The 244,998-nt window shown below is 40.6% G+C and overlaps 2 protein-coding genes across 2 annotated transcripts; both read right to left on the bottom strand.

Annotated features, from left to right (window-relative positions):
• Positions 1 to 3,031: 3,031 nt before the first annotated feature.
• Positions 3,032 to 225,981, bottom strand: LOC116041127 (seizure protein 6-like). The gene is made up of 4 exons (XM_031286987.2): positions 225,544 to 225,981; positions 122,204 to 122,740; positions 110,948 to 111,081; positions 3,032 to 3,295 (listed from the first exon to the last, which is right to left on the bottom strand). Exons 1-4 carry the CDS (start codon positions 225,617 to 225,619, stop codon positions 3,032 to 3,034), a joined length of 1,011 nt encoding a protein of 336 aa, XP_031142847.2. The 5' UTR covers positions 225,620 to 225,981.
• Positions 225,982 to 232,723: 6,742 nt separating this feature from the next.
• On the bottom strand, positions 232,724 to 244,969 carry LOC116041126 (serine/threonine-protein kinase pim-1-like). Its single transcript, XM_031286985.1, has 6 exons — positions 244,788 to 244,969; positions 235,926 to 236,074; positions 235,425 to 235,552; positions 235,244 to 235,291; positions 234,011 to 234,223; positions 232,724 to 232,897 (listed from the first exon to the last, which is right to left on the bottom strand). Exons 1-6 carry the CDS (start codon positions 244,967 to 244,969, stop codon positions 232,724 to 232,726), a joined length of 894 nt encoding a protein of 297 aa, XP_031142845.1.
• Positions 244,970 to 244,998: the final 29 nt, after the last annotated feature.

Genomic DNA, 244,998 nt, shown 5'->3' with positions numbered 1-244,998 from the left:
GACGTTTTTTTAACATTGAAGTGAATGAGAGCATGCTTCAAATCCTTCAAATCTTCTTCCGCTCCCAAAATTTTCAGCTCCTTCATACTTTCACCTACAGACGCCAAACAAACTTTAAAATGTTCACAAAATATTCAGGTATTAAACTATTGCTTTTCAGTTTGATATCTTTTATAGTTTTTGTGAAAAAGCTGTTTAAGTTTAGTGATCATTTCAGGATTTTTCTGCGTTTCTATGGAGTGTGTATTGCGTGTCCTAGAGTGGATGATGTCATCGTTAGAGTGCAGAAGCTTAGGAATAAAATCTTTGTCCCCTCTCTATAAATTGCTCTCACGCCCACAATATCTACTTGTCATACACAATTTATACATCAAAACCTAGGTATTTTTGTCTAGTTTCAGACAGTGTGCTCACTTTTGCAATATGCCTTATACTGTTGGCTCGATGAGCTTCCAAATGACGACAGTTCCACATTTTCCTCCATCCACTGCCATATTAAAAGTCTTCCACATTTCCCAGCGAAACGCAGAGCGAACCACTTTTTTAAATCGCTGATATGCCCACATTTTTAAGTTTATCAACATAAATTTTACATGAATACGTTCACAAAGGTCTTGTGGTGCTCACGATTACATCATTTCACCGATAGAACTTATCGTTTTAGCAGTCTGAGGCTTTATTTGAGAGCTTGCTCTGTGTCTTTGAACAGCTCCAGTGTGGCCAGCTGACAGTTTCAGCAGGTGACACGGTCGTTAACCTGATTAAAGATCAAAGAGATCTCATCACAGACTTCAAAGGGTGTTTTCACTGGTCATACGTTACCATGACAACCCTTTCACAGACAGTTGACTTGAATACTACAGGCAGTAATATGAACATTAGTCTATATCTTTAGTGTTCCACTTCTGTCTGTCTCTGTCCGTCTGTCTGTCTGTCTGTTTGTTTCTCTGTCTGTCTCTCTCTTTCTCTCTTTCTGTCTATCTATTCAGACACACACACAGACACACAAACAGACACACACACACACACGCACAAACACACACACACACACACACACAAGCACACACACACACAAGCACACACACACACACACTCACAAAAAAACACACACAGACACACACACACACACACACACACACACACACACAAACACACAAACAGACAAACAGACAAACAGACAGACACACACACACACAAACACGCACACAAAAAAAAACACAAAAACACACACACATACGCAGACACACACACAGAGACACACACACAAACACACACACACACAGACACACACACACACACACACACACACACAGACACACACACACACACAGACACAAACACACACACACAGACACACGCACACAGACACATACACACACACACACAGATACACACCAACACACATACGCAGACACACACACACACACAGACACACACACACAAAAACACACACACACACACACACAAAAACACAGACACACACACACAAACAAACACACACACAGACACACACACGCACACAGACACACACACACGCACACACAAACGCAGACACACACACACACACAAACACACACAGACACACACACACACACACAGACACACACACACACACACCAAAACACATACGCAGACACACAAACAAACACACACACAGACACACGCACACAGACACACACACAGACACACGCCCACAGACACACACAGACACACACACACGTGCACACACACACGTGCACACACACACGTGCACACACACACACACACCAAAACACATACGCAGACACACAAGCAAACACACACACAGACACACGCACACAGACACACACACAGACACACGCCCACAGACACACACAGACACACACACACACACACGTGCACACACACACGTGCACACACACACATATACACACACACACAGCCACACATATATACACACACTGAGGTACATCAATCAATGTGTCCCTGAAGTAAACACTTAACCCATACTTGCTCCAAAGGTGTGTTACCACTGACATATATGCTATTGAAAGTTGATTCCTTTTCTCTTTTTTCCTCTCGTTTTATCTTTCCTCTCTTTTTCCTCTCTCTCTCTCTTTCTGCTTGTTTGTTCTATGCAACGGATATGGCTGATAATAAGTCTTCTTAGTCAATTCATTGAAACGTCCACTTTTGACAGTATTACAGTTTAGCTTCCAGCTTTTCTAAAATGTATTTTAGCTCTTCACTTGGTTAATGCAGTTTAGCTTCCAACTCTAACAATTTTCCTGATTTTTTAGCGTGTAGTGCATTTGAGCTTTAAGATTTTTCGTACTATTTGTTTCATATTTCTGCATTTGTGAGTGATTATCGGTTAGAAAATGAACTCAGACCTCACAATGTTCTACGTGTTTTGTCATTATTCAACTTTTGAAGCCAACAGTTCAGTTTAGCATAAGCTTTTAACTTTTTAATGAAATTCATACGTATTAAAACGATTTCCACTTTTTCAACTATTCTCACTACTTCAACTTCTTCTTAATGATTTAAGCTATTCAACCAGTTTAGCTTTAGCAATTCAGCTATTCAGCATTCCCACGCATTTTCCGCAGGAAATGCATTTTCTAGTTACATTTATTATCTTTGTAAAGCACTTTGGTAACCTTGTTGTTTGTTTAAATTGTGCTATGTAAATAAAGTGGATTGGATTGGATTATGTCTCTCTCTTTCTCATGGGCGGGCCAAATTCTCTGGGTGGGCAAAACAGAAAAAGGGGAGGTAACCTTCCTCCTTATGACCTCATAAGAGGCAGATTCCAGATTGGCCCATCTGAGCTTTCATTTTCTCAAAGGCAGAGCAGGATACCCAGAGCTTGGTTTACATCTATCGCCATTTCTAGCCACTGGGGGACCATAGGCAGGCTAGGGGAAGTCACATTAATGTTAAAAAAAAGTGAAATTTTCATGCCATGAGACCTGGGACCTTTAAAGTCACAAAAATGTCAAGCAGCAAAAAAACATTAAATCATTTAAATGTCAGGTTGGTTGTCTTCTCAAACTTCTAGTTTCATACTTGTGTCTATTTCGACAGCATGCAGGTGGGATTTGTTCTGTGAGACACTCTTACCTTGGTATCTGAGCAGGACTGATCCACCCTGAGACCTCCGGCTGTGGAAGCGGATGGAGATCTGATTGCTGTGGCTGCGTACAACCAATCCCCTCATCAGGATGGACTCATTGGCCAGCATGGTGTTCTCCATGTGGCCCACATCTTCAAACACCACCTTGTCTCCCTCAGATAGATTCACATTCATCACCTGACAGAAAGCAGAGTAAGAATTAGACCATTTATGCGTCATATAAAAACAAAACAACAAAAGATCCAGATTCTGGGATCTCGAGTCTCTCAGGACCTGAAGCAGGAGACCAACATTGACTCAATCATCAAAAAATTACTAGCAGCTGATGACCTGTTCTGCACAGAAATCACAGAGGAGCAGATTTACCAGCCTGTCCACTCCACTCGGCATCAGCCAACCTGCTTTCTGCCCCCTCACAGCGAGGGAAAACTAATCACTACACATCTTCCGCCGCAGGCTAAAAACATCTCTTCCGACTGCACCTTGGATAAATAAAAAATGTACAGCTGCACTTTCATATGGCTCTTTGTAGTTTGGCTTATTTGAAGCTAATGTACTTGCACTTCTTGTTGTCCGGAGTTTGTACTTTCAAGGTTGAAAGCACTTAATTGGAAGTCGCTTTGGATAAAAGCATCAGCTAAATGACATGTAATGTAATGTAATTTACTATGGAAATGCCATTGCTGTTTTCATTGAGTTTGAACAATCTGCATTCATTGATCACCTGATTTACTAACACAGCATCTCATTACACAGTCAGCTCCTGGACTCGTCTATATCAACAAACTTTAATTTACGGGATTGTGCCGGTGCTGCCAGAGGTTCCGCCAGATGTCCCTCATTTTCGGCCGGATGTCCATCACCTTCCTCTTTCTTTGTGTTGGCGTTCTAAACTCCGGTGGATTTATGAGAACTATGGTTAACTGCTCCTCAGATCTCTGCAGGGTAAATCCAGACAGCTAGCTAGATTATCTGTCCAATCTGAGTTTTCTGTTGCACGACTAAAACAACTTTTCAATGTACACATGTTCCAACACAACAAGTTCCTTCCTGCGGTTATTTTGCAGAGGCACGGTTGTTTAATATGGCTCGGGAAAAAGGGAAGTTTGATACAAGCATTGGACCAAACCACTGTGAGGCAAGGGAGAACCGGCCCATCTCAACTCGACTCAGCTGGTCGAGTCTCCAGAGGCTGGTTTTAGAACGTAAGGGATGTCACCTGTTTCAACAGCCAATACACAAGTCAGCTGGTAAAGTCAGCTATAAACTATAGAAATAAAATGATCCATAATCCATTTTATTTTTATGTTACAAACAGCTAGCTAGTCGAAATGGCAGTTTTAGATGGAGCATCAACGAGCGCCCGAAAGCACGGTAATGTTATATGGTCAAGAGAGATAGAGTAGCAGCATATATCCAGCTACAAAAACCCTAAAAGCCACAAGTTAGACGGAAGTACAAAGAGGCGTTGTTATGGAGATGATACACCGTCTCGTCTCGTCTCATTGGTGTGAACGGGCAGGTTTCAGAACGCTGCAGACCAGCTCGTTGCAAGAAGTTGCAAGTTTCAAGGTAAAGAATGGACCTTCATGTTATTGCTAATTATTCCATATTTATTTTGGCATTCTTTACACTCATAGATGTGTGTTTTGTGTTTGTTTGTTTGCATTGTTTACTGTTTGTAACCCTGTTTATTTTCTTTCCTATTTGTACATAGTTATGTTGGTTTATCTTTGTTGAAGCTGTACTTCTGTATTAATCTCTTTGTACATTGTTCTAGACACTGTGTGTAAATTGATTGAGAGTGAGTGAAAACTAGAGTTTAATTTTTTGCATGCTTTAACAAATATGATGAAAAATGTATGTATTTAATTCTGATTACAGAGCACCAAGTGTGACCATATCCGAAAGTAATGCTGTTAACTAACCATATACAATGCCAAACACAGAGCCTCTGTCTGCCTGCTGCAGCAACACATATAAATGCCACTATTTACATATGTATTTGCCGCCATAGCCATTCCATCAGAATTACACTCAGCAACAGCAGTTCAACACATTATTCTGGCAATTTCAAAAGTGGCATAAAGGCTCTGCACAGTTTATCCATTGAGTGGCAGCCATTATTGTTGCCACACCGTGTACATCAGACTCAGAGTTTTCCAATTTTAGATGAGATAATCAAATGCTCCTATTATATAAAATGACTTCAGAGTGCAGAAGCGCCAGCGTGCATGGATTAAATTGACATCTGAAGCATTTTGCACTTATAATTTGTGAGGAAGGGGTTATTACTTGCACAGTTCAAGGGCTTGTTTGCACTTAAACTTGCACGAATTACCTAGTGAAAAAAAAACATCTGCACTCTGGTGAAGTGAAGAAGGTTGACCTGAGATACTCGGTAGGTAAGCTTGACCTCGGTGGTTCAAGCAATGTCTGTGAAGAGAAGTGCAGCCGGTGACAAACATTTTTATCATTAACAACATATCAGCATGTATCATAAGAAACAGCATTGGAAGTCTGCTCGGGCATAAATCAAAAGAAGAAAAAGAACAACGTAGAGCTCAGTGATTACACTGCAGATAGGCCTGATAATTGTCAGCTTGTCTCCTTCGTTGACAGCACGTCTGGTGAGAATTGCCGCTTTCATCAGCCTTTATCACAGCGGGTATATCTTTATTCAGGCGTTAAAAGGAAGGGGGAGTCTTGTCTTCACATGGCCCTCCATTAGATCATATCCTATCTCACCTAGCTGGGGGGAGAAATCCACAGCTCTCCTGAGGGAGTCTGTAGTGGTGTGTATCCACCGACAGAACACAAAAGTGTCAGTTAACAGTATATTTATATTACTGTATATGAACATCCAAACCAGACGGCAGACTATTGTTAGGGGTGCAACAATTGTGATTGTATAGGCTAAATATAAGAAAAATTGAAATAGTCTTGATGCAATTGCGTGTTAAAGCTATAGTGTATAGTTTCTGTCACCCCATGAAGAAATTTAAGTAATGACAACAAGCCTTACGTGATCACGCACGCACCACGTGTGTGGGGGGATATTGCAGTGTTCAGGAGTCTGTGAGTCTTGTTATCCGTGCTTTCACACTCCTGTAGGGCCTTCCTGAGGGAAGGGGTGTGAAGAGACGGTGTTGTGGGTGTATGTTATGTTGTCTTTAATGATGTTGTGGGACCCTGGTGATGTACATGTCGTGTAGTGATGGGAAGGCTGCTCCACAGATGAGTTGTGCAGTTTTTATAACACGGAGAGCTTTCCTGTCCCGACCATGGAGGATCTTCCAATCCCTTAAAGGGTAATTTATTAATTTTTTCAACCTGGACCCTATTTTTACATGCACTGGTGTCTAAGTGACTCATAATTGGTCCAGTATTGAGCGAGACCGCTGTAACCGGCAGCCATGAACTGGGTTGCAATATAACCCTACAGGACAAATGTGCATCGTCTATTTCCGTTCGCTAAAAGTGCTGTTTTTGCCGCTGACAGGCTCAGATTATTATTCTAAGTGTCTGACAACATTATGCAAAGGATCCCTAAGGAGATAGACCTTTTGGTTTAAGAGTAAAATATTTTATTTAACTAGAAACCGCTCCAAAAATCACCATCACCAAACCCACCAGACTCCATTTAAATAATCAGTACTTTTAGCGTGTATAGAGCCAGCATACTTCCACATGGAAATGGGTGAATTCAGGGTTTATTCCAACCAAACCAGAGTGGTGATTGGTGGAACAGTGGAAAGATGAAACAAGACGGGCTGAGTAGAGTCTGGTGGGTTTGGCAATGGTGATTTCGGGGATGTTTTGTTAAAAAAAAAAAAAAAAAAGGTCTCTCTGTAGGGATCCTTTCCATAATGTTGTCAGACACTTAGAATATTAATCTGAGCCTGTCAGTTGCAACACAGCACTTTTAGCGGACACAAATAGAAGGTGCGCAATTGACCAACAATGTTACATTGTAGCCAACTGCAACTGTCCGCTTAATACTGGACCAATTTTAAAGATTGTTGTTCCCATCAGTCACTTAGACACAAAAACATGGGAAAATAGGGTCCAGGTTGAAAAAGACCACTGTGCAGCACGTCATCAGCAACTGATGTTGCTTAAAGCTTTATTGTGTAACTTTTTTTAATTAATGGATGTCCGTTACATTCAAGCCATTGCCAAATGAGTTGCTACAGAGCTAATTAAGACTATCAGCTCCACACAACTCTCTGTATTTCTCAGTTTGGCAATGTTAAGAAAATGGACTGTATTTAGCTATTAAAATAGTGTCGCCGGTGACTTTCCCACGCAGAAAATCGAGCTAAGATAATGACCTCTTCTAAAAGAGTCCATCATGGTTTTTTTAAATAATTTCTCCTAGGAGCTTCAGCTCGTCCGCCCTCGCATCACCCAATTACCCACCTGCTACCCATTCCCTCTGATTAAATCTAGCACCATATATACTGGCATATTCCTTTACCTGGTGCCAGATTGTCTTTTACATTACACTAAGCTCTCCAGCATTCTATACCCGATTCCTGATCCTGCCTGTCTGAACCTCGGCCTGTTTCGTAACTCTGATGCCCTGCCAGTTATTTTGCCATCTGATCTTCTGTAATTTAGAAATAAACTGACTTCAAGAGTCGTGCTTGTCGGTTCTTACCTGATCTGTGTCAGGGATTGTTTGTATTCAAGTTTTGTGTGAAAGAGGGAGCTGATTCTGAAGGTGTATATTTTACCAGTCAATGTACAAATCTTTGTCAGCTTTGGTTAGCAACTGATTGTGGAAACAAGCTTCTTTCGCAGGATTTCATGAACTCAGACAACGAAGACGTTCAGTCCCAATATGGCCCTATAGTGTACACTTTTTAATCTGAAAAGCGCACACAAAGTAAGCAGGCGAGTGTGTGAGCTGCAGACGCTTGTCTATGTGTATGCAATGTTGAAATCAAGTATATGCATTCTGGGTCATAGGGAGAGGAGCTGAGACATCTACGGGACGTTCTAAGTAAGTTTATTTATATAGCACCTTCAAGAGTTACAAAGGCACAATAAAAGATGAAAGTGCAAATAAAAGACAGGAGCCACAGATATGAAATGCAGACATCAAGCTGAAAACATGAAAAGAATGATTCAAAACTGCAGCCAGAATCCTGAAAAAAAACTATGAAAATATGATCACATAACACCCGTTCTAGCCTCTCGTCACTGGTTCCCAGTGCAAGCTAGAGCTGATTTTAAGCTTCTTTTAACATATAAGGCCCTGCATGGACTCACACCACCTTATTTATCTGAACTTATTACACCATATACACCGGCATGCTCTCTCCGCTCCCTTGATGCTGGTCTCTGGTCATTCCTCTAGTAAACCAAAAATCAGTTGGTTATAGACCAGGGGTCTTCAACGTTTTTTAGGCCAGGGACCCCTTAGCTCAAAAAGAGACCGAGTAGGGACCCCCTACTGCATATATTGTAAACAACTGAGTTGCATATTAAACTGGGCCAAATGGATGAAAAAAAATGGTTTAAACGTTAAACAGTCATGTGGAAGGCACAGTGAATCTTTAAAGCAACACTAGATAACTTTTCACGCTTCAGTCTCCCTACAGCAGTAGTGTCAAACTCAACTTCACTAAAGGTCACACTGGAAAATGAGAATCATATCCAGGGCCAGACATGTACAGTAAATTGACATGCTTTTATTTCAGAGAAAAAGTCAAATATCTTTGACTGTATTTTTGCATTGATCATATAGTAAAGCCCTAACAAAGTCAGCAAGAAACTTCATCGTAGAGTTTAGCCCATCAAATAAAATTACATTTTTAGAAGCAGCTACCACACAGCCGACTTACAACAACCTGTTTCACAGCCTAAATATGAAAACTCTGCTTCTGGGGGAATTTCTGAGTCTCAAAGTCAGCAAATCTGTCAACTTGTGCTCTGAGTGTTGCGTATTTGCAGTTTGAAAACAGTTTCCCGTCTTTTTGGTTTGTAGCACAACTAGGCGAGCCAAAATGTATTGTGAACCAAAACTGATATGAGGGCCGGATCAAAATCTGCGAGGGGCCGAATTTTGCCCGCGGGCCTTGAGTTTGACACGTGTGCCCTACAGGTTGTCTCATTCGAACTACAGCTCGCACTACCCAATCTGGCAAACTTGTGTAATGTAATGGACAATTCCGCTTCCAACCTGTAGGGGGACCAAAGCAGGAAAAGTTCTCTAGTGTTGGTTTTAAGCCTAACTGTAGGGCTACCATAGCGGCTACCTTACCTATGGTAAGCTTATCTTCAATGTGTAATTTTGTTTTGCACAAATAGGCCAATTTATCTTTGCTATTACGTAATATGTTAGATACCCCCTGTTGAACATCTCTGCTATAAAGCATTGCCCACTGTGCCCCTCATCTGTAGAATGGCCCCCCACTACACGTTACAGAAGCTCACTCGGTTACCTATATCGGGATAGAAGATTTTGGCCATATGGCCCAGTCCTACTCCCAACGTGATCACAAGAATCTTGAACTGGATTCTCAATTTGATAGGAAACCATTGTGAAGAAATCCAAATTGGTGTTACATTTTACAAAATTGACCTTTTGGAGGACTTGGTCAGAAGCTTGGCTGAAGTCTTGCTAAGGCAGGTGAGAAGGAAATTGCAGTAGTCAAGAATGGAGGAAATAAAAGCGTGAATAATCATCTGCATATCAGCTAGGGAAACAATCATAGCTTTAAGTTAACTTTTTTGATCACCAGCCAACATGGCTAGTAGATCTTTTAAAGTTAGCAGCCAATCAGATTTTCCACTAGCCAATTTTTTACTCCAGGAAAATAAAACAAATGAGTGCTGCTGAATACATTTAAGCATCCATGTTTTATTTAAAAATATCTGTTTGGGTTGATGGCTGGCAGATATACATTAAAATATAAACATTTACTTTACTCTCAAAATTTTTTTTTTGTTAATCCTAACTTTATCATTTCATTTCAGCTACTTTGGTTTGTTTCGCGCAGTTCTGTTAGTTTCCAAGCCAAACACACACACAAAACCACCCAAATCTCTTACCTGAAAACAGACCAATCTGTAAACACTGACTTGTTGGATCATTTCTGCAGCTTGTAGTGTCACGGCTGGTGCGAAGGCAGGCAAGGTAGGACCCAAATGCAGTTTAAAGAGTTTTATTTTAAAGATGAGCAAAAACTTACTGGAGCAATAATCCAATACATCAGGGAAATCCACGACAGGGAATGCAGAAACAAAACAGAACGCACAGCAAAGAAGACGAGACGATCCGACAAGGGAAAACAGAGAGGCTAAATACACAAGGTAATGAGGGAACGAGAGGCAGGTGACACAACAGGTGGAACAAATCCAAAAAGGCGGGAAACAAACAAAGACAGGAAGAAAGCTAGACAAGACAAGGGAGACAAGACAGACTACAAAATAAAACAGGAAACCAAGCAAAACAGAGAAACAAGACTACACAATAAAACAGAACAAAATACCAAAACCCTGACATGTAGTTGAAAAACAGACGCTTCATTCATCACAGGCCAAATTGGCTAGTAACTTTACAATGTTATACCATCCAAAGTTCATTTTTATCGGCATTTGGCACGTTGGCGGGTGTAAATTTAAAGCCCTGGACGCAATGGCAGCCCACAAAACTACACCGTAAAGTTAACATGAAAATTGACAAAGCAGACAGATGAAAGGATCCAGGGAGTGTCATGTTGAAGATCATGTCGTTGCAGTTTCACGTCGCTATGGCAATCAGCTTAGGATCCCGCCTACACGGATGTGATGCTATCCGCAGTGCAAAACGAAACAGAGAGAAGTACTGGTACCAAAAGTGAGTTAAGTTGAGCCAACCATGCAATGGAAATGAAGCATAGGTAATCTCCATGACAACTGAGCAAACCGCAACCACTGATGAAGACCAGAAGATGCAGTTGAAAGCTCTGCAGAAAAAATCTAGCAAGTGAACCTTAAAATAAGATTATTTTGTCAAACTAATTGTCATATTATTCACATGTACGCTAGTCATCCTTATTTTACAAATTGGCACTGTGTTAGAAAGTTTTCCTTTTGCTTTTAAATGTAAAATGAGGGAAGAATTCATGACTGTCATCACTTGAACCCACTCATACTGCTTATATAATATATGACACGTACAGTCCATTATTCAATTACAGTGCACTCATTTAAAAGTGAAACTTTACTTGCAACCCACGTACAGTAAGAGTCCATCCAGCCTGAGCGCAACATGAATGACTCATAGTGTACGAGCTCAGCGGCCTCTGCAGCGTGCTTGTGAATAACAAGTCATAATGTGCCGTTAATGAACTCATGGACACAGCATCAGGATAATAGTGCGCTGAACAAAGGGCATCGCCAAGTAATCACATTATGCCTTTAGCTCAGGGATAATAAAACACTTGAGGGAACATTGGGAGACGTAATCCAATTTGCCTTGGCACCAGTCCAGCTTCTTCTGTATAACTGTACCTCACATAACATGATCATTAGGGGTGAACACACGTCTGGAAAGAGGTATTACTCTGATAATATAATGGATCACAATACACTTTCAAATTTCTGAACCATTGGCTGCAGTAAATTGAGATATGTCAACAAGTTCCCAAGTAAAACCTTTTGAAAGCTCCAGCAGGGGTTGTTGATGTCGTTTTTGTTGTACTGCAGTTGAGCTGAGATCACAGCGTGATTAGTGAACTGATTGTGGTTGACATGTCTGTCTATACTAAACAGTCCTGCACTCTTCTTCTAATAATTGTCAATTCCACTTTCTGCAGTCCATTAGCTTCACCCTCTTATAAACGCAGTAGCAATAGCACAAAAGCTGCGAAACACACATAAACTGTTAATTTGGTGTTTTAGATGCTGTGCCATATATTCTCAAGAAGAAGAAGAAGCGTAAAACAAGACTAAGTATACAGCCCCGCCAGCAGCTCTGTGATGCTGTACTTACTGACCTAGTCTCGCATTGCCAGACCTTCCTCCACAGCGCTGCGGAGGAAGGTCTGGCTATTCCACACAGCATTCCGGGATTATTGGTCTTATTATTATTACTTTTTTTGGGGGTGGCGGGGGGACTCTTTAGGGACCCCAGTATGCAGGAATACTCAAATTCATCATTTTAGAATAGGTGAAAATTACACGTTTACTGCATAAGATTGCCATTAAGTGGGCATGTCTGTAAAGGGCCATGCCAGTTTATCCCTCACACAAATTTAGCCTAACTTTGGAGAGTTATTTAGCCCCCGTCCTAAAAAGCTAGGATGGCTAATTGACTCCATATGTCATTAAGTTTCATATGAGGGCGGGTCCTTGAGCGGCGCTTCAGAGCCTCTGGCCTCACTGTCCACAATCAAATTTACCGGGAGCAACAACAAAAATATGCACAGTCCCTCAAAGAGGCAAGGTCACAGTTTTACTCCGATGCCATCAGAAACAGCCCAGGAAATTCCAAGCAGCTTTTCTCCACTGTAAACCACCTTCTCAAACCACAACCCCCCCCCCCCCCCTCCCCACTTACTGCCACAGAAGAGCAGTGCAATAAATTCATGGATTTCTTCACATCAAAAACTGCACATTTTCGCTCTGCCCTTTCTGCCCTTTTACCGATACCGTTAATTTCTTATTGGCAATTTTTGTCAGTAAAAATATTATTACATTTAAGACAAATCACAATACAAATACAGACCATTTATACAAAACGTATTATTGTCCTGTCTTAAAAAATGCCATTATCAGACCACTGCTCAAAAAACCCACTCTTGTTCCGGAAGTCCTATCCAACTATAGGCCTATCTCCAATCTCCCTTTCATATCAAAAGTACTTGAGAAAGCAGTTGCCACCCACCTTCAGGACCACCTCAAACAAAATAACCTCTTTGAAAAATTCCAGTCAGGTTTCCGCTCTGCCCACAGCACAGAGACTGCCCTTGTCAGAGTCACAAATGACCTCCTCATATCATCCGATGCTGGCTCTCCCTCCCTCCTCATCCTCCTGGACCTTTCTGCTGCATTTGATACCATTCCACCTCACCACTGGACTCAATGACACTGCCCTCAGTTGGTTCAAATCATACCTCACAAACCGGACAGAATACATCTCCCTGGGCCACTCCAAATCAAATCCACACACAGTTACCTGCGGTGTCCCCCAGGGGTCAGTCCTTGGCCCCATCCTCTTCATCCTCTACCTCACCCCCCTTGGCCAAATCATCAACTGTCACAAAATTTCATTCCACTGCTACGCCGATGACACACAGCTCTATGTAAATGCCACAGCTGAAACCCCACCCTCACAGTCATCCCCATCAAAACTCACCACCTGTCTGGAGGAGATAAAGGTATGGATGGAGCACAACTTACTTCAACTCAACAGCTCCAAAACTGAAGCCATCCTGGTTGGCACTCCTCACCAGACCAAATCATCACTCATAACCAGCATCACCTTTTCTGGCTCCAACATCCCCCTCTCATCAACAGTCACAAATCTTGGTATAAAAATGGACTCCCAACTCACTTTTGAAGCCCATATAAATCACCTATGTAAGACCTCTTTCTACCACCTCCGTAACATCTCAAAACTCCGCCCCATTCTCTCCCTCTCAGATGCTGAAAAGCTGGTTCATGCCTTTGTCTCCTCCAGACTGGACTACTGTAACGCACTTCTCATTGGGATTCCTAGAAAGAGTCTGCAGAGGCTGCAGTACATCAAAAACCCTGCAGCTAGGATCCTGATGAGAGTGCGGAAACATGAGCACATTACCCCCATTCTCCACCCACTCCACTGGCTTCCCGTCTCCACCAGGATTGAGTACAAGGTTTCCCTTCTCACACATCAATGCATCCATGGACATGCCCCCCCTACCTCAAAGAACTTATCAACCCACAAAACACAACACGCTCCCTCCGCTCCACTCAAACCTCCTCCACTTACCCAGAACCAGACTCAGGACAATGGGAGATAGGGCCTTCTGTGCTGCTGCCCCACGTCTGTGGAATGCCCTCCCTGACACCTTGAAGGCACCTCAATCCACTGACTGCTTTAAAAAAGGCCTTAAGACATTTCTTTTTAGCAAAGCTTTTGGTCCCCTTTAGAATTTTAGAATTTTTTCTTTTTTGTTTCTTTTCTTTGTTGTATTTTAAACTGCTTGTCTTTTGTGTTTCTAACCTGTAGCACTTTGAGATCTTTGATGAAAAGTGCATTATAAATTAAATGTATTATTATTATTATTATTATTATTATGATATCAGTATCTCCACTTTTTGAAAACCAGCCTGCTCTTAAAGACAGTGATGTGGGCCGGGAGCTGTGAAATACATCAGCAAAGACTCTTGCGTGCAATGTGCGGTTGATATGGTGCAGAAATTCAGGTAGGGGTCTTGTAAAAGAAAAATGTGGATCATTGGGTGTTGTTAGTTCTTACAATAAAATAAACAAACTAAATGACACAGAAATATGTTGGCTAGGGTGTGTGTGTGGTGTGGGAATGAGGCCTTTAAGGAGCTGGGATGACATAAGGGATTTTGTGCCATTCTCCAGTGACAGAAGTGTTTTTCTGAGGACTTTTATGAGGAATTGTGGAATTACTAGTAAGTACCATTAGATTAACTAAAAGTACATTACCCAGGCAATACAGATTATGGCTTTGGCTAACGCTTTACATAACTCTAATTAAAGGCTTGTAACTGTCTTGCTTCTTGTAGTTCAATACTAGTACTAGCACAATATTTACTGCTGGTGATTTGTACATGCATGCAAGTCTAGTATGCAGTTCACTATTTGATGCAAGATTAAATGCAACCTCAAAAATGTGCTGAAGGCCATCTTTTACAGTCTCAATGTATTTTTATTGTCAAATTTGACAAAATGGAAAATTCTATTAACAAAATTATTATTGTTATTATTATTATTATTAATAATTATTGTTATAATTATTAATGAAAGACAGAGAAATCGCCACAGACTATGCTAACTGGCATTTCATTGAACACAATGTTGATCACCTTCATCAGTCGGACACGGAGGGGCACAGTTAGGGGGAGACTGGGGTGCTGCTGACTCATCTGTTGTTAAGACTGCTAAAAGGGGCAGGGACAGTGATTTAATATGAATATCTTGCTAAACGTTTCCATGCACTGATTAAATGGTGATTAAATGTAGGCTAACACTAGTCTGTAGTTAGCTAGCTTATTTCACTATGGACATTAACAACAGGTTAATACCACTCACAGACTATAGGCTACCCACCTTTCTTGGTGAAAAACTGGGTTAAAAAACGGCAAGTTCATGAGTTCGCCACTTGTAAGAGACACAAGAGAGAAGCTCATGAACGAGCATGTTGCTACTGGTTGCTAAGACAACACAAACAAATTGTTGCTAGTGCGCGTTCCCGCCGAACACTGTATCCAGTTCTCTTAATACATCCATGAAGTTGATGAGCGGCAAACGGCGAGAGTTTGAAAGGAGAGACTGTCCTGCTCTAAATGAACGGAGACTGCTGAAAACCGCTTCTGCTGTTATAGACGTTAGCTTAGCTGTAGCCACACGGTCGGCAGCGATACAGAGACTCTAGCGTCACTTGACCCTTTAATGCCTGAGAGACTTGTCTGCTTACCATAATGATTTCAAATGTGTTTCAACTGTTGTAAATATTTGTTAACTAAACAATGGGGAGGTAGTGTTTGGTAACTGTTAAAAGTGCATACTGCTTCGGGGTTTGTAGCAAACATGGTGAGATAAAGGGCTAATATGAGCTAATTTAAAATGCTTTTGATGTTATGTATGGTGTTGGTTTAATTTGTTTAATTACTACTTTTATATATGGGTAAAAAGTACTATAAAAATGGTTAAAAATATGATAAAAATGTGTATATTCGTTTCTTTGTGTTAAAGGTTTTTCACCTGCTACTGCTACTGGTAGAAAAGACAAAACTGTTAAGCAGCTTAAGGACCTACAAAAAATCCAAAATGCCTTCTTTGGCTGAAGCAATAACTCAAATTGTACTACTGAAGTGTGCCAAAATAAAAGAAGGAAAAAAGGAAAGGAAGTGTTTGGTCATTGAGTGAAATCCAGTTTTTTATTCCGGGGTGGATGCATCAAATCCTTTTCAAGTGGGGAATCTGCACAAAAATCAGAAGAGACTTGACAGTAGTTCTGGTGCATCTACTGACTGCAACTAAACACCGTCACTGAGTGCGCTAAGGCAGGACCAAACCATTTCATGCAGCTACAGGGGGGTGGTCGGTCAATATGGATGTTTACTTTTTGGTCAATGGGGATATTTAACTTTTACTGCCAAAAACAAGTAAAAACAAAGAGATCATCAATTTTATTATTATATTTGAAATATATATACTGAATGATGATGGCTTAATAATTTTATATTAGTTTTTACATACTTTTTGGGGCCCCTGTCAGTCATGGGCCCTTGGAATTGTCCTAACTTCCCCCCCTATATGGCGCAGCAGATGAAAAACACATCAAGCTTATTTCCCTTCAAAATTGGAAAATGTCCAGCAGTGCCATCAGCTCAGAACTGGCCGAAACCGGTGGGACCCAGGTACACCCATCTACTGTCCGGAGAAGTCGGGCCAGAAGTGGTCTTCATGGAAGAGTTGCAGCCAAAAAGCCATACCTCCGACATAGAAACAAGGCCAAGCAATGGCACGAAAACATAGGAACTGGGGTGCAGAAAAATGGCAGCAAGTGCTCTGGACTGATGAGTCTCAGAAAATTTGAAATATTTGGCCGAAGGGCTGTAGAGCGGTACAATAATGAGTGTCCGCAGGCAACAGTGAAGCATAGTGGAGGTTCCTTGCAAGTTTGGGGCTGCATTTCTGCAAATTGAGTTGGAGATTTGGTCAGGATTAATGGTGTCCTCAATGGTGAGAAATACAGGCAGATACTTATCCATCATGCAATACCATCAGGGAGGCGTATGATTGGCCCCAAATGTATTCTGCAGCAGGACAACGACCCCAAATATACAGCCAAGGGACTATATTCAGTGTAAAGAAGAACAAGAAGTCCTGGAAGTGATGGCACGGGCCCCACAGAGCCCAGATCTCAGCATCATCGAGTCTGTCTGGGATAACATGAAGAGACAGAAGGATTTGAGGAAGCCTACATCCATAGAAGATCTGTGGTTAGTTCTCCAAGATGTTTGGAATAACCTACCAGCCGAGTTCCTTCAAAAACTTTGTGCAAGTGCAACTATAAGAATTGATGCTGTCTTGAAGGCAAAGGGTGGTCACACCACATATTGATTTGATTTAGATTTCTCTTCTGTCCATTCACTGCATTTTGTTAATTGATGAAAATGGTACAGTATTTCACAATTGCTAAAACACTAAACCCCATTCTCTGAACCCAATGCTCAGTGGCCTAAACCCACTTGTCGAATCAGTCACTTTGTAGGCAAAACCGTAAACAAGGTCAGGTAGTTAAGACCAGAGATGGCAAAAGTACTCACTTCCCGTACTCAAGTAGAAGTACAGATACTTGTGTTAAAAAATACTCTGGTAAAAGTAGAAGTACTGATTTAACTTATTTACTCAAGTAAAAGTAACAAAGTATAGGCTTGGAAATTTACTTAAAGTATAAAAGTAAAAGTAGCCTTGCGAATGACAACCATTTTTTACGCAAAGCTACCTGGACCACAAATGTTACTAGAGGTCAAGCTGAGAAACTTCAGTGGACATAGAAAAAAGGCTCTTTATATGCCATTGTCTACATTTTAAATGGATGTCTGCCAATATGCCTAAAACATCACATATATGATTATTGTGACAGAGACTGGGACTCCAGGTTAATACGATTCTGACTAAATAGCAAGATATGAATTCAGTTGTGATTCTGTGAGAATTCACAGATCCAGTTTCTCTTTTTTAATCTCCCCCTTAACATTTAAAGGAATCTACATGTATGTGTGTGTGCTCAAATATGGCTTCTGGAAAGAAAATAAAGAAGTAAATTAAGAAGTTCCCCATACTTTAAGAGTTGCGCAGCACATTGGCCAGGAGTCATTCTTGATGCCTACTATCTCAAACATCTCTCTCAGATAAGGCCAAGGATGTCTTGCTGCTTGTCTGCCAATTTCTTCATTTTCAATCATGTCGCCATCCATACTACTATGTGCTAACGTTACCACCATCAAGCCGCAATGATTTGCCGAATGAATGCAGAATGCCGCCGAATCTGTCGAGTCGTCTTGTAGTGGTGTGTCAAGTGCAACGTACAGTATATTCCCATCCAATTAGATTGAATGTGGTATTGATGACGCGGAAATACGGTAACTCCAGTGAAATTATTTGAAACTTGTTAGTGAGGACTAAATTTGGACTGTATTTAAAGCTGATTCTGGTTTCCAACTTCGCCCCAGGTGTGTCTGTTAAAACACGGACGGAGACAACTTCTCTCTTTTGATGCTTTATTAAGATCAAGCAACGCAACCTAGGTAACAGGTGAACAGAAACAACAAAATCACTAGCTAACTTACTTTAAATTTGCAAGAACTATAGACCAATACAACAACAGGCTTAAATGAACTGACAACGTAAGTTATACGACTTACAGTTCTTAAGGATGCACACACACGATCTCAACTGATTATCCTCCGGACAGCTAGTCTCTTTTTCTTTTTGCTCCGTGTGTCGTTATGTGAGGTGCGTGTCCGTGCTATTCTCCGACATGACGACCTCATGTACAAAACTAAAGTAACGAGCCAATTTTGTAAAATGTAAGGAGTAGAAAGTACCGATATTCATGTTAAAATGTAAGGAGTAAAAGTTAAAGTTAAACACAACTACAACACAGCTGTCATCGTTTACACACAACAACTCAAAATTGTTCACACTTGTTTCTAATGATGTGATCAAATCAGTTGTCTAGAATATAAGCCAGTTCAGAGTACACAGGTGGCCCAGGTATGTTGAATGTTGATACCACAATGGATGGAAACAATGTGAGAGGCAGAGGAGGAAGAGGAGGAAGAGTTCGTGTAAGAGGTGGTGAACGAGGAGGAAGAGTACAAGGACAACGAAGAGCAAGACCAAGAATAGTAATTTCAGATCAAATTCGGGCAACTGTGATAGACCATGTTCTTGTTCATGGAATGACAATGAGGGAAGCAGGACAAAGAGTACAACCCAATTTGACCAGATTCTCTGTTGCCACCATAATCAGGACATTCAGAGAAGAGAACAGGTAAATGTAATGTTTTTCTAATTTGTGCGACTGAAAGTTTACTGTATACATTTGATATAGTACATCAGTTTGTCAATAGAAAGGGGACTGGGGAAAAAAGAAAAAAAGATTTACAATACATTTTACATATGAATGTGATGTCCATTACTACTGTTTCTGTATGTATACATTTGTAAGAGTATTTTCCCTTTTGTAGAATTGCAAAAGTCTTGACTACCAAATGAGGGTGGAAGGACTCCTTTGTTATCCCAACAGCAAGAGGCTCTCATTGTTGATATGGTCCGTCAAAACAATGCCATCCGACCATGGAAATACAGCAAAGAGTTGTAGAAGACAATGTAAACTTTGAAGGAATCAACAGTGTCAGCCTTTCTACCATTGCCCGTGTCCTCCATCGCAACAGGGTACGCATGAAGCAAGTGTACAGAGTACCCTTTGAGTGCAATTCAGAAAGGGTCAAAGATCTACGATATCAGTATTTGCAAGGAAGTGTACACTTTCAGCACCGATGCTTACAGTACAAGTTTCTAGCCTACAGTTATTGTCCTATACTGTTACTGTAACTGCACTATATTGTAGTGTATGTAAATCAGGAGTGCATATACATACACTTTTGCAGAAGTATGTCTTTCTGTAACACTTACTAAACTATTTATTTATCTCTTTCATATATAGAGGGTGTTTGAAATGGATTCCATGGAAAGGCCCCATGAATATATTTTTGTAGATGAAGCAGGGTTCAATCTGGCGAAGAGGAGAAGGAGAGGCTGGAACATAATTGGCCAACGTGCAACGTGTGTAATACGCTTTTCATTTAGAGTTGTCTTTGTTCTTTGGGCTTACTTTATTTTCATGCTGAAAATACAGAAATTCAATACTGTATTACTTGCAGTACTTGCAGTATGCAATATATTTGCTGTACTGAGTTGTGAATTATTTACTTTTATTTATGGCAAAATTATTTTGTATATGCAATAAACATTTTTTCTCTGTAACTACATGCCCTGGACGCTGTGTTCTCAATTTTTTTATGTAGTGTCTAATGAATGCTGATGAGTGTTTATATATTGACTGGCTGTGTTTATGTTTTGAAAGCAATGTTTGATTTTGCCAGAAGAGTCAGGGGTTTTGTGAATGTACTTTAAAAACTGGGTTTTGTGTTTAAAGTTTTGAGAACATGGGTGAAGGTTTCAAGAAATGTGTCTTAGCAATTGTGAAATACTGTAACACTTCCATTTTTGAAAGCATTCTTAGTTTACAGCATTTTTTCATACCTGCCTAAAACGTTTGCACAGTACTGTATATATATATTATGTAAAGGCAAAATTTACCATCTCTATAAGCAGTGCAATGGACAGTTCCTGAAAACCAAATGAGTTAAGCTGTGTATATTTAGAGTGCAATCACTTTCTCCACATCCTCTATACTGAACCGAGGACTTCCAATATGGCTGCCACAGGGTGTGTTACACTACCAAAAAACCTTCTATTGAAATATAGTCCTCTTTATTCCATCATGTAACGAACATATTTACATACAGAATAACTAAATCCTTATAAATACTCTTATATCATGCAGCGACGCAGCAGAGAATAGAGCACAATGTGTGCTGTGGTGTAAAGAGAAAAGCCTCTCTGACATCCGTTTACTTTATAAAAAAGCAACAAAAGACAGCTGAATAATTCAACTAGCACTCCCTCATTAAATACAAGCTGACAACTTTGGGGGACAGCATGGAGGATGAGAGCAAAACAGGGACAGATGGAACCCTGGGATATGGTGTTGACTAATGGATCAAAGTCTATCTATATGTGTGTGTGTGTGTGTGTGTGTGTGTGTGTGTGTGTGTGTGTGTGTGTGTGTGTGTGTGTGTGGAGATGAGTGAAAACAAACTACATCAACACAAAGAGAGAGATGGAGAGAAATGAGTGGGAGCCCCACTGTAATGCAAAATCATAGGCGCACGTTACACTGTTGTATTATATATTCTCCCGTTCTCCTCTGAGACTCTTTGTTGAACTTGCTTTTTTGTGTGTGACGCATGCAGAAAGTCAGGCCCAGCAGGGAATAAGAGGACTTTATACCTCTAATTGCTCTCCTCCTTGAAAACATCACACTTCCTCCATCTATCCATCCATCCATCCATCCACAATTACAGCTCTATAATCTGCTGAACCTGCCTCTTAGCTGCATCAAGCTATGTTTTATGTATTCAAGTAATATCACTGTCCCTATCATGAGATGGAAATACTATAAAGTCCCTGTGCGTTCCTATAAGGAGACGTAGTATGTGTCTGACTGTGTGTGTCTGCTAATTAACTGCGGTAATTAAGAGGGAGGTGAGTAAATGATGGAGTCGAGGGAACATCTGTTTCAGCAGGAGAAGTGGGTCACAGTAGCGAGAGAACAAAGACAGAGTGAGGCGTCCCACACCCGTCAGTAAAGGCCACTGATGATCAAAATCCAGTTATTTTTTTCTCCTCACTAAAGTGTGATTTATGGTTCTGCAGAGGCTCCACGCAGAGCTTTTTCCGTAGCCTACGTAAGTGGCCTGAAGTTTATATTTGTGCGTTGGTGTGTGCGTCAATCTCTTTAAGAGAATAGCAGGGCCGGCGTGTGTGTGTGTGTGTGTGTGTGTGTGTGTGTGTGTGTGGTAGAACGAGTAAGAGAGTGACGGCGATTAGTTTGGGAGTGAGTAGCGACTCTAGAGTCATAGTGAGAGAAACAAAGTGTCTCCCCTGTTCTTCTGACCAACTCCAACACTGATTTTCAAAATTCAATAATATACTAACACAATACACTATGTCCACCAAAACAATGCAAACATGTCTCAAAATCAAATAATTCTTCCAAAACATTAACACATGTTCTCTTCCAACAGGAACATTTAGTCAATCACTGCACAATGTCATACAAAACACTAACATCAGATGGAATTACAGAAACTGCATTATTTTATGTGTCAGGTCTGCCCTTATACAATAGACAATAGTGATTGTATTGATCATAGATTGTGTTTTGCACTGAAGTTTCTCTTGTAGCCTCTCTACATTTTTGTTTTGTTTAGTAAATGCATGCATATTTTTTTTCAAGATAAGGCTTTTCCACCTTTATTTGACAGGACAGCTAGTTGAGAAAGGGGAGAGAGAGAGAGGGGGAAGACATGCAGGAAATTGTCACAAGTCGGATTTGAACCCTGGACCTCTGCGTCGAGGCATAAACCTCCAAGTATATGTGCGCCTCCTCTACCCACTGAGCCAACCCGGCCACCATTTTGTTTCTTTTGCTGCAGAGATACAATACAAAAAATAAATGACCCATCTCAGAGTATGAAAAAAAGGAGACAGAGACAGAATTGTCCTGGTACTCCTCTTCCTCTCCCTCGTGAAGGCATTTTTCTTATTTTCTGTGTTCATCTACAGTATATTGTTCAAATAGGTCCTCTTTTACTGTACTACCATATGATCATGGGATTGAAAGAACCTCAACACCTGAGTGTGTTTCCTAGAAGGGAATCAGCTGTGACTGATCTATTTGTATAACTTCAATCAGCTGTTTCTCAATAAATGCATGTATAAAATGCAGGGGATATATTTGTGTTTAAATTTACAATACGATCAGCTGTTCACTTTGACTTTAGCCTATAAGTTAGGTTTAGAACATAATGTTATCTGTTCTGACATACAGTGTGAAAGCATTTGTAAATTTGTCAATAATAATCCATTGTTTTGGTCTTGGTGGAGCTTGTGTGTAAAAGAAGTTCATGTTACGGGCAGCTCTCTCCCTGTCCTGTCTGGGGTGTTTTTTCCCGGTGTGTCTGTTTGTGTTTGTGTCTTGTCTGTGTTTGTTTCTGTGTGGAGTGCTGGAGGCGTGATCCGAGATCTAGGTCAAGGGGCGCGGCTGCTTCAACTCTGCTCAGCCGATCTCCGCAGCTGCAGCTCATCATCCACAATCACCAGCAATACTTAACCCGGGCTGATCTTCCTGTTGGCGCCAGTTCGTTAACTTCAACCCCTGTGGTAACTTGGTCCTAGCTCGTAGTATTCTAGTTTGCCTTTTGTGATTCCTGCTGTAACTTACCCTGTGTCTCCCTCCTAGTCTTCGCTCAGCCCTGCTGCAAATCTCCACGGCGTCAGCGTGCGCCTAATCTCACCCGGCAGCTTTCCGTCTTCACTTCAGGAACCCACCAGTGATTCTCGCCTCAGCCTGTCTTCTCTCGTGTCCCGAAACTGCTGGACCCCTCCACGTTGGCTCGCCTCCGCCTGGGACCAGTCAGGAGCTTCCCGGCTTTGAACCCTTCGTTTGTGTGTCTCTGAGTACCCGTAACTTCATTAAACCTTATTTAACTGCTCGACTGTATCTGTGTGTTACCTCTGCGTTCTGGGCCGAAACTAACACTTAACAGTTCAAGCATTTTAAATTTGTGTTAACTGTATGCATTTTGTGTCAAAGCAACAAGAAATGTGTTAATTGTATAGCCTTCACAGACAGATGTGCTAACTGTGTTAAGAGTTTAGGAAAGTTGTTAAAAGTATTGAAAAACGTGTCATAGCGATTGTGAAAAACTGTAATCCACCACTAAAAATAGTTCCTAACAATTGCACTATTTGCTCCGGTTACAGCGACTAGCTGTTTTAAGAATGACTAAGCCTTTTATAAATGAAACTATGTATTTGTCTCTCCAGTATGGACTAATGGGCCTGGGGCTGAGTGCCAGAGATGGGCCCGGTGTTGCACCGAAAGCTGTGACCCATCAGGATCTGTGACCGCAGAGGGCGCTGCTGCACATCGTCTGCCCGTGCGTGGTAGACAACGGAGGGCGAAGAAGAGCGTCTACGTAAACAGCGTAAACATTAATACATTATATCGACGGGTGCAAGCTGTATGATTATTCGTGGGTTGTTATTGCTTCCTAAGGAGAAAGAGTAAACCGCTGGTGACCATAATAACCACCTCAGTAGTAACATATGTTTATCAGAAAGTAAATAAAATATATTAAAGTACATTTTCTCTGAAATGTTTCTATTTCTTTTTGACTGTATGTACGAGTTACATTTGTAATAACCTACCTAAAAATAATCATATTCTACTGTAAAGAAAAGAGAACTAAATAGTTAATGGACCAGCACATTGGTAAGTTGTCAGAATGTGTGGCCTCACTGTAACTGCTTAATGAATGAGTCAAACTTCAAAATATTGTTTGGGCTAGTTATGCCATCTCTTCACACTAATATGGACACATATTTTCTTATTTTGAGTCATCACAGAGTGAGTATCTCAGAGGTCACCATATATGACAATGATCAGCCGTCAGAATGTGTGGCCTCACTGTAACTGCTTAATGAATGAGTCAAACTTCAAAATATTGTTTGGGCTAGTTATGCCATCTCTTCACACTAATATGGACACATATTTTCTTATTTTGAGTCATCACAGAGTGAGTATCTCAGAGGTCACCATATATGACAATGATCAGCCGTCAGAATGTGTGGCCTCACTGTAACTGCTTAATGAATGAGTCAAACTTCAAAATATTGTTTGGGCTAGTCATGCCATCTCTTCACACTAATATGGACACATATTTTCTTATTTTGAGTCATCACAGAGTGAGTATCTCAGAGGTCACCATATATGACAATGATCAGCCGTCAGAATGTGTGGCCTCACTGTAACTGCTTAATGAATGAGTCAAACTTCAAATATTGTTTGGGCTAGTTATGCCATCTCTTCACACTAATATGGACACATATTTTCTTATTTTGAGTCATCACAGAGTGAGTATCTCAGAGGTCACCATATATGACAATGATCAGCCGTCAGAATGTGTGGCCTCACTGTAACTGCTTAATGAATGAGTCAAACTTCAAAATATTGTTTGGGGTAGTCATGCCATCTCTTCACACTAATATGGACACATATTTTTTTATTTTGAGTCATCACAGAGTCAGTACCACTACTACTGAGAGTGTAACAGCTTTCATCACTCCTGTGAACAGGTGGTTTTCAGCAGGGCAGGTCACATATTTTGATAGGCCTACTGTCAAATTACGTTACCCCAGGTCTATCGTGATTTTGCCAGGGGAAAAGCATTTGGAATGTTCAGGTGTGGTCACATGGTCTGACGACATTTGACAGCGATACGAATAGAGAATACAGAATTGTGTAGCATCCATCCACAGGTATCCATCGACTAATAAAAATAAAATAAAAAATGGATGCAACTGAAATTGAGCAGCTGAAGGTTTTCTTGCTTCATGGGCAGTTCCCAGAGGGAGCTGACAAGCACCAACGTTTTTCATTAAAAAGAAAAGCGTCCAATTTCTCCGTGATGGGTAAGTAGCCTATCGTTAATTAGTAGGCTAGGCTATGGCCTAACAGTTACCGTGAGATAATTGTGTTTACAAGTAAACCTCGGTGAAATAAGTGCATATCACGTACATGTAGTTCTAAATATAACTGCAGCATTATTTTACGTGCTCAAATTTAGAAATTGTAAAATCATTAACTCCAGGTTCATGCTGGAAACCGTTCTTTTTCCATGCAGTAGCCTATATGAACTTGATCACGCATCCAAAACCACCAGGATGTCAGGCTTAATGAATAGGCCTAGCCTATATCTTCTGTGCATGCATGTACAGATGCACAATTTTCACAAAAGTTGCATACATAAGCATAAATGATTAAGTATGTCACCGTTTTTGAAAATATTAACTATTTAAATAGCGGTCAGTTACACTGACTTACTCCCTTAAATTCTCTTTATTAATCTAGTTCTTCTAAAAAACATTGCTCTCCAGAATTCCTTTGCAAAATATCATTTAATATCAAAGGTATCTCGTCATCTTATGACTGATGGATTAACTGCCGCCTCTCATTACTATATCTAGTACATTCTTCAATAACATGTTCTATGGTTTCCTGTGTTAAATACACTACACATACCATCAGCATGTTTTTACAACTATCTTGTGCTATTATTCCATGCCACTTGTTGCAGGACAGTAGACAAGTTGTTGCTCCAACTTCCTCGCCCCAATTATTATGTTCCACCTGCTTTAAGCATCTATGAGTATGACCAATTACATATGATATTCCACAGAAAACCAGCTTTATTACATCAGGAGGAAGGGCACACTGTTGGAAACTGCCAGCAAAGTTGTGAGCACAGCAGAGGAGGCAGATCAAATCTTTCGTGAATTTCACTGTGGAGACATCAGTGGGCATCCAGGCCAGTTGAAAACAAGAGATGCCATATCGCAGCGTTTCTACTGGCCTGGCATGTCAGCAGACATAGAAAAATGGGTAGGCTCCTGCACTGTAAAGAAGACATAGATGGATGGTCCAGTTTGAGGACATTGTTAACTGAATAAATTGAGGACATTGTCATTGTCATTAACTGAATAAATTGGCTTAATACATTAACATCTGTATTCCCTAAATAAATGTTTGCAGGTGTCACAGTGCACAGAGTGCCAATCAAAGAGGAAATCTATCAAACTCCAACCAGAGTTCACCCAAATAACGGTATCAACTCCAGAATTTCATTTAAAACAGAGTAGTTATAATAGCTGAAAACTATTTTGTTTATTATGTGAACATTATCTATTATTATCTATTAACAGACAAAGGCTCCATTTGAATTGGTGGGGATGGACCTAATCGGGAAGTTGTCAAAAACGGACAATGGCAATCAATACATCTGCGTGATGATTGATTACAGAACCAGATGGGCGCAGGCATACCCCATGAATCAAAAAAATGCCGTGGAGGTCACAAACTGCCTCCTTAAGTTTGTGTATCAGTTTGAGGTTCCCAAAAGAATACTGACAGACAATGGCAGGGAGTTTGTCAATAATGTAAGTAAAGTGTTTTCTGATGTAAATGTAAATGTACAATGGTTTGCTGTGGCAAGAGTTACATGGATGCTTGCATGTCTTCTGTAGATCAACACAGAGGTATGCAACAAGCTGGGGATCAAGAGGAGCCTGTGCGCCCCCTACCACCCGCAGACGAACGGACTGGTGGAAAAATTTAATGACACCATTCAGAAGTAAAATATTATTACCATATAAAAGTAAAATATGATGCGATAGCTACTTATGTCATGACGCCTTGGCATCAAAGTGGGGGGGGTGGCTTGAGGGGAAGAGGAAGCACTGGCATTAGACTTTGGGCTCCCCAACCTGTCACAAACACACACACACACACACACAGATAATTGATTTTCAGTTTTGTTCTATAGTTCTGTTCAACATCGTTAACATAGCAGTGTAACAGTAACAATTACACTATCACTTTTTCAGTGCTCTTGGGAAACTTGTCAAAGACAAGCCCAATAACTGGGATAAATATTTGGATCCTGTTATGTTTGGCTTGCGGACCAAGAAACAGCTGACAACGCAGTTTTCCCCCTTCCACCTGATGTTTGGAAGGGAGGCACGTTATCCGTCTCAGGTCCCTGAGCGTTTTCAGGTGAAATAACATTTACAGACTTGGTCAAATGTCCACTGAAACATAATATATACATTTAACAGCTGTGACATATAGATTACATCTTTACTTACATGTCTCCACAGATGCAGCACTCCATGGAGAACGATTTCCTGGCTGAAGAGGTGGCCATTGACATCCAGCGCCACGAAGAGATCATGAGGATTGTGGAAGAGAACACTAACAAGAAGCAGGACAGAATCAGGGGAAGGACAAGACAGAAGGGTCTTGTGTTACCAGTTGGGGCCCTGGTATGGCGAAGAAATGTGAGGAGCCAGCAGAGGAAAGGGGGGAAACTCGACCCCGAGTACTTGGGACCTTTTACAGTGGCCAAGGTCGACGGGAAAAGTGTGGACCTGATCGACACCAATGGCCGCACTTTCCCCAAGGTCAGCATCGACCACTTGAAAATGTACGTGGAGGAGGTCCCAAGAGTGCCACAAAGGCTAAAAAGGGCACCACCCCCTGTTAGCACCTCGACCCCTGTTACCTCCCCACCCCCTGTTGGCTCCTCGAACCCTGTCACCTCCCCAGCCCCCACGGATGAGGATGTGGATGAGGGAGAGGATAATGATGCGGATGACGCCTCCCCAACCCTACCCCCTTTTAGCACCTTGACCCCTCTTATCCCCCCAACCCCACCCCCTGTTGGCTCCTCAAACCTTGTCACCTCCCCAGCCCCCACGGATGAGGAGGATGAGGAGGATGAGGAGGAGGATGAGGAGGATGATAAGGATGAGGAGGAGGATGAGGAGGATGAGAAGGATGAGGAGGATGAGAAGGATGATAAGGATGAGGAGGATGAGGAGGATGAGAAGGATGATAAGGATGAGGAGGATGAGGAGGATGATAAGGATGAGGAGGATGAGAAGGATGAGAAGGATGAGGAGGATGAGAAGGATGAGGAGGATGAGAAGGATGAGGAGGATGAGAAGGATGAGAAGGATGAGAAGGATGAGAAGGATGAGAAGGATGACGCCTCCCCCCAGTGCAACCAAACCTCAAACCCTGGGTTCCATGAGCAGTGTAGGTGGACAAAATAAAACTGTAATCATGTTAGCCTATTGAATTTTGTGAAACTCCTTAAACATATCAGCATATTGAAATAGAAATAAATGCCATGTACTTACAAGTAATTGATATCCAAATGTCATGTCATCAAAAGGCATAACAGATGCCTGGGGAGGGAATAAATCCCATGTCCTGCTGTCCCGCATGGGCCCATATAAATTGTTTTATTGGGACATCGCAAGAACTGCCCCGGGGCAAGAGTTGGAGAGTGAGGTAAGCTGTGTTACTGGTTGCACTTTAAGGGAAATCTGAAATGTACTTGTATAGTCATATTGAAATAAAGTAATTAATTTATACTTACATAATTCATACATCACATGACTTACAATTATTTCCCAACCCTGTACTTACACTTCAGGTGATCAACGCACTGATGTCCAAGATGGTAGCAGAGAAAAACAAGGTGGGGGGGAAGGCCCTATTCATCGATTCATTTGAAATGACTAGGATCTGGGAAGGAAAGGGGTCAAGATTGAAGGTAGGCAGAGTTGAGGTTAGTTCTGTAAAAAGAGTCCAACTTTGATGATGTCATGTAAGTGATTCTGTAAATGCTCCTGGTCTTTTGTAGTGTGATCCCACCCAACACGACCTAATTATGGGTGCTGTCCATGAGCCAGGCCACTGGATATTAACTGTAAGTGCAAGTACTTGGTCTTGTGCATGCACACACACAGAGAAATACACAATGGTCCAATGGGGGCCACCTCAGAATTGCAGGGCAAACCCAAACATATTTTTCAGTTGTTTTATTCAGACAAAATATGTTGAAGACAATGTAAGCATGTGACTGTCTGATTCTTTAGGTGATCTTTCCCAAGGAAAGACGCAGTATTGTGGTGGACCCCCTGGGCAACGATGAACACAAGGTCCAACAATGTTTGCAGTCTACAAGGTAAGTCATAAAAACCATGGTAAAAAACTTTCCCTTAAAAACAAATATTTGAGAATGTATTCTCATATGTCATGGTGTTGGTGTACCAACAGGGCATTCATCCGGAAGAAAGGGTGCAATGTGTCGAGGTGGACAGCCGGCACTGTTCCACACACCCTGCAGGGGGATGGCAACTCCTGCGGAGCCTTCGTCCTGAAAGTAAGTTTGTTGTTTCTGTGTAGGCTGTGTGGTTCCAAACAATGCAAAAGTGTTGAACGTATGTCCAGTTGACCAAACAGCTAATTAAGTTTTTGTCACATTAGTATGCTGAGAAGATACTGAACGATGAGCCACTGATATTCTCCAATAGAAGAGCAGCAGTGGCTGGCTACAGGAAGGAGGTGGCCAGGGCACTTTTGAGGAAGTCTGGTAATGTAGCTTATATTCTGGTCTATAATCATGATGCATGTATTCCTACAAATATTGACAAGTGTTATTGTATTTGTATTGTATTGACACAATTGTTGACAAGTCTTATTGTTGGCACTGATGACCAGATGACCTTCGTGAGCTGTGCCACCATTGTGGAGAACACAACTGTTTCTCTGAAGATGGAGAGATAACCAAATGGGTAAAGGATGCCATTATGATACTTCAATTATAGCGTCTATTTTACTATGTATTTCAAGTATTTACTCTCAAATGGTTGCTATGTTGTCTTCACCTTTGTTGTTACAGGTCCAATGTGACACATGTGACCGGTGGTTCCATATGACATGTGTTAAACACCATGGAAGCCCCGGCAGAAAAGCATTCAGTTGTGTTGCATGTACAAGTGTGTAAATTACATGTAGTTCTGTCTTGAAATGGTTTTATGTGTGTATGAGTCAGTTTCTGCAGATTCACAGTGGGGTAACATAAGTAGGCCTATCAAAATATGTGACCTGCCCTGCTGAAAACCACCTGTTCACAGGAGTGATGAAAGCTGTTACACTCTCAGTAGTAGTGGTACTGACTCTGTGATGACTCAAAATAAGAAAATATGTGTCCATATTAGTGTGAAGAGATGGCATAACTAGCCCAAACAATATTTTGAAGTTTGACTCATTCATTAAGCAGTTACAGTGAGGCCACACATTCTGACGGCTGATCATTGTCATATATGGTGACCTCTGAGATACTCACTCTGTGATGACTCAAAATAAGAAAATATGTGTCCATATTAGTGTGAAGAGATGGCATAACTAGCCCAAACAATATTTTGAAGTTTGACTCATTCATTAAGCAGTTACAGTGAGGCCACACATTCTGACGGCTGATCATTGTCATATATGGTGACCTCTGAGATACTCACTCTGTGATGACTCAAAATAAGAAAATATGTGTCCATATTAGTGTGAAGAGATGGCATAACTAGCCCAAACAATATTTTGAAGTTTGACTCATTCATTAAGCAGTTACAGTGAGGCCACACATTCTGACGGCTGATCATTGTCATATATGGTGACCTCTGAGATACTCACTCTGTGATGACTCAAAATAAGAAAATATGTGTCCATATTAGTGTGAAGAGATGGCATAACTAGCCCAAACAATATTTTGAAGTTTGACTCATTCATTAAGCAGTTACAGTGAGGCCACACATTCTGACAACTTACCAATGTGCTGGTCCATTAACTATTTAGTTCTCTTTTCTTTACAGTAGAATATGATTATTTTTAGGTAGGTTATTACAAATGTAACTCGTACATACAGTCAAAAAGAAATAGAAACATTTCAGAGAAAATGTACTTTAATATATTTTATTTACTTTCTGATAAACATATGTTACTACTGAGGTGGTTATTATGGTCACCAGCGGTTTACTCTTTCTCCTTAGGAAGCAATAACAACCCACGAATAATCATACAGCTTGCACCCGTCGATATAATGTATTAATGTTTACGCTGTTTACGTAGACGCTCTTCTTCGCCCTCCGTTGTCTACCACGCACGGGCAGACGATGTGCAGCAGCGCCCTCTGCGGTCACAGATCCTGATGGGTCACAGCTTTCGGTGCAACACCGGCGCCACAAGGGGTCTAAAGGGGGCTCAGTTGTACTTTTTAGATTATCTCATAACAATCCGACAATCCGCCGACATTCTGTCTTTGAGTGTGTAGCAGGCTCTCAGGTACATTTATTTGTCAGGTGAAATCATATATTGTTGTTTTATTGGCTGTGGATACTGGCATTGGTCTTCCTCAGGTCAAGTTAAAGAAGTGAACATACACCTGCATTTATTCGTGATGAAATGGCAAGTCATCATCTTCTGATTAAACATACGCCAGACAGTATTCCCAGTCTGTATCTCTGTGTGATCACGACATATTACATTCATATTATACTCTATTAAGTACACCAATAAGTAAAGATCTGTCTCCTATATTACATTTTAATTTGGGAAATAAATCAGCAAATCATGTGCATGTACATAATAGGCAGTATCGCTTATGTCAAAAAGTTAATATGTCAACATGTTACACACTGTAAGAAAACAATCCGTAGAAAAACGGTTAACGTCCTGGCAGAAAATTACCTGTACCTTTTCCGTTAAGTTTACGGACATTTCTGTTAATCTAAAAACCGGAAAATTCTGTACATTTACGGTACATCCTCTGTACCTTTAATGGACATTTCTAAATTCAAAATACAGAAAAACACCTGTGAAAAATGATAACCGAGAATTCCTTCATGTTAACACAGTATTAACACAGCCCGTATTTCTACGGACTTTTCTAAAAGTGTCCTTACACTTTAATAATTCCAGTATAGATATCCCAGTTTCCATCACAGACAGCCACAGCTCAGGTGTCAGGTCTCTCCAATCACATGAAGACAAAAAGATTAGAGAAGTGGATGAATCAGTCTCTTATCTTTCTGAACATGTCTCATATCAGATGACTCATTTAAGCTAATAGGAGATAATGTTGTGGTCTTTCATCATGTTAAATACAGGTGTGGTCACTTCTTCATTCTGGTTCAAACCTTATATCAGTCATGTCCACATGTAATAATGTTAATAATAATAATAATAATAATAATAATGTCTTTTTTTGTGCATAATTTGGTTTCTACTTTTCCGTCTCTTCATCAGGCTACACCAGTGAGCATGACGGGTTAAATGCAAACCACTTGTATATTAACATTACGACAGTATTAGGTTAGTAGTTTCGAAGCATGATATGTATGTCATTAACCTTATTAGCATTGACACAACAGACAGATCAGAGTCAGCACGGTTCTCTGATGCACTGACTTCAGACCAGCGATAACAACTGGAGCGCTGTTAATCTGTCTGCAAATATTAGCTTTTAGCGCTATTTGAAAGCAAATAACATCAACGTTATTCCTGCTGGAGCTTCGGTGAATACAATGGTATCATAATGGATATAACTGCTAGTAAAAAAAACTTTAAAAAAGACCAGATTCGGCAGTGTACAAACTCAGCGAGGATATCGCACGGCAAGCCGAGGTCGGTAGAAAGCTGCAGGGGAGGCTAGATGCTACATTGGCTAACATCAGAGCAGTGAAACACAATGTGGGTGACCTCCAGAAGGAGCTACTTAACCTCCGCCAGAAATTCGCTGAGATGGAGGACAGATCACGGAGGTCTAATCTCCGACTTGTCGGCCTGCCAGTGTCAGCAGAGGGTGAAAATTCCATCCGATTTTTGCAAGATAACTTGCCTGTGTGGATCCCCTCCCCTCAGGGAGAAGATTGAAATTCAACATGCTCATCGTATATTCACCACCCAGGACAGGACCAGCCGTCCGCGGACACTCATCTTCTGGCTACTTTATTACCAGGACAGGGAGAAACTTCTCAACGGAGCCAGAGCCCTTTTGTCCGCGCCTACACACCAGAGATCCAGCAAGGGGCGGACATCGACATCCAGGTTGCTGTTTTTTTCCCCGACTACAGCAACTATACCGCGCAGAGGAGGAAAGCCTTCAATGCGGTGAAAAAACAGCTTATCAACAGAGGTCTGTGGCCGTTCCTGAGATATCCAGCAACCCTGAAGGTTAGACACAACAGCTCTCTGAACTTTTTCGAAAGTGTGGCGGATGCGGAGACATTTATGGCCATGCTTGACCGGAGCCCTCGCTCAGCATCCAGTGAAGCCGGTGTTATGTCCCTACTGATTTCCACACTAACTGGTTTCCTATATTGTGTTTACCTAACAGCAGCAGCTGTTGCTGCCTCTCTCGACAGATTCGTCACACAATAACAAACACATTACTGGCGATTTTGAAATCTCTTCCCAGATCTACTGCGGTGAATATGGTATAAGTGAGCACTACATCACAGCCACATACAAAAAAGAAATTTAAGAAAATATAATGATTGCAAGATTGTGTCGAGGTAGTTTCGATCTCACAAGGGCAAAAACATATATCACCTGTTAACAGCAGCTCTACTGTAGTATATGACCATTCTATAACTTTCTATAAACTTTGCTTAAAGGTTTGTTATAAGGGAGTCCTATGAACTTTACTCTACATTTACTGAGAACATCTGGAAATTGTTAACATGAGTAGGGGTCCCCCCAAGACAGAGGATACTTTTTTTGGAGTTGTGCCAGATAACAGGCATCGATTGGTCAGTTATCCATCCAATGGTATACTTACAAAATTACGTCCTATGTTGATACAATGCATAGGATATATACGTTGTTCACACAAAGAAAAGTTAGAACGATTTTTGGAAGAATTTGCGTTGGTCGTTCTCCAAGCTCTCAGGAGTTTGTAAAATTGATGCTGAATCTTTGTTTGTAATAAACCTTTTTATAATCAAGAACAGTGTCGGCGGATTCCTCTTCATACAGCATCACAGCATTACTATTTAAGACACCACACTACGCTGTAAGCTACGAAGCTCATGGGTTTTCTGCTTTCCTTTTTTGTCATGTATTAATTAACTACGTCAGCACCCAGGTAGCATGTTGTCTTGAGTTGATCTGAAACAACTGGTTACCTGGGTTTAGTTTAGAAAATACCCAAACGTATTTCACGTTTCTTTCCTCGTGGCTACGGCTATATTGACCACTGTAGCCTACATTACAGCCCCCTAGGACACTACACAGGTATATGGTAAAAAAAGTTTTTTAAATAGTGGCAATCTAACTCAGATAAAACTGCAAACATACATACAAGCCGAGCGAGCCACTGAGCCAGGAAAAGTCGAATACAAGTGGTAATATTCTACCCACAAGTTCTGAAGGCATGGACGTAATGATTTACAGTAAAACTTAATTTTGTGTAGACTATATTGAATAGTAAAACATACCTCTGTGTTTGCAAAACGTGCTAGCAATACAGTGTTATTTGAACTTGTGTGTCTATCGAATGATTCTATCCAAAGCGATGTTCTAATCATAGACTGTTAATATTTACAGTCTATGGTTCTTATCAAACTCCAACACAGCATAACGTTATTTAAATTATTTAAGGAACATTGAGCTCAGGCAATATGTTTCTCTCTGGGTTCAATAAGTGCGCCCCTCGTGGACACCAAAAACACTGCCTAAGCCCAGGGTAACAAATTGTTTTAGCTTTTCATGTGGCTCAGTGTTAGCTTGTCCGAGTTATATCGTCACTGTTTAACAGTATTTATAGTCATATGTGTAATGTTGTAGGGGCTGTAATGAAGTGGCAATATAGCCGTAGTCGCGAGAAAAGAATCATAATAAATACGATTGTGTATTTTCTAAGAGTAACGGTTTTATACAGCCTATGGGAGTAACCAGTTGTTTCAGATAAAACCAAAACAAACTGTTACCAGGATGCTGACGTAGTTAAGTAATGCCTACTGGAAACAAAAGCCAACAGCATTCGACTAGCTCGTAGTGTAGAGCTGCGGACATGAAGATTATGTGTTTTTGCTTTCGACAGTTCGAAACCAGCTCGACGCAAACTTGCAATTATTGTATTTTCTTAAATTTATTTTTTGTATGTGGCTGTGATGTAGTGCTCATTTATACAATCATATTCACAGCAATAGATATGAGATGTGACCTGAAAATCGCCAGTAATATGTTTGTGATTGTGTGATGAATCTGGCGAGAGAGGCAGAAACAACTGCTGCTTTTATTTAAACACAATATACGGAAACCAGTTAGTGTGGAAACCAGTAGGGACATAACACCAGCACCCCCCGCGTCTCTTTACCCACCATACCGGATGGGGAGGGACCCAAATAGCGGATTACTTAAGCATACTACCTCTTAATACTGATTAAGTCATTTTAAGTATTCAATTCAGACGAATGCAGACTGATTCTGAGGAGATAACCTGATTAGAGCCCAATTTTGCTGTACAAATGGATGGTTATTAGGTTAATGTTTCTGATACCCATACAGACTCGGAGAGGAGACGTGTATCACTGTTGAAAGCCACAGTTAGTTAATAAGAAAGCTTTTTTTATTTTATTTTATTTTCTTCTCCATCCTAGGACACCATTTATCATCTCTTGCGGATGGAATGTTTTGTTGTAATTGTTCTGTGTTTGTTGCCAAAGCCTTGCCATTTATGTAGAGACTGTTATACGTTTTTTTCTGATTTGCATGCTTTATATTTGAGGAGCGCCATTTTGTGTAGACCTACATAACATATACTCCAGTTGATAAAATGGCACAAACTTTAATATGAATAACTCCATTAATGTGATGTGGTGGAATGGATGGGAACTAAACTCTCCAGTAAAACGCACCAAATGCCTAGAGTTCCTTAAACGTAAAGAGAGCTCCATTGCCCTGATCCAAGAAACACATTTGAAAACAACTGATATTCATAGGTTTCAGAATAGATTTTGTAAGTGTGTTGCTCGCTCTTCTGCGACAAATAGGACAAAGGGAGTGGCTATTTTATTCAGTAGGAAGTTAGGGGTGAAGGTGGAAAAATTGGGCAGTGATGACATTGGTAGACTGACTTACGTCTGTTTTAAAATTAACAATACAAAAATTTGTCTTCGATATATGGCCCAAACATCCATGATCCAAATTTCTTAAGCACAATTTCTAATACTCTCTTAGACTTTAACAGAGGTGTGTGACACAAATTTAGACAAATATGTAAATGTAAGTTCAAGCCAGGACTCCCCTCGTGGGATCAACACCTTTATTTCTGAGCTTAATATTATCGATCCATGGCGCTTAAGGAACCCTTTAGTTAAGAACAATTGCTTGTCATTTCTCAGCCAGACACAAGACATACTCGAGAATTGATTACATGTTCATTTCTGCTTCCCTGAATCACTGTATCGATTCCACTGATATCCTTCCTATTGTAATATCAGATCACATATAACTTTAAGTTCCTACCGACCCACAGTAAAGATACACACAGGTGGCGTTTCAATACAACATTATTCCAGAATGCAGAATTTTTTAAAAAACTGAGAAATAATCTTAAAGTATTTTAAGAAATTAATTCAGAGACAGCATCCTCACCCCAAATACTTTGGGAAACACCTAAGTGCTTTATAAGGGGAGAGGCCTTGTCATTTTCCTCCCATTTGAAGGCGACCAGGAGGCGCAGGGTTATGCAAGATGAGATACGAACTTTGGAATCTGACCTAAAACGGCTCTCTCGACCCTAAAATTTGAACTGAATAATTTGCTCAAGGCTAAAGTTGAGTTTATAATTCATCGTACGAGACTCACATATTATGATCAGAGCGAAAGATCAAGCAAGCTTTTGGCTGCCATATTAAAACAAAATGAATCCTTTTCCACTATCAGTGCAATCCAAACATCATCTGGACCTATGACCCAGGTGAAATAAATAATACATTTTATTCTCGTCTCTATACAGTGGACCCTGCTCCTGACTTGGCTGCCCTTAAATTGTATCTGTCAGAACTTAAATTACCATCACTGACTGACAATGATGCAGAGTCCCTTGAAACACCATTTACTCTTTTAGAACTTAAAGAGGCATTGAGCTCGATGCAAAAAGGGAAATCGCCTGGCCTTGACGGGCTGCCTCCAGAGTTGTTTTTGGAACTGTGGGATATCGTTGGGCCATTGCTCTTAAATTCTCTTAACTATGCTTTATACACTGGTTCCTTCCATCGTGACCAAAATACATCTCTCATATCAGTCCTGCTTAAGAAAGATAAACCACCTTTGAGATGCGGTAGTTACAGGCCCTTATCACTTATCACAACAGAACTAAAGCTGTTTGCCAAAGTGTTAGTCAGAAGACTGGAGCCATTTATAGGTAAATTAATTAATTGTGACCAGACCTTTTTTTTAAAGGGGAGACTCGCCTTTTCCATATATTACATGTATCAGAATTGGATACACACCCCGCAGCTATATTCAGCTTGGATGCGCTAAAAGCCTTCGATCGAGTGAGCTGGATATATCTGTGGCAGGTTTTGGAGAATTTCGGATTTGGCAAAAAAAATTATATCAATGATCAAAACACTATACACCAACCCTTGTGCAGTCGTACAAACAAATAATATTCTGTCTAAAACATTCCCTCTGCAGCGTGGAACTCGGCAAGGCTGCCCACTGTCCCCGCTCCTTTTCGCTCTGTCACTCGAACCGCTAGCCCAGACAATTAGATTAGACCCACACATCTCACCCATCAGTGTACACAACATAAAATTTCGCTTTACGCAGTTCAGTCTATTTTCTGGTTATAAAATGAATTGGGATAAATCCCTCCTCATTCCTTTAAATGCCCTGCTAAACACCTCATTTTACCAGTCATTCAACATATTCAATGGCATAACTCTGCATTTACATATATAGGCATAATTGTAACCAATTTCTCAGATATATCACATGCAAATTACAATAAACTTAAAACGGAGATTGAATCGGACATTCAGAGATGGTCTGATCTCAAGATGTCACTGCAAGGCAAAATTGCGATACTGAAAATGAATGTACTCGGCCAACTCAATTTCCTGTTCTCCGTGATCCCTATGCCTCCTATGCCTCCACCACCTAAGTACTTTGATGAACTACATTCCCTGACCACTAAATTCATATGGAATGATAAAAGAGCTCGTATTCGCTTATGCACGTTACAGCGACCAAAACACTCTGGAGGATTGGCAGTCCCTGACTTTAAATTATACTACTGGTCATTTCAAATAAAGCAATTGACAATCTGGTGCAATGAGAATGTTGTCATACCCTGGCGTCAGATAGAGAAAGAGATGGTAAAACCACATAGGATGACAGACATACTATTTTGTGGGTTGAAACCTAGATCTGTGTGTGGAAAGTTTGGGCCAATCATAGGCAACTCCTTGAAAATTTGGTTTGCTGTCCAGAAACATATGGGATGTAACGTAAAGCTTTGCGACCGCTCTCCTGTTTGGTATAACTACAATTTATTACAGCATTCTGGTCCCTATTTTAATGACAGTTGGGCTTCTGGAGGAATTCACATTCTCCAAGATCTATATGACAGAAATGGTTTGATTTCACTCCAAGAGCTTAAAGAACGTTATTCTCTCCCTGGGTTTCTTTGGTTCATGTCTTTCCAGTTGAGCTCTGCAATCTGTGCCCATGGAGTTCCATGGGATTCACCTTTACCCTCTCATCCGCTGGACACTTGGATTTCCTCTCGAACACCCTCTACTGAATTAGTGTCCATTATCTACAATGACCTGCTCTCTAAAAATGTTAAATCTTTGGGAGTGATCAGTTCTTGGAACCATGAACTTGAGGGTCAGGGTTATTATCTGGACTGGGACAATATTTGGACCAACATACCCATCTCATCAAAGAATCCAGCACATCAACTTATTCATTATAAGTTTGTGCATACATTTTATGCCACACCATACAGAATCTTTACAATGAAACTGACAGATGATCCCAACTGTACAAAATGTGATCAGAACATTGTTGGCACATACCTTCATGTTTTTTGGGAATGTCCCTCTGTGTCTGGCCTCTGGTCCAAGGTGCATAGGTGCCTTGAAAATATCTTAAGATTTCCCATTCCTGTGCACCCCCCCTACTTCTATTCAATGATGACTCAGTTCTTAGTGGCAATACCAGATTGGCACAGAGGAAAGTTATATTTATAGAAGACCATAATACACTCATGGTTTTCTCCAGACATCCTGTTGGCAAAAGTATGGCTAAATCATTTTAGAGACATTGCTCTTTCAGAAATGTCATTGGCTGTCATACATAAAGCGCGAGCATCTACTGTGCAGGCCTGGGACGCTCTTATCAGTTCTCTTTCTGACATAACATTGCTTGCTCGCATTTAAGGTGTTACTGTGAATTATGTTGACTGCAGGACTCTCTGTCATCTAATGCAACGAGTTCCCAATGGTGGGTCTGGAAAATGTCCGTACCCCCCTTTTTTCTTTTTTTCTTTTTTTTGCCTACTTTATCTTTGTAGGAAGTTCATCTCCTGTCCTCTATTTCTCCTCTTTCTATTTAATTTGTTAATGTTCGTAATGTAATGTTCAAATTATTCAATAAAAAGTTTGTCACAAAAAAAAAAAAAGATTCTTTCAGGAGATATTATGGCTTAAACAGAAGCATGACTTCAGGGTGTCCTCTTTTCTGTCTCCAGTAACTTACAAGGTGGTAAGTTTGTGTGTATAGTCTTGCATTGCCAGACTTCCCTCCACAGCGCTGCGGAGGAAGGTCTGGCTAGTCCACACAGCATTCTAGCGAAGGGAGAAAAACGTACTTTGGTTTATTGGCATTTCTTTAATCCGGTCACAATCGTCATGGGCTCTAAGCGCCAGACAGAGCCACGGTGCCGCTGATCCCAAAGGATCGCGTGACCTTTATCAAATAACCTTTATTGTGAAATATTCCCATTTCCAACAACAACAAAACGCTATAATCAAATAAAACACAATTTAAATAAAGGAAGTAATCAGAGGTGCTAAGAGACCAGCAGAACCACTTTTCTCATCACAATGATTTGATCCGAAACATGATATTTATTCAGATATACAGTAAGAAATGGACCATTTTCACTTTACCTCTCTGGCTATATAAAAAAAAGAAGGCCTTCTATCAACTAGCAAGTAGCTTACATTAGTGGACTGTACGCTACTTATCAATAATGAATAAACTCTACTGTTGCATATTAAGTGAACTGGAATTCTTTCATCATTTCCCCAAGAGTGATTGATGCAATAGATTGCACAAATGTTCCCATTTTAAAGCATGGAAATCTCCCCACAGCCTCAGTGTGAGACATGCCAGCGTTTCAGTGAGAAGATCTGTGCAGCAGTCTGCCTTAATGAGCAGACACAGATAAAACTATTAATGTAGCCATGCATTTACAGTCTGCAGTTATCGTTCACTAATCCACTTTAACCACGATAGCAACACAGTTATCTTTAATTGTAGTGCTTGTATTATTTTAATTTGTTTGTCACAAGAACACACATTTTAACAGCTTAATCCATGACTTCCCATATTTAGCTTTATCATATTAACTGTACTCAATATAGCAGGCTATAGTATTGAATTACTTTTAAAGCCCTGAAGACATACTTTCTTCCTACATCAATACACTTTTTTTCTATTATTTATGTTTTTTATTCTTTAAACAGGTTCTTCTGATCATTAACCTGTGGATTACCAGAGTGCATAGATAGCTCCCGTTGTGAAGTAGGTTAGGCAGGATGCCACCATATGGTCTTCTGAAGGCAACTACAACAAAAATACCCTCACAATGCTGAACCTGATTCATGAGAGACGCCAGTGGTCCTTATTGGGATACACTGTATTTCTTTATCAAGTCAGTTATTCAGCAAGACGGCAGTATGAGCTGGCAGAAAGAGCCTCGGCGGTATGTGCAAAGCTTGCGCTAGACCACTGAAAAGGCAGAGTTGATTAAAAATGATGAGAGGTGTGGGTTGTTTCTCGCCATCACAACCATCGTGAGCCTCATCAGCAGTGACGGTTCTAGAACATTTCAAATGGAGGGGCCAGGCTGGGGCCACATGCCATTTTAGGGGTACCAAATATATTAAGCACTAGTGTTGCATACCACCAACCCTCCATAGGTTTGGTTCTACAAAAGACTAACGATACACATATAACAACACAAGAATACTCATTCAGTGGTAACCTTCATTTAATTTATCACTGCAGATGAATAATATACCCTCTTTGGTGATAGTTAAAATCTAAAAAAATATGGTGGGGTTAAAAATGTATTGAAATATTTGCCACAGTTAGGGGGTCCAGAGTTGGGGGGTGAGGCTTATTTTACGAGGGCACTGGCCCCTTGACCCCCCCCCAGAACCGAATCCTGCTCATCACAGCTTAACAAAACCTAAACTTCTAAAACGAAACTTTAAACTAATATTTATCTCCAGCTGCAGACACATATGAGGTCATACACGCGCAAAATGTGTCCACTACTGTACACTGTCTTATCTCTGTCTGATTAAAATTCATGCCTAACTCATTACTCTGTCATGCTACTGTCAGTATGTGGGTGGGAAACGCAATCAACAAGAACTAAATCAATTATCATTTCATGGTAATCTGGCAGTGGTTGTTGAGACATCGTTGTCTGGGCAATACTGTTGGACTGGAAGACAATAGAATGAGTAATCACTAGGCCCGGCTGCTAGTGAGGCAAAAAATACAGACAGGTGACAGCACCTGCATCGCTTGAGTCATGTGCTGCATGCTTCCCATCCACGCTAATAATCTGCAAAATACTGAGATGGGTGAAGCGTCTGCCCGGAGTCCCCTCCAACAAAACTGAACACTGTACTGTATGCCCAGATTCGTTTTCAATATAGCGGAAACTGAATGTTATGTTAAACGGAATCACTTTGTGATTTAGGTTGACAAGATGGCTGGAGTGTTGCATACAAACAGTGTGGCTTTTATCTGATATATAATTTGTTCCCCTCTCCCCCTCCAAAATGTCAATTCACCTTTTTGCTCCAAAACAGATGAAAGGACAAGTAAAGTCATCACATCATAAAAAAACATCATGAGCCCTATTTTACTTGCATGAGTGCAAAGAAGTATGTTTGGGCATCTCGAAGTGCATGCTATTTTGCTTCATGTATGTGCAGCAGTGCAAAGTGCAAAAAGGCTGGGTGAAGTGGAACATACAGTAGATAAGAGGTGTTCATAAATACAATATCAACCAGTCACTTCACTAGTCTCATCACTCCGAAACAGCTGAGCCAATCACAGTGAAGCATGGCAACAATAGTTCAAGGAACGAAGACATGCCTTCTCCAGGAAATTACGTTGATGTCTGGATTGTGCAGAGCAGCAAAATGTGAACATACAGCACTATAGTTGCAGGGCTGCACATCAACAACATAAATGCAAATTTAAGGAAGCAGCAGCAGAATACTGAGTTATAACCAACCAATGTGTGTAAAGATGTGTAGTTAGCAAAAATAAAATCGCCATGCCCGAAAGCCCTGCTGTTTTCTTAATCCCGCTCCCGCCTGCAGTGTGTGTGTCTGCTCCTGCCGCAAACCTGTATATTTTTTTTTATATTTTCCTCCCATCAGTTTTAGTAACATTTTATGTTTGCTAAAACTGCGCAGTAGTGTGTAGTGTGGCAGCACAAGAGACAGCGAGACTAAGCATCGAAAACAAAAACCCACAAACGATAATAAATTCAGATGAAGTTCTGTGAGAAGTTGATGAGGGAAAAGCTGCTAAAATCAGGAAGACACCATAGTAACTGTTCAAAAAGCCGTGTTGTGTCCAAGTTGTGTTTGTGAAGAGAATGTCACTCTCGCCGGACTGCTTTTCCTTTCTGTCCTTTTCACGTTAATGAGAAAAAGGCTCAGAGCCGGACTGTGCAGCCAGGGAACAGTTCATGACCGGGTTTAATCTTCTTTTCAATTTTATGTGTTGACTCCATCCTTCTGGTTATCGCTGGCTAAATCCTGGGACCCGCAGTTTATTTTCTGACCGCTTGCTCCCAATGTTCTCTTTGTGCATCCATGGCTCCCATCCGCAGGAAAGTTAAAACCGAAGATTCTCTATATATATATATAAAGCACATCACACGCATGTACATGAAAAGGTACACACTTCCTGTCTCCTAAGTGGGCGCGGCCTCGTTTGTAAATGTAGTGAACGTCATGTGGATGGATGAAAAGTTATATTTGCATAATGTATTTATTTTTTATTTTGCTAATACTAGATATTTACACAGCTAAAAGCCAAATGTAGCATTATGAAAATGTGTTATCTGTGGTGTTATAAAGGACATTCAATATACCTTCTAAAAAAAAACAGCTATAGGTTTGACTTTGATGATTATGTCCATAAGTGGGCAAACATACAACGGGATACAAAACTACTTTAATAGGTATATTTATTTTAACATAAACATGTAATTTAAAAGATCATACCTATACATTACAAAATAAAGTCAATAACAAAAACTTAAAGACTGTAGAATTCTCGCTCTCTCTTTCTCTCCACCATGGTTGGTGCTAGAATTGTAGCAAGCAAGCTAGAATTGTAGCAAGGAAGCTAGCCGACCGCTTCATGAGTAAAATGTAACAACTTAATGTTTTATCCACATACTCACTGTCACATCGTAGGAAAGCACATTGCTATTGCCATATGAGGGACAACTTTGTTTGGCTCACTTTCTGTAACCGGTGCAGCATAAAAGCACGGTGGAATTAGCGAGCTAGCAAGTAAGCTGGAAGTCTATATCCACAACGTTCCACTTGCGGGATTGCTCTGGTGCCGCCGGCAATTCTGCTGGATTTCACTCTTTTTGGCCAGATTTCTGTTACCTTCCTCTTTCTTTGTGTTCTAATTTTACACTCTGGTGGATTTATGAGGACTATGGTTTAAAGAATTACCCTGCTCCTCAGATCTCTGCAGGGTAAATCCAGACAGCTAGCTAGACTATCTGTCCAATCTGAGTTTTCTGTTGAATGACTAAAACAACCTTTGAACGTACACATGTTCCACCAAAACAAGTTTATTCCCGAGGCTATTTTGCAGAGGCACCGTTGCTCCTTCCAGTACTTAGCGGCGCCCAAGTCGATTATGATTGGTGAAATGCCAATAAACCAGAGCACATTTTTTCTCCGATGCTAGAATGCTGTGTGGACTAGCCAGACCTCCCTCCACAGCGTTGTGGATGAAGGTCTGGCAAAGTGAGACTAGTTAGCTGGTAACAGCGGGCTGTGAACATGGCTTTCTCTTTGTTAAAGAATGAAAGAAAAACTGCAGAAAAATATCGGGCCTGCGTTCACAGCCCTGTCCTTGAGTCGCCCTGCAGTCTCAAGCTGCTATCACACAAGAACCACGGCTATAAACACAAAGGAGAGAGGCTCGAGATTAGGCTGGCTGTTTGAAATGAAATTGAACATTGTGCCACAGCAACCAGACAAGACGAGTTCTATCTCTCTGTTTTATTCCTTTTTTCCCTCAGGACAGCCAGGTAATCATTGTTTCATGGACAGCAGGAATGCAGATGGGCTGAAGGTCATCGGAACAGAGGAGCTCAGGGTACAGACTGCCTTCACAAAGACAAGAGTAACCTTGCATAGTTGCACAAATAATGAAGGAGATCTTGAAAAAAAAAAAACTGTAACTGCAATGAAAAATGAATAAAAACATTTAAAAAAAAATAAAAAATAACAGTTGGACACTACGACCTGTAACTGCATTTTCTACTGCTACAGTATTGCCGCTATTTCAAGGACGGGAATTATTACTAATTTACTATTAATACATGGGTATGATACTGTAATAATAATATTTTGTTGATATGGATGTTATGTTTGTCCAATTTGAATAAACTAGAGAAATGTTGGAATGGACACAGTACTTTATTATGGCTATAATCCTTAAAAGAATACTCCTCCGATTTAGCATTGCACTCATGTTTCACTGACGATTGGAAAATTAGCTTATGCTAGCAGTGGTTAGCCTGCAGCCTCTAGCCTGCAGCAGAGATGCTCAGCGGGCTACAGAGGTCTGGTAAGCTCACTTCTTTCTAACTCCACACATCCACTTTTTTACTTTTCAATCTTGTAGCCTTCAGCTCAGAGTCTGTTCAGAGTCTTCTAGTGTAAGGTAGGCATAAGAGCGTCTCCACAAAATCCTCTGTTGAGTGTCTGATGGTTATTTATTTGTGCTTTAGAATGTACCCACTGTGAAAAAACTAACAAAATACCGTTTTATTTCTTTCATTTACGCCATGTTGGCATTCTTTCTCTCTTCGCTCGCCCAAGCTCGCAGCATCTAACTGCAGTCTTCAGTTCAACTACAGTCTGCAGAAAGCCTACGTATCTACACTAGCTCTGCTGGTATACAGCTGAACTGGAGTATGTGACAATGTTAGCTGGCCACTGAATATGATGTGTAAGAACAAGGTTCGATAATAAGAAAATAAAGATATGATGAAAGTTTAAAGGTCCAATATGTAATATATTTACTGTACAATGCTAAAGCCAGTATTTTCTCCTTTAAAATTTCCATTCCGTGAATGAATGTCTGTTTGCACATGTTGCCAGACATGAAACGCAAACACGAAAAAACAACGTGCTGGCTGCAGCCATGGTAGCAGCAACCAAACGAATTGGATTAACAGATTCATTCTACCCGACCAAAAAAAAACTCGCCATCTTCTAACAAAGTAGTTTTTGTGCCTAAACTTAACCAAACTGGGACCATTTCAAAAAGACATGTTTAAAATCGCGACCTTTACGACATTCTCTAGCTTAGATATGATGTATGGTAGCATGGGCGATTTTAGACCCTTTTTAGGGGGGCTTAAGCCCCCCAAAATATAACAATAATAAAAACATTCATCAATTTTGGTGCTTCAAGTGAGAGTTTGTGAACGTGTCTGTTGATGACAGAGGACAAACAATTACACGTTCAAAGGGCTTAAAACAGGTTTAATATCCTGTGTCTCTATCTGTATCACATTCTCATTAGGGGCTAAGCCCCCCTAAAGGTCTGATCCTAGAATCGCCCCTGGTAGTATGGTTTGGAGGACTTGTTGACCTGGGAAAAGGGAAATGGACTGTAGAGCATTGGCTTATAACTGAAAGGGTGCATGTTGAAATTGGTTGGGTAAAATATAGAAGGCTATTCCCTACTGTGTGCCTGAGAGCAAGGCACTGAAATAGAGCTGTGTGGATGTAGTGACGATCCTGTTTGACTGCAGGGATGGAAAACCTTTCATATACATTTACATATGTGTATTGAACTACATCCAGTTCAACATACTCTACTTACCAGCAGGATAAAATCCTCATTTTCCTAAGAAACAGATCATCCACTCACTTTATGGGTCTGCACTTATCTTGTTTTAAAATTCACCTCACCTATTGCAGTTTCATTATCACCACAATCCCTACACGCCTGTCAGAAAATTGGTTTTATGCAACACGCCTGAATGAGAGGAATGAAAAAGAAATGATGAGCAAGTAAGGTGAAGGTGTAAATGAAAAATATTTTAGGCCCACTGCAGTATACTGTATGTATGAACCAAAACAGAATGGAGTTTACATTCACAGGCCAGTTTGTCATTGGAAATGGTGCTGAAGAAAATAAATTACATAGAGGGTAAATAAAATATGTGTTTTTCTCCAGGGAACTGCATGTAGAAATTGGCCTCTAGGATATCACTCTGAAGCAAAATTGAGAAACATGGTGATGGTATGATAATACCTAGGACTGTTCTAGGAACCATACTGGGAATGCTAAGATCATACTGTAAGTACAAAGAATAATCACGGTAAACCAAGCACTGATCATGTCTCTGGTGGATTTAACATCATCAGGCAGAGAGAGACAGATTACATTTCACCAGACGAGTCTTCCATATCAGGATCACATATTAACATTACAGGGTAACACTTAAAGTGCCCATATTATGAAAAAAATCACTTTTTCTGGGATTTGGGGTGTTCTTTTGTGTCTCTGGTGCTTCCACACACATACAAACTTTGGAAAAAATCCATCCATGCTGTTTAGAGTGAGATACAGTTTCTGAATGTGTCCTGCCTTCAGTCTCCGGGTGAGCTGTTCAAAATCGGCACGGCTTGTGACGTCACACTTAGCTCGTAGTGTTAGCATGCTAACGCTAGCATGCTACCTCGTTCTCAATAGCAAAGCACTGCTACAACACACACAAGTTCACCATAATCTACAAAAGAACTACTTACATGTGCGCCCTCATTTAGAAGTCTCCCAGTTAATCCTGCCTTGTAACTGACCGAAATTGTAGAAACAGCCTTTCTTTTACTGTCTATGGAGCTAGCTAGCTGACATGATCTACATCTGAGCTACTGCGCATGTGCAAGTGCAATCAAAGATAGTACAGAAGAAGAAGAAGAAAAGAGGTCTCACTCTGTAGCTAAAACAGAGACCAGGTGAAAAGAGGATCTGCAGCAGTGAGAGAAAGCACTGCAGTACAACAAAAATATGATGTTTTTTGAAAATTAAACCATGTAAACCTATTCTGGTACAACCTTAAAATACAATTATGAACCTGAAAATAAGCATAATATGGCTGCTTTAACAATACAGTAATTAATACAAACGTGTACTAGCTACCAGTGGATGAATAAGGAAGAAATCAGGGACCAGCTGATGATTAGTAAGTACTATGAGCAACTCTGACTCAAGACCTAAATAATAGATAAAGATAATGTTAAGTTACATGACAAAAGACTTTGAGATGCTATGTTAATAAAACTGTATGTAAGAATTAGATAGGTATCTGTGATATCTTTACATATGGAGAACATCCTTTATTGATTGTTCCTGATTAACTATAAAGTAAACAAAATTTAAAAAAATGAATGAATATTTCATCATGTGTAATGTGAAAATGGTCGCTCATAGTAGCAAACCAACATAGAGTGATGCATGCATGATGAAGTGCAGCTCCCCACATCTCTGAGGAGGGTTCAGCAAGAACAGGACATGAACCCCGGTCTCCTGGGTGAAAGTCCTGTGTTGTTTGACCCATCCACCACCCCAACTTGTGTCCTTATACAGATTTTCGTTTTTTCATACTACTTGCAACCGTTGACCCTTTCAATACTAGGTTATCTTACAGCGCCGTGGTCGAGCTGCTGCTCCACCCAGTGCGATCTATACAGACGCTAAAGGGGGATTTTGGAATCGGTATCTGACGCTGAGAGACACTGACCAAGCGTCAGTATTTAATGAGTTGTGAGTGAGAACGGGTTGTTTTGATTCAGTCTGACTTCTCTCAGTGTTTACAACGACAGCAGCCAGCTTTCATATAAAGCCACTGTACACTACTGCAGAAGTACCACAAGAGTTTGTGTTCTAATGTTTTTAGTAAGTAGGTTTGGTAGGATGATGCTTTATTTTAAAACTGTAGCGGAAGGGAAACATGAAGTACTAAGCAGTTCAATCAGAGTCCATCACCAATCAGGAACAAGTCAGTAAGAAAGTGGTAGATTGACAGATATTTAGGAATATATCATTTCTGTTTCACCAATATAGCAACATGATCTACTATATAGTCCTAGATTCATCCTAGACTTATTTGGGCACTACTTATTAGGGATGTAACTCTGACATAAACAGATGCGCTCTGAACAGATGTGGATGACATCCAAATTTGTGCAGTTTTTCTTTCATTTTTTTTTTCTTCATTTTTTCTTCTATAAGTTGCCCTGTCACATCTTTTTGCCTCAGAGTCACAACTTAAATGGAACACATAGACATCATACACATACCACTGGTGTCAACATAAAGGTGAGCAGTAAGAGAATCCAGTTCTAGTTCTGTGACAGTATGTAAAGTCGATTTACTCCAAATCCATTAAGATCTTAATTAATTACAAAACAGTGTTTGAGCTTTTACAGAAAAACTTTCATTTGTTATGCTGTTTTCCCCTTCTCCTCAGTGTTTCTGTGAGGTTACCAGAGCTGCCATATATTTCTCTCTGTCAATAAGATGTTAACACAAGAGCAGTTTGAATCGATTGAACAACTCGGAGCAGAGCGGAGCCTGCAGGTAGTTCGACTAAACCTCCAGTCCTGACTTCTGACTGCTGCTAGCTTTGCAGCTATCCCTTGAACTCTGATTTTCTTTTGTTCCAATAGAATCACATTTCCTCATGCCATTAATGATCATTCTGTCACCAGACAAACGATTTGTATGCTTTATGCATAAAGGATCCTCTCTCTTAAGCAAGGCTGAGGAGGAGGCTGGGGTTTACAAAAAGCCCAGTGAAGAGTCAAGGGCAAGAAGAAGAAGACACCGTACAAAGGTGTGCGTACTCTGCCAGCTGTACATGTTTATATGCATGTGTGTGCGATTAAGCTTGTGTGTGTCTGTGTCTGTGTGTGTGTGTGTGTGTGTGTGTGTGTGTGTGTGTGTATGTATGTGTTTATATGTGTATGTGTGTGTCTTTCGAGTGGTGAATCAAAGGCCTTATGTGCAGGGCTGCACAGAGCTGATAGCTGACCCATCAAGCGTGACCCACCGAAAGCAGAATAAAAAACACCCACATCAGTAAAAGCCCCGGCGGAGAGAATTTCTAAAGTGCAGCGCTGCACTGTGCACATCTAAAAGGCCTACCTCAGCCACAAACACACGCCTTAAATCCTCAGCCAACAATGGACGTGCTAGAGACTGGGGAGAGCAGACCTGTGTCCTTCACTCGGCAATCTCCAGCCTTTCATGCTTCCTGTCAGCAACACACTTGTACGCTATGTTGTCAGGAGTAAAGGCCAAGGTCCCCACTATCTGTGAAGTTTAAAGCACAGTCAAGTTCAGAGTCCACAAAGTAATTCAAAATAATCATCTTTTTATATATTTTATTATTACTATTAGGAAATGCATTTAACATTTGACAGTGCATCTATAAGCAGGGCTCTCAAGTATCACGCATTCACCGTGAGACACACGCATTTCAACCAGTTCACACGCCACACCTTGTGTTTCTTGCGCTGATTAAAGCACAAACGTACTGAAAGTGATAATTGACGCACTTCATTTGATGTTTCTCTTGCGCACTGCAGGAATCAGATTAGAATTGCCAACATCACAAAACCAGCAGTATTAATAAAAGGTCGCTCTTTAGGCAAAGGTAATATACTAACCCTATAAGTGGTTGCATTAGACTTTCTCCCTTGACGGACAGAGTCGTAAAACTTACGTCATAGGCTATGTGCTCACCGCTGCTGCAGAATTATGAGCATGATTCACACTATCATTAATATCCTCTGTATTCAATGTATAAAAATAAACAAATAGGAGACTGTAGAGCAGAGTTTCTTCCCTTCTGCAGTCAGCCTCACCAACAAAGTCCCGGACCCCCACTGACTGAGAGGCCAAGGTACAGTAGGCTACATGTTAAATATGAAAACCAACAGTGGTGATGTTAGCTGAATTTTCTTAACATTGTATGTTATATTATTAATAAAAGACATGTTGCATGGAATTGTTATGATTTAGTGACATAGATGCTCAGGCTCAAGTCCTGCAATCCTACTGAAAGTGTTCAGTATACTTTGAGCACTGCTGTTCAATGGACTTGTTTGGGGCCGAAATGTTTTTTTAAATTTTTTTGATAAATTTGTATTTTATCTACATTAAACAATTTATTTTTTACGTGGATAATTTTGTCTGTAATTTATCAGATTTACCAATTGTTATAATTTCTATTGCTAGTCAGTTAGGCACAATAGTAAAGTTTAACTGCTAGCAAAACACTTGAATGAGAAGTTGGAAGTAGGGGTGCTGGGGGTGCTGATAAGGTCTAATGATTCTTATTACAAACGTTCTGACCAGTCAGGAATAGGCGTGTTTTGAAATATAAATAGCTATTTACAGACTGTGTGGGCTAAAACACACAATAAGCCTAATTCTCCTTTACAAGAATTCACATTTACAATCAGGGAGGCAAACTCATAAAAATATACAATAATTAAAATCAGTGTATATGATGAAATAGTGGCATTAAAATGTGCCAGAAGCCACCAAATTGGGCTTTAATGGCCCAAAAAATTCTTGGATGTCCAAGTCTTTGATAATGTTTAAAAGTAGCTGTGTTTCTCCTTCTTATCGGGTCTGCAGCCTTGCAAACTGTTGGTTGGTTGGTTTACGTACAGCAACCATAGCAAAGCAAACACAGACACCTGATGTAAATTCCAGATATGCCCTCAAATACTGAGCAATTTCTACTCCTGCATCATCACTGACAGTTTCCTGATGGGGAACATCACTGCCGGGTACGGAGGAACACCAAACAAAGAGCTGATCATTAGCCGTAAACAAGCAAGAGGCCGCAAACTGGGGGTAAACTGCGGTAAAAACCCTGATTGAGATGCATATTCCGAATGCGCTGTATATACATTTTATATAGGCTCAGTCTGCCACTTTTTAAAAAAAAGTATTCCAGTGCTGGTTCCATGGTATCAAAATTTTGGATAGTCATGGAAACAATTGGTCATGTGACAAGGGCTGGGAAGATTGGCAGAACAGGCAGCCAAGTGACATTTCTGTGATCCAATGTAAATCACAGCACTCATATTTCAGGGGGGGGCCAGTGCCACCCCGTGCCCCCCATCTAGCCCCACCCCTGACTAAGAGCAACTACAGGTGGAGGCACAGGGATTACTTCCTTATGGTGGTGCTCATTTAGCTCTGCCTGACTGCACAGTGGTCTCCACTTGCATTCGTCAAATCTGGAGGCAACGTTGTTTCCTGCCAACTGTAGTAAACACCTGCAATGTGATGAGGAAACCATGAATCGGAAGGACAGTAAACAAGTGTGAAAGAGGTGCAGCGGGGGTTATTTCATTTATTTTATTTATAAAGGACAAGACACATTAATCAATATTTCTGTAAATGTGCCAGTCCTGTAGTCCTTGTAGCCAGATGTTTTGAGACCAAAGTCTCCCAAAGTTGATGTTCGATCACCAAACTTGGGTTAAGAGTAAAACAATCGAACCTGATGTGAAAGCAGCCATGTCTCATGAAATGGATATGTTGCTTTAAATAAACGAGTAAAGAAATGTACAATTGTAAAATAATTTTTGTCATTGCAACTACACTGAAATCTTGCCGCAGCCGCGTGAGCCGCAACCTAATGCATTAGCTGGTGTAAAGCTTGCTACCAGTCATTCCAGAAATGTCCCTTCATAACAGAAGTGAATAAAATACAGCAGTGTTTTTACGCATCTAGCTTTTGACCCACTTGCTTTTTCTGTAGAGTAGTGAATTCAGAGCATGTTTTTCACACCATCACCCAGATTGGCGGTGGCACGAACAATCACAGCCAGATGATACAGGAGTCATCCCCTGCTGGCCCGGAGTGATGTTAAGTGAGGCTTCACTTGGAAATCCTATAATTGAACCTCTCTCAGGTCTTTGCTGTTTTTTCTGGACTACGTTGCAGCCAAACAGATGAGAAAAAACAGGGAGGAGATTGTCACTGATCTCTCTTCTCCCCACACAGGTTCAGACTTAATTGATATTTAATTCTTTGGCAATTTAAATCCATAATTCAAAGGCAACAAAAAGTGAATTCTCAAATTAACAGCAACAGAATGGAAAAACAGACTTCAGTGGTCCAAAGAAAAAACTACTGTTGGAGAGAGAAGAGAATAGTGTGTCAGACAAAAAGCATGTGTGAAGAAAAATGTAAATTCTCTGAATATGAAATGCCATCTGATAATTAAAGCTTCTAAGTATATAATCTCTACGTGATTATAGCATTGTTCATATAATTCCGATGGCATACGTTATGCTTTCAACCCTTCATTGTCAGATCCATTTAAACACTGCTGTCTGAATAAAATACCGACACAGCTCTAATTACAGACCAGATGTACTAATAAAATTATATTCACCATCTTTTCTGAATTCAATTCAATTCAATTTTATTTATAGTATCAAATCATAACAAGAGTTATCCCGAGACACTTTACAGATAGAGTAGGTCTAGACCAAACTGTAGTTTACGAAGCCCCAACTATTACAGTGGTTGCCTCAAGAGCAAGCATTAGCAGTAGCTAATGCGACAGTGTCAAGGAAAAACTCCCTTTTTTGTTAGGAAGAAACCTCCGACAGACCCAGACTCTTGGTAGGCGGTGTCTGACGGCACCAGTTGGGGGAGTGGTGAATGGTGGCAATAATAGTCATAATAAAGATAGTGAAACAGTGATCACAATGGTAGTCGTAGTAGTTCATGTCATAGTAGGGTACAGCAGGGCGTTACGGGGTGTAGTGTGGCACAGCAGCCTGGGTGGACGCGGTTGGACGCGGCAGGACGCAGTCGGACACTGCGGGGAATCGCAGAGCGTAGCAGGGTGTAGTAAGTCCATAGCGTCAGCTGCACCTAGGACCCCGGTGTAGGTGCCACCCAATTCCAAGGCGATGTTCTGGGTGAAGAAGAAGCATAGGGACTCATAGAAAACTCCCCAGAGCTAGGTTAGTAACAGGCATTTCTGGGACTAAGATGCACACAAAAGGAGACAAGGGAAAAGAGAGAAGAGGGAGTGGCTCATTGTGTCCTTGGAAGGAGCTTCCCACAGCAGTCTAGAGTTATAATAGCATAACTAAGAGAGGCAGGCTAAAGAGAGGGGCCCTGGACCGGGCTCGTACTCTCCCCTGCCGGAACAGGCTTGTACTTCCTGCCTCCCTCTACTCTACTCTACTATGCTGCAACTCCTCACTCCCTAACTATAAGCTTTATCAAAGATGATGGTTTTCAGTTTATTCTTAAATGTGGCGACGGTGTCAGCCCCCTGAACCCAAGTTGGGAGCTGGTTCCACAGGAGAGGAGCCTGGTAGCTGAAGGCTCTGGCTCCCATTCTACTTTTAGAGACTCTAGGAACCACAAGTAGCTCTGAGTTCTGGGAGCGCAGTGCTCTAGTGGGACAATAAGGTACTAAGAGCTCTTCTATGTATGATGGTGCTTGACCATTTAGTGCTTTGTAGGTCAGGAGAAGGATTTTAAATTCAATCCTGGATTTTACAGGAAGCCAATGCAGAGAAGCTAATACAGGAGAAATGTGATCTCTTTTGTTAGTTCTTGTCAGAACACGTGCTGCAGCATTCTGGATCAGCTGGAGGGTCTTGAGGGACTTATTTGAGCAGCCTGATAGTAAAGAATTACAGTAGTCCAGCCGGGAAGTAACGAATGCATGGACTAGTTTTTCAGCATCGTTTTGCGAGAGGATGTTCCTGATTTTGGCAATGTTACGAAGATGGAAAACGGCTGTTCTTGAGGTTTGTTTTAAGTGGGCGTTAAAGGATAGATCCTGGTCAAAAATGATTCCTAGATTTCTGACAGTAGTGCTGGAGGCCAGGGCAATACCATCTAGGGTAGCTATATCTTTAGATAATGAAGTTCGGTGGTGCTTGGGTCCCAGCACAATAACTTCCGTTTTGTTTGAGTTTAACATCAGAAAATTGTGGGTCATCCGGATTTTATATCTTTAATGCACGCTTGAAGTTTAGCTAACTGACCGCTTTCGTCTGGCTTAATTGACAGATATAATTGGGTGTCGTCTGCGTAACAGTGAAAGTTAATTGAGTGTTTCCTAATAATATTGCCTAGAGGAAGCATATATAAAGAGAATAGAATTCTCTCAAGCACTGAGCCTTGAGGAACGCCATGGCTAACTTTAGCGTATTTGGATGGTTTATCGTTAATATTAACAAATTGGGATCGCTCAGAAAAATAGGACTTAAACCAGCTTAGTGCGATTCCTTTAATGCCAACTAAATGTTCCAGTCTCTGTAAGAGGATGGTATGGTCAATAGTGTCGAATGCAGCACTAAGATCTAATAAGACAAGTATGGAGACAAGTCCTTTGTCAGCAGCAGTTAGAAGGTCGTTAGTGATTTTCACCAGTGCCGTCTCTGTGCTATGATGCATTCTAAATCCTGACTGAAAGTCTTCAAATAGACTATTTCTATGCAGAAAGTCACACAATTGATTAGCGACTACCTTCTCAAGGATTTTGGAGAGAAACGGGAGGTTAGATATAGGTCTATAGTTGGCTAAGACCTCAGGGTCGAGGGTGGGTTTTTTCAGAATAGGTTTTATCACAGCTACTTTAAAAGACTGCGGTACGTGACCCGTTAATAAGGACATATTGATCGTATCTAGTAATGTGGTATTGACTACGGGTAGTGCTTCTTTAAGTAGCCTCGTTGGAATGGGGTCTAAGAGACAGGTAGTTGGCTTAGCTGAAGAGACCCTTAACATTAATTGTTGGAGGTCTAAAGGATAAAAGCCGTCTAAATAAGTATCAGGTCTTATCGTTCTCTCTAGCCCTCCTGCACCCAATGGTGAGTTGTTAGAAGCTGTGGGCAGAAGGTGATGAATTTTTTCTCTAATTGTTATAATTTTATCATTAAAAAAGGTCATGAAGTCATCACTGCTCAGAGCTATAGGAATAGATGGCTCAACAGAGCTATGACTCTTTGTCAGCCTGGCTACAGTGCTGAAAAGAAACCTTGGGTTGTTCTTATTTTCTTCTATTAGTATTTAGTAGTCTGATCTGGCATTTCTGAGGGCCCTCCTATAATTTTTTAGACTATCTTGCCAATCTACACGAGATTCTTCCAGTTTGGTGGAACGCCATTTACTTTCAAGTTTTCGTGAGATTTGTTTTAATTTGCGAGTTTGGGAGTTATACCAAGGTGCTAGTTTCCTTTCCTTCATCATCTTCTTTTTTTTGACAGGAGCAACCAAGTCTAAAGTAGTCCGTAGGCAGGCCGTAGCAGCGTCTACAAAGTTATCAAGTTGGGAGGGACTAAAGTTAACATAACGGTCCTCTGTTATATTAAGGCATGACATTGAGTTAAGTGCTGTTGGAATAGCTTCCTTAAATTTAGCTATAGCACTGTCAGATAAGCATCTAGTGTAGAAACTTTTATTTAATTTCGTATAGTCTAGTAGTAGGAATTCGAAAGTTATTAAAAAATGGTCTGATAATAAAGGATTCTGCGGAAATACTATTAAATCGTCAATTTTGATGCCATATTCTAGCACAAGGTCGAGGGTGTGGTTAAAACAGTGCGTGGCCTTATGCACCCTCTGACTGAAACCAATAGAATCTAGCAGTGAATTGAAAGCAGTACTAAGGCTATTGCTGTCAACGTCCACATGGATATTAAAATCACCTACAATAAGTACTTTGTCTGATTGAAGGACTACGCATGATAAAAACTCTGAGAATTCAGATAAAAACTCAGAATATGGACCTGGTGCTCGGTAAACAACAACGAATATAATTGGCTGTACTGTTTTCCATGTTGGGTGTTGAAGATTAAGAACAAGGCTTTCAAACGAGTTATAATTTAGTTTAGGTTTAGGATTAATTAACAGGCTCGAGTCAAATATGGCTGCAACTCCCCCTCCTCGGCCTGAGCCTCGTGGAATTTGGGTATTATTATGACTGGGAGGAGTGGCTTCGTTTAAACTAACATATTCGTCATGGCCCAGCCAGGTTTCGGTGAGGCAGAATAAATCAGTGTGGTTATCTGATATCAATTCGTTTACCAATAATGCTTTCGATGACAGAGATCTAATATTTAATAGTCCACATTTGATTTTCCTATTCTGTTCTATCGTTGCAGTGGTTGTTTTAATTCCAATTAGGTTGTTTAGTATAGCACCTCTTTTGTTAGTGTTTTGTTTAATCGGTCTCAGTCGGGGGACAGACACGGTGGTTATGGGATTATGAATGGGTGATTGCTCTGAAGGGAGCACAGAGGGGCATGTAGCGCTGTATCTCTGATTATTGACTTTGGGAGAGTGTGTCTGGTCAGTGTGCTTGTGGGAGTGTTTACGGGATGTAAACAGTCAATCAGAGGTCTGGGTATGCAGGGCGTGGTGCAAATTTCCACGTAGCATCTGGCTTCCGCGTGTATTGGGATGAATCCCATCCCTGCTGAACAGGGAGCCACGTTCCCAAAACAGATTGAAGTTGTCAATAAAACCTATCTTGTGAATGCTGCATGTGAGCTGGAGCCAGGTGTTAAGGGAGAGTAGTCTACTAAAGAGGCATGATCCGCGACCTAGAGATGGAAGTGGGCCCGAAATAAAAAACGACTTCCCAGTGCTTTTTAAAGCCTCAATGAGAGTGGTAAAGCCTCGCCTTGTGCGCTCACACTCCTGAATCCGAGTGGACATGTCGTTATGTCCACAATGGACCACGATGCGTTTGATAGAGGTCGGAAATGAGGGTATCAGGTCCATAACTTTAGCCAGGATGTCTGCAACTTTGGCTCCGGGAAAACAGTGTGTGACAGCATTATGAAACCGTAGGTCTCTAGTGATGGAATCCCCAATAATTACTGTGGTTAGGGGGAAGAGCGGACGAGGAGTGGGGGGGTGTGGATAGCCGGTGACGGGAGCAAAACAGTCAGTGTCGGTTTCAAATGGGCAGGGAAAAGAAGAGGAAGATTGCTTACCGTTCGGTTGTGGGGATTGTTTTTGAGGAACGTTGTCATTTGGCCGATCCAGGCAGTGTAGGCCACCGGACCGTCTTGACTACCGCATTCCTCAGAAGCTTTCGCCGCGCGGTAGCAATCGTCTTCCGTGACGACGGCTGGTCAGTCTGCTTTGAAGCGGGGCGAGCCCGGTGAGCCGCATTGGCCGCCACCGGCTCCGACTCCGACAAGGCATTGAAGCGGTTGGAGAGGCTGAGGGCAGGAGGCGATGGAGCCCTACCCGAGGCTCTCTTTCGGCCGCAAACCACCTCAGTCCAGGGTGGCTTGATAACCGGTGTCGAGCAGGACGATGGGCGTGGGCAGGCAGCTGGGTCCCATGGCGCGGTATCCTGGAAGGCCGCCGAGAGAGATGAGATCCGGAGCAACTGATTATGAGCCACGTCCAAGCAGGCGGTTAACAAAGCATCTTTGGTTTTTAAGTCCTCGGAAAGCCGACGAACATCTTCCTGAGGTCAGCAATTTCTTTGTTTGTATTATTAAACAACGAGGAAATCCTGAGGGGGAGTGGGGACTCGCCAGGTGTAGAGGTTGCCATGAAGCTAGCGTATAGCTAGCTTCATGGCTAGCGTGAATCTGTCCAACCATCTCCTGTTATTATTAATAGTGTAAGTAATGTTCTAGAAGGACGCAGATCTGTCCAGCTGCCTTCCTGTCAGCTTCTTGAACAATGTATGTTAAATTGATGCTATTTTAGTTATTTGTACAATTGTACAGTTGTTGTATTTCTTTGGACAAGATGATAATATACGACCACACGACACTAATGAAGATAGGAAAATCAACTCCCCACCGTGTGAACTCTCCTCCTGCTGATTCTGTGGACCAATGGAGATTTTAAAATGTGAACCTCTAAAAAAACGTCGAGCAAAAAGTGGAAAAAGTAGGAAAGATGCACTTCAGCTATGATCCCTACTACATGGACAAGCAGGACCATCTCTTTGTCCATCTCTGCATCGTAAGAGGCATCAAGGCAAGCGTGGAGAGATTAAACACCAGCTGAGATCCTGACCACACAAAAGGTCTCTGCCAAGCATCTTGCTAGCCAATGTTCCGGCATTGGATAATAGACTGGATGATCCCCGTGCCAGTATCAGTTTCCAACAGGATATCAGGAACTGTAATGTCCCTTCTTTGACTGAAACGTGGTCTAATCCTGGAATACCAGACAGCCCCATCCAACCAGGTGACTCTTTTTCTGGATAACGAAGAGTCTGGGAAGAAAAACGGAGGAGGAATGTGCTTTATGGTCTAATATGACTGCAGGAATATTACAATAATATCCCGTTCCTCCTCACCTGAGCTGGAGTTACAGTCAGTGAAATGCAGGCCACACTTTCTACCAAGGGAATGTACATTGGCCACTGTCACAACGGTTTACTTCCCACCACAGGGGAGTACAGACTCTGCCCTGTTGGACCCAAAACTACAATTAAATCATTCCACAACCAGAACCCACGGATTACCAAAACCATCCGGGAGGCCATAAACACAAGCACTGCTGCCTACAAATTAGGACTGCAGTCAAGAAAGCATGGACAATTATAAGCAGGAACCTATAATGAAAGAAGAGCAGGAAAGGAGGCAAAAGGGACTACCAGTCAAACTACAATTTCAGGAGGGCAACCCAAGAAGCATTTAGCAAGGTCTACTAACTGTCAAGTGCTGATGCAAAGTAGGACCTGACCCGCTGGTGTCAGGACAACGACCTACTCCTGAATGACAGTAAGACTAAAGAGACAATAGTGAACTTTGGAAGAAACAGAGAAGGAACTATGTGCCCTTTATTTTCAACAGGTCCTCAGTGGAGAGGGTGGACAGCTTCCTTGGTGTCCACATCACCGATGGTCTGACCTGGACGCTGCATACTGACTCTGTGGTGAGAAAGGCAAGGGAGAGACTGTTTCACCTCAGACACCTGATGTAAATTCCAGATATGCCCTCAAATACTGAGCAATTTCTACTCCTGCATCATCACTGACAGTTTCCTGATGGGGAACATCACTGCCGGGTACGGAGGAACACCAAACATTTAGAGAGTTCAGTTCAGTTCAGTTCAGTTTTATTTATATAGCATAGTTTAAAAACATCCATAGTTGACCAAAGTGCTTAACAAGCTCAAAAAACTCAAAATGATAATATACACAAACAATACACAATACAATATAACCAACAGCAGAAAAAAAAGGACAAGGTGTCAAGGCTCAACTTGAATTGAAAGCCAACGAATAGTAGTGGGTCTTAAGCAAGGACTTGAATGTTTCAACGGTCCGAGCTGTAAACTAGGTAAACGAGGTAAACTATTCCAGAGGTTTGGAGCAGCCACTGCAAAGGCTCGGTGCTCGAGCTCCGGAGCACCCTCGGTATCGGTGCCTATGCTCAACCCAACAGTGTTAAAAACATCTTTGAGTAAGCGTGCAGGGATACTGCAGCAGGCAGTTTGCAGGACGAAGCTGCTATGTCAGAGAGAAGGTGGAATGAAACTGGCTTAAACTGCTGGAAGACAGCTGGGCATAAAGGAGGAACAGAGGGGTCACTGGCAGTGATGGGAATAACGGCGTTACTTTTTTCAGTAGTGAGTAATCTAATTGATTACTCTTCCCATCTTAATAACGGCGTTACCATTACTGCCAAAAAATGTAGCGCGTTACTATAATTGAAGCTGTTTTTTTCATCAGACTAACTAGATCTCTGAGCCGAGAGGCAAAGACTTTTTTTTTACTGTTCTTCCTTGGTTAGTGGGCAGTGCACGAGACAAGCGCATAAATGCTGACGATTAGCTGAGGTTGAGTAAAATTTCATGGTAAGCCAATCAGCGTTTTTTTTTTCATTTTGCCCAGTTGTGGCCTATTGAGGGGCAATAAATATCAAAAGTTCCAAAACATCTATTGTGTTATTTGTATCGATCCACTATATAAACATAATATCTACATACATGGTATTTGATTTGAGGCTAGTCTCACTTTGTCCCACAGCAACATTAAAATAGTTTAGATTTGTGTACATTTTTTCTGTTAATAATGTATTGTATTAAGTGTCCATTTCATTATAATATTCAGATTTATCATAAATAATTGAACATGCACATGTATTTTAAGTTCCATTAAAGAGAGGTGGAGGTTGGGTCACTTTGGAGCATTTAAAAATTGACTTGAAAGTAATGCAATAGTTACTTTCTGAAGTAACTAGTTACTTTATAATTTGTAACTGAGTAATGAATTTACTTACTTTTTGGAAGAAGTAACTAGTAACTTTAACTTTAACTAATTAGTTTTTAAAAGTAACTTGCCCAACACTGGTCACTGGTAAAAGTAGTGGATGAAAACTCAGACCAGCAATTTTATCAATTAAGTGTTAAGTGAAGTTTTCGCACAACAATGTGGATGGCACAGCACAGTCAGTTTCACAACGGTTGATAATAGAGTTAAACACTTTAAAAAGAACCTGAGGCCTCTGGGTGTTACTGGCAACCAGGTGAGATAAACAATGAGTTTTAGCAGATTTAACTGCTCCCTGGAATTTATGAAATGTGTCCTGTAAAATTTGAAATGACACTTTATCTTTACTTTACTTTTATAATTTATCGTTTTTCCACTTTCTCTCAGCTTTTCTGCAGGCACGTCTGAGAGAGTGGGTAGTATCATTCAGCCACGGTTCTGAAGGTTTTAGTGTGTTTCTTCCTCAGTGGAGCAACAGAGTCCAATATCTCAGTACAAGTACAGTCAAAGGGGTTGGTGAGTTCCTCAACATTAAGATTACAATCTTCGAGATTGTACAACACTGAGCCTTTAAGAGCAGCAGAAAGCTGTGAGGCAGTTAAAGGGTTAATTGCACGCACACTGTGTGTGGGAGCAACAGTAGAAACGTCCGAGCAGGGGACAACCGTAGTAAATAAGAAAGGCAGATGATCTGAAATACATGTGTCGCATATTTCACTAATGGCAACACCTAAACCATATGACAGCACGAGGTCCAAAGTATGTCCTTTTTCGTGTGTCGGGCCAGTGACAGACTGCGTGAGATTAAAAGAGTCAATAAGATTAAGAACATCCTTAGACATAGGTCTGGATTCGCAGCACACATGTATTTTAAAATCACCAACGATTAAAAAGCGATCATGTTTTAACGCAATCCCAGCCACAAAGTCTGCAATGTCCTGGATAAAATCCTTATTAAACTTTGGAGGTCGATACACCACCGCACATACACGGTCATTGGAAAATTTGTCTCAAACAGCTGCAGCTCCAAGCTGGAGCTGCTGTCAAACGGAATCTCCCGACAATGAAAAGCACACTTAAACACAGCAGCTAGCTCTCCACCTTTACCGAGTTAAGCGAAGAGTTTGATCCTCACTGGCTGAAGGCGCCGCACGATCTAGCGGGCGCAGGTTAGAAAAATCCGAGAAGTATGGAGTGTGTCTACTGTCAATTTACTGTATATATCTTGGAAGTAAAGCAGCAACACTATCAAAATATGCAGTAAAAAATTGCTGATATAAATATTTCATCTCACAACAAGTAACAAAATAGTGTCTCAGCTGCTTTTCTACCCTGACCAAAATACACTTATAAGGAAAGCAAAGAACTCTTTAATTCCAGAGAAACACTGATGGGACAGGTTTATAATTAAATAACTATTTCATCATTATTGATACATTTATACATCTAGTTGCTGTTAAGATTTTGAATATTAGGCTGGGAGTCCATGTTTTTAGCAAAACAGGTAATTTCCTGAGCTTATTTCTTGAGCTGGTAAAGCTTATCTTATTAAGCCTGTTCTCATGAACCACTTGTACATACAGCAATGAAAAGTAAGCACTGTAATTCGTATGTATTACACACATTTTTTGCTGTATGCACCATATTGGCTGCTTCTGTATAAGACCACTGTGGAGCACGTAGGTAGGATGTCGGGGTGGATCATATTGGTGGGTCCTTAAACACTGCACCTTCAAGCCATGGAGCGACATTTGCCTCTACGGGAAAACACAAGACTTTCACCCAGGAAATGCGTGTTCTCTCCCTGGGAGTGTTTTAATCAAAACCAAGATCTTTTTCCTAAACATATTTAATTGTTTTAGCATCTAAACTTAAAGCTTTAGTGCGTAACTTTTTTATAATAATGAACATCCATTCAAGCCATTGCCAAATGAGTTGCTACAAAGCTAATTAAGACAATCAGCTCCACACAACTCTCTCTGTATTTCTCAGTATGGCTATGTTCAGAAGATTGTAGCGTCCGGTGACTTTCACGCGCAGAAACTCAAGTGAAGATAATTACCTCTTCTGAAGAGTCCTTCATGTTATATCATGTGGACGGGCCGACAGTTTTGTTGTCATTGTAGCAATAAAGAAAAAAATCAACTACAATCTTCTGTAGCGCGCGCGCGCACACACACACACACACACACACAGATTTTCTGAAGAGTCCTTCATGTTGTATCATGTGGATGGGCCGAAAGTTTTGTTGTCATTACTTAGAATTCCTCATGGACCGCCTTCTCGCTGTGCTCTGTACCCAGCTCCCACTAACGTTTTGTTGGCTAAACTCAACTACCAAGTGCCGCTGATAGGCCGATAGCTTACAGAGCTCTGTAAACGGCGTCACCTGACCACGTAGCCTTGTGCATACATTTTCGTAAGACTACCAATAAAATTAAAGAAGTACACGTAAAGATTTTACACAATATATATCCTACAAATCTATATCTTTCTGGGTCAATTGAGGGAGTTTTCATGTCCATGAGATTTATCTCGCAAACATGCTTATTAAAATAAAATTTTAAAAGTCTTCAGTGTTCTTCATGATCTTGTCTTTACAAATTCCATAGTTAATTATTATGGAAATAATCATTTATTTATAAAAATTTACTAGATATCCCTAAAATGTCAACTAAATAACCGTCCGAAATGAATTACAACCACAATCTCATTACCTAAAAAAACATTTTAAAAACTTATTCAAAAACAGTTTTAATTATATTATTTACATTAAGTTGAGAACAATGAAAACAGAAAACAGAACAATGTGTCTTTTTGGGCAATATGTCACATTTTCAATAGAAATTGACAAATTGAATATGTGTCCGAGAAGTCGCTGTCATCTAAGTTACCCATAGCAAATACACCCCTCAAGGAAGAGTGTGTTTTCCAAATCACATGACCTGCTCCACATGATGTCATTTCCTCCTGAAGAGAAAACTAGCAAGACTCCAAGGTATGTTCTCCGTCCACATTTTCAGTTATTTCACCTAAAGTAGTGCTTGGGGCAAATGTGTACTTATCATATGTCAACAATGTTACTACAATGAATTCATAAATAACTTTGAATTTCAATTTTACTCAGTTGTACATATAATATTTAGAAGAACCTCTCCGTAAAATGCCATGTGGTGTCTGGTGCTAGGCAACCATTTTGATTTTATCCCTAAAAACAGCAAAAATGTCAACTAGGTTACCAGTCACCTAAGTTACTCTGCAAAGGTAACTTAGTTGACCAAGAGTAACATAGTTGACATTCATGACATGTTCTTATAGTTTTCAGGAGTTCATTTAATATTCTAATTGTACAGTAACTATAAAATACTTTGCAATAAATATTATAAAAGTAAACTTGTTTTCAGGCAAATGCCACGATTATCTGCTGCAGAAAAGCAGCGCTGTTACCGTGCACGGCGAGATGCTGTTCCTGCAAAAAGGGAGGCATACTTGGCAAAAGGCCGGCAGAAATGGAGAGAAAAGAGGGAGCAAGGTGCATACTATAAGCCCATATCTGAACAGAGTGAGAGGGAAAAACGTGCAAAGAGAAAGGCCTGGAGAAGAGCCCAGGAACAGAGCAGACGCAGAAAGAAACAGGCTTCTGCTATTGTTACCCCACCACTGAGTCCTGACAGCGAGGAACAACCAGTTCCACAACCAGGAAGGTTAAAAGGTTATGTAGAAATAACCTCAAATAGAACTATGTAGGCAGGCTATGTAGAAAGTACCTTAAACAGAACAATGTCTCATGAAAAAGTACTTGTTAGATTATAATGTTAGATTAAAATGCAAAATTACATGGTGGCATGGTGACAATTAATTTCAAATGCTTTAAGTGACACCTGCAATGTTAAAAAATAATTTAAAAATGTCTTCATGTAATTTCAGACAGAGAATACAAGGAAGAAGGACTAGAAGAAGACGGTACCATAAAATATACATTGAGAATCGCAAACTCAAGGAAAAGCTTAAAGCTCAAACAAAAACATCAGACAAATACCGTAAGCGCTATGAACGGCTACTGTGCAGTGTCGAATCTCCTAGGAAAAGAACAAAAAGGATGCTCGGAACAAGTCCAGTCAGTAATGATGTGCGGAGAAAAAGCAAAAATTGCATTTGTTTTAAATATTTAAGACTTTAGAACTAAAGTCTTAAATATTTAAAACAAATGCAATTTTTGCAATGATGAACCAGAATCTGTAACACATACATTTTTCCATTGTATGCATTCAATTACTTTTTGGACTCGAATTATGCATTATATATTGTGTAAAACCAATCACCATATCAATATTGAATGAGAGAATATCTTTTTTTATTTTGAACATGAGAATTTGAACATTGAATTCATTGTCAACTTATTGGTTTTATCTGGCAAATTTTACTTACATAAATGAATGAATTTGAATTCAAGGAATATATTAAATCTCTTATAGACACAAAAAAGGTAATACAAATCTTTCATATTGTACGGTAAACTTTCTGAAGAATAATATATGTTAATTTTGTCTCATTGTAATTTTATATTGTTTAATCATCCCCCTCTACGTGTTTTTTTGTTATTAACACTTTTTATTTATTTAAAAGCATATTATTTTTGTCTCTGGAGCATTATTTTGAGTGTGTCTGAAATGTTATATATTCGAATGCATTTCTTTTTGCAATAAAGTTATGTAAAAAAAAAAAATACATTTTTGTACGATTTTGTACAAACCCATTCATGAGAATGAGTTGCTTAATTGAAGCCACGACACAAAAGAGAGAACCGTGAGAGGTTAGATGTGTAAAGATTGTGTGTGTAGGAGAGTGAGAGAGAGAAAGATGAACCTGCCACTACAATAGACTTGTTCCAGAGCAGTGGCAGAGGAGTGCAGAGGTTGTGTTATTGAATGCTGCTGTTTATAGAGCTGTTTGACAGCTTTTCATTAAGCTGCTCACTGTCTGAGTGTAAACACTGGAGTCATGAGGGAGAGGCCCAGGCAGCGTTTCTACAGATGAAAGGGGAGATTGGCCTATGGATCGTGGGAGTTTGAACAGATACAGTATTCTGCTGCAATGGAAACCACCAAGGCTCTCTGAAAGCAACTGGTGATGTAATACATTCAGGATAATGTAATACTGTGGCCGGTCAAAATTAGGTCACACTAAGTAGTGTATGGAGTTATTATTGTTGTATAAATTCAGCCATCTTGTTGGGCCAAACTGTTCCCACCTTTTTTTTTAAAGGAACTTTAAAATGCAGATTGTAAATTGTGAGGCAGAGTCTCATATAACAGCTGGGGGCATGGAAGGTACAAACACATAAAGGCATGGTTGGTAAATGTGATATCAGGAAATGTCCGATAATGTCTCTATAAGCTGAGAAATAAGCCCTGGTTCTCTCCGTAGTTGTGTTTGGGAATTGAAGGTATAGTGCAGTGCCAGTTGAAAACATGCCTGTTTGGAACAGGCTGATTTCTTGGCCTGTGGGTTTGCTGCTCAGCTTTCAGAACCGCTCATCCAAACAACATCACACTCAACACTGCGCTTCTCTGGGTCCTGAGCAACACACCTGCCATGTTGTGTCACACACCCAAGTGGCAGCTACTCGCGGTCAGAAACACCATTGAAATACACTCTGGTCCAGTGGAAAAAAAACACCAAGAGTAGGGCATTTACCATTAGGCACTGCCTGGGGCCCCCAACTAAAATTGCCCCAAACAGCTATACATTTAGTATGATAACTTAACTTACAGAAGCTCCTGAAACACTTAAAATATACTGTATTTCAACCTAACCTATATACTACTGACTTACTGTGTACTTCTACTTCAGGAAAACATGCTACTATATTTGCCTGACAGAGAAATGTTACTGGTTATGTTGCAGATTCAGATTTTACTCACAAAATATCGCAATTAAAATATGATGCATTGTTATTTATTAACCTATCCAGCATATTAGAGTTGAAAGCTCCACTTGGAACAGACGTTGGAGTAAGAACACTGTGCTGTGCCTCTCTTGGACTCTTCCCTTTAAGTTAACATTTAAATACAGGACTTGTACTGGGCTGTATTAATCATATTACTATTAGCCTAACAGTTAATAGTTTAACTTCAGGAAAAAAGTTTAAGCTCTTCTAAGGTGGCCCTTCAGCTGCCAGTCCCGCGCTGTGGCAGGAAGCCATACTGGTTGCCATGGTCGCGGCTGCAGCCTCTCCCCGTCCCTGACAAAGGCAATGGACTGCCTCGCTGGTTGTTGTATTATTGTTAAATACAGATCATTTATGTCACACCAGGTGTGAAAGAGTCTTAAACTGCATAATTCACTCTCACCGCTATTACAGTGTCTTGCCATGTACTCAATGTAGCAATAAAGAAAATAATCAACTACAATCTTCTGTAGCGCGCACACACACACACACACACACACACACACACACACACACACACAGACAAAAGCTTCATTGGAAAAGGAAGTGTAGCTATTCATACAGTGGGCCTGTGTGGGGCCCGTTTCCTCTGGTCATTGAGATCTTGACAGGCTGCTGCTATCTAATCAACCCTTCCACCATTTTAATCCTGCGGCCCAATCTATTGCCTTCTCCAATTTCCTCTTCTCTGAAAGGCAATCACAGAGTGTAGGGCATTTTAATAGCTATTTGGCAGAATGCACTTGAAGGCACCATGCTCAGTACAAGGATCTTTCATTAGATTGTCATCTTTGAGTGATGTGAAGCACTCTGGATGGCACAAACGTAGGGGCAGGGGAAGGGGGGCAGTGGAGTGGAGGGTAGAGCGGTGACCTTGCTTGCATGATATCTCTGCAGATGGATAACTGAAACAACTCAATCTATCTGCCTAACTCATACTGACTCTACAACTCTAACAAGAATGTCCTTTGTGATGAATTTTGGCTCTCATTCACGATTAGTAATCAGTCCAAAGTCCAAATGTTGCTGCTGACATATTCTCAGAGATATTCAGGTTCAGGTTCAGGTTACTTTATTTGTACCTAGGTACATTTGTTGTGCAGTTAAAAGGTGCAGGGCATCCATGACACCACAGACAACATGTAGTACATACAATAGTGTTGGGAATTGGTATGGCACAGTTTCAATTATTGGCAAATTATCAAAGATGTTTTATCAATATTAATAAAGTTATGAATATGTGTATTCATAACTTTACCAAATTGACAATCAAAACGGGGCACCACCCTGGAATCAGGGACCAATAACTGAGCTGTTAAAAAGTCTCATAGGTGGCATTCCCTTTAAAATACAGATCTTAATTAATTTGATTAATTTATCTGGTATCTTTGAAAGGCACAGAAGAAGGGTGAAATTCGAGCATTGACCCGTTTAACCCAGCTGTTATTACAACAAATACACAAATAATCACAAACAACTGCTATTTAAAGTATAACAGAATGTTTTTAACTTCCAAATTATTAATTGTCAATCAATAGTTATTCAATCAATAAACCTATATACTTGTTACAAACTACAACAAAAGCAAAAGTGTGTGTGTGTGTGTGTGTGTGTTAGGGATGCACCATATTGGATTTTGGCCGATATTCGCAATGCTGATATTTTCAAACTCATTTTGGCCGATACCGTACACACACATTTTTTCCCCTGATATATATACACTTTCATTTTACTGAAGAAAAACCTTATACCTTATAACCTTTACCTTATTACACTCATGTATTGTAGATAAGGCAATACACAAGACAAACAACATTTGATTCTACCATAAATGTATCATTTTACAAATGTAGACAGACATTCACCCCTGACAAATTGTTACATTATTTCACTTGGAGGAGAATAAATGATATGCCAGTGCCACATTTTATTTTTAAGTTCAGACTTCACACTTCATTCCTTAGGAGTAAAATAAATAAAAATACATTTTCAAATAAAAAATGTACATCATCTCCTACTTGAACAGGTCTGCCAAATGCCTCACATCAGAGGCAACGCTAAACAGCCGTTCACTGTCAGCATGTAGCACAACATACACTCGTTCTTTCTATTTTCCATTTCACAAACATGTTATCAAATGCATATGCAATTGCAGCTGCTGTGTGAGAACCGGAGCATTCCTGTGAGTGTAGGAAAGCTTTTTTAAGGGTGAAGTCTTCGTCTATCCACTGGGCAGTGAGGGTCAATATGCTAACAGGACTCACGCTTGATGTCCAAATGTCCGTGGTAAAGCTAATGTGACTAGCGCCGGCGTGGAGCTTTTCAATGTGACTCGCGACAACACTCTGGAGTTAAGGTAAGGCCACATCAGAAAAGTAGCACCGGTACATAATTAGCCTTCTGAAGCCCATTCTTCCACCATGCTAAAAGGCTGGTTATCAAGAGCAATACATTCAATGATTTTGTTGCTGCTCTTTTACCTTTGGGTGGTCGCTGCTGTATTTTCTAGCTTTGTCAAAGGACTGAAGTAGAGGCTGCAGCAAAATAGGTTTAAATGTCAAATGTTGCTGTCGTGACTATTGAAACACTTGTTTCAATCGTCCCGCTATACAGTTACGCGTGTACCGCTGTTAATGCGGTCACATTGTGACAATGAAATAATAAATGCTTGCAATGAATAACAAGTAGTTTTTAATGAATAAGTGTTTATCACATAAATCAACAGAGAATGTCAAGAAAGAGAGTCAGAACCATGACCAGAGGGCAGGGGCCGCCTGCTACTTATGACAGGGCTTATGCTGAGGTGATGAAGGAAGCCAGCATTAGAGAGGCAGCAGAGAGGCATGGCGTCTAGAAATGTAAAGAGGAGAGCAGAGGTAGAGCCAGGGAGAATGATGGTCACCCCTCCAGGGTAACAGACCCCTAATAATCAGGTATTCACACCCGATCAGGAGGGAAAGCTGCAGGCCTACCTGAAAAGGGTGGCTGCAATTTACTTCAGCCTGAGCCCCAGAGAGGTTAGTGGCAACATGGGTCTTCACACAGGCTACAAGCATTTGAAAATAAATGAATAAATACATAGGCTACAGGACAAGTTCATAAAGTTAATGAAAACATTTTCTGAACCCTTCAGGTACGAAAGTTAGCTTTTGAAATTGTAGTGAGGTAGTTTGACCCATCCACCACCCTGACCAACCTCCCTACGCAGATTTTCTGCTTTTCGTACTACTCCTTACCATTGTCGTGCTGTGATCACGAAATATGCTTCCCATTTAAATACATCAAATTAAAATTCGTAATCACCACACGAAAAAAACGACATAATTGTGTCCTGTTCACGAATCAATAGATTCAATAACGTAACCATTTCACAAACTGCCATGAGACTGGGCTGCTATTTCGCACAAGCGCTTGCGCACGCTCCCTGCAGCAACGGTGTTGCAATGGAAGACAAAGAAAAAAGGTGTGTCAGAAAGTTTTATAGGTTTTATATACCCCATGCTGCTTTCAGGGTCCCGGCAGCCAATGGGAATTCAGACCTTATGCCATTTTGAGAGCTTCTCCCTGTAGTAGTTTGGTGCACAGGCTTTCAGAATTACGTGTAGGCCTCGATCTCTTTGTCTGTGGCCACATATTCCTTTGTCTCTCAGAGGTCAGTTTAATCTGAGGCCTTATTGTTTAAAATCAGGTTTAAAACTACTGCTGGTCCCAACAATAACCTACATTTATACTGTAGCTGTGTCCTGGTATGGTGTGTAGTTATTTTTTATTTTTTTTGTCAGTTGACTAAACCAAAAACTACACAACCGGACATGTTTCAGCAGGAATTTGATCCGAAATTGGGGAGAAATTAACAACATCAGTTGCCAGGATTACATGTTTCCCCCGACGTTAGCATGTAGCTACATGCAGCAGTTTGTGTAATGTAAACACTGCAGTAGCGTCCCTGCCTGGAGCAGATGAACACATAGAAAATCAGCTAGAAAAACTGTTGAAACCAGAGCGTTCAGAACAGTGTGAAATCTGAGGTTTGGCTCACATACGTTTACCTCATTATTTGAAACTTTGGCCACATTTAATATGAACATCCCACATTGTAACATTATAGATCTGACAGAAAATACAAAAATACTATTAGTTTTTCTTTAACGTCATGGAAAATGGTGGTCGTAGATAAATAGTAATCAAATGTCATTGCTGACTTTGAGGCGTGACAGAAACCCAGGATGCTGATGAAGGCAAAACACTTCACATGCCCAATACCCCACCCCCCCTTACTTTAAACTGCACTGTATGAAGGTCACACCGATCTTTGCCACTGAACATAGCAATTTAATGTATATCTCAAATACAGAATAACCACATATCAATGTAGTTTCTAGAAGCCTGGGTAGAGATTGTTGTAGTATTGGTGGGGAAAAAAAATACAAAAACGGGTAAGCCACTAATAGCTTTCAATGACTTAACAGCTTTCCTTTACGCAACTGGATGCTCTGCTGTACACACATAGCAACAGAATGAATGAGGCAATAAAGTGTGCCCTTTACTGTACTGCAAACAAGTTTAGCCCGTGGCTACAGTCTTGTGAATTTGTGCTCAGCTATTTTTTCAAAGTGTACAGATGCAATTAACTCCAAGGAAAGGAAATAAGGAAACCCAAGTCGACCTCTCCTTCTCCGACAGTGCACAATGTAATGAACAAGCCAAAGGGTAGAGATATATTTATGGTAATGAAGTCCATGCATAATGTAGCATTGGCGTGCAGCTTAGGTTGAATTAATTATCCTCTGCTTCAGGTATCCTTCCTAAGTGTCTCATTTTTCTCTTGTTCCTCAGCTCCTCTGTCATTTAGGATGTATGGGATTATTAGTCTAGGTGACAACACGATAAACCTACAGGCCTCAGCATGCAAAAAATGGTTAGGTGGTTTTACAACAACAGCATGCAAGCTCAACCACTCATAATACACTTTGAAGGCTCATTATTACAAGCTACCAACTAAGCAGAAACACTTAACCTGTGAGAAACCTGCACACATCGCAAATGAACAGGAAAATAAGTAAAAGTGATGTAGCAGCTGCTGCGCCCACAGGATGTGAATGTTACCTATTCTTACTAGAAACTGTCTCAGCATTGACAAATGCTTCGAAATCAATCTCTGCCATCAGTCCAGACAGGGACTGAAGATAGAACTGTGCTTTATTGAACTGAGGTGGAGTCTGGCTCAGCTAAAGCAGTTGAGGGTATTGATCCATCAGTCGATACCGTGCACTATCCGTGGACAAACCTTTGCTGACTGTTGTTTGTATCTGTTTCCAGCTCTCTTCAGGGAGATTGCTATTTGGCCTTGGCTCTCATCTTTCTATGGTCAGATGGGATTCGTGCTCGGGCTGCACACACCAGGGAGGCACTCATTAAACAAAAAGACTGTCAAAGTAATCACAGCACGCAGTGACACAGCTCAAAGCAGTATCAATAGTTAGGCCAATTTACTTATAAGCACATTTAACAACCGCACACGTTGACCAAATGGCTGTACAGAGAAGATACTAAAATATCTCAAATAAATTCAAATAATGGTAAAAACACATTAAAAACACAAATACGGTATAAAAAAAGCACTCTACGTGAACTGAATTGCCATTTTGTTTTGTTTTATTCATTCAGCTAGCCTAACTCTGTTCAGAGGGAACAACATCCATCTATCAGCACCTCTAAAGCTTACTAATGAACATGTTAGTGAGCCAGGATTATGTACCATACTACGGTGTTTTTATATTGGCTGGGACCAGTTGCCAGGCAACCAGCAGAGACTCCACTTTCTGGTCCCGACCAAGAAATAGTTCAGTACATAACGAGGCACAGGGGCCTGCCCCATTAACGCCATGTATCCTTCACCCCAAAGTAAAAAACATTATAGGTATTTAGTAGGCTACTGTTTAACGTGTTGCTGTAATTTATTATCTCGCAGCAGCATTTCCTCTTCTCCCTCTGTCGGGGCTGAGCTTCTCCACACAGAAAGCAATATTTTTATCTGCTCCGTTGTTGTTGGGTGGGTTTAAAATGAAAGAAACTTAAACTTAAACTTAAACTTAAGTATTAAAGCCAGTGTTGTAGTCAAGCCCACCTTAACCGAGACTAAATAATTACCAAGACCAGAGTGTATCGAGACCAAGACAAGACCAAGACTTTGAGGGGTTGAAACCAAGACAAGACCAGACCAAACAACTGAAACATACAGTATATACACAACTGGCTAATATGTATAGCTAATATTCGCTAAATCCCTTTGGGTGAGGGGTGAAGAGATTTCTGGAGTGTTTTGGTACAGAGGAAGATAACATTGATAACATTTCCTTACCTTTTTTATGCTTCCTTACTTAGTGCAGATAAAAATGTAGGTAGTCCCAGCTATGTCGGTTAGCGTTACATTGCAGAATTTACACACAACTGTGTGTTTTCTTTTAGATGTTGTTTTGCAAATAAACTCTTAAAAAATATAATAAATAAAATGTTATAACCGACGATTTGGCAGACATCTCCCAGACAGCCAGAGCTTCTTCTCCTGTCACCTACATTCACTTTGGGAGTGTGTGTTAAGGGGGGCGGGGAACATGGGTTAAAAGTAACACATTTCAAACCAGCCTGGTTTCACAGAATTCCGTGAAATCATCACGAACTGTTAACAGCGCATTACGTGGTGGTGGGACGGAATGTGAAAATTCTGTGTGGCCACCACGAAAAACAATGCCAAAGTAAAGTCAATGAGAAGATGACGTAGCATTAAGAGCGACAACGGTAGCGAGTAGTATGAAAGCCCGAAAATCTGCGTAAGGAGGTTGGTTGGGGTGGTGGATGGGTCAAACAACACAGGACTTTCACCCAGGAGACCGGGGATCGTGTCCCGCGTGTCAGGATTCCTAAATCCAACCGTCCTGTTGTTCTTTTCCTAAACTCAACCCGTCCTCTGTATACGGCCGTCCCGTTCTTCTTTTCCTAAACGCAAACCGTTGTTGTCCCGCCCACCCACGACCTTTTCCTTAACTTAAGGGGTCGTGTTCATTTCACGGAATTATTCCGTGGGCCCATTACAGACTTTTAAGGGACCGTGTTCATTTCACGGAATTCTTCCATGGGTCCATCACGGAATTTTCGGCGATTCCATGACACTGCCACAGATTTTGAGTTAAGGGGCCGTGTTCATTTCACGGAATTCTGTGAGATCAGGTTGTTCAAACTAGAAATGAGTCAAGTTATTGGTTGCATTTGAAGCAGGAAGTTTTACATCCAATCACAGTAATGATGTTAACACATAAATCAGACGTAGACAGGTAATTTACTGATATCCCTGCAGTTGGTGGTCTTGACCGGTTTTGAAATAAAATCCAGAGTCCTCTTCATCCGAGACAGAGTAAAAATGTGGTCGATTCCGAGACGAAACCAAGTCATTCAAAAAGAGGTCTTGAGACCAAGACCGATCTCGAGTACTACAACACTGATAAAAGTTTTGTATTACTATGGCTTTAGCTTTGGATAAAAACACAAAACAGTGCACATTATAGCTCACAGTCAGAATTAACACTCATATTAACACTAATTGTTCAAAGCGGTCTAAAACCGGTAACTTCAATCTCCAATAACTCACAGCAAGAAAACAAATTAGCAAATTATTTCCTAAAATGTCAAACTGTTCCTGTGCTTAGCCAACCTATGCACTTGGTTACAGAGACTCAAAGAAAAAAAACATCCATCAAACAAGAAACCCTAAACTATCTCACAGGTTCTATCACTCTTAATATGGGGAGAAGATATGAAGAAGGAAAGAGTGCAGACAAGACCCAAAATATTAAGAGGTCCTCAACCATGAATCCTTCAAACCAAGTGGAGCAGCAGTAAAACATATGAAATATGAGCTGAGTGCCACTTGAGGAGTCCTTCAAAAGACAGAATGCTGCTTGGCTAAAACTGCACCTCCCCTCTAACGGACAAGTGAGACAAGTGACTCTGAGACATGTGACTATGGTTGGGTACTGAGACCCGGTGCTAAAACGGCACCGGTGCCTTAACGACAGGTATGTACTGGACTGAATAGCAATGCGAATTTCGGTGTTTCATTTCGGTGCCGCTGAAATGCCTGCGCTGCTCTCTGATGCTCCGAAATGAAGGTTAAGAGGCAACAGAAGCATCGCTGGATGTGATGCTAGATAACATTACACTTGGCAGCAGGTAATGTTAGCCTACCGTTAGCTAGTAGCTGGATTAAACACGGTTAAAATGCTAAACACACAGTAAAAGGTGTGAAGTGTGACTGTATTTTACTGTAAAGGATTCAAACAGACTTCCCGCCGTTGTCAGAAAAAGAACACAGACGGTATTACTTGAAAGTTGCATTTTTAATAAATCATCTAATTCTGACCATAGGGCCTTAGCAATAAACAAGCCATTCTTTAAAGCCGCCGACTGTAATTTTGTGCTCCTTTAATTAAAAAAAATAAAATAAAAACACATACACACATATATATATATATATATATATATATATATATATATACATATATATATATATATATATATACATACATACATATATATATATACATACATACATATATATATATATATATATATATATATATATATACACACATATATATATACATATATACATATATATATATAGTGTACAGTATTAAGTGTACAGCTTGTATAAGAGTGTAAATGTGCTGTCCCCTCAAAATAACTCAACACACAGCCATTAATGTCTAAACCGCTGGCAACAAAAGTGAGTACACCCCTATGTTAAATTCCCATAGAGGCAGGCAGATTTTTATTTTTAAAGGCCAGTTATTTCATGGATCCATGATACTATGATTCCTGATAAAGTTCCCTTGGCCTTTGGAATTAAAATAGCCCCACATCATCACATACCCTTCACCATACTTAGAGATTGGCGTGGTTTTATGTCGGTTAGCCTCATAGCTGGTTTGATTTGCATTGAGAGATGATTTTATGGAAAGTACCCCATGCCAATCTCTAGGTCTCTAGGTCTCTCTAGGTCACTTAACTTTAAATTTAGATTCAACTTACATCATGGAAAAGTTGAACGCTGCGACCGTTGCTCCTCTTCTTCAGTTGTCAGATGCTCCTGTTTCAAACCGCCTTGTGCAACGCAGTATTAACAGTATTAAACTTTATATGCATAATGCACAGTCAGAACGCAACTTGCCTGTAATTTAACAATATGTTACCATGGAAAAATGCTGTCAGCTAGTGTAATTATTTTGGACCCACAATGCATTGCGATATACAGTTAAACTTTGTAAAATATCAGAACAAGAAGTAACTGTAAAATTTTACTGTAGAAACTACAGCAATTTGTCACAGTGCATACACGCCCCCATCCAGGAACCGGCTGGTAGCGATGTAGTTTTTCATACTATCGTCATGGCTGAGATGGCAAAAAAGAAGCAGTAAGCTAGGAAAGCATTTTCAGAGGAACAGAGAAAGAGGAAACGGCAGACTGACCAAGCAAGTTTTTACACAGTGTTGCCAAATCTATATTCCGAAGCTGTAGGGGGAGCTCTATAGAGAAACCTGCGAGGAAAAAGCGAGAAAACAGTGAAGAAATTGCCAAAACTGCATAGCCCCATGGATGTATTAAAAGAACTGGATACAGTGTTCGGCGGGAAGCCCTGTACATTCCAATGAGAGTGCTCAAAAGCACATAAAGCAGTCATGGAGCTCGGCGCTTCCGCGTTGACTGGCCCATGACGTCACTGTCGGTACACGATCCGTTCTGCCTGCACGATCCGTTCTGCACATGCGCAAAATGTTCGCGCATGCGCGGTTGTACGAGGATTTACGACACTGCACGATCTGTTCCACGCTTCCGGTCGACAGGCAAGCTAACGTTAGTTTAGCTAACAGCTAATTCGGCTAACGGCTAGCTGAGACAGCATGTAATAACTTTAAAAGACCCTCAAAATAAAACTTGAAAATAAACGTTGACATATATAACAAACACCTAACATATATAACAGCTGTTACGTCAGTTCTACTTTACTTGTGCTCATTTAAAATACAATCACTCAATACTTGTCTTTATTGTTATTACTGTGAAGTCTTAATTTAGCTGTAGCTGCTTTTCCCATTACGTTTGAGTTAACGTTATTTTAGACTGAATCTAGCTGTCAGCTAGCGGTTAGCCGAATTAGCTGTTAGCTAAACTAACGTTAGCTTCCCGGTGGAGGCTAGCCATAGGCTAGCGTGGAACAGATCGTGCAGGTCGTATGGATACGTAAAACAGTATTATCTTGCGCATGTGCAGAACGGATCGTGCAGGCAGAACGGATCGTGTACCGACAGTCACGATGGACATGCGCACCAGCAACAGTTTGTTTGTGTTGTCGTAGCAACCGGTAGCAACATGCTCATTCATGAGCTTCTCTCTCGTGTCTCTTACAAGTGGCGAACTCATGAACTCGCCGTTTTCATTGTCTAAAATATTTACTAACGTTAAACATTATGTTTTCGTTGTTCCTGATCGTTTACATGCGTATCTAAATAAACGATGGATGTATTTAGACAACCAAGGAGATTTAATCATTATGTCGTACTACTAGCTACTAGCTAGCGCTAGCTACTAAGGTTAGCCTGCAGTTTCGTGAACAGAGCTCATCCATAGCTTCATCCCTCATCCACGTTACAAGCTTTACAGCATACAGCCCTCGGATGTATCATAAGAGAGAACCAAGGCGATGTAATCACTATGTCTGTAGTAACGTTATGTAGGCATATAGCTATGTATAGTATTACTGTTCTCTTAATACATCCATGCTAGCTACCGCTAATAGCTACTAGCCGATAGCCCCGCCAGTTTGGGAAACGCTTCATACATGACGTTACATCCACGTTACAGGCTTTACAGCATACATACATCCCTCGGGTGTATCATAAGATAACACCATGGACGTATTAATAGAACACATGGTGAATTACAACCATTAGCTATATCCATTATTACAGCTACAGGACCTCGAGAGAACAGGCACGTGAGCGGGCTGGCGCAGTCCCACGGGTCTGCTCGTGTCCATTATGCACGTTCGTCATACCTAGTTTAATAACTCTGGATTCGGCTACTAGTGAATGTTAAAATTGTTAAAAACGTGACGTTTTAAACAAGGACCCTTTATGTGTTTGGGCTGGTAGGTTGATGTACCCCCAAAAAAATTATCCACTGAAATATAGAAGTTTCTTTCCTAATGCAAAGTCTAAGTCTTTCTGGGCCATGGGGTGCAGTACCACCGTTATCCGCTAAGCCCATGGTGGCTTTAAGAAATGGCGCTCTTCCTGGGGCTTGCATAGAACCCCTTTAACTACCAAACAAATACAACCCGCTGGATTCATGGCATTGCCATAGCTACCACTTCTGCTAGTGTCTGCTGACTAAACAAAATATGGCAGAGTTGATGTTAGCTCATGTTAACCTGTAGATAAGCAAACTGTGGCTAAAGCTATAAAGCCAGCCAGTTGGGAGCAAACAATAACAAACAGACAAGGTAAAACTGACCTTTTGAAAACAGCAAAGCTAACGTTAATACTCACTCGTCCATAATGACGAGAGCCCTCATCAGTTTTCAATCCTTTGAAATCATAGAGACTTCTGCAGTGCTGAAACGCCTCACCGATGTTAACAAGGCTCTTTCTCTTTTCCCGGTCATACAACTTTTTTTTAATTTGTATTCTTCAGTTCCTCTTTTCCTGTTTCGCTGCCAACTCTTTTTGTTGATAATTCCTGGCCAGATGCAGCCTCAGCCCGCCCCCATCACTTGCTTGCATGAATGAGCAACTGGCGCCATCTGTTGCTGATTGGCTGGAATACTGTTGTTTGGCTCGTGCGCTCCTTTCTGTTTCTTTTCAATTTACACAGCCAGGTATATATAGGAACATACATGCAGCGCACACAGACAATAGAGAGAACGGTGACCATAAGGAGATATTCGCTGAATTTGACTAGTGTAGAGTATTGGATTAACATTGCTTACTGCACCTTTAATAGAAGGAGGACCCTGAAACGGGCCACAACTTTGGACACCTGGTACAAGTCAGGTGTATACTTTTTGGACTTAATATGAGCAACACAGGGCTAACTGATTAATGTTGGCTTTTTTACAATCTGATCATCTGACTGCTTGTCTCTCTTACCTCATTGAACTTTGTTGTTGTTGTTGTTGCCATGTTTATGTACATGTAAGTACAGTATGATAACCAATATAAACCATGGTCAAAACAACAAAAGTAAGACCCAGACTGTAAGATACCAATTATCCCTCAATACCCTCAGAAGTGACGCCAAAGGACAAGGGAAGCTAGAATACGTACTATGAATATGAAAAGTCAGTGAGTTAAGGAATTTTAGACCTAAGCAATCTGGTAATCTGGAAAATGTAGTCAGAGCTATGACTGTGCTCCTGAAAAGGCTCCTTTAATAGCTCATACTCATTATCATATTGCTAATTATTAATAGGCTGCTATTCTGTAGCAACAACTTCCCCTGTAGGATTCTGACTGAACACTTCATCCTTATAATAAGAGATTGTGTATCTGGACATGCAGGCAAGTTTTCATTAATCTCAAAGTGGGAAGGAACACCTGAAAGTGTTTGAAATGGTGTTCTCTCCCAGTCCCAGTGCATACCCTCAGGTATCAGATGTAATGCAGGCTCTATTTTGCCATGAGGTCTTATTATGTCCTAAGATAAGAATTGCGACCCCAGAGCTGCTTCACGTTTCTGGGGAGCGTGGCCAGATGAGGGAAAGGAGATTGAACAAAGCTCGGCCCGGGGCTGCCTCGCCGGTGTGATGAACTCTCTTTTCTCCTTTGCCACCAGCACTTTTCACATATTCTGTGTGCAGCCTCAATCCAGATTCATACACTGAGAGTTCAGCACTTCAGACCCTCAGGACCTGCACAGTGAGAAGCTACTAAGGTATATGAAATATGATTTATTGGAATAAGAAATTACTTTCTTACTGATAAATGCAGTTCACCAGACAGCCTGGTTAGATCTGCAGTCTATCACAGGACTGACATAGACAGAAACACATTCATTCCTTTGGACAGTCAGGAAGGAGGAATCCAAACAAATGACAGATCAAGAATGGAACCTTCATCCTCTGTGATCATTGCTAAACAATGAATCAACAGGATTCCCCACTGTTATAAAAAGTTATCTCTAAAAAAACATGATCTTTTTTGATCATATTTTACAGTAGACAATCATGGCATGCACCACAATGGCTGCTAGAAAGTCTCTTAATATTTAATACTATTTAAAGAGGATACAAAGACCTTATTTCCACAAGACGTTAGGGTCTTGGTAATAACTTCTTTGAGACTCTCCTTGTCGGTTGTTTGTTCAAATGTCAATGTCAATGTCAATTTATTTATATACATGTAGTACGTTTAAAAACAACTGGGTTGACCAAAGTGCTTTACAAGGTAAAAACAACAATAATACAACAATTGAATACAGAGTACATCACAAAGGAAAATGAACACAAACAAATTATAAACGAATAAAAGGTAATGATATCATTCCTTAACTGGAAGGAAAGGTCAAAGAAAAAATTTGTTTTTAACAGTGATTTTAAGTGTTCGAGAGTGGGTTCTTCTAATATGAAATAGTAAACTGTACAGCAAAGGCTCAATCACCTCAGGTTATGAGTCTGGTTTTTGGCACATCCAGGAGGAGCAGATTGGCTGATCTCAACACTCTTGCTGGAGTATGAGCATGAAGGAGCTTGTTCAGGTAAGGCAGCGCCAATCCTTGGATAGATTTAAAAGTTAACAGTAAGCCTTTTTCCTGTCAGGAGGCGTGTCGTTTGTTCAAGACTTGTTTGGACAGTTGCTTTCTTTTACCCATGGCCACCAACTTTTCCTAAAAATAACCAAGTAGTTTTATTTGTCTAAACTCATCCAAACCTTAAAGGGATACTTCACCGATTAGCATTAAGCTTTGTATCAGTAGAAACCCGGTAGTATTTTCGAATGACCGTGCTTCCCTCCCTCCCCCAGAGACTGGATTTCTCTGTATTGTGGGTCTGGAAAAAAAGCCTCTGATGACGCAAAAATCATCATTTAGCGTCATCGGAGGCATTTTTGCCCAGAGTCTGTGGACTATAGCAGGCTAGTTCCGCATGTTTTCAACCCGCCCATAGGGGGTTGGACTGTCTTTACCCGAAAGCCAGCCGAAGCAAGCCGAATGTCAGCCATCTTAAAGCTTCGCTAAACAGGCTCTGACTTTCAGCAGCAAACTTTTACAACAATTATGTGCATTCAAACTACCGCACATGTGTACCACCGGGTTACATTGGTACAGATCGGAGAATATGCAGGAAATTTTATTACAGACGGAATACTCGACACACCGGAGACCAGCACCTCAGCCTGCGGTGTCACTCGATGCCGCTAGCCGGTAAGGGGACATCCTCAGCGGTGAAACAAGGGCAGGAGTACAAGCTAGCTAGGTGGAAAGCTAACGCTTAGACAGCCACCTGTCCCATCAATCCTGCTTGTAAGTGTCCGCTCATTAGACAACAAACTGGACTACATCCAACTTCAACGAAACTCCCAACGTGAGTTCAGAGACTGCTATGTTTTTGTTGTTGTGGAAACATGGCTGAACAACAGTGTACCGGACTATCCAACTACTAGGCCTGCTGCTCTGTCGCCGGGTAAGACTAGTGGAGGTGGGCTGTGTTAAGACAGACTGGTGCAGAAATGGGGTGCTTGTATCCAACTAACTGCTAACTGCTGGGGTCCGTTTCAGAAAGCAGGTTTAGTGAAAACTCTGAGTTTGTTAACTGTGAGATGAGGGAAACTCTGGGTTTTCTGTTTCAGAAAGGGAGGTTAATAAAACCTGAGAGAGAGGGGTAACTCCAGCCCGTTTCAGAAAGAAAGGTAACTTAACCTCAGAGTCAGTTACTATGGTAACTGAGCCTGTGAACCTAACCTGGTCGGGAGCAAGTTTTCTTCAAGAGACCTTGAGTTTCTCTCAGTCTCCTCCCTCTGACACAGCCCGCTTTCATTTCCTCATTCATTCATTCAGTCTGTATCAGGCGCATTTTAGTGCAGTTTGTTATCTGCATGAATAAAAAAAACAGTGTTGGTTTATTAACCATGTTAGGCAGACTAAACGGTTTTGTTCCGAACATGACATTTCGTATCGACGATCCAATTGTCTATCAGTCACGTAGCCTAGATAACCTTATCTGTCCTCATATCACTAACGTCACCCATCGTGGACATGCTCTACATCCCAGCACATTCTTTGTGTCGCATTATGTTTTTTGCAAATGGCAGTTTTCTTTACAACATTGTTGATGCGGAGCATTTTAGTAAAGCCACTGTATAGTAAAGCCACTGTATAGCAAAGCGCCGTCAGAAGAATGTAACTCGCTCTGAAACGTGTTTTAAACCATTAGAGCTCCATGAAAACAAACCAGTAAGAGACATTAAAAAGTGATTGTAAATCATAATTCTGTTAATGATGGTGCTGCAACCTCAGAATGGTAGTAGTAGTTTACTTTTTCGCCCGCAGGATTGCACCTAAATGAAATTATAGGTGTAGCCTATTACCATTCCAGTTTTCACCAGTAATATTTTAGGTTATCTGTGATTAAATATGAAATGAATACACTATATTAGAGCAGCAAAATTCTGCTATTTTACAGCAGCCACTGTGTTGCTTTTTTTTTTTTAAACTAAATACATGTTCAAACCTTCAAACCCGCTGTTTGTGCGCATGAGTATTTCCGCCGACCTGTTTGTTTGTGGTTGTTACCATGGTGAATCGTAGTATCATGGCTCCATTCATGCTGCCTTTTTATTGTGGTGGTGCATGTGCTTAACTCTGAGTGAACCTACTCTGAGTTGATTGAACCAATTCAAATCAGCTGTTCTGGAACCGAAAACTCAGAGATTCCCATCTCAGGGTAAATCAACTCAGACATCAGGATTAGACTCAGTTTGTTAAACCTCCGTCCTGAAACAGACCCCTGGTGTAGTTTGTGACTGTTAAATGCCGACCATTCTACATTCCACGCAAATTTACGGCTGTGTTTATACTTGGTGTTTACAGCCCACCAAGCGCTAATGCTAGTATGCGTTAGCTGAACTTTACGGAGCATATGTGTGTGCACTAAATGTAGCCTGTTTCGTATGTCGTTTTTATATAATGTTGTTTTTATATATTTTAAATGTGTAACACCACTTGAACCACGGTGAAACGTTTCGTGTATATGGTTGAAATGACAATAAAACACAGTTGAGTTGAGTTGAATGCCTCACTGTCTGTCAAGTCCACTCCCAAGCCACGCCTACCGTTTAAGCAGTGAAGCAAGTGCATTCTGGGATTTGGTGTCTTTCATCCACATGAGCCAAAAACACATTTTCTGGCTTTTCTCGGCCTAGAAGGCACCAAGATTTTTCACATTTCTACTACAAAAGTGACCCAATTTAAAGATATATTCACCTTTCCAACAGTGAAATATCCCTTTAACCATAGTTATGTTTATGCAGGGGCATTGACATATGACCTTATGTTTGCTTGATTTACAAGCATCTTTGCCTATCATGCTGCTGTAATGCTTACCGCTTGCTCGTCCTTCCTCAGCTCCATTCAGACTTCTTCCTCATTGACAGAATGTAGGTTTTCTGGTTCTCGTAACAGCCAACTACAATAATGACCAGTAAAGCTAAATCCACACTTAAACTTAAAAATCCACCTACTTTCTTTTGAAAATCTATATGTACAGTTATATACAGTTTATGAGATGATGAGCACAACATATTTTGCTTATTTAAAATGGTAAAGGCAGAACATTTGGTGCAACCTCTAGTGCAATAACCAAAAATGAAAAGAATGGGGTGGAAAACCAACTCAGCAACCGAGATGTGACACACTGTTTTATGCAAAAGAAATGGAAAGACAGGAGGACTTTTAAGTCTGATATTTTAAACATTGGAATCACCGAAATAAAAAGTATTTCAATTTCTGAATTTAAAACCAACCATCAGCAACATATACTGATCTGTTTGTAGGGAGAGTATGAAATAGAACAGACAATTTTAGTTTTTATTAGTAACCTTGGACTTCAGACCAGTGATTCACTGTCATCTCTGCTGTCTGTAATTCTGAGACCATCCTTCCTCGAAAGATGACCCCATAGGTTGTTTGTACATGCAGCAATTACAACCCATGTTTAAGCTTATTGTTAGGCGACTACCTCTAGTGGCCACAGTAATTATGATGGGAGCCAAACGGGAAGTTATGTAACGTGGTAAAACCACAAACTGAACCACATGTATAATACTGTCATGTATACGTATATATGTAACGCATAGAAGTGAAGTAGCATAACAATTGTAGTGATTTTAATTCTTACCTAAACGACAACCTTTTCTAAACTTAAAGTAGTTTTTGTGCCTAAACCTAACAGAACTTTCACAACATTAATGACTAGGTCTGTGTTTAAAAAATCTATTTTCCGATTTAAATCAATTTTCATTTGAATGATCAAGAATCGATTAATAAAATCCAAGAATTGATCTTTGTCTGTATCATATGAAACCAGAAGACCTAAGGAATCCATTGGTACCAACTATGTCATGCTAGCTTGTGTGTTCAAGTTAAATATAAAGTACATTAATGTAACTGCTTTGTGGTCAGTTCTTAATGTAAACATTGATACTTTTAAGAATGCAGCGGGTTAGAGGGAACCTTGTACAATTGTAGAATATCTTTCATATCCAAGCTAAATTGGTATTGTATCTGAAATGTTCCTTACCTAATCAATATTGAATTGAAAATAAAAGTGAATCAGGAATAAAATCGATTCGGGACCTTGTGAATTGATTCGATTAGGAAAATCATTGAAAATTCCCAGCCCATTAACGATGTGCTAACTAACTAACCTAATTTACGAAGTGCTCCTATGGGTCGGGTAGGAACAAACAACCTGTATGGTCGTATGGTTTGGAGGACTTGTTGGTAATTCCACAATTCACCTAAATGGGAGATATCAATGCTTTACTGTACTGCCCCTGCTGCAGGTTTTGGGGTCTTACCTCTTATCAAAGTCCTGCATCAGGGTAAAATCTGGTTTATCTTGTACACAAAGACAATCAAATTAGGTAGCTGTGATTCTACAGGGCTAATAAAGACCTCTGTAGTAGATTAATGAGCGTGCTTTCTTGATAAGACAAATTAGAAGTCACCTCTTAGTGTAAGAAAAGCTCTGATTGACCTCCCAGGTCCACCTGACATCTTTGATGCTTGGCCAACATTATTTGAATTGCACATCTGTTTATCCAGGGAGGGAGGCTTTTCAATTTAGTTAAGAGAAGCTGATAAGACATTTTAGCCGAGAGACATTTAAAGAGGTCTGTAAACAAACAAAAGGAGAGGACAGATAATCCATGAGCAATTAATTAACCATGGCAGCTCAGCCACATCCGGACACTGGAGTCACTTTTAATAATGAGTAAATAGAAGATGAGAGTGAAATGCATTTATTTTATCTCAGGTGTCTGCTTATCAACCCCTCTTCTTCTTTGCTTTCCTTTCCTTTTCTTTCCTGCTCCTAACACTCTTCCCTTCTTTTGCTATCCTTTTCTTTCTCCTCATCTTATATTTTGCTTTACTTTGATTTCCTCCTGTTTATCCAATGGCTTTTTTTTCCCCACTGTCCTATTTCTTTTTTCTACACTTCCCTTTTCTTTCTTTCTTTCTTTCTTTCTTTCTTTTTCTTCATTTGCATTATTCTCCTTTTACCCCTTCCCTACTTATTTTCTATTATCCAAGGGTATCATTTCAACCTGGGAAGAGGGTCTGGGCTCTGTGGCCTGCTAATCAGATCCAGTGACCATTTTGTTTCACTTTATTCATTTAGGCTGACACTTGGTAATTTTAGTCCATTTCTTGTGTTGGTTTGCCCAAATCAATTAGTAGTAAGTGATTTATCCATGCAGCTGACTTCCCAACACAGAAGTTGCTCAACTCTCACCAGAAAGAACTCTGATATTGGACGATTACACAAAACCCAAGATTACATTCAATGACATTCTTTACATCCAATGAAAACTAAAAAAAAAAACACAATGTCTGCACATGATAATTTCATGGTCACATTGGTGCTATCTATTGGATGTAGAGTATCAAGAAGGCTGTTCGTATGTATTATAAGCCACAGTCATGGCTACACACAAATTACAGAGTGTAGTCTAGACCTACTCTATCTTTAAAGTGTTTCGAGATAACTCTTGTTATTATTTGATACTATAAATAAAATTGAATTGAATTGAATTATTCAATTGAATATAAGATGAAAAGGATTTGCAAATCATTTTATTCTGTTTTTATTTACGTTTTACACAACGTCCCAACTTTATTGGAATTGGTGTTTGTACTTACAGTTGTGTTCAAAATAATAGCCGTCCAACATCACTAACCTCATAAATAAAAATTTTTGGTAGAAGTGATATTTCTACATGGCAAATAATTTACTAGTAAGTGTTGTAGAGACATAGAAAACCAACAGACCCAACAGTCATGACATGCATGTGTTAGGCCTGCTGCTGCTGCTAGATAGCTCTCTGTCTCTGCTCTCCCCCTTCCCTCTGTCTGTCATTAATTGCAGGAGTGAAGCCTGGTGTGCGGGAGTCAGGGTTCCAGTTGCAGCTCATTCACCACAATCACCTCAGCTTTAAATACCCCAACTTTCCACTCATCGTCAGATCATAGTCAAGACGACCACCTCTTGGAACCTGACTCCTGCTGCCACTTCACTCCTGCTATCCACCATTCCTGCCATCCTCCATTCCGGCCATTCCCATTCCTCCTCTCCACATTGGATCTCAGGATTATTGGACACGGATCTTGGATATTACGGTACCTCTCCCGCTCTGTACCCTGGATCTGAAATCATTGGACTTGGACTTTGCTTTTCCACTTGCTTTTTGATCTTGGACATTTTGCAGTAATCCTGTTAAACTTCCATTTGGCTCTGTGTTATTGTCTGCACTTGGGTTCAACCTTAGTTTCACTCATAACAGTATGATCTGGCCAATCAAGGTATATTACTCGGTCAACATGATTCTCTGTTCAAAGCCATTTCTGATAACAGTCAGATGTTGCTCCACCAGGTGCAACTACTCACCAATCAAATGTCTGTCCTCTCCACCCAAGTTAATGCCACACCCCCCGTTCAAGAAATACAAACCGCTCCTCCCCTATGAAGGTAAATGTGGTGCAAAAAGGGAGAGCTTGTAGAATACAATGTGAGAACTTGCAGAACAAAAAAATCTGAACTTGTATGTTAAAATTTGCACTTGTAAAAATTTAATTTGCACTTGTAAAAATAAAATTTGCACTTGTAAAAAATATTCACACACATGTGATCTGAATTTGAAGTCATACAAAGAAAAAAAACATGAGAGCTTGTAAAAAAAAATCTGAACTTGTAAGTTGAAATTTGCACTTGTAGAAAATGTTCACACACCTGTATTCTGAATGTGAAGTTACAGAAAAATTTTTCACAAATGTGTAGATTGATATTTACATGAACACAATGACAGCTGCAAACTTATAATGCAACATTTACTTGTATACTTTTTTTTTTTTTTTTTTTTTACTCTGGTTCATTTTCCATCACAACCACAACTCAGTGATTACAACCTCTCGAATCTGTCACTGCAACTTCACATATGTGCTCTCTCGCATCACAAAGTGGCCAATCTGCGCACCTCGACTTTCACAACACTCTTTGACGATACATTTGGTGCAAAACTAATTTGTACCTGTGGACTTAGGCTGTGGAGCTCTGAGCTAACAGAACGGGAAAAGCCTTCTTATATACAGTCTATGGGAAAAGCAGGGTTTCTATCGCCAGATGAGGGACAACTCTGTCTAGCTTATTTATGTAGCATGGAAACTTGGTGGAATAGCATGCTAACGTTAGCTAGCTAACTAGCAGCCAGCCCGCTTCTAAATAAATACCTTTTAATTATCTAAACACTTTTTAACAGTCAAACTAAAACACTGGCGGTGAGCTCCAGGGCCTGCAGCCGCAGACGGACCGTCATCAGTGGGGATCGACCAGCGTAGCAACACTGCTTTTGCCAGAAAGCTTCGCTGCCGACCTCGACCTGCAGTCGGAGCTCCAGCGGGACACGGAGAGCCCCACATCCGGTAGCAGCGGCCCATCCCCCGGCCATGACCAGAGCTTGCTTTGCTGATGTTGTGCATCCCTGCTAAGAATTGCACCCGCTTGGGCAGAAACAATAATTTCTGCAGAATTCATTGCTGCCGAAAATTGCATCTAGGTAGCAAGGAAATGCTACTACAGAGTCTGATAAAACATTGATGTCTCTAAACCTTCTAAAATCCTAATCATTATTGATGAACATGACAAAGAGATTTACTATTGCCTAGTTTTTAAACAGTACTTTGCCTTATAAAATCATTATTTTCCCTAGTGGATGCAATTCTCGGCAGGGATGCGAAACTTGGCACCTGTTACCCACTGATGACGGTCCGTCTGCGGCTGCAGGCCGTGGAGCTCACCGCCAGTGTTTTAGTTTGACTGTTAAAAATGTTTAGACAATTAAAAGGTATTTATTTAGAAGCGGGCTGGCTGCTAGTTAGCTAGCTAACGCTAGCATGCTATTTCACCAAGTTTCCATGCTACATAAATAAGCCAGACAGAGTTGTCCCTCATCTGGCGATAGAAACCCTGCTTTTCCCATAGACTGTATATAAGAAGGCTTTTCCCGTTCTGTTAGCTCAGAGCTCCACAGCCTAAGTCCACAGGTACAAATTAGTTTTGCACCAAATGTATCGTCAAGAGTGTTGTGAAAGTCGAGGTGCGCAGATTGGCCACTTTGTGATGCGAGAGAGCACATATGTGAAGTTGCAGTGACAGATTCGAGAGGTTGTAATCACTGAGTTGTGGTTGTGATGGAAAATGAACCAGAGTAAAAAAAAAAAAGTATACGAGTAAATGTTGCATTATAAGTTTGCAGCTGTCATTGTGTTCATGTAAATATCAATCTACACATTTGTGAATATTTTTTCTGTAACTTCACATTCAGAATACAGGTGTGTGAATATTTTTTACAAGTGCAAATTTTATTTTTACAAGTGCAAATAAAATTTTTACAAGTGCAAATTTTAACATACAAGTTCAGATTTTTTGTTCTGCAAGTTCTCACATTGTATTCTACAAGCTCTCCCTTTTTGCACCATATTTACCTTCATACTCCCCCCCCCTTCCGCCTGTTATTTCCGCTTCACCTTCTCATATCAGAGAGCCTTTTGTTCCTGCTCCCGAGCGTTATAATGGTGATATGGGTGCCTGTGGGGATTTTTTGTTACAATGTTCATTAGTGTTTGAGCAACAGCACCTCTCCTATGCTACGGATAGATCCCGCATTGCTTACCTCATCAACTCTACTATCGGTTCTGCCCGATCGTGGGCATCAGCTGTCTGGGAGAGTCAATCAGCCGTGTGCAACTCTTACGCTGCCTTCACCTCAGAGATGAGAAAGGTGTTTGACCACCCTGTACGAGGCAAAGAAGCTACTAAACGTTTGTTTTCTCTTCGGCAGGGATCTCGCAGTGTGGCAGAGATGGCAGTAGAGTTTCGGACTTTGGCAGCAGTGAGCGGTTGGAATGACGAGGCATTGCAAGGAATGTTCATAAATGCTTTATCAGAGACTCTGAAAGATGAACTGGTGTCACATGAGGATTCTGACACATTGGATAAACTGATATCACTCGCTATCAGAGTGGATAACCGGCTTCGGGAACGCCGCCGTGAGAGGAGTGTCAGTACTAGTGCACCTGTCTGTCATCAAGCAACTTTTCCCCGCCACTTCACGACGGAGATGGCCAAGACTTCTCCAGTGACCGCGAGGAGCGCGGAACCCGAGGCCATGGAGGTGGGACGTGCACGATTGTCCGCTGAGGAGCGTGCACGCCGCATGCAGGCTAGATTTTGTCTGTATTGTGGGGAGGCTGGACATTTTGTCTCCTCCTGTCCTGTTCGCTTGGGAAAAGGTCCGGCTCATCATTGATGGGAGAAGCCTTGGTGAGCCGAGCAGCTAGTTCTTCTCCTTCTCCTCGCATTCTGCTTCAGGCATCCCTTCAGTACCAGTCCCGAAGTTTTTCTGTTGGTGCGCTCATTGACTCTGGGGCTGACGAGAGTTTTTTGGACCAGGATTTAGCCCAACAATTGGGCATTGAGACTGTGCCTCTTGACTGTCCGCTGCAGGCTAAAGATCTGAATGGACAATTAATGACGCGTGTTACTCATCAGACTGTCCCTGTTTGTCTCCGTGTGTCTGGAAATCATCAGGAGAGGATTAGTTTACATATCATTGACTGCCCTCAGACACCCTTGGTTCTTGGCATTCCCTGGTTAATTAAACACAAGCCACACATTGACTGGATTACGGGTAAAATTGTTTCCTGGTGCATGTTTTGTCACACTAACTGTCTGTATTCTGCTCAAACCCCTGCCAATACTATACCTCAAACCCCACCGGAGCCCGTGGATCTCTCTGCTCTTCCTGAAGTATATCATGACCTGGCATCTGTCTTCTGCAAGCACAAAGCTACGGCTCTTCCTCCTCACCGGCCGTACGATTGCGCCATTGACCTCCAGCCTGGAGCCCCTCATCCCAACAGTCGCCTGTACAATCTCTCCCGCCCGGAGACGGAGGCTATGGAGAATTACATTCGGGACTCTCTGGCAGCTGGTATCATCCGTCCATCTTCGTTATCGGTAGGGGCAGGATTCTTTTTTGTTGGCAAAAAGGATAAAACCCTCAGACCCTGCATTGATTATCGTGGCCTAAACAACATCACTATCAAGAACAAGTACTCACTGCCATTAATCAGCTCTGCTTTTCCCCCCTCTACACGGCACCTCAATATTCACCAAACTGGACCTAAGAAATGCGTACCATCTGGTACGCATCCGAGAGGGTGATGAATGGAAGACCGCCTTTAACACACCCTTGGGCCATTTCGAGTATCTGGTGATGCCCTTTGGATTATCTAACGCCCCTGCAGTGTTCCAGGCACTAGTGAATGATGTCCTTCGTGACATGCTTAATCGTTTTGTTTTTGTATACCTGGATGACATCCTGATATACTCAAGTTCTTTGGAGGATCATGAGCTACATGTGCGCCAGGTTTTGCAACGTTTACTGGAGAATAAACTGTTTGTGAAAATGGAAAAATGTGAGTTTCATGTATCTAACACCTCTTTTCTGGGTTACATAATAGCTCGGGGGGAGTTATGGATGGACCCAGCTAAAATCTCTGCTGTTACGGACTGGCCAGCTCCTTCAACCCGTAAACAACTGCAGCGATTCCTGGGGTTCGCTAACTTTTATAGAAGGTTCATCAAGGACTACAGCAGCATTGCTGCGCCCCTCACCGCTCTTACCTCCACGTCTGTGTCCTTCACCTGGACTGAAGGAGCTGAATCAGCATTTAAAGAGCTGAAACATCGCTTTGCTTCCGCCCCCATTCTGGTGCAGCCCGACCCTACTCGCCAGTTTATCGTGGAGGTGGACGCATCTAACACTGGGGTAGGTGCGGTGCTACTGATAATAAGATGCATCCTTGTGCTTTTCTCTCACGGAAACTTTCTCAGGCGGAGAGAAACTACGACGTTGGAAATAGGGAACTGCTCGCTGTTAAGCTGGCCCTTGAGGAGTGGCGACATTGGTTGGAGGGGGCGGAACATCCCTTTATCATTTGGACAGATCATAAGAACCTTGCATACATCCAGTCGGCGAAGCAGCTGAATTCCCGTCAAACTAGGTGGGCTCTATTTTTTGGAAGATTCAATTTCTCCCTGTCTTATCGTCCTGGGTCACGCAACATTAAGCCTGATGCCCTGTCTTGTGTTCATTCTGCTCTAGAGACTGGTTGTAATCCTGAACCCATATTGCCCTCCACCTGCCATGTTGCAGCCATTACCTGTGACATTGAAAGGGTAGTTAGACAGGCCCAAAACCATCAAGCTGACCCAGCTAACGGTCCTACTAACTGTTTGTTTGTTCCTGAGTCTGTTCGCTCACAGGTTCTGCAGTGGGCTCACTCTTCTCCCCTTACCTGTCATCCTGGAGTGTCACGAACATTGGATTTTTTGCGCCCGGCGGTTCTGGTGGCCCAGGATGGAAGTGGACACACGTGCTTTCATCACTGCTTGTTCGGTATGTGCACGTAATAAGAACTCTACCCAGCCCAGCACTGGTCAGCTCGGACCCCTGCCAATACCCAGCCGCCCTTGGTCCCACATCGCATTGGATTTTGTCACTGGACTTCCCTCCCCTCTGGGAAATCAGTCATTCTTACGGTTATTGATCGTTTTTCCAAGTACCATTTTTTGGCTCTACCCAAACTTCCCACTGCCAGAGAAACCGCTGACATCCTGATGGAACATGTTTTCCGCTCTCATAGTCTGCCTATTGATATTGTCTCTGACAGGGGTCCCCAGTTTGTCTCCCAGGTTTGGAAAGCCTTCTGTACGGCTTTGGGCATCACTACCAGCTTGTCCTCTGGATATCATCCCCAGACTAATGGTCAGGCCGAGAGAGCGAACCAGGAGATGGAGACCGCTGTGTAACTGGTGCCAACCCTTTGTCGTGGAGCAGCATGCTTCCCGGGGTAGAATATGCCCATAACACTTTGACTAACACTTCCTCTGGTTTGTCCCCCTTTCAGTGTGCTCTTGGCTATCAACCTCCCCTGTTCCCTTCCCAGGAAAGGGAACTGGCGGTACCCTCCGTGCAGTCTCACATGCGCCGCTGTTTCAAGGTCTGGAGGAAGGCTAGGATACTGCTGTCCCGAGCATCTTCTTACATGCAGAGGCAAGCCAACCGTCACCGTTCTCAGGCTCCCGTTTATGCGCCTGGACAAGAGGTATGGCTTAAATCACGTGATCTTCCGTTGAAAGTGGAATCGAAGAAGATGGCACCACGTTTTATCGGACCGTTTAAGATTCTGTCTGTTATTAACCCCTGCGCTGTGAGACTCCAGCTTCCTGCCTCTCTACGTGTTCATCCCACTTTTCATGTTTCCCAGATTAAGCCTGTGTCTGTTAGTCCTCTGTGCCCGCCCTCTCTTCCCCCTCCTCCGCCCAGGATCGTGGGTGGGGGTCCTGTCTACACTGTTCGGCGGCTGCTGGACGTTCGCCGTCGGGGCCGTGGGTTACAGTACCTCGTGGATTGGGAGGGTTGCGGTCCTGAGGAGCGCTCCTGGGTCCCCCGGAGCTTCATCGTGGATCCTACACTGGTCCATGACTTTCATCGTCTGCATCCTGATAAACCCTGTTGGCCGCCAGGTGGCGTCCGTAGAGGGGGGGTACTGTTAGGCCTGCTGCTGCTGCTAGATAGCTCTCTGTCTCTGCTCTCCCCCTTCCCTCTGTCTGTCATTAATTGCAGGAGTGAAGCCTGGTGTGCGGGAGTCAGGGTTCCAGCTGCAGCTCATTCACCACAATCACCTCAGCTTTAAATACCCCAACTTTCCACTCATCGTCAGATCATAGTCAAGACGACCACCTCTTGGAACCTGACTCCTGCTGCCACTTCACTCCTGCTATCCACCATTCCTGCCATCCTCCATTCCGGCCATTCCCATTCCTCCTCTCCACATTGGATCTCAGGATTATTGGACACGGATCTTGGATATTACGGTACCTCTCCCGCTCTGTACCCTGGATCTGAAATCATTGGACTTGGACTTTGCTTTTCCGGTTGCTTTTTGATCTTGGACATTTTGCAGTAAACCTGTTAAACTTCCATTTGGCTCTGTGTTATTGTCTGCACTTGGGTTCAACCTTAGTTTCACTCATAACAGCATGCTGCTCATTCTGTGTAATTGAATCTGTAATTGAAAGGGGCATGTTCAAAATAATAGCAGTGTTGTGTTCAATTAGTGAGGTGATTGATTCTGTGAAGAAACAGGTGTCAATTATGGCCCATATTTAAGGAAGGAAGGAAGCAAATGTTGTGCATACTGGTTATAGTGCATTTCACACTGAAATACTCAGCAAAATGGGTCGTTCCAGACATTGCTCTGAGGAACAGCGGACTCTGATTAAAAAGTTGATTGGAGAGGGGAAAACATATAAAGAAGTTATAGGCTGCTCAGCCAAATTGATTTCAAATGCCTTGAAATGGCATCCAAAGCATGAACGACGTGCCAAAATGGCAAAGACTCAACCAATGATCAGCTCCAGAAAAACCGAAGAAGACTTAAAGTTACCTGTGAGTACTGTTACGATCAGAAGAAGGCTATGTGAAGCAAAGCTATCAGTTAGAAGCCCCCACAAAGTCCCATTGCTGAAAAAAAGACATGTACTGAATAGGTTGAAATTTGCCAAAGGACACATTGACTGGCCAAAGGAGAAATGGCGCAACATTCTGTGGACCAATGAGAGCAAAATTGTTCTTTTTGGGTCTATGGGCCGCAGACAGTTTGTCTGACGACCCCCATGCACTGAATTCAAGCCACAGTACACTGGGAAGACAGTAAAGCATGGTGGTGCAAAAATCATGTTATGGGGATGTTTCTCATACTGTGGTGTTGGGCCTATTTATCACATACCAGGGATCATGGATCAGTTTCAATACATCAAAATAATTGAAGATGTCATGTTGCCTTATGCTGAAGAGGAAATGCCTTTGAAATGGGTCTTTCAACAAGACAATGACCCAAAACACACCAGTAAGCGAGCAAAGTCTTGGTTCCAGATGAACAAGATTGATGTTATGGAGTGGCCAGCCCAATCCCCAGACCTCAATCCCATAGAAAACTTGTTGGGTGACATCAAAAATGCTGTTTCTGAGGCAAAACCCAGTAATGCAGAGGAATGTAGTTCAATCGTCCTGGGCTGGAAAACCTGTTCACAGGTGCCAGAAGTTGGTCGACTCCATGCAACACAGATGTGAAGCAGTTCTCAAAAATAATGGTTATGCAACTAAATATTAGTGCTGTGATTCAAAGTAAAGCAAACCCTTGAGACATTTTTCAGTTTATACAGTAAATGTTTGAGTTTGTAAAGAAAAATGCAAATACTGCTATTTTTTTGAACAGCCTAATATTCCTTTTTCTTCACTTTGTGTAAAGGTATAACACAAACTTGATCAATTTTGGTCATGTTTTGATTTGGAATTGAATGTGCAGTGTTCCCAATGCATTGGTATTATGGAATTAAAAGCTATTTTAAGGATTTTGAGCATTATTCACTTTTTTAAATCACACTGCTATTATTCTGAACACAACTGTAGGTGTCACGTAGGTTCTGTATTGTCTTTCACTTCTGATGATTGGAGCTCATTGGCCTGTTTGCAGCCTGACATGAAGTTTTCAAGACACAAGGGCAATTTGTTAAAAACTTTCAAGTTATAGTAGCTACAGTGGATGAGATGGGTGACCCCATGACTGTTCCTTTTGTGGTGTTCAGACACATCTCTAGTTGTTGGATGATCTAATCCAATAAACTTCTCTACTTACTTAGTGGGGATGCTGGTAAACGCAGGAATCAAAAGATACTAGTCCCTGTGAGGAGAGCACTGTCGAGTCCTTAATCTTCATGACAAAATATTCACATAGTTTCCTTTTTTCCTTTTTTTGTTGACTGAAGAATTTTCCCATTCCTGAAAGTAAACCTCCTGGAGGACGGAGATCCAACATGTGGACTGAGGCATTGACAGCCAGGAGACAAAGAAAAGGTCCCAGGATGGACAATGGACAGGGAATCCTGAGTTTAAAGAAACAGGGTGAGACTGGATACACAGATTAGCAAACTGGTATTGAGCCAGTGAATGGGATTGGTATGTTTACTATCCAGGGAGATGGACAATAAAAGGTTTTATTTTAATTTTTGTAAGCCAATAAGTGAAAACATTTGAAGCCATTTTTCAGACAGTGGTGTGTGTAATTACACTGGCTTATCAGACACAAAGTAAATCATGTATTTCTTCCTAAGCTGGGAAACTGAAACTGTGTGTACTTGGTATAAAACACTAGATGACTCATATGGTACCATACCCCAAAAACAGAGGTACTGTACAGACCAAAACAAAACTTTGGTGAACCGTTGGACTGTTCAATTATGCAACATAAAAGTGTTCATCATCATCATACCATGTTTTCCTCAAAGGAGCAAATCATTAGAATTAAAGACGTAATTTGAGAGAGAGAGACAGACAGAGAGAGAGAGGCACACAGCTGTGCCTTGGAGTATCAAGTAGGGGAGTTTCTTTCACTTCCTTTTGCTTTCTGGTTCTTTGAAATATTTTTCCTTCCATTCATTTCTTTACTTTCCTGTCCTTTTCTCTCCACATCAGCAAAAAGAAGCAGCTGGCAGACATTGACCATGATTTGCAACCACATATTCATTTTTTATCCTAAATATATTAACCCAGGCATCTGGAAGGTCAGTGGCGTAATGGCCATTGTATATTTTATGAGCAGCAGGAAGCAAAGCTCTTGGAGTTAATCATGTGGTGGAGGGGGTTTTCAGGTAGAGACAAGGGCACTACTTAAATCATCACAGAAGCCTCCCCAAAAAGGTCAGATGCTTCAAAATGACACTGAATGCCCTAGAGTGGATTGAGTGGCTGTAATCATTTGGAGCGTCTGCCATTGTCTACGGGCCAAACACATTTGTGGAGGAGACATTGGACATCTACAGTGCATTCCCATGGCCGCTGTATGCTACTGTAGTATGAGCCATTCCACGGTATGTCACATTCTGAGGAAAATAGGTTAAAATATTTTTTCCTTCACCCCTGTATTACTTAATGTAGCCATTAAGTGATGAGAATACAGATGGATCTGTGTTTCTACAGGAGATTGCTGACTCAAAGTGCTGTATGCTAACACTGTGGGGGTGCACTGTGGTGAGCCATAGCTGGCCACACACAGTGACAACATTAAGACATTAACACATATTGCAGCAGTTCTAAAGCTACTAAATAGTAATTCATTTTAAACAAGACAACAATAAACATGTTGTCTCCATCCAGTTCTCCTGCTATGGCTAAACCATGGCAACGTTCTAAGTGACAAGAAGCAATTTAGTAAACAATGCAGAATTTAGGTACTGTGAACCTAAATTTTGTAAAACAATCATCAACAGTGTCTAGAATATTGTGTGTGTGATTAGTGGAAGAATCAGAAAATTGACAAATGAGCAGAGGAACACTGATATGCACACATGTTGTGAATTATCACCTTTTTTCTGGTTTGCTATGCTGAGAAAAATTCTCATCAATTCAATGAGCTTCACCTGGAGGGCACGGGAGTTTCACACTTTTGCTCCCAGTTTTCCCCACACTGTGGTGCCTCGACCAACTAGGAGTAGCTAGATCAGTACAAGGACAACCCGTTCTAACTCCCAACTCGTAAAATACTCGTGATTCTCAGCGTCGGATACCGACACAAAAATCCTTTAGCATCTGTATGGAACTCAAAGGCATAGCAGCAGCTCAAATGCGGCGCTGTAAGATGACGTAGTATTAATAACGACAATGGTACAGATTAGTATGAAAGACCGAAAACCCACGTAAGGAGGTTGGTTGGGGTGGTGGATGGGTCAAACAACACAGGACTTTCACCCTGGAGACCGGGGTTCGTTTCCTGTTCTTGTCCCGCGTGTTACTGAAATGTACATTTATTTAACCCCACCCACAATCTTATCCTAAACCTAACTGTCCCGTTCTTGTGCTGCATGTCAGTTAAACGTACGTCCTGACCCAGAGCGTCAAAAGGTAACGCCAAGGGTCCAGAGTAAGCACGTCTAAATATGACTTTTTTGAGACTTTTTGCATCAATAACAAACGGCAAAGGCACCTGACCAAGCATCGCTTTTTGACGCAATGAGAGGAAGGAAGCTTCCTAAATGGAACTCAGCCAATCATGTTGATTAGAATGTACCTCCCACCTGCAGGTTCTGCTACTGGGAATCAAACCCCATTTCTTTGTAACTGATGGTAACTTTATTATTTTAGCATTACACGGTTGCCCTTTGGCCCATTTCCTTCCTGAGTGATCGCCTCTGAAGTGCAAATAGAATTTACACACATCTAAGAATTTACATGTGAATTTTCATACATGTACGTGGACATTTACATGTCTAATTACTGTACGAAAGTGACTTTGATGAGAGGAGAGCAGTAAGAACGCTTGGGCGACGCTTATGTGACAGTATGACTTTACATTAAAGAGTTTTTACTGCATAATTTGGATATGTTGAATCATGCCATTTTATTGTGAAGAATTGTAAAGTATGGTCCCAAATGTGTTCCGCATTGATGTTAATTTGGTCGACTTGTTATTACGGTTAATAGCGGTGAGTTTGTACAGCAGGGAGAAAGGGGTGTCCGAGTATGGCCAAGAGTAGCTTCCTGTCGCCGACTCTTGTAAAGACAAAGATAAGTAAATAGTTAAAGTTTTACACCATTAAATTAACTGAAAACATTACCAGATCATTTCTATTCGTATTTAAACTGATATTTTGATAGAACGTTAGCCAAAAAGTGTCAGATTGTGGACACAGTCCCATTGGTACACAAATTAGTACTACGTAGCTTGCAGAGATAGAGGGTAAGTTTTGGTGAAAAACAACTTCAAAGAATGACATTAAGTATAACAGAATCTAATAGGAGCCCCAGGTTCTCCAAAACTGGCCCTGTGACAGGGAAGAAGAAGAACAGAGAGCACAGACAGACAGGAAAGTCGTGGACACTTAGCCTAAATATCAATGGAGTCCTCTACTGTGGCAGATAGTGTCCAGTGGGAAATTATACAGCATGGTTATTGGCCACTTAACCGCCATGAAGGACAATGGTCTTCCTTTTCAATTATACTGAATTAAATAAACACATACTCACGCTCTCTCTCTCTCTCTCTCTCTCTCTCTCTCTCTCTCTCTCTCTCTCTCTCTCTCTCAAAATTCAATTCAAGGAGGCTTTATTAGCATGGCCATATTGACACAGGGAAACATTTAACACATTTACATACAGTTGTACAGTAGGATGCAGACAATAAAACATTAACATTTGTGCAAAAGCAACAATAAGAACAAAAGTGATGGATATTAGCAACAACATAAAAACAAGAATATTATAGTTGTGTGTGTGCGCGTGTACGTGCGCATGTGTGTGTGTGTGTGTGTGTGTGTCTCTGTGTGCGCATGTGCCTGTGTGTCTTTGTGTGTGTGTGTGTGTGTGTGTGTGTGTGTGTGTGTGTGTGTGTGTGGGGGGGGGGGGGGTCACTCACTGTTCCTCAAAGTGTGGCAGGTGAATACATATTCTGCTGCTAGACTGCAGCTCTTTGTGTGTTCTCCCAACAGGATTGGCATTTTATTTATGTTGGTTATTTCGTCAAATGTTGGGTGTTTGTGTATGAATTTGGGGAAAAAAAATTTGTTTGGACTGGCTGCAGTTCTGTGCATTCTGTCAGGAAGTGCAGCTCTGTCTCGACTTTGTCTCTCTTGCACAGCTGGCAGAAACGCTCCTCTTTGGGGAGCCATGATTGTTTGTAGCGGCCTGTCTTGATGGCCAGGTTGTGCTCACTGAGTCTGTACTTAGTCAATGTAGTTCTTAGTTTAATATCAGTAACTGTGGTCAGGTAGTCTGCCACAATGTACTCTCTCTTTATGGCCAGATAGCACTGCATTTTGCTTTGTGCTTTTGTTCAAGTGTTTGGTTAACTCTAATAGGTTTGTTCCCAGACTGGTCCTGAGGCAGACCAGGGTCAGGAAGTGAACTGAGCGTCAGGACCAGCTGAGTGAGGGGACTCTCCTCTTTGCTCAGCTCTTGGTATTGCAGGGCTTTCTGCTGATAGGAGTGGGGGTCACTGTTTTTTAGATGTAGCCAATATATGATTGCACGTTTTAAAATTTTGATTAATAATGGGAATTGGCCTAATTCAGCTCTGCAGGCGTTGTTGGTGGTTTTTCTGTGCACCTGCAAGATGCTTTTACAGAACTCTAGATGCAGGATTTTTTTTTGTTGAAATGGGCCGAATTCTTGTAGGAAATAGGACCTCACACCTCACTACCATAGAGGAGAATTGGTTCTATTACAGATTCAAATAATTTGAGCCAGATTCTAATTAGAATTTGAATGTAGATTTGACCTTTTTTGCATAGAATGCCCAGGTTCTGCTGTAAGCCCTGTTCTGTAGGGGACAACAGAAACAGGTCATTTGCGTAGAGCAGGAACTTGATCTCAGAGTTGTGTAGAGTGACACCAGGTGCTGCTGATTTCTCTAGGATGGTTGCCAGTTGGTTAATATAGATGTTGAATAGAGTGGGACTTTAACAGCAGCCCTGTCTCACTCCACACTTCTGACAGAAGAATGCTGTTCTTTTGTTGCCAATTTTAATACTGCACTTATTTATCCGGTGGATGGTGTCAGGATGGAAGTCTCTTCGTGGGAGGATGGTAGAGATTATGATCTTTGATGAGGGGAAGGTCTATGTAACCCTCTGCTACCCTCTCCTGCTGTAGTCTCAAGTCATTTGTACCTGAGTGAATGATAATGTGGCTAGGCTGATCCAGGATGGGCTCAGTGAGCAGCTGGAGGGCATTGTCAGTCCTTGGGCATTGGATTTTGGTTACTTTGTGTCCGGGGAAAAGCTGGTCCTCATTCACAAATTTCCCATTGGAATCTATAAGGATAATGATCTTAGCATCACTGGTTTTCTTTTGCCCTCCAGATATCCTAGGCTTGTTAGTAGTGGCCTCTCTGTATGGGTTGGTGGTGGAGGATTGGGCATTACTGCAGGTTGTTGTGATGGTCTGGTGTTAGTTAGGGTGGAGGTGGATGGCTTTGGTTCAGGTGGAGGGGCGCTGTTGATGGTGATGGAGGGTTGTGGTTGGTGTTGGCAGGCTCTCAGACTGTGGGGCTGCTCCTTGAGGCTGAGGATGGTTTGCTCTCTCAGGTGCAGCTCCTCTCTTACAGCAGTGCGTTCTCTGCCCATGGCCCGTCTGAATTGCTGCAGCTTCTGTCCTGCTGCAGTTCCTGGACCTCTCATCTTAGCTCCTGTATGGAGGCCTTCATCTCATTCCTCACCTGGCTGAACTGGTCCCTTAGCTGCTGTGTGGATTCAGTGGATGTCTGTTTGGAGAGGAGTAGCTCCTTCAGTTCCACCAGCTCTCTCTTATCTGGCACATTCTGCTATCCAGGTGACTGCTGTGCCCTGAACGGTCTCCTAAAGGCTGTTCCTCTTCTAGCTCTTCGCCTGGTGGCTGCTCTGTGGGGTTGATGTTGCTCTTCTCCTCACTGCTGATCTTGTCTTGTCTCTGTTTCTAAGTCTCTGCCAGAGCTTTGATGGTGTTGAAGTCCTCTTGGACAGAGCTGAAACTGGCCTCATTGCCTTGAAACATGATGGTCCCATTGTGGTAGACACTGACAGGGAGAGGTGGGCTGGCCTTGGCCTTGTCTTCAGCTTCGATGACTATCTGTCTCCCACTGCATATGCCTCTCTTCTTATAGTGATCACAGTGGGCACAGATAGCTTTATGCCAAGCATCGGTATTGTCTGTGTACAGTAATAGGTTACTTCTTCCTCCTGTGTGGCATACATCTGTAGTCAAAGCCTCTGGGTTTTTTTAATAAGTTTTTTGTGTTTATAGGCTTTCTTTGCCTATGCACTTTTAACTTCGGTAGCCAATCACAAGGAGGCAGGGCTCTCCCCCTGGAAATCACAACATTGTTTCATTGTTTTCAGTTCTTCTTTCAAATTTGAAATTAAACTAGTGTGTGTATGAAGGAAGCTTATCTAACTACTCTACTACAGCTTCTCTTGAGTGGGAGGAGACGGTGCTAGCCTTTGGTGTTTTTTTTCTTTATTTTGGAGCCTTTTTGTCCTTAGCTTAGCGTAGCATATCCTTCTTGCTCCTCTTCTCTGTCCTTAGCTGTCGTGTTAGCAGAGTTAGCTCATTTTTGTCTTCACTTGTCTTGCCTTATAAAATCTTTTCCTTGATGATTTTCTTCCCAAAAGTCTTCTTCTCGCAGTTTTGCTCCTTTTAAGGTTTGTTTTTCTGAAAATTTAGTAGGTTTATCTCAGTTTAAAACTATTTCTTTGTCATTTCCGTAGGAGCTTCAATGAAACATGTCTGCTCTCTCTCTCTCTCTCTCTCTCTCTCTCTCTCTCTCTCTCTCTCTCTCCTCATGTGGCTTTACTGATGGCTCAATGCTCTGGCACGACTGTGTCTATAAACATCCATGCAATGGATATTGTTATATTATGTGAATTAATATAAAATTGCATTGTCTTGTTAAACTGGTTTAAGCCATTCATGTTACATCATAGCCCGACCTACATCATTTTTTGTTATTGAGTGCAGCATACATACAGATTTTTTAGATTTAGTACCATAGACAGGGCACATTAATCTGAGCAATTCTCACAATTTTGCAGTTGTTACTTTCAGTCACATGTCTTGCTTTGTTTTTAAGCTGCTTTGTATAATAAATAATGACCTTAAATAAGTTACCAGATACAATATATAACACTGTATTTAGGCAACTCAAGGCACCAGAGAGCAGAGAAATACTTCCCCTCAAGACTGCGTCCTTTTCCCTCTGCTCTTCTCCTTGTACACCAACAGCTACACCTCCTGAAGTTCGCGAAATACACTTCACTCATTGGACTCACCTCTGGTGGGGATGAGTCTGCCTACAGGTGGGAGATTGTAGCCGATCCCTCTCACCCCAGGCACACACTGTTTGAACCCCTCTCCTAAGGCAGGAGGCTGCAATCCATCAGGACCAAAATCTCATGCCATAAAGTTTCTTCCCCTCTGCAGTTAGCCTCACCAACAAGGTCCCAGACTAGAGCTGTAATCAGGCCTTAAAAGTTCGGCCCGAAAAGGCCCGAGCCCGACAGAATTCGACCCAAGCCCGACATTTTGATTGACAGCTTTTTAAAAGCCCGAACCCGTTTACAGCCCGACTGTACAAAAGGCCATCTATCAGCAGTGATTAGAGTGTCGGAGAATAGTGCGGACCCGAGCTTCATACCGCGAGCGAGCACACACACCACTCGGCGGAAAAGGGAGAGAAAGAAAAAAGAGACTGCGTCGCACGCACACAGCTCTTTTGTCTTTCGTCAAGAATGAGTCATTTATAAATTTTCTAACATAATTTATTCATGACTAACGTAGGCTTTAGGCCACTTGGAAGTTGGAACAAAGAAATAAAATAAGTCCTCCAGAGGCTTGGAAGTTGGAACAAAGAAATAAAATAAGTCCTCCAGAGGCCAACCTCCTCAGCATCCATTTTCGCACTAATCGAAACGCATCACCTGAGCGCTCATTTACCATGCAACCCGGAGAGTCAGAAAAAGTATTGTGTAATAATAACTCAACAAAAACATCATACAATTTTAGAAATATGTATTCACAAGGTATTCAACAATAACACCAGTACATAATATGTAGCCTACATATGGTCATAAATATGTAAACAGTCAACACAAGACGCCACAGGAAGTGCAAAATGTGTAAGTGACGTGTTCCAGGAAAAAAACCTAAATAGCCAACAGACTAAAGAAGACATGAACAGGTGTTTTGAACTTTGGTTTGAGTAAAGTGGCGAACTTTTTGAAGTCAATCGACTCACACAGTTGTGTAGACATCCCAGTATCAATCCACATATTAACCCACGCTTCCTCCCGCTTTTGGTGTTCCTGCGTATTTACTAACCAGCCGCTATCACCGCCGGGTCACCGGTGAAAGCCCTCCTGTACTGTTCTCTGTCCTGCTGTTGTCTCTGTCATGCTGCCTGGCCCTGTACCCATACATCCATGCACTGTCCTGGGGTTAGCTTCTGTTTCAGGGAAAGGGGGCTTTGCTTTCTCCTTTACCTTGTTAAGGTAAACTAGGTTAGTCTCCTAGCTTGTGTGCGCTTCTCATATGTACTTTAAAATTCGTGGGATTTTTCCCTGTAATAAATTGTCCACATATTTTACCACCTTCCACTGCAAGGCACTTGCTTTTATCTGACACAGTCATAATCAAATAGGACTCCGCTGCTTTCTTCCGACTTTCGGTACTGCCATGATGCCAGCCGAAGGACATGGACATGTTGTGTTATATTTCACATGGAATGTCGGAATTTCTGGGTTTCCAGTCGGAAACTATACATGTCTACGGGAAATGTCATGGTCGGAAAGATATAACGTTGTTTGCTCTATGAAAGACATCGACAAAGACGAAAACTAAGGACATTTACTCGATAATTTTATTTTAGGTAATTTTGCAAACAGACATTACAGTTTTAGTTTAGTTATCGATTTTTTGTAATGCCTCGTTTTTATTTTTATTTCAGTTAACGACAATGTTTTTTCCCACCTAGTTTTCGTTATTTCGTTCGTTTTCGTTACCAATTATAACCTTGACCCAGACTGAATGTGAATGTGAACTAAACTGAATGTGCATCTACGCACGGCATCATTCCTTATCATCTGGACTTCATTGCTGTCGCTAGCATTCTACTGGCTCTGATGCTACAGTGCTGAACATCCAAACCTTTCAAAATCCATAGAGATAAAACCTGTCTCTGATTTCACGCAAAAGACAAACGGATGAGTTTTGCCTTGGGACACAATAGCCAGTGTCAAAGATGAGCCCTTCAATTTATGTACAATTTGAATTCACAAGGGTATTAGGAACTGATTGACGTATAGCTTCATGAAATGTGATCTTCTGACAGAAAAATAATAATCTAAACATGAGGTAAATGTCCCTATTGACCTCAAAATTCAAAGCCTTTTTATCTTGTCATACAATTGAGGAAACATAAGCTGGTATTTCTGAATTGGTTGGACTATGAAAGCATGTTTAATGTTTCAGGATATCTATGACGTATTTCTGGTGAAATCCTCTTATAAAATCCAAACATATGGTAGAAGGGAGAGGAGCATAATGGAACTGTATTTTTCAAATAAACAGTTAATTGCTCTCCTGTCAGAGCAGCTGCTATGTAAGCTGTATGTTGGCCCAGAGACGGCTGGAGAACTATTGTTGATGAAAAATTGAAATGCTTATTGAAACCATCCATCTGACATTAGGCCAACACCATGCTCAGTGTTTTAACAGTTTAAACAAGGACATTGATTTGAACACAAATGGACAATGTCGAAATGGGTGCAGAGCCATTACATGCACAGGGACGACACAGTGTCTGTATAAATAAAAACTAAGCCTGGCATAGGTCAAACACACATTATTGATTATGGTGTCAGCATGTCACCCTGCAAATACATTTAAACATGTCCAGAGTTAGTATTGTCAGTCATGGAGATCACACTTTCTCACACAGAGATGGCTGGAGAACTATTGTTGGTGAAAAATGGAAATGCTAATCAATCTGGCAGTAGGCCAATGCTATATATATATATATATATATATATATATATATATATATATATATAAGGGCTGTCAAACGCTGATTTTTTTTAATCACGATTAATCGCTGAATTTCTATAGTTAATCGCGATTAATCGCATGTTTTATCACATGATTAAAATTCTGTTATTTTGCATTTCAGAACTGTTTCTAAGTACATATTAACAATGGAAAGCAATTCTTACATATTACCAGTGTATCTTGATTGGGAATCAAATGATTGCAAAGAAAGTTACTTTATGAACTGGATTTTAAGATTTGTATTTGTTTATTATTTATTTATTTACTGTAAACAAAAAAAAATGTGTGAATCTAGAGTCAATATAGTGTGCAGTAACTCCTAAATAATTTTGATTATTTACTGACATCAGCGATCACCTTGCATCACTTTGCAGCAGTTCCAGTTTGGCTGCTTTCTCCATGTCGTACAGGCTGTGTATGCGTGAAACTACTGTCCCCCTCAATGGCAATGTATAAGACGGGTCAGAACATGCCAACCGTAGTCTTTAAGACCCGAGTCTTCTACGATGCTGACAGGTCTGCAGTTAGTTGCCACCCATTTTGCAAGAGCGGTAGTAATTTTTTTGGATTTGGTTTCATCCACAGGTCGGCAAGTAGCACTCTCCAAAATAGTGCTTTGCCTGAGCCTGCTAGCATCAACCTGAGTCACGTTAACTGTACTACTATGCTTAGCTCGTAGGTAGTAGCTCAAGCTTGACGTGCTTTGGTGATATTTTAATTCGGCTTTACACAATGTGCATATGGCTTTCGACCCATCCGGGAGTTTTGGAAAATAAAAAGCGCCATTCAGAATTTCGTTGCTGCTGTCTTTCTCCATCATGCAGCCTGCAGCAGCAGGATGTGTTGTGGAATGAGGAATGAGGAATGTATGAGGAAGTATGGCAAAGTGCGGCAAAGGGTCAAAATAGTAGCCTGCTAGGCACAACGCGAAGCTGAGTGAAGTGAAAATAAAGTAATAAATGGTGGCATGTGATTAATGCAATTAAAAAGAAATGAACGCGTTATGCTCGGCCCTTAATCGCATTGCGATTAACGCGTTAATGCTGAATCGCGATTGATCGTTGAATTTCTATAGTTAATCGCGATTAATCGCATGTTTTATCACATGATTAAAATTCTGTTATTTTGTATTTCAGAACTGTTTTTAAGTACATATTCAATCAATCAAACTTTATTTATATAGCACTTTACAGCAACCAGCAGGTATCCAAAGTGCTTAACATCGAAACCAAGAATAAAAACACATATACAAAATAAAGAAAGAACATGTAAAATCAGAAATAGTTACAGAGAAACAGAAGAATGAAATCGTCACACCACTGCTACGTATTAAAAGCCTGACTAAACAGATGCGTTTTAAGTTTGGACCTAAAAAGAGCTACATCTGTAATAGTGCGGATATCAGGGGGTAACTTGTTCCAGAGTCTCGGAGCAGCAACTGCAAAAGCCTGGTCACCCCACCGTTTATATCTAGACCTTGGCACTTCTAAAAGTCGCTGGTTTGAAGACCGCAATGACCGGTTGTGCTCCCGCAAAGTTAAAATTTCGGACAAATACTCCGGGGCCAGACCATTTAAGGCCTTGAAAGCAAACAATAAAATCTTAAAATTGATTCTGAAACGCACAGGGAGCCAATGAAGGGTGTAGAGAACAGGAGTGATATGTGCACGTCTAGATGTGTTTGTTAAAAAGCGAGCAGCTGCATTTTGCACAAGTTGAAGACGTGCGATGGAGGTCTGATTCAGACCAACGTAAAGAGCATTACAATAATCCAACCTAGAACTAATAAAGGCATGAATTGCCTTTTCTAGATCGTGCCTGTTGAGGAAAGGCTTAACTTTAGCCAGGAGACGAAGCTGGAAAAAACTCATTCTAACAACATCACTGATCTGCTTGTCAAATTTCATGCTGCAATCAAAAGTAACCCCCAAATTTTTGACAGCTGACCTAGTGTAGGATGCTAGAGCTCCCAAACTCAATGCTGGACCATTTTGTGTGCCTGAAGTACTGAAAATAATACACTCCGTTTTATCTTCATTCAAATTAAGAAAGTTTTCTGAAAGCCACAGCTTAATATCAGTGATGCAACTAAGCAGGGAGTTTAGTGCGACACTGTCATTTGCTTTAATAGGCAAATAGATTTGCAAATCATCTGCGTAACAATGAAATGACAGTTTATGCTTTCCTATAATAGCCCCTAAAGGCAGCATATATAAAGAGAACAGAATGGGGCCAAGAATTGAGCCCTGGGGAACCCCACAAGAGAGAGGAGCAGCTGACGAGAAGAGGTCACCAATCATGATAGAAAAGCTCCTATTAGCCAAAAAGGAGCTAAACCATTTAAGTGCCGTGCCTCTGATGCCTACACAATGCTCAAGGCGAGAGAGGAGGACTGCATGGTCCACAGTGTCAAAAGCTGCTGTGAGGTCCAAGAGCACTAAAACAGTAGGATTCCCGGCATCTACAGACAAGGCAATGTCATTATGTACTCTCAACAGTGCAGACTCAGTACTGTGGCGTGATCTGAAACCAGATTGAAATTTTTCAAACACAGAGTTCTGCTGTAGAAAGGCTTGTAACTGTATGAAAACAACTTTTTCCAAAACCTTAGAAAGAAAAGGCAGATGAGAGACTGGTCTAAAATTTGACAACACTGTGGGGTCAAGATTAGGCTTCTTAAGTAGGGGCCTGACCACAGCATGTTTGAAGGCAGCTGGGACAGAACCTAAACTAAGACAAGAATTAAAAAAAGTAAGAAGACTCGACCCAATGGTGCTATTAAAAACCTCCTTCACCATTCTGGCGGGAACAATGTCTAGGGGACCATTAGTGGGTTTCATTTGTTGTACAACCTCACTAAGTAACGTCAGTGAAAGTGGTTTAAATTCCTCAAACACAGCTAAGTGTGCAGGAGAAGCAATGGATGGTACAATGGAAAGCAATTCTTACCAGTGTATCTTGATTGGGAATCAAATGAATGCAAAGAAAATGACTTTATGAACTTGATTTTAAGATTTGTATTTGTTTATTATATATTTAATCTAGTCACACATTTGAATCTAGAGTCAATGTTAGGGTTGGGTATTGTTTGGTTTGGATACCGGTGCTAAAGCAGTACTTTTAAAATGGTACTGGTGCCTTAACGGTGCCTGAACCGATACTTAGTAAAAAGTAAAAAAAAAAAGAAGGGTACTAAACAGTTGGCGACATTAAAGAATGGCTTGTTTATTGCTAAGGCCATATTGTCAAAATTAAATGTTTAATAATAATGTAATAACTATAACAATAACTTATTTCACTAGTAAATAGCTGTTGAATGACAAAAACAACCACCAGATGGGAAAAAGGCATTTAACAACAACTTTGAATGCACCACGAGGCTGTAAATTACCAGTTTCATTGAACGCACCGTCTGTGTTTTTCCGACAACAGCAGCTGCAGATTGTTACATCCCGGTGTTGGAATCCTCTACAGTGAAATACAGACAAACTTTACACCGTTTAGCGTTAGCTGTCAACATTGTAACCGTGTTTAATTCAGCTACTAGCTAGCAGTAGGCATAACGTCGAGCATAGTGTTAACTAGTGTCACGTGCAGAAATGTTTCTGTTGCCTGTAACGTCTGTTTCAGAGCATCAGAGAGAAGTGCAGACATAGCAGTGGCACCAGAATGAGGCACCAAAATCCGCGTTGCTAAAAAAAATTACGCATTATGCTCGGCCCTTAAAGTGCCCATATTATGAAAAAAATCACTTTTTCTGGGATTTGGGGTGTTATTTTGTGTCTCTGGTGCTTCCACACACATACAAACTTTGAAAAAAATCCATCCATGCTGTTTAGAGTGAGATACGGTTTCTGAATGTGTCCTGCCTTCAGTCTCCGGGTGAGCTGTTCAAAATCGGCACGGCTTGTGACGTCACAAGCCGAAACGAGCAGGCTAACCGCAACCATTAGCTCGTAGCGTTGGCATGCTGACGCTATGGCTAACGCTAGCATGCTAACGCTAGCATGCTAACGCTAGCATGCTACCTCGTTCTCAATAGCAAAGCACTGCTACAACACACACAAGTTCACCATACTCTACAAAATAACTACTTACATGTGCGCCCTCATTTAGAAGTCTCCCAGCTAATCCTGCCTTGTAACTGACCGAAGTTGTAGAAACAGCCTTTCTTTTACTGTCTATGGAGCTAGCTAGCTGACATGATCTACATCTGAGCTACTGGGCATGTGCAGTGCAATCAAAGATAGTACAAAAGAAGAAGAAGAAAAGAGGTCTCACTCTGTAGCTAAAACAGAGACCAGCTGAAAAGAGGATCTGCAGCATTGAGAGAGAGCACTGCAGTACAACACAAATATGGTGTTTTTTGAAAATTAAACCATGTAAACCTATTCTGGTACAACCTTAAAATACAATTATGAACCTGAAAATGAGCATAATATGGCTGCTTTAATCGCATCGCGATTAATGCGTTAATGCTGACAGCCCTAATATATATATATATATATATATATATATAGCTGAAAGTATGTTAGTAAAAATGTACTCTGAGTAAACCTTACTGTTACATCTTTTAAAGGAAAAGGAAGGGGTGGAGGGAGGGTAATAAAACATTGGATATGATGATGATGTTATATGATAGACCCATTAAATTGAATAACACATTTAGGCTACAAAATAAAGTCCATTAATGTGTCAACGTATACACATCAGACTACAGAGACTACAGGGATCAGCTACTATTTTCTCCTATCCTAGCAGTGGACCTTACACCACAGCGCTGTGGAGGAAGGTCTGGCAATGCTAGACTAGACTTGACTTGAGGCCTCCCATACCTCTAGCCTATGAGGTGTCCTATGAAAACCACAAGTTTTCTTTGAATATCATACAAATCTGACAGTCTCGTTTTTAGCATTGATAGCATGAATTTCACAAATTATATCACACCTGCGTATATGTAGCTGGCTGAATGGATGGATGTTGCTCTTACCTGGACCTCTACTCCATAGCCCATATAGACAGTGATGATGTAGCTACAGTCCATGGTGGAATGAAGAGCAGAGCTGGACTGTGGTGGAGCCTCTATGTATCCTTCTGGCCCAGTCAGGTTCAGATGGCAGGGAACTGCAGGGACAAACAGCACAGCAGCATGGAAATGATTCTGATGGACACACACGGACACCAATTGTCCAGCTTGTATTTACGTTCATAAAAGTGCATGTTTTGCCGCTGACAGACTCAGATTTATATTCTAAGTGTCTGACAACATTATGGAAAGGATTTCTAACGAGGTCGACCTTTCTGTTAAAGAGTAAGATCCTTTTTTGAAAATAAAAAGTCTGCAAAATTGCGTTCGCTAAACCCACCAGACTCCATGTAAATAAACAGTAATTTTAGCATTGTAAAATATGGGCATTGTAGAATATCTCTGAGCTCTGAGGCTTGTTCTGGCTGTCTTGAGCCTGTGCGTGTAGGGTGCGCAACTATTTCATTCCAATTTCGGGTCTGTCAGTCACAGTGAAAACCGGGGACATTTCCGGGGACTGTCCCCGGAAAGCGGGGACGTCTGGTCACCCTATTTTAAACCCCTCCAGAAATGGCCCATCCCAAATGGTCCAAAAACTCTTATCTGTTAACTTCTTTAAACCATGATCTTTCCATAAGCTTAACCAGATCATTTTAGTTGTTGTAATGTTGTAATGTTCAAAATCTGACGAAAATCTTTTAAACCGACCTTTGTCAATCTGAAATGAAGACAGATTCAGCAACTGCATGGCCTATTTCTCGCTTAAAATGTTTTCAGAAACACGTTTCGGTGAACTATTTTAGTACAATATGAGATCGTATTCTGAACAAGCCGCCATGACAGTCTGTGAATTTCTGGAGAAAAAAGAACCACGTGACGCGTTTGTCCAATCAGCTGCCGGTTTTCATTTTCTGGGAAATAATCAGACTGTTAATGGAAACAATACAGAGCAGCGTCACCTGCTGGTATAGAGATGTATTACGTTCCGCGCACGCGCATAGCGTACGCTCAAGTCGGCGTCGCCTCAGTGTGTTCTGAAGCATTTTTTGGACCTCGGGACCCGACTGATCAGTCCGACTGGCTTTTCTGCCGACGGTCGGCCCGTCTGGTTGGTGTGTCAGGGCCCTTAGTGTTGCATTTAACACTATTGACCATACCATCCTGTTACAGAGACTGCAACATTTAGCTGGCATTAAAGGAATCACACTAAGCTGGTTTAAGTCCTATTTATCTGATCAGTCTCAATTTGTTAATGTTTAAGAGGAATCCTCCAGGCACGCTAAAGTTAGCCATGGTGTTCCACAAGGCTCAGTGCTTTGACCAATTCTATTCACCTTATATATGCTTCCTCTAGGCACTATTATTAGGAAACACTCAATTAACTTTCACTGTTATGCGGATGACACTCAATTATACCTATCAATCAAGCCAGATGAAACCAGTCAGTTAGTTAAACTTAAAGCCTGCATTAAAAACATAAAATCGTGGATGACCTACAATTTTCTGATGTGAACTCAGACAAAACCGAGGTTATTGTTCTGGGCCCTAAACACCTCCGAACCTCATTATCTAAAGATATAGCTACTGTAAGAATAATATATTGTGTAAAAGTAGAATGTCCTGTAACCTGGGATTGCCTCGCTCTCTCCTCTTGTTTGGCATGTGTAAGATAAGACGTGTTCAAATTTACTGGCGCAAAAGTGCTCCTGATAAACATTTGATAAACATTTGGAACAGAATGCACCTAATGAAATATCTTAAAGTAACAGATTAATCTTTGAGTCAGGAAAGGGGGGGAAGCGAGAGCAATTCCAGGGCTAGCGCGCATTTCGCTATCTTCTCGGGAGACAGAACGTCCAAGCTGTGTCCAACTGATGAACGGCAACAGTAACTATGACGGAATGATGAACCTGAAGAAGGATAAAAGAGTAGACCAGAGAGAGTTCTGGGTCAGAGCTGAAAAGACTGTTTGGCAGCAGGAGGAGACAGTCGTGAAGGGTTCTGAACCATATAGATGTATATATATATATATATATATATATATGATTGTATCACTTGCAATATAATTTTTACTAAAGATTTGTTATAACTTAAACTGAGCGAATCCTGAGTATTATGGTCTACCAGTCAACGAACACAGAGGTAGCTTAAGAAGTGACCAAGTGGAGTCAGAAAACGCTGACCTTTTGAGCCTGAGCAGAGTTCGGTCATATTTTTTTCTTCATGGTGACCCCGATGTCTGGTCAAGACCAGAACCCGAACCAGAATTTTTTTTGGCGGACTTCACACACCGGACTCTTCTCTCCATATCCAAAACGGTGCACCGAACTTAAAGGTAAGAGAATGCCTGTTTTTGTCTTTTATAAGACCAAAATTCTCACATTCGGACCTCAAACCTAAATTGCTTTTGGATCTGTGAGGGTAAGACATCTTGGTTTTAATTTAAATTGGACATAAATTCATGCAATTGATATTGCAAGGATAAATAGGCCTACACCTCTACAATCCGTGATCGTGTTTGAAAAGAGGGGATTTTGAGACTGCCGTGATCGTGCAGCCGGACACTGTGAACATGTGTTCCGTTAACAGATTATCGTGAATGTATAATCTGAGAAAAAAAAATTGATTCTCGTTATCGTGACCGTATGACATCAGAATTACCGTGATCATGTTATCTGAAAAGAATTGATATTCCAGAGCCGTGATCATGCTGTCTGAACAAGCGCTTTTGTGTACATTATAGTCTGAATTCGAGCGGTACCAAAAATTTTTAAATTAGAATTAGATATTGCATGCTATGTGAACTGACTGCATTGCTGAATGCTGAATGGTTCCAGTAGGAAGCTGGGATCTGAATGCTGAATGGTTCCAGTAGGAAGCTGGGATTCGAGATATGGTGTAAGGGCAACTTCTTTTGGAGAATTTGTGAAAAAAATTTATAAATAAATAAAAATATTCCTTCACAACTACCTGACCTTTATCAGAAAAAAGTGCAAAGGTAATCACACATGGGGCTCTACTCATAGCAATCCTGTCTCGAAACCCAAGTGGAAAAATGTTTATGTGTTGGCAGTGTTGATATGTGTGTGGCAGTGTGTGTTGTTTCATGTGTGATAGTGTTTTGTTTTATATGTGGCGATTGTGAGGATTAAGGAGTTTGGGTTGTCTTTTTTTGGTTTTTGTACTAGTGCTGTATTCTAGATTGTGGCCATTGCACAGATTAAGGAATTAAGATAAAAGGAGCTTGCTACTCCTAGGAGACACGTTGATAATATAACTAAAGAGAAAGCTTATAAGTGATATAAAGATAATATCATATATAATAATCTACATATTTGGTGGGGCAAAATACTATGTGTTAGATCTATAAAAGATAATAATATAATATACTTGGTATATTAAAGGGGGTAAACGATTGTTGTAAAAGGGAAAGACACAGAGCAGACGGCGGAGAGAGGAGTGCATCGAACGGCAGTCAGAGCGTGACTGGATCGGGTTACAAGGAGGCTTTTCCAGCGGGGAGGAGTCTGCCGCAGACCTGCTGTCTCTGAGCTGTTCAGCACACGAACATTAAAAAAAAAACTTGAATTGACTCAAATGCCTCGGAGGAAAAAGTTGAGAAAAAAACAAGAGGTTGCCTTCCAGGCCAGCTTCCTCTGGAGACAGTGAGAAAAATGTTAAATCCTCCTAACCTGAAGTGCAGTAGTGCAGACTTAAATTTAACAACAGTTACTTTCACTCAGAAGTCAAATTGACCATTGACCTACTTCTTGCCTTTATCTGAGCGATATTCACTTGATAGTTTTCCTATTAATGGGTTAAGACATGCCTTGAATATCAAGCAACTTGGTATAGATAAATTACATTTTATGAATTCTGTAACATTTTCATTGAATTTCTGTGACAGCTTCAACCAAGATTAGTAGCAACTATGTTAATTCAGTTGGTGTGTCAGGAAATGTTTAAAGTACATTTGACTGTTCTACTTTTGAGCACCAATAACATAGGCAACTTTTGAATTGAATTGGGGAATTACTGGAATTGTTGGGTCTTTGTAAATTATAGAGTGTGGTCTAGACCTACTCTATCTGTAAAGTGTCTTGAGATAACTCTTGTTATGAATTGATACTATGAATAAAATTGAATTGAATTGAAACATGCTTTTATGACTCAGTGCTGCCCAGATAATTTATTGGGAAGTGATCTCATATAAAAATTTTAATTGGATTGATGAAAAGTTGATACAAACATAACTTAGAACAATTGTGTGTTATCAATGGAAATAGCCTGACATAAACATCAGTAAACTATTTTTGGATGAAGCCTGTAAAATGCACCCTTTACCTTTAACATGATAGAAGGACGCTGTGTGTGATAATGTAAAAGCAGACAGCTCGTAATCAAAGATATATTTTGATTTTTTTTTTTGGTTAATTTAACCCTGAACACCAGAGATTGTTTACAGTGTATAATTAATCTGTTCATGTCTTACAGCCACAGTTAGGCCCCGTTCAAATTGAACAATCAAAAATGATGCCACAGGTTTGCAATATGTCCTTAGTCTGTTTAAGCTATGCCTTCTCTAAACCTCACACCTAAAATGAAAAAAAAATACAAGTCATTGAGTTTACTGTTTCCTTCAGTAAATACTTGCCACCTGTTGCTTAAACCTTTTCCAGGTAATTACACACGTTTCACGAGAGGAGGACAGGGAAAAAGTGTGCACGACTGAGCTTGTTTTGGTGTGGACATCACTACCAACATAGGTAACTACTTAGCCTCATGGTTTGTTAATCAAAGCGCCAGTAGAGCTGATGTTGACTGTGTGGAGGCAGTTCGAGAACCTATCTTCCATACTCCACAAACAGCACCCAAACATGTCCCATACTGAGCAAGAAGGGGCACTCCTGGTAGCACTGTTGATGACAGAGTGTTCATGGGTCATAGAACCCGATGTACCCAGAGGCTAGTTACCAGACGGGTTCAAAGCACGCAGTCAGATTGGCGGGTGGGTTTGAGTCATTCTTTTCTGGTGGACAACAGTAAACAAAATTTGAATTGTATTACAACAGCTTTTTGCCAATTACACACGTGATGCGGAGAAGGGCATAGCTGAGCCAGCTGAGACCGACTTCTCTGATGGAAGAATTAGCAGAAAATTTAAATGTTTAATATTGATATTGATGCTTAAATTATGTACATTATGACCCTAACCGTTTGGATGCATGGAATGTTTGAAAGATGGAAAGACATGATTATGATAATATTGGTCTCCATTGCTGTGTTTGTTAGCATCCTCGTCTGTTGTGGCTGCTGTACATCCCCTGTCTCAGAACTCTAATCAATAGACTAATAACTACGGCCTTATCAAAAGAGGGTGCTCCCCCAGCCTATCAGATGTTAGAAGTCAGTATAGCCCTAAGCAAGACATAGGTTTGAAGTATGAGTTTACAGTTTTAATAAAAGTAGATGTTTGTTTTGAAGTTTTTGCTGTCACACGATGTTTAGAGATTTCCACAAAATAAATGTAACCATTGGTATAGTCATAGAGATCAATGTAAATGTGCAGCTTACACTAGTGGCTAGAATCTATATAAGAAACACACACCACACCACTCCATCATTTTTATAACCATTATAGTTTATTCTTCACTACTCTGGATGGCATTGAACTGGCCTCCAACACTACTGTCAGAAATCTAGGAGTTATTTTTGATCAGGATATATCCTTTAACGCCCACTTAAAACAAACCTCAAGAACAGCCTTTTTTCACCTGCATAACATTGCCAAAATTAGGCACATCCTGTCTCAAAACGATGCTGAAAAACTAGGCCATGCATTTGTTACTTCCAGGCTGGACTATTGTAATTCCTTACTATCAGGTTGCTCAAATAAGTCCCTTAAGACTCTCCAGCTGATCCAGAATGATGCACCTTATTGTCCCACTAGAGCACTGCACTCCCAAAATGCAGATTTACTTGGGAGTCTCTAAAAGTTAAATGGGAGCCAGAGCCTTTAGCTATCAGGCTCCTCTCCTGTGGAACCAGCACCCAGTCTGGGTCTGGGGGAGGGTGTGTAGCCACAGTCATGGCGTGCCCCCTCCCTATCTCTACTTCTCTTCATAGAAAGCTTATATTTAGGGAGTGAGGAGTTGCAGTGTTCGCCTAGACCGGCGGGGGAGGGTGTGTAGCCACAGTCACGGCGTTCCCCCTCCCTATCTCTGTTTCTCTGCGGCTCTCCGCTGTTATAGTTTTAGATTGCCGAGGGACTTACTTTGACACACTGAGCTCCTCTCTCCTCTCTCTTTTCATCTGTGTGCAAATGCTTGTTACTAACCTAGCTCTGGGGAGCTTGTTCCCGGAGCCCTTATGTTTTCTTGCCCCGCAGTTTTCCCTGGATTAGGGTGGCACCTAAATCATGGTATGCCCTGCAGTGCCCTGCTACGCCTTGAACTACTACAACAACTACTATTTCTAGTCATAGTTCCATTATCTTTATTGTGACTATAATTGCCACTGTTCATCATACCCCCAACCAGCACCAGCAGACAACCGTCCACCAAGAACCTGGGTCTGTCCGATGTTTCTCCCTAAAAGGAAGTTTTCCTCACCACTCAAGGTTTCTGCCTAAAAGGGAGTTTTTCCTCGCCACCGTCGCACTAAATGCTTGCTCTTGTGGTAATTACTGGAATTGTAAAGTGTCTCGAGATAACTCTGTTATGATTTGATACTATAAATAAAATTGAATTGAATTGAATATTGTACTGTAAGTGTTCTCATTATGAGACCTTACCTTCTTAACTTTATTTATTTTTCTCAAGAATGTGGCCACACAGTACATATGCTATTTACAACTGGCTGAGATTTGATAACAATGCAAGCCAGACCATCTGAAGATGTGGTCCAGCTAGTCAATCCCATTCTTTCTGTCTGCTGTGAATTCTGCGTGTATTAACAAGAGTTTTTCCTGATCCAGATCAGATATCCAGATTCAGATCACAGGTCTAAAAGGGATATCAGTCTTGTTAAGGAAAAGCCAGGATGAACAAACATGTACTGTAACTCTATTGAACTACTGTACAAGTACAGACAATGTTATAAACACACTATCTGACATTGTCTGAAGGTTTTCTGCCTCTCCAGCTGGCTTTCTAAGCAGCTCAGCCCTGTGATGGGACAGCGGAGGACAAAATATTTCCTAGTGGCCTTCGGGGGTTTCTGCTCTACCACCTCCATCCCTCCCTCTCTCTGAGCTAAAAAGTAAACTTTTGCTGAAGTGCTTCCTTATGAAGAAGAACATCACTCTGTATCCCCTCGGCCCTGAGTGTCCACTCCAGCATTATTTTGCACTACAGTGCTGTCCTTCACCCTGTGTTACAGTGGGCTTTGTGTATAGTCCTGCTGTCTGTGCTTTGACCGGCCATCACCCAGCACACAGATCTGGGGCCCGTTTCAGGAAGGAGGTTTAACAAACTCTGAGTCTAACCCTGATCTCTGAGTTGATATACCCCGAGATGGGAAACTCTGAGTTTTCGGTTACAGAACAGCTGATTCGAGTTGGTTCAATCAACTCAGAGTAGGTTCACTCAGAGTTAAGCGCGTGCACCACCACTATAAAAAGGCAGCATAAATGGAGTCATGATACTATGATTCACCATGGTAACAACCACAAACAAACTGGTCGGCGGAAATATGCGCACATACAGCGAGTTTGAACATGTATTTTGTTAAAAAAGAGAGAATTTGCGTGAGAGAAAATTGCTGCTAGAGTAAATTCTAGAATAAGTTCCAATATAGTGTATTAATATCTTATTTAATTATAAGTATAATATTACTGGTGAAATGGTATTGAACCTATAATCTATTTCATTTAGGTGCAATCTTGCGGGTGAAAAAGTACTAGGCCTATTAATCCCATTCTGAGGCTGCAGCACCATCAACAGAATTCTTATTCATAATCTTTTATTTCAAAGGGTTTACATCATTCACCTGCAATACTGTGGAACTCATTTTTAATGGCTCTTACTGGTTTGTGTCCAGAAAACACTACAACAAACGTTTAAAACACGTTTCAGAGCGAGTCACACTCTTCTGACGGCACTTTGCTACAGTGGCTTTACTAATATGCTCCTCATCACTAATGTTGTAAAGAAAACTGCTGTTTGCAAAAAAACATAATGCGACACAAACAACCTGCTGGGATGTAGAGCATGTCCATGATGGGTGACGTTAGTGATATGAGGACAGATAAGGTTATGTAGGCTACATAACTGATGCACTGGGAAGAAAATCGATACCGCTCAAATAGGAAGTTATCTGGAAATAAAAATGCATCTATAGTCGCCTCAATATCATCTACTGATGTATGTTTAACTCCCTGCAAAGTAATAAAGCTTCTTCATCAATGGGATCGTCAACAAAAGGAAATGCCATGTTTTGAGAAAAAAAAAGTTTTATAGTCTGCCTAACATGGTTAATAAACCAACACTGTTTTTTATTTATGCAGATAACAAACTGTGCTAAAATGCGCCTGATACAGACTGAATGAATGAATGAGGAAATGAAAGAGTGCTGTGTCAGAGGGAGGAGACCGAGAGAAACTCGAGATATAGTGAAGAAAACCTGTTCCCGACCAGGTTAGGTTCACAGGCTCAGTTTACCATAGTAACTGACTCTGAGGTTAAGTTACATCTCTTTCTGAAATGGGCTAGAGTTACCCCTCTCTCTCAGGTTTGATTAACCTCCCTTTCTGAAACAGAGTTTCCCTCATCTCAGGGTTAACAAACTCAGAGTTTTCACTAAACCTGTTTTCTGAAATGGGGCCCAGCTGATTAATCAAGCTGCTCCAGTGACGGTTCTAGACCATTTCAAATAGAGGGGCCAGGTTGGGGCCACATGCCATTTTAGGGTTACCAAATATATTAAGCACAAGTGTTGCATGCCACCAACCATAGGTTGGGTTCTACAAAAGACTAACGATACACATATAACAATAAACACAAGAATACTCATTCAGAGTTAACCTACGTTTTATTTATCACTGCAGATGAATAATATCCCCTCTTTGGGGATAAATATGGGGTTAAAATGTAAAAGGATTACATAAGATTATTACATGTGTATGTGTACAAATTCACGAATATTTTTCGTTTTGTTTTGATGTAAGTACTTGGCATATGTGTGTGGTGGAATTTCCAGTTTATGAACTCATGCTATGTAAGTTGAGACAGTGGTACCCAGGTGTCATTCAGGTCAGTGTCCAACATAACCTCATAACCTTTCCAGGCAGAGGAGTACTTCAAATTTCAGTCTCAGTATATGATGGGAGACATAGCAGCTGTATGATAAGACTGTGCTGCTCACCCTGCCAAGGCCATAGAGAAAGTAAACACATAACGGATTTTGTCTGAGCTGAGATATCCATCTGTATATTCTACGCGCCGGTCACTGCTCTCTCTCTCTCTCTCTCTCTCTCTCTCTCTCTCTCTCTCTCTCTCTCTCATAAAAAGAGACAGGATGAGTGGGGAAAACTGTGGTAATTGTCTAAGCCTATGTGGCTGTGTGTGTGTGTGTATGTGTGTGCGTGCGTGCGTCTCTCTCTCTCTCTGTCCATCCGTCGGTCTCTCTCTCCATGTGCCTGATCGCATGTCTCGCTGTGAGAAGTCAAGACAGCCAAAATCATAAACCTGGCTGTTTAATTTTGAAATGTGTTTATTTTGGTAAAATATCCGGCTGCACTGTGGTCTCACTGTATTTGATTACCTGCATGGCCGGACTTGATGTGGATAACAGATTGGATAACATGGATGCCGAAATGGGTCTGGCCTTTCTCCCAGAGTTTGACCATTAAGAATGTTTATGCACCAATTTCTGCCTTTTTTTACATCAGTTTATAGTGGAAATGTCTATATGTAAAGGAAAACACAAGTGACAATTCTAAATATAAAAACAAAATGAAATATAATGCAGTAAGGCTCTCAGACATTCTGTATTAATTTCAAATGTTTATTCTCCTGTGGATCAACTTTATGGTAGTATCTGATTCAGACCATCTGATGGACACGGAGCCCCGTTTGGGACTGGTCTCTGGATAATACAAAGTTTAGAGAAGTGGCTGTACACTGCTCTTCATCGAAGGTGGAAAACTACAGACGAAATACACGGAGCATGGACCTGCGGATACATGTCTGCGGCAGCATGCCCACAGCAGAGCGTTCATAATAATCAACTGAAGCTGCTACGCTGACCACGGAAGCCACACGCACCTGTGCACGCATCACGCTGCTCATCTCTATTTTTACGGAGACAAAAGACACAGAGCCCCTGGTCAGAGTAAAGACGACTCACAGCAGTACAAACTTTACAAGTCAAAACTGAGCACACTGAGCAGCTCTCGCTGGCAGTACGATTCTTTGTTTTTGTTTTTCATTTGACAGGGACAATGCACAGCTCCTTAGCAGTACCAGAGTTAGCTATAAGCTAATTTTCATCTGTAGTCCCTTGGCAGGAAACAGAGAATAACATCTTTGTCAGAAAGGAAACAAAAGTGGAGTACAAAAACGCTAACACAACAGTAAAGGACAACAATCAAATGTCACAGTATTAAAACTTGCCCACAACAATAACAACAACAAAAACCACAACACAAAAACACCACTCCGACAACAAGAACCACAACATGAAGACAACACTACAACAACAATACAATTTAACAACATTAAAACGCCAAAACAATAGTACCAACAATAAGATCACAACATTAAGACACCACTACAACAGGACTTCACAACATTAAGATTAGTTGTGAACAAGTTTGCTCAAATATTGGTCGGGACAATTCAGTGCTCCTAAAAATACATGCAAACCCACGCCCCATAATCAGTTGTAATTTTTTGTCTCACAAGAAAAAGGCAAATTTATTCACATACAACTGACGAAATCTTTCTCTTGTGTAGCATTAAGGGGCTATAACTAGCGTATCGTTGTGCAACCCTGTGCTGTAGAATGACAATGATGAACCGTGAACTTAATAAAGACATTCTTCATATTACAATTAAAATCACCTGGCTTACTTCCCAGGCCACATGCACACCCATACTGCATGCACACAACAACACTTTATTAAATAGAGAACATGTTCCCCTATCGTTGTTTTCCAATCATCCTAAGAAATGTGATTCTTATGTATGTGGTGTATTTAAAAAGGCATACTAATGTTACCTGGACTGTGCATGGTGGTGGTGATGGTGGTGGTGGTAGGCTCCTCTCCATTCTGCTCCAGCCCAGGCTGACTAGGCCTCTCTACATCTCCCTCCCTGGCAGCAGCAGCAGCAGCAGAAGAGGGGACGGCGGCAGCATCTTCTGGATCTTTTAAACCCACACTGGTGACTGGAGCAGGGGTGTTGGAGTGAGAAGTGGCTGCAGATGCGTGCTTTAAAAGGGTTGCCTGCATGTCAGCGCTTCCAGCACTCTCATCTGAAGCCCTTTTCTCACCTTGATCCAGGCGAGTCCCGGATGGCAGGGGGGGGGAGCTGGGCTGAAAGCTGGATAACCCACTGTCTTCAAAGTAGTTTGGCTGACCGTGAGGGCGCTGGGGGGGATTCCTGTAGAGTGGGTGGTGGTTGGGAAAATTGACAGGCGGGGCAGTGGTGACAATGGGGGGCCTCCTGCCCGTGTCCTGGGTGGTGGGGTACAGGCTGGCCCCGCTCTCCGCAGGGCCCCCTGGGGTCAGAGATAGAACGTCCTCAGAGGCAGACGCTGCGGAGAATGAAAGAGAATAACAGATGTGGTTGGATGGATGTTGATTCATACTAAAGAGTCATTAAGATTCTGGTTCACCATTACAAAAGCTGCATTTGTTGTCAATGTTTGAAAATGTATTGAAATGTAAATTTGTTGGATATATATAATATATAATAATCTTGTTCGTAATACAAAACGTTGAATGCAATAACTAGATCCTCTGTTAGTCGGTGTCTGTAAAGATGTCTGAAAAGGCTTTCCCTCTTGGAGATATTTTCCTTGTATCATAAAGTGCATTCCGTATATGTTTGTTATTGCATTTTGGGTTCATTGTTATTATTGCAGGATAAGCCCAGTTGTTTCAATTTCAGCAGCATAATAGAAATGGCAGTAATAGTGAGCCAATCAAGAGCAGTATGTATAGCAAATGTCATACACAAAGCAGGCATTCAGACCACTGCCACAGACTCAATAATGGCTTGGCCGTGCAGGTGCAGAGACGTCTGGCTTCACTTTCCCTGTCTTTTCTCTGCTTTGGCTCCAAACCTCTCCATCCACAGCCATTTAACACACTGTCAATCCCATTTTGGTTAATGATGGGTCATGATGCTACATCAAGCAACCAGCCTGTGTCATAACACATCTCTGCAACAAAGGCCAAGAAGCCTTCAATCCAAAACACAGAAAGTGCCAAAGCAGCCTCATTGTAGCAATATTTAACAGATTAACATGGTAACATGCCACCTTTTTACTTAAAAGTCAAAACAGTATTTATTTTCCTGAATTTCTTTTCTTCTGGACTGGGGTAATAATTCAAATTTGTACTTTTTATTGGAGAAAATGGCCATAAAATAATCTTTCTCATCTTTGTGTCAAAATAAAAATTTCATAAATTCAGATGTAGGATTTTTGTTGTGTGTTATATGAATATAAAATTCAATTTTTTATTTTTTTTTATTTTCTATTACAGGCTGAGTTAGGTCTTTTCCCCCCCTATAACAGGAACATTTTTCCAACCTGGCGTTTGCTTGTTGTATAAAAATATTATATAATAATGCATTGAGCTTTATTGTGTTTTTATCATTGGTGCTTTTTAACAAGTAGAACTGTTGCAGACAGTGCAGAGTTATACATGTCTGAAGGCACCAGGGCACAGCGTCTGAACCTCCCGCCCCCCACACTTTTCCAATGTCAGAATTTGGTTGCATTCAACAATTACTGTAACTTTCCGAAACCAATAATCACACATTCATGCCTACTTGACGCAGTGATTGGTTAGGTGTGTGGAGGTGAGACAGTCAGCAGGGTTTGAACTTCTCTTTCAAGCTCTCTTCATGTGTTCTCTTTATTTTACTTTCTGTGAACAACTAGGTGCAACACCATGAATGCCTTCTAGAAGACGAAAGTATGTGTCGTTATCCCTATATGTTCAATTTAGCGTGTCTCACTGCTCTGTATGACGGCGGGTCCTTTTGTCCCGCCTTTGAGTGTGGCCATTCAGAACAGCTACACCTGTCTTTAGATGTGGTCGAAGAACACGTCACACAAACTAGTTTGTTTCAAACTCTGGCCTCCAACTTACTAAGTGGGCTCCAGCGCCACTTATCTTTCTTACCCTCTGTACATTTTGTTTGCACATATCCTGTTGCATTCTAAATAGCGCAGATACAAAGCACACAACAGACTTACACTGCATGAAAAGATACACATCTCAGCTCCAGTAGATTTTGCTTTGAGCTTCATTCCTAGAAAACTGGTCCCAGGTGGTCTGTGTTTCACAAAGTGTTTGATTAAACACAAAATGATTAAGGAATATGCTACATGTGAGCATAATACCTGCTGAAATAATAAAAATAGTAAGTCTCAGGCCCACCTTAAACACAGTGCTTTAAAATTGTGTAATAATGCAAAAGCCACCTTAAGGCCCCTCAGTTTTTGTGCTTTAGTGTCCATGTTACCAACAAGTACTTGGAAGCGTTTGCAGCACTGGGAAGAAGATGAATGAAACAACTATAGTGCATTATGCAATATTGTTAAAACCTGATGTGGTGGAATTGCACATTATGTCGCACTGTGCAGAAATCCATTATTTTAGTAATTTAGTGTGGGAATCAGCAGACTAAATGCTGTCAACTGCAAAACTGGAAGGACTGAGCAGTCATTTCTATTGGAGTTCATTAGATTTCGCTGCTGTGTAGTGTTTATTTTAACCACATTATGAGTATATAGTTATATAAATGAATATTTCCTGCCCCAAAACCCTGTTTCTCTCCTCAAAAGAAGATATTCATACTGTGTCACTGATGTATCTTAGTCTTGACATGTACGTTTTATTTCACAGAACTGCAGTGATTTTGACAGCAGAAAGTATAACTTCATAGCCAGAGAATAAATCTGAAATTCAGTCACCCTCTTTATCTCTCCCCGTTCACTGCTCTGCTTCACTGTACTTTACTCTGACATCAAGGCACAGAGAACCTGTCTCGGGCTTCTGGATGGAGACAGGAACATTCACTCACACAGCTCTGCACTCCCCAAAGCAAAGTCGCTCCATCTTTCAAAGCTGGATTTTAGTCATATCTCCTAGTTCCAACACTTCTTTAAGTGGAGCAGTGCATTAGTGCTGTTACACCACTGTGAGTCAATTGGCAGACTGAAAACGTCTTGTAAAAAGCCAAACCATATAACCCAAACAATTCTCGTAAATGGCTCACATCAGAGGCTTTGGCTTCCGTCCTCGTAATAAGACTTAATATTCATTCCTGAGGAGATTTGATGAGCAGCTATAATTCTCCCAGTGTAATGATCAGCACTCCCCTCCCAAGTGCACCTGTGAGATCTAATCTGAGACCCCTTCAGGAGGCTATCATCCACTGAGGGAAGTCTTATGTTTCTTTGACAATGCTTCATTTTCACCATAATAGCTCACACTCTCTGCCAGCTAATAGCTATCTGCTTCAAACAATCAGGGTTTATCGTAGCTGACTTCCCACCCAGCACCTCGCTTCTCAAACACACTCGGCTCTTTGCACAGTATCAGACACATTGGCAGGGAAATGTACAAGAACTACAATGAATGAGACAGAATCCCATAGTGACTGACTGGAGGTCTGCCTTTACCTGCTGCCACAAGGTGGAAGATATTGTAATCTCTGGGTGAGCAGTGTGTTTTGTCAGTTCCTTTGGCTCAAAGTAAATCAGAAAAATTGAATGAAACATGACAGATGCTGTGGAGGAGGAGACAGCTTTGGAAATGTCCACGGTCAAGGGTGTCTGTTTGCTTTTAAAAATGATGGTAAATAATAAAGTCAGGGGTTCTCCAACCAGCCAAAAAATGTGAATGCTATTTTTTGCATTAAAGGGTAACTACTGTTTTTTTTCAACCCTATTTTCCTATGTTTTTGTGTCTAAGTGACTGATATGAACAACAATCTTTGACACTGGTCCAGTATTAAGAAAGATCGCTGCAGTCAGCAGCGGTGAAACACAATGTAAACTTACAATGTAAGTTAATAGGGCAATTGTCCAGCATGTATTTACCTTCACAAAAGTGCTCATTTTGCCACTGACAGGCTCAGATTAATATTCTGTCTGACAACATTATCGAAAGGATTTCTAAGGAGGTCGACCTTTCTGTTAAAGAGTAAGATCCTTTTTTTTTAAACATAAAAACATCCGCGAAATTGCGTTCGCTATACCTTCCAGACTCAATGTAAATAAACAGTAATTTTAGTAAAATACACTTCATTCAAAATCGACAGAAACAAAATAAAACTATAAAAAGTTATAACCGTTATAACTGGGGGGGGGGTGGTTGTCCTCCCCTAGAAAATGTTGAGCGTCAAACACTTTCCTGCATTCTGATGATTTTTTTATGCAACAATTAGTGCCTTTTCTGCATTCATTTATAGTGCAAGTGTCGTTAATTATTATTATTAATTATTTTCCTGTATTGTTTAAAACTTTCTACATAAGCAAATCATCACACATGTTTTGGGATGTTTTTTTTAGGAATCATAAAAGCCAATTTAAAAATGACATACATGACATTTAAAATCACATCTTTATTTTTCACTTCCTATTGTGTTCTTTAACCAGTTCTTGTTTTGAGCCCCCTGAAAGGTTATTTTTTTCACCTCTATCAGCTAAATACTAAATAACACCAAACATTCTTTAGTTCCAGCCCCTCAAATAAGAGGGTTTGATACTTTTCTTTGCAATATATTACTGTGAACTGAATATCTCTGGGATTTTAAGATGTCACCTAGGGCTTTGAAAAGTAGTGACACATTTTTCTGACAGTGAATAGACTAACAAATCATTGAAATAATTGCCAGATTAATTCATAATGAAAATAGTTGTTAGTTACAGCCCTAATATTTAGATCCAAAAACTTAGAGTGTAGTATACACAGTTTATGACTGAAATATTCAAAAAGGGATTCACGGTATGAAGGTTATTTGCTGCCTTAGTTTAGACGGATGTTCAGTTTTAGTGTCTTTTCAGAAGAATATTCAATACATACAATCCAATACATGATACAATGATCCAATACATGATCCAAATGAATGAAACATAGACTTTTAGCCCATTAAATATTTCCATGTACAGAAACTGTGTAGGTTAGAGCTTTACTGTGACTAGTGTCACTAGGTGTGATCATTTAGCTGTGGAGTGTTTAATGATGGGAAGTCATGTCTTTTTTGTAGCCTGCACACACAATGCCATCATAATGCTGTTCGACATACGACAGTGAAAGACTTTCACAATATGTATTACTCCAACAAGGGTCTGATACATGTACTCCATTATTGTTTAAATACATAATTGAATTATGTGGAGTGTATGGTGGAAGTAGCATGACGGGGATGAGGCCTCGCTGGATGGTTTGACCAAGCGTGGCACTTCAATTTAATTCTTGATGCTTTACGCTCTGATCCTTATGTTCACTTTGCACTTACAGTTTTTCTCAATTGCTAAAACACTAAAACCCATTGGTTGAACAAAGTTATCAGTTACCTGAACTCATTTAGCTAATTGTGCAGTCTGTTGTCAATACATTAAACCATTTCACATGGTAAAACACAATTTGCAGATCTCACTGCAAAGAAATTAAAAAAAATTGCAAAGAGCAAAGCATAGTAATTTCTGATCAATTTTGAGCTACTATGATAGAACATGTTTTCGTTCATCTAAAGACAATGACGGAAAAATATGAAATTTGTTTTGAGATGAAAAATACTCCCTGAGAACTATATGTTTTGAACAATGTGTTTTCTACTTTTTGGTGTATTGTTTACTGACTGCTTGATAGTGTATATCATTTTGATCACTTTGTTTATGATTTGAGAGCAGTGTTTGATTTTGAACACAGGTAAAACTGTTTTGAGGCAAAAGTTTCATTTTGCGAGAGGAGTCAGAGGTTTTGTAAATAGTGCTTGAAGATGAGGTTTTGTGTTTAATGTTTTCAGAAAATGGAGCAATTTTCAAAAATTGTGTTTTAGCAATTGAGAAAAAATAAAAATAAAATCAGAAAATACTAAATACTATTTTCATATGTCAAGTATTTAATCCACACAGGAGTGTACAAAACTAGGCTTTATATGTGGTTATTTCATATAGACTATTTATTTATTTAATTACCAGAAAACATGCTCTCTCTCTCTCTCTATGAACATTAACACAGTATTAGGATGATTTATATTACAGTTTTTCTCAAATGCTAAAACACAAAAGCCAATCCTCTAAACCAAATGACCAGTTGTCTAAACACATTTACTAAATCTAGCCATCATTTTCCAATATCATAAACACATTTCACATGAAGACACAATTCACAAAACACAATCCTCCGTTCTCATAAATCTTAACACATTTTTCTTTGCTAAAACACAAGTTGCAAAAGAACTCTTCTCATATTCTCAAATGAAAGCTCATGTGATGCAAAATGCTTGCCACAGTCAGCAATATTTGAACACAATGAACACACCTGAGGCCTGTACTACGAATCAAGATCAACATGTCCTGGATTTCTTTCAGTGATCCGGCTTCACCTAACCTAACAACCGTGGTCCCGCATAACCTGTATCACGACGCTGGTTATCAACTAGTTCAGTCAACCCAGGTTTTTCCAATCTAGAGACGTGCGCGTTCACATAAAAGAGGCGGTGTTTGCGCACCACGACCAATCGCAAACATCTACCAGAGCTGCATCTTTTAAACAAGAAGAACAAACTATAATTCTACATAAATATGAAGAACACAGACACGGTTTAACAGGCAAAACGCAGGAAAGAAAGCTGGCAAAAAAGTTGACGCTGTTATGCGTAAATCACAACGCTTAGCTTATCAATATCCAGTGGTGTAGTCTACGTGATAGTAAGCTCCAGAATTTCCATATACTCACTTAAAAATGCCCAATGACACGTAACAACATACTTTCCATTATATGTTTGATATATTTTGAATTGTCATCTGTGCTTTTTTCTTCACATAGGCTCAATGGAGGTATTTCACCATAAATTGGTGCATAAAAGTGTATCGGAATGCAGGAAATTAAGTCGTTGATGCTTAAAACTTGCCTGGGGGAGGACACCCAGACCCCCTACTATGATATGCCCCCCTCCTCCCCCAAAGGCAAATTCTGGCCAATATACAGTACAGTACACCCACTACAATACATTAGACTACACTGTAAAAAAAAAAAGTTATTTCACTGGAATTCACTGTATAATTTTACGGATTTTTTCCGTTTTTTCTACATTAAGTGTTAATGCCAGAGAAATACAGAAAAATACTTTTATTTAAAAAAAACCCATTAATTTAAGGTTTTAGTCTGTAAATTGATATAATGAGATAATATAGTTGTTTAACAGGATAATTCCATTGCTTAACGGTCTTGAAAGTTAAATTACATTGAATTTTATGTAAAAAGACAAAAAAAAACCCATAATTTTACGGTGTGTAAAATTGAGGCCTCTTTCTGGTTTTTTACTGTTAAACCTTAAATTTAATGTAAAGAAACGTTAAAAAACAATCGTGAAAAAACGGTAAAAAGTCTGGCAGCAAAAGTTGCCAAACACTTACCGTGAAATGACAGTAAAAAACCTTATGTTATTCTACAAAGAATTTATTTTTAAAATACAGATATCTACTGTACATTTTCTGTATTTTCACAGTCCAACTACTGTAGAATTAAAAAGAATTGTAATCGAAAAACATATTTAGAATGTTAAACAAATGTATAAATCTGTACAAACACTGAAAAATATTGCAAAATACCTTAAAATTACATAATTTAAATGAAAACTGCTGTTTTCATACGGTTTTCTTTGGTAAATTCACAAGATTATTCAATCCATCCACAAGAACTCCCTGTTAAAGTACAGATTCCTGGATGTAAAACACATAAAAATTATGTAAAATGACTTTCAAATACCCTCCTTTAGGCGTTTATTTTATGATTATCCAATCTATTTACGGTAAATTCCTGTTTAACACTGTGTTTTTACTGTACAAAAAAGAGAAGATAATGGGATAATACCTTCCAGAAACATTGTAATAATAGTCATTACTTTATATAAACAATATTTGAGAGTATTTACAAGCAACTCTCCAATATATCTACATACTTTTACCATTAATGTATGTTGTTTACTTTAAATAAACATTCATTTATAGTTATTTACATGTCAAATTAATGTAAAATTACCCTATTTGACAGCCCATTAATAGTATCTTAAAAGCTTTAGGCATTTATTTTACATGATTATCCAATCAATTTACAGTAAATTCCTGTTTAATACTGGTTTTCTACTGTACAAAAAACAATATGTGATAATAACTTGCAGAACCATTATTTTATAGTCATTACTTTATATAAACGTTACAATCAACTCTTCATTATGTCTACAGGCTTTTCCCCATAAATGTATAAGGGTTTACTTTATATAAACAATATTGTATAGTGTTAAAAAGAAACTAATATACTGTACTTTAATCATTAATATATCAGGTTTACTTCATACAAACAATACTTTATAGTGATTAAAAGCAACTATTCAATATATCTACAGACTTATCCCATTAATGTACTGTGTGTTTACTTTGTAAAAATATTTGACAATATTTACAATTAACTATCCAATATATGCATCAGAGACTCTTCATAGGGTAAATATTGGTATAATGTATAGGGGTCCATTTTAGCTTATTCAATGTGGTCTCATACTGTGTGTTAGTGTTTTAATCGCTGTCAAACTTCATCCTGGCCAGTGTCTCTTAATGCAAGTCTACTAAATTCTAGCAATAGAGTAGGACTTGTATTTAGCTTTGCAGTTATTTGAAGAGGGGTTAACAGAGGTAGTGAGACAGGTAGGACCAGCCATACCCGTTTAATGCATTGAATGAGGCTGACATGAACCCTCACTGCATGGCCTCAACAACTCCACAGCAAAAATCCACAAGCAATTGTTCTCAATTATAGTTGGATCAATGTAATTATATTAGAAACTACACTACTGTAGTATTTTGCAAGCATATTTATGGTAATACAAACAGTAAAACAACTTGGCAGCACACAAGCTTAAAAAGCTATAGGACTACTGCACCAAATCACCACTGGTGACAAAGATGCTGTATTTAGATCTGTCTTTGTAAAAATAAACATTCTTTCACCTAAATATTTGTGGAAACAAAGCCATAGCTTCAGTTATGGGAATGCATAAGAGACAAGAGTCAACCTAAACTACAGGCCTTGGATGTACATGATGTCTATTTTAGTCCAAGTCTGTGATATGCTCATCACTATATAATCATGTTTTGGTCTGGCAAATTAGTTGACAAAAGAATCGTGCAGCCACAGTTCACATCACATAGGCCCACAACCCTATAGGCCTACAGGATGACGATACAGTACACAGAGAGCCAGGCAGCCTACAGCCTGGGTAAGCCTACATCTTCACCATCCTAATATTTTAGGGGCCATCTGATGTTCTTGCCTCATTTCACTTCCGTGGAGGCCATGGGCCTATTTCAGATTCATGGCCCAACATATTTTTCCATTGACTGCTTACTTTGCTGTTATGTCTGCGGTGATGTCTCATACTGTGTCCACTCTGGCTTTTGATGTTTGTTCCTGTCTATGTCATGCAAACAGCTCAGAGCATGAGCTTCCCCCTTATGTGGGGTAGAATGAATATTCATGCATGTCCGGTACCTTAAATGCCTCACCAAGACCTCGGTGATCTGACCACCCCTGCCTCTGAAATTACAATACAATTTCCACTGACTTGCAATGGTTACACAGGCATAGATGCACATATTGGGCAATGTGTGTTTCATTAAGGTGTAACATTAATAAGTTAAATGGATTGCCTGTGCCACAGCTATGCTACACTTTTATAAGGGGTGGAAAATCAATATTAATGCACACCAGTACCTCAAATACAGTATGTACCTGCTTGCCTAACTTGCACACCACCTAACCTAACTTGTTCCGCTAGTTCCAACCCTCATACAGTTTAATTCAACCCTGCGTTGATAGGAAAGTGTGTCCCCTCCTATGAAAGTCATGCCTACCGACAAACAGTATGGACATCTGCAACATTATGCTTATTTGAGAAATTATCTGTGATTTCATTTCAAAACTGAAGGAGTAGGCTTTTCATAAAAGGCTGTTAATCCACTTTAAAAACGTTGGAGTCTTCCAATACAAACTCCAAACTGTTTTAGGCAAGGCTCAGTGAATGTTATGAAAATAAGCAATTCAGAAATTTGGGGACGTTTTTACTGTTTTTCCCAATTCCCCACAGTCAGAAACTAATATGCATGCGGGACAGACCTCTTTTTAATGTATTTGGTGTACTTCAAATAGAATATGTAGCATACATGTTCTTTTCCTTATGAAGTTGAAATTTTGTTAAAACAATTTTTCTTAATATTAAGACCCAAAGTGAGTCACAGTGTTCAACAAAATGCAAGGTCATTGTGCAGTCTACTGCTCCCTCAAATCATGTTGCCTCTCCCCACTTTCTACAGGTCAAAGGGAACAAAGAGTTTTTCATGGGCTGAGGTAATATACGGTGAATAAAGACAGGGAGGACACAGTATGAATAAAGCTTTACATTGGTGTGCAATATATTTTTTTTCAATTTAGCAATACATGCAATGTGTGAAAGACTGGGAAGGGATGCTAGGGCTCAACAGTTCAACCAAGGCTTCTAGCATCAACGTGAACATTGATAATCAGGGCGTGAAGCGATGTAAGACCTTAAAATGGTTGAAAAAACAGAAATGTAAACAGAAATGGTCTCTTTAGTCTAGGGTATGTGCTTCAGGAAAGTGCGCGCAGATTCAAATAATTGAATGTTGCACAATCATTGGATGAATCATGCCGGGCAGAGACGATCTTGACCAATGATATTGTTTGACTTCATGGGGGGCTGTGCTAACGTCAAACTCATCTCGACGCAGAGACAGTGTGGATAATAATGTAACGCAGGAGTCAGGACTTCTCCACGATGATTCAAATTCAGCTTTCACTTAAGGTAAAGTAATACTTTTCTTTTTATGTACATGCAGTTTCCTCACGAGATATCAACTGGACACGAGTTAAGATAACACTTGCATACGTTTCACAATTTTAAAATGTCAGCAGGGATAACGTTAGCATTTGCCGTTTATGTGCCTTATCAAAGTGTGTCTGGCGTTCGCTAACGTTACATTAAGACCGTCCTTATGTAATGTTAGCCCTGAATGTGAACCATGCACCAATCGTAATTTTAGCTAGCTAGCTAAATATATAACAGTTAACTAGACAGTTAGACAGTTTAGCAGGTCAGCTTGATTTGCTGGGTACTAGCTAATACTAGTAATTAAAGAAACGTTATAACGCTCCGTTGCTCCTAACGCTAGTAGTTAACATTACTGTTAACTAACCGGTAACCCGCCGTTTAACGTTACCACCTAGCTAGGTTATGCCTCAAGTTTACATAAGCTATCTCAGCTGACTAACTTTACGTTGGTTCTACTTTATGAACGGTGAACCACACGTTGTAACAACAAGAAGTTACAACTTGACATTAAACGGAGCGTCTGCTTTGTGGACCACAACATCTTAATTTGAACGTGATCGTTATTTTCACTCATGATTCAGTGTGTCCAACTTAACATTACCATTCTGTCTTTCCAGAGAGAATATTTCCATTCCCGCTTTCCACATAAAAATAAATGGACAGGGAATTGAACAAACTCAGAAATAAGATATAGGCTACCTGCTCTATTTATAACTGTTTCTTCCTCCAGACAATTGCACTCAGTCTGTAATTAAATATGTATTTTAAGTTTAATTTTTGCTGTAAATCAAAATAAATAAATACCTGGTGGTCAATGCTGGCAAGCCTCCACAAATAAATCTATGTATACTACTGTTACAGTAATGTTCAAATCTCACCCTAATTCTTTAATCCTTGTTTAGGCAAGATGGAAGAAAGAATACCAAGATAAGAAGATCAAGAAGATAAAGAAAGCTAAAGTAAATAGATGTTCACCCTACTGTATTACACGTTATCATCTGTACCTTACCACATCTTTCTCACCCATGTTATGGCTCTCATTCTGTGTTCAGTTTGACAAGGATCAACAGACCAGACAGCTCTCGTGCATCAGATGGCTGAGAAAAGGATAGCCCAGAGCAATAGGGAGCCCAGCAGAGGCTAAGAAGGAGGCAGCAAAGGAGTTCACAAACACACGTACAGCTAATGGAGGTACCGAATGACAGGTCCATTTCAGAAAGCAGGTTTAGTGAAAACTCTGAGTTTGTTAACCCTGAGATGAGGGTAATTCTGGGTTTTCCGTTTCAGAAAGAGAGTAACCTAACCTCGGACTCTGTGAACCTAACCTAGTCGGGAACAGGTTTTCTTCTTTCAGTCTCCTCCCTCTGACACAGCTCTCTTTCATTTCATCATTCATAATTGCAGTCTGTATCAGGCGCATTTTAGCGCAGTTTGTTATCGGCATGAATACAAAAACAGGGTTGGTTTATTAACCATGTTAGGCAGATTATAAAACTTTTTTTTTTCTCAAAACATGCAATGTCCTTTTGTCGACGATCCCGGTGATGTAGAAGCTGTATTACTTCGCAGGGAGTTAAACATACGTCAGGAGATGATATTGAGGCCCCGACGCATTTTAATTTTCAGATAAATACCTATTTGAGCGGTACCGTTTTTTTCTTCCCAGTCTATCAGTTATGTAGCTTACATAACCTTATCATCCTCATATCACTAACGTCACCCATCGTGGACATGCTCTACATCCCAGCACATTATTTGTGTCACATTACATTTTTTTGCAAACAACAGTTTTCTTTACAACATTGGTGATGCGGAGCATATTGGTAAAGCTACTGTAGCAAAGCGCCGTCAGAAGAGTGTGACTCACTCTGAAACGTTTTTTTAAACGTTTGTGTAGTGTTCCCTGGACACAAACCAGTAAGAGCCATTAAAAAAGAGTTCCACAGTATTGCAGGTGAATGATGTAAACCCTTTGAAATATAAGATTATGAATTATAGTTCTGTTGATGATGGTGCTGCAGCCTCAGAATGGGATTAGTAGGCCTAGGACTTTTATAGATTATAGGTTCAATACCATTTCACCAGTAATATTATACTTATGATTAAATATGATATTAATACACTATATTGGAACTAACGCATTTACTCTAGCAGCAATTTTCTCCCACGCAAATTCTCTCTTTTAAAGCAGCCGCTGTGTTGCTTTTTTAACTAAATACATGTTCAAACTCGCTGTATGTGCAGTATTTCTGCCCACCAGTTTGTTTGTGGTTGTTACCATGGTGAATCGTAGTATCATGGCTCCATTCATGCTGCCTGAAACTGAAAACTCAGAGTTTCCATCTCAGGGTAAATCAACTCAGATATCAGGGTTACACTCAGAGTTTGTTAAACCTCCTTCCTGAAATGGGCCCCTGCATTGTTAACGGTTGCTTTACCTGGTCTGTGCTTGTAAATAAAACGAACCGGATTTGGATTTGTAACATTGTTACACCCCTTTTTGTTGGTACAGCCTTACTTGAGTCTAAACACAGTGACTTGGGACTTGTTCAAGACGGTGAAGGTTAAGATTTGTGACTTGCACATGTGTGACTTAAGACCGTTACACACTGGGGGCGTGACGAATAAGTGACGCCAATATGCAAAATAATCGCCTGTGAATATTTCACATCAAAACTATTCACACCGGCAGCAATGCAAATTTGTGACAGTTTTCAATATAAGGTTTGGATATACACGCCAGCTCATCTACAATGTCAGTAGGACAGATGCTGAAGAGAGCGAGAAAGTGACGGAAGATGTGGTGTGAGCGGACGAGAAAGAGAGAGCAGTCGGAGCAGAGGAGAGTTAACGTTTAGTGGTGAAGATATGAAGTGATTGTACAGCAGCTAGATTCTGCAGTTTGACAACAAATAAATGCAGCAACTCCTCAAAAGCACCAAAAGGTGTCCTGTCTGGTTTCCAGGCTGCTGAGTGGAGGGACGGGGGCTAGCTTCGGATACGTCCCAGGAAAAGCTGTAACACTAAGCTACTGTAAGCTATTTATTGAGTTTCCTCTAACTCTAATTGAGTATACAGTTAATACTCAATTGAATTCCCTCTGCAAAACAGTGTAGCATATGTCTCGGGCTTATTGTGAAAGGTAAAAACGGAAAGAATGTTTCTGGCATACGCTGCCATTGTAAAGGTTGAAAGGAGTAATAAAGTTTGCTGACGTACAGTCTGTAGTTGGGACAGCAGCCTCCGTGTTGTTGTTTGGTGATCCTCATAAGTAAACACTACTTGTGACAAAAACAACAGTTCGAAAAAATATATTGACATGCAAAATAATCGTCCCTGGTGTGCAATGGTCTTTAATCTCACCTCTGATATTTTTGATTAAGAGCTACTCTCTGGCGAAGCCACAAACCAGAAATGTAAGACTCAAACTATGATGTAATCAGGTTACTAAGCTGCTTCATAGACAATGAATGTGAAACTAATTTTGTAGAATAAAAAAAACCCAAATGAGGTTTATTCTATGTTAGCATTTTATTTCTGAAACAGAAACTCTACCCGTTACCTCTGAACATCCCCCTGGGTGATCTCAGTGTCATCTTTGAAATATTTCTCAATTCATTGTTTTTGGAAAAGCTCCAGACATTATATCAGATGACATCACAAATTTGAGTCTTTAGATTTTGGAGAGAGTTGTTCATGTTCACTGACATTTTTAACACGCATGTATGAATTCCCAAATTGCCCATAGTTCCCCTTTTTCTATAATTCAATGTACCAGACAGTTTTTGCTCCCATAAGTTTATTCATATGTGAACTTTAAGGATAGCACTGTTTAAATAGTGCATTTCTTTGTAAAGCATGCAGTAAATGGTCATTCTATAATACTTTCTGGTTATGATACATCTTAAAATCTCATACATCTCAAATAGGGATCTTCAGTGAATGGATTGGACAATGCTGTAAAATGTCAGCAGAAAAAATTATATATTTATTGCGTGTAAAAGTAGTTGATGCAATTGCACTTTTACATAGCCCTTTTGGTTTTTGTACATTCAAAACCCCATTTACTAATGAGGAAGTTGTGAACATATATTGGTTAGTAATTACTGTCAAATAATGTTTATGAAGTAAATCCCATGCACTTATAAGAAAAGTCTGTAGATATATTGTTGTTGCTTGTTATTACTGTCAAATAATGTTTATATAAAGTAAACCCCCTACTTCAATGAGGAAAAGTCTGTAGATATACCAGATAGTTGCTTTTAAGTTACTATAAAACAATGTTTATATAAAGTAACCTCATATATTAATAGTAAAGGTATGTAGATATATTGGAGAGTTGCTTCTAAATTACTATAAAACTATGTTTATATAAAGTAAACCCCGTACAATAATGGTAAAAGTATATATGTATATATATATATATATATTGGATAGTTGTTTGTAATTACTATAAAGAACAGTTTATATAAAGTAAGCCCCCATACAATAATGAGGTACAGTCTGTAGATATATTGGATAGTTGCTTGTTATTACGGGCAAATAATGTTTATATAAAGTGAACACCCATACAATAATGGTAAAACTATGTGTATATATTGGATATTTGCTTGTATATATAAAGTAAACCTCGTATATTAATGGTAAAGGTATGTAAATATATTGGAGAGTTGCCTTTTATAACTATAAATGAATGTTTATTTAAAGTAAACAAAATACATTAATGGTAAAAGTATGTAGATATATTGGAGAGTTGCTTGTAAATACTCTCAAATATTGTTTATATAAAGTAATGACTATTATTACAATGTTTCTGGAAGGTATTATCCCATTATCTTCTCTTTTTTGTACAGTAAAAACACAGTGTTAAACAGGAATTTACCGTAAATAGATTGGATAATCATAAAATAAATGCCTAAAGGAGGGTATTTGAAAGTCATTTTACATAATTTTTATGTGTTTTACATCCAGGAATCTGTACTTTAACAGGGAGTTCTTGTGGATGGATTGAATAATCTTGTGAATTTACCAAAGAAAACCGTATGAAAACAGCAGTTTTCATTTAAATTATGTAATTTTAAGGTATTTCTGCAATATTTCTTAGTTTTGATAAAGATTTATACAGTTGTTTAACATTCTAGAAATGTTTTATAACAAGAATTTGTTTTAATTCTACAATAGTTATACTGTAAAAGTACAGAAAATATTTACAGGAAATTTCTGTATTTAAAAAAAGAATTTTTCTGTAAAATAATGTAAGGTTTTTTACTGTAATTTGACGGTAAGTGTTTGGCAACTTTGCTGCCAGACTTTTTACCGTTTTTTTAAGATTTTTTTTTTTACAGTGTAGCACGGACCGCTGATTAGCTTACAACGCTAGTATTCGGGGCACACGGAAAGTAAAAACAAATCGCTATTTATACCACTAAAAAGGCTCAAAATATCACCAAACTTCAACGGTAGCATAATGTGGTCTCTCTCTCTGATAAACAGGGCTGTACTTGAAACTTTTTTCCATGTCCCGAAAATAAATTGGAGACGGCGACCCAGACCGGAGGGACCAGATGGACAGTTATCCACTGAGTAAGTACACTAGACAAGTTATGCAGAGTGCGATTATTTCAGATATATTGAGCAAATTGCTTTTGATTTTAGTTTGCATCGCCAGCTGTAAGTCATGACTGGTTTTCAAGACCGCGGCGGCATGTAAACATGAACACGAGTGTCTTTAATGTATCTTTTCAATAAACTGTCTGTACACTTACAAAGTTCTCAATGCTTCGGTTAACATTTAGGGACCCTCATTATGCTACCGTTGAAGTGTGGTGATATTTTGAGCCTTTTTAGTGGTATAAATAGTGATTTGTTTTTACTTTCCCTGTCCCCCAAATACTAGCATTGTAAGCTAACCAGCGGTCCACGCTAGCGTCTTTCAAGCTAAAAACACATTTGATTAGCATGAAAACATGTCCCAGAGAGCGACAGAGTGGGTACACATCTGTTAATAACTCCTAGGTTCGTTTTGCGCCGGAATTGTCTTTTAAGCTATTATCAATGAAACGCAAAACTTGCTGCACATGTGTCACATTACAAGCCTCCCAGGAAAAGACAGTTTTGCCTTTTGAGCAACTGTGAGGCTGGAAATGTGAAACATCTGTGCATCACATGTTGAGCTTCATTGATAAACCAAAAACAATGGCAAAGAGCTGACTGCAATTAATCCCCCTGGCAACAAAAACTAAGAAAATTTTAAATGTTTCCATCCCTTGTTTTTACCAACATATTATTTAGTTTGAATTGAGCAATTTCTCTGGAAATCACACATTAAAGGGGACTTTTGGATATGTTTTAACCATGACCCTATTTCCCCTTTGAATGTTTGTCTATGTGACTAATGTGAGCAAGAATATTGGAAATGTATTGAGCGAGAACACTGTACGCACGTAACCCTATAGGACAAATGTTCACCGTCAATGTACATCCACTTTAAGTGCTGTTTGGCTGCTAACAGGCTCAGATTGTTATTACAAATGTCTGACTACATGATGGGAAGATGGTGAAGTCTCGTTCTGAAATCTTGCGAGGGGACTTGTTGCTGGGAGACAGCGGTGTGGAGGGCCAGTAAAAGACAGTTCGTTGTTTTAGAGTACACAAAGCATAGCTTTGTCTTGTCTGAAAGATTTATTAATTGCACATTTCTGAATCGTGCCAATGAAATGTCGCGCAGCTTTCATAGACGTTGCCTTTGGATATGGACAGGCTTAAGTTGAGGCTACTATGCTACAGCTACAAATGGATCCTAACACCCCGGTCCACACTGTGCCTTGCAGATCATTGGGTCTGCAGTGACCGTTTTGACCGTAGATGATTACTGCCAGCCAAAGAGGAGAAGAAATCCTATAGCAAAGCACATTTTCCTAAAGAATGCTGTTCCAAGAGTAGAGAGCTGCAGACAGACCAGAGGAAATGTTATTGTGTTGACCTGGCATCAGTAAGTTACACACAAAGCATGACAGGATAACGGCAACTTCTCCATCTTCCCATCATGTATTCAGACACTAATAATAACAATATGATATTGTCAGTGGCAAAAACAACACTTTTAGTGGACTTACATTGATGGTGAAAAATTTTCCTATAGAGTTACATTGCAGCCCAGTTCACGGCTGCCGGTTATTATTAAAATAGCGATTTGTTTTTACTTTCCCTGTGCCCCGAATACTAGCATTGTAAGCTAACCAGCGGTCCGCGCTAGCGTCTTTCAAGCTAAAAACACATTCGCTCAACACTGGACCAATTTCAAAAGATTCTTGTTCACATTAGTCACTTTAAAAAAAACAACTATTTTATTCTTACTTCATCACATACAATTGACAGTACAATGTAGTTAAATCCAATTAACCCATGCTGAGTATTAGGAGCAGTGGACAGCTATACAGTACAGCATCCGGGGAACAAGGTTCAGTGTCTTGCTCAGGGACGCTTTGACAGGAGCCTGGGATTAATCTGCCAATCTTGTGGTTGAGGGGTGACCACTCTACCTCCGAGCCACAGCCACCACAACCAGTCACAAGTGCTTGGGAAAATAGGGTCTGGGTTGAAAAATATCGAAATTCCCCTTTTTAGTCAGATCTTCTTTGGACCACCAAAGAAAAAGAAAAAAATTTGAATGCTATTCTTTTCTTTTTTTCTTTCTACATCTATCAATGTAGCAGGTAAAGGTTATAATGATACTGGTTATCAGGCTTTCCAAATAAATGGTAGTCTAATATGTTTTTGTTTTTTTTTAAATGCTAAGTTCTTTGTACTATGATTAATGTAATACATCAATGTCAATTATAATCTGATTTGTTTTTCATTAATCTCATACTCATAACCAGGGTGTGATTTTCCGGCTCCGGGACGCCGGCTACCAGCGGCAGTTGTTTAGCTGCCAATAGGTGACTGTGAGCCGGCTACAGGCACCACCAGATGACGGTCCATTCAGGGGCCATGGTAGTTGAGCTAAGCCAGAAAAATAGTGTCATGTGGCGAAGACAGGTTTAGGCACCAAAACGACTCCTTAAGTTTAGGAAAAAGATCATGGTTAAAGCACTCCTGAGGAACAAATGAGCGTTTCCTGGGTGAAGTATTCTTTTTTCGCCACGAAGTGGACTCTACTCTCCGGCTTGAAAGCTCTGTGTTTTGTGTTGACACCACATTGTGCTATTTTTTGAGATAATTTTCCATTGAATATTGAAGTTCATAAATAAGTGTTTTGGCATGCATGGCCGAGAAGCACTATATCCATTGTATTGGAAGGGGGATTGAATTCTTGCATGTTTTGTTTTGTTGTGCATGATCAAAAAACTTTACCCCCCCTCTGCTTTTTTCACAAATTGCACCCTGCTCATAACTATATAACAGCATTAACAGCAAATATCAGAAAACAGGGAAGTCTCTGCGAAATAGGATTAAATATATGGACAAATTTAATCTTAGCTCAGCTATCTTTTTCAGGAGATTTCAACCACATATCTTCATCAGTGGATGGTACTGTTGAGCACTATTGAATCAGCTGAATCTTGAGCCAATATATAGTATAAAATGACTGTCTCCAAGGTCATTAGTTCATTTTTACACTCAATAAAATGTGCTCATAAAACAGGGAAAATTCTGAATAAAGGGCCTGCCTATGGTATAGCCTGTTTCAATTAAACACCTGGTTCTCTCTGCAGTTGAAGCAAATGAGATAGAATTGAATCGAGCAAGAATATAAGAATAATTTTCCATGTGGTTTATGTATAAACACAGCACGTATTCAGTTTGTATATGAGGAAGAATTGATAGCAAGGCATACAAACCGGAGTCTTAATCTAGTGTTGCCTGTAGCAAAATGTTACCCACTTTAAAATATCCCCCATCGTATTGATTCTGCTCAAAACAGCCACAGCCAGGGACACTTATTCATGCATTCTTAATAATAGCAGGTACAGGCAACCAGCGTTATATATCCAAACACAAAGCGCCCAGCCTTCCTCATACAAACTCAACAACAGAAACATTACAGGCGTCAAATCCAACAGTGACAAAGTTGGCTTTGGAAAAAGCTGCTGAATCTCTTTTATCTTAAACATCTGCAGCAAATAAATTTATGACAAATGTATTCTTTTAGTTACGCAGCATGATGTTTGTCCTTGCTTAAAAAGTAAAAGCAGAACAAAACATCACATTTGATGGTGCGTTTTTATATGATTTATCTTTATAATATTAAGTCCTTCTTTGCATAAAAATATATATGAAAAGCCAGAAGAAGTAATCTACTTTTCCTGCTAATGTAACCAAAGCTTCTGTAGTCCTGCTGCCTCTACTACTGCTGCTACTGCCATACATGCTATTATAACAGCTACTACTCAGTACTATTGAGTAATATTGCCGGAGATGTATAGTACTGTAAGTACATTTACTCAAGTACTGTAACTAAATACAATTTTGCACTACCATTTGTACAATCCATTGTATAGCAACACACTCTTTTTAACCTAATCTTACTTTACTTTTACTTAACTTTTCATTCCTGCACTTTAGCTATGTTACTTTTTACATTACTTTTAACTTTTTTTTTTAACGTTTTTTGATCATGCACAACAAAACAAAACATGCAAGAATTAAATCCCCCTTCCAATACCATATTATAGATATAGAGCCACTCGGCCAGCAATGCCAAAACACCTATTTATCAACTTCAATATTCAATGGAAAATAATCTCAAAATTATAGCACAACATGGTGTCAACATAAAACACAGTGCTTTCAAGTCGGGGGGCGGAGTTCACATTGTGGCGAAAACAAAATACTTTCACCCAAGAAACAATCTTTTTCCTAAACTTAAAACTCGTTGTTTTGGTGCCTAAACTTAACTGTCATCGCCGCGTGATGCTCACCTTTTCTGTCTAAACTCCACTTCCACAGCCCCTGAAAGGACCGTCATCTGGCGGTGCCTGTAGCCGGCTCACAGTCACCTATTGGCGGCTAAACAACTGCCACTGGAAGCCGGCGTCCCGGAGCTCTGTAGCGGCTAAATACAACCCGCAACTGCTGCTCTGATTTTATTTTATCTATGGCACTATAGACTGCTCACGTTATACTTAGTTTAAAATACTTCTATTTTAGGTTAACTACTACTACAAACAAACTCATCTTTGAATCTCTCCACAGATGAAAAACCAAGCATGATGTAGAAATGATGAGACATGACAGAGATTAACCTGCCATTATGCTGACATGTTTTATTTTTTTAATCATATGTTGTAATAGATTGATCTTTTGTGATTACTGTTGTCACTGCTGCAAAAACCGATTGTCCCTCTGGGGACAAATAAAGTTCTACTTGACTTAAAATATATTTGAACGCATATTTCTCAAAGTGCTTGCAGGCCTAGTGGCTATAGTGGAGTGCACATTACACAGTACAGTACTTGTACTGTATACAGGAATGGTGTATACAGTGTTTGTGGCCAGTCTTGGCTCATAGAAGTCATTGGAAGCAGCGCTGAAAGGCTGCGGCTCCTATTCTCCTGAAAGCTGTTAAACAGTCTCCTCTCCACTCGTGACATCTCTGGAAAAGGTCACTGTCTCATCTCCATAACGACGGAGGACAAAGACGAAGCCGGGTGGATCAATAGGCAGCTCCAGCTCATATCAGTGCAGGTGCATTGATCTGCTGCTTAGAGAGAAGAAGAGCGATGGTCTGTGCCAACACACTGGACGCTTTTTCTCTCTGCAGATAAGAGAGGCAGTGGCACACGTAAAAATGTGCTCCCTATAACTCTCCAACAGAGATCTTCAACGGGGTATAATTATAATAATAATTTGTTATGCTTTTTTTGTCGTTCATGGATGATGCTTACTATAGGTAAGGTAGCCACTATGTTAGCCATCCACAGATATAGTTAAGCTTAATATTCACTGTGCCTTCCACATGTATGTTTAACATTAAAACATGATGTATAAATAATGTATGAATATCCATCCATCCACCCAGTTTAATATGCAACTCAGTTTTATACAATATACAGTGTGTAGTAGGGGGTCCCTGCTCTGTCTCTCTTTCAGCTAAGGGGTCCTTAGCCACAAAGACGTTGAAGACCCATGTTCTACAATATACCTGGATATGGAGACTGCATACTGCATGCATGCATATGAAAGGGAGCGGGAAGTGGATCTCAAATGTAAAGTTGGTTTGATCTGGGTTTTTCAAAACAAGGATTTATGTATTCCAGGTCCAGGAGGACTGAACCGGTCTGTAGCTGATATTCCTCATCATTTTGTAAATATAAGACTTCTTTAAATTTCATTTTTAAGCTTTAAAGGATGTATTGATTTCCCACAAATGAGACAATTAAACCAACTGTTTTCAGGATCATCCCAGACAGGGAGCTGAACATTTAGGGAGCAGAGGCCAACCCACGGTGCAGACAGCCGCAGCAGTTTTTTTTCACAATTGTTTTTTAGTGCAACGTATTGTTTTTTAAAAATTAAAATATATATTCGAATTTGGAATTTTAGTTGACAGCCCTACTAACATGGGGACTGCTGCTTTTTGCACTGTCCTGTCACACTTTGTTGTTGTGATGTCACCGTGCTCCCAGATCGTGGTGGAAGAAGTATTCAGATCCTTTACTGCAGTATAAGTCCTAATAGGCCTACCACACAGTGGAAATACTCCACTACAAGTAAAAGTCCTGCATTCAAAACCTTACTTAAGTAAAAGTGCGTATGTTGCAGTAAAGTGTTTCCTATCAGTGTTTTCCTCTTCTATCTGATGTTTCTGGATTCATATTCCCGCTGCATTAATGTGTATGTTGCATTTTACTGCTGTAGATGTTTAAGGTTGTGCTCATTTGAACTCCTTTATATACTGTTGGCTACTTTAATCTACAGCAATGCATCATATTCTATAAGATCATCATATGTTTGTACCGTCCTGTGAGAACCACGTATCTCTAAAAAGTAAAAACCTTTCATGGTGTCAGAAAAACAGCCCTGTTTTCAGCTTTGTGACGGTGCATTTAACAGCTGATCCAGGAGGCTTTGTAAAGACTTTATTAAGCTTAAGAAGGAGGATAATTTTCTCAACACAAAGAAACACTTCATCCTTCAGTTTATCACAAACATCAGGGGTGTTTTGAGCCCTTTTTAGGGGGGTGCAAAAGTCCCCCCTAAACTTGATCCTGGCACCCCTAAAAAAAAAAAAAAGTCTGTGTTAATCTATCGTGAGCTAAGGAGTTCTGCTTTAGGAATATCACAACATCTTTATACTAAACCCATAATCTAGATGCCGAGATCATTCAGAAAAACATTCTGAGCCAAGAAAATAATGCTTGTCAGCCATTAGTCAATATTGCATAAATCTCTAAATTTCAAAAGTTACTGATATTGCATTTTGCAAATGTCTGCTTTTCCATAGATAAATATCCAATTTCATTTTTAATACCACCTCACGTTTGTAGTAATGACCCTGTGCCTCAGAATTAAAGGAAGTTTTCTCAGAATTGTCTGTCTTTCTAGTTACATAATTCAGTATTTCCTAGGTGTGGGGGAAAAAATCGATACAGCATAGTATCGCAATATATTCCATGGCAATACTGTATCGATGCACAGACGTGAACTATTGATCTATTATTATACAGTATATGTGTTGGTCAGTTTGTCTGCTTGACAATCCCATTTTGCAGCAATAGAATTTAAGTGAGATGAACAAACAGATACATTTATTTTTTTAGATAAAACAGATGATGACAAAGTCTCCTTTTGGGGACATAATTTGAAATTGGGAAAATTTTGAAGTTGGAAAGGAGGTGATAAATTGCAATATATCGCAGAATATTGCAATATGTTTAAAATCGCAATAATATTGTATCGTGACATAAGTATTGTGATGATATCGTATCGTGACATAGGTATCGTGATGATATCGTATCATGAGGCCTCAGGTGATTCACACCCCTAATGGTCCAAAATGATGTTCAAATGCACAGTAGAATAACGTTTAAAAAAAATACGTTAAAAGGGTTTCAGGCACCCCTTAAGCTCTGATCCTAGATCCCTGACAAACATTTATCATCAACACATCTAGAGATATGTTGTTTTTACTGGACAGGAAGGGGAGGAAAAACTGTCTCCTGAAAAGTAAGCTGCAGACAAATGTAGTGGAGTAAAAACTACAATATTTACCTCTGAGATGTAGAGGAGTAGAAGTAGAAAGTAACATAAAATGAAAATACTCTTGTAAAGTACAAGCACCTCAAATCTGTTTGGAAGTACAGTGAGTAAATGTACTTAGTTACATTCCAGCACTGGATCTCAGCCATTACTTTAGTGAGTACAATGTTATCATAACTGATTGGTATGACAGCCAAAACTATGAAAATAAGTCCTAAACTCGAATCAAAAACCTTATAAGAGCCTGAGTCTGTAGTTTCCCCACAAACCATAGAAAGCACTCACTGATGTGTGATCTAGGCATTCCGACTCAAACACTACACACTAATGTCATGATGAAGAAAATGAAACAATCTGCCAGCAGCTAATTGAAACTGTGTGTCTTTGTCACCAACTCTGTTTAAATCCTCATTCCTGAAATGCCTTCCTTTCTACTTCACCTCTCTTTACATCTTTGCTTGTTTCGTCACAAACATTCACCCTTGAGCTACAGATTAGCAATGGCGGCTCTTTGTGAAGCCGTACAAAGCCTGAGCAATTAAAGGCTCTTCTCTCGCTTAACAAGCTCTAATCCAGACATGCTTTTATTGCATTTGATTTTGCTCGCTACTTGTGCCAAAAACGCTGAGAGACGGGGACCCTGCTCTCGCTCTGAGTGTAGCAATAATCAGCTGGGATCCAGACTTCGCTCAGGTTCTGGCGTCTGTCAATTCCCCCAGCCACGGATGGCAAACAAATTAATGTAAAAAAATAAGACAACCCTAGAGAGAAGCCTGGATCCACCTATCAAACAACGGCAAATGGAAATTGTTTGGCAGCCTTCTGCCTCAGTCAGCAATGCCAGGAATTGTGATTTAGGGGGAAAGTACTTTGTGACAATGCAAAGCAATGCTCTCCATGCTGGATATGTGTGACCTAGCATAAATCCATCCAGACCTGTGGAAATGATTGAATTCTAACGGAGAACAGATTGATAAGTGAATGTTGTGGGGGGGCGAGCACACAGGTGTATGCTGTTAATGGTGAGGTAAAATAGAAGTGGCCATAAGCACTTTTCAAAGCACAACAAGCTGCAGGGTTGTTTAACACCTCTGCAAAACCATATATAAAAAGACAAGTATGTTTACATACAGAAAGCATTGCCATTCTATGTAGAGTCCAGTAGAATGTTGCTTCAAAGTGTAAACTGTATGTACAAAAAGCATATATTTACAATGGACCAGAGCCTTTGTGCTCTCTGAATGTCACGTTTAATATCTAACATAATAGAACTGTGGATAGAAATCAACCCGTTCTCAATCCCAACTCATCAAATACTGACGCTTGGTCAGAGTCTCTTAGCGGCTGATGCCAACGCAAAAATCAGCCTTCAGCATCTGTATGGAACGCACCGGGCAGAGCAGCAGCTCGACCGTGGTGCTGTAAGATGACGTAGTATTAAGAGAGTAGAGAGTAGTATGAATGACCGAAAACCCGCTTAGAGAGGCTGGTTGGGGTGTTGGATGGGTCAACACAACACAGGACTTTCACCCAGGAGACCGGGGTTTTTGTCCCGTTCTTGACCCGCAAAGCTCGTCTAAATATGACGCCAAAGTAGTGTTGTTTTTGGCAGCCTGTTTTCATTTTAGTTTTAGTCTAGTCTTTGTGTCAAGCTGTCATTTTAGTTTTTATTAGTTTTAGTCACGTTCATACTCTTTTTAGTCTAGTCAAGTTTCAGTCGACTAAAAGTCTGAGCATTTTAGTCTTATTTTAGTCAGAATTATCCATGACTATTTTAGTCTAGTTTTAGTCGACGAAAACTGATGACATTTTAGTCAAATTTTAGTCGACGAAAATTGTATTTTAGTCTCTTTTTAGTAATGCAATTCTATTTAATCCAGTCAATATAGTATAAGTAGTAGTATAGGCAAAACCAAAACAAGGCCAACAAGGGATGCTTAGTACACATGGAGTCAGTCAGGTAGGAACTAAGAACCCACACACTCTCTCACACACAAACAAATACACACACACACACACACACACACACACACACGTTCGTCTCAGTGGTTTTCAGCTCCACTGGCTAACGTTAAAATGACACTTATTAACCACAGCCTCATGAGTTGGCATTAGCTTTCTAAAATAGAAAGTAACGTTACGTTAACGTCTTGACTTACCTCAATTTCATTATGTAACGGCTTGAGATGTCTCTTAAGGTTCGTGGTGATTTTTCCTGTGATTTTGTGGTCGCATTTCTCCCCATCTTTTTCCACAACACATTCCGTTTTCTTTTCCACTTCTATGTAATGAAAGATTTTCCAAATGCCGTTTATTCTTTTTCTCCCAAAGATGAACTCCGGCGGTCATTCTCTGCGGACATTTGAAATTAACTAATATAAATCACTACGGGAGATATGAAACAAAAGCGAACTTAAACTACACTCTTTCAGTGTTTTGGTAAGCCTGCCCCTGAAGTTATACTGCCGCTTCAAGGGACATTGCAGCAGACGTTAACATTACAGAAACTACAGAAAATGAGCTAGATGAGGCTGATGCTAAACACGGTAACGTTACAAAAAAGTATGGGGTTGTCGCTCTGGGACGCGTCGCTCTGGGACACGCAAGTATGAAGCTGTGAGGGAAAAATCACAGTATACTCACTACAAACAACTAGACTACGCCACTGTATGTAACACATGACCAACCCAAACAACATTTTAAACTATAACTATACATCCAATAAAACATGCACATTATTAATTTTCCCAGACAACTACCTAACCGCTAAAATTCAAAATGTAAATAAACAGAAATACAACCGTGACTCAGGTTCTGTGGACATTTTCTGTTAAAATATACAGTCAAACAACTGTAAATACACTGATATTTCTTAGAGTGTGTTTTTCAAGGGAGACCTGGCCAAGGTAGCACAAAATTACAAAATATCCAACAAAACAGTTACTATCACATCGGTCCTCACAGCCTTGCAGGCTCAATGGGCACTTCGGCAGCCTCAAATGGAAGTCCTTCGTTACTCAGAAATCTGTCAGGTTCAACTACTGATTGTGAGTTCAACTTTCTATGGATGTGATCCATGGATGTGCTCAATTTCTCATTTCTGTTGGCTCATTTCAATTTTATCAAAAGAGGTGACCCAATGAAAAGATGGATCTGTTCCTATCAGGTTTCAGGGGAAATGTAGTTCCACCTGGATTATGTTTTTCTTCACTTACTCTGAGGTTCATACAGAATATATCTGCCAAATAATTACTGCTAATTACATCACTACATTACATTAAAGGTCATTCTTGACTTTGGAAATAGTAGTTTTGATAATACAATCCCAATTAATGGTGCACTAACGAGCTCCAGAGCTTTAACCAGATAACATGGTCTTCATTAGCAGGCCAATGAAGACTGTGGACTATGGTTTAAAAGCTCAGAAAAAAAGTTATTATTTCAATTCATTGCTAAAGTTTTACAATTGGTTATTTCCACACCATGTGGTAACCAAAGTGTGATTAAAGAGTCAGTTTACCCAAATAACATGAACTACTGGAACTACTTTCTACTAAATAAATAGTTGTTATGAAGGCTATTGTCAAAGAAGAAGAAAAAGTAAATTTTTTCACACCTTTTTTTTATACACACGCACACATGGGGGGTGGGGGGGGGTAGGGAGAGTAAGTAAACACAAACATTTTTACTGATTTGGGAAGCACTCAAAATATAATTATCGTCAGTGTTGGGAGTAACGCGTTACAAAAGTAACGCAATTACAGTAATGTATTCCTTTTTGCTGTAACGCAGTAATATAACGCATTACTAATTAAATTTCGGTAATATTATACGTTCAATCGTTACAATCTTTGTAACGCGAGTTACAATGCATTTTAACGCAACATTTAGTGGTGCATTGGTTTTTTTAAGAATTCACCAACACCACAGGAAAAAAAAAAAGCCGTATTATTTTCCTGTCGCTGTATTCGATGGTTGAGATGACTGCAGAGACAAATACATTTGCGAGATGGATATTATTTTCAGGAGTTATTACGCTGCGTTGAAGTGAGCTGTCCTGTTTCTGTTCCCGTGGTCAGAGCCAGAGACAGTACGGACAGCATGTATGTCCCAACAGGTGACGGTACGTCAGCGGCTGACAGATATAAACATGTCGGGAATTAATGTTGAGGCTTGCTACACGTAAATATCATTGCATTTTTATCAGCCGTGGAGAGTAACTATGCCTGTAGTGGAATGGCTTCGAATGACGACCAAAAACGCTTGTCTTTTATTGTGACCATTTACTGCTCAATATGTTGCAGTTTTACAAACAAGAAAGTGAACAACTTGAGCCTGACAGACATGTTGCTTCTCAGTAAGCTAGCAAGAGTAGGCTATACAACAGACAACTTCCGTGTAGCCTACTTCAAAATAAAAGCACTTCCTGTGACGGTTCACAGTAAAACTAAATTACAGTTAAATAAGGTTGTGTAGGCTACCTTTTCACAAATCAGCTGTAAATCAAGTACTGTAAATAATGTTAATAGTGAGTTTTAATCACACTATAATTGAACATTTCCTTTAGAGTGTTTTAACCTAAACAACATGAATTTCTTATTGAAGTGCTATAAACAAACATTTTACAACAATGCCATACTTTTGAGTATTTTCATTTTCACCTATTTGCCTATTATATGTTTTACTTATCTATTTTGTATAGCTTTAGTTACTTTGCATATTTATATTAATTATACAAAATATGAATAATCTATGATGTATTAAAGTGGATAAAGATGAGACTTTATTGATCCGGTGGTGAAATTCACAAGCTAGCTGCCAAATCAAACTTCCCTTGTTATGCAAAAGTAGTGTAACGCATTACAATTCAGAGACGGTAATATTGTAATATAACTAATTACTCTCAAATGACAGTAACTAGTAATCTATAATGTATTACATTTTGGAAGTAACTTGCCCAACACTGATTATCGTCACCTCAATTGTGTTGGTCTGGAGGCTAAAGGTTCAGACACAGATATCTGAAAACCTTGTCACATAAAAGTGAAACTTTCTGCGTGGCTAGAAATAAATGAAAAATATGATCTGACTTATTCTCACTGACAGTCTGTCCTGATTTGGAGTTTTGATATCATAGACTGTCTACTGGGCTTTACAGTATCTGTCAGCTCCACTATTCTGCACTGTACTGTACTGTGTCCAGTGTCCAGCAGCCACAGCCCATCTGTCACCTCGGATCTGTCCACCTACTGTCTCCATCAGTCCTGAAAACCAGCAGCATCACTGAACAAGATGTTCCCTGGTGACAGCCTCACCAGAGGACAGACAGACAGAGACTATTTGACTTTGTTAGGGGCTGGAGGGGATGGAGAGAGAGAGCGAGAGAAAAGAGTAAGGCTGCAAAAGAAAACAACCACTAGGAAGAGAAAAGGCAGATAGATAAAGACAGAGAGTGAAAAGATAAGAAAGGGACAAATACGAATGGAGAGGAAACATTATGAAGCAAAGTAATTACTTAGGTTGTTTCGGGAAGCCCCGAGCTAAGCAATCAGCGGCAGAATGCTGAAAATGTTGTGGGATGTGGTGACCGTATACAAATGATACGCTGACAAGCTGCAATGCAATTAAATGAAGAAATATGAGGGGTGGTGTGCTGGGATGTGGGACCTATCAGCAGCTCGCAGCCATGGGGAAGATCAAGCACTTTACCACCTTGGCTGCTTACTCCCGGCAAACGTGATGGATCACACACGTATGCTGTACACACACATACACACAGTAAACTCATCACACCCCTTACAAGAAACATTTTTATTGTTGTGATCATGATTAGTGGTGTAATATGGCTGTGGTAGCCATTATCTGGATGATGGAGACTTATTCAAAACAGTTCACATGAAGGTACAGTCATTATACACACTTGATGCTGTGCTTTAAGGGTAACTACAGTTTTTTTCAACCTGGATCCTATTTTCCTATGTTTTTGTGTCTAAGTGACTGATGGGAACAACAATCTTAAATCTTTAAATCTTTAAAGGTCTATCTCTGTAGGGATCCTTTCCATAATGTCAGATACTTAGAATATTAATCTGAGCCTGTCAGTGGCAAAACGAGCACTTTTGTGAAGGTAAATACAAGTTGGACAATTGCCCTATTAACTTATATTGTAGCTTGTTTCGCTGACTGCAGCGATCTCTCTTAATACTGGACCAATGTCAAAGATTGTTGTTACAGTCTAGTCATCAAGTTTGGACTGATAAAAACACAGCTCATATTAGGGATGTTAGTGATTAACCCATTAACTGTTAACCGACAATACGAATTTTGACCGATTAATACTATCAGTTAGCGGTTTCAGGAAAGTGGCTGCATTACATTACATTACATGTCATTTAGCTGACGCTTTTATCCAAAGCGACTTACAATTAAGTGCTTTCAACTGTGAAGGTTCAAACTCCAGACCACAAGTAGTAAGTGCAAATACAGTAGCTTTAAATAGGCAAAGCTACAAAGAGACATATGAAAGTGCAGGTTCGAAAGTGCAAGTTCAAGATATCCGAGGTGTAGTCGGAAGAGATGCGTTTTTAGCCTTCGGCAGAAGATGTGTAGGCTTTCGGCCATCCTGATATCGATGGGGAGCTCGTTCCACCATTTGGGAGCCAGGACAGTGAACAGTCGGGATTTCGTTGAGTGATTAGTTCTCCCTCGCTGTGAGGGAGCAGCCAGCAGTTTGGCTGATGCAGAACGAAGTGGGCGGGTTGGGGTATATGGTTTGACCATGTTCTGGATGTAAGCGGGTGCTGATCCGTTCGTGGCCCTGTACGTAAGTACTAGTGTCTTGAAGCGGATGCGGGCCGCAATTGGTAGCCAGTGAAGAGAGAGGAGGAGAGATGTAGTGTGAGAGAACTTGGGGAGGTTGAAGACAAGTCGAGCCGCTGCATTCTGAATGAGCTGCAGGGGTTGGATGGCACATGCAGGCAGGCCAATCAGGAGGGAGTTGCAGTAGTCTAGACGTGAGATGACTAGAGCCTGAACCAGAACCTGAGCCGCCTTCTGCGTTAGAAGGGGACGTATCCTTCTGATGTTATGCAGCATGTATCTACACGATCGGGTGGTTGCAGCAATGTTAGCAGTGAAGAAGAGTTGGTCGTCAAGTGTTACTCCCAGGTTTCTAGCAGTCTTGGTGGGGACTACTATAGAGTTGTCAATTGTTATAGTCAGGTCTTGGGTAGGAGAGCCCTTCCCTGGAAGGAAAAGGAGCTCAGTCTTGTCGAGGTTGAGATGTGCATGTGCTGCATGTGTCCACGACAATGCACGGAACACTGTGGCTGCGTGACCGGTACACATCTGCAGCTGTCAGCGGGCGTGGAAAGTATGTCCAAGCCTTCTTGACGGGTGAACTGGGACTCTGTAGCATGCTGGTTGGATAATGATCAGTTAACGAGGGTCGGATATCGGTCAGAAAAAAACTTTTAGCATCTAATTTCAATTAGCATCTCTAGCTCATACTATTTGTAATGCTGTGGTGCTTTGAGCTAAATGCTAATTTCAGCATGCTAACTTGTGCACAATGACAATGTTAGCATGCTATTGTTTAGCAGTTAAGGGCGCTGGAGGGTGGGTGCTGATGGTGCTGCAGCACCCCCTAGTGGCCAAGAAGGAGTGCTGTGCACCCCTGGTAAATTATTTATTTATTTTTCAGCAGATGAGGTGCCTGTCAGAAAAAGTATATAAAAAATGTTTTAAACATCCATCCATCCATCCATCTTCTTCCGCTTATCCGGTAACGGGTCGCGGGGGTAGCAGCTCCCGCAGGGGACCCCAAACTTCCCTTTCCCGAGCCACATTAACCAGCTCCGACTGGGGGATCCCGAGGCGTTCCCAGGCCAGGTTGGAGATATAATCCCTCCACCTAGTCCTGGGTCTTCCCCGAGGCCTCCTCCCAGCTGGACGTGCCTGGAAAACCTCCCTAGGGAGGCGCCCAGGGGGCATCCTTACCAGATGCCCGAACCACCTCAACTGGCTCCTTTCGACGCGAAGGAGCAGCGGCTCTACTCCGAGCTCCTCACGGATGACTGAGCTTCTCACCCTATCTCTAAGGGAGACGCCAGCCACCCTCCTGAGGAAACCCATTTCGGCCGCTTGTACCCTGGATCTCGTTCTTTCGGTCATGACCCAGCCTTCATGACCATAGGTGAGGGTAGGAACGAAAACTGACCGGTAGATTGAGAGCTTTGCCTTCTGGCTCAGCTCTCTTTTCGTCACAACGGTGCGATAAATTGAGTGTAATACCGCACCCGCTGCGCCGATTCTCCGACCAATCTCCCGCTCCATTGTTCCCTCACTCGCGAACAAGACTCCAAGGTACTTGAACTCCTTCACTTGGGGTAAAGACTCATTCCCTACCTGGAGAAGGCACTCCATCGGTTTCCTGCTGAGAACCATGGCCTCAGATTTAGAGGTGCTGATCCTCATCCCAGCCGCTTCACACTCGGCTGCGAACCGATCCAGTGAGTGCTGAAGGTCACAGGCCGACGATGCCATCAGGACCACATCATCTGCAAAAAGCAGCGATGAGATCCTCAGCTCACCAAACTGCAACCCCTCTCCACCCCGACTACGCCTCGATATCCTGTCCATAAATACTACAAACAGGATTGGTGACAAAGCGCAGCCCTGGCGGAGGCCAACTCTCACCTGAAACGAGTCCGACTTACTGCCGAGAACCCGGACACAGCTCTCGCTTTGGTCGTACAGAGATTGGATGGCCCTGAGAAGGGACCCCCTCACCCCATACTCCCGCAGCACCTCCCACAGTGTCTCCCGGGGGACCCGGTCATACGCCTTCCTCAGATCCACAAAGCACATGTAGACCGGTTGGGCATACTCCCAGGCTCCCTCCAGGATCCTTGCGAGAGTAAAGATCTGGTCCGTTGTTCCACGACCAGGACGGAATCCGCATTGTTCCTCTTCAACCTGAGGTTCGACTATCGACCGAACCCTCCTTTCCAGCACCTTGGAGTAGACTTTACCGGGGAGGCTGAGAAGTGTGATACCCCTGTAATTGGCACACACCCTCTGGTCCCCCTTTTTGAAAAGGGGAACCACCACCCCGGTCTGCCACTCCTTAGGTACCGTCCCCGACTTCCACGCAATGTTGAAGAGGCGTGTCAACCAAGACAACCCCTCCACACCCAGAGCTTTAAGCATTTCTGGACGGATCTCATCAATCCCTGGGGCTTTGCCACTGTGGAGTTGTTTAACTACCTCAGCAACTTCCACCAGGGAAATTGACGACAATCCCCCATCATCTTCCAGCTCTGCCTCTACCATAGAGGGCGTATTAGTCGGATTTAGGAGTTCCTCAAAGTGCTCCTTCCACCGCCCTATTACCTCCTCAGTTGAGGTCAGCAGCGTCCCATCCTTACTGTACACAGCTTGGATGGTTCCCCGCTTCCCCCTCCTGAGGTGGCGAACGGTTTTCCAGAAGCACCTTGGTGCCGACCGAAAGTCCTTCTCCATGTCTTCTCCGAACTTCTCCCACACCCGCTGCTTTGCCTCTTTCACGGCAGAGGCTGCAGCCCTTCGGGCCCTTCGGTACCTTGCAACTGCCTCCGGAGTCCCCTGGGATAACATATCCCAGAAAGACTCCTTCTTCAGTCGGACGGCTTCCCTGACCACCGGTGTCCACCACGGTGTTCGTGGGTTGCCGCCCCTTGAGGCACCTAAGACCCTAAGACCACAGCTCCCCGCCGCAGCTTCAGCAATGGAAACTTTGAACATTGTCCACTCGGGTTCAATGCCCCCAGCCTCCACAGGGATGCACGAAAAGCTCCGCCGGAGGTGTGAGTTGAAAGTCTGTCGGACAGGGGCCTCCTCCAGACGTTCCCAGTTCACCCGCACTACCCGTTTGGGTTTACCAGGTCTATCCAGAGTCTTCCCCCACCCTCTGACCCAACTCACCACCAGATGGTGATCAGTTGACAGCTCTGCCCCTCTCTTCACCCGAGTGTCCAGAACATACGGCCTCAGATCAGATGAAACGATTATAAAATCGATCATTGACCTTTGGCCTAGGGTGCTCTGGTACCAAGTACACTTATGAGCATCCCTATGTTCGAACATGGTGTTCGTTATAGACAATCCATGACTAGCACAGAAGTCCAACAACAAACAACCACTCTGGTTTAGATCAGGGAGGCCGTTCCTCCCAATCACGCCTCTCCATGTGTCTCCATCATTGCCCACGTGCGCGTTGAAGTCCCCCAGCAGAACTATGGAGTCCCCTACTGGAGCCCCATACAGGACTCCATTCAAGGTCTCCAAGAAGGCCGAATACTCCGAGCTCTTGTTTGGTGCATACGCACAAACAACAGTCAGAGTTTTCCCCCCCACAACCCGCAGGCGTAGGGAGGCGACCCTCTCGTCCACCGGGGTAAACTCCAACGTAGCGGCGCTCAGCCGGGGGCTTGTGAGTATCCCCACACCCGCCCGGCGCCTCACACCCTGGGCAACTCCGGAGAAGAAAAGAGTCCAACCCCTATCCAGGAGTATGGTTCCAGAACCGAGACTGTGCGTAGAGGTAAGCCCCACCAGATCCAACTGGTAGCGCTCCACCTCCCGCACAAGTTCCGGTTCCTTCCCCCACAGAGAGGTGACGTTCCACGTCCCCAGAGCCAGCGTCTGCTGCCCGGGTCTGGTCCGTCGAGGCCCCTGACCTTCACTGCCACCCATGTGGCAGCGCACCCGACCCCAGCGGTTCCTCCCACAGGTGGTGGGCCCATGGGTTGGAGAGAGAGGTGCCACGTAGCTTTTTCGGGCTGTTACTAATGTGTTTATCAGGAAGAACATCATCGGAAAATGGTGATTTATTTGTATTATCAAATACAAACTTTATTGGCAAGGAGTGTTAGATGGACAGTATTATGTAGCCTATTAATCAAAACATGGCCAGCACCTGAGACAGAGTTGGCTACTAACGTTACGTTACATTACGTTACTAGGTAAGACAGTTTGTCTCTGAGAACGTGTAATAGCAATTACCAAGCAAGGTTGACTATGGTTCTATTTTTGGCTGTGCCTCCCGGGGTCATTGGGGTCCGGAATTTCTCGATTCTGTTCGCGTCCGGATCTCAGCTTTCTAATAATATACGGGTCTAGCTGAGGTGTTACACCGAAATCTGTGACCCATCTGAAACTGTGATTGCAAACTGTGCTGCTGCTGCACAAATTGTCTGCCTGTGCGTGGTCGACAACAGGGGGGAAGAAGAGCGTATATACAAAAGCGTCGTAATGTAGGCTAAACATCAATGCATTACGGTGTAACACTGGCTCGGTTCTGGGTAGACTACTATATCATGTCATTTAGGGTGCGGATATCATGTCTTTCTATCTAAAATGGCTTTAAAGGGAGTGATGTTATTACAATGGATGAAAAGGAGGATATGTGTAACCGTGTACTTTGGGCGCACATTTAGGCTACAGCACCCCCCAGCGAAATTATGTTCCCGCGCGCATGTTAGCAGTAGCGGCTAAATGCAGCAGTTTAGCATGATAGCATGCTAACATTAGTTAACGTCCTCTAATGCTTTTATAATAGCCTACTCTTTTTACCTTTTTAAAGAAAACTGTACACAGCTAGGAGAAATGTAACCTCTGCATTTAAATCATTCTAGCTTTAGGAGCAGTGTGCTGCTGTAAAGCACCCGGAGAGCAACTAGGGATTCAGTGTCTTGCTCAAGAACCCTTTGGCATGCCAACCACCAGCCTTGTGATTACAGGATGATGGCTCTACCTACTGAGCCACAGCCGCTGACAATAATTACAACAAGAAGTGAAGAATAAACCAACTGATATGTAAAATGCAGACACATAAAAGAGAGATAAAATGAAATTGTGATTTCAGGACAATGCCAGTGAACTTACATTGACAATGTTCAATGTTATGAGTGTCCATGTTACTGACCCCATATGCCTCCCACGTTCTCAGTTCCAGCACAGGCCTACTTAAACTACATTTAGCCCTAGTATGGCTCATGCAGTTTTCCAAATGCAGGCCCATGCACATATGCTACCCATGTAGTTGATGGCTAACCCACAGGGGGCCCCACGTGGCAGCCCAGGCGCCAGATGTTGCTTTAAAGCTATAGTGCCTAGTTTTTATCTCCCACATGAGGAATTCTAAGTAATGACAGCAACACTGTTGGCACATCCACATGATACAAGCCTTCGCTGATCACGCACCAACTCATTTGGCAATGGCTTGAATGTAACGCATGTTAACGCACTGTATGCACAAAACACACTAACAACAAAAACTTCCAGGCATGTGTGAATGTCAGCCTGAATCTTGACAGAGACTTTGTTGAATGTCGTTCTCCTCTTCCGTCTCCTATCTTTCCTGATACTTTCCAGTGTCCATTTCAATTTAATGTAAAATACTCCAAAGCAAAAAACAAAACAATCTTCAGAACACATACTGTATAAAAAGATTTGCGGGTATAGAGTTTAGAAATAGAAGTAGGGAAAAGGACATGACTTTGTACAGAGAAAGAAACCCCGCCAAGTTATTCCAAAGAGAAAGAGAATTCCATTTGGGGATTCAACACAGTAATCACCCTTCCTTCATCCACAACCCCCACTGTCTCGCCACCATCCAGTCCATAGCATGATAGAGCTGCTGTCATTAATTCTGTAGAATAGGGTGAAGATGAGAAAGGCAGCGAGTCACAATCTCCACAGCCACATATATGGAGCCGGGCCTCCTTTCATCTCTCCCAGACAAAAACACAAAGATACAATCTCCTATGCCTGAAACCCATTTCTCTGTACCATTAGGAGCTGAAATTAGGTCCTTCAGAGGACCTGTTAGCCTGGAATCATCTAAGCCTATATGGTACTGAGGCATTCACCTGCATGAGTGTTTTCTGCTCACGAGCTGGCTAAAAACCAATGAGTGGAAGCTGGATACACAGTTTAGCAAAAGGTTGTGAGCCAGTGAATGGGATTGTTATGTTGACTATCCAGTGACATGGACAATAAAGGGTTTTATTTCCCTGCATTTTTGTAAGTCAATAAGTGGAAGCATTTGAACCCTTTTTTCAGACAGTGGTGTGTGTAATTAAAGTCTTGCATTGCCAGACCTTCCTTCACAGGACTGCGGAGGAAGGTCTGGCTAATCCACAACAGTGGTTTATTAGCATTTCTTCAATCAACCAATCATAATCATCGTGGGCGGCGCTAAGCGCCGCAAAATAGCCTCGGAAAGGAACTTGTTTTGATGGAACGTGTACGTTCAAAAGTTGTTTTAGTCGTGCAAGAGAAAACTCAGATTGGACAGATAGTCTAGCTAGCTGCCTGGATTTACCCTGAAGATATCTGAGGAGCAGTTAACCATAGTCCTCATAAATCGGACCGGAGTTTAGAACGCCAACACAAAGAAAGTGGAAGGTAACCGGAGCAATTCCAGAAATGAAACATCATCGATATAGACTAGTGTAATTACAACCTGTTCAATAGCTTATCAGAGTCAAAGCTGGGAAACTGTGCACACTTAGTATAAAACACTAAATTATGTCTCATGAGGTACCAGACCCAAAAACTGTGCTGTACTGTACTGTGCAGACCAAAGCAAAACTTTGGTGAATTGCTGCACTGTTCAAATATGCAACATACAATCATCATACAGTGTTGCTCTCAAGGTAGCAAATCATGTAGTGTTAAAGTCAAAGTGAAATTTAAATTGTCTTTACTTTTGTGTAAGGAAATACATCAAAATTATACTTTGAACATAATAGCTATTTTTGGAACTTGGACAAAATAATCTTTACTCAAGACCCACTTATTGGCTTTTAGAGCTTACTAGAGATTTCAACCACATTTCACAGTGTTCATCAGTAAATGGTACTTATTCCACCCATGCTGAAGTCATGCATTAACATTTGTGGTATTCAGTATTCACAAGATTTCTGGATAATTTACCTTTTTCATCTGAATGTCATGTTGTTTTTCCTATTGAAAATAAATACTTATAAAACCCCTAATGTCTTTGAGTTAAGAAGAAAAAGAAATGTCTTTTCTATCGGTGATGTGATGCCTTGAAGGTTGTACTGTACAGTATTCACATATGTGTAGTCATATTGAACAATAAAAGCAAAAAGGAAATAGAGTGTACAGTAATACGTTTATCCGCCTGAGCACAAGATAATAGACACAGACTCTCAAAAAGGAAAGTGAACTAGCAAATCACACAAAACATAACCCCTAAATCAATATGTGGCAGGTTTAGATGCAGCACCATTGTTCCCTGGGAGGGGAGAGAGAAAAGAGGAAGCCAGCTCTATTTCCACTGCTGGGAATGCCGCTGATGCTGCGCTGTGTTCCACACGGCTGCCCGCCTTCACCAAACTGACAGCCACAAAAATGAGTGTTTACTGCTCTCCAGTGAAACAAGATAAGCCCCCAGATGGGCCTCTCCAGTCCAACAGGTCGAGAGGAGAGCCATCTCAAAGTGGCAGAAGGCTGGATGAAGGAGATGAGGGGGGCCAGGGTGATAAAAAGGCAGAGGGAAGGGGACACATATGGAGATTTGGAAAGCACCATTTAACATGGTGCACGTGGTTATCACAAGCAAGCTGTACGATAAGCCTAACATTATCTGCCATGTAGTGCTCCAATTCCATTTTTTTTTTGCAATACACCACCACTGTCACACGCTATCCCCATAACATACATTATACATCATGCAACATGAATTGGGCTTTCACATAGCTTTGGCTCGAAGCATTCAATGTTTGGAACAGAATGGTATCTCTGAAACCGCTTTTTAGCTTCTGAAATCAACACTGAGGCGTATGTAAATACAAAGACAAAGAGAAACTGGTTGGACTAAGTGACATGTAAAATGCAAACACAGAAAAATGTTATAAATATTCCAATGACCAAATGTATTTCAAATGTTTTTTACCAAAAAAAGCACTGCTTACAAAAAGGTGTATTAGACACAATTGCTGAGGTTTGGTTAAGTTTAGGCACAACAAGTTTGAGCTAGCAAAGCAGTTTGGTGTTTCTATGTGTGATAGTTATACAGTTTTGGAGATCCCACAGTCTCTACAAAGCATGCAACAATTCCAGGTCCATAAAACTGAAGTAAAGCACACCCTCTCATGTAATATTGCTTACTAAAATAAAGCAGATATCTGAAAGTACAAACAGGGACGCAGCAGAGATACTAAACTTCAAATCACAGAGATTCAAAACTACTGCGAGCTGAGCACACAGAGAGACTTTTAAACACAGCTTTTGTCTCTTGTTTCCTGCACAGACATGAGCTCCCCTCTTTCTATTTAAAAAACTGTTGATAAGTGCATAAGTAAGGAATTATTAACCCTAACAATGCATTGTTCTTGCTTTAGATCGGGAAGATGCAGAAAGCATAGTTAACTGCTAATAAATGCATAATAATGCATTTCTTATAAGTGCTTATAAATGTCTTATCATCTAACAATACATGTGCTTATAATGTTATTATTAACATATTATGTTAATCAGCATCTTATAAAGATTTCTAATAGTGATGGCCAAAAGAAGCCTAAGGGCGCTGACACACAGCCGTCGGACCGTCTGGCGAGGTCGGTGACTCGAGTCTGTTCGGTTCCGTCTGAGGAGCCGTCGGCCTTCATTTTGGCCGACCCAACATGTTCAGTCGGAGGCCACTAGATGGCGCTCTTGGTTAAAAGGAAATGGATTAAGGAATGGCAATTCATGTGACTTCAACCCTTTGTTGAACGGAGAGTGCCATCTAGTGAGCTCAGAAAATAAAGAAAATGCTTCATGAAGCTTCATCAGGCTTCATTTGGCCATCACTAATTTATAAGGCCCTTATTACCTATGAACTAATGCTTATTACAATGACCTTAATACAAAGTGTTACTGAAATGGGTATATATAAAATAGATGAGCAGGAATGGGATCAGTTGTGACCAATCCAGCATTTAACCTGAAGCCATCAGAACATGGAGGGGATGGCATGGGGCATGGGGGGGGGGGTTACACTCAGAGGTGCTTGTAGCTGTTTGAGGAATCAGGCAGCCTGACAAGTGTGAAATTTGAGTGAAGCCAGTGGAGTGGAACGGAAAGGACTGTCAACATCCTGTGACAGCGGGAGCCCAAATGAAACGCTGGCGCTGTAAAGACCTTTGAACTTAAGATAGAAAGGGACTCTGGCGGCAACAAGGGCACTCAGCGGGAAAATAAGCCATACGCTCATGTCTTACAAGGTTCCAGTCTTGTTTCACCAGCCAGAATGGAAGTGATCCTTGATTTCCCAAGTGCAATTTTTAATCACTTAAGTGTGAGAGAAGGATAGCCAAAGCGATTAATCTGAGAGAAAAACAAATAAACAAGCCGGCTGTATGTTCAGGGGTGAATTGAACTATCATCTGAAACAGTAAAGCAATTAGAGGAGTTTGTTTAGAAGTGGAATGAAAAGAGGAAGTATCTCTCTCTGGCCTGATTAAAATACTCCCCCACTAAGCAATCTGCATATCAGTGCAGTGACCAGAATAATTCAAATATTTGAATTAGGCACAAAGAGTGGGCGGCATGTGGAAATTTCTTTTGATTTATCAGGAGCAGGGAAGGGGAAAGAGGGATGCTTAATTTGCCTTTTGTCTTAGAGGAACCCGTCAGCGGCAGAATCAAGTGTGTGGCTTCCTGTCTGTCTTATCGGGTCATCCGAGCACCACTACCTTACAATTTCCCCCCAACACATGGGAGATAACTGACAGCAGACAAACCGCTGATTCAATCGGAGATGGGCATGCAATCTTTCCCCCTCAAGTCTCTCATCTGGCTGCGACAGGCAGCCACACCAGGTGCAGATAAAAGGAAGGGAAAGCAGAGTCGGGGAACCCTGCTGCAGTCCGTGCGGATACATTTCTCTCACAAAACAGTTGCACTCCAGTTTAATCAGAGAGTGAAGAACTACAGCGGAAACAGAAAGCTGTAAAAGGACAGGGAGATGAAGAATAGATGTTGTTGTGACAGCTGCACCAGCACTGACCACTTGTATAAATATAGTGTCAAAATAAAAGACAACATATGTAGCAATGAGTAGCTCCTGTCTGTGTTGTTTAGTAAGATTAAAACCTGAACATCTTTCTGTATCATCTCAGTATCAGTATCGGTCTTTCTAGTTTGAATGTTATTTTTCTTACTTTGAAATGTCTGTGTATGAGATATTTTAAGAGATTTAAAACTTCTCTGTGAGCAGCTGGTGTTTTAATTTTTGATTTTGTGTGTTTGTATATGTTTGACATTTTGTCTTTGATACTTTCCGTACCTCGTCTGTGTCTCTCAGCCCCAAGCCCATTGGTTCCTACTGAAGAAGTCAATTTAAAATAAAAAGAAGTAATTATTAGTAAGTATCTAAAACATCTACAAATCGTGGTTTTAAACTAATGGCACTCAAACAGGAGATAATAGTGCATTTGGTGGGGACTATTTTCAGTGGCGGATTAATCCACACTTGGTGCTCTGGTGAGTAATTGGGGCAAAGGTGTCCCCTAGTGTGTAGTCATGTTTAAATTTGGCGTTCAAATTTGAGACTCCTCTGTCTGTGTCCCAGAAAATTAAATCTGAATTTAAAATTAAAATGTCAACTGAACACAATTGTCTGTAAAATGTACACATAAGAACCAATTCAAATGAAGTTTGCTGATGCTGGTAAATGATAAGCAGATAATTAGGACAACAACTTTACTCCAAGCTGTTTAAAGTAATACGACATAACAGTAGATGAGCACATACATATTCTATACAATGCAATTCTCAAAATGATGCCAGTTCACCTGGAAAAGAAGGGAGGCTATGTAAGATTGCTGTTCCATGACTACAGTTCAGTGTTTAACACCATAGTTCCCTCCCGACTCATCACAAAGCTCAAGGACCGGAGATTAAACACCTTATTTAATTCTTCACAATAAAAGTCCCTCGTGACTTTGCTATTTACATGCTTTTATTATGAAGCGGCAAAATTAGGAAATATTGGGTCTTTATCTGCAGTTACTTAACACGACTCCTATAAGCTGACATGAAACGTAAAATAAAGCAAATATAATATAGAAGCTAAACGTCAAACCAACCTTTTAAATACCTCTTTCACTCCTGTACAGGTCCCGCTGCCATCAGTAGACCTCCTTATGTCGCAATATGGGCAGCTTTTTTCATTAACGTTAGTCATCGCACGTTTCTAATGTATGATATATGTGAGATGACCAACTGACATTTATAAACACGCTCACACACAACCAGCCTATATGCAAACGGAAATGCTGTACGTGTTTGAGTATAGAGTGGGGAAGTGAGATCCGATCACATGTGGTCGCAAGACACGTGAAGACACATTCTACTGCCAGAGTACTAAGAGTTGTCCACTTGTGATCGGATCACTCAGGACAGATGTTAATAAAACTAGGTGGAATCCGACCCCTTGACTTCCTGACAGGCAGACCCAAGGTGGGGAGGGGTGGCGGACACACCTCTTCCCCCCCTCATCCTTAACAAAAAAGAGCAATAAGAATAATTCATAACACTGGATATTTGGAACACACCAATTCATTATTTTCACAGTCTAAAGCATTACAATTACTTGACCTAGTCGAATTTCAAACAGCAGTAATTACGTTGAAGGTGAGAAACAATTTATTGCCTGGCAACATACAGAAAAGATTTTCTGAAAGGGGCGGGGGGGGCTACGACTTAAGGGGAAAGTCAAATTTTAAGACTCCCAGTTTTCGAACTACAAGGAAAAGTTTCTGTTTATCTGTCAGTGGCACTAAATTGTGGAATAAACTAAATAATGAATTAAAGCAATGTCTAAACATAGTCCAATTCAAAAATATGTTTAAAAAAGAGAAAAAAAAAAAAATGTATTCCAGAGGTACAGAGAAACACAGTGTAATTAATAACCTGCGAATGTGAATAGAACTTCTAAATATATAATTTTCATTAATTACAGATTTATTATCTCTGTAGACTTATTATTTTGTAGCTAACTCATTTAATAGGGTAGAAAGGGTATAATGGGGTAGGAGTACATACGTTTTACTTCTTCCTACTCCTTTTTGCATGTGTAAATAGATGTCTTTAAGTACTGGAAATTATGAAGTTATATTTTGTTGTTTAACTTTCTTTTTTAATCTTTTCAATCTTTTTTATTAGTATTTTTTTTTACTGATGTTTTATTTTATTTACATGTTCAAAATAAAAGATATCAATCAATCAAACAATGGAGCACCCCAGGGCTGTATTCTAAGTCCCCTGCTGTACTCCCAGCGAGGGTCTGACCTGAACGCTGCATACTGACGCAGAGGTGAGAAAGGCAAGGCAGAGACTGTTTCACCTCAGACACCTGATGTAAATTCCAGGTATCCCCTCAAATACTGAGCAATTTCTACATCATACACATCTATATTTATTACTATTATTATGGTTCTTAATGCATACATTTAAGGAACTGACAGGATTACTTTTTTTACTGGATATATTTTCTATGATTTCACATGAAAAAGAAATTGATAAATGAGTTCAATATTATAATCTGAATGTAGACACAGAGTTTGATGATATTTGGATATCTGTTCTGTAGTTGAGTGCCTTAAAATAGTGAGAAGCCACTCATGGCTACTAAGTAGGTTATTACTGTGTTTAAAGTATGTTTTTGTCTTTTACCATTGCATACCCTTAATTGTGTGTTATTATAACCGTTCTGTATCCCACTTACAAACTAACAGCAGCCATTTTACACACAACATAACACTGCACTGCTACAACTGCAATGACAACGTCCTTAATTCATGCCAGCAAAGTTTTGGGTCTAGCTCAAGAAAGCAAAAACAATTACCAAATCAATTATGTTCCACTGATTACTCTTGATTAATAATTACAGAGCTTGGGGCCCGCTTTGCTTTTCAACATTAATTCAATAAGCTTGTTAGTGCATAGCACTGGCTTGTGGAGTCTGATTGGGATGGAAGGCTGTGCAGGTGCAGGTCCTCGGCCTCTGTTCCTGTCTCACAGACAAGAAGGCCTGTTAAACAAACAAACTGTACTCAGACCTCCTCGGGAAGTGGTCTGAGGCTACATTTGCATTGCTACGTTTTGTTTAAAAACCGAATATCTTTTGCTACGTTTACACCTCGCATTCACACTGCTCTGGCGTTTCAGAGCCCCTAAACCTGTGACATTTGGAAACACTTCGGATCCCATTTTGATTTGGAATTTCTTGGCACGCCAATGTTTCGCCACCTGATTGGGTCATGACATCTCAGTCACTAAGACTAATCTACAAACGTTACCATGGCAACTATCAACAGGTAGTCAACGAGTATAGAGGATTGCTCCTGTTTACCCCAGTACGCGCATGCCCTGTATACAAGAATGTTGATGAAATATGTGGTTTGGGCATGTTAGTTTAGACGGAGATTAATCCTTCTAATGGAGCTTAAACACTTGTGTGCACAGAGATCGATTTTTGGCTAAAAACTCTGCTAAAAAAACAAAAACGTAGCAGTGTAAATATAACCTGAGTACAGTTCACTTCAAGTCCACGTTGCGGTTCTCTTCATCTGTGCATTGTGAACACAACACACTTCAGGTTCGCTTTGCCCTTTTGCCTTTTGCCAATGCATTTTAGCCCTGAGGCCCCATCAGAGCTGAAGCTGACCAGAAAGAGAACTGAGACCTCTTTCAAGTAAACTGACAATGTGAACACAAAAACAACTATGTCCCTTTTCTGTTGGTTCCATTTTTTCGTCCACTATAAGAGGACTGAGTTTGATTCAGAGGACAATATGTGAAAACAGCCTTAATCTGCTCCCCCTCTCTGGGCAATGTGTATGGTTTTTCTCCAGGCCCCAAGTGTGTCATGTCAATGATATTGTGTGTTAGTGGTGTATATTTTATTACAATTTTTCAATTTAATTGGCATAAACCAGTTGCTACACACTAGGCCTGGAGCTTTTGGGGCTCCTGGAGTTCTGGGGCACCAGGGCAGTGTAGCAGCAGACTTTTGATCTGTGATTTGAGGAAGAACCATAACACAGAACACAGGTGTACTGATGAGTCAACCAAGAGAGTTTCATGCCAAACCAAACCTTGAAGTGCTCCAAATGTCACCATATAAGTATTGTTTCCATTCCACAGATTTAAAACATGCTAAGAGAGACATCTGATGTAATGTTAAATTTAGACATAGCGCTGCCTGCAGAGTTGCTGACACAAATAGGTGCTGAATATGACTTGAAACATTAAACTAATATAATAATGACTGTTTGGAACAATCTACCGGCATCACTACACTCAACATCTACATTATCATCATTCAAAAAACATTTGAAAAGGTCACTAATCAATAAAGACATTTAAGATCTTATTGTAATTAATTTGTATTTGTTTGGCTGTTGAGTTCAAACATCAACAATCTTTGCGCAGCATAGCTTACTAGATAACTAGCATGTTGCTATGTTGCTATAACTGGCCTCATGCTGCTCATCCACTAAGCAATAAACCAAACAATCTTCCTCAGCTACAACATCACCATCCAACACCACTGCATAAAATAGCACAACATTAGGTCAAACACTGTTAGTTTAGTTACTTAAGCATTACATATAACAACTAAGGCTGTTCACAGCTACACTGCTGTTTGCTCACTAAGAACGTGAAAGGAAAACCAACAGTCCTCCTCGTCAATGACAAGTCACAGGAGAGAAGCCATGACAATGTGAAAGGGGAAGGAGAAGAGTAGATTACTTACAGGCTGAATAAATAATTCAGATTTTTATGAAGCCTCAGAAGACAAGGTGACACCTGCGAGTAAAAAACAGCTCTGTCTACTTTGTTTGTGGTGAAAAGTTAGTAGCAGAATATTTTATTTTTATACTCCGTATTCCTCTGACAAAAATATATTAATACATACAGTCAAAATGAGGTCACATGAGCACCAAAAGGTTTGCAAACTTCATACAAAAATATGTTCTTATTTTTTTAACTTATGTCTTAATATGAAATGGAAGGCAGTCCAACTGTGCAGTGTTGTGTGGTCTAGATCAAAGAGCTCTTCACATCAAATAGAGAGGGACATTGGAGTTGAGAAGCTGATTGATTTGGAGAGAATACTTGACTGAGAGATGACCTACAGCATGGGAAGCTCATATGAAGAACCTTTTGGATTTTTTTAGATACGAAACAAAGAGCTTTATAATAATAGTAATCATAATAATAATTTTATTTGGATTTATACTTTAAAAGCTATGCAATATCCTGGTTTAAACGTACAATATGTAACTTTCTCCCAATAGGGGTCTCTCAACCAAAACAATGGATGGTAAACACAGACTTTTGATGACGTTGGGAAATTATGAGAGTTGTAGTTTTTAGTGTTAAACACCATCGCTGATTAGAATGCATCTGTTCACGGACGAGTTTACCCATTCAAGTTTATTCGCGTTATGTGAAGTTTAGTAACGTTTATTCATGTTATTCTAATAAAATAGCTGCAGTTTCCCCAACATAATTACGTTTTTCTTGATTTGATTTTTATTGGTAGCTGACCAGTTAGCTAGTGAGCCAGCAAGCTAACATTAGCCAGCAGCTAAAACACAAAATATTTCACATGTCAATGTCACCTTTTGGATGTTTTCAACACCGGGCGGCCGGGGTATGTTATAACGCTAGCTAGCTACTCAACGAGGCTGAGAGACGGGTGTGGGTGGGTATTGCCGGGGGAATCTCCGGGATGGCGAGGACGTTCGATGGCCGTTGTGCAGCAGCAAAACATCTCCCAGCTGCCCGGAATGATCTCCCCCTTCACTTTTCTGTAATCTCAAGTTTTCGTTTTGGTGCTTAACCCACCTTTTGTCAGGTTAATTTAGCTTAAAGACAGCTAAATGCGAAGGGGGGAGAAATTCGGCAGCGAGGAGATTTTCGGCATGGACACCGGTAGCGCTAACGGAGACGTAGCTAACGATGGCCGCTGTTGTGACTCGGGTGCTGGGTCTGATATGGTCTGTTTCCCGACGCTTCATTAAACTGCCGTTAGCGTCATAAGCACCAAGCACTGGAGTTAAGTGCTGGCCAGGTGGATTGCTGTAATGAAAGTGGCTGGCTGCTAGCTGACTGGGAGCTAACGATAACTAGCTAGCTATATGTCCCGGGGCTGTTGTCGGCTGTCATCCCGACTGAGTTTCTCTGCGCTGGGGGAGTGAGGCAGAAAGACCGGGGTGTGCTAGCTGGCTAAATTAGCATTAGATTTATCGTCTATTTATACAGCTAACGTTAACGTTACTAGTGAACTTAGTTGTGGGTTAGCCCAGTGCTGTTAACCGTGGTCAAAACAATCATACTAAAAATAACTTTGAGTGTGTTGAACGATGTTGTAACCTTGTAATGTTATCCACCAAGCATTAGCATTAACGTTAGCTACTTTTTTGTCAACCAGCACACTGTAGTAACGTTAAGCTGGATCGATATTGATATGTATCAATAAATAAGGTCTCTGTTGTATTACTTTGTTGCAAAGTGGCATGTAATCAATCACAAAAAAGCAGTATTACGGTTATGAGTATTTTTTTCTGTGACATTGTATGATTTATAATTACTCCTGAACATATCATCTGGGTGCCAGTGTTCTGACGGAAGTTACGAGTAACCAGAGGGTGAAAGGTTATATGACGCCACTGACAGGCAACTAAAGGAAATGATCCATGTCTAAAAATAAAATAACAGATTTCTCTGGGTTTGAAATTTGGTGGAAACATTTGGGATATTGTAAAAACACAACTCATAAAAATATATAACATAGGTATGGTCGTATTTATTAAATGTTACATATTGTACCTTTAAATACGGAACTTGACTTCTTGCCTTTTCTGTTGAGTTTGCCCTCTTTTTGTTAAGCATCAGCATCCTGTAAAATGACACGCTGTTTTGGTCGGTGTGTCTTAGTGTACACTTGGATCCCCAAGCTGAAGAGCACTGGAGGGACAAACTCGCTACACCGAGCAGCACTCCATGCAGACTGACTGAGTACTTTTATTTATATAGCACTTTTCAAGCATTAAGCACAAAGTGCTTTCCAGATTAAGAAGATTTACAGGATATGAATTAGGAATCAGAAACCCATGTTAATGTGTGATTTTGATCAGCTTATAAAATGGTCACACAATCACAAAAATCAGCAGCAGTGGCGTGTCCAGACCTTTTGAACTGGGGTGACCCCTCATGTATGTCCCTTGGAATAATATGACGTAGCCTATTTTTTACACTTGTGAATGAGAAAGATATTAAACATGTATTCAACATATTGCAGATTCTTAAAGTTATAGATTTGTTGGATTAAAAAGTAATCCATGAACTATTATGTTTTTAAATATTTTAATTCTTTTATTATTCGTTGAACTATGGAGCCATTTGTAAAAAAATAAAAACACATTAGTGTTGTATCATGATAATTTAAATTTATTGATCTAAAAGCCTTTCACAGAACCCACAATGGGCCACCCCCCTCCTATAAGGGTCTGGGTGGGACCCAAAGCTGGACCAATCTGTTAAAATAAATAACACAAATCACTATTTTAATAATAATAGTAATAATATATATATTTTTTTTTAAATTATATACAAAACAATATGGACAACATGATAGTAACATGAGTCCAATAGCTTAGCCACTGCCAGTGTGGGTGGTGTCAATAGAAAATATTAAGGGCCACTGTTTCGCCGTTCGGCTGCATTGTGTTTTGGCCTTTAGTGTTTGGTCTTTTGTCTTGCAATAAAAAAACGAGAGTTTTTATATATATATACACTAGACAGGTAAACATAAAATGTAAATATGAACAGTAAATGGTTTTTCCTTCATTGGGAAAAACTGATAAAGTATATGCTAGTTAAATGCTATCATGACAGTGCTTGACAGTGCATTTTCCTTTTACAATAATGTACATGCTGACTTCAGGGAAGAAACCAACAACATAAGGGTTAATTCTCTGGGGACCATGAATATTTCAAGGTAATTTCATTTGTCTTTAATCAGCAAGCATTTCAGAGAAATAGAGAAAAAAAAGAAATCAAACAACTTGATTTATTTTTACATGGTTCTCCATTATATATCAACTGCATCATATTTCTACAAGTTTAGGCTTGAACATATGTATATATAATATTATATAAATATAAATATTGGGGAAACATCACTTCTGTAGTGTAGTGTACCCTCGGATATGAGAGAACTGTTACCATGGTTAACATAACAAACACTGGAGAATTTCTTCTTTTCTGCCTTTTAGGATTTTAATTCCCCACTCATTTACACATCATTTAACTGCTACCCAATGAATAGAAAGGTTTTAAAAGGCAAAAAACAACAATGTTAACATTTAAGAGTGGAATAAGGGTTACAGTTTTTTTCAACTGCTTACACACAAAATCTTTTCATGTCACACGATTTGTGAAACCTCTCACTCAAAGTGCAAAATTACACAGCAAATCTTCAAAACCATAAGCTATTTCTCAGCCTTTCACTCAGTTTTCAATTGCATAAAACACTTTTTTCAAAACATTTCACAGTTCTCTACCTAAGACACAAAAATCTAACAGGAAGTGACTTGCTTTCCTTTTCTAAACACAACCAATCAAAATGCTACACTTATTTACCAGGGCACACACACTCCTCACATTTGCAAACACATTATGTCATAACACTAACCAATCACTGCTTTAGTATAGGCCTATACATAGGTCAAAGGTCAGATTACCTGTTTTGAACAATGGATGCCAACAATAGACAGAGAGCAAGGGAGGAGGAGGGACAGACAGGGGACGACAACGAGGAGGAGGAGGAGGAGGAGGAGGATCAGGAGGGAAGAAGAGGAGAAGGAGATCCATCTCTGATGAGATCAGGGCCACACTTAATCATCATGTGATCAACCACGGAGTAACCATGAGAGAAGCCCATCTTGAGTAGCTTTACAGTGGCGTCCCATAGACTGTATACAGTCTATGTGGCGTCCATACTGCATGCAACTATCTAATGACTATTTCAGCATTACAAATCAATCAGACTTTGTTTTGCACAAAGTGCATACAATCCCCCCCCAACCCCCCGCCCCGACACACAAGCACGCACAAACACACACACACACACACACACACACACACACACACACACACACACACACACACACACACACACACACACACACACTCTTTATTCTAAAAATGATATCTTTGGTTTACATATGTTTGTACTTTTGTTTTCTTGTTTCATGCTACTGTATACAACACTGTGCTACTCTTACAAACGTAATGTTTTGCCCAATAAATATTTTCTGTTTTACTGTAACATTACATTGTTGTTTACAGTGCACTTTTCAACCACTTTCAGCAGATTACTTTCTCTCTAGAACATTGTAAATGTAGATATAAGCCAATGAAAGACAAAAGAGCTTTAGATTTAGAACACCAGTGTGTACATGGTATATCAAAAAATGGACTATTATGAAAAAAATGTTTGTCATTTGATGCAAATGCTTAATTTTGAGATATGTTTATGGTATTTTGAATGCAGTCTTTCATTTTGAAGGAGATGTGAGGCATTTTGCATTTTGTGTGTGCAGTTTTGGGAATTGTGTGTAGAGTTTTGAAAAAAGGAGACATAGTTTTGGCAGTTGGAAAAAACTGTAAAATGTCTGGCTGCAGTGCTGCCTTCCAGGCTCTGTGGAGCATGTCTATTTTAGAATAAGGCACACTTACAGCTTTAAACACACATATATACACACACACACACACACACACACACACACACACACACACACACACACACACACCAAGGTAATGGAGGCATTACTGTGAGTGATGGGCCACGGCGGGCTCCTCCACTCCATCACCTGCCCATCTCGAAGACATCTCTATTAGCTCACCACACCTCAGCAATACGCGTACAGTGAAGAGAAAACAGAAAACGCTTGCACAGTGAAGTATTTTGAGTCCACAGCTATGGCCAGGAGAATTGAATGCAAAGTGTATACATTTTGTGCTCTGTCATATTCTTCAGCCATCTATTTCTAAAATGTGCTAATCCAGTATCATCACAGTCCTTCGGCCAGGCTCAGGGCCATGAGCTGTGCTTGGAGCTTCATTAGTCACCTGACTGACAGGTTCAGACATCCACACCACGCCTTAGTATTCTGTCTTGGCAGGGACCACACACATTGCTGGCTCATCTAAAGCCTGCATGCATTACTAGCTGCCCGACCACATCAGTATAGTGTCCTGAAACACTCCTGGCTTTTTTTGACAAGAATCCATCTACACTAACATCAGCCGAATAGCTTCAAAAAACACCGAAACAACCACACTGACTCGAGCCATCACAAACAATTTAAACTTCACAATACGGTCTGTCCGGACCTCCCAATAAACATGTATCCATTTGAATTGGGTTATTAATTTAAATAATGAAACCAATAAGCACCATGACATGTGTGACATAAACAAGTGTATTTGTAGGTACATTACAATGTTCAGACTCTCAAAATACATACATTTGAGGAAATAAACATATAACACATAACATATAAAATATGTTCTAAAAACAAGAAGAAGTGATCATGTGGTAGAGGAGAAGTCATGGGGTCAATCAAAGCAAAGGGGTTCATCACCATGGCAATACAAATGTGCTCATCAAACTGAGGTTGGTGCTCAGAAAGTGTCTAAAGTGTCTGAAAATTCAATGGGTTCATCCATCTGGGCACATTAATCTGCCTAAGCAGATAGCAAATCAAAGGTTTGCAGGCTTCTATTCCAACTTTTGCACCCACTGTTCAACGTAGTAACATAGTAAAGTTCACAAATATAATCCACTTTGGACCTTGAACATCTTTATCAAATTGAATTTCATTGGCATAGTTGTTAAGATTAAACCGTAGACAAATGGACGACCAATGTCTGTTATAAACTAACTATACCCTCAGTGATGGTTAAAGACCATCTCCTGATTCATAATAGAGCCAGTTGTGTGGATGGAAGCTGTGAGACAGCTGGGACTTTTCAGTTTTTAAACTGCTGTGTTGCACTTTTGGACCATCAAAAGTTTGTTCCTTTAACAACTTCCTTTCCCAAAACAGAAAAGGGCTCACTCATTTTCTCTCATTGGCAGACAAATTATCCATTTTCCTGACAGCATCATTGCTATTGTTCTGGTGAAAAGACATTCTATGTTTACCAGTAGATATCGTGATAGCCTGGAATTAATATTCACTAACTGCCACAGTAATGAAGCTCTACAACTACATCACTTAGTGATTGGACTACTTGATATGTATGAAGGTAAATATGGTGCAAAAAGAGAGAGCTTGTAGAATACAATGTGAGAACTTGCAGAACAAAAAATCTGAGCTTGTATGTTAAAATTTGCACTTGTGAAAATTGAATTTGCACTTGTAAAAATAAAATTTGCACTTGTAAAAAATATTCACACACATGTGATCTGAATTTGAAGTCATACAAAGAAAAAAAACATGAGAGCTTGTAAAAAAAATCTGAACTTGTAAGTTGAAATTTGCACTTGTAGAAAATGTTCACACACCTGTATTCTGAATGTGAAGTTACAGAAAAAATATTCACAAATGTGTAGATTGATATTTACATGAACACAATGACAGCTGCAAACTTATAATGCAACATTTACTCGTATACTTTTTTTTTTACTCTGGTTCATTTACCATCACAACCACAACTCAGTGATTACAACCTCTCGAATCTGTCACTGCAACTTCACATATGTGCTCTCTCGCATCACAAAGTGGCAAATCTGCGAATTTATTATTAGTTTTTACCACACTTTGCTCAGATCTAACAGTTCATCCTGTGCTACACATTTATCAGTGAATTCCGGTAGGTTACGCGAGACATGTATGCGTGTAAAGTTTGAAGATGGCTGAACTTTCAATCCTTTCAGTTAACATCAGGGGGCTAAACAGGCCAATCAAACGAGCTAAATTCCTGGACTATTTAAAGGCATACTATGTAACTTTTCCCTCTTCGGTCCCCCTACAGGTTGCCTCATTGGAACTACAGCTTGCGGTCCCCCCTACAGGTTGTCTCATTGGAAGTACAGCAGTGCAAGCTGTAGTTCCAATGAAACAACCTGTAGGTCCTGGAGCCTTCTTGATCTTCTGCTTCTGAAGGAGCCGGCATACATCCTTCTCGCGGATTGTTAGCTCAGGTGGGGGGAGGGGGATAGGTGTTGAGGGAAAACCTTTTGTGCGTGAGGAGTGTGATAATGAGTAGGTATGAGTCCTCCTGCAATCCAGATCCGACACAGTGCCAGGAGTTCCTAAAAGAGCTAAACCTGCCTCTTCTTGACCCAGAGGAGGCAGACGAACTGGGTCAACCTATAATGTTAGAGGAACTTAAATCAGCATTAAAAACAGTTAAAAAAAAGGGAAAATGTCAGGGTTGGATGGAATTCCATCACACCTTCTTCTACAGTATTTTGACATATTAGGACCTATCATTTTACAAGCTTTAACCATAGCCATAGAGATGGGTACTTTTCATCAACAAACCAACACTGCGCTAATTTCTGTTATACCCAAAAAGGGCAAAGATCTTACGTATTGCTCAAATTACAGGCCCATCAGCCTCATCAGGACTGATATTAAGCTTTATTCCAAAGTCTTGGCACTCCACCTAGAGCGCTTTATCGAGAAGCTAGTCCACCCCGACCAATCAGGTTTTATACCAAAGCGTCATGCTGCTTGGGGGCCAAATTCATTGACATGGTGCATATTTTATATGCAAATCCCACTGCCATAGTCTCAACCAATGGCTTGCATTCTCAGCCATTTCCCATCGAGCGGGGCTCTCAACAGGGATGCCCGCTTTCCCCCATGCTGTCTGCAATCTCTCTTGAACCGTTAGCCCAAGCCATAAGGCAAAATAGAATCTGTAATGTCCAGATTAAATTCAATAGCAGCTCAAAATCATTATTTACAGATGATATTTTGTTGTTGTTGATCTTGAGGACTCTATTCCAAAAATTATTAAGATCTTCAACGAATTTGGCTCAATCTCCGGCTATAAAATTAACTGGAATAAATCTAATGTTCTTTTATTGAACAACAGGCATGTGACCACAGCCATTAGCGTTACAATACAAACCCAAAGCAAAATTACATATTAGAGCATCATCATACACGCGTCGCTACAGCGAGTGGTCCAGGACAACTATGAAACTATATTAAGTAATGTTCAAAGAGATCTGGCCAAGTGGTCTGTGCTGCCGGCATCACTACGGTCCAGGATTTCTGTTGTTAAAATGAACATAGTTCCCCGTGTGAATTTCTTAAGTACAATTATCTCCTTACCCCCACCAATACATTTCTGGAAGAAACTTGATACTTTAATTTGATAGTATATTTGGAACAATAAACAACCTAGCCTAAAATACTCTACCCTGCAACGTACCACAAACACGGGAGGCCTGGCCCTCCCCAACTTTAAAATGTATCAGCCTTTCAGCTACAGGCCCTCAGAGTGTGGATAGACCCCTCATCTACAGTTCCATGGAGAGAAATAGAGCAAAACCTCACTGGAATCTAATACTGCAATACCTTGCCTTTGCAGGTGTGTGTCCAAAAAAGTGTATGCTAACCTATGGTCCTATTATCACCAACACATTGGCCAACTTTAAACAGGTGGAGGAGCACCTACACTACACCAATAAGTGGCATTTGAATACCCCAATACGGCACAATACACACTTAATGTCCTAGCCTTTGCTTGTAAGCAGTGGAGTGACAGAGGTATTCATACTTTAGACCAACTATTCAATGAGAAAGGTTTGTTGAGTTTTGACGACCTGACAGCTAGTTTTGAGGTCCCAAGGACATCCTTTTACTTTTAACTTCGCTTAAGATCGGCCTTAAAATGTTATGGAGTGCCATGGGGAAACAGTCTTGAGGCACACCCAGTCATTAAATGGTTTGTTGATTTTCCTGTGAGAGGATTAGTGTCCAAGATTTATGCTAAACTGATGCAAGTATCCATAGGAGAACTTCCAATAGTAAAGAAATGGGAAAGAGAGCTGAGCCCCGAGGGGAACGCGATTAATTGGGAGACAGTTTGGGACAACATTTTCCATTGTGCCAAGAACCCAAATCACCAGTATATCCACTTCAACAGATGTTATAGGACATATTGGACTCCTCAGAGAAGATACGTCTCTAAAACCATTCCCACTCCTTATTGTACGTTCTGTCAACCTGAACAAACTGGAACTTTCCTGCATATGGTCTGGGAGTGTGAACATGTGCATGAGTTCTGGAATAAAACAACATCAATAATATCTGATGTGATAGGATGTCGAATTCCTACTGACCCGATTGTTTTGTTACTCAATGACAACTCACACATTACACCTGCTTGGGAGACAGAGGAAAATTTGGCTAGCCGGCTCAACCTCAACCAAGAAAATGATAGCTCAACACTGGCTCCCCCCTCACTCGCTTTGTATAAAACAGTGGTTAGCGTATTTTCTAGACATAGTTATGCTTGAGCTCTCTACAGCAAGGATGAACAAAGCCAAATCATCAACTATCAGCCTATGGGAAAGCACAGAAGCACAAATATCAGACTTAATGACCTCAACCCCACAAGAACTAGAGGAGAGTGATTAGGCAAGACGTGATTTCTGTTTGTTTGTTTTGTTTTCCTTGAGACCGTAGAGGGTGGGAGAGGGTTTTTGTTTTTGTGCAATGTGTGTTTCTTTGTTCTGTGCACCATCTGACATTACCTGTCATACATTGTGGAATTTGTTTTCTATGTCTGAACGATATAAATGGTGCTAATAAAAAGTTGATCACAACATTTTTTTAGGATTTTATCAGAATACAGCACAGAAAATCTGCTATGAATAGGAAATATTGGATAGGATGGAACACAATGTAATTTTGCTAAATAAACCTTTTATTATTAATTTCACTTTTAATTTCAACAAATTGGGTATCTAAATACAATACACATTTTCTATGGGCTCTTGAGGCAAAAATTTGGATAGTCATCATGCAAACATTCATTGGGCATGTGACAAGGGCTGGGAAGATTTTTTTCACAGAACTGTATAAAAATAAAGTGCAATACACTTACAATAAACTTGCCTCAAACTTCAACAAAGAAAACATTGCTGTACACAGTTTTCAGATAATAGGAAACAGCAACAGGTGCTCTACAGTGAGTTTAATATGTTTCTACTTCTAAAGTATATATCCATTTATCAAATGGAAAGGTAGCAATTGGCAAAACAGGCAGCAAAGTGACAGTACTAAGATCCAATGGAAATCAAATTTGTCAGATTGATAGCACTCTAGCCCAATGGATTGGAGGGCACCGGGGGGGGGGGGGGGCAATCATATTTCAGGGGGGGCGGGTGTCACCTCGGACTCCCCCTCTAGACCCTGCATAGCTACAATGCAAGAAATAAAAAGTTAAGGTAGAAGTAAGATAAGTTTTAAAAGTAAGATTGGGTTAAAAGATTGTGTTGCTAAAGCAACATTTGTGCAAATGTTATTGTAGAGCAGTGTGAACATAAATAAGTAAGTTCCTTCTGTCCATACTGGCAAAGATGATGAATCCTAATACTTTTGGTGGATTTGGCCTTCCCTCTAGTTCTAGCATTAGGCTAAACTGTCCATGTGTACACCAGAAATAATATAATCTAACTAATGCAGATTAATTAGGGTCTTTATGCTCCCTGTAGGCTCTCTTTGCATTTTGAACATTACCAAATGGGTAAATCTTTTTTTATTTTGTACAGAGCACATTCATTCTGGTAAGGCAATGCATTTGGTCAGGATCAGGGCTAATGTTTTCCAGGATGCGTAAAACATTAAAAATAAGAAATTAACACAAATAAGTGCACCCGCCCTTCCAACCACCCCAACCCTCAATCACATTTCTCTCCTGCAGCTATATATTACGGTATCTCCCCCACCTTATTTCTTGCCAGGGAATTGTATTTCTCTCACCTTTCCTACATAGAACAGCGTTTTAAGACATTTGAGCTCACTTCAGGCATTTCAAATTCAGAAAGAGCAGGGTGAAGCCAACAGAATACTGCAGCATTAGCACTTCCAGTGAGGAAAATAAGTATATGTATATGATGGCTATATGGTAACAGGCTTAATGTAATATTATTTATATATTCATTCATAATGCATTATATGGGCACTTAAAAGGGCAGTCACAATGCACGATGACCATGCAAGAATGTGCTGATATGCTGATATGTCAAAGCATGACGGGTGCATCATACCTTGACCAGGCATGAGGCATTTCTTATTAATGTCCATATGATGCAATATACATGTAGTGGAATTTTTTTCTCCAAAAATACCATTTCATTTCCATTGATTGACGAGAACAGTTGGAATAAAATTTGATTTCTTTATCATGGCAGAGAGAGGGCCTTGCAGCTAGCAGGTAATAAACAGTTCCGTATCTTTCACAGCTATACAGGAAACACAGGAATCCTAACAGGAGAGGCGTTAAGTAAGGCTGCGCTTTTGTCTCAGTAAACACAAGAGGCTTAATCGGATTTCACGATTATCCTCCAAGGCTAGATATTGCAAATCTACCACACATCCCTGTGTACAGGTGGAGAATTTTAATGAAAACTAGGTAGGCTGAAGACATTCACTGCAGATCTGGTAAAAAGCCAAATATCTTGCTGCAGACACTGCCGAAGGGTCAAATTCTCTTCAGCCACTGAAAACGTAGAAAAAAAAAAAGAGAAGGTATTTAGCTCAACTGGGTCTGATCTCTGAGCTTTTGATCACGTTATCTGAAGACATCGAGAGTGACAGAAATAACTATGTAGTAACCCTGTGTTGGGCAGTAACACATTCACGAGTTACCAGTTACAGATTTTATTTCCAGTAACATGTAGTGAACAGGATTACAATTTGAAATTCAGTTATTACTGCGCTGTACATTACAGTTACTGATCCAAATAACCCTCTGCCACTTTGCTATTTTCCGAGACCGCTTGTTGCTGTAGAGGTGGGCATTACAAATCACTCCACTGATCATCCTGGATCATTTCATTCAGTTCAGCTCAAAGATTTGTAGTCGCTGACTCTGTAGTTCATTCAGGCTTTCATTCAGACCATTTATGGTCCCTAGAGCAGTGGTTCTCAACCTTTTCAAGTCGCGAGATACTTCCTCATTTCACTACAAAAACCAAAATAAATGTGTTGTTGAAGCAGGGCCAGATAAGATAAGACCCAAAACAGTCTCACTCCCAGCGCGTCAAAAACCAAAGCTTGGTCAGGTGCCTTTGGTGTTAGTTACTGACGCAAAAAGTCTCTTTTAGCGTGTTAGTTAGATGCAGGGGGCTTTCAACTAATTCCAATGTAATCCCATCCGTAGCAATATTTGACGCTCTGGCTACCCCTTTGGCGTCATTTTTCAACACACTTGGTCGGTACCGATTTAGCATCTGTTTTCAACGTACAGGGTAAATCCACTTCGTTAAGGTAAGGGAAAGATGGTGGGTGGGATTACAAACTGTACGTTTAAGTGACACCTGAGACAAAAACAGGACATGAACCCCAGTCTTCTGGGTGAAAGTCCTGTGTTGTTTGACCCATCCACCACCCCAACCTGCCTCTTTATGCTGATTTTCGCTCTCTTCATACTACTTCATTGTACAGCGCTGCAGTCGAGCTGCTGCTGCCCTGCCCAGTGCGTTCCATACAGATGCTAGGGTGATTTCAGAGGCGTCTTGGAGTAAATGAGTGTGTCTGGCGCACGGCTACTTGCGTGTATGTGTGTGTGTGTGTGTGCGTATATGTGTGGCAGGGGTGACGGTATGTGAAGTAATGGCACAAACTCCTTCTTTGTTAACCACATTGGGAAACAGCTGGTGCAAGGGAAATGTAGTTGCTTTTCAGGAGCATGTTTTACCCCTCTTTCTACACGTTCAGTGCTTATTTAACGGATTCAGTGTGGACAGAGAGCGTCCGATGCAACGTGGTGTTATATATGGTAAACATGGTACCTATAGTGTCCTTAGCATCAGCATGTTAGCATTGTCAATGCGAGCAAGCAAGCATGCAGACTACAGCATGTAGCTCAGAGCACCACTGTGCAGCTTCACCGACATGGCTGTGGAATCTAAGGGCCCTTCAGCCTACTGGATTTGTACCGATTAAACAATAAACAGACTTTCCTTCTACTCCGAGTTGAGTCGAGCATTTGAGTCAGACATTGTACCCGTGACAGTACAATCTGGCCAAGATGGACTCAGCCGACTCCAGTATGTATCCAACGAAGATCTTTTGTAGGGACCCGCCTGGCTATATTCCCTGGAACTCGAGGAGGCCATAGACGGAGTAAGGGTCAACATGGACCGGAGCCCTCGGTGTTGTGCAGCGTACCGGCGCCCTCGGTGTTGTGCAGCGAGCCCGAGCCCGTGCTATCCAGCGGCCCCGAGCCCGTGCTGTTCAGCGGCCCCGAGCCCATGCTGTCCAGCGGCCCCGCGCCTGTGCTATCCAGCGGCCCCGAGCCCGTGCTGTCCAGCGGTCCTGAGCCAGAGTTGACTAGTGTTTCTGAATTTTCTAGTGTCCCCAAGCTTCCTAGTATCCCCGAGTCTTCTAGTGTCCCTGAGCCTTCTAGTGTTTCCAGGCTATCCTGTGTGCCCGAGCTATTCAGTGCCCCAGAGTCCCGGCTGGCTAGCAGCTTCCCAGAATCCCGGGTGGCTAGCAGCCTCCCAGAATCCCGGCTGGCTAGCTACTCCCCTGAATCCCGGCTGGTTAGCAGCCTCTCCGAACCTCGGCTGACTAGCAGCCTCCCCAAACCTTGGCTGGCTAGCAGCTTCCGTGATCCTTGGCTGGCTAGCAGTCGCTCTGAACCTTGGCTGGCTAGCAGTCTCCCTGGATCCCGGCTGACGTCCAGCCGCCCAGAGTCTTCGATGACCGCTCTTCTAGAGTCTTGCAGTCGTCCAGGGTCTACGTCGACTGATCTCCCAGAGTCTACGGCGACTGACCTCCCAGAGTCTACATCGACCGCTCTCCCTGAATGTTCGTTTACGGATGACCATGAGACTGTGCCGTTGTCAGGCATTCCAGAGACTGTGCCGTGTGGCGCCTCAAAGACTTTGCCGGTGCCCAGCTTCCCAGAGACTCCTGTCCCCAGTGTTTTGTCGGTGGTACGGCCGACTCCTGCTCCCCATGTTTTGTCGGTGATCGGATCGGCCTCCAGAGGGGTTTCGCCTTCGCGGACGGCCTCCTGAGGGAATTTGCCTTCGCCGCCAGCCTTCAGAAGGGATTCGCCTTCGCCGCCGGCCTTCAGAAGGGATTCGCCTTCGCTGCCAGTCTTCAGAAGGGATTCACCTTCGCTGCCGGTCTTCAGAAGGGATTCGCCTTCGCGGACAGCCTCCAGAGGGGTTTTGCCTTCGCCGCCGGCTTCCAGAGGGGTTTCGCCTTCGCCGACGGTATCCAGAGGGGATTCATCTTCGCCGCCGACCTGCTCGGCCTTCAGAGGGGTTTCGCCTTTGCCGCCGGCCTTCTGAGGGGATTCGCCTTCACCGCCGACCTGCTCGGCCTTCAGAGGGGATTCGCCTTCATTCAGGCATTCAATGGCAGATCTGGCAGATTTGTGTGGGCAGATTCAACAACTACAAAACCAAACATTCTGGAGACTTCTGAACAGTCATCCTAAATGTTTGTCATTTCATTTAAAAACTCTTTTATATATTGGTAGTACGGTTTTGTTTGAGATTACAATATAAATCAAAATGAAAACAGATGTTTGATATCTCTACAGATGCCGTATTGGACCCGACTGTTCATGAGCTCATATATATATAGGATTATGCTTGCTAAAAAGGTAATGTTGCGGGGATTTTGAAAATGTCAGAAAGTCTTTGGCTGCTTAGATCAAAGTTCTGTATGTACGCTGGCATTTCCTTGTTGCACTGGGATTAACAGACGGAGCAACTTCTGGAGGGGCTGCTGTGTTATGGCACTCTTACCCTCCCGCAGCTACTTAACCCTGCTGAGTTTTCAACAGACTAACCCTCCTACCTCAGCCTGTCACAAGTCACTGGCCAAAGCTTTGAGTCAACTGCTGGATCTCCAGCACATATCAGGGGAATTGAGTTAATAGCTTTTGCAGTAGCAATCATAGTGTCACTTGATTGAACTGTACTAGAGGTTAGGCTGTTCTGACACTGGTTTACACACCAGAGAACAATCAGAACAATAAGGTTTTTGAAAGCCATTTTGGGATAAAAAAGTAAAAGTCCTTCAACCTAAATAATTAAATAGGTCCTGGTCCTTTCAAAACAACCCATCAGATTAACAAAGATCAAAAATAAATCTTCAACCCATAAACATTCTGATGTGACACCTATATCTGTAGGATCTCTTGTCAGTTCTTTATATCGACTGTAAAAATAACAGAACAGTACAGTACCGTACATGCAACTTTTTCCCTTTAGCGTTAAGCTTAGCTCAGCGCCATTGCAACCATAAACAACACTAGCTTGGTCGCGTCATACTACCCAACTCCACCCTCTCGCAAAAAAAAAAACAAGATGGCGAATCCCATATCGCCAAACTCGAGGCTTCAAAACGGCAGTCCACAAATCAATGGGTGACGTCACGGATGCTACGTATATTATTTCTATGGTTCCTTTTCAAACCATACAGTATGAACATCACAAAAATCTATATGGACATTTCTGTAACTGCTCTTGCCATCTGTTCTATCATTCCATGTTATGATTGTACTTATTTCAGAAAACTGCAGTATTGCTAATTTAGATTCAACAGGGCAAGGAACAGCATTCAGGCGTTCAGACAGGTTGTAAACAAGCTAACAGTTAAGTCAGAAAAGTTTAGCAACCAGTTTCTTTGCATATAAAATGAAATGAGACCCATAACATCAAAATGTGAGTGTGCTGTGGTTTGAGAGAGAGATGGGAAAAGAAGGTGGAATGTCGACTATTACACACAAGTATAGCCAGATATAAGTATCGAACCAACTGTTAAAAGGCACCAGAATACTGGAATTTACATCACCTCTAAGGGCCATAGCCAGGGATAAAAAATGCATGGTCCAGACTTTTAATGGAGCTTATTTACTGCATTTCTGGACAAGAAAAAATCATTACAAAATGACAGCTAAAAACACACACACACACACACACCACACGAACTCCGTACTGAGTAATCCGTAATGAGCCAAAAAACTATACAATACTTATCAAAATGAACTCAAATAATAAGAAAAACATTTACAGTTTAAGTGTTACATGTGTGAGGTGGACCCCCATTCATGTTTGTCCCACCTGGAGACTTTTCAGGAGCTCTGCTTGAAATCCAGCCAGTGTTATTGAGCTGTGTTTAAAGTATTAAGTAAAGCCCTTTGGATCCGTCCGCTGTGCAATGATTCCCTTTAATTAAAGAGTGCACTGAGCCGACTGGAGGTCTCAGGGGAGAGTCAGCTGGTCACACTCCGCTCAAAAAGCCAAACACTGCCACAAGTCGAAGATCCGCTTTAAAGCTCATTAATCTAGCCCAACCTATTCGCTGGGAGTGCCCCGGGGGGACCCAAAGGGATTTGGGCTGACCAGTATTCCCTAAAGCAATATTGAACCGGAAATCTTCAGAGAGAGGTAGAGCTCCTCTTGACTCCAATATCTGCTCCATTAAATCACCAGGTGCTCTCTGCATCTAGCCTTTCAGGGTACAGTAGAGTGATGAAGACTTTATAGTGAGTGTGAGTAGTGAGTGCAATGAGATGAATCTAACCATAGCTAATAATGATCCTTGCATTTTCTTTTCTGCACGGTGAGGAAGACAATGCAAGAGATCAATCTAGTACAAATTAAAACCACCGTAGTTAAATGCAGTTTAATTCTAAGGCTAGGACCAATGAATGACAACAGTTAAGACTGAGGACAATGTTCATCCTTCCAAAATATAACATATTTAATATTTATGAATTGCCATTTCTTTAACCTTTTTCTTTGAACAGAGAGCTCCATCTAGTGAGCTCAGAAAATAAAGACAGTGGTGCCCGAAGCTTCATTTGATCATCACTAGGTTAAAGAAATGGCAATTCAGTGTGTTTTCAACCCTTTGTTGAACAGAGAGCGCCATCTAGTGAGCTCAGTGAGCTTTGTGAACCATTTTCTTCATTTTCTGAGCCCACTAGATGGCGCTCTCTGTTCAACAAAGGTTTGAAAGCACACTGAATTGCCATTCCAAGAACATGGTTCACAGAGCTTCATGGAGCTTCATTTGGCAATCACTGGCTTTGCCTAAATGTAACAGTAATAAAGTTAACACACCAGGGCCCGTATTTGTCAAGCCTCTAAGAATTACTCACAAGAACACTGCTAAGAATTGACTTAAGAGTAAAAAAATGATTGGCTCCAAGCTGCGCTTAGAAGTTAGTTATCAAGCATCTCAGTTGGCCAGGATAGCTCAGTTGGTAGTGCAGCGCACGTATATAGAGGTTTATGCCTCGATGCAGAGGGTCCAGGGTTCGAGTCTGACCTGTGACGATTTCCTGCATATCTTCCCCCTCTCTCTCTCCCCCCTTTCATAGCTGTCCTATCCATTAAAGGCGGAAATGCCCCAAAAAAGAATCTCAGTTGCATCACAAGCCCCTACTGGCATCTCCTAACCACTTTAGAGACCTCTCGAGCTGTCTTAAATAACTGGGAGAGTAAGAGTGATTCTTAGCTTTAAGAAATTGCTTTTGTACTTAAGTTTGAAAGTAGGAGTACATTTCATGAATTCTCAGCACTTAAGACTAAAAAGGCAGATTTCATCTTTGTGGGGGTCTATGAGCAGCAAATTTTGAGCATTAAACATTTAATTTCCTGCATTCTGGTGAATTTGTATGCACCTATTTACCTTTTTCTGAATCAATGTATGCTGGAAATATCTTTATGTAAAGGGAAACATAGATTACAATCCAAATATAAAAACATAATGGAATATATTACAATAAGGCTCTCAGGCATTCTGTATTACTATTTATTCTCGACTTTTCTAATTATATCTGAGTCAGCACACATGTAGCCTAGGCATCATTTACTCCTCCCTCCTCTTTTGTGTCTTTTGTTGAGGAAGTAACCTCCTTAAATGTGCATATGACAATTATTCACCTAAATGATACATGAATTCATTTTAATGGATTAATAAAGCCCTGGACTGTAATATTTCAGATGTGTTTGAGCTAGATTACTGCTCATGTTCAAAACTTTGTGCACATTCAAAATATATCCCATCTGTGCTCTCTGTGATTTGGAGGAGTCGTGATACTTTGAGAAAAATAAAGTGATAATAGGCTATTACAAGGATAAAGTCAATATATTTCAGAAAATAATCCACCTGCACCATAGCCTGCTGTGCATTACGTGATTGCTCTACTGATACGGTAGATCTCAGCCCTCCTGACAGACTCAGAGCCCCGTTTGAGACTCTGGTCTTTGAATGAGACAAAATTTAGGGAAGTGGCTGTATGCTGCTCTACATCGGAGGTGGAACACCAAAACTACAGCAGAATTATACGGAGCACAAATGTGACATCTGCCGCAGCATGTCGACAGCAGAGTGCGTCCATTATAAACCTGAAGTTGCACAGACTATGGACGGAAGGCGCGCTGCTCATCTCTATTTTTACAGCAAGAGTGACACTAAGCGACGCACAGGTCTGCTTCAGAGCTCCGTGTGTTTGGGAAAAGTACTTTATTTGTGATTTAAATAATGGTGCTGATGATTTTTAGAGACCCCCACAGGTGTATGATTTTACTGCTTTCATGGGAGCTCATCCTCTCTCTATGGGAGCTCAGCTCCCACTGGCTCCCACGTAATTCGAACCCTGGTTACAACAGTGGCAAGCGAACAACATTTTACTGTCTGTAGTTGCAATTTGACTGTCTGCCGAAAATGCTGTGCAATGCTAACTAATCAGTGGCCATGTTTGTAAACACAGAGGAGATTGCTTTGATCTCTGGTGTTTGTAATCAGCTAACGACCTATCACCTGTGTCAGACTGCTGCCATTATGGACACTGAGAGCGACCTGTGAAAGAAAGGCTCAGAGAGCCTAAATTATAGGTGGCATAAGTGAAATGACCTCATCTTCAGCGCTGCAAATCCTTTGGGAACATAAAATGTATGTGGAAAAATTTAAAACTGTGGGCATATCAGCGATTCAAAAAAGTGGTTTGCTGTGCCTTTGCGTGGAAATGTCAAGGATGTTTAACATGGGCAGCGAATGGAGGAAGATTTGGGACTGTTGTCATTTGGATGCTCGCTGAGCAAAATGTATAAGTCCTATTGCGTAATGGCTGAAAGGATTTGAAGCCTGCTCTCATTGACTTTAATTGTAAAAAAAAACATTTGTTAAAAAGCTTAATATTTTAAAAAGTATAACTAGCAGAACAAATGTTGAAGAATACCCATCATGTGCTTAAAGAGCTGAAGATTTTGATATTTGAATGTTTTTTGTAGCTGAACGTATGCAGAAGTTACAGGCGACCAAAGAAAGTTGAAGAATAAAGAATTGGATAACAATACTGTGAAAGCTGCTATTATCAGCATGAATCAGCATTCACACAATAAGCTGTCAGTGAAAGCTCGCAGATCCTTTCAGGGTCGACATTTTATAACTTGTCAGATTATGAATAGTGATGTTCCTCATTGTGTTGATTAAAAAACGTATTCCAGGCAACCTTACCTTTCTTACAAAACATATATTCTGTTGCAAATTAGAAGGATATAAACAGCATTTCTAGGAGCCGGGGATATTTGAAGTCATCAAAGTACTAAGTCAAGTCAGGTTCCAAGGCACATAAACTAATTCAAATCTGATGTAATATAAGCAGAAATTCAAATTGTGTCTAGATGAGCCCATTTGTACAAGGGCTCCCACATTCTGGCAGTAACATGAAGAAAACCTTTCAATGTCATCTCAGAAAACATCTCGTGTTGTAGTCCAGTCTGAGGCCTGTTAGAGTTATCTACACTGTGGCCCTGCTGTCACCACTTGTTGAGTCTGTGAGATACAACAGGAGGCCACTCATTAAAGGGATATTTCACCGCTGGAAAGATGAATATGTATTAAATTGGGTCATTTATGTAGTAGAAATGTGAATTTTTTTTAGAAGTTGGTGCCTTCTAGACCGAGAAAAGCCAGAAAATATATTTTTGGCTCATGTGGACGAAAGACAACAACTCCCAGAATGCACTTGCTTCGCTTCCCTACGAGTCCATTCCCAAGCCACGCCTACCGGTTAAAGACAGCGAGGCAGTCAAGTCAAGTGTGTTTTATTGTCATTTCAACCATATACACGAAACGTTTCACCGTGCCTCAAGTGGTGTTACACATTTAAAATATATAAAAATGACATTATATAAAAAAGACATACGAAACAGGCTACATTTGGTAAACACACATTATAGGCTCCGTAAAGTTCAGCATTAGCGCTTGGTGGGATGTAAACACAGAGTATAAACATAGCCGTGAATTTGCGTGGAATGTAGAATGGTCGGCATTTAACAGTCACAAACTCCATCAGCGGTTAGCAGTAGTTGGATAAAAGCACCCCATTTCTGCACCAGTCCGTGTCCATGTTAACACAGCCCACCTCCACGAGTCTTACCCGACAGAGCAGCATCTGCTCGGAAGGCTAGCAGGCCTGGTAGCTGGATAGCGGAGTCCGGTACACTGTTGTTCAGCCATGTTTCCACAAAAACAAAAACACAAGAGTTGGATATAGTCCAGTTTGTTGTCTAAAGAGCAGACACTTGCAAGCAGGATGGATGGGACAGGTAGGCCGGCTAGCGTTAGCTTTCCACCTAGCTAACAGTCCCACCCCCTATGGGCGGGTTGAAAACATGCAGAACTAGCTGGCTGTAGTCCATAGCCTCTGGGCAAAAATGCCTCAGATGACGCTAAATTACGATTTTTGCATTTTTTCCAGACCTACAATACAGAGAAATCTAGTCTCACGGGGACATGAGGGAGGGAAGCACGGTCATTCGAAAATACTACCGGGTTTCTACTGATACAAAGCTTAATGCTAATCAGTGAAGTATCCCTTTAAGAGACATGGGCTGCATCCCAGGTTCTTCATTGCATCCCTGTTTCCCTTCCTCCGTCCCGCCAAGGAAAAATGGGAGAGACGCAAGGAAATCATGCGAGGAGAGAGGAAACGAGCAAATGTGTTTTTAAAGGGGTGAGACATCCTTTCCTCTGAAGCGTCACGTGAATTTGTCAGCTGTTTGGGCGGAGTTAGCAACGCCTTCTGCTGCACGGCTTCCGGGAAGGCTGCTCTCAGTATCCTCGCTCATAACTCCTTTAGAGATCCCTCCAGGGCCAGAACAACTTTCTGTTCAAGCGAGGAGCTATCAAATAAGGGAAGTGAGATCCAGCCAGAGACAAGAATGGCAGGTTTAGTCAGCATAAACTCATCAACACTGGGGTGATGGATAAACACCAGATATCGGCGTCTCCTTCATCACTGCCTCAGCATCAGTCAGTCCGTGTGTGTGTGTGTGTGTGTGTGTGTGTGTGTGTGTGTGTGTGTGTGTGGCCTCCAGAGAGCGTGCAGCTGTCACACAGTCTCTCTGGAGGCCAATTGAAATGATGTGACCTTGAGAGAGTAAATTGAACTAACATGTCAGCTGAGGGCCGAGCGGGGATTTCACTGTCCTAATGGAAAGCTTCCTGAGAGCCGGCTGAGTGATGGCTCGGCGTAAGGTGCCACCTATTTGGATTAATAAAACCCTGAGACATTAGGAATGAGGCTGATAGCCTCTCCTCCTGTGTACAGCCGTCAGCAGCAGCCACACACACACACACACACACACACACACAAACACACACACACACATATACACACACAAAGCCTGAAAGACACCAGACCAGTTTTTAAATCCTATACCAATGTAGAAAAGTTGTCACCATACACAAACACATTTCACACACGGTTTGCTCTGAAGACATCAGAGCACGCTCACTTTCACTCACTCACAATATACAGTGTTTCCACTATAACTGTACAGAAAAAAAAAAATGTAATGCCAAAAATAACACAAAATATCCCCCTATATTCCCATATATTCATTCTGCAGTGTCACATTGCCATGAGTCCATGAACGAGGCAACTGTCTGTGGTTAGTTCACGTCTGTAACAGCAGGCTATCTGAATTGCTAAAGTTAGTTGACCAGGTGCATAACTTACTGGAACAAAGCTGAGCAACGTGTTGTTACTGGTGACAAAACCACTGATTAAATATGTACATTGAAGCGATATTGTCGTTAAAGATCCGCTGATCGCTGTCCGATTCTCTGATATGAATGCCCGCATTGCATTGTGGGATATTGGCTTTGAATGCGTCCAGCTCGACTCATATCGTAGCCTACTGTTCTGTCTTACAGCATACTGTAATATTTCACCGGTAATAAGACCGAAATAATATTATGAAAAATAAAGAAATGAATACCATGATAACATCTAAATAAATGTTGATAGATGTAGTGTTATAGTTTTAAAAATATCAATAAACAACAAAGCAATCCAGCTTCCCTGGCAATAAGACCGAAATAATAACATTAAAAGAAATACATATAAACCATGATAAGATCTTGTGAATAAATGTTGATTAAAACAGCGGTTATTGGGCGAAAAATACCAATAATAGCAAAGTTGTATACAGCTTCTCTGCTGCAGCCTGACTGGCAGAAAGAATCCTGCTGTGATCACAAAAGATGCTTCCTACTGAAATACATTAGTTTAAAAAACGTCACTCGCATCACGAAAATCTTCAAAATATCGTGATGGTATCACGATCTAATAGAATTCTTCTCGTGATGCCATCACAAACTGCCGTGAGACTGGGTTTCAAGGAATCTCTGAAGGGCAACATCCGCCTCAACACTTCCTGTTATTACAACCTTCCCTTTACAGTTTTTTTCTGATGCTATGGTACTATTCCTACAAGTATGTGGTAATATTTCACTACTTTAAGTACAAATAAACCAACAGACCATCAAAAAAGTACCTCTTTTCACAACTCTAAGTACATCAGACATTGACTGTGTACAAAAAAAAACCCATCAAGAACGATCAGTTTCACTATAAAATACACTACGGTCATACAAAGTATGCATAACTTTGTATAGGATTTTCTTCTCTATTGTTAAAATACTATACTCATTGTTCATATCTGATAGTCAATAAAACATTTTCCTAATATACTGTATGTATGTTTTTTTTATTTTGCCTATTATAGTCTGATGCTAAACTTCAGAATCACCACCCTAAGGTGTGAGATTGATGTGACCTCAGTGGGATTTGAACCCACAACCTTAGTGTTGGTAACTTACAGTAGTGCTCAAACTATCAGGGCCACAAAGAACCACTGCGATAATTACAGTGTGTACAAAACAATAGTGTGGATGAGGCTTGTGATGACATCACTGCTGACTAATGCCTTGGATTCAACATTCAAGAAGATTTTTCACAAGGTGCATGAACTATGAAAACATACTGTACATTGTGATGTGGACTATTGGCCAAATCCAAAAGACCAAATTGATGCAGATTACTGAAGTGTGTACTACAGAAAACGTTTGCAGTATTTATAGTAAACAATTTTCTTTCCGTTCTGTTACAATGTTTTTTTACAATATTTGATTAGACAAAACCTTACATAATGTTGCAATACAGTAAACGTTTGTTGAATCGATGACTGGAGAAGATGTCTTCATTGATAACTTTTCTGATTATAGGATAGGAATTATGGAAATAGTTTGTTGTTGAATTTGATGGGTAATGTACAGTTACATTTTTGCCTATTGTAATGTGAAAACAGATCATCTTTAGCACTTCAAAGGGTCATTTTGAAACATGTATCCTACATTGTTTGGTCTTGGACTAAGTGATTGTTACAATAACTTAACTGAAAGAATTGTACTATGATATGTTTAGGTGTCTTAACAAATTTACTCATTTATTTCACCAGAAACTTAGTGATTGAAGCATTGGTCTTGTAGTGAAAGATGTTTACAAGCCAAATGAAAGGAGAATCAGTTGCTTTGAATGCAATATTTAATGATTTACAAGTATGATCAGTTGGGAGTCTTGTACTTAGAGTTTTGAAACACTGCACCTTACTATTGATAATAGTACCATAGCGACTAAAAAAAACTGTAATTCATTGAACTTGATGTAGACATTTCAGTGTGCTTCCCTTCCTGATTTCTCTACAACTCAAATGTCCTTGGAGTCAATGTGACCCATGAGTCGGCCGGATGAGACCCGAGCAGCACAAGCAGCTGATCCTGCAGCCTCGCCCTCTAACTGACACCCAGCTCGTTTCCAGTGACAGGTGAAGCACCGAGACAGCAATCCATCAGCGCTAATATGTTTGACTCACCCGATCAATAGAGGCGTACAGTATATGTGAGCTAAGAAAAGAAGCTCTTAAATGAATGCAAAGCAGACACAAGTATAACTGCCTGGGGCAAAGAGAGGTCTCCCCGCTATTAATATGAGCAAAGCAGACATCTCAAGGAAGAGTCTGTTTAATTTATATCTTCTGCTTCCAGCCATTATGGACTCCAACCCAAATCTAGAGGGAAATAAAAGTCTGGATGGTGCTGACTGTAAAATATATTGATGTCAATAGAATGACTCTTTTTGCAGCTATAATGTTGTAGATCTCTACGCAGCTTTTTGCTTTAGGGCTAGGCAAATCTAGTCTTCCATCAGGGCTGATGATGTTTTCCTAAAACATCGTGCAGAAAAGCTATTTGAAGCCTCTCTGTAATGATAAAGCAAATGGCTAATGGTGATTGTGACGGCATTACCCGCAGCCCCACCAATCATAATCAAGACGGCGCTGATTAACATGCTGTGCTCCTTCATAAACAAACCCCGGTGTTGGCTAACGACAGAAAGAACTCTGCATTAAATAACAATTATACTCACTAGGATTGATTCAGCTGCTGTACTCCATAACATTTTCGGAATCTTAAGTTAGCGGATCTATTGTATTTTTCAAGTATCAAACAAATTGTATTCTTGTTTTACTCTTTTTGATTCTTCAATCGACTGAAATCATTTTACTCTTGCTCTAGTTCATGCATAATAGATGAGCTGCATTAAGAACACTGCTGCAAAAACACAGTGTAGCCTTTGAGAGGATAAGGCAATACAAAAAAAAACAGCTCAATCTGACAGCACTGTTCACTGTGGAAAAGGAATGACCTTTGACCTCCATTTGAAGTTAACTAAACCAACACATTCTCACTCTTCCATTGTGTAAAATACAGACGCTTGGTCATGTGCCTTCGGCGTGTGTTATTCATGCTAAAAGTCTCCTCTGGCATCGGGACTCTTGGCCTTTGGCGTTTGTTATTCACGCTAAAAGTGCGTCCTTTGGTGTTTGTTATTCACGCTAAAAATGCGTCCTTTGGCGTTTGTTATTCACGCTAAAAGTGCGTCCTTTGGTGTTTGTTATTCACGCTAAAAATGCGTCCTTTGGCATTTGTTATTAATGCTAAAAATGCGTCCTTTGGCATTTGCTATTCACGCTAAAAGTCTCCTTTAGCGTCGGGCCTCTTGACGTCACTTTTGACGCTCTGGGTTGGGACGTACTGACTGACATGCAGCACAAGAACGGGACAGTTAGGTTTAGAAAAGGTGGTGGGTGGGGCTATAAAATGTAATTTCTGTGCCACGCGGGACATGAAATGGGACATGAACCCTGGTCTCCTGGGTAAAAGTCCTGTGTTGTTTAACCCATCCACCACCTCAACAAACCTCCTTACGCGGCATTTCGTTCTTTCATACTACTCGCTACCGTTCTCTTAATACTACGTCATCTTACAGCGCCGCGGTCAAGCTGCTGCTCTGCCCGGTGAGCTCCATACAGACACTGAAGGGTGCTTTTTGCATCGTATCTGATGCTGAGAGACACTGCCCAAGCGTCAGTATTTTTCAAGTTGGGAGTGAGTCAAGTTGTAAATGGAGGAACCTCTGTACTCCACTGTTTCCCAGCATTACCACTGCAAACTATTCTGAAAACAGTGCATACAGCAGTCACACACTGTATCAGGCTCATAGCTCAGCACGTCAGTCTGAGAGCTATTGTTCAAACACGCTGAGAATCCCATTTGAGCATTAAAATGAACTGTGTTTAAAGAAGCACTGCTTTCTATATATGCTGCGAAGAGTGCTGCTGAGAACGCTAACACACTTAGCCTAATACAACACATTAAATGCATTACTAACACAAATGTTATAAATTACATGAATTATTAATGATAAAGAATTCCTTCACAGAAGAGACACAGATTTGCAGAAACCTGCACATAAAGGTGCGGAAAAAGAAAGGTCTCTGGTTATGCTAAAAGTTAAGGAAAGGCATAAACTAATGCAGTAGCAATAACTATTTGCATATGTTATACTTGACATGACCTTAAAGCATGTTTCATGCCATTACCATATTTTCCCAAGAAGTTAAGGCAATCTGTCCAATAATTTTATGTGTGGTAGTTTCATTCTAATAAAGCAGCACAAGTTGCTATTTTGGTGTAAATTGGGTCTTTGTTAGAAATCAGTCTGTATTGATTTATAACATGATTAACATTTGTGATTTGTACGTTATCTGTTGTCCACAGCCTTATACTGTATGATGCAATTATTTGATGCTGTTATTTTTTAAGGACATCGCGGTTGTGGGATTAGTTTAGTGAAGAGATGAAAAACTTGAGTTTCTGTACTTTTGTCTTCTTTTCTTTATATACCTGCTCATAACATTATATTATGTAGATATTAATGGCACTATTGATATTACATTTTAACTCTGGTAATGGTTTGGTTGCCTAATTGCTTTCCTATGTTGTTTTTTTAGGCTTATTTCATCCTGTCTTGTGCAGTCTCCCTTAAATACAGCTCATGGTCCTATGTAAACTGGTGGTACAAAATCCCTATGATGACATCAACAATACCAAGGTATTGCAGTGCTTTCAACATTCCTCCTACTGCAAATGATAAGCGATAGTGACCCAGGTGAGACAGATCAGTGGCTTGGCTCTAATGACATTTTAATGGGAAACAAATGGGGGTTTCTGCAGACAGACTTCAGTGGGTTCAGTGTGAGTTCAATGAGCCATGAGAAACAGGCTAATTACTGCTTCATAAAGGCTGTGTATAAAAACAGTTATTGTTCTGCTCGGCCCTCTCTGGGAGGTATTTTGCAGCGGGTGGAGGTTTTATGCTCGTTTGTGCCAGGCTGTGCTCACAGATGCCAAGATTAAAGTTTACTACATGTAATACAACAATTGTGTTTAATGTTTGTGGATGGCAAGGCAATTCTAAAACCATTCTAATTCCCATCTTTTCATCTTGGCATTAACAAGGCCAGATTATAGGACCTCCCTATAACATACACGTCATCGCTGTTGGGTAGAAACCCTGCATGTCCATTTTTTCATAATTTTAATTTCTTGTTATAAATCAATGCTATTGTTCACCCTTTCCATCTGGCTGTGGGTTTTACAAATATTCAAACAATGACGAGGCAGTTTTGTCTGACTTCGTCTAAGGTAAATAGCCAGCTGCCCCAGGACACACTGTAGTCAAGGTCAGTTACAGTATGACTCGTACTATTCTGAATTCTGAATCCATGGACTTTTTTATATTTGCAAAACTTCCCTAACCGAGCAAAGCGATTTAAAACCACAATGTAAAGTATATGGGCCGTGCGGGAACTCACGGGAGAAACACTACTTCACATATTTACTGTTATTATTATTATTATTAATATTATTTAGTATGGGCCGCATGTCACAAAGGAATCCCAGAAGCTTAGAAATGTATTTGGCATATGCGCCAGGTGAGCAACTCCATTGAAGTGAATTTTGTTATGTTGTATTAGGGCTGTTGGAACAAATACCGAAATTTGAATATAATTTGAATAGTAACAAAATCAATACTATTCGAATGCTGAAATGACTATTCGAATGTGACTTTTTTTTATAAATATGTTGGCAAACGTTAGTTGCCCTACAACTGTCAGAGTTAGCTTCGACTTCATATATTACCTTCTAATAGCTATCGTTAGACAGGAAGTAGTACTTCCTGTCTAACGACTACGGTCAAATTACTCACAGCACCGCCTAGTGGTGTAATGTGGAATGTACATGGTAATTAAACAACAAAGACCTAGTTAAACTTGTTTGAATGGGAGGATTGAAATTATGATTATGAGGAAGTGAATAGCATCTGTAATGGCAGACATACAAATAGGTGGCTTTTTTAACTTCCTGTCGGATGACATTTCCCTAAGGAGTGTTTTTTCCCACAGAATGGTATTGAGTCGAAGGGCTCTATTTTGGGGCCCACCGTGAGAAGTGAAGCTCAATAACTCTCTCAGGACCGTCTGTTCCAACTGTCAAATCTTCAACATGTCCAGAAACTTGACATCTTCTTTTAGGAGCATATTAAAGCTGCTGCATATTCATTTTGCAATTTTGCACATTACAACAATAATATGTTTCCTCTAAGGTGAAACTCTGCAAAGGATCCCCAAACTGTCAGTGCATTATGAAAGGGAGAGCCCTGTGTTTAAAGAGGATGAAAGTAAGAAATGTGATTGGCCATCATTGTCACAATCTCGAACACGTCGGCTGACCCTGTATCCACCACAGGTCTGCCAGGCCATTGCATTCTCATGAACGGGTTCATATGAAATCGCACAAAAAGTAATGCACAACAATGCGTATGATATCCTACAAAATAGGCGACTGCCGGCTGGTCGCGTGAAGACTGGTCACATGAAAGTTAAGTTTGCCGGTTTTTACAGTAATACACAGCCAACAAAAGCTTACTGGGAGCCGGCCAGTCATTTCAGAGGCCAACAAAAGGTGGCTGTAAACCTGGTACAGTGCACTGCAAGGGGCTGGTCTTTTCAGCGGCTGGTGCAGTTAAGTTTAGCTGACAAAAGGTGACCGTCTTGCAGCGATGACAGTTATGTTTAGGCACAGAAACGGGTCTAAATGGTAACTACCGTTTTTTTCAACCTGGACCCTATTTTCCTATGTTTTTGTGTGTAAGTGACTAATGGGAACAACAATCTTTGACATTGGTCCAGTATTAAGCAAGATTGCTGCAGTCGGCAGAGGCAAAACAAGCTACAATGTTGATAGGGCAATTGACCAGCTTGTATTTACATTCACAAAAGTGCTCGTTATGCCAGATTGCTCAGATTCAAAGATTGCTGTTCCTATCAGTCACTTAGACACAAAACAGAGAAAAATAGGGTCCAGGTTGTAAAAAGCGGTAGTTACCCTTTAAGATGAGAAGGACTCCCGGAACATGAGCACCCATTTCCTGGATGAAAGTCTTGTGTTTTCCCCAGGGCACGATCTCCACTCCCCCGCTTGAAAGCGCTGTGCTTTGGTCAGGTGAGCCAGGAAATTTTACAGTAAAATGGCTCTTTATATTCAAAGACAAAGTCATTGCATTTTCAGAGATACACAGATTTTTCCAGTCAGACCTCAGTAAGCACATCAAAACTGAAAGTCATTTTGACCACAACATTTGGTGCAGAATATTATTCTTACAGGCATGTTGTACATAAGAAGAAGAAAATGAAAACTGGACCGGTCCTGTCATGTCTAACTGGATTCAGCACTAGAATAGTTATTGCTCAATAACAATGTATCTCAAGCACAATGCAGTTTTGCTGCAAGGTCAACATGGAATTCTAGCATTCACTGCACAACCTGTGATAATCCCCTTTTCTGTAAGAGGTCAGCAGGTGAAGGAGTCCCCAGGGTGGGGTGTGTGTGTGTGTGTGTGTGTGTGTGTGTGTTTCAGCATTCTTTTCTTTACTCCAGCCGAGCAACAGTAGTTAGCATGGCTGTTCTGTCAGAAGCTTAAAGCTGTGGTGTGGGGTCAGAGGCCAGGCTGCAGGTAATGCTGCTCTAAATTGCCTTTCCTTGGAGATTTGCCCCCATCGAGACACCTGAGAAAGGAGGGAAGGTCACGCTGTGAGGAATAGGGTGAAGGAAGTGGTTGGGATTCTGAAAGAAGCACATGCAAGGCCAGCTAACATGTCCACTATGCCGACTATCACCCCACTTACAACCCTTGTGACAATGAACTGTATTCGGCAGGCTGCGCTATTATCTGTTGTGTCCCATTCTCTCCAAATCAAACCGAAAAGTAGGCACCAAAGCCTTCACTTTGTTGGGTACAATTCATCATAACTATAATAAATCATACTATTTCTTTCAGTAAGCTTACTAGTCATAATCATATATGCCTTCCACTACTGTTACAATAAGTAGTGTCATCTCAAATTACAAGATCATGTGGTGTGTCATTTCTTGATTTATTTTAGAATAATCTGTAGAACCTCAGTCTGACAGAGTAATGAACACCCTTGTGCATGTAAAGCATGATAAACCAGCTACTTTTCATTGACTTTTTTTTCCAGTTTGATGGTCTCACGATAGTCACTTTATAACTGCCAGTGATAGGACAACTGATTAATTAGAAATGGTCTTTGAGGGAAGAACCATGATAGAGTTCAAACCATATTCTAATTTGAAGGTCAGCCTTCTGTATAGTGTTTAAATTATGAATGACATGATATACTGTATTTGCTTGTTTCCTGTGAGATTAGAATTCATTTGAACATAATTCTAGGGTTTTTGTTTCATATGTTTTGCCTATTTTATTAGTCTTGAGTGAATCAGTAACTGATCAAATGTATTTATTGTTTGAATTTTTGACACAGCCAAATTACATTATTGGCAGGCAAGCAGGCTCCTGAGCAACACTGCTATCCTCCTGGAGTTGTACTACTAAGTTGTATTCCCTTTTACATTTTGTAAGAACACATAATTATAATAATTACTACCTAGGTGGATGGTGGGCATATAAAGCTTTGAAACCAGAGTCCTGTCTAGTTACGGTTAGGGAAAGATAGTGCTTTTAGTTAAATGTTAAGTTAACACGCTCTGTCTCGTGCTTCAAGTCAGTGTTGAAGTGTTCCATGATAAACCCATAAACATTACATTATTTTTATTTATTTATATTTATTATAAAACATATTGATATGGCCGCTTTAAAAGACTACTCCCCAGATTCAGCATTGCACTTCAATAACACTGTCCGACTCACAAAGGACAGCTTAAAAAGAACATAAGGGTAAAAATATATGCAGCAGAACCAGAAATATCGTATATATATATATATATATATATATAATATATATATATATAATATATATTTTTATGGTTGTAAATCCAGACAGCTAGCTAGACTATCTGTCCAATCTGAGTTTTCTGTTACACGACTAAAACAACTTTTGAATGTATACGTTCCACCACAACAAGTTCCTTCCAAAGGCTATTTTGCAGCGGCACTGTGGCTCCATCCGGCGCTTAGCACCGCCCATGACGATTGTGATTGGTTTAGAGAAATGCTAATAAACCAGAGCGCGTTTTTCTCCCATCCTGGAATGCTGTGTGGATTCGCAAGACTTTCCTCCGCAGCGCTGTGGAGGAAGGTCTGGCAATGCAAGACTACTATCTAGACACAACCCTTTTTTAGCACACATTCTCAGTTGAAGATTGTGCTAGCAGCAGTTAATGTAGCCTGAAGTAGGGGGCTACAAAGGTCTGGTAAGCTCACTTTTTTTCAACTACATACATCCAGATTTGTTGTTTTTGTTGTTCAATTTTCAAACTTGTAGTCTTCAACCAATCAGGTATACAGTCCTCTTTGTCTCGCGTTGCCAGACCTATGTCCACAGCACTGTGGAGAAAGCCCTGGCTACACCACATATGCATTCTGGGATAGGAGAAAGAAACACCCTGGGTTCTTTGCATTTCTTTAAACCAATAACAATGGTCTTGGGTGGCGCTACGCTCTTGACCCAATGACGGTGGCTCTGCAAAATAGTCTCTGGAAGGAACTAGTTTTAGTGGAACATTTGCACCCCAAAAAAAGACAGAGCCTCATACTGTACAATATTAAATGAAGTTAACTGTTGACACAATACAGTAACGTGAGCTATTTAAATTAGCTGGATACATGGTTAAATCTCATTAGCTCTTACCAGTGTATCGCCGTGTGTACTTCGTCCACAGCAATCCCACCAATCGGTCCCAAAACGTCCCAGTTAGAGAGGAAATGCCGTAAACATATTCTTTGTAAATCTTTACAATCATTCCCCAAAAGAACCAAGCAGTCCTCTTTCGCCCCCTTTAATTTTAAAATCACCTATTTATTGACTTCAATATATATGGATGATAATTCTAACTATATGTTGCATGTGTACAAATCTTATACAATGTTCTATTAAAAATAAGGCAGAGCTGAGTGTAACCTTGCACAGTGTATGTTGCCTCTGTGGACTAGGCACTTCTCCCTCCAGTGCTCTCGGCATTCACTTTGAAACTAACAGAATCAGGTCTACACTGTTAAATATTTCATTTTACCTTCCATGTAACTGAACCAAAGAAAAAGAAAAAGAGTGCAATGAGACACCTGGCTGACATGCATTACAATCTGGTTGAGGCTGCAGTGCACTGCACCAAACCAAGAAAGGTAAACATGTGACAAAATGCACCAAGGAATGTAAAGAGAGAGCATCATTCTGTAGGCAAGTAACTTGTAGTCACATTTTCATTGAATTCGCAGAGATGAAGTGATGATTGGCCTTGTACTCCATTCCAGATTCATGACTTCAATGGTGACTCAGCTGAAAAGAAGCCCACGGAAAAAAAATACCTTGGCAGTTGACCTCTTCATGTGGAAATGAAAAGCAGACAGTGGCACTGATCCTTAGTGTAATTTGTTGGGGTCTACAAATGCGAAGGTTGAAGAAGAATGACACTGAAAGCACCTTCCGTCTGCACTACGGAGCAGAAGCCATTACTGGCTATAGTGTTGTCAGCCGTTCAGCATCAGCTCCTTTGAGAATGAGGCTTTCAATCAATGTATGAAAAGCTAGTATCTCCGTGGAAAGAATGAGCCAGAATAACTCATAACAGGAGCAGCGGCACTAGTCGAGTGAGTAGGTGTTCAGAAGCAATACGACTGTCTAGAAGGAATTGTGTGGTTTTTATCCGTGCCATCGGCCTCGCTGCGTTGTCTGTGCTAATGATGGTTTTCTTGGCTGCTGTCAGGCACATTTACAAAGATGACACTCTTAAGAGAAGTTAGCGTGACTCGTGTTGCATTGTTTCGTTCTTTGATGTGACAAGCAACGCTGTTATTTTCTGGGTTCGCGTCTGCTTTGGTTATGTAAATATTACCTCAAATTCCATGATGCATAATTCATCATCATAACAAATAACATATTAAATGTTGTTTATCTCCAAACAAAGTCAAATGTTTAATTCTAAACATTAAAGGACTGTAGCAGTAATTTTGCTGCTTAACATTTATTAAGTAAAAAAAAAGAACAAAAAAAAAGAATCAAATTTGTGTATCAGAAATGTATTTACATTAGCCTGACAAGCCATTGGCAGGGCTCAATCCAAGGGGCGGGATAAACGGTTGTCTTTCAAATTCCCTCTGCACTCATAGCCAACCAGAGCAACGCTAGTTGATAGATTAAACTTTTGCCGTATCTGAACACATCTTCCTTTTTTAAGAATGACTTCAGTGCTTAACTCCAAGTCTTCCAGAGTCTTTGCGGCTAAAGCCGATTCGAAAGGCCGCTGTTCGCCAGCAGCAGCAGCCATCTTCTTTGTTTTCAAGTAGCAGGGAATTCACGCGGAACCGTCGCAACTCTGCCGTCCTTATGTTAAGCCTGCCCACCGACTCTATACACGATGTGATTGGCCTGACCAGAATTTGGTTTTTCCATCTCGCAAGAACAACAGAGAGTTGCTGGCTGCAAATTACATTTGTTAAGTAAGTTAGTTAGTTAGTTAGTTACTTTAGTTAAGTAAAAACACTAATACCACACTAAAAATACCATGTTACAAGTCCTGCATTGAAAATGTTAGTTAAGTAAAAGTATGCAAGTATCATCAGGAAAATGTACTTAAGTGTTTAAAAAGTAAAAGTACTCAATGCAGAAAAATCCTCACATTTTGGAAACTGGAAACGGTCAAAACTGTTCTGTCAGTCAACTAAGTGTTTAATCGTCTAATCATTTCAGCTGTGAAAACTGTTGCTTAATTCAATTCAATTCAATTATATATTTACACGAAAGCAGTATGGTGAAAAATATATCATTACTGTTCTACATATACTCACTACTGAGAATCGCTTTCTGTAGCAGCAATTGACTCATTACGTCATCAATACTACATAGTCCACTTTTAAGTGTTACAATTAATTACTATTTTTATCTGTGTTTTTAAAAGAAGCCATGCTCGTTATTTCATTCATGCTTTATGTTTATGTGTTTTGCTGAATGACAATAAAAGGAATCTTGAATTAATTGCAATATCACTAGGAATTCCATTTGTCATGATCCTTGATCAGGGGCCCCAAAGGCCCCATGCTGCCCTTGTGACAGTATTTTGGGGCCCGCAGCTCAGCCAGTTAATCTGTCCTTGATGACTGCAAATTAAACAAATATAAATATTGATGTAATGGAGAGACGGTTGTTTCTCCGGGTTCTGAACACTGAGCATCACATGTGCTGAGGGAGTTAGCTAGTATGTATTATATGCAGTAAGTAATTTGTAAACTGTATATTTAATGTTCTCTCTGACAGTAATATTGATGTAGATGCTTACACATTATTACAAATTGTCAAAATAACACATCTACCACGTTCATATTTCTAGTTTGTTCTTTTAAAGCATCATACCACTTTCACTTATAGTAATATATTTAAAAATATTTTTTTTTTCTATGTATGACCCAGGCAGATGTGTGACCAGGTTCAGCTGGGAGAGGGGCGTGATGCCTTCAGCATGATTTATGCTTCTGCTTGAAATCAACGCCATGGCTATGTACGTAGGATCATGACTCTGCTTTCTGACTTTTCACCAGAAGTTTTGGCTTCTGGGGGCTGGAGATCACCAGAAGTCACTTCCCAACCATTTTAGACAACACGTTCTCACTTCCAACTCATAAAATACTGACACCAGGCAGAGCAGTGATGTAAGATGACGTAGTATTAAAGGTGCTGTGGGTAGGATTGTTAAGATCCATGACTTAGCCAAAACAATTGAACATCAACAACTTCTCAGTCCCTCCCCCTTTTCTGCTAAAGCCCAAAACGGTCTCCTAAGCCCCTCCCCCCACAAGGGAGAATGAATGCGTGTGCATGAGCAGTGATTCACACGCAGTTAGACACCGCCCCTGGCCTTGATTGGTGTATCTGAACAGGGAGCTGTGGATTTTTGCAAACTGCACTACAGGCTGTTGGTGGTGCCAGAGGAGCCGGATTTTTTTTTTAATTACATGCTTCATGTAGTTCTACTGGAACATAGGGTCAGTTTCAGCAAATATGACAGAAAGTTAGTTTTATAAGTCTTACCTACTGCATCTTTAAGAGCAACAATGGCAGCGAGTAGTATGAAAGACAGAAAACCCTTTTAAGGAAGCAGGTGGGTGGATGGGTCAAAGAACACAGGACTTTCACACAGGAGACTGGGGTTGTGTCCTGTTTGTGTCACTGAAACATACATTTTGTAACCCCACCCACAACCTTTTCCTTAACCTATCTGTCCTGTTCTTGTGCCGCATGTCAGTTAAACGTACGTCCCTACCGGAGCAAGTGTCGCCAAGAGTCCTGACCGAGCGCGTCTACATATGACGTTAAAGGAGACTTTTTGCGTCCATAACAAACGCCAAAGGCACCTGACCAAGCATCGCCTTTTGCTGCGATGGGAGTGAGAATGTGTTGTTTCAGACTAGCAAGTAGTAATGGACGAAAATAAACGGACAAATCTTTTTAAATGACTCTTTTTAGTGTAGCGTATGTGTTATAACCTTAGATGGTTAATAATGCACGCACACTTTGAACGGTTAACGGATTTTACTTAACGTCTGCAGCAGCTGGGGGAACCTGGGTTAATTAATAAAGGTTCCGGGGTGCAGTACCCTTAAACACAGTGACACAGTTTCAGTCTGTAACAGTATGTACCGGTGTTCCGGTGGTGAGACGGAAAAATGAGTGCATTTTCAAAAATAGGCATATCCTTATTTTTTTAAAGTAAGTGCTGTAGTATAACTAGCAAGAGACAAGTTATAATTGAGGTAAGTTTGGAGACACTACCTTATTTAATCATTAAATTAATAAATATTTTTGTTGTATCTCTTTTTGGTGTTGTAGTTTGTAGACGGTCCCTAAACACTTGTCTTGCTGTCTCAACACCAGAACTAAACAGAGGTATGAATTAACACAACTTCTATACATTTCTTTCACATCTACTGCAGCCATATTCACTGTGTTCACTCGGAAGGAATCAGTTCACATGGCAAGGCACTTGTAATGACATCTCGAACATGTTAAGAGGCTCTAAAAGCGTGTTTAAAACCTGCCCGGTTTCAGCCGCCTGGGTGCGAAAGCTAGAAGTAGCATAACTCAATGTAGGCAACACCGATTATTTTCATTTTTCTCACTATTGACAGCACTACGTGACAACAAACAACATAGCTACGTGTTGAAATTGACCGGAATTCTCCTTTAAGTGCAAAATATGTGTCAAACCATTCTGAATAAAGTATTGTGTTGCTGCAGAAACATCCCAGCCTACAAATCTTATCCTACAGACAAAAAAAAACCTTGTTGTTTGGTACAGATCCTCGCAAAAATCCCACTATAATCATCTTAAAGCCTTAGCGCGTAACTTTTTAATATTATTGAACGTCCGTTACATTCAAGCCATTGCCAAATGAGTTGCTACAAAGCTAATTATCATTATCAGCTCAACACAACTCTCTCAGTATTTCTCAGTATGGCTGTGTTGAGAAGATTGTGTCGTCCAGCGACTTTTGCGCCGGAAACTCGAGTGAAGACAATTACCTCTTCTGAAAAGTCCATCATGTTTTTTTAATCCTCCGTGTCCTCCTTGGCTACTAGCAACTGTGTGGAGGAGGGGTGTGGGGGGGGCAATCACAGAAGGCTTGCATCATGTGGACGCGCCGACATTAGTCTTACTTTGCAGATTTGTCTGACTGCAGACTCTCTATGCCGAGCCTTTGCCATTTGTTTAGCTTTAGGCGCTGCTCTGCAGCTCACCTGACAACTCCTGTGGTAAATAATGATGCAGCTGATTTCTTCTGACAGGAGGCTGTGTCTTCGCTCTGCATTTGTATGTTTTATGTTTATTACTGCAAGAACTAGAGCCTGGAGTGTACTGTCAGGGGTATTTTACTCGGTCAGTTCATTACTGGCCTCTGAAACGCACCCCCACCCTTCATTTCCATGAAAGTGATTAATACACTTCTCCTGAAACTCTCTTTTGCCGTACAATATTTAATTGAATTTATGAAGAGTTATATTTTAACACGAAAAACCCACCATTATAAAAACATCTAATACTTCAGTAATGCCACTCAGGTTCTAATTAATGTTAACAATATAATTTATACCAAACACATCCAGCTCCTCAGTCTGCACCGACACATTCAGCGGCTGAATGAATAATCATTCTAACATAGGCGTAATTTATGGGGGGGGTTACAACCTGGGATTTTTCTCACCTCTTTTGAATTTTTTTACAATTTTTTCAACATTTTGGTGCCTTTTTCAAGGTATTTTTGGACAATTTTTGATGCTTTCATCGCCCTTTTTGAGTTTTCTTTCCGAAGCTTTTTGCCACTATTCCGACATTTGTCGCCTTTTGACATTTTGTTGCTTTCTTCAAGGTTTTTTTCAACAATTTTTCCGATCTTTTTGAACACGATCTCCATCCCCCAATGTTCAACACAAAGTGACACCCTTGCTTTTTAATACCTGAAGAAGAATGAAAAAGAAGAGAAAGAGAAACAAGTCGCTAAATGGGCAAAATGTGAGCATGACACCATGTTGAACGTCAGTATGGATAGGTTTTATCCTCCATTTATGTGGCATTGTTTTGCAACAGCAGCTTGTGAGAGTCTCAGCTTTCATATCATGCACAGTTTATAGCAAATGGTTCAGCTCAGTGTTAACAACAACAGCGTGGCTGTGATCATCTGCAGTGCATACTGTACTAATGAGAGCATTACAGTGAAGCAGCAAACCCTGGGGCATCACACATGTCACTACTCCACATGCACTGTACTGTAATCAACAGGGCTGCTCACCTCACTGTTTTACACTGTATGAATCAAATCTATAAAACTAATGCCGACCGAAACGCAGTCCCCGTCCAATCCAGTCTCACGCCAGTTTGTGAAATGGTCACGTTATTTTGATTTATTGATTCGTGTACAGGTCACAATTTTCTCATTTATTTTGTGTACAGGTCACAATTTTCGAATGTGACCATTTCACGAACTGCCATGACACTGGGCTGCTCTGGGGGACGCAACAACGGGGAAATTAAACGCCACAACGGAGAAATGAAACGCCACACGCCGGCCACAACAACGGGACAGGACAGCTGAAGACATGAAAGGGGAAAGAGAGGGGGAATGACATGCAGCTAAGGTACGTCGAACCCGTCAGAGTTGAACCCGGGCCCCCTGCGTTGAGGAGTAAACCTCTATATATGGGCACACGCTCTACCAACTGAGCTATCTGGGCACCCAGCTGTCTCCATCTTTCAAATACATCTCCAATATTTACATGGGGTTTGTTATGTCTATGGTCAAGCAACGGTTAGAAACATGCTGCTTTTTTTTAGGTCGGGTAGAATCTATCTCCGTTGATCCTGTTCGTTTGTTTGCTGCTTTCATGGCTTTACTAACGTTACAGCTGTAGCACGCTGGGTTTACGTTTTTACAGGTAGGCTATATCTGGCAACCCGGCCTGGCTGTCAATCTGGGCAGTTGATAACAACACACAGGCCAAAACACAAACAGAAATTCCGTCACGGAATGGAAATTTCAAAAGGAGAAAATACTGGCATTAGCATTGTTGTCAGAAAAGATAGTATTTTAACTTAGCATGTTGCCTTAATATCTGATAACGCATTGGGGTCATTTTTGGATTTATTACAGTAAATATATTACATATTGGAAAGTAGAATTTTCACGTATCTGTACTTTACTTTGTTATTTATATTTCTGGAAACTTTCACTTTTACTCCACTACTTTTCCTAAATAACATGTATACTTTTACTTCACTACATATCCCCTCAGCGTCTTCATTACTCGTTACTTGCAAGAAATTTTTTGTACGTACGTAAGTGAACAAAAAAGTAAAATTCTGTTTGTTTTTCTCTTTGTTGATGTCAAACTTTGAATTAGATGTTTAAGGTGTGGAAACCCTGAATATTATGCTTTACTATAGGAAGCCACAATCCAGTTTATAATCAAATTTTTTTTTTTACGTTTACTTTTTACTTCTTAGAATTAAGTACATTTCATATCATAAAATTACTTTTGAGACTTAAGTACAGTAAATAGCAGAGACTTGTACTCACCCTCACTTCTGCAATAAAAAGTAATTTTCTTCTACTTTCAAGGTATTTCTTCTTCCCAAGTTTTACATGCAAAGCCATGTAGGTAGCTTATTCCAAGAAAAAACAGAAAAACATCCTAATCACTCCAAATTTAGCTGCATAATGAATTGTCTCAGAAATAATTGTGATTAACAATATAATTGTCTCTTTCATTCAAATTTAAAAATTGCTTTATTTATTTATTACTTTTTAAATAAAGTTTTAAATTAATTCAAGGATACATCTTTTGGTTACATCACTGTCATGTGACCCAGATAATATAATAACACAAATATACAGCCTGTGAAGTAACGCCTCTTTATTATCATAAAACATTTTTTATAACTGACAAATTAGAAAATGCCATTTTTGTTGCTATGAACGTGTATAGGGTCAAGTGCCAACAACTAACAATTACAACATAATTAAAATATATAATCCAACCAATAATCACTTTTATGATTATAATCTGGCATATCTAAACAAAATCAACAATCACCAGTCATACGCCTTAATACCTTAGCTAATGTTAGCAATTAATTGCGGTTAAACAAAGAATAGGCGATTATGTAAAAAAAATATATATATACAACAATTACAACCTATTCCTCCCTAATCCAAATTCTAGCTTTCCCTGCAAGATTTCAGCTGAGCTAGGTCAAGTCAGCTTAAATTTGGAACATTGAGCTTATACAACTGTTCATTTGACAGGGACAGTGCTTATTAATCAACAGCAAAGAATGAAATCACAGCCTTTACTAACATGTGTTGCTTCTCTCTTTCTCTTTCTCACACACATTTGGACTTAGAGAGACACAGACAGAAAGAGCAACTTCCTTCACTACCACAGCTGAGCATCAAACTATGACCCTCCTCCCCTCCCTCACCCAAACCGCCCTGCGGATGTCAAGCGGCAGTCTAAAAGAGAGCCAGGCCTGTCAGAGTCCTAATCACTGTAGAGAGGCCCTTGGCTCTGTATGCACAGCAGACGCCAGCCCCAATTACACAGGTGTATACAGTCTGCCAGGATACGAGAGGAGAGCGGACAGGCCCTATCCTCTGAACAAACACTGGTTCTGCGCCATTGCTGCTGGATCGATGCGGCTCTGAGAGCTGGCTTTGGAGGCTGTGCTGCGGGCAGCGGTGGCGGCGGCGGTGGCAGCGGCAGCGGTGGCTGAAAATAAGCCTGAGAAGAACAAATGAGATGTTGACAGAGGAGGAAATGAGATATCGTCGTGGAAATGAGGAGCGGTTGATGCCGATTACAACAACAACTTGTCAAAGCCGACATGCTGAGTCGTTGTTTCCCAAGTTATATTGCAACAGTGAGTAGACGATGAGATGACAGTCTGCTCCATCACTAAAAGAGTGTGTAAATATATAGAGCCACGAGGAGAGCTGAGACAGCTTCTGGAGCTGCTACACCGACGCTTTTATCACATCAGGAGTGAAATCTCTCATGTCTGTCGAACGATTGCTCAGAATGTTAGTCAGCATGTTTTTTTTTGTATTTTAACACCAACATATATTTATAACGTGTGTACCTCCTAGAAGCATTTTCTATTTATTTTTTAACGATTATACTTTGGGCAATTTAGGCCTTTATTAGATAGGACAGCAAAGGTGGAATGACATGCAGCAAAGGGCAGCAGGTCGGAATCACACCCACTGCTGCTTCAGCAAGGACTGAGCCTCTGTATATGGGGCACACGCTCAACCAGGTGAGCTACCTAGGCCAGCGCCGGACGGAGCAACGGTGCCAAATAGTCTCAGGAAGGAACTTGTTGTGGTGGAACATGTGCACATTCAAAAGTTGTTCTAGTCGTGCGAGAGAAAACTCAGATTGGACATATAGTCTAGCTAGCTGTCTGGATTTACCCTGCAGAGATCTGAGGAGCAGTTAACCATAGTCCTCATAAATCCACCGGAGTTTAGAACGCCAACACAAAGAAAGAGGAAGGTAACGGGACATAAATAAGGGACGTCCGGCGGAATTTCCGGCGGCAACAGAGCAATCCTGTAAATGAGACGTTGTCGATATAGACTGTTAATTCATAAACCTCCTTTGTTACACACCTGACCTCCACACTGTCACCACATTAAGGACACACTGCTTCCTGTATTGGCCCTGGATGTTGGCACTGGATGCTCTGCAGTGTTCTTTGTCCAATATGAACATAACTCCTACTGGGCAACCTTCCCCCCAAACCATTTGGCCCAGCGTTACCGAGCGTTATTCCTAAGGAAGTTAGTGTTTGCTCATTCGATTAAAGCTAGATTTGTTTAAGGATATGCATATGCACAGAACACTGAAACGATAAAGGTTTAAAAATTAGATTTTCACACATCTGTAAGACAAGCAGCAGTTCAGCACAGTGTACTGATAGCTCCCAGCTCATTTCATTAACAGAGGAACGTAATGACATTGATTGCCATAAGGTTTTCTACAGACACCCATGGTCCTAAGAGGATGAATTCCAATGACTGTGGTGACTGATTACTGTTCATCTACAGTAGTGCCACCAGCAGGTGAACGTTTTCAATTATCCAATAAAATAGCTAATGCCATTAAACACACTATCCCACTAGTTTATATCCACGATGTTCCTCTTCTGGGATTGCTCCTGTGCCGCTGGAAATTCCACCGGATATCACTCATTTGGGCCAGATGTCTGTTACCTTCCTCTTTCTTTGTGTTGGCATTCTAAACTCCAGTGGATTTATGAAGACTATGGTTAACTGCTCCTCAGATCTCTGCAGGATAAATCCAGACAGCTAGCTAGACTATCTGTCCAATCTGAGTTTTCTGTTGCACGACTAAAACTACTTTTGAATGTTCCACGACTATTTTGCAGAGGCACAGTGGCTCCGTCCAGCGCTTAGCCTCCTCCGCTGCGCTGTGGCGGAAGGTTTGGCTATGCGAGACTACTATCCTACTGACTTTAGTGATCCTCTGACTTGTCTTCTAGCGCCACCAGCAGGTTGGAATTGTGTGGTTTGGATTAGATTTGTACCCATTCCACATATTGGATGGATTTGCCATGAATTGTGGTACTCAGGATGAATTGGAATAACAGATGCCTTGGCACAGCCTCACAGAGATGCTAGCATGGCTGTACACTTCAGTGTTATTAATTGTGCTTTAGTGGCATACTACCAAACACATTTGTAAATAATCAAAATGCCACACAGACAGCCTGGGGCCTTCAGGGGCCTGGGGCCGTTGATGTTTTACTAAATTGGTAATCCAACCTTGCCTGCTACAATAGTAACTGATTCCTTAGAGCCTTTATGAATCCTTTTATAGTTTAGTTTAGTTTTAGTTTATTTGTTTCACAAAACATAAAAAACTAATTATTAAGAAATACAAAAACACGTGAGGGTGTGGTAGAAACCTGTAACGTCTCATATAAAAACCACAACCAAAGTACATACACAAATGTAAATATACAACACATTTTAAGTGTTAGTGTGCAAAAACTTAAAATGTAATAAAAAGAAATACATGATGAATGATGATAATGAATAAATTTATTTCGCTTAACATACATGAAAGAAACAATATGCCACCGTAGCTAACCGAAACGCTTATTTTTGCCTGGCCCATAATCCCCATAGAATCACCCAGAAATCCAACAAAACTAAATTAAACTAATACTTGAGTACAATCCTAGTGCTTTTACATTTTAATCAAATTACTTCATAACCATTAATTATTTTTAGATTTTAAAGCTTTTTTGAAACTCAACAGAGACGTACACATTTCCAACTCATCATTAAGTTCGTTCCATAATTGAACCCCCAAAACTGAAACACATCTATATTTTACATTAGTCCTCACTTTACCAGTTTTAAAGATAGAGAACCGTCTTAAATTATAATTACCTTCTCTTAATAAAAGAGAATATAGAATATAGAATATAGACAGGAAGGCCTTTGTTCAGAACTCGAAAAAAGATTTCCAAAGTTTTTGTGTATAGAAACAGAAATAATTGCCATATTTACAGTAAAGACAACAGGACATTTCTAAGTCTGTTATACACAGAAAATGACAAAGAGGAAACCATTAAATGTACATTTTCATTCCACAAAATAAATCCACGAAATTTGATAGAGAACTGACCGCGGGATGTTTTGTACAATATTGTTGTACAGGCACGGGGCTGAAGTGAAGTGTTATTAATTTGGGTGTATGATTTGACATATAGAGAATATGTATTACTATGGCCATCATATCCTCAGTATATATATATATATATATATATATATATATATATATATATATATATATATATATATATATATATATATATACTGGCTTGTGTCAATCAGTGGCTGTTACATTTATTCCTTTTATTGTGAAACAGGCAGTGAGAGACCTAGCAGAGCGCTGTTACGGCCGAGATGAGGCATCAAGCCTAACATAACTCAGATTGACCATTGATTTGCGAGAAATCTCCCCAGGTGCCCCAGGTACGATGTTGAGTGACAGCTGCAACATGACAGCTATCAATTAGCCTATGCTAAGAGTTAACGCAGCAGCCAGGAACCTGAGAATTATTCGGAGAATTAAGGTACAAATAAGTGTGTCTGGATTCACAGAATGTTCTTATTGTTTATAACCAAAATGAGAGACATTCAGGTCATTCTGCAACTATTGGCACGGCGTGTTATTCAAAGACCAATGCACCAGAGAGCTGAAGCGATATTTAAAGATGACAGGGTGTGGGATGCGATGGTGACACATGAAGCAGGTGCGGCTCAAAGCACATCAGATGTGATTTGCATCCTCTGTAAATTAAGTCAGAGCGGCTCTGTCATGAGAAATCTCAAACAGGGGAGGAGACGGAGCTATTGTAAAGCAGATGAATGCAGCCTTCAGGAAACCAGCTTTGAGTGACAGAGACAAGGGTAAACACTTCACATGCACGCCGCTTGCTTCAGAGGAACTGTTATGCAAAGAGGGGGATAGAAGGAGAAAAGGGAAATGAGAGTGCTCCACCCCTCCGCTCCTCTCAGGAGGTGTCAGGAGCTGTGTGTAAAGGACCCAGCGCCCCCACATTTGAGGGAGAGGGAGTAGCGATGAATTTTGATAACACTTATTTCCAATTGAGCGCTTTAAAGAGGAAAAGGCTTGGAGACAATTAGAATGAGAGCGTAGCCCCGGCTCCCTGAATAGCCCTTGATGAGAGCAACGGGCGAGTTTGGATAGGTTAATCAGCCGTAATCGGAAAGCAGGTGTCGAACACGCAACCTTACAATCCTCCATCCCCAAATTATATGATCGTCACATTCACAAATATGCGTCTTTTAATTAAACACAGTGTCCTTTTCCCGCTGTCTTTTCCTTATTCAAAAGCGTGAAGCAGCGCTGATTGCATCAGATCAGTGACACCAAGAACAAATTGCTTTTCTGCTGTGGCAGGAATGATGAAAGGGGTGGGAACATGGTGTGCATGTGTGTGTGTGTGTGTGTGTGTGTGTGTGTGTGTGTGTGTGTGTGTGTGTGTGTGTGCGTGTGTGTGTGTACGTGTGTGGGTGGGGGGGGGAGGTTCAGGGAGAGAGTGTTGCTTATCACAGGAGAGGCATAATGGTTTAATCTGAAGATGATGCAAAAATTACTGTGCAAAAATCATCTTCTCAAGCTGTGAAAAAGAGGATTTCAAGTTTCCTTTTTCATCTAGTCAGAATAAACAGGCCCTCACAGGCCTGCAGATCACACCCAGGTATCATGTTTAACAGTAACAAGCTGAAAATAAATCATAACATAGTGACTTGGTGAAACTGTTTTGAGAACTTTTGGTTCACCGTAAATGTTTTGTGAAATGATAATATTTGTTCTGTCATGTAGTCTAATTAAAAGCTGTTGCCAGTACTAGTTTTTGTGAAGCAACCACCGCAGTTTGTCTCCAGTTTAATCCTCGCTAATGGAGTGTGATGAAATACATCCACAAACAAGTCTTTGGATGTAAATCCATCTTTTATTAGTTGTTTAATTATTTACAGGTAAAACTGAAAGTGCACATGGTCAGGTCTTGCAACAGGTGTCCTGGGTGTAAAAAGAGGGATAAAATTAACAAAAGTGTAAAATCAATCCAGCCATCTTTAGGAAACATCCGGGCCATTGGTTGATTGATCAACACAGGTGCTACGAACAGCTGGTGTGTGGGTTATTTTAAGATCTTAGGGTGAGTGTTCCATGTTATTTATTTTACCTTTATTTATTCAGGGAAGGATGCTTTCTGCATTAGTGTTGTTGCACACATTCAGGTTTTACAAGTTGTCAAGAGAAAAGGTAACACAAATTAAATGAAAGATGGGACAGAAAATACAGGGGCCCTGACATTACTCAACACCTCAGGGGGCCATAGAGGTCATAATCCAGACATGTGCCAGCACTTCAGCTCAGTTTGACCTTAAACGGACAACGCAGTGGACTTCTGACTGAAACGGAAACTCATAAAGACATCACAAATGTCTAATTTAAGGCCCCAAGGGCAAAATCCAGCTCCTCGCAGATTTTGATCCAGCCCGCATTTCAATTTAGGTTCACAATACATTTTGGCCAACTTATTTTTTGTCTTTTTTTTTCTCAACGTTTTGGTTGCTTTTTCTGGCATTTTTGTCACTTTTTCCAATATTTTTGTTGCTTTTTTAGACAATTTTGTTGCTTTTTTCAGCCCTTTACTAACTTTTTTGGCGTTTTTTTTCAACGTTTTTGGCGCTTTATTCTATAATGGCTTAGGAACTTTTTTGCTGACTTTTTTGGGGCTTAATGAGGCCCAAACTGTGAGAAAGCTATATGAAACATGCAATAATACAGTCAAAATGTTACTGTAAACTTTTTCTCTTAAATAAAAGCATGTCAATAAACTAAACATGTCTGGCCCTTGATGTGATTCTCATTTTCCAGTCTGGCCCGTAGTGAAATTGATTTTTACATCCCTCAGTTAGACAGTTAAACTGCTAGGGCAAAGAAACAAATCCTAAAAACTGAGCTTGATAGAGAAAAGATTGAACAAGACTAATGCTGTGTCTCAATTCAGATACTTCAGTGAGTATACTTACATGTAATACACTATGTACTCACTTGTGTAGTGCGTACATTTCAACAGTGTAGTGCTGTTTCAAATCGCTCACAGCAGTTATGCACTGATGGTGAACCTATTGTCGCCCGCCAAAACATATACCTCCATGTTTTCTCACTATCCCACTACAGTATAGTGGTACTTGTTACTTTTTTTTTTTTTAAACACATGTATAAATGACATTGTATAGTTAAGTGTTAGCCGTTTCAACCGCTGCAGCTTTCTCGCCCCTCATTTTCACAAGCTTGAAAATGTGTTGGTGGTCTGCAAAGGCGGACTGGCCATCTGGCATACCAGGCACTTTCCCGGCGGGCTGACGTGCTTTTTGGGCCAACCGCTGACACTTTTTTTTTTTGTCCGGCCCATGAACCGGCCCATAAAAGTGGTAGGTCTAGATCGACGGCCCATTGGCTAGCCCAAAACACTTTAGTCAAAAATATCACATAGGCTATGTTTTACCATACACCCCCTACTTTCACAATGAAATGGACTAGTCCGTAACGGTGCGTGGCGCGAAAGATAAACACACAGTGACAGGAGAACTGGGAGGTACACAAACAGAGACGACCAGATGATTTTAGACAGCTAAAGCAACAAATAAGCTTTCTCGGTAAGCCATGCAGAGCTACAGAAAGCAGCAAGACACAGTTACACATCAACAGTATCCATATTCAGTATAAGAAGCCATGCAAGCATCAAAACAGCCAAGCAACACAGACCTGAGCCATCTTCTTGCACCGTTCAACCATGCAAAGCAGTAACAAACAGTAATACAAAGATGAAATAGGCTACATCACTCATCAGGGAGGCTTTAATATAGCACAGGTTAATAAGATGTTAAAATCTGCATTGGCAGACAAAAACTCATGATAGACCTCTTCAAATTAAAGAAAAAAAAAAAAATATATACATATATATATATATATATATATATATATATATATTTAGCTCGTTTTCAAGATTCATGAGGAGTATGCACTATTTAATGTGTCAACTCTCACTGACTCTTGCTTACTCATTACATGGTGTTAGAAGTTTTAAGGAGTAGTAGTTGGTATACATATTCAGGGGAGCGCAAAGATGGGTGGTATTAGTGATCTTATGTGGTGGGCCGGTCTGGGCCAAAATGCCAGGGTCGATTTTTGGTCCCAGTCCGTCCCTGGGGGTCCGGTAGCTTCCACTCCGTAGCCAAGATGGCGAGCGTTGAGGGGGAGAAGTGTCCAGCGTTCCACACTCAACGTTCTGACCATTATGAGTCCAGCATCCGGGTACTCGTAGTACATTTGGCCACACTCCAACAGTGTGAACGCACTATGCACTCAAAATAGCAAGTATGAGTACAGAAGTGTGTGATTTGAGACAAGGCGTAAGTCTCTAGCCATGCTAGCGGTTCTATGAGGTTGTACATTGACTAAATGCTGACATTAGCATGCTAACATACTTTCAATGGTAGTGCTAGGTAGTGCTTTTGATGTTCAGTAGAAATAATGTTAATCATGTTCACCGTGTTGGTTTAGCATGTTAGCATGCAAACATTTGCTAATTATTGCAAACTTTTGACCATATAATGGCACTAGTTGAAAAGTCATGGCTAAAAACACTGATGAACCAGTGTTTTTAGCCATGACTTTTCAACTAGTGCCATTATATGGTCAAAAGTTTGCAATAATTAGCAAATGTTTGCATGCTAACATGCTAAACCAACACGGTACATGAATGTAACTAAATGTAATTAGTTACATTCCATGGCTGCATATGAACATGCAGCCATGGAATGTAACTAATTACATTTATTCAAGTACTGTACTTAAGTACAAATGTTGAGGTACTTGTACTTTACTTGAGTCTTTTCTTTTCATGCCACTTTCTACTTCTACTCCGCTACAGAGAAATATTCTACTTTTTACTCCAATACATTCACAGCTTTAGTTACTAGTTACTTTACACGTTAAGATGTTTGCACACAAAACACATGTAGTTTATAAAATACAATGTTTTATTATAAATTAGACTACCCAACAATATAAATGATAAGCCGATTAAACAGAACTGTTTGGATCGTTTCCAGTTTCTAAAATGTGAGGATTTTTCTACATTGAGTACTTTCAGTTTTAATTCTTTAAGTACATGTTCCCGATGATAATTGCATACTTTTACTTAAGTAACATTTTCAATGCAGGACTTATAATAAAGTATTTTTTACAGTGTGGTATTAGTACTTTTACTGAAGTAAAGGATCTGAATACTTTTTCCACCACTGGCCTATATGTGATACTGTACATTCAGTACACAAGCCTAATTAAACATGTGTTGCTGTTCTTGGCTGGCCTGAGTACAATCTAATAAAGCCAGGAGAAATGATGCCTGTGTGGGTCTTCCTGACAGGCCCCAGGAGGACCATCTAATTGATGAAGTCCGTTCATATTCCACGGCTGATCAATACCAGCACAGAGTGACTGACAAGCTCAAAACTGCAGAGGGCTTCCTCTCACTCTGCCTATCATTTTAACTAGCACACACCATGCTTTGACCAGTCTTGCATAGTGATGGTCAAATGAAGCTTTGCGAACCACTGTCTTTATTTTCTGAGCTCACTAGATGGCGCTCTCTGTTCAAAGAAAAAGGTTAAAGGAATGGCAATTCAGTGTGTTTTTGTGCGAAGCTTCATTTGACCATCACTACATAGCATACACATCACCACAAAACAATGCACACAGTGAGAAAAACAGGGGGGGTCAATGGGGGCCCACAGTTTTGCCCCAAGTGGCCTTGCTTACTGTACAACAACTCCAAAACTGTTCTAGTCACACATTTGATCTTGAATTTTTCAATTGTTCATTAAAATTGTAGACTGGAGTTGGTGTTAAGTCTTGACAAAAACCTTGCACCTGTATCGTTGTGTGTGCAACTCAAGAACATACTGCTTCCTCTCAGAGAAAAATGATCCCGTCATCATTTTGAGGTTGGAAGCCTTTGGCAGTGTGGTGACAAATGCAAAAAGAGAAGCAGTGTTTTAGACAAATCAATGCTTGGATTGTTAAAGATCGCATTTCTTACTGTGGCCAACAGCACTGAGAAGACCCTTCCTTTAGAATCTGAAGCCTGGGATGTGTGTATGTGTGTGTTTGGTGTACTGTCTGAGGTGTTGCTGTTGGCCTAAAAGAAAGCCCCTTCAGCCCAGTCAGCCTTGCAAGCAGCCATTGAGGCAGCTCTCCCAGCAGTGCGCTGACAATGATGACAGGCAGCGGCAATGCAAGCAGGCATGCAGGGTGGGACTCCGAAGGCATCGCTTGCTCCGGGTCAGCCAGGGCCAACATATTTATCTGGGCAGTAATCTGAAGGAAAAAGGACAGCATGTCTGACCCCAAAACCTTAGGGACATTATCAAAACAGCTCCTATTTCAGGTCCACCATAACTGGCAGAGTCGCTCCATGGCTGCTCCCAGACAGCACAGACTGCTGAGGACCAAACTGATGAGTAACAGAGCAGCAATCAGCAGTGAATGTAGTAGTGAAGTGAAGGTAAAGCGTTCACTCATGAATCTGAGCTCTGAGCTGAATAGGCAACATTGTTAACACTACGTACTCTGTCTGCACAGTGATCTACTGCACACTGGACACCAGTGTTGTAGTACTCGAGATCAGTCTTAGTTTCCAGACCACTTTTCGGAGATCTCGGGCTACATTTACATTTCTACGTTTTGGTTTAAAAAACACTGCTCTGGCGTTTCTGAGCCCCTAAACCGGAGACATTTGGAAACACTTCTGACCCATTTTGGTTTGGAATCTGCGGAGTTGTGTTGCAGTCTCAACGGCCGCAAACAGAGACCTTTGGCAACACCGACGCCAACGTTTCTCCATCTGATTGGGTCATGGAGTCTCGTTCTCTGAGACTAAGCTACCAACGTTACCATGGCAACTAGCAGTAACAGGCGGGATATACATGCTGCCTCCTGTTTATGCCCAGTATAGAAGAATGTTGATGAGATATGAGGTTTGGGCGTGTTAGTTTAAACAGAGATTAGATCTTTTACTGGAGATAAAAACACTTGTGTGCACGGAGATCACTTTTTGACTCAAAACCTAGCAATGTACATGTAGCCTCTGTCTCGTCTCAGAATCGACAGCATATTTACTAGGTCTTGTCTCGGTCTCATACTAAAGAGGACTCAGGATTTTATTTCAAGATCGGTCAAGACCACAACTGCCTTTTGATTATTTTATTAAGGCATTTTTTTCACTTATGGCAATAAAAGAGGCGAATGAAGAAGAAACTTAATTTGTTTTCTGTGGGTGTTTTTTTTAAGGGATGTGGATCTTTCAGATCAATTTGAGGAGTGCCGAGGAGTGTTGGACTCACACTGATCTGGTCTTGGTCCTGACTCGGTCTCAACCCCCTCAAAGTCTTGGTCTTGACTTGTTCACTGTGACACCCATTATATTTGAAATGATTAAAAATGCCGTAGCATAACTTGTATATAGGCTAAATACTAGTGCAGTTCTATAAAAATATCAATATACTGTATGTTAACAACAAATATACATTGTCAATTTAATTCCAAATTGCAAATGTTACAGGACCATACCAGTTATTTTTTGGATTACCAACTGGACAAAATTAGCAACCACTCCAGGGTTCCAGATCCCAAAGAGCCCGAGATGACAAATTTGTTTTCCAATATTTTGGAATATGTACCACTAAACCACATCTGACATAGTAAGGGCTTTAATGCAAGTCCTGTATGATTTTTAAGAATGAGTAGTCACTAGTTTAGTTGATGGTGCCCTTTGAACCCTAGGCTGTGTTACTCCATTTTCACTTCCTTTTTTTCAGACAGTCACTACATGTCTTAGCTCGGCATGCCATATCTTTTTGACAAGAATATCTAAAATAATAGCACAAGGTACTTACTAGTGACCAAAATACCACCCTAGGTCATGTGTAACAACTGATCCATCTCCATGACAACCAAGCTGAACAGCATCTGCTGATGAAGGTGATGTGGCTGAAAGCTCTGGGAAATTACTGTGTACTAAATATATTGTGTATTTCTAATGCCAATAATAAAGCTTCAAGCTCAGTGTCATATCGTTATGTAGAGAATAAGTCTGGCTACTCTGAGTGTAATACATACATATAGGACAGTTTTACTAAAAACATGCTAAGAAAAAAGTGTTGCGATGTGATATAACAATTTCCCTGTACAACCACAGGTTTTCAACAAAATGATCTGTATATGAACAGACCGAGGAGAGTGTCAGCATTATAATAACCATGTTGGTGCCATATTCTTTTTCTTGGTGCTGTTAAAAAAATATTGTATTGTATTGTTTTGGATTGTATTGGAGTGCATTTTTATGCAAAATGCTCCAACCAGATTTAGAGGGTTAATCAAGTTCCACCAAAACAGAGGCTATTTTACAGAGGCACTGTGGCTCTGTCAGGCGCTTAGCACCGCCCAAGACGATTGTGATTGGATTAAAGAAATGCCAATAAACCAAAGCACGTTTTTCTCACATCCAGGAATGCTGTGTGGACTAGCCAGACCATCCTCCGCAGCGCTGTGGAGGAAGGTCTGGCAATGCGAGACTAGGTCATATGTAACGTACAGTATTCCTGGTTTATAATAAATGGGATAAAACATGCACCACCAGAATCCCCTGGTAAATTCTGTGTTTTGCAAAGCAGAACTTTACGGTCCAGCGGGGAAACGGTCCGCCTTCCAGAGAGGTCAGAGGTCAAAGATACACTATTCACTAGGTGTTTTATGGGTTAAGCTCTGACAGAACAGGCTGTTTTGTGCATCAGTGACGGTGGAGCTTTGAATCAGTATCATAGCATGAAACCAGATGAAGAGGCTGCAGGGTCCTGGCAGTGCTGATTACAGGCTAATCAGGGGGCAGGGTGGAGGACGGCCATTAGTAATGCAAAGTATCATATGCCTTGGGTGATACTTATCTATCTATTGTGTCTGTCTATTATAGCCAGAATAGCATCTCACAGTGCTGATCAGAGGCGGCGTCAGCCGATTTTGCCGGGGCTTCAGCCCTGAATGTTTTGAGTGTAGCCCCAAATGTATTTTGAAAAGTTGACTGACAAATATGAAACCGGACAACAGCATATGTAAACCCCCGAAATCATAAGTTGCCTTATTTCATTGTGCTAGAACTCATGGTAGAACTGTAACTTTGTCCAGTTTATTTTTTCCAAGGAGAACAGAACGGGCAGCAACGTGCAGGGTCCGGCGGGGTCTGACCATCATGCCGTATTTGTTGCTATCACCTAACAACCGTCTCTAAGTGAGGAAAGCTGTGAAAGGTGTAATTTCCAAATCTAATACATTGATGCCATCAACACAAAGTTTAGGAGGGCAAAAATGATTTAGTTTGAAGTTCCCGTGACGTTGAACATGCTATCTAAATCATGTTTATATATGCTTTACAAAGTATTTACAAATCATTAACAAGTTATTATAATCATCAGATGCAACTTCATAATCATCCAAATATTGTTTATTGACAGTTTACAAACCATTTGGTAATCATTAACAAATACTTCATATAATATATAAAACGTTATGATGTGAGCAACAACAACATTTTAGTAGTAAACATTATTAATCATCATTCCATTGTGTGTTAACAGTAGAATAACTATTAACTTAAGTTTACATCTATTTACCATTTATCAGTGATGGATGTTATAAAATGTCACCGAACATTACTAAAACAGAGGGGGCTGATATTAAAATAATGTGAAAAGCTGTGACACGCAAGTTATCCAGCTGGTTAAGTCTACAACCTCTACAATCATGTCACAGCCACTAGTATGAAGATTTGTCACACAGCCAAGTTGCAGCCAAGCATTGTTCAAACCCACAACATTTATTTTTACATTCTCTTCAAGATCCCAATGTTTCCAGAGATACCAAACATGCCAGGCTGAGTTATGTGGAAATGAGTCTAAAATAATACACTAGACAGAGAGGATATTTCCACTGGATGGACCAGTGAAGCTATAACACACAGGGGATGGAACATGTCACTCAGTATGAGGATCATATATCTTAAATAAGGAACTCGGACAATGTGACTGATGTGACTGACAATGTGATTTTTTTTTTTTTTACTTTATAACATTAGTGTTGAAGACCATGCAGTCCCATGGTCCGCACTGGGCCTGGTAATGAATAATGTTAAGGTGCATGTTTGGATGTGCACAGTATTGCCAGACCATATATGTTTGTTATTTAGTTTTGAGAATTTTTTTTTGACCCACTTTCCAATAACCCTAACCTTTTACAGTGGTATGAATGTTTTAGAAGTTGTAACTAATGGATCCATGAATGGTTAATACATGATGTAATACTTTGTAGCTTTGTTATTAATAAAATACCTTAGTCATTAATAAAATACCTTGCTGTTTCTATGCTGAACTGTGGTGGATGCAGAGTAACGCAGAGAGGGAGTTCTATACTAAAAGAAAGTAACGTGTAAAGATATGTACATTTACTCCTGCAGACTGGGTTTGTTATTGTAACAACCCTTTGTTAATCACCTTCTACACTCACAGACGACTTTGGCTTTTACTGTTTGTTTAACACCCATTATTAATGATTTGACTATTAATAACTCACAGGCCAGCGAGGTTTTTCACAACCTGTTAACCCAGAAGTTGTTCTAATTAATAGCTTAGAACTAAAATTATATATATAACATTATTAGTTACAGTTTATAGATCCTGGATATGGGTCTCTAGTGAGAAAGTGGCACTGTTTTTTCTTCTCCCTGCTCCTTCATGTAATCCATTATGTATTGTGCATAATGTGCATATCTGTACTTTGTTACAGATGACATCGTGTACTTCCTGTGTAAGTGATTAAAAACGTAAATATTAAAAAAATGAAATACGGGACTTTAATAAAAGATGGACAAAAAAGTTGTTGAGTCTCTTTCTCTGTATGTGTGTCAATTTATCTTTCTGTCTTTGTACCAGTATTTTTACCATCTTCCTCTATTCTGACTAGTAACAGAAGAAAATGTAATTGAAGAACTCTGGAACTGAATTGAAGAATGTAATGCTCCATTCATTTATCCAGTGATCCTGCTTATAACTCTCTTTTCCAACATCTCAGCCTGATTATATTCTTTGTAGACTGGAGCTGTCCACCACCATCTGCAATTTCTTTAAAAAAAACTATTACCAGCTGTGAGCAGCTTCTCCAATTTCCTTTTGTATTGCATTCTGGGACACCAGTTTGAACCACTCCCCTGTGGTCCATCAGGACCAAAACCTCACGCTACGAAAACACGTTCTTCCCGACTGCAGCTGGCCCCATCAACAAGGCCGGGGACCCCCACCGACACGACACACACATCCTCAAGCAATCATTTGCACATTCCTCTACTCTTCCACAAAAACAGATATTTTTATGTATTTCCTATATTTTTTATATTTTCTATTCTACTATATCTCTTGACTTTTGCATTGTGTTTATTGTTATGCATCCTTACCTTTCAGTCGGTAGCTCCTAAGCTGTGGAATGCTCTTCCAATAAGCCTAACGTCATTGGACTCTGTGGACTCTTTTAAAAAGCTAAAAAGCTAGAACCCCATCTGTTCAGACAGGCATTTAGGTAGCATGTGCAAACTTGTGACCTGTATGTTTTCTTTGTTTATTTTACCTGGTGTTTTATATGTTCTTGTGGGTTTTTTTTCCTTGCTTTGTTGCTTGACCATATTGGATGTTATTTTGTTTTGTTGTATTTTTTGACTGTGCCTCACTTTGTGACCTGTGTTTGTGAAAGGTGCTATATAAATAAACTTTGCTTGCTTGCTTTTAGTCTACATACTTACATTACATTTAGCATCAATAGTAACACTAGTATACATTTTCTTCTGGGAACACAATACAGACTCAAACTGCTGCTTTCAATCTGCATGTACAGTAGTATAGAAATATGACAGCTGTGTTCGTGGAAGTGTACAGATAAGTTATGTGTGTGTGTGTGTGTGTGTGTGTGTGTGTGTGTGTGTGTGTGTGTGTGTGTGTGTGTGTGTGTGTGTGTGTGAACTTCTCACTATAGAATTACATTTCTGACCGACTGATTCTATACATGACATTCGCCTCCTAACTTCAAAATCATCAAACCTTTTAAGTATTTGGCCTTAATACAGTAAGCAGCTCGGATCGCCTGCTTTTTTGCACACACTCACTAACACGCCAGCAGCCAGACTAGAGACTTGAACGTACAAAACCAGTCAACACATTCCCTGGTGATTATGCAAACACAGGCGTAAGCATCCATCACAAGCTGAATTGCGAGGTTGTGGAGTCAGCTGGTGTCAGCTGTGTCTACACAAACACATAAAAGATGCCTGACAGAGCCGCAGTTTGTCTTCACATAACTTCTTTCCTTTCAAGTTTATTTCTCATCATCTGTCCAATACAAAGAGGGGTTTGTATGAAATGTGGATAATATCTTATGATGCACAGACTATGCAGTGTGAGAATTAATTTAATAATAATCCCTGGGACTTAATTTGAAGTGCAAGGAAATAGAAAATGTTGAGTGATTGTTAAAATTGCTGCAGAATATCCAGGGAGACAACTCTATAACATCACCCATGTTTTGTAGCCTTCTCTATTTTGTCAGGGGATATGAATAATGCAGGGCGCCTGCAAAAAACAATATCAGCCATTCCACTACTGAGACAAGAGCACCAGGAGATAGGCTGCATTCATTTGGAGCACTTCTAGTTTTTTTTCCAAAGCTGGAAAATTACATTTTTATCAGTTTGCCTACTTGAGTTTCCTTTTTTTTTCTTCTTGAAAATTAAAAAAACTCGAGGCAGGGATAACTAAACCATAAATGCATCATATAAGAAGTTTGAACAGTTATTAGACAGGGATTTCTATTCTATAAAATGTGTTATGACTGATAACTTTGAAGCTTTGACGACAGGTAGTAAATGTGAGCTTTGCATATATTATCTGACTGGAATGTAAGAAAAAGTAGCACATCTCTGTTAGTGTGCAAGTGTCCGTTAGATTAAGGAGTGTGTTTTCCGAGGAAGTGCAGCCGTGTGAGCACATGGAGGGACTGACAAAAGAAAACGGTGAAAACGCAAAGCTTCCCGGGCGAAAATAAGACTAAAACCCCACAACATAAACATCTCGTTTCGGAGTAAGGAGGTCGAGGGCTGAAAGCTTTTCTTAACACTCTCAACACAACAATAAAAAAAAAAACAGGGAGTAAATATTTTTGACAATTCTTACCTTTAGCGCCCATGTCCGTCACCGCCGCCCCAAAAACAAGCAGGAGAGGGAAATAATCTCTGATCGCATTCATCATGTTTCCCACCCTCTGTTTTGCGTTTCTCAAGATTTTGGCAGCGAACGTCCTTGGGATCAACACTTTTCCTCTTGGCGGACTGAGACACGGAGAGCTCCGGCGAACACCGATTACACACACCGAGCGCTGCTCTCGGTGACTCCAGCCCGGGTCCGCTGTCTGAATGAACTCATTGACAGATACGATGGGCTCTTAGTGTCGGTCCGCCAACACGACTACAGTCTACAGACTACAGGGATGTGTGACTCCAGTGGCTGAAGCCTGTGGACTGTAGAGCCGCTGAAGCTGCTCTGGCTCTGCTCTGTGCTGGGAGGCTATTCTTCAGGCTTTCAGCACGACGGACAGCTCCTAGCGTCGGCCGGCGGAACACACGGGAAGCACATGAAGCTCAAAGTTTGGCACATACCAAACTAAAAACATTAGAATTGGCCTATTTTAACTAGGCCAGGGGTCTTCAACGTTTTTATAACCCTCGTGTTGTCAAATTTGACCCGGTTTCAATTCAGTTCAATTTGCCCTATTAAATCATAACAGGAGTTATTTCAAAACACTTTACAGATAGAGTAGGTCTAGACACACTCTATAATTTACAGAGACCCAACAATTCCATTAATTCCCCCAAGAGCAAGCATGTAGTGCTTGGGGGGGGTTATATGTGTATATCTGTGTGTGTGTGTGTGTGTGTGTGTGTGTGTGTGGGGATTGTATGAAGCACTTTGTGCTTATGTATGAAAAGTGCTATATCTAATATCTAATATATCTAAGTCTGATTGATTGATTGATTGAAAGATAATGGAACTATGACTAGAGATAATAGTTGTAGAAGTTCAGGGCATAGTAGGGCGTTGCAGGGTGTAGTAGGGCGTGGCAGGGCATAGTAGGGCGGAGCAGGGCGCATAGCAGGACCACAGCGGCAGCTGCAACCAGGATTTAGGTGCCACCCTGATCCAAGGAAAACTGCGAGGCGAGAAAACATAAGGGCTCTGGGGAATACGCTCCTCAGAGCCCAGTTATTAACAAGCATATCTGGGACATGAATGCACACAGATGAAAAGAGAGAGGAGCTCAGTGTGTCAGCGGAAGTCCCCCAGCAGTCTAAAACTAAAACAGCATAACTAAGAGCTGGTCTGAGGCAAACCTGAGCCAGCTCTATAAGGGTTGGTAGATGACTCTGACGACTAAAATTTCAAAGCCTTTTAAATCAGAAATATGGGTTTCTTTCAACCAAATTTCCCAAAAAATAACATGGATGGTTCCATACAATGAGATGTTTTATTCTATTTTATAGCATTTGAAAAAAAAAAATTAAATGCTTTTTAAAACAGTATCCTGAATAAAGCTTGACATAAACCTGTCTGTGATTAAAAGTCTGATAAGTCTGTGATTATCTACTCAACATCCTCTGATCTTGAGGTAAAACGAGGTATCATTTAATATAAATGAGGTTTATTGAACATGAATTCCAAGAATACGTGTAAAACCTGTGGTTACAAGTTGGTGTTAGTGGTGTGTATACTGGTGGTAGGGAAAACAAAGCATCGGATAAGGTGAGAAAAACGTTTAAAAAAGCGCCAAAAGCATAAAAAAAGCGACAAAAAAGTACTCATTCTCAATTCTGCCCAGGAGACAAGTTCATGGTCGACGGGAGGAAGACAACACAAGGGTTAAGCCAAGGAACCCTTAACAGAGAGAGAGATGATCAGGAACCCCCTACTATATATATAAAATAAAATTAAGTTGCATATTAAACTGGGCCTATAATAACATGTAGGGTGGCCTAAAGCCTTTATTTATACCTTTATAGTGCATAGAATACTAAGCTATTAAAATAATAATTGTGGAATGATTTAATAAATCATGTTTTCATGTTAAACATACATGTGGCACAGTGAACCCTTAGGATGAACTGTATCTGTGGATTTTTTCCACAAATAGGCTGATTTAAATTTAGTAATAATATGTTGGATTCATGTTAAGACATTTTAATTTCTGAAAAAACTTTTAAAAACCTAATAATCTGTTATATTAAATATCACAACTGGAGTTCCCTCAGGACACTTTACAGGTAGAGTAGGTCTAGACTACACTCTATAATTTACAGAGACCCAACAATCCCCCCCAAGAGCAAGCATTTGGTGTGACAGTGGCGAGGAAAAACCTCGGACAGAACCTGACTCTTGGTGGGCGGCCATCTGCTGCTGCAGGTTGGGACAAAGAGACACTGATACAGATATCAGTTTATACAGATAAACATTTTAAGTCTAAAATGTTTGATGAACAGTAATTAAAACTCCACTGACTTTTTTGTTTTTGAGTTATGTTTTACTTTTTCGAGTTTTTGTTTGATTAGTTTTTCTATGTTTTTGTCGCCTATTTGGACGTTTTTGTCGTGTTTTCGAGTCTTAGAAAAAAGATGTTTTAATAAATTCTTAATAAAAGAGGAATAAGATGTTTGATGTAAAGTAATAAAAACTGCATGTACATTTCCTGTCCAAACTTTTTTTTTCTAATCTTTCACTCTAAGGGCCCTGACACACCAACCAGACGGGCCGACCGTCGGCAGAAAAGCCAGTCGGACTGATCAGTCGGGTCCCGAGGTCCAAAAAATGCCTCAGAACACACTGAGGCGACGCCGACTTGAGCGTATGCTCTGCGTGTGCGCGAAAACGTAATACGTCTCCATAGCAGCAGGCGGCGCTGCTCTGTATTGTTTCCATTAACAGTGTGATTATTTCCCAGAAAATGAAAACCGGCAGCTGATTGGACGAACGCGTCACGTGGTTCTTTTTCTCCAGAAATTCACAGCCAGACTGTCATGGCAGTTTGTTCAGAATACGATCTCATATTGTACTAAAATAGTTCACCGAAACGTGTTTCTGAAAACATTTTAAGCGAGAAATAGGCCGTGCAGTTGCTGAATCTGTCTTCATTTCAGATTGACAAAGGTCAGTTTAAAAGATTTTCGTCATATTTTGAGCGGATGAGTCGGCGAGTCCCGACTGCCCTGTCCCCGACTGAACATGTTGGGTCGGCCCAAATGAAGGCCGACGGCTCCTCGGATGGCCGACGGCACGGAACACACCGAACAGACTCGAGTCACGGACCTCGCCAGACGGCCCGACGCCCGATTATTGGGCTGGTGTGTCTCTCTCTAACAGAAACACAAGCCTGGAGATGGATCAAAGCCTTTATTTATCACAAACAAAAGCAATGAGAAAGATAGGAAGAAGGATGGTAACTCAGCAGCTTCTGACCCAGCCCAAGCTCTCTAAGAAGACGAGGAACAACTCCCCAAAATCCTGGTGGGAAAGTGGGAAGAAACCTCGGGAAAGGCAATTCAGAGAGAAATCCCCTCTCCACGGACGGCTGGGGGTGCAGACGAGTCCAACAGGTCCAACCGCTCCTTTCTGTGAGGCTGAGAGAGAAACAGAGACAGACAGACAAACAGACAGAGAAAGAGACAGAGAGAGCAATGGAGAGAAGAGAGACAGACGGAGAGACAGACAGACATTTGTAATCACACACATCACACTTTGTATGTAGAGATGTTCTGATACCAGTATCTCAAATCACCCGACACAGCCTAAAATAAACCGATCCGACATCCCACAATCCCGTGATTCAGCCCAGAAAAGTCTTGTCGAGAAGAGTTGAAACTTGGAAAGACGTCGGTCTGTAACGTTTGGAAAACGTTTCAGGCTTTTTTTTCGTAGCTGGATGTAATTTGTAGCATCTTAAAATGACACCACAACAACACCACTCACACATTTATTATCTAGCTCGCTCTCTCCACTCCAACACTGATTTCGCTATAAGTTGATTAGCTGTTGAAACAAGTGAATTCCTTTTATGTTTTAAAACCAGCCACTAGCGACTTGACTCAGCCATTTTTAAAGAAAACCTCTGCCAAGGAGGTTTGGTTTGTCCGTTTGGGTCAAGGAATAATCGGATCTGAATCACGGGGTTGTTACACAAATTAATTCACTTAATCGGAGAAAGGATTTCTCGTCTGGGATAATGCACACTGCACTTCTTCAGTCAAACATGTCCATAAGAAATCCTGGCAGTCTGCAGAGAAAGAACGAAGAAAGATGAAGGTGGCTGCCACAGTGAGTATGTTTACATGCACACAAATATTCAAATATTATTCCCAATATAACAATACAGGTCATGCAAACAGCATATTCCGTTTGGATATTCAGAATAAGGCCTTTTTTCTCTCCAAATATAACATTCTCAGATTAATGCCTACTATACACTAGAAGACTGTGAAAAGACTAAAGTGTGACACCACTAGATGCCCTAATTCTGGGTTTTTTCACAACATCAGAATCTCCTACAGAAAGTGTTGCATTATGGGTTGTTTGTAGCCGTAATGTTTGCCAGGCTAGTGATCGTCTTCAAGTCTGTTTATAGTGACAAGATAAAGCACATACATGTCTGTGTGGCTTTACACGGAGAGGGATATTATGGGTAGGGCTGGGTATTGTTTGGGTTTCTTTGGATACATGTGCAATAAGGATACTTTTAAAACCGTGTCATGTCTGAACCGATACTCTAAAACAATAAAACCGCCAAACAACGATAAAAGGGTTAGGGTTAAAACCTCAAAGATATAAGAAAAAGCAACAAAAACGTCAAAAAAATAAATGTTGAGAAGGCAACAAAAAACCTCGAAAAAAACCCAGAAGAAAGCGTCAAAAATTTTGAAAAAAGCTCTGGGATCAGTTATAGTCATGTAAAATATTTAATAACATATCGTCTTAAATTCACCTTGTAAACCCTTACAAGGTGAATTTAAGACGATATGTTAGAAAATATTTGTTATATGTTAAAAAAATATATTATTTTTAAAATACCTATTTGGATGTTTTTTTCAACGTTGTTGTTGTTTTTTCCAAGTTGTTTTTTTGGTTCACATTTTTGGCATTTATTTTCCCAATGTTTTTTTTTCTCATTATCTTTAACTTTTCTTTACTCATTTTGACTGCCGGTGATCCTAACATTTGCCTATACTGCCTATGCCATGGGCCGAGTCTGTTTTAAAAAATGAAAAAAAGCGTCAACAATGTTTAAAAAATAGGCCAAAAATCGGATAAAAAAAGCGTTGAAAAAGTGACAAAATAATAATAATGTTATTTGATATAGCACCTTTTACAGACAGAGTCACAAAGTGCTTCACACAATAAACATTTGTTAAAATACAGTAGGATCCAAAACAGAAAATAAACAAGCAAAAACAAATACAATACCAATGAAGGTAAAAGATTAAAAGACTAAAAACCCAAAATTACAAATATGAGACAGAAGCGAGTTGAAACAAGTGTGTCTTCAGCTGCTTTATAAAAGCGTCAACCGAGACTGCAGAACGTAAGTTAATAGGAAGGGCGTTCCACAGAGTCGGAGCTACCACTTCAAAGGAACGGTCACCTTAAGTTTTCAAACGAGTGCGTGGGACCACCAGTAGTCCCTGGTTAGAAGACCTGAATGACGGATTGGTGTCCGGATGTGTACGGATGGAGCGGGTCAGAGATATAAACAGGCGCCTGACCATGCAATGCTTTTATGTAAGAACAAGAACTTTAAATTGGATCCTGAACTTGATCGGAAGCCAATGTAACAAGGATAAAACAGGAGTGATGTGCGTCATCCTGCTGGACCTGGTCAACAGCCTTGCAGCAGAGTTCTGGACCAGTTGTAGTAGACGGTCCTGGGAAGACTTGCTGAGACAGGTGAAAACGGAGTTGCAGTAATCAAGCAGGGATGATATAAAATGAATGAATGATCATCGCAAGTTCACATTGTGAAACCACGGCTCTAAGTTTAGCAATGTTTCTCAGTTGAAAGAAACGTGTGTTAGTGATTTGATATGTTGGTCAAGAAACATATTATGATCAAATATAACACCAAGATTTCGGAGTTTGAACTGTACAGCTGAAGAAAGGGACCCCAAAAGCTAAACAACCGTGGAGGCTGTAGTATCTGGAGCAACAATAAGGACTTCGGTCTTATCTTCATTAAGCTGCAAGAAATTGTTCGCCATCCAGTCCTTAATGGAAGACAAACATCTGAGCAGTACTGACACTTTGTAAGTCTCTTCCGGATTAAAAGAAACATACAGCTGGATGTCATCAGCATAGAAATGATAACGGATATCTTCAAATTGCCTAATTATGTGGCCTAGGGGAAGCATATGCAACGTAAATAAAATCGGACCTAACAGAGCCCTGAGGCACCCTACAAGAAAGGGCAGCAGTTTCAAAGAAATAGGGACCAAGTGACACAGAAAAAATTCTATCTGAAAGATGAGAGGAGAACCAGTCCAGGGCTCTCCCAGAGATAGCAACCTTGTGCTTAAATCTTTCAAGCAAGATGGCATGATCCACAGTATCGAAAGCTGCATTAAGGTCCAGCAGCACCAAAACAGAACATTTACCTGCATCAGAAGACATCATTAAATCATTGGACACTCTAAGAAGAGTGTTTCTGACGGAAGCCAGATTGAAATTTATCTAGAATGTTGTGTGTGGCCAAGACAGTAGAGAGCTGTTTGGCAACAACTTTTTCTAAAATGTTGGAAATAAAAGGCATCTTGGAGATAGGCCTATAGTTAGCGGGAGTTGATGGATCCAGATTGGTTTTCTTCAATAGTGGCTGAACAACTGCATGTTTAAAATACGATGAGACAACCAGTTTGCAGAGAGCTGTTGATTATAGAGAGCACACAAGTACTCACGGACCCAAGGACATTTTTAAATAAAGAAGTTGGTATAAGATCTACCGGGCTCGAGGAAGATTTCATACTGCTCACCAAGTCAAAAACCTTGGGCAAGGCAAGATTTTTTCAAAAATTTTTGTCAACATTTCTGTTGCTTTACCAACATTTTTTTCGACATTTTTGCCATTTTTTGCTTATTAACTTTAACTTTTTTTTACTCATGTGGACTGCTGGCGCCCCTAGCATTTGCCTGTACTGCCTATGTCCTGGGCCAACAAAAAAAGGTGAATTTAAGAATTTATGCAAAAACCCTTAAACCTCACAGGGTTAAATGTAAAAGTGACTGATTCCCAGGTGAATCGGTGAAGGGGTAGGAGCTTAATATCTTAACCATAGAAGGTGCGGTAGAACGAGCCTTTCTTCAAGAAGCAGCTCAGCCCAAAGTCCATGAGGACATCCGATCTGGTCTCGATCAGGATGTTTTCCAACTTGATGTCGCAGTGGAAGATGTTCTGTTCCTGGAGTTCTGTTGCTGCGTTGACCAGCTGTCTAGGGATGATCTGAGATTGAAACACTAGGGATCGTTGGAGAACAACAGCTGACTTAATCTGCCTTATTCTCCAGGTTTTTCCAAACGGAAACGCCCGCTTAGCCTCAGTAGAAAGCAGTTACGTAGTTTACCACAGTCAGCTAATCAAAAAGGTTATGAATAATGTGAACGCTAGCGTTAGCGGAGGCAAAGTTAGCTGTGCTAAGTTTGGACACAACAGCCCAGAAGCTAAGCAATATGTTACTGCTGTCAGTGGACGCCACGTTAGTTTGGAGCCGACGGTCACACAACAACACAAACACACTGACGGACTATAAAACAGGATTACAGGATTACACACACTTTTAGGAGAAAAACGCTGTTTGCTTTACACGCTTGACACTGCGGAATACACAACCCACACTTCTTAGAATCAGGAATTGGGAATTTGTGCTGAAATTAAATGTTAATTCATGTTTTTTGTTCCAACGCTAAATGTTTCCCTCCTGCACAGAGAATAACATATGAATTTATGACCGATTGATACTATCAATATTAAGTACAGTTAAAAGGTATTATTACAGGCAGAGTCATCTGCGTTCTTTTCCGGGTTTTTCAAACACAACGTCGACTCTGCCTCCACAAAAAAGCCGTTATGTAGGTTATCACAGAAAACTCATCAATAAGGTTATGAATAATGTTTGAGTCACATGGAGGGTACGTTTGTACCAAAATAGTTGTGTTTTTCAGTCTTTATTTTGGTGAAGCTGCAACTACTTTCTTCTGTTCGTCTGCTGTCTGCACGTCCGAGTTTCGCGGGGTCAGGCCGACACACGCATACCCTGACCCGACACACGCACACCCTGACCCGACACACGCACACCCTGACACAACACGCGCACACCCTGACTCGACACATGCACACCCTGACCCGACAGTGGCCAGTGAGTCAAAAAGTTAATTTCAGACACTGTCTGCAAACGTAGGATGGTGTTTTCTTCTCTGTGTTGTTGTTTTGTTGTGTTCTCTGTAATTAATCAATGTCATTGCAAATGACATTGCCCCTCACTGATCTCTCGAGTTTAAATAAAGGTTCCTCAGTTCCTGTTTTAATGTAAAAAGTTTTAAACTCAGGGATCCTTACCTTGGCCTCATCCTCCGGCAGGGAGCTTCCTCGGCCCTCGATGTATTTGGAGAGATCTTTGGATGGGACGGGTCTCCCCAAAACCAGGATCAGCTCCTGGTTCAGATCGTACCAGTCCAGCAGGGACACGGCTGATCCAGATGCTCCAGATGTTCCAGAAGCCAGGTTCAACATGACGGCCACTTCCACAGACAGCTGGTTCCCGTTGTTGTCCTGAAACATCCCAACACAGCTGACGATGAGAGAGATGTGATATAATGTTTTGCCTTCAGGTTTAGTGAATTAACCTTTACATTTATTTTAGTTTGATATGCACCGTCCCACACCATCCAGAACCGGAAGTCGGCCATTTTAGTTTTAGCCATATTTTTGCTGAATGGACTCATATCTCATCTGCTGCAATCCTTATTTTGTTTATTCCTTCAAAAGCATCGTCTGTATGTACTAGTTTAGCACAGACCATAGAACAATATCTTTTGCGATGAATGTTTTACTAAGCCTAATTTCTGTAAATTAGTAAATCGTAAGCTAAACCACATATACGTCAGCAAGTTATCAGCTTAACTGCATGCCATGTACACTGTATACTTAAATCACTATACAAATGATGCATAGTAGCTATGTGGAGTTTATACTACAGTGTATACTTTGATTGTGCATCTTGCTTATTGTACATTTTTGTTTATGTTCTACAGTTTCACTCCTATACTGTATATGACGGTGACGCCAAATAAATCACCAGGAGCTTGGACGCTATATCCTGACTCCCGTATTCATTTGAATGGAGTTTGGCTTTCTGCTGAATTGTGTACACGTACACACACAAGGAGAGCAGCATATATAATAACCACGGCTGGAAATAACGCAAACGGGATAGGCAAATGCTAGGGGCACCGGCAGTCCAAATCAGTAAAGAAAAGTTAAAGATAATGAGAAAAAAAGGCCAAATATGTTGGAAAAAGCGACAAAACATCGGAAAGGCTACAATACTGTTTAAGAAAGCGAGAAAAAAACGTTGAAAAAAAACGTGAAAAAAATTTAACAAAGCGACAAAAAAGTCGAAAAAGACAAAAACAACAACATAAACGTTGAATTCGAAAAAAATTACAAAAGTGTTGGAAAAAGTGACAAAACGAATCGATATTGAATCAGAATCGTATCAGGAAATCGCATGAATACAAAACTAATGTCTTGTGTTTTTTAAACATTTTGCAGCCGGCGTTGCTCACTTACCACGTGTTTGCACAACACTCTGTCTTTGGCGATGTGCTTGATGGCGACCTACAAAACACAAACAGGACTTTGGTTAGCACTGACTGTAGTGTGTGTGTGTGTGTGTGTGTGTGTGTGTGTGTGTGTGTGTGTGTGTGTGTGTGTGTGTGCGTGTGTGTGTGTATGTGTGTGTGATACTTACAGGTAAATGATCTGCTTTGCGGTAGCCGGCAAACACAGATCCACAGCATCCTTGGCCGAGCTTATTCTGCTGCTCGTATTTAGCCTGAAACTTAGCTGAAAGACAAAAGTTAATTATCATAGAAAACCCTCATTTAACAGAAAGCCAAACCTAAAAACATGTACCACTCAAATGTCCACATCTGATTTTAATAAATGTCAGAGGTACGAAACGATTGGCAAAAAACAAAATAACATTTAATCAACTTATAACTTTTAAACAACACATATTCAAGTTAAGTACTCGGTTTTCTCTGGTTAAATTTGACGTATGTCTCATTTTGATCGCAGTCCGCTGAAACAAATTAAAATCATATTGTTACAGAATTTAACATATCAGCATCGTTTTCCAAAAAATCAATATAATATCGTATAGTGACAGTCTGTAACATAGCAGCATCTCTGTACTAAGAATGGCTATAATACGGTGATAAAAGGTGTGATTTCCAGCCCTTACACTGACCTCTTTGGGAGGCGACTGTGGTTTCCTTCTGGCTCATCTTCTTCTTCTTCGTTGGTCCATCATCAGCGCCGGCCTTCCTCTTGCCCCCTCTCTTGCTCATCTCCTCGGCCGCAGCACTGCAGCCTTCCAGCGGGTCGCCGAGGATATCACTATCAGTACGGAGAAAACACACGGAGGAACGTCAGCTGGTTGCAGCCAATAACGCTTTACAATCATTCCCCGAAAGAACCAAGCAGGCCTGCACCATCCAAATATTTTTCAAAACTTGACAATTTCATTGTGTAGTTTGCCAACTACAAGTTTGTTGTAGTTTCCCGAATAATGGAGTTTTGCAAGGTTTTGGATCCAGCAAATAAATAGTTGTTGATCCAGACCGGTGTAAACAGCTGTTTATACACGACTCCCCCTGCAGATTTTTTGTGATTTTTGTGAATGCTCTGATTAATACATGTAATTAGGGCTGTGCAATTAATCAAATTTTAATTGTGATTTTGGCTTCTAACGATCACAATAATAATGTAATCGAGAAAAATGATTATTTTGCACATTATGTTTTGCAAGTAAACTCTTATTTTAAACTCTTGTGTTCTGAATGAAAAGAAAAAAAGTTCAATGGGAAAAGCGTAGTTTCACAGTTCACGGTGTTTTCGCCGTTTTTAAAATAACAAAAAAATGCAACATCTTTCCAAAAGTCATTGAGTAATCGTGTTAAATAATCGTGATTCCAATATTGACCAAAATAATCGTGACTATGATTTTTCCCATAATTGAGCAGCCCTACATGTAATCAAATAATGCTTTGCTTTAATGACAGTTTAAGTTTTAGCAGCCAGCACCTAGCCTTTGCATTGTCCAATGTGCCCCAGGCTCTGTGGATGTTTGATTCGCTTGTAGGGTTGTTAACGAGTGTGTTATGGTTTTGTGTAAATATACAGTGTATTGTTTTAAACCATTTGTCATAATGATAGGCTAGCTAATCTCTTAATTAAATATTAATATGCCTACATAACTCTCATGCCTTGGCAACATTAAAAGGTCTAATATGTAATACTGACAGCTAGCGCTTAAATGGTTACTGCAGTCCAAATTAAAATACTGAAAAGAGTCGTCTCCCCGGCCCCTCCTTTACAAGCGTCGAAGTTTACGGGAGTTGCCAGGTTAAGAACGCTAAACCCAACGTCACACAATGTCAATGTTAGCTTGATGCTAGTCTCGCATTGCCAGAAATTACTCCACAGCGCAGCGGAGTTGCTATATGCTGCTACTGTATGTTGACGGTTATAAAAGCCCGTGCTCTCGCAGCTTACAGTCACCTTTTATCGACTAACTGTAGCAACAACGACCGCTAAAAAGACCGCAACCTTGTGGAGCTTTGTGCCCGACTAACCACCTTTACTCATGTAGCCACCTTTTCTCGGCTTAACATCACTGCAACAGCCGCTAAAAACACTGCGACCTCACGGTCGTCTGTACCCAGGGCACAGTCACCGTCTGTCGGCTACAGCTGCTGAACAGAAGCGGAGGAACAATTTCGGCAGGGGGTAGACTGTCGGTACTACTACTTCCAGACCTGTTATACAGCTTATCTATACACTGTAACGTTACAGTGAGCTAATGTCGGCCCTCGGATATGACGTCACTTCCACACTTCAAGCGTTCTGGTATGTTTTTCTCCGAGTTGGAGAAAAACATGGATGCCACCTGGAAAGCTGTTGTTGCAGTAGCACTGGCCGAGTACCAGGCCAATTCTACAAGCTTCTAGCACTTACATTACATTTTTTGATTAGGATTATGACTATTACCCCACCTTATCAAAACGCAGCCATTTGAACTTCTAAAATGTTCACTTTATTTCATGTTTTAGTTTATCTTCTGTTAGCAACGCTAGCCACGTTTTTCAAGTCTTCATTTAATACTGCACTCACAACAAGACCGATTCCCATACCCACAGGCAGTGATACGGACACAGTAAGGTATTACAGTAATATGACTGATTGAAATTGTCATTTAAACAACCAAAGCGGTCCAAAAATAATGAAAACAATTCATACTTCAAGTCACACAGGGCGCAACCATCTTGGATTCCGTATCGGAATTCTTGCTCGGTGTCCTCAAGGTTGTCCGAGTTCCGAGCTCGGAAATCCGAGGAAAGGGGGCGTGTTGGTGCGTGTCGCTAGGCAACTTCCTGTATTTCTCAGCATAAGTTCTGCATTCCCACGCAATAAGTTTTCTTCTTCCATTCCTTCTGAGCCATGTGTCTATTTCCACTCAGCTGCCCAGCGCAATGAATCAGCTCGTTACATTTTACTTTGCGCTGGGAATTATGCTGATATACTGCTCAATGGGCACATTCATATCTCATATAGGGTATATCAATAGCCTATTTCTTAAATGTATAAAAAAGAGAATGTGAGGTTTCAGAGGTTCGCATGATGTGGCGATGAACAAACACTGAATTACCAGAGAATCTGCAGCTCCCTAGTAGCATTACAAAGAGAGAACGTTAGTTCAGGGACAAAAACGTGAAAACACAGCCTGCACTGTGGTATAATCAACTATGGCTACAACCCTTCCAGCCACCTATATGTTCATTTTCTACCTGTAATGGTCTATATTCCTGTAGGCTCCTGTGTGGGACTAATCTGTTTAATCAAATCAGATTTACATCGCAAATTACATCACGGTCTGATGCCTGGGCTCTACGTGTGAAGTAGCGACCAGATGTGACCTGATGTGATTTGACTTTCTTTACAGCTGTTTTCTTCTAATCAGCCAGAAATGACACATAAGAAAGTGAAACTTAATAAATAAAGGCCAAATAAATGTATTGTTTTCTGAGCCTTAAGGGTTTTGTCTGACTAAGATATCCGGTATACTTGCTATTCCCGACCTGTCGCACGCCAGTGTGATGTCATGGGAGCGCCGTAACTATTTATACTCGCGCATGGTGGTCGCGACACTAGTTGCAGTCTTCTCCTGAACAGAGGTGTCGCAACCATAGACAGTATATAAGAATGGACCAACAGATCCTGTTGCTCTGGACGGAGACCAGTGAAGGATATTAGAAGCTCTTTTCCGATGAGCGCCGAGCGTTACTCAGCCTCCAACTGAGAGAGATGACGTAAATGTGACGTGAGCAACGTGTCTGAAAGTTGTAAGTCTTCTGGTAGCTGGGCCAAGAGAAATCTCAATCATTCCCAATCTTGCAGAGACGGAGAGCGTAGGTATATGTAAGGAGATAACATAGGCACAGGCTAATTATTGCTAACTAAAATGCTAGTTAACATTAGTAATTAAACTTAAACAGCTAATGTAAGTCAAAACTGCCTGCGAGCTTCTCCTGTACTATACGGTAATTCCTCTACTATGCGACAGTAAGTCCCGTGGTTATGACACAATCGTTAGCCTATTTTTACAAAAACGTCTGCTACGGAGCCATAACGTGAGGTATGAGGTAATGGAGGCCTTTATACATTGTCGTGTTTCTTTAGAAATAAACAGTGGACAAATAAAGTCTTTAAACGCTTCAGATGTAAAGTTATTCGCTGTCAAAGTGGCGTCAAAATGAATGGCAGTCAATGGACTGCTAACGGGGGGTGAGTGCTTATTAGCATCAAAATGGCGTCATAGGAGGTTCGGGTTGTGAGGAGACGCTTACCCCCTTGGTCGCAACTGAGGAAAGGCTAGCGACTTTGCTATTTCTATGGACTAGAAGAAGAAGAAAAACATAAACAATGGCAGAACTGGCACTTTGAAAATACTTCAGAATGTCTGCACATCGATTCGATGACCTACTTTGTCGGATCAAGCCTTTCATTCACCATAAAAGAACTCATCTTAACCCAGTAAGTTTACAAGAGAGACTTGCAGTCACTCTGCTGGTCGCGCACTTAAAATCCTGGCGCGCCAGCAAGATCTACATCATTTTGATGTCACATTGGCGCGCAACAGGTTGGGAACAGCGACTGTAAAGAGGACTTAAGCCCGTTTTCTAATTAAGCTATATTCCCAGGTTGGTAAAAGTGGTGCTTACAATTTGGTAGCATGGCATCTACCGTAACACATTTGGGATCTAATAGCATTGTATTTGATTTAAAATTAGATTAAATAATAATTAGCAAGTATTAGGATATTTGGTTTTAAATTTGTAGTGTCTAATAGCCCACATTTTGGGTCTATTGCAGCATATTATGCGGTTTCTAATTTAGGTGGTGTCTAAATAGGTTATATATTTACGTGGTTGTTTACTATTTGGTAAAGAACATATTTATTTGTCTAATTTGATACAACCATAAAAATAAAATGGACACAAGCTGACTTGACAACATGAGCGGAGCCTCTATAAAGCTCCGAGGGGAGCTGCAGATTATAATTTAATCAGTGTTGGTTCATTGCCACATACGAAACGATGATGATGATGATGATGATGATTATAGAACAGATATGAATGTGCCCATTGAGCAGTATATCAGAATTCCCAGCTCAAAGTAAAATTCAACGAGCTGATCCATATTGTGGCGTTGCACTGGGCAGATAAGTGGAACTAGACCCATTTCTCGGGAATGGAAAAAGAAAAGTATTGTGAGGTAATGCAAACATATTGCGAGGAAACGCAAAAGTAGTCCCCTGAAAAAATCTCGCCGTGACCCTTCCGTGGTTCTGTACAGGTTGAAAAAAAACAAAGTTACCTTTTACTAGCTAGCTAGTTATGGCCAGAGTCGGTCTACGGAGAGCCTGTTCACTCCATATTTAGCCCCATTGTACCGAATTTGGTAGCAGTTCCACCAGAGTTCCACTGGGGGTGATTGCAGGTGAGTGCAAAATGAATGGGACTCTATGGAGCTAGACGGCTAAATTAATCTCTTTTGCCTAATTGTCGTTGAGAAATCTCAGATTTGATTGTAGTTTTTGCATGTTCAACATGGATTATGGGTCGAAAGTTGAATGAACGAGTACTTATGTCCTTTCAATTTCTTACAGGTTGAGTCATTGTTGCCCATAACATGCTAGCATTCTGCTAATGAATGCTGATTGGTCAGTGAAGGACTGATTACGACCAGAGATCCCGCTTGATGGCATCCGAAGCGGAACCAGAATGTCAGAGTGAATATTTCAGCGCGGCCTTTAAAACATTAGCAAACCTCTTTCTAGCATGTGTATTGACAGGGAGAGCCGAACCTGTCAGCTGTGTTGTCTGAGAGCTTGCCGTAAAGCAGTATCTCTGGCTGTACGATGTGTATGACATCACTGACATTTTAAAAGGCTTTTTAAAAAAGAAAAAAAAAACAACTTTAAAAAAATCTAACACCCAGCAGTGTGTATTTTCTTAGCCTCCCCTTTCGAATGCAACATTCAAATTACTAGACAACAAATTATATCCTGTGAAAAGTGGATTTTGAGGGGTATAGCTCCATAGACCACCATTCATTCTGCACTCGCCCATGAGCGCACCCTAATGGAACCAGAGTGGAACTGCAACCAATTCAGAAGCCGGAAGTATCGAGAGAGTGGAACTTCTCCTCTTATTAGAAATTCTCTGTTATGGCCGTATAGCTAAATAGCTAGCTAGCTAGGGTTAGCCACAGACAATTTCCAAGAGGCGCTTAATAAATTCATATGTAACACTCCTATTAAAATATCTAAAAACGACAAGATATGTTATATATTTTGTTAAATTGTGTAGGCTACTTACATTATCCCTGTTTCCAACAGAGAAATCCGTAATCGTAATCCAAGACCCGTGCCACTTTGGTTGTCTTCTTCTACTTCTTCTTTGGTTTTGTTGGCGGACTACATGAAACCACCAGGCGTATGTATTTTTTTTTAATCCAGTTTATTCACAAACATGGATACAACAGTCTTTTGAATGCCGCCACCGCAATGTTGCTGTTTTTGTATCGATCCGAGTGTGTCACATCTACATCCATGGTCATATCCAGTCACCTTGACCTCAAGTTGCTCATATCACCTGATACGTTTTAATACGTTAACAAAAACAATGATACGTCAGTAATTTTAAAATTATATGTTCTCAGTGACAGTAAATCATTTTTTTTTTAAAGTTACACAAATAATGGGAAATCAGCTCTCACTTATCAATATCTTTCAGGGAATCCCTGTAGCAAGATGGCAGAAACATATGACTCCCAGACTTTGAAGAATTGATTTGACTTTGAATGTAACATGCATGTCAGGTACTCCAGTGGTACTAACCCTAACACCACTTTATGACAACCCTTAACAGTTGGCCCTTTTTCGCTAATCCACTGCAGTAAAATCTTCTTCCTTGCAGCATATGTAAGAATACAGTAGAATCTCTAATTTACTGACAGTACATATCTGGCTGGGAGGCCTAGAATGAGAGACACTGGGTCCATCTGCAGCTTCAAGCCTAGTATCTTTTCCATTTCTGATAAAATATTAAGCCAGTACCTTTGTAGTTCGTGGCAAGACCAAAGACAATGAGATAAAGTACCAACTTCTGTTTTACATTTAAGGCACATTGGTGAAAGAGTAGGGTTATAATAATGTCTGCGGTTTGGGGATATATGCATTCTGTGTATAATCTTAAATTGTATTGCTTTGGCACGATTACAAACTGAAATTAAGTTAGCATATCTCCATATATCTTCCCACTCATTATCACTGATAGTAACAGAAAGGTCCCTCTCCCATTTATCTCTAAGCCCTTGCAAAGCCATTGGTGGCTCAGCACACTAAGCTACATAGAATAGGCTGACAGACCTTTTCCCAACTGTTTGAAACAAGCATTTTTCAAGAGGAGATACTTCAAGATTACCAATTAAGGTTGTGCTATGCAGTATATAATGCCTAATCTGTAAATATCGGAAGAAATCATGTCTGGGGTTACAATATTTCTCAACCATTTGTTGAAATGACAGAAACATGTTATCAGTAAATAAATCTTTTAATGTGTTTATGCCACTATTACCCCATTGTCTAAAACCAGCATCAATTAACCCCGGCTGGAAGTCAGGATTGTTACGAATAGGAGTGAAAACAGATGTTAATTTAGACCTCCCTTCAAGTCTACGCATTAGCCGCCCATGACTTAATTGTATTAAGTGTAACAGGGTTGTCACAGTTCAACCTAACAGTTTTAAATGTCTTAATAACAGCAGGTCCCTCAATGGATATCCTGAAAGTGAGGTTTCAATATCCAGCCAAACCAAAGTTGTCTTATTTGAGACCCAATCATAAATATATCTCATATGTGCACACAACTGATACTGTCTTAAGTTTTTAAAGTTTTAAACCTCCCACAGAGCTTGGTAATTGCAAGGTAGACATCTTTAGCTTGGGTTTACTTTTGCTCCATATAAAAGAGCTAAGCCAGCCATGTAGTTTCTTTATGACCCCATTTGAAAACAGGACAGGAATCTTTTGGATAGGGTTGAGTAATCTAGGCAGTATATTCATCTTGATCAAGGCTATACGTCCCAGCCAGGAGACTGGTAAAGAACTCTATCACTCCAGATCCTGCCTTACCCTCACAAACAGGGGAACAAAATTCATTGATTTGTTTTTTACTATTATTGTTTTTGCAAAGGATAAATACATAATAGAGAGAACTGGTTATGAAACATTTAGGGGAGCACATAGGACTCGCACTGGGAGTGTGATGGCCAGAACACTAGGACAGGATGCACGCATGCACATGCCACCAAGTCTACTGAATCATCAATCTTGGATATGTGTGTGTGTGTGTGTGTGTGTGTGTGTGTGTGTATGTATGTATGTATGTATATATATATATCATACAGATGCAGGCTCATATACACCGTCCCGGTGTCTCATAATACATCGTACAGATGCAGGCTCATATACATTGTCCCAGAGTCTATTATACATCGTACAGATGTATACTGAACGTTAGCATTATGGTTAGCCAAATTACGTTAACATTAAATCATGGAACAACAGCCAGTAAATGAACTGACATAGCTAACATTAACTTTACATTCAGATTCAGTCAGATTAGTACATTTAGCTAGAGCACAGATAGTTTAATTTTAAATGAATGTGAAAAAGGGTGGCTAGTGCGATGTTAGCCTGATCTAACGGCTCTGAAGTTACTTTAAACGATGACATGGCGTAACTTACTAACAAATCTTGTTATTTTATGCAAAAACGTTGAAATATTTGTATTAAAGTTACATTAAGATGAAATAGTGCTTACCATGGGGTTTGACAGCAGCAACAAAGCAGTCTCCATCCTAACCCTTCTTAGACCGTGGCAACGTTTTTCCTTCCTTCATTGACTATGGCGCAAATATGTTACTGGGCAGAATTCAGATTCACTGTCCATCACATCAACAGTGTGTGTAAAGTAAAGACGTCTAGACGCTCATTAGACAATGCTTCAAAATGACCAGCGATCAAGTGAGGAACTTGAATGACATTGTACTGACATAGTTAATACGTTGCTGCGATGTATAGATTTCCATCATAATAAGACGCCCAGACGCTCAATAAACAATGCGACAAAACGACGCTTCGGTGCGACGGTGAACAGTGCACATTTTCACCATATATTATATTGGCTGTAGGCTATGTTGTAATTGATGTCCTTAAAATAAGTTATTCTTATTTTAATTTTTTTACTATAATCAAATGTTAATTTATCATTCCTTAAATGCAATCCATATTGCATTAAATTTTTGCCCCGATATGGAATATAGCCACCGATATTTTGTGAGAGAATTACAGATAAATTCTTTTTTTTCCATTTCTTATGTAGGCTATACTAGCTCCATTAACTTTTTCGTGTATCTCTAAAGCACTTTTTTCAGTGCTTTATTAATCTATTGACTTAAGTTCTATCCTCAATGTTTAATCTGCAAGAGTTCGGCTTCTTTGCTCTGCAGCAGGTTTGTGGTCTCTTTGTGCATCTGAGAGAGACTCTCCTTCTCCTTGCTGATGTCCAGGATTATAGTGTCCCTCTGGTGGATCTGTTCCTCCATCCGGTCCACCGTCTTCAGGTATTCAGTCTGGCTCGTCAACGTCGCCTTGTTCTGATACATTTTGTTCAACCGTCTTGTCGTACTCCTGC

The sequence above is a fragment of the Sander lucioperca genome, chromosome 5, assembly GCF_008315115.2.
Source record: "Sander lucioperca isolate FBNREF2018 chromosome 5, SLUC_FBN_1.2, whole genome shotgun sequence".
Lineage (NCBI taxonomy): Eukaryota > Metazoa > Chordata > Actinopteri > Perciformes > Percidae > Sander > Sander lucioperca.
The sequence above is the reverse complement of the archived record's forward strand: the minus strand, read 5'-3'. Positions and strand labels throughout refer to the sequence as shown.

Excerpts from the sequence above, each read along its gene's own strand:
- LOC116041127 (XM_031286987.2), bottom strand. The coding sequence starts at position 225,619 with ATGATGAATGCGATCAGAGATTATTTCCCTCTCCTGCTTGTTTTTGGG. Across the intron at positions 111,082-122,203 it reads CACCACCATGCACAGTCCAG|TTCCCTGCCATCTGAACCTG; the intron begins GTAACATTAGTA and ends TTGTCCCTGCAG. Across the intron at positions 3,296-110,947 it reads GCTATGGAGTAGAGGTCCAG|GTGATGAATGTGAATCTATC; the intron begins GTAAGAGCAACA and ends GCTTTCTGTCAG.
- LOC116041126 (XM_031286985.1), bottom strand. The coding sequence starts at position 244,969 with ATGTATCAGAACAAGGCGACGTTGACGAGCCAGACTGAATACCTGAAG. Across the intron at positions 235,553-235,925 it reads CACAGTCGCCTCCCAAAGAG|GGTTTTCTATGATAATTAAC; the intron begins GTCAGTGTAAGG and ends CTGTTAAATGAG. Across the intron at positions 235,292-235,424 it reads GCAAAGCAGATCATTTACCT|GTCGCCATCAAGCACATCGC; the intron begins GTAAGTATCACA and ends TGTGTTTTGTAG.